A 254,522-nucleotide genomic window follows, 5' to 3' on the forward strand; every position below is an offset into this window, starting at 1 on the left:
ATCTTACTTATGAGGGTAATCAAAACATAGAAGAGGGTTCAGTGCAAAAAGCAGTAAGGCCTGGTGATTGCAACGATAGCAGGAGGCGATGCGAGGAGAAAGAGCTAGGCGAGCTGTGCCGCACTGTGCTGCAACGACTGGGGGCCATCCGGGGGGTGAAGCCGGTGAGCTTGATTAGGCTACGACCTCCTCTTCTTCTTGGTTGTCTTGAGCCCGGGGCGTCATACTCGCCGAATGCAGGTCTACTTCGAAGCCTCGGTCTAGCCAACTGATAACCATGCTCCAAACTCACCTCCCTGGGGTGCCCACCGAAACCACGCAGTCCCCTACTTCAGGCAGGACTTCCAGCGCGCAGGCCCAGAGCTTAACACTGCCACCGCCTTCCGGAGCGCTGCGTCCTGCGCATGCGCAGCCCCTCGACACACCCCCCCCCCCCCGCGCCCTTCCCTACGACCTACCCCGCCCCTCTCCCCGCCCTCTGCCCCTCCCCGCGGCCTCCCGGGCGCGCCACGCTTCCCTTGCGAGAACGGAGGGAAGCCGGCTTCCCGCGTTGCGTATTTTGGTCGGCGACCGCGTCGCGCCCTCTGACGCGCAAGTCGCGTCATTTCCGCCCCCTCCCGGGAGGCGGTGCTGGGCCGGTGGCAAGCTCCCGGAGGGAGCCGCAGGAGTACGACGGAAGATGGCGACGAGCGGCGGCGAAGAGGCGGCGGCTGTGGCGCCGGCGGCTGGGGCCCCAGCCCCGGCGGGAGACACGACCCCGGGCTGGGAGGTGGCGGTGCGGCCCTTGCTGTCCGCGTCCTATTCCGCCTTCGAGATGAAGGAGTTGCCGCAGCTGGTGGCCTCAGTCATCGAGAGGTACCGGGCGGCGGCGCCGGCGGGGCGGGTGCCGGGAGGGGGATGGGAGGTCGTGCCGGAGGGTGCGGGCCCACCGCTTCCCGACTGCCTCCTGCGGCTCGGGGACGCCCCGGCCGCGGCCCCGACATCGGGGCTCCCCGGCCCCGCGAGTCGAAGGCTTGTCCGGCATTCCTTCCGCCAGCCCGGGCGAGTACTCCGTGCCTCAGTTTCCCCCCCGAGCAAAACTTCTGAGGACGACTTCTCGGGAGGGCGCGGCCGGCCGGGCTGGGAGTAATCTTGCGGGACGTGTCGCCCTGTGAGGGGTCTGCCTTCGGGGCTGCCCGCTCTGTTAAGGTCAAAGCTCCGATGAGTTTGCATTTCTCGTCCGCGCTCATCCCCCTGGCCTGGCTGGAGCGGAGCCGCGGGGTTTCAATCCGGGACCTACCACACAATTTAGTAACGGTCTCCGTGCTGCGGTAATCCCTCGGGGCACGTGCTGTTTGTGCTCTAGGTATTCATGACTCTTTTTTTTTTCCAGGTTGCATTTATGGTATATTACTACTGTAACGGCCTTTGATTAAAGCCATGTTAGGGTTATTCTCAGAGGTCATTTCCTCCCTGACACCGCATACTCTCACTGCCTCTCAACTAAAGGATGTTCAGGCTCTTACCATGAGGACTGTTTATTGGTTAGCTGTTAACATGTTTTGCCCTTTTGAGATTCTTAGATTATGCGAGTTGTGTCATCCAAGGCCAGGAATAACCAGAGTGCCTGGCTTTTCCTTTCTTAACCTTGCTCAGAGCGGTCTCTCGTTAGTTTAGTGGTAGCCTTTAAAGCCAGTCTCACTTTCATTTTTCTAGCCAAATGTGACTTCAGCAACTTTCCGCAGTTGCTTGCTGGCTCATTTTAGCTTCCTGCCAACAAGAGTATTACCTACATGTTATCTAGAAGGTTAGAAATTGCTATTTATTTCTCAGGGGAGGCCCATGATTTGACAGATGGTCTATTGCAGTGTTTGTTGTTACCTTTGTGCTACATTGGATGTGGTTTAAAAAATAAATTAGATTAAAATAATGGTTTGGTTTAGTAACTTCACAGTTACCTTTCAGATGGATTTTCCTGTCTAATTATTAAGCCAAGAAGGTTCAGAAGATGTAAACAGATATCAAAGATACTGCTCTCAAATTATGTAGCCTCTTTATATAACTGTTTTCAACATTTGGATTAATGGTTTTTTCACAAATTATACTTGTCATGTTACTTAAAATGGACAGTGTTCCACTCTTTTTAGAGCACTTACTCTTATGTTTTTATGGACATGAGCTGTAAGTTATAAAGTCATTTGTTGACACACTCCCATACATCCAGTATTCGGGGCCTGTGTGTTTTAAACTGTAATAGTTAAGCAACTCCCTTCCACCTGTAGAAGAAGCCAAAACGAAACACATCAAGGTATGTTTGAATTTTGCCAAATAAGTGACAGGGGCCTCTCTTGCACCTGTGTAGCTGAGATAATCAAGAATTGCCTGTGTTTGCAGATGCTAGTGAGACCTCTTTTCATGGTTTAGTAGAGAAGTCCAAACTGATTGCTGTTGAGTAGCACATCTTTTTATTGGAAGGTGAGACCCTTGAAGTCTCTGTGCTGGTTTTTGTGGCTCAGTCAGCTTTGGAGCACAGCAGTGTGTCCTCTTCAGGCTCTCTGAGAGCGATATGATCTTAAGGTTGCACTTATTGTCTGAGAGGTCATTTTTCCACAGAAGGCAGTTTCTCTCTATCTTCCCCTCCCTCCCTCGATCTTTTCAGACTCTTGCACATGGGAGTGTTGATTGGTTTGCTGTCACATGGTTCTGTAATTTCCAGAAGAAATATCTGGCTTACAGGTTCTTTACGGTTAAACACAGCCTAAATGTATCAAGTGCTCAGTTTGGTGTAGAGCAGAGATCAGCACACTTTTTCTGTAAAGAGTCAGAGTAAATTTAATTTGTGGGCTATAAGAGGGATGTGTGCACTAGTCCAACTGAGTCCTTGTGTGGCGAAAGCTGCCATATGCATATGTAAATAAATGGGCGTGGCTGTGTCCAAAGTTTTATTTATGGGCTCACCTGTGAATTTCATATGATATTTACATATCACAAAATATTCTTTTCATTTTTTTTCCCCCCAGCCATAAAGACACATGTAAAACTATTCTTAAATATGGCCTGAACAGAGTGGGGTGACTGGCTAGATTTGACCTGCGGGTCATAGTTTGCCAACCCCTGGTTTAGAGCATAAAGATTAATACCCTGCTATCAGTATCCTGTTTCTCAAAGGTTTTATTTGCCTTTCCAAAATAAAAAGGTCAGAATTGTGGAATTATTTCTTGAATGCCAAGGTACGGCTACTGAGTGTAGGACCAGGTCAGAGCCAGCCCTGCGCAGACACCGTGGGGCCCTTCCCTGGCTGCCTGGAGGTTTCAGCGCTGGTTGCTGCTTTGCTTTCACATCTGTGGTCCCTGCTCCCCCACAGTCCTGTGTTCCTTTCTATTGTTATGCCTCCCGAGTTTTTCTTGGTTGCCTCCAGGGACCTTCTATTTTCTGTTACAGCGCCTACTACTCTCTGCTTCTCTCTCCACACCCCGCCCCCCCTCTTCCCTTTTGGTGTCCTACCTCCATCAAGTCAGCTCTTACTTCCTATCTGGTGGCTTGCTCATTCACTGAATTCCTCCCTTTTTAACTTTTGGGGATGATGAAACATGTTCTGAGATTCCTCAGTACTCCGCCATTCTACTTTCTGTCTTTATTTTTTCATACCTTTATAGTTGGAATTGGAGAAGTCAATGGCACCCCACTCCAGTACTCTTGCCTGGAAAATCCCATGGACGGAGGAGCCTGGTAGGCTGCAGACCATGGGGTCGCTAAGAGTCCGACACGACTAAGCAACTTCACTTTCACTTTTCACTTCCATGCATTGGAGAAAGAAATGGCAGCCCACTCCAGTGTTCTTGCCTGGAGAATCCCAGGGATGGGGGAGCCTGGTGGGCCGCCGTCTATGGGGTCGCACAGAGTCGGACAGGACTGAAGAGACTTAGCACAGTTGGAATTGACCTTTGGTTTGAAGAGAAGGCAGATCAACTATTTTGAGGTCCAGACCCTGTTTTGTTTTTGTTGTTTGGCTGCACCACACAAGTGAACCTGGGTCCTTGGCGGTGAAGTCACGGAGTCCTAACCACTGGACCTCCAGGGAATTCCCTGAACCCTGTTTGTTAAGTTTGACTTTGTAACCAAACTGAAACAAAGGAGGGATTCGCATGGATAAATTGGAAGGCATAAGTTCATTGCAAATAGATGGGGAAACAATGGAAACAGTGACAGACTTTATTTTCTTGGGCTCCAAAATCACTGCAGATGGTGACTGCAGCCATGAAATTAAAGGAGCTTGCTCCTTGGAAGAAAAGCTATGACAAACCTAGATAGCGTATTATAAAGCTGAGACATTACTTTGCCAACAAAGGTCTGTCTAGTCAAAGCTATGGTTTTTCCAGTAGTCATGTATGGATGTGAGAGTTGGACTGTGAAGAAAACTGAGCACCAAAGAATTGATTCTTTTGAACCGTGGTGTTGGAGTAGACTCTTGAGAGTCCCTTGGACTGCAAGGAGATCAAACCAGTTAATCCTAAAGGAAATCAATCCTGAATATTCATTGCAAGGTCTGATGCTGAAGCTGAAGTCTGATACTTTGGCCACCTGATGCAAAGATCTGATTCATTAGAAAAGACCCCGAAGCTGGAAAAGACTGAAGGCAGGAAGAGCAGGGGACAACAGAGGATGAGATGGTTGGATGACATCACCAATTCAATGGACATGAGTTTGAGCAAACTCATGGTGATGATGGTGGACAGGTGATGGTGATGGACAGGTGATGGTGATGGACAGGGAAGGCTGGCGTGCTACAGTCCATGGAGTCACAAAGAGTCGGACATGACTGAGCGACTGGACAACAACTCTCAAAAGTAATTTTTTTAAAAGAAAAAGATAATCTGAGTTTACTTAAAGCGGACTTCATTTCTGCTGCTTGTTGATAGCATGTCTTTTAGTAGTAAAGATTAAAAATCTTTTAAATACCTTTACTTTTCTAGACCAGAAATAAAACTAGTTTAATGGAGCACATGCTGTATGTAGGCTTAATTAGTGTAATTAAAAATGTAACTGTTCAGTTCAGTTCAGTCGCTCAGTCCTGTCCGACTCTTTGCGACCCCATGAATCGCAGCACACCAGGCCTCCCTGTCCATCACCAACTCCCGGAGTTCACTCAGACTCACGTCCATCGAGTCAGTGATGCCATCCAGCCATCTCATCCTCTGTCGTCCCCTTCTCCTGCCCCCAATCCCTCCCAGCATCAGAGTCTTTTCCAATGAGTCAACTCTTCGCATGAGGTGGCCAAAGTACTGGAGTTTCAGCTTTAGCATCATTCCTTCCAAAGAAATCCCAGGGCTAATCTCCTTCAGAATGGACTGGTTGGATCTCCTTGCAGTCCAAGGGACTCTCAAGAGTCTTCTCCAACACCACAGTTCAAAAGCATCAATTCTTCGGCGCTCAGCCTTCTTCACAGTCCAACTCTCACATCCATACATGACCACAGGAAAAACCATAGCCTTGACTAGACGGACCTTTGTTGGCAAAGTAATGTCTCTGCTTTTGAATATGCTATCTAGGTTGGTCATAACTTTTCTTCCAAGGAGTAAGTGTCTTTTAATTTCATGGCTGCAGTCACCATCTGCAGTGATTTTTTGGAGCCCCCAAAAATAAAGTCTGACACTGTTTCCACTGTTTCCCCATCTATTTCCCATGAAGTTATGGGACCGGATGACATGATCTTAGTTTTCTGAATGTTGAGTTTTAAGCCAACTTTTTCACTCTCTACTATCACTTTCATCAAGAGGCTTTTTAGTTCCTCTTCACTTTCTGCCATAAGGGTGGTGTCATCTGCATATCTGAGGTTATTGATATTTCTCTTGGCAATCTTGATTCCAGCTTGTGTTTCTTGCAGTCCAGCGTTTCTCATGATGTACTCTGCATATAAGTTAAATAAGCAGGGTGACAATATACAGCCTTGATGTACTCCTTTTCCTATTTGGAACCAGTCTGTTGTTCCATGTCCAGTTCTAACTGTTGCTTCCTGACCTTCATACAGATTTCTCAAGAGGCAGGTCAGGTGGTCTGGTATTGCCATCTCTTTCAGAATTTTCCACAGTTTATTGTGATCCACACAGTCAAAGGCTTTGACATAGTCAATAAAGCAGAAATAGATGTTTTTCTGGAACTCTCTTGCTTTTTCCATGATCCAGCGGATGTTGGCAATTTGATCTCTGGTTCCTCTGCCTCTTCCAAAACCATCTTGAACATCAGGAAGTTCACGGTTCACGTATTGCAGAAGCCTGGCTTGGAGAATTTTGAGCATTACTTTACTAGCATGTGAGATGAGTGCAATTGTGCGGTAGTTTCTGCATTCTTTGGCATTGCCTTTCTTTGGGATTGGAATGAAAACTGACCTTTTCCAGTCCTGTGGCCACTGCTGAGTCTTCCAAATTTGCTGGCATATTGAGTACAGCACTTTCACAGCATCATCTTTGATGATTTGAAATAGCTCAACTGGAATTCCATCACGTCCCCTAGCTTTGTTCGTAGTGATGCTTTCTGAGGCCCACTTGACTTCACATTCCAGGATGTCTTGCTCTAGGTGAGTGATCACACCATCATGATTATCTGGGTCATGAAGATCTGTTTGTACAGTTCTTCTGTGTATTCTTGCCATCTCTTCTTAATATCTTCTGCTTCTGTTAGGTCCATACCATTTCTGTCCTTTATTGAGCCCATCCTTGCATGAAATGTTCCCTTGGTATCTCTAATTTTCCTGAAGAGATCTCTAGTCTTTCCCATTCTGTTGTTTTCCTCTATTTCTTTGCATTGATCGCTGAGGAAGGCTTTCATATCTCTTTTTGCTATTCTCTGGAACTCTGCATTCAGATGCATATGTCTTTCCTTTTGTCCTTTGCTTTTCGCTTCTCTTTTAACAGCTATTTGTAAGGCCTCCCCAGAGGGTCATTTTGCTTTTTTGTAACTGTATGTGCTATCAAATACAGAATTCCTTTCTTAACTCTGTGCAGGATATGCTGGTGAGCATGGTTGTCAGTGAATAATTTTATGAGTCTTTGTAGATTTAAAAAGAAAAGTCCCTTTCTCTTGTGCTTCGCTTGTGGCTTAGCTGGTAAAGAATATGCCTTCAATGCAGGAGACCTGGGTTTGATCCCAGGGTTGGGAAATCCCCCGGAGAAGGGAAAGGCTACCCACTTCGATATTGTGGCCTGGAGCATTCCATGGACTCTATGGTCCATGGGGATGCAGAGAGTCAGACATGAATTAGCGACTTTCACTCACTTCCCTGAGCCAGTCCTTCCTAGGCTGTCCTGCCTTTCTTAATGATAAGCCTCCTTGAGTCTCTGCCTCCCAGCTATTTGATGAAACTTAGACCAAGGAGACCTACTTGGGAAGGCAGAAGCTGTTAGTAACATCCCCATTAGATAATGCACAGTCATTTTCTAAAAATCTTGAGAGGGAGAAAGGGGTACATTGGTGCCATCGTCAGCTGAGTTTGTGATTGACCTACAGAAGACAAGCCAGCTCCCGAGTGAGAAGCCTGTAGGTGGTTGTGAGACAGTATCACGTTCGCCACAGGTTTGCTGAGTGAGAGAGGCATGTGAAAGCTTCACTTGTGTGACACACAGTAGATGTTCATTAAACATATATCTAAAAAATGTTTTCTGTATCTCAGTAATATGTTGTGCTTGTTTTTATAAGTGTGTCTTGACACAAACCCAGTGGACTCTGTGCTTGGGAGTTGGTGCTTCTGGTGAGGGGAAAGGGCTCCGAGTATCCCCCGTTGACGGCAGAGATACACCCAGCGGTGGCTCAGTGGTGAGGAAGCCGCCCGCCAGTGCGGGAGACGTGGGGAAGACCCCCGGGAAGGAAACGGCAGCCCATTCTAATAGTCTTGCCTGGGAAAATCGCAGAGGAGCCTGACAGGCTACAGTCCATGGGGTCACAGAGTCAGGCACAGCTTAGTGACGAAACAGCAAGAGGGAGAGCGGCAGTGAGCCCGCAGTCTGTATTTTGCCCATCACACTTTTCACTCTTCCTGGAGAAACCCAGATATTTCCAGATCCTGGTTAGTTCTTTTTCACTTACACGTCAAGTTGGGTTTTTCCGACCCGGCTGCTCAAGTGCTGCTTTCCTTTGTACTCTTCATTGCATTTATTTTTAATTGGTATGTAATTTTACTTTAAAATGGAATATAATTGCTTCAGATTCCTTGTCCTTTCAGCAGTTTTCAGGCTCTGTGGTACTTTGTTGCAGAGTTTGTTAGGCGAGGCACATGTTTAAGGAAAGTAGCTTGACTGCCTGGAGGAGAAATATTTTCACCTTCATGTCCCTTGATTTTCTTTTGTGTCATAGTTGCCTTCAATTTCTGCATTCTTTGCCTTTCTTCTTTTTTTTTTTAATTTTATTTTATTTTTAAACTTTACAATATTGTATTAGTTTTGCCAAATGCCTTTCTTCTGAATGTCTCGCTCTCTGTTCCATTTTTGCATTTCTTTGCCTCCTCCGGTGACCTGGTGTCTGTCAGGCGCTCGGGGAATGAGGGTGGGGTCAAAAGGGCGGTGGCACTTCTGTGTAGGCTCCTCACCCGCGTCTCTTCAGGGTCAGAAGGTAGGACGACGGCCTTTGGGCCACATGGCCACCTGCCTACTCCCCCCTTTAAGTCTTTTAAAAACGAGTTTTCCCAGGTTTATCCTTCCTTGCCCTAAGCACATTGTGAGTGGAGCTCAAGACCCCTCTGCTCATTTTTTTTCCTGTTGTCCACCTCCATCTTTCCCTAGAGGGTATTATTGTTTCTTGATTGGAATAAGGCAGTTGTATATATCTAGGGCAGGAAGAAGTGAGGTGAAGTCGCTCAGTCATGTCCGACTCTTTGCGACCCCGTGGACTGTAGCCCGCCAGGCTCCTCTGTCCATGGGATTCTCCAGGCAAGAATACTGGAGTGGGTTACCATTTCCTTCTCCAGGGGATCTTCCCGACCCAGGGATCGAACCCGGGTCTCCCGCATTGCAGGCAGACGCTTTAACCTCTGAGCCACCAGGGAAACCCTTGGTGGCAAAAAGAAGGGTTTGTTTAATCATAATGTGGCAGCCTTGAGCCACACAATTCATGTGTTGGCGCCTGTGTTTTGGGTGTGTTTTATCATCAGAATGAGAAGGGAAGCGGCAGAGTGAGTTCCTGCTTTGGCTCAGCAGTGATTCTCTTGGTCGTGGTAAACCTGTCCAGTTGAAAAACATGGGGGGCAGGGGGTGGCAGTAAGCAGCTCTGAAGTTCTGAAGTAAAGCAGAGAAGGGAAGTACTTCATAAAATCCATCAAATTACAGGGTGGGGGAACCTTAGAACTATGAATGCAGGGTGTCAGGATGGGAGTGAAGGAACAGCTCTTCCTAGGAGGTAGAAGCAGGGGTGGGGAGCTCTCTTCTGGGTGTGGTGGGATGCCCCCTGCTCCCACCAGTGTGATGGCCCCGTGAACTTTGAGTATTGCTTGATGTTTTAAGGATTTTGTTTCCTTTTGTCCATCCAACAAGTAGGGAGAAATGATCCTTGCTGGGCAGGAAGATTTTTGCACATCATAGGTATACCATATATGTTTTTCTTAGTGAGGGAGTTATTCCAAGATAAGGAGCCTATCTTTGATAATACCTATTTTTCCTTGATGAATTCCCAAATAGGGAAGTGCTGTTTGAGGTGATTGATCACTCACATTAGCACCTTCAAGACGTGGAACTTGCTTTTTGGCTCCCATGTTGATTTGGCAAGTGAACTGAATCTAGACTCTGTTTCCGTTTCCCTTCCTAAGCTGATAGTTCTTGTTGGAGAATTAACTGTGGAAACTTATAAAGCACATTGCTCTCTTTTTTCCATTTAAGAACATACATTTTAGTGTTTTTCTTTGCCGCCTTGTTTCATGGGTTGTGATTAGCGTCTAATGCAGTAAAGAGAATGACATTAATGTATCCAGCTTTTAGACATAGGTGGGCTCCAGATTTTCACTGAAGAAGCCATTTCTTCTGGTAAAGATAAGGGATGTGGTTAAAAATCACTTTGTCGTGATCTAACTATATATCCTGTGGATGTGGCGAGTGGGGTGGAGGACTGTGGTACCTGAAGAATTTTGGATTTTAGCACCCATCAGATGATTTCTTCCCTTGAAACGTTTATTCTTTTTAAGTTGCTGTGTTGTGGACTGGCCTTGTTTGGTCTTCAAAAGGTGTTATTCCCACTAACAGTGTTTTGAGTACCCTGCTCTCCCCTCTGTTGACCGGCTTGTGGCATTGTTAGCTTTTCGTCTTTGTTAATTATCAATACAGGACACAATGGTATCCTATTGGATTTTTACTTGTATTTCTTTAATTCTAAGTGAGTTGTAAAGTGTTTCCTGTTTGTTAGCCTTTGCCACTTACTAAGCCTGGTACCTCTAAGCTCCACTTTCTCAGTTTGAATATAGGGATGGTAACAGGCCTACCAAGTACATTGCTACGAGGAGTAAGTCAGGTAAGGCCTGTAGAGGGGTAGAGCATCCGGCCTGTAGTAAGCACTAAGTAAACGTTGGTTTTCGTTGCAGTGAATCCGAAATCCTGCACCATGAGAAGCAGTACGAGCCCTTCTACTCCTCCTTTGTTGCACTTTCCACACACTATATCACGACAGTTTGTAGCCTCAGTAAGTATTGCACTCTTGCCACTCCCTTTTAAGGGCTCGTGAACGGGAAATTGTGTGTCCTCTCGTCTGAACAAGCTGTTAATGACGCCTGTATTTCAGTTCTAACCTGTTCACCCAAGAGTGGAGACAACTGTCAGTTTGATAAGGCTTTGGGAGTTCCTTTACCGAGGCCAGCCAAAAGGGATTTAAAAACTGTTTGGTTTGGACTTCTATTTCATAACCATTAAGTTAACTTCCCTTGCCTTCTTATCGATTTTACACATGTAATTACTAATGTGCTAATTTGAGGGGGATGGATGGGATTGGAAGGTTAGGTGGGTATGCTGAGCTGGGGTTAGCAGCCACTGACCAAGGCTCTCTTCCTTATTTGGTTTTGGTGAGAGATTAAATTCTCCTTTTGTGTTCTCTGGTATGTGAAGGGATTTCAACTTCAGTTCCCCATCTTTTAAGCTTTTCTCCCCCTAAAGTAACCAGTCCCTTACTTTGCACTATTTCTGATACTTAGCATTTTCATTTTTTCCCCCAAGCCTGATTCATGCAGTTCTGAAGAATTCGAATTATTTGTTTACTTAAGTAATTTGCTAAGCAAGCAAAGTGAAAGGAAGTTGGAGGGCTGCTGAGGAAGCTCCCGGTGTCCAGTGCTGCTCGTCGAGGCGCTGGCGCCAGTGTGAGAGGCACTTCCGGCCTGGAGAGCCTTGGAGCGGGAAGCCCGCTGCAGGGACAGAGGGAGAGGCAGCACATTCTAGTGGGTAGCAGCGTGAGCTTCAGAGCCAGGCATCTGGATGTGATTCTAGCTGCGTGACTTGGGCAAATCATTTAACCTTTCTATGGTTTACTTTTCTTATCTTTTTTTTCTTTTTTTTTTAAAGAGAAGAGGTTAACAATATCTATCTCATAGCATCAGTTTGAGGATTAAATGGATTAACATATTTGAAGTGCTTGTTACTTTCTGTGATGTATTTCCTATTATAATTCTTAATTTCTAGTAAATATAGAATAAATTGATCTAGAAACGATTCATGATTATCAGTCCAGGTTGCCTTTGTTTGCCTCATGGTTGTTGATTCTGACAGAAGGATACTGGGAATGTTGGACATACGGAGCTCAACACTTATTTGGTACATTGACTGTGAGGCTGAAGTGCGCTATAGCAGTCTGAGGTTGAGTAAAGCTTATTCCTTTCTCAGTTCCCCGGAACCAACTTCAGTCTGTGGCGGCAGCCTGTAAAGTCCTGATTGAATTTTCTCTCCTGCGTTTGGAGAATCCAGATGAGGCGTGCGCTGTGTCCCAGGTAAGAGTGGTGGGCCTGTTTCTGGCCCTTATTTTGAGGTAGGCTTGTGACTGACCCGTGGAATGATGGAGAAGGGATGGCATAGAGCAGGGATTGGTGACTTTCTCTGTAACAGGCTACACGGGAGATAATTTGCTGACCGTCCAGTCTCTGTTAAACTCTGACTTTGCAGTGTGAAAGCAGCCACAGACAGTATGTGAATGGATGTGCACAGCTGTGGTCCAGTCAGATTTATTCACAAAAACAATGGGCTGAACTGGGGCTATGGTTTATCAGCCTCTGGTATAGAGAGCTGCAGAGGTCTTTTCTAGGATTACAAAGATACATGACCATGGCGGCCAGGCAAGTAACATAAAATGAGTCAAGTATGCTGGTTGAGAAGGGTGTGTGACCCAGCTATAAAGGGATCAATCACTGGCTCCAGCTGATCTTGTGCATTATTGAAAGAGGTAGGAAATCTGCATTTGTATGATAAACCTTCCATGTTTTAAAAAGTTAGCCGTGACTTCCAATGTAAACAACAACAACATCGCTGTGAGACCTGTGAGATGCCTGCAAGCAGGTGTGGCCTGAGGGTCATCAGCTTGTGATCTCTGCTTCCTGAGTTTGCCGTTCTTGGTTTGAACCTAAATTTGGTTTTGTGCCAGCTGCTGCTGCTACTGCTGCTGCTAAGTCGCTTCAGTCGTGTCCGACTCTGTGCGACCCCATAGACGGCAGCCCACCAGGCTCCCCCGTCCCTGGGATTCTCCAAGCAAGAACACTGGAGTGGGTTGCCATTTCCTTCTCCAATAAAAGTGAAAAGTGAAAGTGAAGTTGCTCAGTCGTGCCCGACTCCTAGCGACCCCATGGACTGCAGCCTACCAGGCTCCTCCATCCATGGGATTTTCCAGGCAAGAGCACTGGAGTGGGGTGCCATTGCCTTCTCCGTTGTGCCAGCTAGAAGTCCCTAAAGAATAGAATCCCTAAAAGGCATATTTGATGTAATCCAGAGGAGGCCTCTCTAAAAGGCATATTGGAATTTGTTTTCTTTGCAGAAACACTTGATTCTCCTCATCAAGGGCCTGTGCACTGGCTGCAGCCGACTAGACAGGACTGAAATCATCACGTTCACAGCGATGATGAAGTCGGCCAAGCTGCCCCAGACAGTGAAGACGCTCTCAGATGGTGAGTGCGCCTTCACCAGACTTGGTTTCTTGGCCACTCCCCTCGCCAGCTATTTCCTCTTTTGTCTGCAGGTGACACTCCCCTCATCGCTCTCTTGTTTCATATTTTATAGTGGAAGATCAGAAAGAACTGGCCTCACCAGTAAGCCCAGAGCTGAAGCAGAAGGAGGTCCAGATGAATTTTTTGAACCAGCTAACGTCAGTTTTCAACCCTAGAACTGTAGCATCATCACCTGTAGGTCCACAGACTCAGGTGAGTTACTTCAGTCAGAGGACCTTGTCCTGTAGGATTTGTTAAGATGATAATACTAGAAAAAACAGCTAACAAATGCATTTTATATTTGTGATATAAAATGATGTACCTGCCAAGGGTAGAAAGAATGTTGAAGAATACTAACTGAAAATGAGTAGCGTTCACCCCGATTCCTTCTGTTCACAGTTATTACTATTTGTTTTAATAATACATTTATTTATATTTGTATTTTTGACCATGCCTAATAGCATGTGGAATCTTAGTTCCCTGACCAGGGATCGAACCCATGCCCCTTGCATTGGAAGCATGGAATCTTAATCACTGGACCACCAGGGAAGTCTCTAGTGGTTACTATTTTGATGACCATTCTTCTGACAATTTCTCAGTGCAAGTAGACACAGAGCCTGTACTCGTACTGTAAAAGGCATCGCTCTGTGCTGGTTACAGAACATGTTTAAAGCTGTATATCCCACCACCTCCCACCCCCGCTGGGAGTCTGACGAGTGTCCTCGGAGCAGCTCTAGCTTGTACAGTTGGTTCTACTCTGAACTTGAGGACGACAATCAACAGATGACAGTATCTTGTTGTTCTTTAATTTATTTTTTGGTCACATCACCCATGGCATGTAGGATCTTAGTTCCCTGAATAGGGATTGAACTTGGGGCCCTTGCCTTGGGAACATGGAGTCTTAACCACTGGACCGCCAGGTCAGTCCCGGGGTGCTAGTATCTTCAGAGGCCTTTCACAGCCTTTGTTTCTCTTCAGGCGGAAGGAGAAAGTGAAGAGCAGTCATCCACAGATCAAGCTTCTGCTATCAAAACCAAGAATGTGTTCATAGCTCAGAATGTGGCTAGTCTTCAGGAACTTGGTAAGACTCTGTTGTCAAAAAGCTAGTTTCTCTGCTTTCAAAAATTCCTTAAGTGGAAAAGAATCAAGCAGCAGAAGCCTGTTTGTAAGGCTGAGCCTTTTCGTTAATTCAGGTGGCTCAGAGAAGCTCCTGCGTGTGTGTCTGAACCTGCCCTACTTCCTGCGCTACATCAATCGGTTTCAAGATGCGGTGCTGGCCAATTCTTTCTTTATCATGCCTGCCACAGTAGCAGACGCCACCGCTGTTCGTAATGGGTAAGGTACTCCAGGGTGCGCATGCTCTATGTTTTAAAACTGTTCTCCAAAAGAGAGAACCCGGTTAGTTTTTATGGCATGCCCACTTTCTTTAACAGATTACAGAAGCAAGTGAGTCAGAGACACTTGTGTTAATCTTGTTATGTTCCAGTTTTCATTCTCTGGTGATTGACGTAACCATGGCATTGGACACCCTTTCGCTACCTGTGCTGGAGCCTCTCAACCCTTCGCGTCTGCAGGATGTGACAGTGCTCAGCCTGAGCTGTCTGTATGCAGGTGAGACGTTGCATCTGATCATTTCCTCAGCCGCACAGACTTCCTGGAAACCGTGAGACCCTTCTGCGTGCTCTCTCCCTCTTTGCTTAGTTCCTTCCCCAAGGGCCATCTAGTGTCTCATCTAGATGGAACGAGGTCTAAGTAGGAGTTCTATAAATTCCCTTATTGCTCAACTGCTGCTGTTGTGTTATGTGGATATTTGATTTCATAGTGTGTGCACATGTGAGTAAGTGTCTGCTGTGTGAGAAGCAAAATGCTAAGTGCTTTGGGGATATTACAATGAGCAACATGTAATCCTTGCTCTCAAGGAGCCTGTACCTGAGCAATGGAGGACAGATTGGACCACAGAGCGTATGTAATATGAAACAGGAGATGCTAAAGACAGTAGAGATTCTAGGATATTACGGGCATGCGGAGAAGGGAGCGATGGCGCTGTGCTGTGGGAGCAGATTTGAGGACACCTCCTGGAACAGGTGGTATCTGTTTATATTGATAAATACAATGAGTGTTTTTCTCCATGCTCCCACAAAATCCCCTCCCTTCCTGTTGATTATGCTGCCTTAGAAGTGGGGCCTGACAGCTGGTGTTTATGCTTTTTTAAGTTATTGTTTCGGTGACTTTTTAACCCAAATCACTGATCCTGGTTTTAAATACCATAGTCCTGGTATGTCTTGGGAGGCCTAACAATTTCCGATGTTTACTGGGTTCTGTGAGTGAGGGTTTGAACAGTCTTAGAAACCTGACCTTGGGAGCATTAAGAAATTGCTGAGGTTATCTCCCTACATTCTTTGAATGGCTTTATTATAAACATTTCTGTGTAAATAGGCATGTAAAGATAAAGGTACGTTCATTGGGGAAGGCAGTAGTCACAAAGGGGTTCTGTCGACGTATCTTGCAGGGCAGGTAGGATTTCAGCTTGGCTATCCCTCGGCCAGAGGCAAAAGCAGGACCAAAAGTATCCTGGTATTTGGGGAAACATTTTGAGAGAGAGAGAGAGAGAGAGAGAGAGAGAGAGTGTGTGTGTGTGTGTGTGTGTGTGTGTGTGTGTGTGACTAGTTGGTGTTGTACAGCCGGAAAGAAGGTACAGCCTCCTCAAAGAGGGCTTCAAAATGCAGTCTCAGTCATTTGGACCATACCCTACAGACAGCGGAGGCGTTGGAGATTTTGGAGAGTGGTGTGGTCTGAGCTGTGCTCTGGAGAGCACTGGAGCAGCAGAGCGCAGGTGTCTGCCGCGGGGAGACCGGGGAGGCTGGGAGACCTGCTGGAGGGAGTTCCGGTCGTTTGGGCCTGAGCGAGAGCAGAGCTGTGGGGGGAGCGCCAAGGCTGCCTGGGAGCAGGCGTGCTCTCCAAGCCCATTCCCAGTGTTCACTCTCACTTCTCGGGCTTTGATTTTTGCATTTTTAAGTTTGGGGTTCATGAAGTTCAATTTTCAAGGAGTTTCTGAATATCCTGTGCATCTCATTATGCTTCGTTGGTAAGAATTAAGAGTCCTTAAAAATTCTTAGTTGTTAAGGTGGTCTAGTGGTTAAGACTCTGTGCTTTCACTGTCCGGGCGCTGGTTCAGTCCCTGGTTGGGGAACTAAGATCCCACATGCCTTGTGGGCATGGCCAAAAAAAAGTTCTTCATTGTTTTAAAGAGCCCCCAGATTTGGTTTGTTACTGAAATTCAATCACTTAGGATTTGAAGTAAAGAAAGGGATTTGGCCTAGATGTTTTTGAGAAATACTAAGTGTGAGATTATTTTTTTAATCATTGTAAAGTTTTTAAAAAATATTTTAAAAGTAATTTCAGTTTTAAAAACTTACTTGTTTGTTTATTTACTTTTGACTGTGCTGGGTCTTGGTTGCCGTGCAGGCTTTTTCTCTAGTTATGGGGAGCGTGCTTCTCCTGGTGTCTCTTGTGGAGCGTGGCTTCAATAGTTGTGGCTCCTGGGCTCAGTAGCTGCAGCTCCCGGGCTCTTGGAGAACAGGCTCGGTGACTGTGGGGCACAGGCTTAGTTGCTCTGCAGCATGTGGGATCTTCCGGACCAGGGATTGAACCCGGGAACCTGCACTGGAAGGCATATTCTTAACCATTGAGCCACCAGGGACGTCCTAGATTTCATTTTTAAAGCAGCTTTAGGTTTGCAGAAAAATGCAGCGTTCCAGCCTCGGCATCTGGAACAGTACAGAGCTCTGTCCCCGTGCGCTGTCTCACCCCCATGTACAGTGCCCTTGTTCACATACTGCATTCCCAGGCTGCCTTCGTTGTGATTGATGATCCAGTACTGACGCATAATTAACTGAAGCCTGTGGTTCACTACATTAGGGCTCCTTTCTCACATACAGCTCTGTGGTTTTTGACGTTGATACAGAATCTTTTCACTGCCTTCCAGATCCCCGATGTTCCACCTGGCAGTCCCTCCCTCTGCCTCTCCCCTAACCCCGGCCCCTAGAAACCACTGATCTTTTACTGTCTCCATAGTTCCCTTTTCCAGAAAGTCTATTGTTAGAATCATCGCCTTTTCAGACTGGCTTCTTTTGCTTGCGGGTGGGGCAGGGGGTTTCAGGACCTCCCCGTGGGTACCAAAATCCATGAATGCTCAAGTCCCGTGTGTGAAATGGTGTATACAGTTGGCCTTAGCATTTGCAGACGGCCCATCCACAGATTCCGCCAGCTGCATCTCCGGATGCAGGACCTGCAGGTGTGGAGGGCCTGCTGTGTGCAGTTAAGCTTCCTCTTTGTCTTTTTGTGCCTTGGTAGCTATTGCTTGAACTGTTGTTCAGTCGCTAAGGCGTGTCTGACTCTGTGACCCCATGGACTGCAGCATGCCAGGCCTCCCTGTCCCTTACTGTCTCTTGGAGTTTGCTCAAACTCTTGTCCATTGAGTCAGTGATGCCATTCCTTGTATGGCTACACCACGGTTTATTGATTGATTTATTGATTTATTATTGATTATTAGAGGACATCTTGATTGTTTCCATTTGTTGACGGTTGTGACTAAAGGTACCATAAATATTTGCGTACAGGTGTTTGGGTGGATGGAAGTTTTCAGCTCATTTGGGTAAATATATCTAGGAGTGTGCTTGTTGGATCATATGGTCGCACATTTTTTTGTTATTTAGTTGCACAGTCGTGTCCGACTCTTTGCGACCCCAAGTCCTTCACTATCTCCCGGAATTTGCTCAAAACTCACGTCCATTGAGTCGATCCCTGATGGGATTTCAGTCGTCAGATCATGGAATTGCTTGTGGGTGGGTTATGTTTCTGTGTTTCAGTTTCTTGGAATGTGTGTCTCTTTTTTTTTCTCAGGTGTGAGTGTGGCAACTTGCATGGCCATCCTTCATGTGGGTAGTGCCCAGCAAGTGCGGACAGGCTCCACGAGCTCCAAAGAGGACGACTACGAGAGTGACGCTGCCACAATCGTTCAGAAATGTGTAAGCTCTGCCTCTGGGGATGGGGAGCCCTGAGGATTCAGTTGAGGGAATATGGCGGCTTCCACCTTGTTGCTCATTAGAGGGAAGGGCATGGAGTGCTCTCCATACCCTCCCCCTTGAGTAGTTGGCCTGGGACGTAGGCGTCTGGCTCGTTTGGCGGTTTGGCTAGCTGTGCCGGAAGCACTGCGACTTTGTAGTGCGGTGAACTTGGTGCAAGATGAGCCGTTGAGTCAGCGCACGCACAGGAGGCTTACCGTACGGCACCAGTGTGCTCTCAGTGGGGCGGGTGTTGGAGACAAGGGCTTCTAAAGTGGCAAGTGCATTGGATGAAAGGCTGCGATAGAAAGTGATTTGACATGTCCTGGGTGTGTTGCTTTAGATGGGATGGAGGGGACATGTTTGAGAAGGTGTCGTGAGCGGAATGAAAAGACAGAGTCAGCGTCACGTGAGGATCAAGGAAATTGTGATGAATCGTACCATTGGAAGTGGCTTGAGGACGTTGAAGTCTTCACGCTAAAGTGTTTTGGGTCGGATTTAGCATTTATAATGAACTGTGTCACCTTGCTCAGATTTTTGTGCATGTTTACTTTTGGACAGCTTGAAATCTATGACATGATTGGTCAAGCAATCAGCAGTTCCCGCCGCGCTGGTGGTGAGGTAAGACGTCACTGCCTCCGTTTTGCCTGTAGTCTCTAAGATGTGTAGCCTGCAGACTCTCTGTCTGTGTATTTACATTTCATGCCTTTTTCAACAGCACTATCAGAACTTCCAATTGCTGGGTGCCTGGTGTTTGTTGAACAGCCTTTTCCTCATACTGAACCTCAGTCCTACTGCCTTGGCTGATAAGGGGAAAGAGAAAGATCCACTGGCCGCTCTCCGAGTCAGAGACATCCTTTCTCGTACCAAAGAGGGAGTGGGCTCTCCGAAGCTGGGGCCTGGAAAAGGGTATGTGTCCATTCGATGCCGCTCGTGTTGGTTTTCCTGCCATTTGCTATTGGTGGGGAGCCGGTCTCACGCCTCTCGTCTCCATAGCAATAGCAAAGTTTGCCTCCATCCAGTACCTGTGAACAACGAAGATGATGATCGTAGCTCACTGTCTCTGTGGCGTAGCTATGTGATTTTGAGTAAATTGCTCATTCTTTCCAATCTTGTTTCCTTCTCTGTAAGAGGGAGAAAATACCTGTGTAATACACATTTTAGGACATCTGTGAGGTTCATGTTAGGGCAGAAAAGTGCTTCTATTTTGTAAAATGGACTTGTTTGACTTGGACTTGGTCATGCACTTGCACGTTCAACCTGTAACATGAGGATTCTGTCTGGGCTCATGGCTTGCTTCCTGAAACATTTGCTGCTGTTTTGATGAAGTCTGGACAGAAAGCCTTGCTTGTCAGGAAAAAGTTAGAGATGTGATTTCTGTGTTGTTGAGGTTTTATTTTTGAAGCCCAGGCTTATTTCTGGATTTCATGTATTTTTTTCAGTGCTCTATCCAGGCATTGAGGTACTAATCAAAGCAGTCTCCTTGACTTTATAGAATTTGTATTCTTTTTTTAAAAATAACATTATTTATCTGAGGCTGCGCTGGGTCTCCGCTGCTGTGGTGTGCAGGGTTCTCGTTGCTGTGGCTTCTCTTTTTGCAGAGCACAGGCTCAGGAGTTGTGGTGCATGGGCTTAGTTTCCCCCCGGCATGTGGGATCTTCCTGAATCAGGGATCAAACCCCTGTCTCCTGAACTGGCAGGCACATCCTTTACCACTAAGTCACCAGGGAAGCCCTGGAGTTTATTCTTTAACTGGAGCAACAGTGAGCAAACAGTAGTTTTATAACAAACAGCAGGTTTATAATCAATTATCGTGTATGAGTGCTGGGAAGAAAAATAAGCCAGAACAAGGGGTTAGAGACTGTCAGGGCCAGTTAGTTTAGTTAGCATAGTCGGGAAAGGGCTCTGAAAACAAGATGTAGATGTAAAGTGACAGATAAACCTCGAAAACACTTGAGGTAGAATTGTTCAGGTCTCGAGCTGCAAGTATGATTGGCATGTTTAAGGATCAGCAAGGTCATTGTGTCTAGAGCAGAGAAATTGAGGAGGAGAGTGGTAGAAAATCCAGTCAGAGAGGTTGCCAGGGCCAGATCACCTTGGGCCAAGTGTAAGCTGAAGATACCAGAGGGTTTGCAAGACCGGAGTGATAAGATCTGAATTGTTAGTGACGGAGAACCCAGCCCCCTGCGGAGAATAGTCTGTACGTAGGGTTGTAAGGCAAGAGGGAGCGAGAACAGGTGGAAGGCTCACGCCTTCCTCTGAGCGATCAAGGTGGGGTTTGGAGTCTGGTGGTGCTGGGAAAGGCAGGGAGAACGAGTCATGTTGGAAAATGATAGGAGTAATCCAAGTCTATGCCCCAGCCAGCAATGCTGAAGAAGTGGAAGCTGAATGGTTCTGTGAAGACCTACAAGACCGTCTAGAACTAACACCCCAAAAAAGATGTCCTTTTCATTATAGGGGACTGGAATGCAAAAGTAGGAAGTCAAGAAACACCTGGAGTAACAGGCAAAATTGGCCTTGGGGTACGGAATGAAGCAGGGCAAAGGCTAATAGAGTTTTGCCAAGAGAACGCACTGGTCATAGCAAACACCCTCTTTCAACAACACGAGAGAAGACTGTCCACATGGACATCACCAGATGGTCAGCACCGAAATCAGATTGATTATAGTCTTCGCAGCCAAAGATGGAGAAGTTCTACACAGTCAGCAAAAACAAGACCGGGAGCTAACTGTGGCTCAGACCATGAGCTCCTTATTGCCAAGTTCAGACTTAAATTGAAGAAAGTAGGGAAAACCACTAGACCATTCAGGTATGACCTAAATCAAATCCCTTATGATTATTATACAGTGGAAGTGAGAAATAGATTTAAGGGACTAGATCTGATACACAGAGTGCCTGATGAACTATGGAAAGAAGTTCATGACATTGTACAGGAGACAGGGATCAAGACCATCCCCATGGAAAAGAAATGTAAAAAAACAAAATGGCTGTCTGAGGAGGTCTTACAAATAGCTGTGAAAAGAAAAGAAGCGAAAAGCAAAGGAGAAAAGGAACGATATAAGCATCTGAATGCAGAGTTCCAAAGAATACCAAGGAGATAAGAAAGCCTTCCTCAGCAATCAATGCAAAGAAATAGAGGAAAACAACAGAATGGGAAAGACTAGAGATCTGTTCAAGAAAATTAGAGATACCAAGGGAACATTTCATGCAAAGATGGGCTCGATAAAGGACAGAAATGGTATGGACCTAACAGAAGCAGAAGATATTAAGAAGAGATGGCAAGAATACACAAAACTTAAAAAAAAAAAAAAAAATACACAGAACTGTACAAAAAAGATCTTCACGACCCAGATAATCACGATGGTGTGATCACTCACCTAGAGCAAGACATCCTGGAATGTGAAGTCAAGTGGGCCTCAGAAAGCATCACTACGAACAAAGCTAGGGGACGTGATGGAATTCCAGTTGAGCTATTTCAAATCCTACAAGATGATGCTGTGAAAGTGCCGCACTCAATATGCCAGCAAATTTGGAAAACTCAGCAGTGGCCACAGGACTGGAAAAGGTCAGTTTTCATTCCAATCCCAAAGAAAGGCAATGCCAAAGAATGCTCAAACTACCGCACAATTGCACTCATCTCACACGCTAGTAAAGTAATGCTCAAAATTCTCCAAGCCAGGCTTCAGTAATATATGAACCATGAACTTCCAGATGTTCAAGCTGGTTTTAGAAAAGGCAGAGGAACCAGAGATCAAATTGCCAACATCCACTGGATCATTGAAAAAGCAAGAGAGTTCCAGAAAAACATCTATTTCTGCTTTATTGACTATGCCAAAGCCTTTGACTGTGTGGATCACAATAAACTGTGGAAAATTCTAAAAGAGATGGGAATACCAGTCCACCTGACCTGCCTCTTGAGAAACCTATATGCAGGTCGGGAAGCAACAGTTAGAACTGGACACAGAACAACAGACTGATTTCAAATAGGAAAAGGAGTACGTCAAGGCTGTATATTGTCACCCTGCTTATTTAACTTATATGCAGAGTACATCATGAGAAATGCTGGGCTGGAAGAAGCACAAGCTGGAATCAAGATTGCCAGGAGAAATATCATTAACCTCAGATATGCAGATGACACCACCTTTATGGCAGAAAGTGAGGAGGAACTCAAAAGCCTCTTGATGAAAGTGAAAGAGGAGAGTGAAAAAGTTGGCTTAAAGCTCAACATTCAGAAAACTAAGACCATGTCATCCGGTCCCATCACTTCATGGGAAATAGATGGGTAAACAGTGGACACAGTGTCAGACTTTATTTTTCTGGGCTCCGAAATCAGTGCAGATGGTGACTGCAGCCATGAAATTAAAAGACGCTTACTCCTTGGAAGGAAAGTTATGACCAACCTAGATAGCATATTCAAAAGCAGAGACATTACTTTGCCAACAAAGGTCCGTCTAGTCAAGGCTATAGTTTTTCCTGTGGTCATGTATGGATGTGAGAGTTGGACTGTGAAGAAAGCTGAGCGCCGAAGAATTGATGCTTTTGAACTGTGGGGTTGGAGAAGACTCTTGAGAGTCCCTTGGACTGCAAGGAGATCCAACCAGTCCAGTCTAAAGGAGATTAGTCCTGGGTGTTCATTGGAAGACTGATGTTGAAGCTGAAACTCCAATCCTTTGGCCACCTTATGCGAAGAGCTGACTCATTTGAAAAGACCCTGCTGCTGGGAAAGATTGAGGGCAGGAGGAGAAGGGGACGACAGGATGAGATGGCTGTATGGCATCACTCGATGGACGTGAGTCTGGGTGAACTCCGGGAGTTGGCGATGGACAGGGAGGCCTGGCATGCTTCGATTCATGGGGTCACAAAGAGTCGGACACGACTGAGTAACTGAACTGAACTGAAGTGAATGTTGAGTGTGAAAAATATATCAGAAGTTTCTGGCATGAGCATCTGGATTTGCGTAATTTACTGAGAGAGGGCACACCAGTTTAGGAATAGATTGAGTGACAGGAAGGGGAAGAAATGAAGGATTTCACCTGGGCTACGCTGCTTTTGAGAGGACCGGTAGGCCCCCTGTGAGATGCTGGGTAGGCACTTGGGTGTGTGAGTCTCGAGTTCAAGGAGGAAGTCGAATTCTGGACCTTAGCAAATTATTCACTGCCTTCTGTCCCAGGCTGTGTATGAGCTGTGGAATGCTGTAGTGGACAAACAAAATAGACGTTCTGAAGAGAGAAGAAGTTGATATTCATGCAAATATATGTCAGATTGTGTCTAGAGAGTATTATAATAAGGGCATTTGACCTGGCTAGAGATATCAAGGCAGGCTTCCCTGAGGACGTGTACTGAGCTGAGATCTGAAATAGGCATTGAGGTAGTAGGCCGTAGACACCAGGCAACGTAGGGAGGTAAGCATGTTCAGAGAGAACAACGGTTTGTGGTTTTTGAGTGTCTGTTGTTATACTTGACATTGTAAAGGGAATAGATTGCCAATAGGTATATCTTTTGAAGTTGAAGAAACATATAAAAACTGGTTGTAGTTTCCTGAGATTTAAAAGGAATGTATATGCATTGTGTAGGTAGAAAGTCATAAGAAAGCAAAAAAAGAAATCATCAAAAAATCATCTACCACCCAAATTGGTAAACATTTTTCCAGACATTTTTCTGTGCACATATGTTAAATAGATATCTTTAAGAAAATAGGATCACTGTTATTACATATTGTAGACATTTTCAGTGACACAATTACAGTTCTATGTTTTTAATGACTGATAGTATACCATTATATAAATATGCCATAGTTAACCAATTAACTTTTCAAACACTTATTTAGGTTGTTCCGTATAGCTTGTTTTGGTAAAGTGCACTTTAATAATCCTTCTGAAACAAATCTCTGTGCACTTGTTTAGTTGTCCCCTTGGGGTCAGTTCTAGAAGTATGATTGTGCGGACAAAGGGCATGCTTATTTGGTAACTGCACTCTGGCGTGCGCCCCTGGCTGTGGCGTGCTGTGCCGTCGCCCCTCCCCGTCCTCGCTGGTGGTGGGTGGCTTTAGCCCTCCTGTGTGCTGGTCTCACAGGAGAGAGAGGTTCCTGCAGGGCTCTCACTTGTATTGCGTTGCGTCCTCCTGTGATTGTGGTCATTTTCATACTGCCTGGATCATTTGCTCCAGTTTTCCCTTTGGTGTTTATACTTTCTTCTTACTGATTTACGGGAGCTCTTTGCATATTAGATATACTGACCCTTTGTCGTGTGGTCATTTGGACATCAAGAGAAAGTTCTACTCAGACTTAATGTAAACCTTTGTTTTTATTCTCTCCTGTCCAGATATTTTGTTTGAGTTGCTACTTTTTAGCCTTTTCTTCTCAAAAGAATGACTTTGTAAAAGAGACTCAGTTATGTGTTTCTTTTCGGCTGTGCTGGATCTCCTTGCTGTGGGCTTCGTCCAGCTGTGGCAGCCAGGGCTTCTCATTGGGTGGCGCCTCTCGTCGCAGAGCTTGGGCTCTAGGCCACAGGCTCACTAGCCGTGGCACACAGACTCAGCTGCCCTTCGGCACATGGGTCTTCCTGGACCAGGGGTCTAACACGTGTCCCCTGCTTTGGCAGGTGGGTTCTTACCCACTGTACCACCAGAGAAGTTCCCAAAAGAATGAGTTTTAAATGACAGTGTTTTTTTCACGTGACCCAGTAGCTTGAATTGACAGTTTAAATTCCAGAGTTTCTTCTAGTCCAGGAGTTCTTAGCCTGAGGCTCTCTAGGCAGTCTGTAGGTGGGCTTCAGGGAGAGTGAACTTCTGAAATTATATGTAGATTTTATGTTCTTGCAATTTTTTCACCCCCTGGGGAAAGGTCAGTAGATTCTTAAAGGGCCTCAAAATGGCAAAATCCATGATTGTAATTTGTTGTGAGTTGTCTTAAAGTTTGTGTTTCCCTTTTGCTTTGTAGGCATCAGGGCTTTGGGGTACTCTCAGTGATACTGGCAAACCATGCCGTCAAGCTGTTGACATCTCTTTTTCAAGACCTGCAAGTGGAGGCTCTGCATAAGGTGAGGGCTGGTCCTCAGAATCAGCACGGTGGCTGCGGGCCCGTCTTCTGGCTTACGTGCGCTTGAGCCATCGGACTGGGTGCTTACTTCCTGTTGAGACCTAATGTTAACTCTCTCTTTACCATCAGGGTTGGGAAGCAGATGGTCCCCCTGCAGTCCTGAGCATCATGGCCCAGAGTACCTCCATACAGAGGATTCAGCGGCTGATCGACTCTGTCCCACTGACGAACCTGCTGTTGACACTGCTCTCAACTTCCTACAGAAAGGTGGGTGGGGTCATGCCGCTGAGAATCTGTAAGGTCTTCTTACGTAGCCTTCTTAAAACAAATGGGACGGACTGCATGCCTTACTCTTTGTAAACGTATCATTTGTGGTAATGGTTTTGAAGATGAGGAAAGCTCTTAATGATTCCAGAGATTTGAATTAGCTATTGATTATCAGGACTTTCCTGGTGGCTCAGACAGTAAAGCGTCTGTCTACAATGCGGGAGACCTGGGTTCAATCCCTGGGTTGGGAAGATCCCCTGGAGAAGGAAATGGCAATCCAGTACCATTGCCTGGAAAATCCCATGGTGGGCACTGGGCACTTTGTGACAGTTGGCATGCTGAAGCCTTTCCAGCTCTTGTCCACAGTTAAGGTTTTGGAGTGCTTTCATAGCAGTGGTGCCCAGACTTTTGATCACCAGGGACCTGTTTTGTGGAGGACAGTTTTTCCACAGATCACGCTGGTGTTGAGGGTGGGGTGGTGTTGAGGGTGTGGTGGGATCTTAGTTTGAGGATGATTCAAGCGCGTTACACTTATTGTGCATTTTATTTCTATTACTATTATGTCACCTCCATCTCAGATCATCAGGCTTTTAGATCCTGGGGGTTGGAGACTCCTGTTTTAGGATAAAGCTATGAGAGTCCTGAAGGGAGCTATTAGGAGAAATACTTCACTTGGATTTAGAAAAAAGAGATGCAGAGAAGACTCTTCACATGGTGAAAGGGCTGAAGTAGGATGGCTCATTTTTGGGGTCACTGACTACAGACGCCTCGCTTGTTCCCCAGGCGTGTGTCCTGCAGCGTCAGAGGAAGGGCTCCATGAGCAGTGACGCCAGCGCCTCTACTGACTCCAACACCTACTACGAGGACGACTTCAGCAGCACGGAGGAGGACAGCAGCCAAGGTGGGCACCCTGCCCTCTCCCGGGGGCCCAGAGCACGGCAGGGCGCGCCCCCAGGAGCTGCCTGGCCACCGTCTTCTCTCACTGGCCCAGCCTGGGTCTTGACCGCCTGTGCCCTTAAAGGTGACCTGGTGGAGTAAGTGGAGGTTGACGACTGAGTGAGTGAAGCCACCGTCAGCAAAGCTCAGATGCTTTGGTGTCTTTTCCTCCACAGTCAGGATACTTATCACTTGTTTTTGTTTCTTTCTACACTGACTCATGTGGTGAACTCCCTCCTGCTCGCTGGTTCCTAGGAACAGGCTGTTCAGTTCAGTTCAGTTCTGTTCAGTCGTGTCTGACTCTGTGACCCCATGGACTGCAGCACGCCAGGCCTCCCTGTCCATCACCAACTCCTGGAGTTCACTCAAGCTCATGGCCATCGAGTCGGTGATGCCATCCAGCCATCTCATCCTCTGTCGACCCCTTCTCTTCCTACCCTCAAACTTTCCCAGCATTGGGGTCTTTTCCAATGAGTCAGTTCTTTGCATCAGGTGGCCAGAGTATTGGAGCTTCAGCTTCAGCATCAGTCCTTCCAAAGGACACCCAGGGCTCATCTCCTTTAGAATGGACTGGTTGGATCTCCTGGCCATTAGTAACTAGTAATTAGACCAGATTACTAGTAACATTCCCTCCTGCCTTGGTTTGGAGAGAGAGTAAATAAAATAACCACATCAGATTGTTTCTATCCAGGTGTATGTAGTATTGCAAAAAAGTGCGATTCTTATCTGGGGGCTTACAATTGATGACAAGTAAAAGTTTGCACTTGAGAACATTTGGCTTGTTGCCAGTAAAATAAAGTGAGGTGATTTCTATTCCTTCCTGGGGTTCTTTTAAAAAAATGTTGGTCTTGTTGAGGTATAACTTAGCACAATAAAGCACTTCATGTGCTTGCTGTATACATTTGTATCAGTTTTGACAAGTTTATGCCACTATGTATCTTCCACCATAATTTAGATACCTTGTATTCTTTTTGACTCAGGCACTTTTCCAAGGCAGGTGTACAGAAACAATTTGAAAATTGGATAACTTTTGTTACTTTGTTAATTTTTCTCTTTCCCTGTTAGATGAGGACAGTGAACCTATCTTGGGGCAGTGGTTTGAAGAGACCATCTCTCCCAGCAAAGAGAAGGTGGCTCCTCCGCCTCCTCCCCCATCCCCTCCCCTGGAAAGCTCGCCTCGTGTCAAGAGCCCCAGCAAGCAGGCTCCTGGTGAGAAGGGCAACATCTTGGCCAGTCGCAAAGATCCTGAGTTGGTAAGAGTGGATTTCTGAGTGGGGAAGGAGAAATGGGGCGAAGGCGTGTGAAAAGCAGATCATTGGAATAAAACCATTTTGTATGTTGAATCATTAATTTTCTGAAATTAATTTATTTTAATTGCAGGATAATTGCTTTACAATGTTGTGATGGTTTTTGCCATTCATCAGTGTGGATCATTAATGTTTAAAGACATTTTTACTTAGGGCTTAAGTATATTGATTATGTTTCATTAATTAACTCTTGTACTCCTGATGATGTTTCTCTGAGGGTTAGTAACATAGCGTTTCAGGTTAGATAGAAGTGAATTGAATCCTACTTCTGCATTTACTGACTTTATGACTTCAGGCAAGAACCTGAATTTCTCTGAGCCTGTTTTGTCTCCTGTTGTATGGGAGTGATTGTGCCTCCTGAGAGTGTTGTGAAGAATTAATGGGCCCGTCGCCTATGTCCAGTGTGTCATGATTGGTTGCTAACTATCCGTGCAGCCAGTATTTGTGGGTGGCACATTGCGTGTTATTCCCTCTCCCGAAGCCCTATCGGTAATCAGGTCAGATACGATCTTGGCTTTTACACAGCTTCGTGTAGTCAAGGATATGGATTTAAAACATTTACATAATAATTCAGCTTGATTAAGTTCACTCTAGTTAAATTATTACTATTCTTTTGGTCACTGCTGTGCAGCTTATCGGAGAAGGCAATGGCACCCCACTCCAGTACTCTTGCCTGGAAAATCCTATGGACGGAGGAGCCTGGTGGGCTGCAGTCCATGGGGTCGCGAAGAGTCAGACATGACTGAGCGACTTCACTTTCACTTTTCACTTTCATGCATTGGAGGAGGAAACGGCAACCCACTCCAGTGTTCTTGCCTGGAGAATCCCAGGGACGGGGGAGGCTGGTGGGCTGCCGTCTATGGGGTCGCACAGAGTCAGACGCGACTGAAGAGACTCAGCAGTGCAGCTTATGGTATCTTAGTTCCCTGACCAGGGATAGAACCCAGGCCCTTGGCAGTGAAAGTGCGCAGTCCTCACCACTGGACCGTCAGGCAATTCCCCACCTGAATTTTAATAGAGAAGTGAAGAACTGGGCATTCTAAATGTGTATAGTGATAATATAGGCTTCAGAATTGAATATATCAGTAATATCTTAGAGCTGGACAAATACAGAACCTTAGAGGAATGAAGGAAATGAGTCTGTTTGCAAATCCTGTCTTCGTACAGTACTCCGTGAAGTCTGTTGTATTAAATTGATACACCGTTGTTTGTAATTGATACAATCACATGAGAAAGCCTGTCATAATTAAACTTAGTCATATTGTCAGTGATTGAAAATCTGAGTCTTTGAGTCATTGTGTTTTTCTCATGAGATCTATGGACGTATTTTACTTTGTGTTTGTATTTAGGGTTTGTGGGAGCTCTGGGCTTATGAACCTGGTATAACCTTTTTGTGTTCTTTTTAGTTCTTAGGCCTGGCTTCCAACATTTTGAACTTCATCACCTCTTCCATGCTGAACTCCCGGAACAATTTTATCCGAAACTATCTGAGTGTATCTCTTTCAGAGCACCATATGGCCACATTGGCCAGTATCATTAAGGAGGTGGACAAGGATGGGCTCAAGGGTCAGTAGACAGGATATGTGCCTGGCGGGTGTTTTTCTAGCAGCGTTTGGCTGCTGAAGGGTGGTGCACTGCATCAGGCAGGTGCTTGAGTAATTGGTTTTCCCGTGTGTCTTCAAGGTGCATCAGATGAAGAGTTTGCGGCCGCCCTCTACCACTTCAACCACTCGCTGGTGACCTCGGACCTCCAGCCGCCTAACCTGCAGGTGTGCGCTGCGACTGTTCGGGCCGGGAGCTCTCTGCGTCTGCACTCAGTAGGCTGTGCTTGTTTCTGTAGCTAGGGAACAGTTTGTCTTGGGATCCCCTCCCTGGAAAGAGTGTTGAGAGACTACTCTAGGATGTCCCTCTGCCTTAATTAAGATCATTTCAAGAATATGTGTCCTTGAGCCCCAACTCACTCAGTAAGTTTAAAGAAAAGGAAAAGCTACAAAACCCACTTCTGATAACTGTCCTAGTATAAAAGTAAATAGACAAGAGGACGTTTTATTAAAAAACAATAAATGGCCAACAATGTAGGAAATGTTAAGCGCCATTAGTAATCTGAGAAATATAAATTAAAACGCTTGTCTTAAAAGAATCAGGCAAATTATAGGAGGTGGATGTTCTTTTAGTTCTTAGGCCTAGCGTCCAACATGTTAAACTTTATCACCTCTTCCATGCTGAACTATCGGCACAGTTTTGTCTGAAACTATCCAAGTGTATCCCTTTCAGAGCACTGTATGGCCGTGTTGGCCAGTATCATCCAGGAGGTGAACAAGGATGGAATCAAGGTCCATGATATGCTCCCATAGACAACCCACCACTGAAATCAAGTCTAGGATCTTGATTGTGGACTTCTAAACTTTGTAGCTTTCTTTCCTCAGTGAAGTAGCTGATATCTGGAATCCTAAATCTTAAATTCCTCATTTCATTAGTTTCATGTATGTATTTGCTTTTGGATTTAAGGAATATTTTAAAATTTAAACTTATTTGATTGCTTTTAGCAATGACATCACATTCTGTGCAGTTTTGTAGGCATTTTCCACTTAACATTATTTAGTACTTTACTATCAGAATTCATCTATGCGTTTGCACATTTCTGTAGCTTTTGTTTTGACTGCTGTGTGTATTTCACTGTGTTTGTGACTGAACCAGTTTATTCGTGTCCCTTCTGCTCCAACTAATGAACATTTGGGTTGTGTCAGATACCATTGTTATTCCAGGTGTTGTATGATCTCTTTTTTAAAAAGGTTAATTGCTTTGGCTGCACTGACTCGTGCGAGTGGGGGCTGCTCTGGTTGCCGCGCGCAGGCTGCTCATTGCGACCGCTTCTCTTGTGGTGGAGCAAGCGCTCCTGGCGCGCGGGCTCAGTTGCTGTGCAGCACGTGGCATCTTCCTGGACCAGGGATCGAACCCATGTCCCCTGCAGTGGCAGGAGGATTCTTAACCACTGGACCCCCAGGTGTCCTCCTGTGCGTGTCCCCTGTATGTCCCCTGTTGCAAGTGAGTCTCTTGGGAATATAAGCTGAAGTAGGATCGACAGGTTATGGAGCCCGTGACCTTGAGCAGATAACGCAGTGCTCTGTGTTGTGGCACCGAGGACTGCTCTCACCAGCAGTGTGCCAGGGGCATGGGGATTCACATTCTCTCCCAAGATTTGGCAATGTCATGTCCTGATAATAACTTTATTAGCATAGTTAGAGTTAGTGTTTCTCAGTCTTTAGTGTGCATAAGGATTCCTGGGGAATTTGTTAAAAATTCAGATTCTCAGTTAATGTGACCCCCCCCAATATTCGCCACCAACTTTCCCCAACCAGCCCCAGTAGAATTTAATTTAGGAGATCTCCAGTAATTAGCTCTAAGCTTGGTTTTTTTTTTTTTTAATCACTCATAATTTTATTTTATTTTTTAACTTTACAATATTGTATTGGTTTTGCTGTATATCAACATGAATCCGCCACAAGTATACATGTGCTCCCCATCCTGAACCCTCCTCCCTCCTCCCTCCCCACACCATGCCTCTGGGTCGTCCCAATGCATGAGCCCCAAGCATCCAGCATCGTGCATCGAACCTGGACTGGCAACTCGTTTCATATATGATATTATACATGTTTCAATGCCAATCTTCCAAGTCATCCCACCCTCTCCCTCTCCCACAGAGTCCAAAAGACTGTTCTATACATCAGTGTCTCTTTTGCTGTCTTGTATACAGGGTTATTGTTACCATCTTTCTAAATTCCAGATATATGCGTTAGTATACTGTATTGGTGTTTTTCTTTCTGGCTTACTTCACTCTGTATAATAGGCTCCAGTTTCATCGACCTCATTAGAACTGATTCAAATGTATTCTTTTTAATGGCTGAGTAATATTCCATTGTGTATATGTACCACAGCTTTCTTATCCATTCATCTGCTGATGGACATCTAGGTTGCTTCCATGTCCTGGCTTCTAAGGTTGTTAATGAAAATATTTTTATTTCAGTGGTTTCTCAGAATCAAAACACAATTTAAGGACTTGTACTTGCCCCCAAAGGGGCAAAATCCAGGAACCTATTTCATGAAGTTAAAAAATTGATTCTCACAGGGAATTGGTCCACTGGCTGGGACTCCACGCTTGCCCTCAAGGGGCCTGGGTCCCCTGATCGGGGAGCTAAGATGCCGCATTGTGCAGCCAAAACAAAAAAATTCTCACAATCTCAAGCTATTTGAGAAATCCTGAGGCATTTCTTTTGTTGTTTAAAAAGGTAATTGTAAAACCTATTTATGCTTACTTAGTGGTACATGGGAAAAATTTTTTTAGCAGGAAAGAGACTATATCAATAAATAGAGTAGAAAAGCTATTGACCTGTTTAAGGTAAAGAGCAGAAAATGCTTCAGTTATGATATTGCCTGCAGTAACTTCTCAGAGTGAAGTTATTGCCAAAATTATCAGCTCCTTGCCCAGATCTGACTTTATCGAGAGGTTTCAAAGGTCATAGATTTGCACTTTTCTTGGCTAAACCTTTATGTCCAAATAATGGGGAAGAAATACTTTTCTTTAGAGAATATGGGTTCTTAAGACTCCTGTGATGATACTGCTCTCTTAGCATTTTAAAAATAATTACAGACCCCGTGTGGATGTGTAGCTGGGCTGCCCATAGCTGCTGACGCTGCAAAGGACGCCCTCAGATCGCCATTTTTCATTCCAGCTCCAGGCATGGAATTGTAAACTGTTTCCCATATTTCACTACTTTGAAGGATAGTCATTGTAGTCTGCTGTGGAGTGCCCTTCCCTTGGATATTATTTCTTTGGAGTAATGTGCAAAGCTGTCTTACTCAAGATGCCTGATTTAAGTTGCCATATACACAGTGTCTTGTAAGGGACGTTAATAAAATGTATTGTTACTGTTACTGTTTAATACTATATTTAATATTGCATGTAAAATTATCATAAGTGAATAACATTGTTACTATGGTGATCTGGGTTCATTTATAAGTATTCGTTGAAACTTATCCATGTTTCAGGTACTGTTACAGGAACTGAAGAAATAAAAATGAGTTAGTGTGGCTTCATGAGAAAGGGGAGACAGGGTAATTAAAGGACCTAGTGTAGAGATCTGGAGAAGGCAGTGGCACCCCACTCCAGTACTCTTGCCTGGAAAGTCCCATGGACGGAGGAGCCTGGTAAGCTGCAGTCCGTGGGGTCGCTAAGAGTCGGACACGACTGAGCGACTTCACTTTCACTTTTCACTTTCATGCATTGGAGAAGGAAATGGCAACCCACTCCAGTGTTCTTGCCTGGAGAGTCCCAGGGACGGGGCAGCCTGCTGGGCTGCCATCTATGGGGTCACACAGGGTCAGACACGACTGAAGCGACTTAGCAGTGTAGAGATCATGGGAAGTTGTTTGAATGAGGTGAGAGACAAGGAGAGTTTAAGAATCTAAGATGCTGCCAAATTTAAAACCCTTAAAACCCAAATGAGACAAGCAGGATGCTCTTGTCTTAATAGAAATAGGGAAATCAGGAAAGAGAGTTGGTTTGGGGGTAAAAGGAGTGATATTGAGAACTCCGTGGCACGTTCTTGGGGTTTAAGTCGACTCAGATTGTATTTCCTCATGCGTCACTTGTTTTTTCAGATTTCTGTTCAACATTCTTTTATTGAGGTGCAGTTGATTTACAGTGTTGTGTTAAGTACTGCTGTGCAGCCGAGTGGTTCCGTCTCGCGTATACATTCTTTTTTAGTGTGTTCTTTTGCATTACAGTTTATCACAGGATGTTGAGGATAGTTTCCCGTTCTGTACAGTAGGACCTTGTCTGTCCATCCTCTGTTAAAGCTTGCGTCCGGCAGCCCCAGCCTCGCACTCCACCCGTCCTCCAGCCCTCTCCACCTTGGCAACCGCCAGTCTGTCTGCTGTGTCGTGATTCTGTTTCTGCTTCATAGACAGGTTCATTTTTGTCATGTTTTAGATTCTCCATGAAAGCGGTACCGTGGGGCATTGGCCGCTCTCTTTCTGGCCTCGCTTGGCACGGTGATCCCTGGTCGCGTCCCCGTCGCTGCAGGTGGCGCTGCTCCGTTCCTGCTTGCGGCTGAGCAGCGCCCCTGCGCACGTGCGCTGCTCTTGTTTTAGCCGTCTGCCGACGGGCGTTGAGGTTGCTTCCATGTCTCGGCTGTTGTGATGCTGCTGCTGGGAGCCTAGGGCTGCGTGCGTCTTTTTGAGTTGTGTCTTGTCTGGATGTATGCGCAGGAGTGGGGTTGTTGGGTCCTAGTTCTGCTTGTAGTGTCCTGGGAAGCTCCATGCTGTTTCCCACAGGGACTGCACCGACTTGCGTGCTCACGGGTCACTTAGTCACAATCACTCAGATGATCCTTTGGGTTCTTTAGGTACAGGAGGCACGATTTGCCATTTTCTGTTTTTAAAAATGAGTCAATGTCAGCCCTCCAAAGTGACTTTTAGGTCCTTGCAGTCGGCGAGCCTTGGAGTTGTTTTCAGTCAAGAAAATTGAATAGCTAAGGTGAAGCTCTCCTTTACCAAAGGAGTAAGCTGAAGACAGCTAGCGGGGGCATCGCCTATGTGGTTGTATTATTTCCTTTGCTAGTATGTTACATTCTGTAGCCCTTCTCAATCAAATGAGAAAAACTGTATTATCAGTATTTTAAACTTGAATAAAATAGTCACCATTACTGCTTTTGAAAAAAAAAAAAACAACACCACTTTAAATAGTGAAATTTTGAAGTGCCAGAGGGATGACGATGTCTTAGAAAATAGTGGGAAATGTGAGTCTGAAATTCAGGAGTTAGAAAATGAAGACTGATGCTGCAGCTTTGGGGATGGCCCACTGGGTGGCCGTCGGTGAAGTGTGAGAAACAGGGAGACGGTGGGCCCAGCAGGAGCGATGAGGCCGAGGCTCCCCTCGGGTACAGCGGGAGCGGCGGGGAAGGGCGCTTGGAGGGTGTCCAGGGGTGCGTCGGGCTGGGCTCTGCTCTGTCGTGACTCAGACTTGCTCCTTAGGAAGTCAGGTCTTCCTTGCTTATCAGTGCGAGGGGTGGGGAAAGCCGGTTCCTGAGGAGCGTCAGCTTGTACCGGCTCTGAGCCCTAACCCATCTGACACGAGGCAGACAAGCTCACTTAGCGGTGGTGAGCGGCAGAGTAGACGCAGCCACAGTCCTCTCGCTGAGCTCCTGGTTTCGGTGTTGCCGTGCTTCCTCTTGTCGTCCACAGAGGCACAGCTTTACAGCCATCAGAACGTCGATGTGTCCCTTGTTTCTGCTTTTTCAACTTTGTGATTTTGTATCTGTGTGTGACATAACATATACAGAGCATGTTTTTATGTTCACTTGGTCTCTGCTTACTGCCACCATGGCTGCACGTGCCTTGATTTTACTTTTTATTACCAGCAGTGCTCCAGTGAAGACTTTGGCCATAGATCAGACATGTTTATTTATTTTTTGAATTGTTTTCTTGAGTCAGGAATGGAGAAGTTGGTCTTCATGTCTTTGTTGAGCATAATGATTAAGAATGTGGGTTTTAGAGAGAAACTTGGCTTGTCGCTTGGTGATCCTCTGGCTTTGGTCATGTCGCTAAGCCACCCTGAGCTGTGTGCCTCAGCAGTGCAGCGGGGCACCCCGGTTCTGGCGTCACAGCACAGCCTCCATACAGCACTTAGCCCACGTAACCCGCCAGTACATGGGAGCTACGCTCAATGTCCATGACTTTTTGAACATTATCGAGGAATAGGGTCCTCTCGGATGTTTTTTTACAAGAGTATAATTTAGTTTGGCAGACTTCAAAATGTATCCTATGTCCTGAGGTAACCGTGATTTGTGTTTTCTAAAGCCAGATGAGAAAGCAGGCATTTGTCTGGTTTTCCCACTGGCATCCTGCTCAGTTTGTGTGTGTGTTTGAGGAGATAAATTGCAGCTTAGATAACTGAGCTGAAAGTAAAGCTCATTTGAAAGACATGCTACAACTGGAGGCAGAGACAGCGACCTGATTAATTCTAGATGCCGTGACATCTTAGAGGCAGAATTTCTCTGCTAATACTATTAATACAAGTTGTTGGCCCTCTTAAGTTGTTGGAGCTCCCCCTTTGGAGTGTTATTTGTAGTACATAACTAACTTGAAAGGAAAACTGTTAGCTATTACAGTTGAAGTTTTTTTTCAAAGACACTGTCCGTTGAAACTGACCCTGATTCTGCTGTCTCCGCGCACGTCTCCTTTTTGGGGGCCTGATTGCCGACACTAGTTAACTGTTGTTAGTGGGGTTAGATTAGTACTTTTGCCTTTGTATTTTTCTCATGTGTGGAATGACCTTTTGGGGCTGCTTCTGAATCTGAATTTCTGTGTCCTCCTTTCTCTAAAGGACTCTTTGTCAGTGTTAAAAAGCAACCTCCTTCCCTGCCGTTTTCCCTAATGGCCTCTTGTATGTCTTTCTTGTTAGAACACACTGCTGCAGCAGCTGGGAGTTGCTCCTTTCTCGGAGGGCCCATGGCCCTTGTACATTCACCCTCAGAGCCTCTCTGTGCTTTCACGCCTCCTGCTCATCTGGCAACATAAAGCCAGCGCTCAAGGTGACCCTGACGTCCCTGAATGTCTCAAAGTTTGGGACAGGTAAGATAACTCCAACAGAAGCCCTATGGAGAAGGCTGGTATTTAAAATTTGTTTCACTGATTTGTAATTCATCTGTGGCCCTGAGATGGTACTCTGATGATAGGCTTAAAGTGGCAAGGGTGGAGGAGTATGTTTCTGATGGGGGGATTTGGAAGGAGCTGGGGGGCTGTTTAAAAAACAAATATACATAAACTAGGGTCTGGAAACAGAATCTTCCCTTTAGCACATGGAGGATTTGATTGCAGTTATGAGAAAGAACCTGAATCTGGAACATAAACCAGTTTCATCCTGATCTGGTTTTTTTGAAAGAGAGGGAGCGGGGACGCCAACTCTGTCTTGGTTATTTTGCTTTCGACGCAAAACCACTTAGAGTGACTTGCAGTCTTTTTTGGACAACTTTTAAAGAACATTTTTACTTGGGGGAAGCTCAGATTAATCATCTAAATCCTCTTTAGATGGACCTGTATTTGCCATTTTTGTTTACATGGTTGGGAGTCTTCAAAGCAGTTAGTTTTCCTAAAAGGCTTTGTTTTCCTCTTTCCCAGTCCATGATCAAATAGCTCTACTGATGGATTTGAGAAATCATAAACCCCCGTGAATGCCAGACATGCACTCTATTTTTCCTGGTGGAATCTTGCAAGAAGGCCAGAAGGTGGAGGGTAGGGAAGTGGTGAGGGAGACCCTTATTAGAATACAAGCCTCTCTCCTGATGGCCAAAGGCAGGGAAAATAGCTGGCACATTTATTCCTTTTTTGCATGAAAGGTTTTCTCACAAGTTCTCTAAATAGTGTAAATTATGTGTTGCTTTTTAATGCATTGAGTTATTTTCAACTATTACCATGTTGTGATTTTTAACCTGTAGTATGAATTCTCAAAATGAGAATTAATCTGTAGAATCAGATGACAGAGAAAAAGGTAGTTGAATTGTTTCTGTCTACCCGGATTTATTAATTAAAGAAAAAAAAAAGCCGCCTTTTGGAGAGCTTGTAGTTCTTTTTCATTGTCAGAAATGGCAGCGTGGGAGTTAACACTGCTGTGGCCACAGTTAATGTTGTTGAAGGGTTGTTGAAAATGCTTTTGTGGCCAAATCTAGCTTTTTTGTAGCCAAGATTTAATTTTTATCTTCTCATTACATGTAGCTTCTTGTCTCCCTTAATTTGTTCTCTTCATGCCTGGGTCTAAGAAATCTGCCTTTTCTGGCACTGGACACTGTAACTTTTGGGGGGTGTTCTGACTTTTCCCCACCAGACATATTCTCCTCTCCTCTGTGGTAGGTTTTTGTCGACCATGAAGCAGAATGCCCTGCAAGGGGTGGTGCCTGCTGAGACGGAGGATTTGAACGTGGAGCACTTGCAGCTGCTGCTCCTCATCTTCCACAACTTCTCTGAGAAAGGCCGGCGGGACATCCTGACGCTCTTAGTGCAGATCATCCAGGAGCTAAGTGCCAGCATGGACGCCCAGATGCGCTCTGTGCCTCTCATCCTGGCCCGCCTGCTTCTGATCTTTGATTATCTGCTTCATCAGTACTCCAAAGCCCCCATATATCTATTTGAGCAGGTACAGAGGAACACGTTCTTTTTGCTTTACAGCTGTTCCTGAGATCTTTGTTATTCTCAAATTATCATGTCCCAAACCAAAGTGACCTGTTCACTTGAGGTTTCGGGTGTCAATTGTGGTGTGTTTAAGTACCCTGAGGAGGACGCCTGGGACTTTGTCTCTCTAAACACTTTATGTTCAGCCAGAAGCGATACACATGCATTTATTTCATTGGTTGCGTTTGTTGAAATTGGATCATAGGCTCTGTTCACAGGTGTCCTTCTTCGAGCTGCCCCACTGTGTGTGTGTCGCGCGCAGCGCTGTGCGTGTCGGGCCCCACTGTGTGTGTGTCGCGCCCCACTGTGTGTGTGTCGCGCGCAGCGCTGTGCGTGTCGGGCCTCAGTTGGTTTACTAGTGGTTCAGTGATGGCCGAGCAGCACATTTGATGATTAGTACATTGCTTTGTTTCAGGGAACCAAAATGAGAACGGGAGGCCGTTTAAGGGTTGTTGCCGGCAGAGTTTCTGACCGTGCTTCATTACACACTGTTCCCTTTATACTCTGGCAAAAAGGTGCTTCCCAAAAGAAGTCACAGAAAAATCTAAAATTTTATTTTGGTTAAGTTTCCCAGACTTTGCTGTGTCAATCTGATATCATGCCTGGAGTGAGAAGCAGAATGTTGACTGTGTCTCTTTCTTAATTTGAATCTTTGTGTTTTAAAAGGTGCAGCATAACCTGCTTAGTCCTCCTTTTGGGTGGGCAAGTGGATCCCAGGACAGCAGCAGCCGCCGGACGACCACCCCTCTCTATCATGGGTTCAAAGAAGTAGAAGAAAACTGGTCTAAGCATTTTTCATCAGGTCAGAAAGAAGAGTGTCGATAAGAAACTCCCTGATTCTCATGGGAGGGGCTGAATTTGGAGCTTGGGGCATCCTTGAGAACTTTTGGCCATTGGTATAGTCTCAGATGCCTATGGATTCAAAACTCTTGGTGGAAACAGACCCTCACATATCCGACGTTTTTTAAAAAGCAAAAAACATCTGAGATGTGAGGAGTTGGAATCCTCTGCTCCTAGTGTGCAGTATGTATATTCTTGCCACTCTGGGTGATTGAGTTTAAATTTCTCTTAGGGACATGGTTCTCACCGAGAGGCTGGTTTCTTTGGGTCATGGTCTTCAGACAGCGGGAGCTGTGGTTTCTCCCCAGTGTTTCACACATGGCAGTGGTCCATGCTTTTGATAAGGCTCCTCTTATGTGCGTTGCACGTGTTTGCTTTCATCTGAGGGTGTTTAATTTAAAGTGTATTTGGTGGACATGTTCATCAAGCCCTAACTGAGTTTATCATCACTGGTATCTCTTAGTGGTTGGCCCCTTTGATATGGGGGAGTCAGCATTTAAGACTACCAGTCTCATGATAGTTCTGTCGATTCATGTGATGATCATAGAACAGAAGTTAACTCCTGGAACAGAAGTTGTCAACTGGGGGAGACATATTTGGTTGTCACAGCTGGGAGGCCGCTGCTGGCCATCGGGGGATGGCGCTCGGCGTTGTGCTGTGCAGAGGGTAGTTCCCCTCAGCAGAGAGTCCTCTGGCCCATAGTGGCAGTGGGTCATGCCAAGCGTGGGAAACCCTGGTCCAAAGTGTCTTTTTACTTTTCGTACTTGTTTGACTTAAGAGTGGAACCGTTCTTTCAGTAAGCACATTGCTTTTCAGATGCCGTCCCGCAACCCAGATTCTACTGTGTCCTGTCCCCAGAAGCCTCAGAGGATGATTTGAACCGACTTGATTCTGTGGTACCCAGAATTTAAAAATCCCATTTTGCATGTGGGTTAGGTGGTGTCCATCAAAATCAGGCTATCAGGAGGAAAGGGAATGATGTAACTTTCTGTAAGGAGTGAATTTAGTCTGTATTAGGATTTGAGCTTTTTCTAAAAGGAAAATGTTATCTTGAGATTTATTTGCTGGGCTCCAATTTGGCAGTAGGGGATGTCCTTCCTGGCAGTTGACATCTCTGACAGATTATTTCTAAAGCTGTCTGTGTTAGCGTTTTCACAGGCAGCTATTTTAATGGACAGAATAGTTGTTTCACTCTAATGCCTGCGCTTGTGTGCTCACAATATAATCCATAAGCTGCGTTGGTCCATGAGGGGGACTCGAGCTGCAGTGAGACATTAATAACTGTTTGGAATGAGCTGTTTGTCAATCCTGAGGTTAAGTGGTAGTGTATGGGTAGGGGAAAAAATATTTCACAAAATAAGAGAAAACGATTGTCTGTCTTGATATTAGGCCTGCGATGTCCTCTTCTCCAAGCTCGTCAAGTATGATGAGCTGTACACTGCATTGACGTCCCTGCTGGCAGCTGGGTCCCAGCTTGATACAGTCAGGAGGAAGGAAAACAAGAATGTAACAGCCCTGGTAAGACCATGGCAACCTGGGCTAATTATGAAGAGCTGGGCATGTGTCTGACTATTGGGGAGCAGTCTACCAGGAATTTCCCTCTGGGATCTAGTCAGCCTTTTTGGCTTTTCTTTTTGGTTAACATTGAGAGGAATGTGACTGAGAGGAAGGGTCACCTCAGTTCTTATCTCCTGATGTACCTCCTGAGTGCTGGTTGATATATGATATTGGAAGCCACACACCTGAGCTTTTTCTGTGGCCCCATGAATATGTCTCGTACCTGTAGGGTTCATAACAGCAGTTAAGACCACAGAAAGGGCCTGCTGAAGGCAGTGTCTTGCTCTCTTTCAGTCACTTGGTAAATTACTGGGGAGCCAGGGACTCAGAATTGCTTTCTTGGCCTGTGAAATGTACAGAATGTGGGACAGATTTTATATGTATGTAAAAGGTGTGTTTTACCATTTTCTGCTTGGGGTGTATTCCCTGGGAAGACCCAGTGAGCTGACTTAAGCGCCAAATCTCAGTTGACAATTGGGACTGCACCCTGTTCTGCTTTAAAAATTATATTGATATTTGGATCAGTTTTTATTGTTAGGGAGATGTTGAAAGAGTGCAGTCGCTTAGTCGTGTCCGCATCTTTGCAACCCCGTGGGCTGCAGCCTAGCAGGCTCCCCCGCCCACGGGAGATCTTGCGGCGGTGCGGAAGCTCCTGCCTCGAAGCTGCTGCGTTGCTCCCTACAGGAAGCCTGCGCCCGGCAGTATTGCTTCCTGACGCTGTGGAGGCTCCTGGGCGTTTTGCCACCATCGAAAACTTACATGAACCAGCTGGCCATGAACTCGCCAGAGATGAGTGAGCGTGACATCCTGCACACCCTGCGCTGGTCGTCCCGCCTCCGCGTCAACTCCTATGTCGACTGGATAAAGGTGCCGCTGAGCCTGCTGCTGCGGGGTGGTCAGTCGGCAGGCTCTAATTCGGGAAACTTAATTTAAGTTTAAGGCTGAGGGGGATGCCTCAGACCCTGCCTGTTTTGCTCTCCTGAACACTTTTTTCTTGCTGTAAATAGGACCACCTTATCAAACAGGGAATGAAGGCTGAACATGCTGGTTCTCTCCTAGAACTGGCATCCAGCAAGTGCAGCTCCGTGAAATATGACGTTGACATTGTAGAGGAGTACTTTGCCCGACAGGTATGTGAGTTTGGGGTCCGTAACGACAGAACTTGGCCTATGCTGTGGGGTTTTTTTTTTGCCACAACTAACTAAGATCTTGGGTGTCTTTTAAAGATCTCGTCCTTCTGTAGCATCGACTGTACCACCATCTTGCAGCTGCACGAAATTCCCAGCCTGCAGTCCATCTACACCCTGGACGCTGCTGTCTCCAAGGTCCAGGTCTCTCTGGACGAGCACTTCTCTAAGGTGGCCGCCGAGACCGACCCGCAGAAGTCCTCTGAGGTCACCAAGAACCTGCTGCCCGCCACGCTGCAGCTCATTGACACCTACGCCTCTTTCACCAGGTGGGCAGGCCGTCTGCCCAGAGATGTCGGAGATGGGGAAAGTAAATGCTTGGGTGGTTTACTTCCCTGTGTAAATATTTTCTAGCATTTTTCTTGTATGGTGCAGAGAGGTAATGCAGTTTTTCCAAACACTATATTTCCTGTTATTCACTGAGGTGAAGCTCTTTAAACCTCATGGGACATAGGCAGAGAAGACATTTTCTTACTTATTTATCTGTTTGGCTGGGTCGGGTCTTAGTTGCAGCCCTTGGGGTCGTCCTCTGTCATGGGGGGTCTTTTGTTGCGGCCTGCGGGCTCCTTACTTGCAGCGTATGGGCTCTCTGGTTGTGGTGCAGGGCTCAGTTGCCCTTTGCCATGTGGGGTCTTAGTTCCCCGACTAGGGATCAAACCCTCGTCTCTTGCATTGCCAGGCAGATTCTTAACCACTAGACCACCAGGGACTTTGAAATCCTGAGAAAAACCTTTTCTTAATGAGTTAGAGAGTATTTTGAAACCCAGTCCTTCTATAATAAACATTGCAAATTGCACACCCTGTAGACTTCCTTTGTTTATTTTGCATAGTGTTTAAATATTTTAGAATTCACTTTCAGTGCATAAAAATTGGTAGTTTATTCACCATTCACAAGATGTCTGGCTTTTCTTCCATTGGAAGGACTGGAAAAACTGTGCCTGTCTTCCCATGTGACGGAGCACAGCGCTGCTAAGGACTGGCTCCTTCTCCTTTGCTGTTCTGACCTGGCCCCTTTTCGCTCGTTTACTTGTCTGGTCCCTGTAGGATTTCACTCTTCAGTTCCTGTTTTATGGGACGTTGTTGCTGAAAGGGACTTGGATCATTGTAAAAGTTAACGTGTCTTTTAGTGTGAATGCCTTGCAGTAGACAGAAGACTGTTGCTTGAGGCAAAACTTTTGGACGATGTGAGCAGTAAACCTGAGTAGCAACCATGAGTGCGCGCTGTGGGCCAGTTAGGTTTTCGGGCACGGTGGGTCCAGCGATTAGCAACGCTGTGAGTCACTGCCCTCTGAGAGTGTCTAGGCTGTACTTGGCCCATTGCTGATATTACGCATTCCTGGGCAGATAACTTTGGGAAGTGTTGTTTGTTTGTTTGTTTTTTAAAGAAAAAATAATACTTCTCAGAGCCTGTGATATGTACAGTGCCTGAGGCCAGGACAAGTAGGGTAGATAATGTTTTGTGCGCATTTCCAAGGATGGCATGTTCTTTGGGAAGTAATTAGCATTGGCATTCTTAGGAGACCCAAAGGGGCAGGCACTGGCAGCTGCACTTAGAGGATCAGGAAACGGAGCTGCAGGTCTTCCATTTGTCTGGGGTTGCTTTTTTTTTCCTAACCAGAATGTCACTAGGTTCCTTCAGCTTTGACATAGTTCCTTCTTTTTTCCTCCAGAGCCTATTTGCTACAGAACTTTAATGAGGAGGGATCCACTGAAAAGCCTCCCCAGGAGAAACTGCACGGCTTTGCTGCTGTTTTGGCTATTGGCTCCAGTAGGTGCAAGGCGAACACTCTGGGTGAGTGGACGTGCTTCTGAACAAGACTGCAGACCGCTGTGGCTAGTAGTGCTGTTCTCTCCCGTGCCACCTGTTTCTACATTTACCATTTATTGGGATCTTCCTGTGTGTCGAGCACTGACATAGGTTTATCTGTTTTGATCTTTGCAATAATCCTATGAGGTAAGTTTTATTATCATCCTCCATTCTCATTAGGAAACTGAGACTTAGGTTATTTGCCCATATCCTACATTTTGCAAGGGGCAGAGCTGGAATCCAAGCCAAGATCAGTTGGTTCCAAGGCGTTAAGCTCTTTGACTGTTGCAAAGATCTTTGTTCTCCTTTCCATTTATAGAGATTAGGAAGACTATTGAGCTACTGCTTCGCGCTTGGGAAAACTTCTTCCTTGTGTTAGGAATGGTCTGGTAGAAATTTGGGATGGGAAAGCAGAAGGACTTGAGCAGGATTGGCGTTAAGTGCAATAGTTATCCTTTAAAATGTACAGGCATTTGTATATTCCTGTATTTCACGGTTTAAGTACCCTTTTAATGTTCAGATAGTCTCACTTTTAGAAATTTAATTTCATTACTTCATTGACTACTGTTCTTGATGTGCATTAATGTTCCCTGCCCTTAAGATCTGTTTCGGAGAAAAGAGATGGAAGTGCTACCTGTCCGTAGAGGGTCTAGATGTTGAATAGTGACTTGCAGTGACTTGCTGTCACTTTGCATCTTGTATTCAGTTGTCTTCTTTACTCGAAAAGTTAGAAAGTGAATATGATGGGGAGTGAAAGTCTTATAATTGAGATTGTTAGTTGTTAAGCAGTTAGTAGTTTCTTGGACATGGTGCTGCTATTTAAATATGCTTCTAAGCTCTCTTACTAATTACTTTGACAACCTGGGCTGTAGTGTGTTTCTCTCTGCATTGGGGTTGGCTTTTAAAATGCTGTGTGTTCTCTCTCTCTCTCTTTCTTGTGGTGATTCCTTGTCCTTTCTGTTGCCTCCAGGTCCAACGCTGGTTCAGAATCTGCCATCATCAGTTCAGACGGTGTGTGAATCCTGGAACAACATCAGCACCAACGAGTTTCCCAACATTGGGTCCTGGGTGAGTGTCCATCTGCCCGGGAGTAGAACTGTGGAGCCCTGTTTGGTTTCTGTGTTCTGTTCTTATTCTTTAGGCTTAAACTGGCTGCCAAGAGATCTTAACCTGCTGCAGTGGTATTTGCTGTGGCTGAACCCATAGTCAAGTCCTTGAATTACCCAAATGGCACTCGTGATCATTTTGCCAAGAATAAGAAGTATGTTACTATGTTACAGGATAACCAGTTTATTACAGTGGAGTCTTGAGCAGTACAGGGCTGGGAACGGCGTGTGCCCGTTTACACACTATTGTCTTCACTAAGTCTGGGCTGCAGTACTAAATAATCTGTGGTTGGTTGAATCCACGGATGTGGAACTGCACGTATGGAGGGCTGATTGTAATGTTATACATGGATTTTCGACTGCATGGACGGTCAACACCCCAACCCCTGTGGTATTCGAGGGTCAACTGCTAGGACCTTCAGGTTCTTCATCTGTTAAATACTGGGAGGTGAAGATCAAGGATATTAAATGTAAAGTGCCTAGCACATTCTCTGGCACATGAATTGTCAGTAAATGTTAACTGTTTCCTTTCCCTTTTAGGTTATATGTCAAGAACCTTCTCCTTCTGTCATCATTTTATGGGGTAGCATTTAAGTTCTCTAGGCTTTCAGAAGACTGTTGTGTCTTCTGTCAGTTCCCTTGATCTTCCCATGTGCTGTCCTCAGGTTAACCTCTGTTAACAGATTATTGTCTTATTACAGTTCTTTGGAAAAACAAGTGTTATAATCTTATTATCCTTGCTTTGTAATTGTGACCTCTATTTACATCACCCGGAGCTGTAGTGCAAGGATAATTAAGATATTTGTAATGGGGAACCAGATGCATTGTGAGATCCTGATCTTTCCAGTTATTAGAGGCAAACAAGCATAGTTTTAATATTTAATATATCCTAATTATTTGAAAAGTGGTATTGGGTGTCTTAACTTTGTAGTAACTAAATTTTAGCTCAACTTTAACTTTTCTGTTTAAAAGATCTTATCTCCTTGTGGCCGTGCCGGCTGCTCCTTGCTGTGTGGGCTTCCCTCTAGCTGCAGCGAGGGGGACAGCCCTTTGTTGCGGCGTGCAGGCTCCTCATTGCGGTCACTTCTCTGATGGAGCTCGGGCTCTAGGGCACGCGGGCCTCAGGAGTTGGGGCTCCCGGGCTCTCGAGCACAGGCTCCTCATTGCGGTCACTTCTCTGATGGAGCTCGGGCTCTAGGGCACGCAGGCCTCAGGAGTTGGGGCTCCCGGGCTCTCGAGCACAGGCTCAGTAGTGGCAGCACATGGGCGAGTTGCTCCCGGGCGTGTGGGCTCCTTCTGGACCAGGGGTCGAACCAGTGTGCGCCGCGCCGCGAGGCGGACCCTAAACCGCTGAGCCGCCGATGGTTTAAAATTTTAACTCAACTTGTACTAACTAAAATTTGCTAACTGCTTCCTTCACTCCACTCCACTCTCCTTCCCGGGGTGACTCAGTGTATACTGAATAGAGTCCTAGTCTATGAACCCCAGTGGGGTCTTGGATTTTCTCTTTGCTTGTGTAAGCATCTGGAGACGGGTGCTCTCTCCATTCATGTCTGCTTTGCCTCCTTGCAGCGCAACGCTTTCGCCAATGACACCGTCCCTTCCGAGAGCTACATCAGTGCTGTGCAGGCTGCCCACCTGGGGACGCTCTGTGGCCAGAGTCTGCCCCTGGCTGCGTCCCTGAAGCACACCCTCCTCTCCCTGGTCAGGCTGACTGGAGACCTCATCGTGTGAGTACCAGCTGCGTAGCCCTGCGTGCTCTCCAGGCCCGTGCTCTGTCATAGCCGCGGGAAGATGGTGCGGGTTACAGTAACTGCGGGATAGCGCTGCCGGTGCCTGCTTCTGCAGCAGAGCGCCTGGGCTGCAGAGTGTGGTGTCTCCCTGGAAGGGTTTTGAACGTAGATGTGGAGGGCTCCAGAGGACCTCCCCCTCTTTATTTGTAGTGTGTTTCAGAAAAAGCACGCTGGCTTTAAATCATATCGTGACGTGGAGGTGCTCTGGGTTTAAGCTTCCAGATGACGATGACGTATTTGAAGTCATGCTTCTCCGGGTTCATTGTGGAACTTAGATACTGCCAGCGTGGGGACTAGGGCAGGCTTCCTGTACATAGATCACGAGTAAAGTCCTGTATCTCATTGCCTTAAAAGTGATCCAGATTCTTGCCAGTTCTAGAAAGGTTGTCTTAGAGGGTTACTAGCTCAGGTTGCAGTAAATTTTCTTTTCTGAATATTACAGAATACATCTTATGTAATTAATTTAACATTTTAATAAGTTGATTTTTCAATTGGAAATGATTTTAACTTCTGATACAGTGATGAGAAAGGAGACCATGAAGTTGCATGACTGTGCCTGTTTAAAAAACAACTGTCCAAGGAAAAAAGCCCTTCTCAATAAATGATTGGCTTGCCCTCTCCTCCCCTTGAAGCTGTTCAGAGGAGTATATTCACTGATTTGATTCTGTTTTCTTTACTGAAGTTGGTCCGATGAGATGAACCCACCACAGGTAATCCGGACACTGCTCCCCCTTCTTCTGGAGTCGAGCACTGAGAGTGTGGCTGAGATCAGTAGCAACTCCCTGGAGCGCGTCCTGGGCCCCGCGGAGTCTGATGAGTTCTTGGCTCGTGTGTATGAGAAGCTCATCACCGGCTGCTACAACATTCTGGCCAACCACGCGGATCCCAATAGGTGAGCCTGCCTGGGGAGCAGCGTCCGCTTCCTGTGACCGCCTGCTGCTCTCAGTGAGATACACCAGCACTTGCTTCTCTCTCATTCATTAACAGCCTACGATTGTGCCTTTTTAAAAAATTTAATTCTGGTTCTGCTGGTTGCATTGGGTCTTCGCTGTTGCACACGGGCTTTGGTGTGAGGACTTCTGTCGCAGTGACTTCTCATTGTGGAGCACGGGCTCTAGGGCACGGGGATTTCAGTAGCTGCGTCTCTCAGGCTTAGTTGGCCCAAGGGATGTGGGATCTTAGTTCCCAGACCAGGGATTGAGCTCGTGTCCCCTGCATTGGCAGGTGCATCCTTAACCCCTGGGCCACCACTGAAGTCCCTGGTTGTGCTTTTTAACAGAAACTTCTGTGCTTGTGTGCATTTTGCATTCTTGAGGACACATAGGAAGACTTATTTGGAATCCTCTTCTGTGATTCATTCTTAGGAATGAGCGTGCTGTACTAGATGTGGTACTGTCTGCAAAGGAGCTTGATACAGTTTCTAACATCTTTGTGACTGTGCGTGTGAGATAGATGTTCTGTGGCGTAAAGGTGATCTCATTGTGTTGTTTGACCATGCTGGTGTAGGCCATGTTGATGTAGGCGAGTCTTAAAAGAGCAGTTGAGTAAGTTAGTTTTATCCTACTGAGAACTATAAAGATGAAGGGTTCCAGGTATTGTGATTTCCTGCCTTCTTCTTGTCCAGCAGTCCAGGTTTTCGTGAGGGACTGGTTTTTTTTCCTCTCTCCCCACTTCTCTTTTGTCACCCCTCCCCGCCTGCCAAGGTGGGAGACATGGGTTCGATCTCTGGGTCAGGAAGATCCCCTGGAGGAGGACATGGCAACCCACTCCAGTGCTCTTGCCTGGAGAATCCCCTGGACAGAGGAGCCCGGCGGACCGCAGCCCATGGACTCACGGAGAAGAGTGACGTGGCATGGCTGCACGTCACGCTTCCGTTATGCCCTCTCTCCCCCTCCAGTCCCGCCCTCCTTTCCCTCCTCTTCCTGATAGTTTGAGATAACAGCTCTGCTTCTTTGAACTCTTAGCTACTGACTGCGTCACTCATCTTAGATTTTAGGAATTTTTTGTTTTATTGCAGTTTTAATTCCTCATTTATTTAGCACCTGCTGTATGCTTACTCCTTGGAAGGAAAGTTATGACCAGCCTAGATAGCATATTCAAAAGCATATTCAAAAGACATTACTTTGTCAACAAAGGTCCGTCTAGTCAAGGCTATGGTTTTTCCTGTGGTCACATATGGATGTGAGAGTTGGACTGTGAAGAAGGCTGAGCGCCGAAGAATTGATGCTTTTGAACTGTGGTGTTGGAGAAGACTCTTGAGAGTCCCTTGGACTGCAAGGAGATCCAACCAGTCCATTCTGAAGGAGATCAGTCCTGGGATTTCTTTGGAAGGAATGATGCTAAAGCTGAAACTCCAGTACTTTGGCCACCTCATGTGAAGAGTTGACTCATTGGAAAAGACCCTGATGCTGGGAGGGATTGGGGGCAGGAGGAGAAGGGGACGACAGAGGATGAGATGGCTGGGTGGCATCACCGACTCGATGGACCTGAGTTTGAGTGAACTCCGGGAATTGGTGATGGACAGGGAGGCCTGGCATGCTGCGGTTCATGGGGTCACAAAGAGTCGGACACGACTGAGCAACTGAACTGAACTGTATGCCAGGGTTTATGCCAAGCTTTGACAAAACAAAACTAAATATTGCCCTCAAGGTGTAGCCGTAAATAGACTTAGGATTTTTTTTTAATAGTTTAAAATTGGGTTTTTAAAAATATATTTTAAAACTTTATTTTCGGCTTTGCTGGGTCTTTGTCACTTCGTGGACTTTCTCTGGTTGTGGGGAGTGGGGGCTGCTCTCTCCTTGTGGTGACTTCTCCTGTTGGGGGCACAGGATCCAGGGTCCTCGGGCTTCAGCACTTGCGGCCTGTGGGCTTAGGAGTCGCACATGCCAGGCTCCTGAGCACAAGCTCAGTGGTTGTTGCACATGGGCTGAGTTGTCCCATGGCAGGTGGGGTCTTCCCGGACCAGGGATTGAACCCGTGTCCCCTGCATTGGCAGGCGGGTTCTTTATCACTGAGCCACCAGGGAAAGCCGTAGACTTCTGAATTGTTAAAGGATTAGGACATCGAAACAGCCCTTGTTTCTATAGTTGATTTTTCTTTTGGATTTTCAGTGGACTCGATGAATCCATCTTAGAGGAATGTCTCCAGTATTTGGAAAAGCAACTGGAAAGCAGCCAGGCTCGGAAAGCTATGGAGGACTTTTTCTCTGACAGGTGAGCTGTGTTGTGTTCTCCTCAGTGCAGGTTTCTGAATGCCTTCTAGAAGCAAGGACTGTGTTGACCTGGTTGTTCTCCCAGGAAATACAAAAGCTTGCTTTGATGTTTGTACTTCCGGGAGGACTGGTTAACTGCTGGCACCTTGAAGTTATTGGTGAAGGGGGTTGTTTTTGATTCACTGGCATTGTTGACTCACAGGTGATCAGTTCTAGAGGGGATGAGATTGTGAGGAAATAGAAAAGTTCGCTTTTTATGTGACACTTAACATGATTCTTTCATTTTTTTCCCCTCCTGCCTTTCAGTGGAGAACTCGTGCAGATCATGATGGCAACAGCCAATGAGAACCTCTCTGCTAAATTCTGTAACCGAGTTTTGAAATTCTTCACCAAACTCTTCCAGCTGAGTGAGTGACAGCTTTTAATAATCTTCTTAGGGGAACTTTGTTGTCCAGCTAATGACTGTGCCTATCTTCTGCATGAGTGTAACTACAGCAGAAGAATGCTAACAAGTGGAGAGAATTCCTCAGAGAAAGTTTGGAAGGAAGTCGAAGGCTTGCTTGGAGCCTTTCCCCTTTCCCTGGCTCATGGTCTGGGCCTATTCCCTCCACCCCCCCCCCTTCACTGACCGTCGCCTCTCGCTCTGTCCCCAGCTGAGAAGAGCCCTAACCCGAGCCTCCTGCATCTCTGCGGCTCCCTGGCCCAGCTGGCTTGCGTGGAGCCTGCGCGTCTCCAGGCATGGCTCACCCGCATGACTGCATCGCCCCCCAAAGATTCCGATCAGCTGGACGTGATCCAAGAGAACAGGCAGCTGCTGCAGTTGCTGACCACCTACATTGTTCGGGAAAACAGGTAGAGCACCTGTGTTCATATCACGCGTTCCGACAGCCCCAGCAACAGGGCAAGAGCGTTTGCAGCTGTGTTTCCTTCAGCCTCAGTCCTGAAGCATTTGCAGCGATCCCGTAGCTCCCTCTCAACAGACTTAAGGAATCTAGCATATCTCCTTGATGTTTCCCCTGAAAAAACTTTTGCAGTGGCTCCGTCTGTCAGTTGTAACACGTGTGGTTGTTTTATGGTCTAGTGGTCCAAGTGCACAGCTTGGCTTAGTGTGTATGGTCCTGCATTTAATGTTTAATTTTAAAGGCCTCTTAGAAATTCTAAATTCTTACAAATTTAATACTGCTGATTCTTACTGAATATTTACCAGTGTGATGTTTCTTGTCTACCAGTCAAGTTGGGGAAGGTGTGTGTGCTGTGCTTTTGGGCACCTTGATCCCCATGGCAACAGAGATGCTGGCCAACGGCGATGGGACCGGTTTCCCTGAACTCATGGTTGTCATGGCTACCCTGGCTGGTGCAGGCCAAGGCGCTGGCCATCTTCAGCTTCATAATGCTGCTGTGGACTGGCTGAGTAGATGGTAAGAGGATGAAATGGGAGGATCGCATCTGTAGTTTACACCATTGCTCTTAAGGCGGATAATTAATTGCAGGCTATTTTTTTGTAGCTCAGAGTAAGTTTAAAAGAAACTTGAAGCTCTATCTTTTTATTGGGGATTATTCACTGTAGATTCAATCAGTTCAAGTTCAGTTTGGATTTAATCTCTACTCTTTTATTAGTAGGGTTTCTTGTTCATTATTCCTAGGACAAGTCTTGGGAAAGTGTACCAACTATCTCTGATAGGAACAGAACCCCCTGATCGCTGATGACTCACATGATTTCCAAAGAATGCCTTTAGTTCACTTTGTCTACAAATTGATGCAGGAGACATGGAAATGCTTCCCTTCTTTGGTTCCTTAGATGATTTTGTGTCCCATCCCCCCCCTTTTTTATTTGGCAGCAAGAAGTATCTGTCACAGAAGAATGTGGTTGAAAAACTGAATGCCAATGTAATGCATGGAAAGGTAAGGAGAGGGAGGGGTGACAGCGGCCAGGGAGCGCTGGCTCCTGTCTGTGTGGCCGGTTGGAGGGGCGCCCGTCCTGTTGGTCTCTGCCCCGGCGCCTGCAGACGGGAAGGCCTGGGCTCTCAAGACCTCGGAGTGTGCCATCGCAGGTGCGTGCCCGCAGGCCTCTTCCTGGGGCAAGGAGTGATCTGGAGGAAGTGTTCTGCTAAACAGACATCCAGCAGAATCCTTCTGAAAACAGTGAATTACTGCTGTGTTTAGATATTGGTATTCTCTGGGAAATTGTCCGCTGCTCCTGCATTGGGATTGTGTGCTCTGAGTGTCAGACACGGGTTACCGTTTACCTCCTCAGCGCCAGTCCAGATGCTAGAATCGTTTACGTTATCTGGAGGTTCAGGCCACTGTGCTGAGAAAAAGGGTGGCAACTGGCAGAAATCTTGCATTTGAACATTTTCTGCCTCTACCCAACCTGCGAGCCTGTCACTGTGGCTAATTTAAATGTTTTTCACTAATGGTTAAAAAAATGATTATGGCAGGGAAAAAAGCCAATGAGAGGTTACTCATACTTTAATATAATCTTTTTATCTTTTTTCTTGAGGTATAATTGACATAGATATTAGTTTCAGGTTTGTATATATTGCAAAATGATCACAGTCTAGTTAATATCCATCACCATACGTAGTTAAATTTTTTTTCTTGTAATGAGGACTTTTAAGACCTACTCTCTTGGCGACTTTCAGATGTGCATACATTAGTATTAACTCTGGTCACCATGCTTGACATTTCATCTCCATGGCTTACTTATTTTATAACTGGAAGTTTGTATCTTTTGACTCACATCACCCACTTCACTGAATCACCCTCCTACCCCCTGCCTCTGGTACCACCACTCTGTTCTCTGTATCAATCTAGTTTTTTCTTGAGTGATTTTTCTGTCTATCTCAACTTTATTTTCCTGGTTTACATTGTACTTCATTTTCTAAGATTTTTTAAAAAATACATATTTATTTATTTAGCTGTGCTGGGTCCTTGTTGCTGCTTGGGCTTTCTCTAGTTACTGCAAGCAGGGACTGCTCTCTAGTATCGTTGGCCTCTCTTGTTGTGGAACCTGGGCCCCAGGGCTCGAGGGCTTCAGTAACTGCAGCTCCCAGGCTCTAGAGCACAGGCTCAGTAGTTGTGGCCCATGGGCTTTATTGCCCCGTGGCTTGTGGGATCTTCCTGGATCAGGGATCAAACCCATGTCTGCTGTGTTGGCAGGTGGATTCTTTACCACTGAACCACCAGGGAAGCCCTATTTTATGATTTTTTACAGAGTTGTCTTTGTGCTTAAGGGATGAATCATACTGATTCAGTACAGTTTAATTTTTAAAGTTTTTAAATTTTTTGGTCACCCCATGCAGCACATGGACTCTTAGTTCCCTGACCAGAGGTCAGACCTGCGTCCCTTGCATTGGACGTGCTGAATCGTAGACCGCTGGCCCCCCAGGGAAGTCCCAGTGCAGTTTATTGACCAGCCACTTGCTGTCGTAGTGCGAAGAGCTAAGGAAATAGATAATTAAAACGTGTTATTTTTCTTCTCTGCTTTTTGTGCTGTTCCTTTGATCTTGAGCTTTATCGGGAAAAGCATGAGAAAACACAATTTGCATGATAATGGAATATGGAGAACTGACCTTTCATGGTGTGGTGGTCTTCTTTATAGCATGTGATGGTCCTAGAGTGCACCTGCCATATTATGTCTTACTTGGCTGATGTCACCAATGCCCTGAGCCAGAGTAACGGGCAAGGCCCGAGTCACCTGTCCGTGGATGGGGAAGAGCGGGCGATCGAGGTGGACTCTGACTGGGTGGAGGAGCTGGCAGTGGAAGAGGAAGACTCCCAGGCCGAGGACTCAGTAAGTGAGGTCACCACCGCAGTCATGGCTGACCACCACTGGCAGAGCTCACGTTAACAGGCCTTTGGCCTTCTTTTTTAGCCCCTGTGAGCTTCAGGACTTTCCCCAGTCCTTGTTGCTTATTCATAGCTTTCATGATTAATGCCAGGCTGATTCTCCAGGCCTGCAGAACAAGTGGTAGGACTCTACCTCCTAGAGGAAGGACCCTTAAATAAGCCTGGGCCTTCTCCCATCTAGAGGCACGTGTCCTGCAGTTCCAACTGGCCGTTGCATCCAAAATGGAGTTTCAGAGACGAGTTTTTCAGGGGGATGGTGTGAGCTGCGTTGTAGAGAAAGCCTAAGGTTTATTTTTTTTCTTAGCCACAAAATCTTAAGGTCTAATTGGAAATTACATCACATTTATAGCCTGCAAGCTCTCTCCAACTGGAATAGGTTTCTACTCGTCATTTATGAAGTCAGCGGTTTATTTTCCATAGAGTGTTTTTGTGGGTGCCTGTGTGGAAGGATGTATTTCTGATTAAAAAAAATTTATTATCTTTGAAGGATGAAGATTCCCTTTGCAATAAACTCTGCACTTTTACCATCACTCAGAAAGAATTCATGAACCAGCATTGGTAAGAGGAGTTTTTCCTTTCTGGCGGGGCTTCCAGGCCGTTGGTGTTGGGGACTTCCGGACTCACTGCCTGGCTCCTCTTTCCAGGTACCACTGCCACACTTGCAAAATGGTCGATGGCGTGGGCGTGTGCACAGTGTGTGCCAAGGTGTGCCACAAGGACCATGAGATTTCCTATGCCAAATACGGATCCTTCTTCTGTGACTGTGGAGCCAAAGAAGATGGCAGCTGTTTGGTGAGAGATTAGAACATTCTTTTGGCTCTAAAGGGTGACTTGTTAGGGATACAGATGTGTAAGCCAAACTGGGAACTTCCCACGTCACCCTCATGGTGTCCTGGGTCAAGGACCAAGTTCTGATTCTGTCAATGATCAGTTGCATAGTCATGGCCTAAACACTTCACTTAGAACAGTGGAACTTGCAGTATCCTTAGAGATCTTGCAGTTTTTTCGAAGACCTTACCCCTACCCCAATTTTAAGACCTGTCGTTATGAGTGGGTAAAGTGTTAGCTATTAGGTGAATACCACAAAAATTAGAATTCAGGCTTTTGGATATTCTTTAAACGGTTAGCCAGTCTCCGCTTTGAGTCACATTTTTCCTCTGAGATCTTAGGCAGTATTTCATCTGTGCTTGTGACAAGAAATTGGGGGCCTCTGACATTTCTGTCCCTAGGCTTTGGTGAAGCGAACTCCCAGCAGTGGCATGGGCTCCACCATGAAGGAGTCAGCATTTCAGACCGAACCCAGGGTTTCAGAGAGTCTCGTGCGCCACACCAGCACCTCCCCGGCGGACAAGGCCAAGGTCACCATCAGCGACGGAAAGGTTGCTGACGAAGAGAAGCCCAAGAAGAGCAGCCTGTGCCGCACTGTGGAGGGCTGCCGGGAGGAGCTGCAGAACCAGGTGGGCCCTGGTGGAGGAGCTGCAGAACCGGGTGGGCCCTGGTGGAGGAGCCGCAGAGCTGGGTGGGCTCCGGCGGCGCACAGCATGGGGGCAGAGCGTGGAGCCTGGCGCGGCGCCCTCCTTCCCGCCACACCAGTGGTGGTTTTGTCCTCCAAGGTTGCTGATGTCCAGCACGTGAATAGCAGGCGTGTGTGTGGTCCACCACTGCTTCATAGGGAGTGTGTGGCCGAGGAGTGTTTGGAGGGTTTGTGTGATGGTGGGTTTTAGTTGTGTGATGCCCCGGGGCAGCCTTTCTTGGTGCAGGCCCCTCATCTGCAGCACAGGGCACAGAAAGCGGCGGGTGGTCGTTGGGTGGTGGTCGTCTCAGCCTCCCGAGGGGTGCGTGCCTGGACGCGCTCTAGACGTCTCACTGTGCGCGGTGGGTGTGTGGAAGCAGTGCTTACCAGCAGGGGGCCCCTGGTTTAGTGACCCAGTCGCATGCTGACTGGAACCAAATCCAGCGCTCAGACAGAGTGAAGTGAGGGCTGGAACACACACTTGAAGTGAGGAAGCCGGGTCCTGGGTTCTGTAGGTTGTTACTGGCAAGATGATGACGAGTGTGATCCGTTCTTTTTCTTTTTTTTTCACTTGTGTATTTGGATTTTTCTCAGGCCAATTTCTCCTTCGCTCCTCTCGTGTTAGAAATGCTCAGTTTCCTCATGGATGCCATTCAGACCAACTTCCAGCAGGCGTCCGCAGTGGGGAGTAGCAGCCGGGCCCAGCAGGCCCTCCGGGAGCTGCACACGGTGGACAAGGTGGTCGAGATGACAGACCAGCTGATGGTGAGTGGTCAGCGTCGGGGCCAGGGGCACGCGGGAGCCAGCACATCCCCTGGGAAGCCAGAGGGCGCTCGATGCTCTGAGATGCAGCCTTAGAAAGTCACCTGTGGGCGCTCAGAGCCTAGACTGTAAGAACCCGTGACATCCAATGTGAAAAACACAGGTGAGGTATGTCTTCTAACGGAGGGAATCGGAGGTCACTTGGACTAACAGCGAATAAGTCTCCTTTTCAGTTCACGTAAATCTGTGAACCCCTGTGGGTGAGGAGTGACGTTTGGGGGCAACTTTAATAGCTAGGAAGGCCTTCTGTATGGAAAATAGAAGAGCTCCTTGTTGTGTCTTCTCCCTCGAGGTTGACATTGCATGCAGAAGTAATGCTGTCCTCTTGGGCTTGGAGCCTGTTAGGTGTCTTCCTTTAGTTCTTGCTGTGACGTGGGCGCTGAGTTCTAAGTCGTTGTCCACCGTACGCCTGCTGCCCAGCACTGACTGTAGGACTCCTGGGGTGGTCTGCTCGGCCTCTCGAGCAGCTGTGTAAAATCAAACAGTAGGACTTCTCTGGTGGGCCGGTGGGGGGGAACCCGCCTGCCAAGGCAGTGAACGTGGCTTTGATCCCTGGTCTGGGAACTGCCATGCCCCATGTGGGAGCAACTAAGCCCGTGTGCTGCGATTACCGAAGCCTGCAAGCCTAGAGCCCGTGGTCCAGAGCAGGAGAAGCCCTGGGGTGAGAAGCCCAAGCACTGCAGCGGGAAGTAGCCCCTGTTCACAACTGGGGAAAGCCTGTGTGTGGCAGAGAAGATCCAGGGCAGCCAGCGTTAAAGGAGAAAGGAAACTCGCGCACTTCTGGAAGGATAGTGTAACAATGAGCGAGGCGCACGGACGGGCCTCACAGGGTGGCTGCTGCTGGGGGAGACATGGGCGCGTGGTAGCACACACACAGACAGACACACAGACGTTCTGACGTTTTATTGAAAATCGGTCACCGTTGGGAATTCCCTAGGTTCCAGTCAATCGGACTCTGTGCTTCCACCGCAGGGGGCCTGCGTTTAATCCCTGGTCAGGGAGCTAAGATCCTGCAATGGCCAACCTCCCTCCCCTAAAAATCAGTCACAGTTTTAGAGCAGTGGTTTTAGACTTGCAGATATTAAAGATGAAGCTAGAAAGATATTGGGATGTGTTGGTGATCCATAAGGTTGCAGACTTTTAATTTTATTGGGGTAAATCAATGAAAAAAAAACACTATCATCATTATCATTTTATTTTTTAAAGGGCATTTTGGAATTCCGTGGTGGTCCAGTGGTTAGGATTCAGTGCTCTCACTGTTGAGGGCCTGGGTTCGATCCCCGGTTGGGGAACCGAGATCCCACAAACCGTGTGGCTTGGCCTAAAAAGAAAGAGGTGCTTTTTAACACATAAAAAAAACCCAGCACTTAGGTTAATTTAGTTCTGTGCAGCGCTTACTGCATTGTTCTTATTGCACTGACGGTAATTGTGATGGATTCACTCTCCATGGATCAGAAATCGGAAACCGTTGCTCTTGAGTGAGTAAATTGCACAGTATTTCAGTCATACGAATAGTGTGTGTATGAATCCACTTGGTCTATTTTGCCTTATTACTGCCTACTCTGCGTCCGTCTTTGCCAGGTTCCCACATTAGGCTCCCAGGAAGGTGCCTTTGAGAACGTTCGGATGAATTACAGCGGAGACCAGGGTCAGACCATTCGCCAGCTGATTAGCGCCCACGTGCTCAGGAGGGTGGCCATGTGTGTGCTCTCCTCCCCGCACGGGCGCCGCCAGCACTTGGCTGTCAGCCACGAGAAAGGCAAGGTGGGTCCCCCAGCCCCCTCCCTCTCGTTGAGATCGTGCTTGTCTTAGGTGCCGAGCAGAACACATAGGGGGCAACACTCGGATGGCCCGCCAGGAAGACGTCTGTTTCTCTGAATTCTAGCAAAGCTTCAGGGACAATCTCAACAAGCTTTTCTACTGGAACCCTGAGTTACTTTATTAGACTCAGAACCAGTATGACTGGAACAGAGACTAAGAAGTCAATTCCCACTCTGTGAGTCAAACCCCTAGGCCAAGGTAAGGACTGGAGGTTTCGTAGGACAGTGTGGCTTGCAGTCTTTCTCAGGTTAGCCACGCTGGAGGACGCAGTGGAGAGAGGAGAGTCTTCCTAGGAGGGCTCGCTGGTCCTTACTTAGTTCTTCCCTGTGCTCCCAGCCCTCCTGAAGACCCAAGGAAGTTTATGGAATTTTATAGAACAGGAGAAGTTAGAGGAGAGTGTCTTAAGCTGTTCTGTTTTCTGGCGTCTTCATTTGTTTTATCTTTACATTAAGTGAAAAAGAAACTAGAGATAAAAGTAGCTCTAACAGACTTTCAAAAACATTTTTATAGAAAAACGAGAAGGGACAGTAGTATACGGGACCATTGAGTGTTTTATGGACAGACTGTGTGGAGTTGGCTTCTTTGGTCACCTCTAGAAAGAAGAAATGAAAGGCTTGCCATTCTTTAAGCCAGAGAAAATAGAGGCTGATACTGGTCTTGGGTTTTTGAAGAGACTTGCTCACAAAAACAGCCTCCAGATCAGTAGCTCTAGTGAAGGAGCTTTTGTTACTGCTGGTATTCTCTGAGAGGAAGAGGGTTGAGAATAAATTGGTAATTATTCCCTGGCAGATCACTGTCCTCCAGCTCTCAGCTCTCCTGAAGCAAGCAGATTCCAGCAAAAGGAAGCTGACTCTGACCCGCCTGGCTTCTGCCCCAGTGCCCTTCACTGTGCTGAGCCTCACAGGGAATCCTTGCAAAGAGGACTACCTGGCCGTTTGTGGGCTGAAGGTAATCCTGATCCAGTTTGGTTCTGTTGAGCTATAGGTCACTGTGACCTTTTCTCCTGTTCTTAGCTCCACTTTCTCTTACTCATTGTTGAGATTGGAACTTAAAAGCCATTGGGAACACGAAAGAAGTCTCTGAATTTCTTCCACGTCATCCAGATTTCTCTTCTATTGGAAATAAGCTTTGTGTGTTGACAGCTGAACGTGTTACTCGACAGTCTGAGTACTGTCTGGAGGCGGGGAATGCCGGGGAAGAAAAGGCAGTGTTAAACTCTGAAATGAGTTAGCCTACTTTCCAGATCGCCTTTTAACCATTCTGTTCCTCCACCCATGTCCAGGACTGCCACGTGCTGACCTTCAGTAGCTCAGGCTCTGTTTCGGATCACTTGGTTTTGCACCCCCAGTTGGCCACAGGGAACTTCATCATCAAAGCCGTGTGGTTACCTGGTTCACAGACCGAGTTAGCGATCGTCACTGCAGACTTTGTCAAGGTATAGGTACAGCTCTTTGATCGTCTGGTCTTACAGTGGTTTTGCTTTTAAATTCAGAGGTCTCCATTACGTGTGCTAGCTTCTTTTAGACATTAAAAATAAAAAATCCTAACGTTTCGTTACTTTCTGTCCTGTTGCTGAGCAGGAGCTATGCGTGTATAGGTAATAGAGAATTGATTCTGGTTCAGTCTCTGCTGTACTCAGTGCACTGCTCTTAATTGCTGTTCTTGGTATAGAGTTTGTTTATGTGTCTCCTGTGCTCATTCCTTAAGAGAGAGTGGAGAGGGACCTTGTTTGTGCGCTCAGCACCTAGCACTGACGGGCGTGTGCTGAGTGGAGGAGCGCCCTCCCTCACCCCTGCCGCTCCCTGCACGCACCGGGAGCGTGTGGGCCTGGGGCTGAGGTCGACCTCCCTCATCTGACCTCTCTTCTCTCGCAGGTTTATGACCTGTCGGTGGATGCCTTGAGTCCAGCCTTCTACTTTCTCCTGCCTAGCTCAAAGATAAGAGACGTTACCTTCCTCTTCAACGAGGAGGGGAAGAACATCATTGTTATAATGTCCTCGGCGGGGTACATCTATACGCAGCTCATGGAGGAGGCCAGCAGTGCGCAGCAGGGGCCCTTCTATGTCACCAACGTGCTGGAAGTCAACCACGAGGACCTGAAGGTTAGAGCGTGCGGCGCCCCTTCCTCCCGGGCCAGGGCTCATCAGCCTAGCGGCTCTTTTAGTGTCTCTCCTTTAACTTTTACGTGACAGCAAAACTCTAGTTCTTAAGGGTTAAACTTGACGTTCCTTTATTCTCATAGTGTTTTTAAGATTTACCACGGGGGTCTCACGCTTAGAGAATGAGAGCCCTTAATCACGGTCTAGAGTGAATGACCAGGGGCATCCTGGTGGTCCAGTGGTTGAGAATCCACCTGCCTGTGCAGGGGGCATGGGTTTGATCCCCGTCTGGAAAGATTCACACGCCGTGGGGCAGCCAAGCCCACGAGCCGCAATACTGAGCCTGCCGCTGCAGCTACTGAAGCCCGAGTGTCCAGAGCCTGTGGTCTGCAGCGAGACCTCACACTGCAGCTAGAGAGCAGCCCATGTTCGCAGTTAGAGGAAGCCTGCATGTATCATTGAGGACCCAGCGCAGCTGGAAATCAAGAAAAGCACCTGAATACATTAAAAACAAACAAAATGAATGGCCCGCCATGGTGAGTGCCAGGGCCCAGGCGGCCCGAGGACTTAACGCGAGTGTTGTGTGTGTTGTGACAGGACAGTAACAGCCAGGTGGCAGGCGGCGGGGTGTCCGTCTACTACTCGCACGTGTTGCAGATGCTGTTCTTCAGCTACTGCCAAGGCAGGTCGTTTGCGGCCACCATCAGCAGGACGACTCTGGAGGTGTTGCAGCTCTTCTCCATCAACATCAAAAGGTGGGGCTCGGCACTTACCCTTGAACTTCCACAGCGCCCGTGTTCAACAGGGGAGCTCCGTGCCCTCCCGGGGCCTCTCCCCTCCCTGCCTGGGTCTCTACACTGGGCAGCATCCGGCGTCGCTGGGTTGGCCAGTCTGCATGGTTGGTCCCCCCAGGCTGTTGGAGGTAGTTTGTGGGGACCACTGTCACTCAGAAGGAAAAGCTGTAGTCAAGGTAGCAAATGTGATTTTAATTTGATGAGAGAGTTTTCAGAAGGGAATGTCAGTTTCTTTCTCCTAGACATTCCTGCTGCCCTTGACGTTTCCCTCCTGGTTGGGGTGGGGGTGGGGACTGATCAGTAAACAGAACACGCCGGCAGCACACGGGGCGTGCTGGGAGTCTGGGGAAGCGGGGGCTGCCATCAGCCTGCCAGAAGATAGGGGTATGTGAGGTAGAGGGTGTTTTATTTAAGGAGGAGGCAGAAAAGGTTTAAGGTTTCTTCCCCTTTTTTTCTTTTCTGCCACCGAAAAGCCATTACAGCACTCTCTCTCCACCCTCTATTTTGTGCATCAGCCGGTTTGGGGTGAAATAAAATGGATGCCATTCATTCATAGCTTGATATGCTTGGAAACTCTTAGAAGGACAATGGGTTGTCAGCCTTTGGCACCTCCGTGGGCCTGTGCAGTTGTTAGCCTTAGGCACACAGGGCCACCGATCCCCTCAGGCAGGGGAGAGCCTGAACCAGGACTCCCGCGGGGGCGCGCGTTGTGTGTGCGACTGCATGTGGCTCAGACTAAAACTGGGGCTCCTGGGTAATTTGAGCCCTCGGGTGGGTATGTTTCTCTGAGAGTCCAGTAGGTAGTGAGGATGTCCTTCGGGTCAACAAAAGAGCTGTTAGACGGTGAGTGACACCCTAACTGGCCACTTCTGTCGTCTGCAGTTCCAACGGTGGTAGTAAGACGTCTCCTGCTCTGTGTCAGTGGTCTGAGGTGATGAACCACCCTGGCCTGGTGTGTTGTGTCCAGCAGACTACAGGCGTGCCCCTGGTGGTGATGGTGAAACCAGACACTTTTCTCATCCAGGAGATTAAGACTCTTCCTGCCAAAGCAAAGGTGAGTGCCACGTTCCCCCATCGCTTGAGTAGACCGTGACCCTGCCCTATTTTTGTATTTGTATGTCCTGTCCCTTTCCCAGCTCTCCTGATGGAGGCCTACAGAAGAATCTGCTCCTGGACGCCTTTTCTTTGCCGGCCTTTTGCACTCCCCCCGTTGACCGTGAAACCAGTGGCTTCTCTGCCTTGTCTGTGTAGGTCTTGGGAACTTAGTTCCGTAGGTGTGGGAACTAACACGGCCTGTCCCCTCCTCCTAGATCCAAGACATGGTGGCCATCAGGCACACGGCCTGCAACGAGCAGCAGCGGACGACGATGATCCTGCTGTGTGAGGACGGCAGCCTGCGCATCTACATGGCCAACGTGGAGAACACCTCCTACTGGCTGCAGCCCTCCCTGCAGCCCAGCAGCGTCATCAGCATCATGAAGCCCGTGCGCAAGCGCAAGACAGCCACCATCAGTAAGGCCCCGCCGCCGAGGCGTGCCTGGGGAGGGGACTCGGGGTAGATGGTCATGGTACCCGTGAGCAGCGGGGCTGGGCCTTCTTCAGTGCTAAGGGTCTGCACTTCCAGGGCAGGGGGCGTGAGTTCAGGCTCTGGTCGGCTAAGATCGCAGATGCCTTGTGGCATGACAGAAGAAAGAAACGGGGACTGCCTTGCTTGTGTGGCTTATAAAGGTAGAGCTGGTGCTGGCTAGCTCCCCAGAAGCAGCGTCGAGGCTCCTGCAGCCACCCCCTTTCTGTGCAGGGCAAGCATTTGTTGGCGCTCCTCTGCAGACAGTAGTTCCTAGGTGCCCAGGAAAAAGGATGCTCTCTTGCATCTGGTTTCAGATAGTTTTCTCTGGGTTTAGGGAAAGTGGCTTACCTGATGCAGCGGGCAGGACGGAACTGGCGGAGGAGTAGATCATTCAGTTGGTTCATTCTCACCAAGTAGTGTAGAAGCCAGGTCTTCCCTGGTGGCTCAGCTTAAGAATCCACCTGCAATGCAGGAGACATCAGTTCGATCCCTGGATTGAGAAGATCCCCTGGAAGGGAGGGCATGGCAACCCACTCCAGTACTCTTGCCAGAAAAATCCCATGGACAGAGCCTGGCGGGCTAGAGTCCATGGGGTCGCAGAGTGAAGAGACTGAGCACGCATGCATGCCGTGCAGAAGCCATCATAGGTGTCCGAGCTGGGAGTCTTGCTCCTGAGTGGTGAAGCAGGACTCTTGCAGGAGTGAACGCTTGAATTTAGGTCTGAGCGAAAAGATCATTACAGCGTTCTTCCCACTCCCTGGAGTCTGTTCTAGAGCCTGTGTTTTAGAAAATTGTGCAGCTCATCCTTTATAAAGAAATAGTTTCTCTTGTTTATTTTAGATAAGCCAGCTCTGAGAGAGCCTGTTGTGAGTGAGTGTTCTGGATCCTGACCCCAGATCTCTTTGCCCTGCAGGGTCATGTTGTGGTTGGGGGTGGTGACTGTTGGGCAGCTGACCACATGTAGGCATCATAGTGATGCCAACTGTGTGATCCCGAGTTGGCCTGAGGTTGGGACGCACGTGTGTGAGCTCGGGCAGAGTTGGTGGGGCCGCATTAATGATGATGCTCTCTGGCCCCCCGGCACTGCCCTCCACAGCAACCCGCACCTCCAGCCAGGTGACCTTCCCCATTGACTTCTTTGAGCACAACCAGCAGCTGACCGACGTGGAGTTTGGTGGGAATGACCTCCTGCAGGTATACAACGCACAGCAGATAAAGCACCGGCTGAATTCCACTGGCATGTATGTGGCCAACACCAAGGTGAGGGCCGGCTGCACAGCCCTGGGTGCAGTCCCTGGGAGGCAGGGCTCGAGAGCAGTGTGGTTTAAGGAACACATCTCCTGTCAGGGTGCGAGACTCACAGTCACTAACCCTTGACTCTAGTCTAACGGTCCCAGAATAAACAGATACTCTCAGCTCCATGCAGAAGGGGTCCTGCTCCCATGTTACCAGCAGGGTTACCGTACACAGGGCTCAGGAGGCAGTTAATGCCGGGGAGAAAAGGAGCCTGAAATGGAAGGGTCTCCTCCCTGCCTGTGTTTCCCGTCCTTGGAAGCCAGGCGTCATTGCCAAGGAACTAGAGGATAAAGGTGTTGTGCAGGGTCGCACGTGTGTCACTGTCTTAGGGAGGCCGGGAAGTTGGCCCTTCAGAGCTTGTGTTCATTTTGCCATGTGCGCCTCTCCCCGCTCCAGCCCGGTGGCTTCACCATTGAGATCAGTAACAACAACAGCACCATGGTGATGACAGGCATGCGCATCCAGATTGGCACCCAGGCAATTGAGCGGGCCCCGTCGTACATTGAGATCTTCGGCAGAACCATGCAGCTTAACCTCAGTCGCTCACGCTGGTTCGACTTCCCCTTCACCAGAGAAGAAGCCCTGCAGGCGGATAAGAAGCTGAACCTCTTCAGTGAGTCCCCAGCTCCTGGCACAGATTGTATCCGTCTCGCGATTAATTCTGACCGAGGGGCCACTTCTCTGTGGCTCTCCAGGATTCTGGGGTCCCCCCGCTCTACCGATAGCTCTGTGATCTTTGCCATCAGGAAGCGTTGAGCTTCATTTGAGATATAAAGGAGGCAAGGGATATACTTGAGAACGGGAGGGGTAGAGACGGGGCAGCTGCTTCAGGGCTCCCTTCTGTAGGCTTGGGTGACCTTGCCGATGGGGCTGCCTGCCTGTCTAGGCAGAAAGGCGGCGAGACTAACGCCTGACATCACAAAGCGCTCTGAAGGTGCAGTTGAGGGCCTCAGGGCACACGTCACCGAGAGGTGTTTAGCAGTGCCCTTAAAAGCTCAGAGTAGACATCCCTGGGCCTTCCATGAGGTTGACAACTTTCCCTACCATTTACTGGCCGGCCACCTGTCTGATACTCTTTCTTCCAGAAACAGTTGCTGTTAGTAGGAATGAGGATGATCTGTGCTTTGAACAAAAGGAGTGTTCCCTGGGGGTGGAGTTGGGAGACACGGTATTCTGATAGCACCAGAGGATCCCTGCACTGGTATTTGGGGTCTCTTCTTCGGAGAGACTTCACAGACTTTTGGTTCATGGAACTGTGTCTACATGTATTCAGCATCTGTACCAGGTGAAAGTGCTGCTGAAGTCTCAGGAGATAAAGTTCCTCTCTGACTGTGACCTGGATGTGGCTCAGCACGTGGTCCACACCAGTCTGGTCTGCTCTGGAGGGGGTGGTGTCGCCCATCAGAGAGCGTGCTTCCTAACAGCTTCTCGTGCCTGTTGTAGTTGGGGCCTCGGTGGATCCAGCAGGCGTCACCATGATCGATGCCGTGAAAATTTATGGCAAGACTAAGGAGCAGTTTGGCTGGCCTGATGAGCCTCCGGAAGAATTCCCTGCTGCCTCCGTCAGCAACATCTGTCCTTCGAACCTGACCCAGAGCAACGGCACTGGAGACAGCGACTCGGCGGCCCCAGCCGTCACGGGTGGCACCGTTCTGGAGAGGTACCGCGCTGGCGGGGCAGCCCTTTGTTCTTGCTGGCTCCGCTCTCCCGGCGGAACCTGAGTCTTGAGAGACCCAGCCCCTCCTAAGTGTCCCAGGCCTGGCCTGTGATTTTCAGGATTTCACACCGCCCCTGCACGCAGGGTCTCCTGATGAGCAGACTGGGCTTGGTGGTGTGCTCAGAGCCGGCTGACTCCCAGGGCTCTGCCCAGGGGCTGCTGTCCCTTCCTTTCTCTTACTGCTCAGGTGCCCTTGGGAGCAGTCAGAGGCTGCTGACCAGACTACGCTTGAGCCAGAATTAGAGATTAGGATCCAGTCTTGCTGAAATTATAGGGAACATCTTCCCTTTCATTCCGATCCCATCCTCTTTCCATCTCTCTCTGCAGCAGGTACTCCTGTGGTAAGAGCACTGCTGCCCGGAGGCTGCCCCGGGCTTCTTGGAGCAGAGTCCACAGCCCCCTGCGGCGCCCCCCAGCGGCCTTCTTAAGCACTGCGCTTGGCTTCTTTGTGCTGGGGAGCTGCTGGTTTGCCGCGGTAGATGCGGTGATGCAGAATGTAAGATGTTCAGTGCTTACATTGAAGGTGTAAGAGTAGCCTGGCTTGGAATCACTGCCTCCCACCAGCAGCCTCCCCGCCCCTCCTTTTCTCTGTCTCCCCACGCCCTTCCCACTCTATTCTTATATTGTTTGCTTAGGATGTGTTTCCAGGTTTCTCTGAGCTTCACATTTTTTTCCTTTTTTTTTTCTTTTGCTTCTCCCCCAAGTTCTGAAACTGAGTCCCTAACCAAGCTGGACCGGTTAGTATGCCCTCTTTCATTTCTTTGCACGAGCGAGTGTGTGTTAGAGAGCCGTGTAACTGATGACGTGGCTTTGCGTTGATTCCGCTTCTGTGGACGAGTCCTGCTGCTGCTTTCTGTCCCCATCGTTGCATGGCTGCAGAGCTGTCCCGCGTCCCCGTGGAGAATGCGGGGGGTTGGACGTGCGCGCCTGGTGTCGGCCGCCCCGCCTTCCCCCACCGCCCTCTGCAGGGGTGAGGAGGGCGTGGGGCGCGAGTCAGTGGAGAAGGTCTGTCATCGGAACAGCCAGGGAGCTTGTTCTGTCCTCCTAGGTCTTATGCCCCAGGTCCCTCCCTACTGCTGCCCTCTGCCCCTTGACCTTTTTCTCACCAGCTGCCTCCTCCACACTTTGCCCTGTCTGTCCAGAGCCTCAGCCCTCACAACGTTGGTCTTGACTGTGCTGCCTTAAACGCACACGAGGGGGCCCTGGGGAGTGTTTCCCTTGGTACCCTTCAGTGGTTGGGTTTCTCATCCTTCCCTTAGAGAAAATTGCCCAGTTTCCTAAAGGGGCTTCATCGTACCCTTTGAATGTTCGTGATTGGCATGAACCTAAAAATCCAGTTGGTTCTCTTCCCCATACTGGGCGACTCCTGGGAAGTGCTTTTGTGCATTTTCTTGGAGGTGTAAGTCAAGTGTAACCATAGCTCTCCCAGTGTAGGAAGATGGCTTGAACCTTTCCCTTTGTGTATCCCCTTTGCCCACTGATCTCGGGGCACCTGAGCTTCGGGGCCTGTCACATCGAGACTGTTAAGCCTGTCTCCGTGATCCCTGCCACAGGCAGCAGAAGGAAGCGCCCTTATCCTCTTTGAGGAAGGAAAGCCCTGTCTTTGAGTCACGGATTATGAGCGTGGCCTCAGGTTGATCTGCAAGCAGGAGCCAGGTTCCTTCCGGCCTGTGACACAGGGAGCCACACGTGTGGTGCCTGTGGCAGGTCTTACCGTGCTTTGATTTCGTGTTTGGCATTCACTAGCTGTCCCTCAAGGCCTCGGGACTGTAGTCTGCGCAGGCTAAAGCACCAGGCGGAGGGAAGGGGGGCGCTTGTACTCAAGCCAGCTTTTCTGTCTCCCCAGGCTTGTTGTGAGTTCTTTAGAAGCCCTGGAAAGCTGCTTTGCTGTTGGCCCAATCATTGAGAAGGCAAGTCACTTTTTAAGCACATGGAAGCTTTCTGAAGAGGCAGGAGGTCAGTGGAGTGGTCAGAGGCCCCAAAGCCTTTCAGCTCAAGTACATTTATAGCATGATCTTGATTTGCAAAGGTGATCCAGAGGAGTCTTCAGCTTAAGGCTTTATGTCCTACTTCCAGGGGACCCATGGAGAGAGTGTTCTGTAAAACAGGACGAGTGCTAATTAAAGAGCACTGTTGCAGGAGTCCTGATCTTGGTCTCGACTGCTGGTGATGTCGTGGGAGGGTTGTAATCTCTGGAGTTCTTTGTTTTGTTCCCTGTGGCCCATGGAGCCCATGCTAGTCCTGGTAGCCGGGAAGGGGGAGGGCAGAGTGTGGGCAGCTCATCCTGCATGGACGGTGTGGGGTCAGTGGCAACCCTGCTGTCTTCTGCGTCAGGAGAGAAACAAGAACGCAGCTCAGGAGCTGGCCACGCTGCTGCTGTCCCTGCCCGCCCCTGCCAGCGTCCAGCAGCAGTCCAAGAGCCTTCTGGCGAGCCTGCACACCAGCCGCTCGGCCTACCACAGCCACAAGGTAATCAGGGCATCTTCTGTCGAGGTGGACGTGGTGGCACTGGCGGGAGAGCAAGTAAGTTGGCCTTTTGGACGCAGCAAGGGTGGCGCGGAGTCAGGCGGGGAGAGGAGAGCATTGAGGTCAGACCCACATAGCCTCTAGTTTCTCCTGAGAAATGAGTACCACTGAGAATGAGGACAGGCCTCTAACAGGCCCCTGGTTCGCGTTCTTTTTTTTTTTTTTCCTGTTAGATTAGTAGAATCGACAAGATCTAAGGAAGGGAGAGGGGGACATTTGAGTCAGGCTTCTCACTGGAGGACGGGGGAGGGGTGTCTCAGGTCAGGACTGCTGGCGTCGTCCCTCCTGCGGTCCCGTGCGGGCCTCAGGGAGGAGGGCTTACTTGTTTGGGAAGAATTTAGTGGTGAGTTGGTGAAAGAGACTCGGGGAAGTCTGGGGAGAGGGACTCTCACCTATTAAAGTAAGTAGCAATGGAAGACAGTAAGTTTGGCCAGTTTCTATGAATAGAAAAGAGTGTTAGCATTTCAGATCCATGAGGAGGGAGCCACCGGCCTGAATGCCTTGGTTAGCTTTTCTGCCTCCAATGCAGAGAATTGACAAATGTGAGTTTAACTTGCTGAACCTCTCAAGGAAAGGCAGTTTTGGAAATAGTTTTGGTATGAATCTGCAGAGAAATGACTTTGTAGGAAAGAAATCTGGGATGTTGCCATTCTGGAGAATTGGCTGGTTCTGGTTTTCCAGTCAGACTTTGATACTGATTTCATGGCTTTCAAATATTTTTAAGTGGTTTTAACATTTTATGTTTAAGAAATAGAACTGTGTTGGGCTGCCCTGAAGGTTTCTTTCAGGTAGTCGGTGGTAATTAACCTGTTTCCTTGAGAGGAAGTCGCCAGCCTGACAATCTGCAGTTCCTGTCTCCTCTGGGCTTTAGTACCCAGGCCTTCTTTGCCTTTGGCTCATCCTCTGTGATTCTTTGGTTGTAGGATCAGGCCTTGCTGAGCAAAGCTGTGCAGTGTCTCAACACATCGAGCAAAGAAGGCAAGGATCTGGACCCTGAGGTCTTCCAGAGGCTGGTGGTCACGGCGCGCTCCATTGCCATCATGCGCCCTAACAACCTGGTGCACTTTACGGAGTCAAAGCTGCCCCAGATGGAAACAGGTGAACTTGGCCTGTGTGGCCGCGGTCCTGAAGCCTGCCTACTCATCTTCTTTACTCTCTCACCTTCTCGTAGTTCTCTCTGGCCTCTGATGGACTTCGTGCTCTGAGATAGGGATCTCACTGGCTCGTCTTTATAGCTTGTAGGGCTTCTGACATTAGAGTTATACCATTTTAATAAATAGATACTCTTTCCAGTGCTTACCCCTTGGGTTACTCTTGAGTTTACTTAGTGTTCTGGACATCGGATGTAATCGGGCTCTGAAGTTACTGTCTCTTTAAAATCTTCAGGGGAAGGTTAAGCTTGTGCCCTGGTTGCTTTAAAGTAAGAGAATCAGTCATATCTTCTGCTTTGGCGCTGTTCTTTTGCCAGTATTTTGTTAACATGAGTAGCAGCCTGCCTCAGCGCTTGATGCTGTTTCCTCCTCTCCTCGTGCTGGCTGGGTACCGCACCTGCTTGGCTTTCATCAAATAGAGCTTATCGACGCCTTTAGGGTTCTGTCATTCACGTGCTCCCATAGGTTGTCATCGTCCTGTTCTTCCTCTAATACTATAATCTAGGAATCTTTTTAGAAAATCTTAGATGTTCCCCTAGGTTTTAGAAGTCGAACAGTTGGACCTCAGATCTCTGACTCTGCTGTAAGATCCTGAATGCTCCCCCTGCTACTTAATTCTAACATCACTGTTTTCTGTGATATTCCTTTCCCAGACTGTTTTTTTCCTAGATGTGCCTGCTGGAATCTAGGGATAGTTGGCATATTGATTGGGGCCCCACTTGAAACTCCCTCCCCAGGCAAGCTTCCTTGACCTGAGTTAACCTTAAAACAAATTAAATTCCATCTTCAATTTACCGTCGTTAATCATTTTTTTTTTCTCCTGCTTAGAAGGAGCAGATGAGGGGCGAGAACCTCAGAAGCAGTTGGAGGGAGACTCCTGTAGTTTCATCACGCAGCTGGTGAACCACTTCTGGAAACTCCACGCCTCCAAACCCAAGAATGCCTTCTTGGCGCCTGCCTGCCTGCCAGGTATCATGTTAAAAGGGACATTTGATAGTGAAACCTGATGTAAGTTCTTTCTTTGAACAGATTGTACTCTTCACCTTGAGCCTTCATCATCCATCTCTTCCAGACTGAATATTTAGGAAATACAAGTCTGTGAGATCAGTGTTCCTGATGGAGGAATTTAGCAGTGTAGCAGAGGAATGGAACTTTCTTGATCTCTCCATGTCGGGTTGCATACTTCACATAAAGACGTGTGTGTGTGTGTGTGTGCGTGCGTGCGTGCATGCCTCCTTAGTGGTGTTTATGATTGTTTTAAAAAATCTTGGAAAGCTTGATTCAAAGCCAGTTAAAAAGGTAAAAGTTAAACATCATCCTAGAGAATTACTGTATTTCTAAGCCATTGCTGCCTTTAGTGTCTAAGTCTTCACACTATCCCAGGGTTAGGTGGAAGGGCCAGCTCTGAATAGCTGGAAAAGTAGAAGGGCCCCTGCTGCTCACTTGTGTTTGGGTGTTGCTTGGGCAGTAAACCTCAAACGCGTGTTCAGGACGTCTTATCACCTGAGGTCTGGGGATCATTGGGAACATTTGGACTCGGCTCACCTCTTCACACTTGTCTGCTTTGTGTTTTGATATCTATAGAGAGTAGATCTATTTATTTCTGTGATGCAGGGTATCTGGAAAAGCTTTTGGGGCAATTGGAGAGACTTAGGAGACTGTTAATGGAACAGATCATAAATAATGCTGACGGCCTGCATTCTGTGTGTGTGTGTTTCGTTTGTTTCTCCCTGTATGTGCTCTCCTTTAGGCCTGACTCACATTGAAGCTACCGTCAATGCTCTGGTGGACATTATCCACGGCTACTGTACCTGTGAGCTGGACTGCATTAACACAGCATCCAGGATCTACATGCAGATGCTCTTGTGTCCCGTACGTATCCTTACCACCCCTGATAATCGTAACTAACCAGCCTAATGTCTGGAAAAAAATTTTTTTATAAGTTTGCTATCTAATGAAATGAAATAGACTTAAGGGAAGGCAGTGGGAATTAAGAATTTTGAAGATCAGTAATACCTGTAACATCTTACTCATTCCATGGAAAGAAAGGTTGGAAAAGGGAATGGACTAGGTCTTGCTCATCCAGTTGCTGAGGAATATACTGATGGTTGTTTCGCAGTTCGTGCTAAGTGAGTCCTGATTAAATGGCCGCCTGGATGAGCAGCATCAGGGTCTGCTTGCAGCGGCTCGAGCGCAGAAGCCAGTGTTGAAAGGACTGGTTTTAGCACAGAGTTACGGTGAGCCTGGTCCCCTGAGGAAAAGGCAAACCTCGTGCGTGCAGAGCCGAGGGACTTCAGGGACAAGTGACCTGCCAGTCTCTTACCAGGAGCTAAGAGCAGGACGCAGTGTACAGGTCTTCTCTATGCCATGTCGGGGAGTGGACTTGGCTGCTGACCTGATGCAGCAGGTTGCAGGTGAGAGTAGGCAGATTTTCCACATGCGTGTAAGCAATGGTCCAAGAATGCAAAGTGTTTTATAGACAGTGTCATAAATAACATTAAAACCTAAGAATGATGGTTTTTTTCAACCTCAGGACCCTGCTGTGAGCTTCTCTTGTAAACAAGCTCTAATTCGCGTCCTCAGACCAAGGAACAAAAGGAGACATGTGACATTGCCCTCCTCCCCTCGAAGCAACACTCCAATGGGTAATGTGAGGTCTGAGTTTGGGCTCGTGTGAGCGTGGTGGGTGGGGGAGAAGGCAGACACAGCTTTAGGACATGCTGCTTGTGTGACCGAGGTCCTGGAGACTTCTGTTTCCGTGTCCATGGGCTCACTCTGCCTTATGCCTTGAAGGATTAAAGGTGGCGTGTAAAAAGCTTACGGCAAGTAGAATGAGAGAAAGGAAAGTTGAAGCCGAGGGAAGATAAAGGTGCAATAGTAAAATCAAGCCGAGGACGTAAAATCTACACCACGGAGTCCTGTGTGGTAGTTGATGAAGTGCTTGTATTTGGCAGAAAGCTTCTAAAAAGCCATAGCAAAAACGAAATGAGAACAGTTCAAAAATCATAGTGACTAAAAAAACCCCGCATTTTTCAGGAACTGAAAAATTTCCTGGTATGAATGCTCTTATGTTAAGGGTCCATTTTGTCGCCTAATGGGTAGTATGCTCAATGAAAGTTTTGCCTCCAGTAAGATTGAAGGTAAATTTCACAAGAAAGTTCCCTCTTCATACACTTGCATACAAGTCAAGGACATACATTTAACATTTTAGTAAAAGCAGTTCTAAAAATTGTCCAAATCGTAGCCTTAGTATCTTGTGTAACTCTGGTTACTTGGTTTAGCTCAGGAGTAAAACTCCAGCGAGAGTCACATAGGCAGTTTAAGGTTTTATATTAGCCACTTGATAAAGAGTAAAAAGAAATACGTGACATGAACTTACTAATAATTCAGTATATAAAAAATATCATTTTAATGTGTTAATCTAAAAAATTAGTAGTAGTAAAACATTCTCCATTCCTAAAACAATTTTTGGAAGAGTTTTAAGCGGCTGGTGCGTGCCGTGTCCGTCAGCACCCCGTCCCACGGGGGCGCGCCGCGCTGTAGCTCGTGGCCACGGCTGCTTCGGTGCACTGCAGGCCTGGAGGCGCTCGCGCCGCTTCACGGCCTCCAGATGGCTCTCCTTGACCATCATTCACCTTACCTAAGTCTTTACTGCATCAGGCAATGATTTGTGCATCTTTTGTCTGAGGAGAATCTCGAGTGCGTCAACAGTTTGTTTCCGGTTAAGGCACATCCACGTGTGTTTTCAGCCCTTCAAGCAGAAGGCGAGGTCTCCGTCCTCTTCCGACAGTTAGGGGTCTAACCTAGGCGTCTCCGTTTCCAGGAGGCCTCTCCCCTCCACACCGGAGCTGGCTGGGGCAGCGCTGTCCTCAGTCTCATCCAGTGGTTTCACAGTTCAGTTGGCTCTTCTCATAAGAATTATGCAGTGTGAAAACCTCATGGACGCAATTGTTTTTGGGGAGGAAAAAAGTATAATACTCCAAGCTGCCATGAGCGATAGCAGATAGGCAATCTCAATTGTAGTATTTTCCGTCTTGCCCAAGGACTCCTGAGGGTTGATGGGAGCTCTTGGGGTCTGCTGGTCTTAGATTTTTCTGCTTTATGGAATCCAAAATTCCACAAAGGATTTTGTTTTCCTTCATCGGCCAGAAAAGACTTATCCTAAGTGGGGCCAGCTGTCACTGCCAGCCCCCGCTTCCCAGATCCTGCGGGGTCCAGGAAGCAAGAGGACAAGGCCAGACATGGCCCCCTGGAATTTACCCTTGAGGCACAGGGTGCTAGCTGGTAGCTTGTCTTGGCTTTTGTTTGCTCTGTAGCTTGTCTTCCCACGTCCCGGGGGAGGATCACGCGAGTGCCTTCAGGTGACGGGGGTTTCTCTGACTCAGGAGACAAGGATGATGACGACGATGATGACGCAGATGAGAAAATGCAGTCATCGGGGATCCCGAATGGTGGGCACATCCGTCAGGAAAGCCAGGAGCAGAGTGAGGTGGACCACGGAGATTTTGAGATGGTGGTGAGTCTGGCAGCAGGCGGGGAGGAGGAGCCTCGGCACACTCCTCCAGCTCTCGTTCGGGGCCTTGCACAAGCTCCCGTAGCCACGGGACACTGACGGAGCTCTCTCTCTGCAGTCTGAGTCGATGGTCCTGGAGACGGCGGAAAACGTCAACAATGGCAACCCCTCTCCCCTGGAGGCCCTGCTGGCAGGTGCAGAGGGCTTCCCCCCCATGCTGGACATCCCGCCGGACGCAGACGACGAGACCATGGTTGAGCTAGCCATCGCCCTGAGCCTGCAGCAGGACCAGCAAGGTAGAAGGCAGTGTCAGGAGCACAGCGGCCCCTTGGCCTGGCACAGGAAAGAGGGTCTGGCAGTTACTGATAACCAGCTGACCTAGCTTATCCCCAGACGTGGGGAGAGGGCGATCTGGGTGAGAGCTGTGCAGAGACACAGGTGGAGAGTGAGAGAGACTGAGCCGGGCTTCTCAGCGTGGGGGCCGATCTCATAGTGCTGGTGGTTTGGTCTTTAGGCTTGTTTCCTCCTGAATTGGAGAGATTCCTCCAGCCTGTGTCCTGCCTGAGCTGAAGGAAGCTTCCGCCATCTCTGTAACTGATTTGGTGGGTGGACAGCAGTGGCTGTTGAGTAGCTTCCTCTAGGCCAGAGTGGGTCACACGCTGGCGAGTGAAGGCTCTGAGGGCGGCAGGCGGCCGAGGCAGCGCTGTGGACGGGGTCTGGCGGGGACGCCGTGCTCACTCTCCACTTGTTTCCCAGGCAGCAGCAGCAGTGCCCTGGGCCTGCAGAGCCTGGGGCTGTCCGGCCAGGCACCCAGCTCTTCCTCTCTGGACGCAGGAACCCTCTCTGACACCACAGCATCAGGTAACTGTCCGCAGCAAGGAGTGCGGCTCAGGGCCCCAGGACCCTCGGGCCTCGTCTCCAGTGCTGTGAGAGTGTCATGGGCAGCTGCTTTGACAGGCCATTCTGGACTTCCTGCTTCTGCCTTGGCTTTAGAAATGCGGGCGCGGAAGGCCCAGCGCTGCAGCTCGGCAAAGTCGCTATGGCTCTGCTTCCCTCCACTTTGCATGCTGCCTGGCTTCAGCTGATTCCCCCAGAAGGGCCAGGAGAGCATCTTGCAGGTTAACCAGCTTTAGGGCTGAAAGCGCAGCTTTCAGGCTTCTTCACCAGAGTTCTAACATTTTAGACGAGATCAAAAGGGAGACAAGAAACAGAGCGCATACCTTTTAACTTCTTTCTCTTGATCTACAAGAAGCGGAGTGAACGCTTCAGGTCAGCGTGGGTCACCACCAGGGATCTGAGCTTGGGGGGGTAGGGTTTTTATGGACAATTCAAACGCATAGGAAATCTTCAGACTTCATTTTGTGTTTACTTTCAATGTCTTTCCTAATTTGATTAAAAAAACCCTCAACATCCTGAGTGGAGAGTTGGACCGAATAGAGGAGGATGGAGCATCTCAACAGTCTCCTGGAAAGTCAGCCCCTGAGTAATCGAAGGGTTGATGGAGAGTCTTCAGACTGACATGTCCTGTGTGTGTGTGTGTGTTTTCCTTTCTTTCCTGTTTGGCCTCTCATCCTCCGTAGTTGAGAAAGGGAGAAGCTGGCTGCCCCTCACCTGCTGCCGTGCCTTGCTGCTTCCCTGGGGCTCTTGAGTTGCAGTCACTTCAGGCTTGGCGGTCGCTGTTGTGCGGTGCGGTTATGTTCCTGCTGTGCTCTGTGGCTGTCTTGGCTTTCCTCCCCCGTGTATCTCATCCAGCATTATCCTCCTGTCTCAGCTCCGCCCTGATCCTGGATGCTGTGGCTGTCTCTGGGGAATTTCCTTGCTTCATTATTAGCATCTGATGAGGAAGTTTGAAATTTCCCAGTGAGCTCCCCTCTGAACCATCTGATTGAAAAAAAAAACCAAACAACCAGGGTTGATTCAAGAGCTCATGATAAGTGATTTCCTAGCATTAGCGTAAATTGATTACAAAACGAATCTCCTGAAAATTCAGAATCTATGCTTTTGAGTGGTACTGGCTAGTTTCTGATCTCAGCAGGTGTCAGTAACACCTAGACGAAGGTGACCATGAAGCATTTTAGCTAGAACACTGTCCGCGTCACAGATTCTTGACTCTCTGCGCTGTTTCACTCACACTGTGACGTGGCAGCGAAGGAAATGCCCAGTGAGCTGGGTTTTCGCGTCTGTCTAAGTACCGTGTGCGACGCACCACGTAGTGTCTGTTCCTGTTAGTGAGTAATCAGCAAAGCAGACCTTTCCCTTTTTCCTCGGACGACAGGGTGTCTAAACTGCATTGTGTCCACCACGCTGCGTGGTCTGCTGCCTTCGCCCTGAGAAGGGTTTCCCTGTAACGGCTCTCGTTACTCTCTCAGCTCCAGCCTCGGACGATGAGGGCAGCACGGCTGCGACGGACGGCTCCACCCTGCGGACCTCCCCTGCCGAGCACGGGGGCAGTGTGGGCTCGGAGAGCGGGGGCAGTGCCGTGGACTCGGTGGCTGGCGAGCACAGCGGTAATGTGGCTGGAGGCCCTGACCTCCTTGGGCAGAGGGTGGGGGCAAAGTAGGCACCCTGCCTGGGCCCTGGGGTTGGTCTCAGCAGAGGGAAGTTTAACAGTCTGTTAGTGGAAGAAAGCAATGATGTACGTAATTCCAAATCATGATTCCTTTAAGACAACTATGGTATGACTTTGAAATCAGTCATGCTGTGGTTTTTTGCTTCTCTCGTTGCGGGGAGAGATTTGGGGCAGTCCTGCTGTTCACAGCCTGGTGTGTTAATAGAACAGGCCATCTGTGCTCGCTGGTGGGGGCGGGGCTCGAAAATGAGGAAGCATGACAGAGCCATTTTGGTTTGATCTTAAAAAATCAGTCTTTGTTTAAAAATTGGATATGAACTTTTTTTTGTGAAAGAGATACAGAGTAGCTGATAATTTTCTAGAGTCCCAAATCAGTATACGCTTCCTCTGAAATACGAGATGGAAATATATCAGCAGCTGAGATTAAGATTAGTCTTGTGGGTGGATCTTACATTCTTTGGGTACCCAGAAAGTCATTTTAGTCATCAAGTGTCACAGGGCCGAAATCGTGATTTCAATCCTTATTGAGCTTTACATAAAAGAAACCATTTTTCTAAAGCTACCACTCAGATAGCTTCGGAATGCATTGGATTTCACCAGGCTCTGCGAGTTTATTAGCTGTTTTTAAACCATTCCCTCTAGTGTCTGGCCGGAGCAGTGCTTACGGCGATGCCACGGCGGAGGGGCATCCGGCGGGACCAGGAAGCGTCAGTTCAAGCACTGGCGCCATCAGCACCACCACCGGGCACCAGGAAGGAGACGGCTCCGAGGGCGAAGGAGAGGGGGACGGGGAAGCAGACGTCCACGCTAGCAACAGGTCAGGGCCGGGCCGCCGGCGCGCAGGGGTCTTTGCTGGGGGCGCGTGTTTGGGGTTCGGCTGATACGCCAGTTGCTGGAGGTGGAGAGGTGACAGTAGCGTGTTTCTTTTGAAGTAAAGGTTACAGACTAAGAAACGGTTTAGAAATGGTGAGAAGCGCTCTAGGCCTGTCTCCTGGTCGTGACTGCAGTTGTATCAAGTCAGCTGCAGAGAAAGTATAAAGTGGTTTTTCTCATGAGGCCTGCCTGTGTCCCTTAACGTGATTGTCATAAAACCATGTGTCCTTACGCAAATGTTTCTTCTTTCGTCATTAACCGTAGACTCATCTTGTACCGTTCTCCTTATAAATGGCACTGTTCTAGGCTCAACAGTGACAGGTATGAAGTGATACGAGCAGTAACTCCTTGTTCAGTGTGTTAGGTGATAGAGAATTAAGACAGCAACTGTCAGTTTACGTCTAGAAATACCCCTGATGCGGCATTTGGCAATTTGAAAGTAATCCATAGAATTCCTAATCCAGCCCCTTTAGAAAATTTTGGTGGTATTTGGTACTGGGTTGGTGGGGTGAATGTATTCTTAACCAAGAGGAGATTAGAGAAATAGAAGAGAAGGAAGGAAAAACCCCAAGAACATACCCAGGTGGCAGTAGTGGTAAAGAGCCCACCCGCCAGGGCAGGAGGCGCAGGACAAGCGGTTTGGTCTCTGGTGAGGAAGATCTCCGGGAGGAGGAAAAGGCAGCCCGCTCCAGTATTCTCGTCTGGAAAACTGCAGGGACGGGGGAGCCTGGCTGGCTACAGTCCATGGATTTGCAAAGAGTTGGATCCAACTGAGCACACACACTTGTGACACGGTGTTTGTTAGCTGCTGCTGCGGCCCAGAGTGACCACCTTAGTGCAGGAGTCAGCGTTTTGAACTGAATGATTTCTATCAGGAAAAGAGTAACTGGAGCAGTCAGGTGTTGGAGGCGTTTTGAGAGGGCATCAAAGAGTATCTCCTCCCTCCCTGTATCCTGCGCTTCCACTTAACTCCTGCAGCATCCCTTTGGGGACGATGACCTCTGGTGGTTAACTGGGGTTAACCCCGTCCCAGCCCTTGAGGCTGTTGCAGAGCCCCAGTGTGAGTTCCCTGAGTCATGCAGCAGACCCCCACCGGCCGGCTGTTCCACATAAGGGGGTGTGTGTGTCTCCATGTTACTCTGCATCCGCCCCACCCTCTCCCCCACTCCCACCCCTGCCTCCACAGTCTCTTCTGTGCGTCTCCACTGCTGCCCCGCACGTAGGTTCATCAGTACTGTCTTTCTAGCTGCCATATATAAGTGTTAATAGATGATATTTGTTTTTCTTTTTCTGACTGACTTCACTCTGTATAAGAGGCTCTAGGTTCAGCCACCTCATTAAAGCTGACTCAGTTGCGTTCATTTTTATGGCCGAGTAATACTCCATCGTATTTATGTACACAGCTTCTCCATCTGCTCGTCTGCCAGTGGACATCCAGGCTGCGTCCGAGTCCTAGCTGGTGTGAACCGTGCTGCAGTGGGCATTGGGATGCGTGGGTCTTTTCGGTTACAGTTCCCGCAGGCTGTATGCCCCATAGTGGCTTACTGTGTTGTATGGTGGTAGTATTCCTACTTTTTTAAGGAGTCTCCATACTGTCTTCCGCAGTGGCTGTATCAATTTACATTCTCACCAACAGTGCAGGAGAGTTCCCTTTTGCCCACATCCTCTCCGGCATTTATTGTTTGTAGATTTTTCTGATGAGGGCCATTCTGACTGGTGTGAGGTGATAGTGACTGGTTTTGACTTCGTTTCTCTAAGAATGAGTGATGTTGAGCGTCTTTTCCCTGTTTATTAGCCGCGTGTATTCTTCTTTGAAGAAGTGTCTGTTTAAGTTTTTTGCCCACTTTTTGACTGGATTGTTTGTTTTTCTGGGATTTGTTTTTTAACTGCTTCACCTAAAAGGCATTTTCTATTTAATCTTTTGTTTTCCTCTTAATGTGATTTCTAGGTTAATTACGTGTGTTCAGATAATGTAATCTTTGTGATTTTTGGTTCTTTGAAGTTTATTTCTTTGAAATATTTTAAATCTAGTCTATTGTTGCTTTTTATCGTTGCTTAACTTTTGAACAGTTAAGTTCGCTTTTAAGTAATGTTAATCACTGATCTACTTGTGTTTGTTTTGCGCTTGTTTCTGTGTTTCTGTTTGTGGTCTTTGTAGCCCTCTTCTGGTTAATTTGCTCTCCAGCCCCACCTCCCCACCTCTGCAAGTTTGGAAGTTGTTCGCTCAGTTTCCAGTCTTGTAATAGTTGTGCTAATCATTTCAATATGCATACTTAACCCAAAACTAAAGTTAACAAGAGCTGTATATTCTTGTAGAAAATATATAAGACTTCTGCATTGAAGACTTTGAAAACTAGTTGAGAGAAAATAAATGAGCGGATATACTGTATTTATGGATAGAAAGATTCATTGTATAAAGATAACAATGTCTCTAAATTGATACATGTTCAGCATAGTCCCAGTCAAAGATCTCAGCTGGCTTTATTGTACGTGTAAGAATCGACAAGCTGATGCTCAAGTTTATTTGGAAGAGTAAAAGACTAAGGTCAACCAAGGCGGTATCGAAGAAAACCCACTGGATTATGAGGACTGCACAGCCGTAGCCTGTTGTAAAGCTGCGTGTTCAGTAAGACAGTGGGATTTTGGTTCAAGGATAGACAAAACAGATTAGTGAAACAGACTGGAATTCAGAAACGGAGTCACACATACACGGCCACCTGATTTATGGCACAGGTGACTCTCCTGTGCGGTGGAGGAAAGGGCGGTCTTTCAGTCAGTGGCAGCGGGTTGGTTGGAAATTAATCTGGAATAAAATGAGTCTTTTTTTCGTTTTATGACCTGATCGTAAACAAAAATCAGTTTCACTGTGGATTTAACCGCATAAGATAGCGCTTCCTAGGTGTCATGTTTTCACTACTGTGCGTTTTTCTTGCGGCGCAGCGGCTTTGCAGTGCTGAGTTAGTTTCTTGCGGCGCAGCGGCTTTGCAGTGCTGTGTTAGTTTTGCTGCACAATGAAGTGAGTCAGTTACACGCATGTGTCTCCTCCCTCTTGACCCCTCGCCCCAAATCTCATCCATCTAGGTCACCACAGAAAACATACTGGTTTTAGAAGACAAAATGTCCTCATAACTTAGGGTTGGCAAAGATTTCTTAAATAAGACACAAAAAGTATTAACTAAAAGGAAAAATAAACAGGACTGTGTTTCAGCAGCTAATGATTTTTTCCTTCTTCTCTCAGCTACTTTTTCCCACAGGCTCCTGGGAGAGGTGGTGTATTTCTGTTACTTTTAGACTCAGGCTGCTGCTTCTGTGGATTTTCCCTGAGGTTCTCACAGAGGACCCTCCCCACTTGCGGCAGACTCTGGCTGGCCTTTCCCTATTCCAGATGCCTTGTAAAGTCCTAGCAGCCTAGTGCCCAAATTGCTTTCAGAACATCATAGCCTCAACTTTTCAGATGTCCTAAAATCAGTGTCAGGGCTCTCTGCTTACTGTTTTGGATTTTTCTCTTTACTCACCCCTGACCTAATAATTTCTTCATTGCTGGTAATGTCTTTATTGCTTTTATTTTAATTTTGTTTTCAGTGATCTTTCTAAATTCACTTAAATTCTAATTATAGATTTTGATAATTAGACTAATCCTAATTATGAGTTTGGTTATTAGATTAATTCTTATCACAAATTCTGCCTGAATAATCCTGTCTTCTCTAAATAATGACATTTAACTTTTTTCTCTCCAATCTTTATACCTTTTAATTGCCTTTTCTTGCTTTATTGTTTTGGGTCGGACAGAAGTACTGATGTGGAAAACCCTATCTCATTCCCAGAAAAAAGGTTTACCATTTTACTGTTAAGTATGATGTTAACTGGAGGGTTTTCTAGGATATTATCTATCAAATTTTGTTTCTAGTTTGCTGGGAGATATTTTACCTTGGAGATAGTGAAGGACAGGGAAGCCTAGCGTGTTGCATTCCTTGGGGTCACAAAGCGTCAGATACAACTTAGTTGACTGAACAAACACAGTTTTATCTCAAATTGGTTTTTGAAGCTTTCCAGTTGCTTTTGTTCAGAGAAGGCAATGGCACCCCACTCCAGGACTCTTGCCTGGAAAATCCCATGGACGGAGGAGCCTGGTGGGCTGCAGTCCATGGGGTCGCACAGAGTCAGACACGACTGAGCGACTTCCCTTTCACTTTTCACTTTCATGCATTGGAGAAAGAAATGGCAACCCACTCCAGTGTCCTTGCCTGGAGAATCCCAGGGACGGGGGAGCCTGGTGGGCTGCCGTCTCTGGGGTCGCACAGAGTCGGACACGACTGAAGCGACTTAGCAGCAGCAGCAGTTGCTTTTGTTGCACTTAGTTGATTATATGTCTTTTCTCCTTTATTCTTTTTAAGGTTGTAAATTACAGTAATTGATATTTTCCATTATTAAACCAACATTCTGGGGACACCTAATCATGGTATCTTATCCTTTGTATCACTGGATTTGATTTGCTAATATTTTATTTAGGCCTGTTCTTTTTCTTCTTTGAAACATTTTTGTCAGGTGTCGATATTCATGTTATTCTGGCCTCATAAAGTAAGTGAGGATATGTTTCCCCTTTTCTGTTCTCCACAAAATGTTGTATAAGATTGGTTTTATTTCCTCTATAAATTCTTAGAAAAATTGATCTGTGGAATCATCTGCATCTAGACTTCCTTTAAGAGAAGACTTAACTGTAGATTCATTCTTTAAATGATACAGAAGTATTTTTGTTCCTTCATGTGTCAATTTTTGTATGTTGTGCATTTCAAGGAGTTTGTTCATTTTATTGTCATGAAGTTGTTCATAATATATTTTATTATCCTTTTAATGCTTTTAGGAATTGTGATGATACCCCTTTTTTTCATTTTGGCACTGGTAACATTTTTTTCCCCCAAAAGTCAGTCTTGCTAGAAATTACCAACTTTATAAAGTACCAGTTTTTCTTAAGTTTTTGGCTTAGATTGTTCTCTGTTGTATACCTGCTTTCTGTTTCATTTCTACTCTTTATTGTTTCCTTTTTCTCTTACTAGCTTTTTCATTTTATTATCTTTTTTTTGGTGGTGGGTTAACTTTCCTTTTTTTTTTAAGCTTTTTAAGATGGTTAAATCATCCATTTTTAACCTTTCTTTTTCTATATTTATTTGAAGTTATATATTTCTTTCTAAAATTCCCTTTAAATGTTATTTTGATGTGTTGTATTTTCATTGCTATTCAGTTCAAAATGGTCTCGAAATTCTTTTGTGATTAAAGTTTTGATCCATGGGGTATTTAGAAATATGTTGCCGAATTTCCAAACATTTGAGGGTTTTCTAATTATTTTTTTGTTATTGATGTATAGTTTAATTTACTGTGGCTGGGGAATATACTGTGTAATTGTGATCATTTGAAATTTCTTGAGACTCATCACATATACAATGATGTTACGTATTTTTACTGTTTTCAGTTACGTTTAGCTAGAGGGTCAATTTAGGTAACTTCCCCATATTGCTAATGGAATTTGCTAAAGTTGTTTTAAATTAACGTTATTTTTCAGGAATAAGTTAATTAGGGAATTGTTAAGTGACGTTTAAAAATAATATAATAACTGAGTTGCTTTTACTTCAAGTTGTGAGGAGGAAATTGTAATTTTTGGTACAGTGTGTAATTTTTTTTTCGTGAAAAAGCTCCATCTTAAGAGTTTGAAAAGTCAGTAGTCTGGCATGATCTTGGTCCAGGTCAAGACTCTGCTCGTTATGTTGACTTTTTCCTCTGTGTGTATATTTACATGCACACTTTCCAAACCTGAGGATTTTAACCTTTCTCAAAACTTGTGGCTTCACCCTAAAATATCGAGCTCTTGCTGTCATCTCACCTTCTGTCACTGGCGCCTCACTGGTTCCTTAGCAGTTTTTATTCATTTGTCTTCCCCGCCGAGCTGGTCTAATTATTCAAAGATGCATGCACGGGCTTTTGTGTATTACTGTATTCTGAAGGTCGTTTGGCTCATTCTTTCACGTTCTTTTTAGGATGATTGCCATTTATTATTCAAGTCTCTATTTTTATTCAGGCTTTTATTATTTTGAAAATATTTTGGATACCGGTTAGGGTATGTCATACATGATAATCACACTTTAAAAAAAATGTAGGCACATGGCTTCTTACGCACAGTCCGTAAAGTAAAATGAAGCAAAATGGTTAAATGAGAGTAAATCCATTAATTGATTCAGCAAATGCACTGTTGGTCTGTGTAAGATTGTGTTAGGTGAGACGGCCACCCAGCTTGTTCACAACCCCCTGATTGATTTTCATGGTGGTCCTCTTCACTCTTTTTTAAGGATCTGTGTCTTTCCGGCTGAGCTGGGTCTTCGTTGCTGTGCATGAGCCCTCTCTAGCTGTGGCCAGTGGGGCTGTGCTCCAGTTGTGGCCTGCTGGCTTCTCGTTGGAGGGCGGCTTCTCTTGCTGCCAAGCGCCGGCCTTGGGGCCCATGGGCTCAGTGGTTGGAGTGCTCGGGCTTAGTTGCCACACAGCATATGGGGTCTTCCCAAACGAGGGACCACGCTGCTGTGGCCCGCGTTACAAGGTGAGTTCTTAGCAGATGGACCAGCAGGACCGGCCCGTATCGGCCCTCGTGAGCCGGCGTATTCACTGGAGCTGCCCACACACCCACCGCAGGAGCCCAGGTGTGTGTTGGTGCAGGAAGAGGCAGGGTTGTGGCCCGCTGTGTATGTGGGACGGCTCACGTTTCTTGTACTAATGTTGAGATTGAAGTTTACACTAGGAAAAGGATGGCTACGCTGTGAGAGGGCAGAGCAGTGACTAGCCTTCCTAATGACTTGGGAAGCAAGAGGAAAGGGTGGGTCACTGTGCAGCTGAGTGACATGAAATGTGTCGATGGGCCCCCGGCCATCTTGGCGGCGGCTCTTGGTTGGGGCATCCCGCATCTAAGGCAGGAAGATGGTGGCCGCAAAGAAGACGAAAAAGTCACTGGAGTCGATCAACTCTAGGCTCCAGCTGGTTATGAAAAGTGGAAAGTACGTGCTGGGGTACAGACAGACTCAAAATGATCAGACAAGGCAAAGCGAAACTGGTCATCCTCGCCAACAACTGCCCAGCCTTGAGGAAATCTGAAATAGAGTATTATGCCATGTTGGCCAAAACTGGTGTCCATCACTACAGTGGCAATAATATTGAATTGGGCACAGCATGTGGAAAATACTACAGAGTATGCACACTGGCTATCATTGATCCAGGTGATTCTGATATTATTAGAAGCATGCCAGAACAGACGGGTGAAAAGTAAATCATGTGCAATTTTTCTTTAATAAAACTGGCCAGAGCTTGTTTTAAAAAAAAAAAAGAAAAAAAAGAAATGTGTCGATGGGAGGATTCCAGAAAATGATGGCTGGAGGCAGAATAGGGCCACCCGTTGAAAAAAGCCATAAAGCCTACTGTGGAAGGTTTAAGTAGTGAGAACAACAAGGACCTGATTGCTTGAGCAATATTTTTTGGCTTTCCTGTACGTAAGTTTTCAGTACCATCAGTTGTATCTTGAAACAGTTTGGCTGCACTCTAGCAAAGTGAGGTTTTTCCTTCTGAGTTGCTGTTAATAGTATTCCAAAGGCTTGTCTTAAATGCTAGGATTGTACCTAAGAAGTAGGTTCTTTGTTTACCTTGCTGGCAGGAAGAAAGAACTATATATTCAGCTGGCTAGTGTTTGTGTATTAGCTCATGTTTTGTGTATCTTCCCTGGTCTTTTAGGCTGCACATGGTCCGTCTGATGCTGTTGGAGAGACTACTGCAAACTCTGCCCCAGTTACGAAGTGTTGGAGGTGTCCGGGCCATCCCGTACATGCAGGTATCCCGCAGTTCACCTGGGTCTGTCACATCGTAGGTGGATATCGTTAAGCATGCTCACACTTCTCCCGCCAAGCCTCTGAGAGACTTTGTTTGGTATTAGGTCATAGAATAATGGAATATAATTTTGAATTGCAGGTTACAGCCCTTCATTTTATAAATGAGAAGACCAAGGATCAGAGAATTAAAAATAATGTCTACAGCCACCCAGCTAGTTACTGACAGAGCCGGGAACAAAAGTCTGCTCCAGAGAGCCTTAGTGTCTGTCTAGTATGTCTTTCTTAATGTTAGTGTTAGAGCGAGGTCTGCTAGCTGCCTTGCTCTGAGGCAGAATTGTTCTTTAGCACAGCACAGTGCTGTATCTTAAGCCACTTGGATTGGATATAATGTCGGCTAGTCAGTCAGTTGTGCAGACTTCTTGCAGAACGTTTTCTGCGTTGCCAAGGGTAGCATATACCATCATTTGATTTCTCTGACTCTGGACCCTTCACCTTGGTTACCTTAGGATTTCAAACCTTTCCATGGACTGTAGTTCCAGTTGACAGGGCAGGCAGGAGGATTGGGATTCCATGTGAAACACTTGGTGTTTAGAGTTGTTGCTCTTTAGGGAATTGGCTTTCACGTTTTGCCTCTCTCTTGACCCGCAGGTCATTCTGATGCTCACTACAGATCTGGATGGGGAAGACGAGAAAGACAAGGGGGCCCTGGACAACCTGCTCTCCCAGCTGATTGCCGAACTGGGCATGGACAAGAAGGTGACATTTGAGAGTCATTGTTTGAGGAGCAGTAACTGAGATCAGTTTTTTTTCTTCCTCTCTTAGAGAAACTTCACCAAGTCACAGGGGGTGACTCTCCACTGAGGCCCCCAGTTTGCAGATCCATTAGAAATGTTTTCCGTGTGTACTTTGGCCCAGGCATACTTTTGTGGATCTGCCTATAAATGAGGAGCAAGGCCAGGTCATGGCCCTTGTGGCCCTTTTGTAGCTCCACGAGGTGAAAATGATAAATAGATTGTTTGTATCTTGGCCTCAGGCAGTGGCACCCCACTCCAGTACTCTTGCCTGGAAAATCCCATGGATGGAGGAGCCTGGTGGGCTGCAGTCCATGGGGTCGCGAAGAGTCAGACACGACTGAGCGACTTCACTTTCACTTTCCACTTTCATGCATTGGAGAAGGAAATGGCAACCCACTCCAGTGTTCTTGCCTGGAGAATCCCAGGGATGGGGGAGCCTGGTGGGCTGCCGTCTCTAGGGTCACACAGAGTTGGACACGACTGAAGCGACTTAGCAGCAGCAGCAGCTGCAAGGTGTGTCAGGCTCCAGGGTGGCCAGGTACATAGACCGCAGGTGCATTGGAGCATGTTTGGTCTGATTCCACGTGAGAACCATTTAGCGCTGATAGGAGGGCGGGCATCTCGTTGAGAGGGTGCCTCAGGTCAACGCCATCGTGGGCCCCTGGCCCCCCGCTTGCAGGACGTCTCCAGGAAGAGCGAGCGCAGTGCCCCGAACGAGGTGCACTTGGTGCTGATGCGGCTCCTGAGCGTCTTCATGTCCAGGACCAAGTCCGGATCCAAGGCTTCCGTATGCGAGGTGTGTTGCTCTGGGCTAATGGCTGCGGGGAAGCAAAGGGGATTGTGTGTTTGGTGCCAGGGCAGCGGGCAGAGGCGACCTCTCTCACCGAGTAAGGCTGTTGGCACTCGGGAGGAGTGAGAGTCTAAGCTGTCACCTCTTCAGGAGCAAAGCTTCCACCTTTTTCAGAATCCCTTCCAAGCTCTGATCTTTTCCAACAATCCCTCCAATGGAGGGGGTTAAAGGGTTTGGAAGTTCCATTATTGAAAAGCAGGAGACTGTTCTGCAAGCTGCAGAGTGGCTAAGAGGATTCCTCTGCTGTATGTTGCTATAAGGTATGGTAATAAAGCAGAGAGAAAGCAGTGCGTGCGTGGTGGAAAGGAGATTAACACAAAGCAGAGAAGGTAGAAATGGAGGCTGAACTGCATCCAATCTTAATGAGCTTATGAGCTGTGGGGGCTGCTGGGGTTTGCAAGGCTCTCCTAATGGTTTTATTTACAGTAGCTTTTCCCCTGCCTTTTTATTTGTGTGATCACTCACCCCATCTCCTTTGGAAGGTAGTTCTGTGGGAAGAGCCCCTACTGGGAGGGTGGGGTTGCTGAGAAATGCCTATAGTGGAAAGTTTTCTCTCTTCTTAAAATAAATAGGCTTCTTTTCTAGGTGCCCAAGGAGCAAGAGAAAACCTCTCCCCTCCAGGTGGAAGGGTTATCTAATTCTTGCCTCCTTGGCCTCTGGCACATATGTGTTCGGAGATTAGATTTGGAAACTGGTGTGTCTTTATTTTCTCTTACCATGCTGTTGTGCAGAAGACTTGGGGAAATGTTTGAGCTCGTTGGGAAATTTTTAAATTAAGAGATGGACTCACTTTCATGACAGCTAGTTCTCAGAGTGTCGTGAGCGCGTTCCTGCTCTCAGGCTCAGCTGGACTGCACTCTGGTCTGCTGGCCGTTCTTACCTTCTCCCTGCTTCTCTGCAGTCGTCTTCCCTCATCTCGAGCGCCACGGCCGCCGCCCTGCTGAGCTCCGGGGCTGTGGACTACTGCCTGCACGTGCTCAAGTCCCTGCTGGAGCACTGGAAGAGCCAGCAGAGCGACGAGGAGCCCGTGGCCACCAGCCAGTTGCTGAAACCACACACCACATCGTCCCCGCCTGACATGAGCCCGTTCTTCCTCCGCCAGTATGTGAAGGTGAGGGCCATGCCTGGGCAGGGAGCCCCTCCTCTCCCTCCCCTGGGCTCCGTGTCATCACTCCCCCGGAGTGGCGCCAAAGAAGCCCAGGATGTCCCTCACTCCCCTGCTGTCACCACAGACGCTTTAGCACTCTGGTTTAGAAGACGGGCTTTTTCTGGTCGGATGAGTCTGGGAACACATCCCTGGGAATATGCGTTCCCACCTACCACTGTGAAACTTCCAGAAGTCCTGTCTAACTTTTACTAAGCCTCAGTTTGTACTTCTGGAAGATGAGCACACACAGAGTATCTGCTTTATAGAGCTGTTGGGAGCCTCGGATGTTTGGAAAGCACAGGGCCCAGCACATCCCAGAGCTCGCTAGATGTTAATTATCATCCCCATTCTGTCCCATTGAAATCCACACAGCAGAGCAGGATGGCCTGGGCTGGGTGTGCTGCTCACTGCATGCTCAGAACTGCCTTAAAGAGTACGGAAGTAAAACAGGACAGAAAATGTGAACCTGAGCACGTCCTTCTCTTTTTGTGTAATCCTTTGATGGTTTTCCGTAGCTCTTTGGCCAAAAAGTTCTTGGTAGATCCAGCTGTCTGCTTAACTCTTTGTCGTCTGCAACACTCCTGCATGCGGCGCTGCTGGTCTCTGCGCCTCCCCCAGGGTATATGCCCTTCTGAAGTTCTTTCCTCTCCTTCTGCATCCCTTCTGTCCCCCGTCAGTTCCAAGGCATTCCCTGGTGGCTCAGGTGGTAAAGAATCTGCCTGCCATGCAAGAGACGTCGGTTTGATACCTGAGTCGGGAAGACCCCCTGGAGAAGGCATAGGCTACCCACTCCAGTATTCTTGGGCTTCCCTGGTAGCTCAGCTGGTAAAGAATCCGCCTCCAATGCGGGAGACCTGAGTTTGATCCCTGGGTTGGGAAGATCCTCTGGAGAAGGGAACAGCTACCCACTCCAGTATTCTGGCCTGGAGAATTCCATGGACTGTGTATGGTCCATGGGGCCGCAAAGAGTCGGACACGACTGAGTGACATTCACTTTTCACTTTTTAAGACGCAGCTCACACACTGGGTCCTTCCACAGCATACACTTTGCCACGCTCCAGTCTGAGCCTTTCCCTGGGTCCCAGAGCACCCTGACCACACATGTGGGGTCTTCCCCTCCAGGCTCACATCACGCCCCTGTTTTATTCCTCTTCACACTTCCAGTGTTTGGTACAGATCTGATAGCAACTGGGGATTGACTGCAGGGCACACTGACTCTGCAGACTCTCAGGGAGCACACGGTTTGTAGGGTAGCCATGGTTCCCCCGTCCACGAGTCTCCCAGTGATCCTTGACACCCTGTTTCTTACAGAAGTACGATCATCATCGTATTTGGTTCGTATTTGGAAAGCTTTGGTTCTAGGGAATGGAATACATCTCTCATAGAAAGTCAGACATCCTTTTCCTTTACTCTTTCTTCAGTTTTTTCCTGTTCTAGCTCTGATTTTTGTGTAAGCAGAGTAAAATCAATCCAGTGTCAAAAACCAGAGTGCAATGTTAGAACTTTTAAGCGTGGTGAGATCTGTTGCCACTCTAAGCTCTGCATGTGATGGAATTGCCCCAGAGCCCAGGGTCTTCCGGGTTTGGGAACTAAACTGTCAGTCAGCGACGGCTCCAGCTTTGGAGGCCGCCATTTACTGTCTCCATCATAACGTGTTCCTGTGGAGCAGACCAGCCTTTCTCCTGGCTGCAGTCACGGAAGAGCCTCAGTCATGGCTTTTCCACACGTGTTCTTCCCCAGGGCCATGCTGCTGATGTGTTCGAGGCCTATACTCAGCTTCTGACGGAGATGGTGCTGAGACTGCCGTACCAAATCAAAAAGATCGCCGACACCAACTCGCGAATCCCACCTCCTGTCTTTGATCACTCATGGTTTTACTTTCTCTCAGAGGTAAGTGAGGGTCCCAGTCGAGGAGAGGACATGGACTATGACTGCCTCTGTGGGCCCCTTGCACCCCAACTCGCACGTGGTATTTCCCCCAGCAGAGCCCCTCCCACCACTGAGGTCGTGCTCCTCCTGAGCGTACCATATGGTGACGCCGTGGGAGCTGTGTGTCAGAACAGGCCATCCACTTTAGCGTCTGATTCTGTACCTTTAACATCCCCCACACGTGGTGACGATGGCCATGTTTAATAGCTGGGACTCTGTCTGGAAAACAGAAGGTATACTAGTTAAGTGAACTGAGAGATTTTAATATACAGAGTTGGTTAAACAGCCACTGAAGAACCAAGAAGATAACAAGGGAACACTGAGGTAACACAAAGGTAGTAACTGTGGGAAGCAGCTGCCGCAATCCTGCCAGGGAAGAGGAGAGCCCTGGTGCATCTGGCGGGGGCTGCTGTGGGACTGCAGGAGCTCTGAAGGGGAGTGAGGTGGCTGACTCTGGGAGTTCTGGAAGAAGCCCAGGAGCAGGACCGCCTGGACTTGGCCAGTCCTTGGCTGTGGAGACGCTGGAGGCTGCAGGGTGCAGGGCTGCCGCGGGGACAGCGGGTGGACGGGCAGGCGCAGGCGCCTTCTCTCCTCCCGCTCCCTGGTGTCCTCATCCCGTGCTCCCCGCCGGCAGGGCGTCAGAGGGGGCTGCTGCAGAGCAGCGGCACGGGCAGCCTGGTTCTGGACCGCACACCGCAGAGCAGGCTGGAGCCTGGAGGAACGTGGCTAAGTAACCCACAGAGCCCGCCTGGGGTTAACTCCACAAGAATAATGTTAGCAAACCCCAAATGACCAGTTCAAATTGTAGAGGTACAACAACCCAACTTTTTTCCCCTCTATTTAACCTGAAAGATTCTGAAAGTTTTTTCCTTGTAGTTTCACTCTGGGCGGACTGGAGTGGAGACCAGCTTCCTTGTAGATTCCTAAGTACTACCACGAGGAATAGCAGGAATATTGCCGTTTTTCCCTTTTTAATGTTTTTCTTTCTCCTGGTCCTTGTAAGGAATACAAAAGCTAGCTCAACTGTGAGGAAGTAGCTTGGTTCATGGTTTTTTTCTTTTGAAGTCCAGGGTGCCATGGCCGGTATGGATACAGTCCCTGAGTCCCTGACTCTGTGTTGTCTCTCCTCTCAAGTACCTGATGATCCAGCAGACTCCATTTGTGCGCCGGCAAGTCCGCAAACTTCTGCTCTTCATCTGTGGGTCAAAGGAGAAGTACCGCCAGCTCCGCGATCTGCACACCCTGGACTCCCACGTGCGAGGGATCAAGAAGCTGCTGGAGGAGCAGGGCATCTTCCTCCGGGCGAGTGTGGTCACGGCCAGCTCCGGCTCCGCCCTGCAGTATGACACACTCATCAGCCTGGTACGGCCGTGCCGGGGGTGGGGGGACAGGGAGAGGCTTGGCCAGGTGGTCAAAGGATGGAGCCGTGCACACAGGGCTTCCCGGATCAGGGTCGATCCATCGTACCCGACTGCTGTACCACACGTAATTGGCTTCAGGGTCTGCAGTTTCCCCTCCCTGTGTCCGCCCTCGCTGGGCAGTGGTTCCTCTGTCATGAGAAGGGTTGACTAACTGTGTCATTTGCTCACATTGTGGGCAGGATCAACCCATGGTTTGTGCATCTCTCGTTTTTGTCCTGGAATACTACAGAAATGATGTATTACCACCTAATACCAGTTGTTTGACTTTGGGGTATAGATTGCATGATTGCATAGGAAAATCTAGAAAGAACGTCTTCAGTATTAAAGACTCCTAAGGCAATGGCAACCCACTCCAGTACTCTTTGCCTGGAAAATCCCATGGACGGAGGAGCCTGGTAGGCTGTAGTCCATGGGGTCATGAAGAGTCGGACACTTACTGAATGACTTCACTTTCACTTTTCACTTTCATGCATTGGAGAAGGAGATGGCAACCCACTCCAGTGTCCTTGCCTGGAGAATCCCAGGGACGGGGGAGCCTGGTGGGCTGCCGTCTCTGGGGTCGCACAGAGTCGGACACGACTGAAGCAACTTAGCAGCAGCAGCAGTTCAGGGCTCTTACTATAGTGCTCTTAGCAAAAAAAAAAATAAACTAGATTATAGTGTTTGTGGTCCAAGCCTACCTTTGCTGCTGCATTATTTCAGGGGTTGAAGGACCCCTGAAAACAAAGGGCCTTTGTGAGGTGGGGCGGTAAATGAAGGGGGCTCAGTAGGGGCCGGAACGTGCGGGCCTCGGTCCTAGGTTTACTAGGGTCAACCTCGCACAGAGGACAAGGGTCTATAACCCAAAGCCGGGGAGAGGACCCTGAAGGCAGCAGGTGTGGGTCATTGCTTCTGCTCGGTTTCTGTTGCAGATGGAACACCTGAAGGCCTGTGCGGAGATTGCTGCCCAGCGCACCGTCAACTGGCAGAAGTTCTGCATCAAGGACGACTGTAAGCAATGCCTCTCCACTTGGTTGCTCTTCATTCGTTCATTGCTTCAAGAACTATTCATCGAGGCCCCTGTAGGCCAAGCATTAAACTGGGTGTTAGAGATAGAGCCATGAGCAAGCTAGACAGACAGCACTCTGCCCAGCAAAGAAGACAAGACCTCCAAGACTGAGAAGGGCCCGTAGAGAGAATGGGGGTGCTGTGGGGGCACAGGGTAGGTATCTGGTGGAAGGTCAGCAGTATCTGCTGTAGGTATCCGGTGATCCGCTGATGAGGAGAGTCACTGTCTTCGTAGAAGTTGGGGCTGGGAGCCAGTCTCTGAGTCGTTGCTGCAGGACTCGTCAGGGTCTCCACAGTTGTGAACCCTTCTGGGTGACCCCCCGCGCAGCCCTTGGGCAGGCAGCCAGGAGGAGGGGGGCAGCCTGGTGTCTGGAGCAGCCGCCCCGTGCCTGCGTGAGCCGCGTGGAGCTGAGCCCCCCTCTCCTCTGCCCGCAGCCGTCCTGTACTTCCTCCTGCAAGTCAGCTTCCTGGTGGACGAGGGGGTGTCCCCCGTGCTGCTACAGCTGCTCTCCTGTGCCCTGTGTGGCAGCAAGGTGCTTGCTGCGCTGGCGGCCTCAGCAGGCTCCTCCAGCACCTCCTCGTCCTCTGCCCCCGCGGCCGCCAGCTCTGGACAAGCCGCGGCTCAGCCCAAGTCGTCCACGAAGAAGAGCAAGAAGGAGGAGAAGGAGAAGGAGAAAGAGGGTAAGGACCACCTCCTTGGTGATGAGGGTGATGTGTTCTCATCTCTCTGGGAGCACACCGTTTATCCCCTTCCTCTGAAAGGGTTTTCACCCTCATCTGTAGAGACCTAAGACCCAGGTGCCCCCCGGGGCCTGCTCTTGGTCTCATTTTGAGTTAGGTTCAAGGTGACCCCGTAAAGAGTGTGACTTCCCATGGCAAGTGTGTGTAACGGGAAAGGCCAGAGGTGCGCTGAATATTTTCACCAGCCCCGGGTGGAGCGATTGTCAGCATTAAATGGAGCTGTGTCAGTTAGTAACTGTGCCTCGTAAGCTGCCAGGTGCTTTATAGATGGATGCTGTAGTCATCTTTAGCTGACTCCTTGCCATCAGAAAGGTGAAAGCTTTGCTGTGTCCCTGCTTTTCATGATCCTTGGAGGCCTGAGACAGGTGTGGAGATGGTGCACATTCCCCCGTTAATTATTCAGATGCCTCTGCGCAGGTCTGTAGGAATGTTGACTGCATTAGGTGGCAGACTTTTGAAAGGAAAGTCCTTCAGCGTGACTGCCTTTGTTCAGGGCCAGGTTTATCCTCTGCTTTGATTGGTGGCATTATTTTATTTGGGGCTGACTGTTTGTCCCCTAGTAAACAACTGAAAAGTGAAAGTCTCTCAGTTGTGTCCGACTCTTTGTTGCCTCATGGAGTATACAGTCCATGGAATTCTCCAGGCCCGGATACTGGAGTGGGTAGCCTTTCCCTTCTCCAGGAGATCTTCCCAACCCAGGGATCGAACCCAGGTCTCCCGCATTGCAGGTGGATTCTTTATCAGCTGAGCTACCAGGGAAGCCCAAGAATACTGGAGTGGGTAGCCTGTCCCTTCTCCAGGGGATCCAAAGTTGTTTTCAAATTATAACCGTTTTGGCGAAAACTTTTAAGAGACCGCATCCGCTCTCACTCCACTTGAGGACCCTAGACCACTTCTTCCTCAGCCCTCAGTCCTGCTCTCATCTTGCAGGTGAGAGCTCAGGCAGCCAAGAGGACCAGCTGTGCACAGCTTTGGTGAACCAGCTGAACAAATTTGCGGACAAGGAGACCCTGGTCCAGTTCCTGCGTTGCTTCCTCCTGGAGTCTAACTCCTCCTCGGTGCGCTGGCAGGCCCACTGCCTGACTCTGCACATCTACAGGTGGGCCTGGGGCTTGGCTTCGGCAGGCCGCGTGGGGCTGGGCCAGAGCGCGTGGTGCGCTTCTGTCTTGTCTCCATGGCGCGCGCCTGCGGTGCCGTGTCAGCATTTACACCAGTCGGAATCCTCTTGACTATTGCAGATTTCTTCATCAAGTTGTCTGCTTCTTAGCTATTAAACTCATGTCAGAAGGAAGAGGTGAACTGTTGTCCACCAAGAAGACTATGTTTAAAAGTCTGTTAAAAGACCAGACTTGAGTCTTTAGGCTAACAGTACTCAGTTTCTGCCCTTGAGTAATGTCGGAAAATGGGAGTAAACCACCTTCTGAAGACAGGAAAGGATTGTGCTGGATCTGTTTGGGTGGATTGTCCAAAGAGCGGTAGCGCCATTCAGACTTAACCCATAGCTGTGGGGAAAGAGGTACATCACCAAAACAGTGCTTGGGCCTTGTTGATTAAAATGAAGGAACCCCTCGGGCTTTTTTGCTACTGATAAAATGAACTGTCATTTATCTCCAGAAACTCTAGCAAATCTCAACAGGAGCTGCTGCTAGACCTGATGTGGTCCATATGGCCAGAACTCCCAGCCTATGGTCGCAAGGCTGCCCAGTTTGTGGACCTACTGGGATATTTCTCCCTGAAAACCCCACAGACAGAGAAGAAGGTAACAGATAATTGATGGTCAAAAAGGCTTACTTGCCACATTTAACTTTCTTTTCTCTTGAATTAAGAATGTTAGGACTAACCTACATGGGGGTATATGGGTGAAATCTCTTTTTAAGTATGTATTGAGCACTCCCAATATGTATGTCACCTAGAAGATACACACTAGTAAAAAAGCACAATCTGAATTTGGCTTAGCCAGTAGACGTAGATAAAGTGGGGAAGAAAATGCATCTCATTAAAGTTGCTTGGGGAGAAAAGTGGTCCTCTGGTTGTCCTGGCTATCCTGATCACACACCCAAAAGCATTTCTGCAACGAGATAATCATTTCATAGCTTCTCCATAATAACAACATTTCTCTTTCTCCACAAGCTGTAAAAAGATGGCTGCTACTAAGACTGTGGAAACGTCTAAAGGAGATAGAATCCTTTAAACGATTAGGAATTAGGCTCAGCTTTGCGTGATTCTGAATGAGGGCTGGTACTTCCAGGGCAGTAGCAGCTGGAAAGCAGAGGAGAAAAGTCTTTTCTAGTAAGACTTCCCCTTGGGCTTTAACTCTGGTCCTCTGTTGACTTCTGTTTTCAGTTGAAAGAATATTCACAGAAAGCTGTGGAGATTCTTCGGACTCAAAACCATATTCTTACCAACCATCCCAACTCCAACATTTACAAGTGAGTTCTCTTCTGCTTTCTTTCTGTTTGAGGCTCAGTCAACAGTGCAATTGCTGTTTCCACGCTGATTGGCTTGTTACGAAGGTCTCTAGTTTCAAGGGTCTAAGTCTGAATCACATGGTTTACAGGAAATAGCTGCATTTAAAAGAAAAAAAAACCTTTGGAAGACAGTGTTGATTAAAATCTTTTATTGTTTCCCTGGTGTATTAGCAACTGTTCTTTTTTCTCCCCCTCTAAACTTTATTGAGATATAATTTACACACAACAATATGTACGCTTTTCAAGTATACAATTTAATGATTTTTAGTAAATTTAGTTGTGACTCTTGAGTCAAATTTTAATGTAACATTTAGGATTCCCCTGACCTCAGAACAGATCAGAAATAGGGATATCTCACATTTCCTTGTGTTTTCACTGGGGTGGGGCTTGCCTTGGGGAATAGTGAGCCATGATTTTCTTTTGACTTCTTTGTGAAGCTCCATGCTTTCTAAAATGAAAATTTAATGCTGAGACTGCTTTCTTCCTTAGCACCTTGTCTGGCCTGGTGGAGTTTGATGGCTATTACCTGGAGAGTGATCCCTGCCTGGTGTGTAATAATCCAGAAGTGCCGTTTTGTGTAAGTGATATCTCTCACGTGGATAGTCCTGGCTTCTGGGGCCGGGGGGTCTCTGGTTTCTAGAGACTGATGTTACTGCTTGGGTGTCCCTCTCCCAGTGGTGGGTCAGAGTGGTGTGAATTCTTACCTGACCAGCTACCTTAAATCAGAATTTCATCCATGGACAAAGAGTGGGTTACATGGATAGTTTTGAAGAGGACAGATGAGCTGTTACTTGCACTAACGCAGTGTTCTGTGCATGCCTTTACGTTTAGTACATCAAGCTGTCTTCCATTAAAGTGGACACGCGGTACACCACCACCCAGCAGGTCGTGAAGCTCATCGGCAGCCACACCATCAGCAAAGTGACGGTGAAAATTGGGGACCTGAAACGGACCAAGATGGTGCGCACTATCAACCTCTACTACAACAACCGGACCGTGCAGGCCATCGTGGAGCTGAAAAACAAGTACGGGCTTTTCAGTCTTGGAGAGGGGCAGCAGGCCCGCGAGGCTCGGCGCCTGGTCTCGGCGCTGACGGCCGGGGTCCCGTCAGGCGGCACATTCCCGGGAGCCTAGTGTGTGCTCTTGCGGCTCTGGTCGTGGCTGGGGACAAGTGCAGTGCCAGCTCTTAAGGGTGCTGGCGGGGGCTGTTTTGAAATCGTGTCCGTGGAGCCCTCGACGTCTGAGCTCTGCGGCAGCCTGAAGGGACGTTGAGCGCTGGGGCTCCAGGCTTCTCACACCCGTGCTAGCAGAGCGGCTCTGCTTTCACGTAGACTCTGCTGCAGGGAAGTAGTTGTTTGTTAGATTGAGACACTGTTCTCTTGCTCACCGAGCGGGCAGCAGTTCTCAAGGACCTTCTGTAGTATGAAGTCCTTCCGTTTCTGCGTGGTGCCTTTTGTCTACATACGCTGACACTGTAGACATATGTAGCTACGTATGCTACCTATCTTTCTAGCTTATCTGTCCTGACGTCTGAAACGAGGCCTGGTGTGTATGGGCCAAAGAAGGCACTAGCTTGGGTTCGTGTCGACTTTTACTGAGACAGACCACTTGAAGACTCAGGCGTTGCTCTTGGGCAGAGAATATGGGTAGAGACTGCTGGAATGCCAGGACTTGCAGTGAGTGCTGCTCCGTGCTCAGCATGGAAGTATTAGTATTACTCTGAAGGCGAAATAAAGCTAGCATGTACCGCGTGAGCAAACGGCCTCCGGGAGCTCTGCTTTTTAAAGCAGGTTTTGTCCTTTGAAAAGCATGGTTAACACTGGTGACCTGCAGGTAGAAGCTGCTCACCGGGATGACCCAGTCCCCTCTGGAGCAGGTGGATTTGGTTTGTGTTGTGCAGAGTTAGCTCAGCTGCTAGTAAAGCCCTCACACTCTGGAATGAGACTGTGGTTCACATCCCTTGGAGAATTTGTATAGCCTCTCTTTCCTTATTTGTAAAATGCAGAGAAGTCTACTTTCAGGGTGTTCTTTTAAGGATTAAATGTGTTAGCATATGTGAAATGCTGAGAACAGAGCCTGACACATAGTAAAATTTCAGTAAACATTAGCTCTTAACTCTATTAATATAATTACCTCTAAATTATCACACGCCTTTACTCTTTCTGACTCTTCTTGGCACGTGGTCTGGATCCTGGTGTGTCCCTCTGCCTCTCTGAAGCAACCTGAGCTTTATCCTTCCAAGGTAGTTGCCATGATAGGAACTTATAGCAGTCAACTTCTGGCATCATGGAGCCTCTTGGGAGTCCAGGCTCCAGCGTGGCATACTTTCAGAGTAAGGTCTTCCCTTGATGTACATTCCCTTGTTTTTCTGGAATCTCAGAAATTATCATATATAGTGTCTTAAAACGCCTGTATGTTCTACCCTTTTTTTCAAGAGAGAAAGAATAGTGGAGACGTATCTTTAAAATTAAGTTGCTTTTATTTGTCAGAGTCCCTTTCCTTGGAATAACCATTTCACTGTCTCGGGAGAGCACGAAGGCACAGTCTTCTTTCCGTCTCATCAGACTGTCGTTGCTGCGGGTCTTGTGAGAGTCTCTCGGGCCCTCTCCCCGTCTGTCTGACACCGTCTCTCCTAGGCCGGCGCGCTGGCACAAAGCCAAGAAGGCTCAGCTGACGCCTGGGCAGACAGAGGTGAAGATCGACCTGCCTTTGCCCATCGTGGCCTCCAACCTGATGATTGAGTTCGCAGACTTCTACGAGAACTACCAGGCCTCCACGGAGACCCTGCAGTGCCCGCGCTGCAGTGCCTCGGTGCCCGCCAACCCCGGGGTCTGCGGCAACTGCGGGGAGAACGTCTACCAGTGTCACAAATGCAGGTGAGTGAGCCCTTGTCTCCCAGGTCAGGTGCATCCCTTGTATGTTTCAGGAAGAGTCTCAGTGTGGGCAGTTCCGCCGTGTGGTGCCCTCACGGTGGAGGATCATGGGCATCTAGAGCGTGGAGTTCACAGATAGAGGAGGCCAGGGCCGGGGAGAGTGGTGGGTGGCGGGTGGGGGTAGGCTCCCGAGTTTGGCTCCGGGCCCTGTTTCGGCGCCTGGTCGCCTGGTCGCCCGAGTCGTGCCCGCCCGTTTGCTGCTGCCCCTGCGAGAGCCTGAGGGTTCCCAGCGTCTGCAGACCTGGCGCGTGTGTTGCCTCTCCCCTCCGCCCTCTGCTGCCCCCTGACCTGTACTCTGGGGTTTCAGATCCATCAACTATGACGAAAAGGACCCCTTCCTGTGCAACGCCTGTGGCTTCTGTAAATACGCTCGCTTCGACTTCATGCTCTACGCCAAGCCCTGCTGCGCAGTGGACCCCATTGAGAATGAGGAAGACCGGAAGAAGGTGAGGCCACGTCTGTGCGAGGCCCATGCCGGGCTCTGTTCGGAGCTTGGGGGCCGAGCTGGTGTGGGCAGCATGCTTTTCCTTCTCGCCCAAGTCTTCTTGGCTCAGCGTGTTTTCAGGGCTAAGCTTTTGAGTGGCAACAAATAAGATGGATTGGAACACGTGTTTCGGGTACCATTTTGGAGACATGTGGTAATGGAAGTAGAGTGCCTCAAGCGGCACGTGGCGTGTCGGGGCTGCGGGTGGCAGGGCAGGGCAGGGGGCAGTCAGCACAGTCAGCAGCGGCGGCAGCCGGGCAGAGCGGGGTGGCGTCTAGCTCCAGAGTCAGAAGGAGGAACGTGCCGTTCCCCCTGTGCTTTTAACACTGTGTGACCTGGCGGAAGTCCCTGCCCTCAGCGTGGTTTATTTGGATGTGTGTCATACACCTTGCGTGCCCACCTCACAGGATTATTGCCATGAGTAGAAATACCGCGTGAAACACGGTGCTCGACCGGGTCACTGAGGGGAACCTTCAGTGTTGACGAGCCCGCGTGCACTCCCCGCCTCTTCCTGTCTAGGCCGTGTCCAACATCAACACGCTTCTGGACAAAGCTGACCGAGTGTATCACCAGCTGATGGGACATCGGCCGCAGCTGGAGAACCTGCTGTGCAAAGTGAACGAAGCAGCTCCTGAGAAGCCGCAGGTAATCCGGGTGACAGGGGCGTTGGGAGAGCGTTCTGGGTCAGAGGCAGAGACTGGCCCCGGGCGAGGCCATCTCCCGGGGGAAGGCTGACCGCCTCCCTCTGGGTTGCAGGACGACTCGGGAACCTCCGGGGGTATCAGCTCCACTTCGGCCAGCGTGAACCGCTACATCCTGCAGCTGGCGCAGGAGTACTGCGGAGACTGCAAGAGCTCTTTTGACGAACTCTCCAAAATCATCCAGGTACAGGCGGGAGTGGCTGGAGTGCGTTTTGCTGTGTGTTATCGACATTGTTTTCAAAGCAGTTCTTTGCTCTCCCCCTGCGGTTAAGCGCCAGCCACACAGCTGCTCACCTACTGCAGTTTCGGGTGCTTGGTAGAAAGCTGAGTTCTTACCAGAACGCTGAGAATCAAATGGAGATTATTGTAGATCAGGTTTTCTTGATCAGTCACATCGGTGGGTGGTATGTTACAGACCTCACCCCCATGGGATGGAAGACTGGCTGCAGACAAGAGCAGCCAGGGTCCTTGTCCCCAAAGTGGCTGGTAGGCCATCTTCACTCCATGTGCCTGTATTCCTGACTTTATTCTTTAAAGAAAGCATTATGTGGGTGTTAAGGACGTATGCCTGTGATCAGACGCTGAGGTCTAGAGTGCCCCTTACCTTGGTCAAGCCAGCCTCTCTAAGCTGTTTCCTCCTCTGTAAAACGGGGACAAAGTATCTTAGCTGCTAAGGTCATTGAAAAAAAGTTAGTTGCAGAGTCGTGTCCAATGCTTTGTGATCCCATAGACTGTAGCCCACCAGGCTCCTCTGTCCATGGAACTCTCCAGGCGAGAGTAATGGAGTGGGCTGCCATTGCCTTCTGCAGGGCACTTCCCGACCCAGGGCTCGAACCCGGGTCTCCTGCACTGCAGGCACATACTTCACCAACTGAGCTGCCAGGCTAAGGTCACTGAGAGGGTTAAATTAGATAATACTGGTAAAGTGTTCTTCAAACCAAAGCTGATTTCTAATTAGCTTCCTTTTTCTTCCTCCTTGTTTTAATTGCTGATTTTTTTTTCTCCTTTGTCTTTTTTTTTTCCCCCTCAGAAAGTTTTCGCTTCACGAAAAGAGTTGTTGGAATACGACCTGCAGCAGAGGGAAGCGGCCACCAAGTCCTCCCGGAGCTCGGTGCAGCCCACCTTCACGGCCAGCCAGTACCGCGCCTTGTCCGTGCTGGGCTGCGGCCACACGTCCTCCACCAAGTGCTACGGCTGCGCCTCGGCCGTCACGGAGCACTGCATCACCCTGCTCCGGGCCCTGGCCACCAACCCCGCCCTGCGCCACATCCTCGTCTCCCAGGGCCTCATCCGGGAGCTCTTTGACTACAACCTCCGCCGAGGCTCTGCGGCCATGCGGGAGGAGGTCCGCCAGCTCATGTGCCTCCTGACTCGGTCAGAGCCTGCGCCAGGGGCATGGGCCGGGGGCCGGGGGGCGGGGCGGTGCTGGGAGCGCTGGAGGGTGCAGGGGACTGTCCAGGGTGCAGCTGAGCGGACGGAGGAGCACGTGAAGCCCAGGTTCCCTTGTATCAATAGGCCGTGTGTTTGGCTTGTACCTGGTTGGTTCCAGGGGGGTTTCCTGAGGAAGCAGTTTTTGAGTTCCAGTGCTGGGAGAAGGGAGTGACCGGGCACTTGGACTCAGGACTCCCCCAGAAGAAGACAGCTGGAGCAGTGGAGCCTAGGGCTTCGGAGCTTAGGTCTGGCTCAGAAGGACCCCGGTGTCTGATCCTCTGTGCCGTGTGCTGTGGACACATTTCTCAATGTGCTCTGAGCATAAGGTCTCCTCACCTGAGAAATAAGGGTGGTAGCCGACACTGTGACGGCTTGTGGCAAGAATCCAGCCACATAGTTCACGTGAGCAGCGGCTCGTACTTGCGGCGTCCTTAGTCCCTGCTCACACAGCACCCACAGCTGGGCTTCATTGTTTCCCGAGCGTGGGCCTAAGTCCTAGAACATGTTAGCTGGGTGCCAAATACGACTTGCTGTACAATGTATTCACTCATTTAACAAGTACTTACTGAGCATCGGCTAAATGCTAGGCTTTGTTCTGGACTCTGAGGATGCAGTGCGCGATGAAGCAGCATCCCTGCACTCGTGTGGCCTTCGCTCTAGAGCGGAGAAGGGCAGTGAGCAGATGAACGTGGCCTTCGCTCTGGCCTTCACTCTAGAGGGGAGAAGGGCAGTGAGCGGATGAATGTGGCCTACAGGCTAGAGGGGAGAAGGGCAGTGAGCGGATGAATGTGGCCTACAGGCTAGAGGGGAGAAGGGCAGTGAGCGGATTATGGCCCAGTACAGCATCAGGAGGTCAGGCGTGAAGAGCAGTGCAGCTGGGAATGCAGCTCTGATTGCAGGCAGGGTCGCTGCAGAGGACAGGGTGGGCAGGGGCGACTGCTGAGGAGGTCAGGGAGTGAGGCAGGCAGGGGTGGAGGGCGTGGGCCGCACGCCGATACTAATAGCAGGTGGTGGGCAGAGAGGTGGGATGTGCCAGCTGTGTGACGCCAGGGCCACGGGGAAGCCCGTGTGGCTGGAGTGGAGGACGCAGTGGGGACAAAGCGGAGGGGTTCAGTGAGACCAGGGGCCAGGTGCCGTAGGGCCTTTAGGGCACTGCGAGGTTGGGAAGCCTGAGACTGACGACGCGATTCGTGGTTTTTAAATTATTAATATGTACATTAATACAAAGGGACACGGATGGGAAATGTGGATGCCTTGTGGGAAATGAAGCGGGGGCAGTTGGAGAAGCTGAGGAAGGAGACCGAGAGTGGACCCCTGGGTTCTGGAGACTGACATACCGGGCGGGGTCCGGGGGCCTGGCAGCCCGGGCTGTGGAGGAACCCCGCATACCGTCTTCCCTCCGTCAGCCTCTCCTCCCCAGGAAGGCAGCTGGGCAGGCCCTTCTCATCACACAGCAGGGTTCTGTGGGGCTCGTGAGTCATCTTGCCCCTGGGAAGGCCGGTAGCCCTAGACGTGGATTTCCTTTTACCTGGGCTTTCTCGCGTGCAGAGGAGGGACACACCCAGCGGTGTAACAGGACTCTCTTGTCTGCCTCCTTAGGGACAATCCAGAGGCCACCCAGCAAATGAACGATCTGATTATTGGCAAAGTCTCCACAGCCCTGAAGGGCCACTGGGCCAACCCTGATCTGGTGAGCAGGCCGCCTGCCCTCTGACTGCCCCCTTCTCCCTTTTCCTTCGTTCCCTCGGCTCCCCCGCCGGCGTCGTGTTGTGATGACCAGGGCAGGCGGCGGTGGGGGTGGGGAGCGCGGCACGTCAGCAGGGCTCACATCCCAGGAGGACCTTGCTGAGTCAGCGTCAGGCTCAGAGAGCAGAAATGGGCAGTGGCCATGCTGAGGGGCTCTGTCTCCCTTCTCTCTGATGGTCCGCTTGACCACACGGGTTAGCTCTGAGTTTCTGGGCCAGAGCATGGATGTGCGCCCTTGTCCGGGACTGACCCTGCAGACCCTCCTCTTCTCACATCTCTTCCTGTTGGCCCTCCAGGCAAGTAGCCTTCAGTACGAAATGCTGTTGCTGACAGACTCCATCTCCAAGGAGGACAGCTGCTGGGAGCTCCGCTTGCGCTGTGGTGAGTTTGGGGGATGTCTGGTTGGCAGCCGGCCAGCGAGAGGAAGGCAGCTCGGCGCGGGGCCTGTGAGGCCAGGGAAGCTGCCCTCGGGTGGTCACACAGCGGCTGGCGAGGCACATTTGGGACTGTGCCTCCACCCTGCCTTCCTCTCCCAGCGCTCAGCCTTTTCCTCATGGCCGTGAACATCAAGACCCCCGTGGTGGTTGAGAACATCACCCTCATGTGCCTGCGGATCTTGCAGAAGCTGATTAAGCCACCTGCTCCCACCAGCAAGAAGAACAAGGTACAGGCCTGAGAATGAGGTCGGGGGCAGGCTCCAGCCAGCGCCCACCCTGCTCTAAGGCCTCTGCTCACCTGAGCTCGCTCTCCCTGGGGCACCAGTGCTTCCTTGGTGGCAGTCAGCGAGATGGGTTAGGGTTTCTGAGAAGGAAGGTTTCTCAGAGGCCCTCGAGCACCACAGGCAGGCAGGGCAAGCGCCTGCAGCAGTGGCCGTCCAGTCCCCTCGGACGGCTCGCGGCCCCCGGAGGCGCTGGCGCTCTTCCCTACCCGTGCCTTTGCACAGTGCTGGAAGCTCTTCCATTCCCTTGCACCGTGACTTGGGCAGGGATCGAACCCGTGTCCCCTGCGTTGGCAGGTGAATTTTCACCATTGAGCCCCCTGGGAGGCCCCTGGCCTTCAGCAGTCCTTTGTAAATGTGTGTGGCTGTGCGGTGTCTCCTCTGCCTGCAATGCCTGCCTCCCCTTTGTCAGCTGCTTCTTCAGTGATCCAGTTCTCTGCCAGGCTGGCCATGAGCTCCTCCAATCCAGGGACTGTTTTATGTTTTACTAAGGTTTTTTTTGGTCCAGTACATAGCGTGGTATCTCGTGTTATAATGAGTGAGTAGAGCCGAGTTTCTAGTTCTGAAGGTGGCCTAGCCGCAGATGGACTTGCTCATGCTGCTGTGAGAGCGTGTGGGCCATAGTGCTTTCCCTCGGCCCTGCCAGAGGCCGCCGTCTTTGTAGTCCTGGGGCCCTTCTGATGCCTGCTTCATCCTGGTGGAGTCTCTTGGTGGGAAACGCGGTCTTTGCAGGACGCTGAGTGGCAGGCACTACAGGGGAAGCTGGACAGGGAACAGTTTATGCTGTTTCCCTTTCTTGGTCTGCCCCGACCGTCCTCAGAAAAGACCCCCCTTCCTTCGCTTTGATGAAGGCTTTCTTCCCCTCAGAGCACATTCTCAGCAAATGAAAATTGGCTCTTGATTGAAAAGAGGAACTTCATCCCCACATAACTGTCATTTTTCCCACAGCGTGAGGTCACAGATTCCACCCGAGAGGGCTCTTAGCCTCTGAGCACTGAAGCCTCACATTTTGCTGAGTTTTAGCCTAGAGAGAGCAGCAGTTCTCAGAGTTTGGCTCATAGATCTGTGGGTGTTCCCAAGATGACTAGGATATCTGCGAGGTCGACATTCTTTTCGTAATTATCCTGAGACATGATTTGCCCTTTTCTTCTTTTGTGGCACTTGTGCAGATGGTACAAAGTCAATGATGGCGAGACTGACCAGGCCTCTGCACCACGAGGCATGCTCTTCCCTTGCAGCTTCACCCAGGAGCGTCCCGGGTGAAGCCCTGCAGAGGAGTTTAGTAAAGCACAACTCTGGACTAGCAGTCGTCTCATATTCAGTGAGGCAGCGCGGGAGGGAGGCGCACCGCAGGGTGGAGGTCTCCGGGGAGAAGCACTGGTGATGCTGAACCCGCTGCTTTTTTCACGGAACCTCATTTGTGCTTGAAAGGAGGGCAAATGAGCCAATTGTGGTTCTTCAGAATCGGGTGTTTAGCAGACGATTTTCTTGAAAAGTGAATAAAATGAGCCTGTCCCTTAAAGAGGAGGGGGGCCTGTCTGTGAACCAGCGTTGCCCAGCTGACCAGTGCGTGCTCACGTGCGAGTAGCAGATGGATTTTAGTGGAATGGGATGAGAAATGGTTTTGATTGGTTTCCACGTTACAACCAATCTTTAAGAACCTGTTATCCATTGAATTTTGGTTTAGTATTAATGTAAAATCCACGATTAATCGAAAAAGCTATTAAAATATTTTTTCTTTCCAACTATATACATCTGAGTGCTTCAACAAAACAACATACTGCAACAGTTTGAACTTAGAAGCAGTATAAGAATCTAGCTGTCTTATTAAGGTAGCCATTAAACAATTTAAAAAATGTATAGCAGTATAGCTCCTTTGTCTAGTTTATTTTTGTTTTGGGAAATAAAAAATGCTGTTTAGGTTGACAGATAATGTATTTATTTTTATTTGTAAGTGAGTTAATATTTTAAGAATTGCTAAACTTTAATTTTTAATAGATCCATATCGATGGATAGAGCTACATCATACACAAGAACTCTTTGAAGTCAGTAATTTTCAAGAGTGTAATGGGGTCCTGTGACTGAAAAGTTTGAGAATTGCTGGCTTAGAATCCTACTGGGGGCTCCCCTATGCAGGCCACTTGGGATTAGTAATGGTTCTGTAAATTTTAGAGTCTGTTTAGTGACCCCTTGAAGATTTATGTTTGGGGAAACTACAGATCAGCCTTGGGATAGGAATTGGTGTATGTAGCTGTAGGAGTGTCTGTAGGAAGCCAGTCACACACAGGCAACGTCAGCGACCCTAAGCTCAGCGTGGGGATGCTCCTGCTGAACTGAATCGAATGCTTGACAGGAACGCAGACGGGGCACAGAAGACGTGAGTGCTGGCCTTCTGATCTTGCCTGCGCTCGTCCCCGGGGCAGTCCCGCTGTGCTGCAGCGGCAGCTCAGGCGTGCCCTCGGCCCGCTCACCCATCTGCCTTCCTCCTGCAGGACGTCCCTGTCGAGGCCCTCACCACCGTGAGGCCGTACTGCAATGAGATCCACGCCCAGGCCCAGCTCTGGCTCAAGAGGGACCCCAAGGCATCCTATGACGCCTGGAAGAAGTGTCTTCCCATCCGAGGTGTGTGTGTGTCTTTCGGGACTTGAGAAGCGGGCCCTTCCTGCCCTGGCCGACTGCCCCACCGTCTCCCCCTTACCTCTCCCTGCACCCCTCTGCCTGCCAGGGGTCGATGGCAACGGGAAGTCTCCCAGCAAGGCGGAGCTCCGCCACCTCTATTTGACCGAGAAGTACGTGTGGCGGTGGAAGCAGTTCCTGAGTCGGCGGGGGAAGCGGACCTCCCCGCTGGACCTCAAGTTGGGCCACAACAACTGGCTGCGGCAAGTGAGTGGCCGGCCGTCTCCTGGGCTCCTCGCATTGCGCTGGCCCCAGGTCCCAGGCGGGGTGTTTCCGCTCCTCACTGCATGTCTCCTCTGCTTTCTCTTTGTTAGCCTTGCTTCCTTTCTAATAGGTGGAGGCTCTCGGTTGCAGCCACCCGCGTGGTGGGTGGGCCACATCAGAACTCCTTCTGCCCTTTGATCCCGCTCGTGCTCTCTGCCCTCCTCCCTGACCACTGAGCAGGGCGGAGCCTCAGTGCCTGCACTGCTTTTACCGTCCACTTTTCATGTCTTCTGTCCTTTTCCTTTTTCTGGCTAATGCTTTTAAAGATTAGAGCAATGATATTTTAGAGAATTCATTTGTCCGTTGGTTATAACGTGAGCACTTGGTCTACATTTAACATAAGTGCTCAGCCTGTCGTTATTGTTCGGTTGCTAAGTTGTGTCGGACTCTTTGGGACACCGTGGACTGCAGCACGCCAGGCCTCCCTGTCCTTCCCTATCTCCCAGAGTTTGCTCAAACCCATGTCCATTGAGTCGGTGATGCCATCCAACCATCTCATCCTCTATCGTCCCCTTCTCCTGCCCCCAATCCCCTCCCAGCATCAGGGTCTTTTCCAGTGAGTCAGCTCTTCACATCAGGTGGCCAAAGTATTGGAGCTTCAGTATCAGTCCTTCCACTGAATATTTAGGGTTAGTTTCCTTTAGGATTGACTGGTTTGATCTCCTTGCTGTCCAAGGTAGCTATCTCCAAAATAGAATCATAGACGTCTTTGCTAAGGAGAATACCTGCCTGTCTTTTTTCCTGGTTCTGTTGTCTTAGTGTGTCCTCCAAAGTACTTGTTGGAGAAAAGCTCCATGAAGATGGGACTCTTAGCCTTTTTGCCCGTCTGCAGCAGCCGGATCTTGAGTTAGCTGGTGATTTTTCCTTTACCCTTTTGCTTGTGAGGAGCTCAGAGCATTTCCCCTCGATGGGTGGCAGTGGACTGTGCCTGGCGGGGCCGGATGAGAGGCTGTCCGCTGAGCCAGGTGCTTCTCCCCACCCCCTGCAGGTGCTCTTTACTCCGGCCACGCAGGCTGCACGGCAGGCGGCCTGCACCATCGTGGAGGCGCTGGCCACCATCCCCAGCCGCAAGCAGCAGGTCCTGGACCTCCTCACCAGGTACCATCTGAGAGCGGGGTGGGCGGGGTGGCGGGACTTCATCCAGGGAGCCCTCCCGCTCTCCCGGGGGAGTCCTCAGGCCAGGGCGGCGGGAGGCACGCCTGTGCTGCAGCCACCTTGTTCCTTGTGGAAGGCCACAGAATCCAGGAAGCGCCGAGCAGCCGCGTGCAGTGGTCATACCAGCAGCGGTGGTCCCAGAGCCGGCAGCTAATGTCTTTTGAGGTCTTACAGAGCTTACAGAAACTTGCATGCATTATTGCATTTAATGTTCACCCGGGCTTTCAGTGCTTAGTTAACTTGTCCCCAGGAAGGCAAGGTTTCAGTCCAGGCAGTCTAATTCCAAAGTTATTGGCCACTGGACTCTGGTAAACTCGCCTTGTGAGCGATTCAGTCACAACACTCTCTCTCTGCCCCAGTAACCACCATTCATGTATTGGCGCTTTATTGTCCAAATGTGTACAGTGTGAGGCAGTGCATTACCTGCTGGGTGCTCTCGAGCTTTTCCCAGGTCTGAGGAGTTCCCAAGTGGGGGTCTGGGGTGTTCTCAGCCCTGGTCCTCTGCAGCGAGGCAGGGGGAGTGGGGGACCGCAGAGGGGCAGAGCCGGGGGGCCGTCGGGGCTGTGGGGTGGTGTGGGCTCGCTCATTGCCCGGCTCTGCGGCAGTTACCTGGACGAGCTGAGTGTTGCCGGCGAGTGTGCTGCCGAGTACCTGGCTCTCTACCAGAAGCTCATCACTTCAGCTCACTGGAAAGTCTACCTGGCAGCCCGAGGAGTCCTGCCCTACGTGGGCAACCTCATCACCAAGGTATGTCGTCCCGGCCCAGCCTAGGGAAGCCCCTTTGCCGAGCCCCGCTCTCCTTGTTCTCTTTCTCTAGATAAACTTTGTGGTGGTCTTTTGCGCCAGGAAGAAATATTTGTTCAAAATGCAGGCATACTTCGCTTTATTGTGCTTTTCTTTAAAAATAAAGGTTGTGGCAACCCTGTGTCAAGTAAGCCATTTTTCCAACAGCATTATTTTTTAAATGAAGTGTATATACATTGTTTTCTAGACATAATGCTACTGTACACTTACTGAATTACAAGAGAGTGTGGACATAAGTTTTACATTCATGGGAAAAAATGGATTTGTGTGGCTCGCTTTATTGTGATGACCACTTTATTACAGCGGTCTGAGACTGAGCCTGCAGTACTCCTGAAGTCTGCCGGGGGCACTTCTGTGACTTCACTGTGCTCCTCATGAGGGTATAGCAGTCTGTTGGGGACATTTAAACTGTCCTCCATTTCTAAGCAGTCCCTTAAGGTCTTTATAGCTCTCCTTGGCTTCTTAGAAAGGAGTTCTGCAAGGGTTCAGGGTGAGAGGGCATCCCTGGGCCAGTGGGGGAGCTGACCGGTGTCGCTGGCCGTGCCGTCACACTGACCTTGCTTGTCTTCCTGTTTAGGAAATAGCCCGCTTGCTGGCCCTGGAGGAGGCCACCCTGAGCACCGATCTGCAGCAGGGCTATGCCCTCAAGAGTCTCACAGGTAGAGGGAGCCTCCTGGCCCTTCCATTGGACACCCTGGGGATAGTTTGGGGGCTGCCCTTTGGTTCCCTGGGTGCTGAGGCTGACCTCCTCTCTCGTGCTGACCACACCGCGCTTTTTAAGCTCTGTGTGTTTTCCCTTGAGGAAGGGTTTCCATCTCTGAGCACCTGTTGTCTGTTGACCAGTTCACGTCGTGGAGCACGTGCTGCATGTCAGGCGCAAACGTGGCGTTTCCCTGCTTTTGAGTTGCTCATCGTCTTTTGAAAACATGGACCTTCTTTGCTTAATTCTCGTTCTGAACTCATGTGCAACTTTCTCCTGTCCCCACAGGCCTACTTTCCTCCTTTGTGGAGGTGGAGTCCATCAAAAGGCACTTTAAGAGCCGCCTGGTGGGTACCGTGCTGAACGGGTACCTGTGCTTGCGGAAGCTGGTGGTGCAGAGGACCAAGCTGATCGATGAGACGCAGGACATGCTGCTGGAGATGCTGGAGGACATGACCACAGGTAGCCCTGGCCAGCGGCCCGCAGCCCACAGGCCTGTGTCCCTTCTGGCTCCACTTAGGTGCATGGTCTGAGTTCCCCGGGTTCCTTAGACCTAGATCACAGGCAGCAAACATCTCCTCACGTTTGAGTAAAGGAGAAGACATTTCTCTCAAGACTGTTGGTGCTTAGAGTTGTAAAATTCCAGATCTGGCCTCAGTAAATTTGGACTTGTTTTTTTTTAATATTTTACTTATTTATTTTTGGCTGTGCTGGTTCTTTGTTAGTGCACACAGGCTTCAGTAGTTGGGGCACGTGGGCTAAGCCCTGTGGCATGTGGAGTCTTCCAGACCAGGGATTGAACCCTTGACCCCTGCCCTGTCCGTCAGATTCCTAACCACTGGACTACCAGGAAGGTCCTGGACTTTCTGTGTTGAGCTCACAGGGCAGGAAGAGGTCAAGAGTTCTCAGACTGGTGTCCTTCATTGGTTCTAAAAAATTCTCAGCCATTGTGGCTTCGGTTGCCTCTACTCTGTTCTCGCTCCTTGTCCCGGTGGGACTCCACCTCTCACTGTCCTCCGTGTCTCCACCTCCCTCTTTTGTAGTGTCCGTCTCATTGTATCTTTATGTTGATTTTGGATAATTTCTTCCATCCTTTATTTTTCTTCACTCTGTGTTATCTGTTTAATATACCCATCAAATTCTTGAAATTTTATGTAGACTTTATCGTCTCTAGTCTTTTGCAGACATTCTGTATCTGCTAACTCTAAAACTTGAAATATCTATTAATGTGATTCTGTTGTTATTCTGGCTCTTGCCTTTGGTGCTTTGCTTTAAATCTTGCATTTTATGTTTTTTCGTTTTTTGGTACTGCGAGCTTGTGTTTTGGGAGTTTTTTTGTGGAAACTCTTCGGGACCTGAGTCAAAGATGGGTTTTTCCGGAGATGATTTGTAGCTGCCTCTGTGAAGCAGCTCAGGGCATGGCCATCCCAGGGCCACCTTCAACAGAGTTCTGAACTTGAGCTTTCAGCTCTCCTAGGTAGTTTGAGCCACAGACCTCTGTGAGGGACAGCTTGTTATGAGTGCTCAGAGAAGACTTTTCTTCCCCTCTATTCAGTGCTGCATTTTAAGGGGAGACAGTGTGCTTTCATTGATTTGCTTCGGGGAAAGGAATAGTTGTTTCTAATTGATGCTTATACCAAAGAGGACTTCGTCAAAAGACGATGAGGCATAGTGGTAAAGAATCTGCCTGCCATTGCAGGAGATGCGGGTTCCATCCTTGGCTTGAAAAGATCCCCTGGATTGGGGTGTTCTTGCCTGGAAAATCCCATGGACAGGGGAGCCTGGTGGGGCTATACTCCGTGGGGTCACAGAGAGTCAGGCGCAACTGGACACACCATACCTATACCAAGGATGTAGCTCTTGGGGGTACCAGATTTGTGTGTGTGTGTAGGTGGTGGTTCCTGCCAGATTCTCCCTCTTGGGAGATTTGGGGCTTTGTATCCAGCTCTCAAATCCTGGCAGGTTTTGGAAACCAAAGCTCATGGCAAAAGATAGCCTGAGTGCTTTGCTGCCCCCGGGTCCCTGATTCCCCGAGTTTGGAGCTGTGGCTTTCTTTGCCAGTGCAGCAGTCCACTGAGGCCTTTCCCCACTATCTTAGGTTGTTTTAAGTGAAGGAGTGGAAAGTAGGTCAGGGGACACAGTCTGCTTCATTGCCAGACGTGGACGTCCTTCTGGTGCCATTTTTAGCTGCCGTGCTGAGCTGGTTTGTGACCTTGTCAGCTGGACCCTTTGCAGGAATGTATGGCTTGAAGTTATCTGTTTGGCTTCTGGAGGGCCGTCTACCTAATCTTTTTGAAACGGAAAACTATAGCTTCCTTTTGCTTTGACAGAGTGCAGTTAGGATCACTGTTTCACGTTCTTGAGTACCTATTTTGGGCAAGAGGATGCAAGATTATAATTCTCAGAGGGAGGGAGACATGTGCACAACGAAGTGTGGTGTTCTGTGTCGCCTTGGGTGTGAAGGCCTTCAGATGGAATGCAGTCTCCATGTAGGAATCCATCAGCTTCAGGTTTCCAGTTGAAATATTGATGTTGCCACGTAGGATATTATAGACTCACCAGGCAGAGAGGATCTGCCAGTGATGAGTCTCATCTCAGCTTCTGTGTGTGCAGCTCCTTCCTGACTGACTTGGCCACATTGACTTCCGGCAGGTACAGAATCGGAAACCAAGGCCTTTATGGCCGTGTGCATTGAGACAGCCAAGCGCTACAATCTGGACGACTCCCGGACCCCTGTCTTCATCTTCGAGAGGCTCTGCAGCATCATCTACCCCGTGAGCACAAGCCGTGGTGCCTCACCGTAGTCGTGGGTCATCGTCCCAGCGGTGGCCCGTTCAGTCGATGTTTTAGGAATCTCCACACGTAAAGCAGAAGCAACCTCATGAGTTTCCCATTCCTAATGACGGGAAGAAACCTAAAACCCTTCCTTGTCCCATTTCCTAGATTGAAAGTCAAAATCAATCTTTTTCTTTTGAGCCAGGTCTAACCTCCCGTTACCCAAATCCTGGTGTTTGTCAGTCCACGATCCTGTGAAAGAAGCAGCCCTGAGCGGGCAGATGGACCTTTTCACTCTCTTCCTTTTTTCCCTGCCTGCGTTTTGTGCATGCCTGCACGCATGAAGGTGTATCTGTAGCCTGAACTGCATAGATCCCCTTCTGTTACTGAGGAAGGGTAGAGAGCATCAGTCTCATCAGTTAACAGTGAGAGACCCCTGAGTATCATGTGATACACAGAAGACCGTTTTCTTGACCAGAGGGCCACCAGTCACAGAGTCATCTGGCCCCAGACTGGTTAGCGTCACGTGGGACAAGCAGGAGGGGAGCCCCTCTCCCCTCATGTCAGTGATCCAGCTTTCGTGGGGCACTCCTCATCTGCGTATTTGGTTAGGCTTTCTCTCTCCTAACCCACCCTTGAGTTTCAGAGAAGATGCCTGCTCTTTAAGGCTATTTGAATTATATTTGGGGTTTTTGAATCACCTCTGAGCTTCCTTTAATCTTTAATCTTTAAGTGTATAAGGGGCTGGATGAGTCTGGTGTGTCTCCCTGAGTGTCCGTGAACAAGGCAGTGCGGTCTGAATGTAAGCGGTCTCTGCACACATACTCATGCCATCCCTCTGCTTCCTTCTCTCTGTCCTTCAGGAAGAGAATGAAGTCACTGAGTTCTTTGTGACCCTGGAGAAGGATCCCCAGCAGGAAGACTTCTTACAGGGCAGAATGCCTGGGAACCCATATAGCAGCAACGAGCCAGGCATCGGGCCCCTCATGAGGGACATAAAGAACAAGATCTGCCAGGACTGTGACTTGGTGGCTCTGCTGGAGGATGACAGCGGGATGGAGGTAATGAGCGCAGCACAGCCCTGCCGGGGTTAGGCTTCCTGTCCCGTAGGGGCTGGTCCACCCTGGGCATCTTTCAAGGCAGCTCCGTGATTCCCGCCTGCCTGCCTCACCTGCCAAGGGGTCTGCCCCCGCCTGGCATGTGGTAATAAGCAGATGGCCGTAGCTTGTCAGGGCACAGGCTTTCCTTGTTCTTGTTGCTGTGGCAGAGGCCTCCAGTGATTCCGGACTAATCAAGCTCCCTGCTGCTGCTAAGTTGCTGCAGTCGTGTCCGACTCTGTGCGACCCCATAGACGGCAGCCCAGAAGGCTGCCCTGTCCCTGGGATTCTCCAGGCAAGAACACTGGAGTGGGTTGCAATTTCCTTCTCCAGTGCATGAAAGTGAAAAGTGAAAGTGAAGTCTCTCAGTCGTGTCTGACTCTTAGCGACCCCATGGACCGCAGCCTACCAGGCTCCTCTGTCCTTGGGATTTTCCAGGCAAGAGTACTGGAGTGGGGTGCCGTTAGCCCTGGTGCAGGTTTCTGGCCCTGTATCTGGTACCTTCTGGCAGACCACGCTAGGATCTGCTGTTACCATATACATGGTGAAAAACGCGTTGGGTGAAACAGAGAAAACTGCCCTTTTCGGTGCTGAGCTGAAATGGACTTGGGATAGAAGGTACCCAGCAGGGCTTTTAAACCTGGGAGTCCATGGTTTGGGTTAAAGCTATTTGGAACCCCTGAAATTGTGCACAAAATTCTGTGTTTTGTTCACACACGTGCATTTTTTAGAGAGGGAGAGTCAGTAGGTCCGTAACGCATAGACAATATGTGGTAAGGCACCCTTTGATCTTAAAATGTGCTTGCATGATGATTCTTTGGAGTAACAGCCTCATCTTTTTCTGTTCAGCTTCTAGTGAACAATAAAATCATTAGTTTGGACCTCCCTGTGGCTGAGGTTTACAAGAAGGTCTGGTGTGCCACAAACGAGGTATGTGCTTGCTTTCTCGCCTGAGGTGCGGGTGGACTTCCGGGCTTGTTGGCGGTCGCGCGCCCAGCTTGTAGCAGCACTGAAGGGCCTGAGCCTCCTGGTCGTGTGAGCGGGAAACGCCGTCGCCTGCCCTCCTCCTGCGGCCGCTGCCTGCGGAAGGCAAGGAGCTGCAGGAAGCGCTGGGCAGCCCTGGCTTCACAGCCGGGCGGCCAGCAGAGTGCGGAAGCCCTGTGATGCGGAGCGCCTGCTGTTGGGTTCCCTTTCCATGTGGGCACTGAGGTTGATTCTCAGCTTTTGATGGACTTGCTCACCTTTCAGAACATGTTTCAGTGTGGTGTCGAGGAGCATAGTTTCTGTTTTACCAGGAATTGAGACTCGAAAGGCGGTTGTTGTGAAGGAGTGAGAACGGGAAATGAAGGGAGCACAGCACGTTGGCCCTTCCGACCCCTCGGTTCTGTCTGTCCGATCGGAACAGTCAGATGGTCCTCTTCCCCACTCCCGCCTCTTTTCTTAGTCTCATCTCTACTTCCTGTCTCGCTCCTCCTCTTTTCTTTATTCTCTTTTCTTCTCTTAGGGAGATATTTAATAAATGAATCATGAAATTGAATTACAGCAAACTAGTGTGCCAGTGAAGTACAGTGAATTTTTCCTGCCCTTAGTCCTGAACATTTCTGTAGAATCTAAGAAGCTAAATCGGTAGCACTAACAGTATCCTTGGGCCTTCCACTTGTTACATGCTTGGCTTTCCTCTCTTCTGTTCTCCCACTGTGCTGGGGTCCTGGTCATTGTGTCCTGCTGGTCCACTGCCCATTGGGTTGATGCAGCACAGGAAAATACACAGAAGACTGCTCCATCCACCGCATCATGCCGTGACATGTCAGCCTCAAAACAGAATGGGACAGCTTTAGTCCCTGGCGCGCCTAAAAATTAAGACCAAGCTTCTACGGGCACCCTTGTAAATGGTGTATAGGACTCAAAGAATGCACATGGGCAGCCTCCCATTTTGAACCAGGAGGCAAGAAGTTGGGGATCATTTGTTTCTCATATTAATGCTTCATCCACCAAGGGTTTCTTGTGGCGAAGTCCAGAGTTGGGAGCATGCTTTTTATCCTGGCTTTGATCAGTTTCTCTTCTTACTTTATCCCTTATTTCCTGATAAATAGTCCACCTCTTCAGCTGCTGACCGGGGCCTGTTTCACGTATTTCTCTCTCTTTCTGTCCATGGTCTGTGGCTGTTCCCTCTCTTAGTTCTCACTGTGCTTCCACAGCTAGAAATGCTCTGAGACCTGGCCCGACAAGTTCTTTCCCTCCAAGATTTTCTCTCCTGAGGCTGAGCATGGCTTAGCGGCAGGCAGCGTGGATTAGTGTGGTACCTGCTCGCCCTTAATTTCCTGGAGTGTGACTTCAGTCCCCCATTTCTCACCTCCAAAATGAGGGTAATTCCTAAGAGCGTATAGGCTGGAGTGCCTACTCAGTACCTGGCGGATAGTGAAGTCTCACGATCCCTCAGTTCAGGAAGGTTGCTGTAATCTTGTAATTCACGACTTATTTCCAATCATTCTATTAAGCTGTAGGTTTTAGCTTGAGATTTGGATGAATCCAGCCCTTGTTGTGTGGTTATAGGTCTCAGGATCTCCATAGGCAAAGATGGATGTATTATGTTTTCTTGTTTTGATTTCTGAGACTTGAGTCAAAGCCTTTTGATCTTATTGACTTCCTTTGACCTGATTCTTTGAGTAGTGGTCCCTGTTGATCAGAGAGATTTTATAATTCTGAAGGAGGCACAGGCTTGGAATTAGTACCTGGCTTATAGCTGAATAACTTTGAACAAGCCGTGTAACCTTGTGTAAAAGAATAATATGAAGTGCCTAATTAGTATAGGGCTTGCGTGGGTGTCTACTGGCTAAGCTGCTTCAGTCATGTCCGGCTCTTTGTGATTGCAGCCTGCCAGACTCCCATGTCCATGGGATTCTCCAGGCAAGAATACTAGAGTGGGTTGCCATGCCCTTCTCCAGGGGATCTTCCTGACCCAGGGATTGAACCCTGTCTCTTATGTCTCCTGCTCTGGCAGGCAGGTTCTTTACCACTATCACCACCTGGGAAGCCTTAGCATAGGGCTTCAATTCAGTTCAGTTCCGTCGCTCAGTCATGTCCGACTCTTTGCAATCCCATGAACTGCAGCACGCCAGGCCTCCATGTCCATCACCAACTCCCAGAGTTCACGCAGACTTATGTCCATCGAGTCAGTGATACCATCCAGCTATCTCATCCTCTGTCGTCCCCTTCTCCTCCTGCCCCCAATCCCTCCCAGCATCAGAGTCTTTTCCAATGAGTCAACTCTTCTCATGAGGTGGCCAAAGTACTGGAGTTTCAGCTGTAGCACCATTCCTTCCAAAGAAATCCCAGGGCTGATTTTCAGAATGGACTGGTTGGATCTCCTTGCAGACCAAGGGACTCTCAAGAGTCTTCTCCAACACCACAGTTCAAAAGCATCAATTCTTTGGCGCTCAGCTTTCTTCACAGCCCAACTCTCACATCCATACATGACCACTGGAAAAACCATAGCCTTGACTAGACGGACCTTTGTTGGCAAAGTAATGTCTCTGCTTTTGAATATGCTATCTAGGGTGGTCATAACTTTCCTTGCAAGGAGTAAGCGTCTTTTAATTTCATGGCTGCAGTCACCATCAACAGTGATTTTGGAGCCAAAAAAAAATAAAGTCTGACACTGTTTCTACTGTTTTCCCATCTATTTCCCATGAAGTGATGGGACTGGATGCCATGATCTTAGTTTTCTGAATGTTGAGCTTTAAGCCAACTTTTTCACTCTCCTTTTTCACTTTCATCAAGAGACTTTTTAGTTCCTCTTCACTTTCTGCCATTAGGGTGGTGCCATGTGCATATCTGAGGTTATTGATATTTCTCCTGGCAATCTTGAGTCTAGCTTGTGTTTCTTCCAGCCCAGCATTTCTCATGATGTACTCTGCATATAAGTTAAATAAGCAGGGTGACAATATACAGCCTTGATGTACTCCTTTTCCTATATTGGAACCAGTCTGTTGTTCCATGTCCAGTTCTAACTGTTGCTTCCTGACCTGCATATAGGTTTCTCAAGAGGCAGGTCAGGTGGTCTGGTATTCCCATCTCTTTCAGAATTTTCCACAGTTGATTGTGATCCACACAGTCAAAGGCTTTGGCATAGTCAATAAAGCAGAAATAGATGTTTTTCTGGGGCTTAGCACAGAGTAAGACAATAAATCACAGTTGTTAACGGCTGTTACATATATTTAATGAAACTAGATGAAGTAGTGTCTATAAAGTGCTTCACACAATTCCGGGCTTCACACAATTCCGGGCCTATGGTAGACCCTACATAAAATGAGCTTCCTTTCCCCTAAGTGAGTTGTAGGGCATTTGGATTCTATATTCTGTGGTTAAGACCTCTCGAAGAATAGAAGTTGTCTACACTGCTGAAGTGTTCGTTAAATTAAGCAGACCAGGTGTCGGATCCTTTGCATTTTCTGGGCCCGTTTACAAGTCTTTCTCCAACCTCCTGCCCTAGGGAGAGCCCATGCGGATTGTTTATCGGATGCGGGGGCTGCTGGGGGACGCCACCGAGGAGTTCATTGAGTGCCTGGACTCCACCGCAGGTACAGCCTTGCCCAGACGCCTGAGGCGGGGGGCCAGTGGCAGCTCACGTTCTGAGGCTTCAGAGGTGCTCGGGGCAGGTACTCCAGGAATTCTCTTCAGAAGTGGGCATTGTTTCTTCTCTGAGGAGAAATACAGTCATTTATAGCCTCGTTTGGATACTTCTGGTATTGAGGGTGGGTGGGAACTTAGGGAGGAAATGAAATTAGCACCAAACAAGCTCAGGTTTATTTATTTAGGGCTTTTTTTTTTTTTTTAAGGTGGTTGTCGTGCTTATTTTCACATATTTGAATAAGCAATTTTAATTAACTTGGAATTTAAAAAAGAGCTATCAGGAGTAAGACAGTGTAGTTTAATACCCAGTATTGACCCCCTTTATTGAAAAGGAGAACAGCTGTCAGCCTGGCTGAGGGCTGTGCTTTTTCCGGGCTTCACCTCCATTTTCACTTGGCTTCCCTTCTCTCTCAGATGAAGAAGAGGATGAAGAAGAAGTGTACAAGATGGCTGGTGTGATGGCCCAGTGTGGGGGCCTGGAGTGCATGCTTAACAGGCTGGCAGGGATCAAAGATTTCAAGCAGGGACGCCATCTTCTAACGGTGAGTCGGAGGCAGCAAGACGGGACCAGCCCTCCTCTTCTGGAGGGGCCCGGCCGCTGCCGTGTAGCCCTAGGGGGCAGCATGGCACTGCGGACCCGTGCACGCCAGGGACCGACCTGGCCGTTGCCCTGGCCCTCCGTACCTCAGGCTCCTTCCCCCAGTGCTCTCTTCCCGACCACTCCCCCCGAACACCAGTGTGATAGCAGGCCTCTGCTGTGCCTCTCCAGTCACCTGTGGACACCAGTGTCTAATTGTCTGTCCACCCAAAATTGCACTGTGTCAGTTATTGTTATCATTATTTAAGTGGATTTTGTAAGTAACTGTAGTTTTTGGTAGGATTTTGTTCGGTCATTCATCCAGCTGTCTCGTGAGTGAGAAGTAGATGATTCTGAAGGCACCGTGCATATTGCACTGTTATTTTCCACCTCCAGGGGCCGTGAGAACATGTATTAACTGTTATACCCATGCCTTAGACGCCGTACATGGTTGTGAGCTCCCGTGGGTCATGAGCTTTGGGATCTGTTTGCTTACTGTTGGTTCAGGGTCTGAGTTAGTACTGGAGTTTCCCCCGAGGCAACAGGAATTGGTGTCACTGCCCTGTCTGAGAGGTGGTAGAGACAGACCCAGCCCACAGGAGCTACTGCTGGAGAACACTGCCGTTTAAATGCCAGCCCCATAGGCGACTGCAGCCACCGTATCGTATCTCCCTCCAGAAACGTCACCTTCCTGTGTACTTCAGGAGGAGTGTCTGCTGATGGGGACACGGCCCCTCCGCCCTTCTTAGGGTATTTCTCTCCCGCTTGTCCCCACCCCTTCATTGTCGGGAGGTCTCATGGACTTGGGCTTTTCTTGTCAGGTACTGCTGAAATTGTTCAGTTACTGCGTGAAGGTGAAGGTCAACCGGCAACAGCTGGTCAAGCTGGAGATGAACACTTTGAACGTCATGCTGGGGACTCTCAACCTGGTAAGGAGTGTGGGCTGCAAAACCTGGGGAATGCGCAGGGCTGGGGGAGACAGCTCACCTCCGCCCCAGATGAAGTGGGTTTGTGACCTTTGCAAACCTCTCATCTGTCTGACTGATGGGCACAGAGGCTTGAATCATGCAGGCTGCCCCGGATCCCCCTGCTGGCTCACCCCTGCTGCTGCCACAGCGCACGGGGGCACCTTGTTTCTTTCCTGAGCTCAGAGGCAGGAGGCAGTTCGTCCCTGCCGCAGTCCCGACTGCACCGCAGTGGGGAATTGGTGCCACTCACCTCGGGGCAGCCAGAGAGAGACCACACACACACACACACACACACACACACACACACACACACACTCTCTCGGGGTGACCAGAGAGGCCAAAATGTTTCCACTGTCCTCAAAAACCCACACGCTGTCTCTCTCTCCACGCGTGCCCATGCATGCACACCACACACACACACACACACACAGCAACACACACGCAGCGACACACAGCAACACACGCAGCGACACACATGCAGCGACCCATACACACATGCGCAGACACACACATGCAGCAACACACCCACACCCACGACACACACACCCACACACGCAGACACACGCAGCGACACAAATGCACGCAGTGACACACACAGCGACACACACACCCATGCATGCATACCACACACACACACGCAGCGACACGCACACACACACCCACACCCCCACAGCGACACACATGCGCACACACAGACACCCCCCCCCCCACACACACACACACACACAGTGACACATACACACGCAGCGACACACAGGCGCGCGCTGTGTGTGCACAGATTGCCGGGAACACGAGGTCACAAGGAGCGCCCTGGAGGAGGAGGCCGCGCTAGCAGCGCGTGGGCGCGGCCGCCGCCTCCGTGTGACTGGCCCCTCCCGCAGGCGCTGGTGGCCGAGCAGGAGAGCAAGGACAGCGGTGGTGCCGCAGTGGCCGAGCAGGTGCTGAGCATCATGGAGATCATCCTGGACGAGTCCAACGCTGAGCCCCTGAGCGAGGACAAGGTGGGTGGGGCCGGCCTGTGCATCCACAGGCACCGTCTTGTGGCCAGCCACTGGCTTACTTGGGTCCAGCTGTGTCAGCCAGGAATGATCGAGCCTTCTCAGCTGGTAGGAATGGCAACCATTCCTGATGGTGACGTCATTGCATCGAAGCCTGAAATCCACAGATTCAGAGGAAACAAAGCGGCAGGCCCAGCTCACAGACGGGGCCTTAGTGCAGCCCTCGCTTCGCAGCCGAGGATGCTCCAAGCCCAGAGGAACGGAGCGCGCCGCTGGGTATCATGTAGTTGGCATCTTACTGTATAGTTAGACGCCTAGAACTCAGGTCTCCAGCTCCCAGTTCAGTTTCTCTCCGCTTGGTGCCCCTGTGTATTCCTGTGGTCTTGTTGGTGCTGATGTTTTGGCTAGAGATACGACCAAATGAATGCCAGGGAGCCTACACTGTCTTGGGGAAGGGAAAGCCTGTGTTGTGTTGTGACCAACTGTATATTTGACCACTAATAATAGAACCACACCGAAACTTAGAAACTAATTATGAGGTGGAGCTCCCACTGCTGATTGTTCCCCAGGAAGTGCTGAGACACTGCGCTTCTGAGGCTACTTCTGGTGGCTCTGATGGAAGTGGATAACCTTTCAGGGCCAGTTGTTGGCTGCAGCCAAAGTCCCGGCCGTGTTAACAGGACTTCCATCCTTTCTTCTTGTAGGGCAACCTCCTCCTGACGGGTGACAAAGATCAGCTCGTGATGCTCTTGGACCAGATCAACAGCACCTTTGTCCGCTCCAACCCTAGTGTGCTCCAGGGCCTGCTTCGCATCATCCCATACCTTTCCTTCGGGGAGGTGGAGAAAATGCAAATCTTGGTGGAGCGGTTCAAACCCTACTGCAGCTTTGATAAGTATGTGGCTTAGATTCAGACAGCTAACTGAGAGTCGCCGTGAAAGCCCTGAACCGGTTCTGGGAGACTAAGGAAGAATCACCTGAGTTTCTATTAGATTTTTGTGTACCAGTCTGGCCTTCTAGGGGATTGGTCTAACTGGGGAGGCAGAAAGTGAAAATATATTTTGTTAAAGCTTTAGTTGGTAAGGCAGAGAAGGCGAGCTGGTTGGAGGGACTCAGGTGTGCAAAAGCAGAAAATGCGACGGAAGGTTGGGAATTTGGAGAATGTGGCAGAGAAGAGGGACTATGGCAGGAGGCAGGTGGGAAGGGTCTCCTGTTAGGCTCAGGAGTTGGTGCTCTAGGACGTTGAGGCTTGTGAGCCAGGAGAATGACATGATCAGCTCTTGTTGCTCCTTTCACACTCTCAGGGTCTTTGCTCTTTCGTCCAGGTATGATGAAGATCACAGTGGCGATGATAAGGTCTTCCTGGACTGCTTCTGTAAAATTGCAGCTGGCATCAAGAACAACAGCAATGGGCATCAGCTGAAGGATCTGATTCTGCAGAAGGGAATCACCCAGAGTGCCCTGGACTACATGAAGAAGCACATCCCCAGCGCCAAGAAGTAAGCAGCGCCGCCCTCCTTCCCTCTTCCTGCTTCCTTCTCTCCTTCATCGTCTGGGCATCCCTCAGCTTTCCTTAGGGTCGCCCTCCCCTCTGGAAACTGTCCAGGGGACCATGCAGCCCTTGGGCCTGTGGAAAAGGATGGCAGTTTGTTGGCTTCTATTTCAAGTACTCATTTCTTTTTTAAAGACTTACTTATTTGGCTGTGCTGGATGTTAGCTGCGGTCTGCAGGATCTTTAGTTGCTGCATGTGGAATGTAGTTCCCTGACCAAGGGTCGAACCTGGGCCCCCTGCCTGGGGAGCTCAGAGTCTTAGCCACGGCCCATCAGGGACGTCCCTCAGGTACTCCTCCTCCCTGGTTTCTCAGCTGAGCTGGGTGGCCGCCGTGACTCTGCAGTGCGCTGGAAGGTGCGGTCGCGTCCAAACCAGCCAGGACCACCGGCCGGTTTCTAGGTGCCCTTTGCCTCTCCGGCCTGCTCATAGGCCTCTCTTTGCTTTGCAGTCTGGATGCTGACATCTGGAAGAAGTTTTTGTCTCGCCCAGCCCTGCCGTTCATCTTGAGGCTTCTTCGGGGGCTAGCCATGCAGCACCCTGCCACCCAGGTGAGTGACCAGCACGCACGGGGGCCTTTCTCTGGAGCAGGACACGTCGTGTGAGGGGACCACACCCTCTCTGCTCATCTCTCACGACTGAGTGAAGGTGACCGCCTCGATTAGCCTTGAGCTGGGAACTGCCCTAGTGTATCAGAGTCCCAGAGTAGACGGACTCTCAGAAGTCACTCGGTTCATCTCTCCGTGTGCAGAGAGGATTAAGTTACACTTGTGTTTTCCTCATTCAGCTCATTCTTATGTGGGGCTTCGTTACCCCACGGCTCAGCTGAGCAGCATTTGTGAGGGTGTGGCTGGCCAGGGGGGAGAAAGCTGACTTCTGGCCACAGTCCCTGGGACATTTGTAACACCATCACCGCCAGCTTCTGCTCTGTGCTGGCAGCTGAAAACTCGGTTCGCAGGGAGGCCCACCCTGTGCGCCGTGTTGCTCATTCCTGATAGTCACTGGGTCGAGATATCTGTTACCCTCACGAATAATAATTGACCCAGACAGGTGGCCAGTCTGGATAACTTTGTTTTAATTAACCTATTATTTTGAGATAACTAGATTCAGATGCAGTTGTTGAGAAATATTACAGAGACGTCGTGTGTCGCCTTCACTTAGCTGCTCTCAATACTGCATCTTGCAAAACTGTAGTAAATCATCATAGCCCGGGCGTCGGCATCCACGCCGTCAAGCTTCAGGACCGCTCCGTCACCACAGGGCTCCCTCCTGTGGTCCCGCACAGCCGCATCCGCCTCTCCGGGCAGCCGCTGACCTGGCCTCCATCTCCCTAGATCTGGCCTGTCTAGGATGCTGAGTACAAAGTGGAATTAAGTGGCGTGTGACTTTTGGCCTTTTTCACTCAGCATACTGTCTGGCGTTCACCCTGTCTGCCATGTGTGCCAGTGGTTTGTTGCTTCTCGTTGCTGAGTAGTCCCCGGTGGGGATGCCCCGTGGCCTGTTTAACCGTCACCAGCTAAAGGGCATCTGGGTCGTTGATTGTGAATCAAGTGGACTAACTTCATGTACAGGATTCTGTGTGAACACGTGCTCATTTCTCTGGGTTGAGTGCCCGAGACGGCAGTTGCGTTGGCTTGTGTAGTGGTTGCGTTACTTTGTTTTACAAGAAGCTGCCAGGCTGCTGTCTGGAGGGGCTGCGCTGCTCCACCCTCCCCTTGGCAGAGTCTGAGCGACCCTGCCTTGTCCATCCTCGCCCGCATTTGGGGGTGCCAGTGTTCTTCGTTTCCGCCGTGCCGATAGACGGAGGGCGGTCTCGTGGTCTAACCTGTGTCTCTCTGCGGCTGGTGGCACGGGTCATGCATCGCTCGTGTCCTCCCCTCCCCCCCCCCCCCCCCCCCCCCCCCCCCCCCCCCCGGCTGCAGTGACGAGCGCGTCTGTATTTCTTGCCCCATTTCTAGTAGTAGCGTCTGTTTTTGACGTTGGGTTTTGAGAGTCCTCAGGGCTGCCTTTTTTGTTGTTGTTTCCACATTCTCATTTAGTGATGTTTTCTGAAAACTCATTCTCAAAATGTGTTTAGCTGGCCGCAATAAAGATCTTCCATAGGTCTCGCTCAAATAGCTGTTGTTTTCAACTTTTCTTCAGTTCAGTAGTAATAGTCATAATCGGTGCATCTTTATGGATAATTCTTCCTGCGTAATCGTTTTCACTATTTTCCTCCCATCTTTGTAGCATCGTTATTTTGAATATGGATAAATCAAGGGACAGAATTGTAATTTGACCAGTGGCAACACATTGACTTGAGAACTCTGGTCAGTGGGTTCCAGGCTTATTCTTAGTTACTAATTGGGTTCTTTTTTAAAATAAGGCTTCATCTAGGTAGATGCTTGGCATTCCTGCTCCCGACCACTCACTCTTCTTTCACCATGAGTGTGTGCAGTGCCCGTCATGCACCTGAGCTGTGCTAGGCTGAAGCAACGCTGGCGAATGAAACAGTCCCCGTGTGAGTCCTCCAGAGCTCGCTCTCTGGTGGAAGATAGAGCCCAGGACATAGGGTATCAGAGCACGGGGTACATATGCAATGTGGAAGGGGTCAAAGGACAGGGGGTTTCTAAGAGGAGAATATGGTGCCTGCAAAGGCTCAGAGGTGAGAGAGCTAGAAACGTTCCAGGAACTGAGAGCAGTTCCAATTGGGGGAGGCCTGGCAAGAGTTGGTGCTGGAGACATCAGTGCGGGTCCACATCGCGTTCCCCAAGGAGAGCAGCGTGTGGTGTCTCCCGAGGGCGGTGCCCCTGGCCATTCCCTGGAGGACGAATTGCGGGACGATGATGTGGGAGGCGGGAAGGACAGTTTATCAGAATCTGGGTGAGACCCCTGTTAGTGAGGTGGACAGTGAGTGGATTCCACAGAGATCTGGGGGTGGAGTAAACGGGGTTTGGAGATTGAGTGCACATGGGCAGTGAAGAAGCTGGGTGAATCGAGAACTCTGCTCAGTGTGTGGACTGAGGGGTGCCACTGAAAGAGATGAGAACTCGGGGGTTTGGAAGTGAGTGAAGGGAGGGCAGTCCGTGAGACTCGATTATTAGTGTGTGGTCTGTCCTCCTGACCAGAGTGTGAGCTTCGGGCGGGCAGGGGCATCACGTGCATGGGTGTGCACACGCACTTGCACAGTACACACCCCGCGTGCACCGTTCAGTCGGCCGTTGAGCTACGAGTTCAGAGTTGTTGAGACGTGAGCCAACGTGTTGTGCTGAAGAACAAAGTGGACACGTACGTACCTGCTGTGAAGCTCGATTGATGAGCTAGTGACTCAAGTTGATTGCTGAACTTTAAGGTCACAGGTTGACTTAGATTTCGACTGAGTATCGGCTCTGTAGTGATTGGTGACCTGGGGAGTGGCAAGGCCTCACAGCGGGCAGACCCGTCTGCCCTCAGCGGGGCGATGCGCTCTCACCCCTGCCGGTGGTGGGCTGCTGTCATGCAGCAGCCGCCAGCGTTTTTAAGCACGGGGTCTTCTGGTTTGTATTTGTTTCTTTCTAAGCTCTTTCTCTTTCCTACTCCCACGTGTGCTTGTGCGTCTGGAATACTCCAGTTGAGAAAACGCCCGTGCTCCTGGGCTTGGTGGGCCTGGGGGCCCCAGATGCAGCACGCAGCGCAGCCCCTGCCAGTGTCGGGGGTCAGCGCTCCGCGGTGCGGTTGCTGAGTTCACCCTGAGGCCTTGTCAGGTGCTGCTTCTCTGGAGCGTCTGACCTGAGCCCTGTTCACGTTCACTGTGCTGGGTGCTCTACCTGATTCAATCATCACAGCGACCCTGGCCTGCCCCCGTTTGATAGCTGGGGGTATTGAGGACTGCAGAGCATGGTGACTACTTGGGTCAGTGGCAGAGTCTAACCTCCACTTGTCCAAATCTCTCGAAGTGTAACATCACAGGGTGCGATCGAAACAAGCAGGTGACGTGAGACTGTGCACATTGGTTTCTTCCAACCTGAAGCTCCTGAGAAGAGCACGCGCCTGTGTACTTGGTGCCTGCAGCTCTCTGGTCCTTTCTTGGCAGGTTCTGATTGGAACCGACTCCATCACAAACCTGCATAAACTGGAGCAGGTGTCCAGCGACGAGGGCATTGGGACCCTGGCTGAGAACCTGCTGGAGGCGCTGCGGGAGCACCCCGACGTGAACAAGAAGATCGACGCAGCCCGCAGGGAGACCCGGGCCGAGAAGAAGCGCATGGCCATGGCCATGCGGCAGAAGGCGCTGGGCACGCTGGGCATGACGGTACCGCCTGCCCGGGGCCCCTACCTGTTGACAAGGGGGTTTAGGAGCTGGGGTCGGGCATGTGAAGATGCAGGCTGGGAGGTGGGTGGGGGTGGGGTGCGAGGCGCCATGCCCGACACTTTGCTTAGAGATGTGACTGTCACTGCTCTGCTCTGTGCTGCAGAGGCCAGACGGCTCAGATTTAGAGACTTTAGCAATGGAGACGGCTGTTGTAAGATTTTGTTTAAGCCCCTCATGTGGGTCTGTGAGGTTGACGTTACGCCCATTGTTCAGATGAGCTAGCTGGGGCTGAGAGGTGCAGTACGTGGGCCAGGGCACATGGCTAATACGTGGCTGGCAGGCGTTTGAACCCAGGTCTGCGTGACACAGGGGGCTCTGGGCTCTCTTCGCTGCCCCACCGTGGAGGAGGCCCAATCCTGCGAGACCGAACTCTGTCAGCAGATTTAAAACTCTCATGGGAACAGTAAAGGAATCGTGCGCCGCAGCCCTCAGCAGCCGAGGCCTGGCTTGCTGGCACAAGGAGGGGGGCCTTACTGGTGGCAGGTGGCCACTGGCCGGGGTTCCAGCCAGATGGTTTCCTCTGCTTCAGTGGTTCCTGTAGGGAGAGAAGAGCAGGCGGATCTGGGTCTGCACCCTCGGTAGAAGCCAACTGAAGAGGCTTCCTTTCAGCGCAGCCGTCCTTTCCCCATATGGAGAGGGTCAGCGTGTGCCCGCGTGTCCTGGGCCCATGGGGAGGGTGGGTAGCAGCCCCATCTGACCCGCCCCCTGGGCCCGCCTTGCAGACCAACGAGAAGGGCCAGGTGGTGACGAAGACGGCACTGCTGAAGCAGATGGAGGAGCTGATCGAGGAGCCGGGCCTCACGTGCTGCATCTGCAGGGAGGGCTACAAGTTCCAGGTGCGCTGCCGGGCCCGCCGGGGCTCACGTCCGCGGGCCCGCCGTCCTAGCCACAGGCGGAAGGCAGACTGATCTGAACAGTCCGCAGCAGCGGCAACTGCCGCTGGTTGAGTCAGGCCCTGTGCCCAGAGCCTTTGTGTCAGTTGAGTAACTTTATCTTTAAACGTGTGATGGAGAGCCCTCACCTGTGGATGAGAAGACAGTGCCTGTAGCAAAGACAGATCTAGGCCAGTTCCGAGCCGGGGCGTTAAAAGACACCGTGCTGCCCCCGTCCAGGTAACCTGGCGAGGAGGTCAGGGCCTCAGCTTTTTCGGCGCCACCGGACTCGCTTTACCGCCTGGGAGCAGAGCAGCAGGCGGCCAGTTTGCTGCCCTGGGGCCTCAGGGGCGCCCTTTTCCTCTCCAGCTCGAGTTGACTTCCTCACTCCTCAGCCTGCTGACTGGCAGGCGGCTGGGGCTCAAGGCCTGTAAGTCCCGAGGTGACACAGGCTCCTTGGGGCTTTCTGGTCAGTTTTGAAAAAAACAAGCGAAAAAACAAGAAGGTGCTTTTTTCTTCATTTTCAGATGAATGCAGCAGAAAGAAAAGCACAGTTCAATCTTGCATTTCTGCCCCTCTGTCTGCGCAGCACCCAGCTTATTTTGGTTGCTCCCCACAACCCTCATTTCACCGGGGCTGTGCCCCGCCAAGTGCTGAACCAAGTGGCTGCAGGGCTCACTGTCCCGTACTCGTGAACACAGCCCTTCGTAGGAATACAGCCCCCGGGGTTCCTTCTGCTCTGCCTCCCCTCCTCCCAGAGCCTGCCGTGGCGCTCCTCCTCACCTGTCTTCCTCCCAGAGCCTGCCGTGGCGCTCCTCCTCACCTGTCCTCCTCTTCCCTCGTCTTTGCAGCCCACCAAGGTCCTGGGCATTTACACCTTCACCAAGCGGGTGGCCCTGGAAGAGATGGAGAGCAAGCCCCGGAAGCAGCAGGGCTACAGCACCGTTTCCCACTTCAACATCGTGCATTACGACTGCCACCTGGCGGCCGTCAGGTGGGCCTGCTTCCTGCAGTGTGGCCCCCACAGGCCTCCCCCCGCGTGCACTTCTTTCCCAGACCTGGGGGGCGGCAGGGAGCAGGCAGCTTGCGGGAGGCCCCGGCCTGGGAGGGGTGGGGATGCCAGCCCTGAAGTTTTAATTCCGTTCCTTAGGTTTTGGGAAGTAGGGTGTCCTGCCTTCAGCCATGTAGGTCCCAGAACCATTCCTGGGAAAACGCACTTGACTTTTGGCCCAGGGTTGGTGAGAGCAGTCTTGCCTACTGGAGGCTGTGGGGCCGGCGTTTACCACCTCGCAGTTAGAAGCAGCTGCTCCTCTGTAGAGTCAGTAGTCACTTGTCCCTGGTCTCCTCCCAATCCAGGCTGGCTCGAGGCCGGGAAGAGTGGGAAAGCGCGGCCCTGCAGAACGCCAACACCAAGTGCAACGGGCTCCTTCCGGTCTGGGGACCCCACGTCCCTGAGTCAGCTTTTGCCACCTGCCTGGCGAGGTGAGTGTGGAGCGTGGGGCGTGGTGGAAAAGAGGAGGTCGGACCTCCCTGGTGGTCCAGTGGTTAGGGCCTGTGCTTTCACTGCCAAGGGCACAGGTTCAGTCCCTGGTTGGGGTACAGAGATCCCACACGCTGTGTGGTGTGGACAAAGAAAGGTGGAGGGGGGTTCCCAGGAGGCAGAGGAAGATCAGCCATCGGCTCAGCCCCGTCATCGGAGACCCACGTCCATCCTCGCTTGCTCACGGGAGCCGCCTGGAGCAGGAGTGAGTCTGCTGAGAGGAGCCTGCTCCGTCAGCACTTGGGCCCCGGGAGGAATCTCTGGTTTTCTGCTGCCTGCCCTTCTTTCCTGATCTTGGGACTCAAGACACAGGACCCCTGACTTGATCCTTGAGGCCAGAATTTCCCAGAGTTGACTTCCGTTCCTCTGAGGTTTAAATAATGAAAATAGCTTAACGGCTCAGGGAATATTGGTCTCCTTTCAAAGCTGCCCTTGTCCTAAAATCCAGAGTGGAGCAGCGGAGCCCTCTTTGAGGTCCTCATCCCCTAGGGTGCCTAGGACAGCGATGCGCGTCCTGAGTCCTGCTGTTGAGCTCAGGGATCTGGTCCTTGGCAGGGTGACGCCGCGGGTCACACTGGGCCACGTTGAGCTTTTCACCGTGTGTCAGAAACGAGGCCCAAAGCGGATCGGGCAGAGCCCGCGGAGATGGCGACGCATATTGATGTAGAAAAGCCTTTTTTCTTTTTTATGGAGGTTGAATAGATGATTCTCATGGATAGATCACCTTGGCAGAGTGGATAAGTCCTACATTTCTTCTTCCGAAATGTACTTCCAGTTGTGGTCACAATATGTTCTATGACGTTAGTCTATCAAGGAGTGGGTCCCCAGACCAGTGCGTTCTCATCAGAGCTCGCAGAACATCTCATTTAGCGAGAGCAGGAATGAGAGGGTGCCGTGCTCGTCCCCAGCCCTGCCCCGTCCGCTGCGCTCCCTGTCTGTGGGTGTAACCTTTGCACCCATCTGGCCGGCGGGGGCCCTGCCTTCCCAGCAGGTCTTCGCCGTGAAGCTGGCTTCCACTTCGCCATATGTCCCCTTCTCCCAGGCACAACACTTACCTCCAGGAGTGCACGGGCCAGCGGGAGCCCACGTACCAGCTCAACATCCACGACATCAAGCTGCTCTTCCTGCGCTTCGCCATGGAGCAGTCCTTCAGCGCGGACACGGGTGGGGGCGGCCGGGAGAGCAACATCCATCTGATCCCGTACATCGTGCACACCGTGCTCTACGTGCTGAACACGTGCGTACCCGCCTGGGCCCCGGCGCACCGCAGTCTGTTTCAGAACTAGCGCTGGACCCCGGGCGGCATTTACTGAAGTAGGAACGTGTGCCTTTTTGGAGGCACTCAGGATGAAGCGGTAGACGCTTCCTTTTCCAGAGCAGTCTTATCTCCCTCCGAGGGCTGCATCCTAGGACTGACCTTGGGCCAGAGCGGGAGCAGGGAGCAGGAGAGGCCAGACCATCGAAGCTTCTGCTTCAGCATAGCCCCAGCTTGCAAGACTGTTCCCTTGGGTGGGGGGGCCCTGGGTCAGGGCCAGAGCAGACCGGCTGTTCCCGGTGAGGTGTCACGGCTGGAGGGCACAGCAGGACCGCGGGCCTGGTATCCGTAAGTGCAGACTGGACTTGCTGTCCCCGCTTCCTCTCCAGTGAGTGAGGATCTGGCGGCTGTGAGGGGAGAGGGCGGCTGAGGAGGAAGGTGGCCCAGGAAACAGCCCAGGTACCCTCACCTGTGTGTACACTGGGGGCGGTTAGGTGTTCCTGAGAGGGCAGAGAGTAGTCAGTCGTTCTGCCTCACTTTAAAAAGCCAGCTGAGAGATGGAATGTGCTTAGCTCCGTGATTTGATTGAAATGGTTTCACGCCTTCTAGTGAGAGTCTCCCGTCCGTGGGGCAGGTGCTGACAGGTGGAGAGGCTGAGTCCAGCCCACCCGAGGCAGCTGCACTCAGTTCAGGCAACAGAGCGATCATTCTCTTACCCTTCCTGGTCTTCAACAGAGTGATTTTCTCCTTCCCTCCCGTTTCCCCGTGAGGTAGAAGGCCGTTCTGAAGATGGTAGTCTTCATTGTTAGAGAGGCGCTGGCGGGTCTCCACCCATCATGACCTCACCCGCTCAGCTGTTTAGACCGAGGAAGCAGCCTGCGTTGTTGACAGCCTGAGCGTTCCCATCGCCCTCGTGGTGCCTCAGGCCCGAGCAGCGCTCCCCGCCCCGGCTTCTAAGGGGCCCTTGTGTCTTCTTGGCAGCCGTGAGGTGGCAGGGGCTGCCCTGTTCTCTGGGGAGTGAAGCGGGCCTGGAGAGGCCGTGTGCTTTGCCTGGCGGAACAGAGCCTGTGGCCTCAGGCGTCTCTGCGTCTCCCACGCCAGATGCGCATAACTCACGCTCCGGCCCCTTAGCTGGGGCGGCGTGGCCTGTGTCCCATTGTCTCAGTCCCTGAGGGCTGAGCTGGCAGCCACACAGAGAGGCCCCCCTCCTTCCTTCAGCGGCTCACGGCGTGTGAGCTTGGTCACGGGGGCTGCTTGAGCAGGGCGCACCGCTTTTGTATGTGAGGGCGAGTGTGTCACACGCACTGTGGGCCAGCAGAGTTGAGCGCGTCCTGCGATGGCTCGAAGCTTCTGGTTCCCGATTCTGAGTCTGGCGGCCCCTCCTGCCCCTCCGCGTCCCACCCGTGGAGCAGGAGAGGGCGTGCTCTCCCTGTGCCGCCCCCCCGCCCCGAGCAGTGTCCGCAGCGCCATCCGCAGGCCCGGTGGCCTGGCGTGCGTGCCCACTCGTGTTGCGGTTTTACTTCCCTCCAGAGAGTTAGGCCAGGGCGGCAAGCACTCTGGGTCTGAGAGCACCATCCTGGTCTTAAGGGGAGAGTGGCCTCCCAGGGCCCATCCAGGGGCTTGCGGAAGCTTCCTGGCCGAGAGAATGGGGATCCACGCTGGGGAGGCCGGGCCAGGCGGCCTGGTCGGAGCCCGGTCCCTCCCTTAACACGTGGTAGCTGTCCCCCTGGGTTGTTGCGAGGATCGAACGCGACAACCTTAGCACACACCCGGCGGTGAAGTTGATGATCGCCGTTGTTACTGCAGACAGACGGGTGCGAGAACGAGAGGTAGGGCTCGCTGGAAGAATCTAGTCTAATGAAGGAGACAGGACAGGAGAGCCTTAAGAGAGCGAACCAGAACAGCCTAGGAGAGACGCCGGGGGCAAATGCCGTGTGGACAGTTAGCGTACTGAGACTCATGGGGTCGGGGGCTGTGGGCCGTGGGCTCGGTCAGAGACTCCAAACCAGTGACTTGAATCACATCACCTCACCCCCCAGGCCTTCAGATACCCTGATAAAGAGGTGCTGGCTGTCACGTTCCAGGGTCATTAGAACACTGAGATGGTGGAGGGTTTGTGAAAGTGCTGGTCACGTGCATATTGGAGTTGCGTGGAGCTGGACTGGGGGTGGGCGAGGAGGATGCTGCCGAGCAGGACTTGGGGGGCGGGCTGCTCCGCTTGGAGAGGGGCGGGAGGGGCCGCCCGTTCAGGAAGTTTCCCGTGGGAAGCCGAGCACACCCTCGCCCCTCTTGCGGCTCGGGCCTGTGTCTGCCCTGCTCTCAGGGTGACCCCTGTCTTCCAGAACCCGAGCAACGTCCCGAGAGGAGAAGAACCTCCAGGGCTTTCTGGAGCAGCCCAAGGAGAAGTGGGTGGAGAGTGCCTTCGAAGTGGACGGGCCCCACTATTTCACAATCCTGGCCCTGCACGTCCTGCCCCCGGAGAAGTGGCGAGCCGTCCGTGTGGAAATCCTGCGGAGGCTGCTGGTGACCTCCCAGGCCCGGGCAGTGTCTCCAGGAGGAGCCACCAGGTTGGTACTTGCTTCGGGAAGCATCTGCTTGGGAGGTTGTTGCCTGGGCTCTGAAACGCACTCTGCAGGACTGAATGTCAGGTGCTGAGAGGAGGCCACTCGTTAGCCTTTGGTTGACCCTCACCCGGCTCAGACTGTCTTACCGAGAGTCTCGGCCTGGTGGCGGACAGATGCCGACTGCCTCTGGGACAGGTGTTCAGCCTCTAGAAGTGGAGCTGGGCTCACCTCTGGGAAATACCTCAGGGAGGAAGCCACCCAGGCACCGCATGAAGCCTCTCAGGAGAAGAGTTCGGGCCGGCAGGTGGCTGGGACAGGCAGTCCGGTTTTCCGAATCTTGCTAGTCCCGGCTTAAACTAGCCAAGCCTCAGGGCTGTGCTCGGGGAACTTGTTTTCTGACATTGAACGTGTCATCTTTCTCCTTGCTCTCTTCTCTCCCATCTGCCCCGCGTTCCATGAGCCTGTCCTCTGTCTCTGCTACTGGACACCTCCCGAAGAAGGGGGGCGTTTCAGGAAGGAAACGGTTTTCAGTTTCATGACCGTGTGTTGTGATTTGGGTCATCAGGGAGGTGTCTTGAGGGAAACAACTGCAAATGATAACATGGATTGTTGGGCCTACATGGATTGCCGCACGCCAGGTGGGCCCCGTGACGTGGCTCTCGGCCTGGGGTGGCCCCAGCAATCTGCACACTCAGGCTGCAGAGTAGGGTGTGGGTTGGTGGCTTGCTTCTGCCCCTTGAGGGAGACCTGCTTCACTTTGGGGAGTACCTAGGATTCAAGGGGACATTTCCAACAAGGGCACCGAGGAGGAGCTTTGAGGCCCCAGTGGTGACAAACCACGTGGACACACGTGGGCCTGAATTTGCGCACCTGTGTCTCCACCTCCGTCAGCTCCAGTGTATCACGTCGGGAGTTGTGGGAGCTCTGCTGGTGGATCCAGCCTGCCCCAGCCTCTGTTAGAGTCCTGCCCAGCCCCTGCCCCCATTCCAGACCAAGCACTTCTCAGGGTTTCCCAAGAGCCTGAAGTATTAATAGTTAGCTCGTTTTGTTGTTGTTCAAGGATAGCTCAGGAATCCTAGCCCGTAGCTCGCTCCTAGGAATCAGAAAGTTAGACATGGGAGGTACTGAGCTGTGGATAAGAGGCTCGGCCTGCGCCCATAGCCAGAGCGGCTGTTCACTGGGCACAGGGCCTTGGTGACAGGTGTGAAATCCGAGCCCACAGGAGCTGTTCGGCTTTCACTTAGGAGACTGGAATTCATTACTGTCCCGGGCAGTTAAGGAAAAGCCGATTTGGTCACAGCTTAATTAGGAAATCCAGTGTGAGCTGGCTCACGAGTTGCCGTTTTCTCTGCAGCAGTTTAGTCACCTTCACTAATGAGCCTTAAATAATTAAGTCAGGCAGGGCCACCCCGGATTCCTGCCACCAAAGCAGAAGAGCAGCGCAGGCAGGGCGTGGGGGTGTGAGCGGGGTGGCCGGGCAGTGGGACTCCCCCGGGGAGGGCACGTAAGGGGCCCCTGGAGGGCGGGGCGGTGGGGGTGTGAGAGGGACGGCCGGGCAGCGGGACTCCAACGAGGAGGGCACGCGAGCGGCCCCTGGAGGGCGGGGCAGTGCTGCCCAGAGGCTTCCTGCTGAGTCCATTGTCGGGGGAGGCGGCAGATACACGGGATCTGGGAATTTGCATAAAGTTGCTTTCTCCTGCGGGTTTCACATTCAGGAAAAAGTCTTCTGCGAGGAACTTGCCAGCATTTAAGCCTGGGACGTTCCTAGAAGTCCGTCAGAGCCTCCCTGTTGCCGCCTGCCAGCACGCAGACCTGCAGGGAGAGAGCTCTCGCCCTGCCTCCAGGCCTACCCCGCAGCAGGCCTCCCTTTAGACCACCGCGTGTGCACGCGCTGTGGGAGGGGAGGAGGCGGGCGCTCTGGAGAGGCTGGGGGCGGCGGGGGTACAGGTGGCATGCTTCAGCAAGCAGCGCATCTCCAATGTCCTTTTACTTTGGTTTAGAGCTTACATGCTCACTGAGTGTAGGTGTGGCTGGCTTGTCCCGTGCTCGTCAGCCCCTTCACTCGAGGCCCACATGAACACTGTGCTTTTAGCCTCTTAAATGAATGACATCTGTGCTTGTCTTAGAGCCTCGCGTTTATAAACACCTGTGCTGTGTGTGCACACACATTTTTGTACCAAGTCTGGTCCCTTTGGTTGCAAGCTCTGTTTCAAGGGGTAGAATCTCCATGACAAGGGCTTCTCTAGCCTTTCCAGACACCTACCCTAGATCTTGGGTCGTAGAGACCGAACCCTGGCACCGGCACTTCACCCCCTGTGCGGGGAGGACTGGCCTTCCTGGCTTTCATGCTGGCTGTGCCTTCTGTAACCATTCCTGAGGCCCAGAGTGTCTGCCGAGAAGGCAGTGGACACTGCGGCCACCAGGACCCCCGGGTATTCCTGGCTGGCCTCTGACCCTGAACTGAACCACCGGATGAGGTGGCAGCGATGCAGCTCAGGAGCCGGGGGTGTGGCGAGCAGCTCCGGGGTTATGCGGGCATTCAGGAGGTGTCGGGTGTTTGCAGCTCCTGTCCCAGTCGTCACTGTTGCTCAAAACCAGCTTTCCACCAGCTTCTGTTTTTCAACACGGCACGTGGTTGATAAGTTACTGTGCGTGGCTGGTCGAGGTGGGATTCCCCGGGTGGAAGCGTGAGGCCTGAAGCAGAGCCTTCGTTTCCTCCCGCACTTTCTAGATCCCCTCAAGTTTGAGAGCGTGTGTGGGGCTGGACCCAGGGAAGCACGGGCTCCGCCTCGTCTCTTGGGGGCAGTAGCCTTTTGGCTGCCGCGCCTGTAGCTTCTCTCCCCCTCTCCCCAACTCGGCAGGGTCACAGCTGAGGTGCCATGCACGGGACATCTTGTCTTGTGGTGAATGAGCCACGGGCCCTAGCGCCTCAGGAGCTCTGGCCCCGGCTGCTTTCCTCTGAGAAGATGGCTGAGGGGGGCTGGATTGAGGGGGGCGTGACTCCCAGGGTCCTTCCCTGCTCCCAGAGCGTGGGGCTTGACTCTTTTCCAGGCTGACAGACAGGGCGTTGAAGGACTACTCAGCGTATCGCTCTTCCCTTCTCTTCTGGGCTCTCGTCGATCTCATTTACAACATGTTTAAGGTAAGCGGCCCCTGGGAGCGGGGCTGGGCTTGGCAGGCACGTGGACGTCTGTGTGGCGGCTCTGGCCCTGCCTCGGCCTCCGGCTCCACCAGCTCCCCCGCCCGCCCGCCATGGGAGGGTTTCCAGTGGCTTAGGCCCTGCCGTGAGTGCATCTGTGTCCATGGCCATTCCGTCCCTGTGCCCCCGTCTGCTGCGGACCCTCTTCTTCAGGCGGGTGCCCCCCACCCCACCCCCACAGTCACCCTTCAGTGGTCGCTCTCGTGCCTTTCTTGGACCAAGTCCGTGGCCTTGTGTGAGCGTAACTTATTCCAGCACAGCTTATATTAGCTTGGCCAAAAAGTTTGTTCCATGAGATAGTGCGGAAAAACCCGAATGCACTTTTGGTCACCCTTATAACAGGGTCCCTCCTCTCTGCCTTGAGAGAGAGGGTTTACGGCTGGCTCCTTCCATCATCTGGGTGAAACAGCTCTGTTAAAGCGTGTTGGCGAGCCCCTCTCCTGGGGACGTGCAGGTGTGGGAGGAGAGAGTGTGTGCCTGTCGAGGCTCGTAGGTTCCCAGGACTCAAGCCTGAGGGGGGCTGCGTGAGCGGTGGCCGGAAGCTGTGCTGCTCCGGGAAGCAGAGCGCATGCCCCTGGGAGAACGCAGGTGTGACGGGAGGGTGCGCTCCCTCCCTCCTCGGCTGGGGCCCCAGTGACTGCCCGGCCTGTCTCCTGCTGCTTGTAGAAGGTGCCGACCAGCAACACTGAAGGAGGCTGGTCCTGCTCTCTGGCCGAGTACATCCGCCACAACGACATGCCCATCCACGAGGCCGCCGACAAGGCCCTGAAGGCCTTCCAGGAGGAGTTCATGCCGGTGGAGACCTTCTCGGAGTTCCTCGACGCCGCCGGTCAGTGTCAAGGTTTTTCATCTTCGCAGACCGTGGGGGGCTGGCCGTTGCTTTCATCTTCATACGCAGGGAGAAACAGGCGAGAACCAGCCTGTGGGCGACCACCACAAGGTCCGGGAGAGGTGTGTGCCTGCCAGCTCACTGGCTAACAAGGTGCAGCCGCGACGTGGGGCTCCGTTCAGCCCAGGCACTGTGTCCCTCGTGCACATGCTTCCCTGGTATGCAGGGCAGCTGGTGTGAGGTGGAGCTGTGGTTATCCCCATTTTACAGGTGGGATAACCGAGGCTTTGATGATTGAACAGGTTCCCAGTGGGAATGCCTGGAAAAATCACTGGAGCCCCCTTGGCTTCCGGACGGTCGACAGCAGTTCACAGGGTTAACGCGGAGCTTGCCTGCCCCCTCCTCCTCTCGGGGACCCAGGCGCCGTGTGCCACAGCGGCCCCGGGCGCTGAGGGCGACACCAACCCTGAGTCCTGAGACAAATAGGGTCGAAGGAGAGCAGAGAGCATCTCTGCTCGTAGGCGCAGGGCAGCACCTCGACCTGCCGTCACACGAGATGTCCCCAGACAGGTCCTCACCCCCCACTGGGAAAACTGAAGTCCAGTGTTGTCTCTGGAGTACAGGTTCTGTGGGCAACAAACCTGCCATCCTAATTGCGAGCATGAAAATGTGTTTGCTTTCATGACGCGGCAGGTGACAGCAGGCGGGGGGCCTTGGGCCGGTGCTGAGGAGACCCACCCGGAGTGAAGGCCCCGTGCGGGCCGTGGGCATGGCCGGCCTTTGCACGGCGGGGCTCCCAGAGCCAGAGCGCAGGGCTGCGCCTGCCTCACTCCTGTGAGCCGCTTCCCTTTTTGCCTGGCATTTATAATGGGAATCTTGTCAAGTGTAAGAGAAGGAAAAACATCTCCCCACACTGCCCTGTCTAGCGCAGGCCTCCGCCGGCATTTGCCAGGCTGTCTTCCAGGAGGGGAAATGCTCGAGCGTTGGAGGGTGCTCCGTGTGAATCCCTCTCTCTGCCCGCATGAAGTTCCCCAGCCTGGGCCCGCCTTCCGGGTCGGCCGTCTGTTGCAGTGGCCCCGGGGGAGCCCTGCTGGATGCGCCTCTGCGGGTCTGCTGCCCCCCCAGTCGTCTGGTCATCAGGGCTTGGCACTGCTCACCTCCGTTTCTTTGTTAACTTCACTCGATGCCCTCAGGAGAATCTTTTCAGCCTGGACACTTCACCTTGGCTGCTCTCTTTGCTTTTCGTCAGGAATCAACCCTAACCGAGAGCAGGTAGCCTCGTGTCTGTGTCCTTAGGGCCCAGCGCCGTGCCTGTTGTCCAGGGGTCTGGGGAGCATCTACAGAATGGCAGTCTGAATGGCAGTCTGAGCCAGAGGAGGAGGGGGTGGGCACGGGAAGGAGGGGCTTCGCGTCAGCCCCGGGCAGGGAGAGCAAGGCCCGGTCAGGCGGGGCGGGAGCCTCTGCCCCTTCCACTCCCAGCGCAGGCGTTCATAGTCCAGCTTTATTGCTTTGTTCAAACTGGTAGAAAATTTCAGAACATCAGACACACCCTCTTCAAATGCAAGGACAGAAGCATCTTCCAAAACCAAGAAGAACTGGTGGGAGCCGCTCTCCCTCCATTAGTGGGGCTGCTGGGAGACGCCTCCGTCTGAGCGTGGCCGGGCCTGCGGGTTGACAGCCCACGTTGGTCAAATGTGAACCCTGTTTGTGAGGGACAGGCAGGGCTGTGGGGGGCCCGATGCTGTGCCTACCGCGCTTTCCTGAAGTGGCCTTGTCTGACCCCTGGCCCCTGATCTGGCGGTGGAGGGAACGGGGCTCCCCTGGCTCCCTCTGGCACCAGACCCTAGACCCGGGCTTGGGTCCCACCCCCGAGGGCAGTGGGGTTGGCCTTTCTTGGCCCCCGGTCCCCCTGAGAGATGCTGAAGGCCGCAGACATGCTCTCCAGAGTCTCCTCCGTCGTGCACTGTGGCACAGTGGACTTGCAGGCTCCCTGCAGGGTCCAGGGACCCAGCTTTAGCGTCTCCACTCTTGGGAGATCACGAGTGCGGCGCCCCTGACCGACGAGCGAGAGTTTGCTCGGTGGCCGTCTCCCGGCGTCTCTGGGCTCCAGGGAGCAGCCGGTCGGAGCTCGTCGGAGCCCTGTGTGTCTCCACAAGGATGCGGCCGCCGTGACTTGGGCTGGGCCGTGCGTGCCGCAGCTAAGCAGCCCCCGCCTGTTTTCCAGGTCTCTTGTCAGAAGTCACGGATGCAGAGAGCTTCCTGAAGGACCTATTGAACTCAGTGCCCTGAGCCCCACGCGGAGAGTGGTCGACAGAGACGGAAGCTGCCTGCCTGTGCCCTCGGTGTCCCTCCTCCCGCGCCATCCCCTGGGGCGCCGCGTCACCGCTCCCCTCTCCGTCCCTCCTCCCGGAGCGGCCTGGGGTCTTAGGCTTCCCGTTGTGTCTCGTGTGTGTGGTGCGCTAGCTCTGAAGTTGTCTGTAACCCAAGCTGTCGAAGGACTTGCACATACCTGGGCGCCACGCCTTGTCCTGGCCCACTGAGCCCTGCGTGTGCACATGTTGAGAAATAAACGAGTGACTTCATACCCGTCGGAAAGGAAGGTGTTGCCTGTGCTCGAGCCCTCCTCAGTGACACAGGCCAAGTGCGTCTCCTTGCCTGCATGGCCCTTGCCGGCGTCGGCAGGGAGCTCCGCGTGCGTCACTTTTGCGGCCTCTTCTTGGCTCCAAATGGAACCTGTCTGTTCTCAGCCAGCAAGTTGGGGCACCTCGTTTGACGGCTGTGATCGTCCCTGAAATAAATGCCTTGGCTTCTCTTTCCGTTGTTTGGGCCTGAAGAGCTGAAGCCCAGAAACACATGATTTTCTAGTCCCCGGCCGAAGGTGGGCTCAGCACAGTCGGGCGCTGGTCTTTCTGCAGCAGAGGGTGTTTGGCATTCGAATTGACAACGCTTCGGCCACGTCTCTGCAGGGTCGCCACGTTGGGAGAGGCCTGAGGCAGACTTAGGGTGATGAGGAGCCGCCCTTTACAAGCGCCGTCTCTGCCAGGCCCGTGTGTCTGTGTGTGTGTGTGTGTGTGTGTGTCTCTGTCTCTGCCAGGCCCGTGTGTGTGTGTGTGTGTGTGTGTGTGTGTGTCTGTCTCTGCCAGGCCCGTGTGTGTGTGTGTGTGTGTGTGTGTGTCTCTGCCAGGCCCGTGTGTCTGTGTGTGTGTGTGTGTGTGTGTGGTTATTTCTAGTCTTTTCCAGCAGCCCTGCAGGAGGGCGCTGGGAGCGCGCGTCACTCGCTGGAAGCCCCGGCCGGTCGCTGCTGGCGCGAGCGCCTGTGCCTCTGAGCCGAGTCCTGACCCGCTGCGGCAGGTGCCTCGGGGGCTGGGAGCCCTGCCTCCCCAGGTCGGTGGGCAGGAGCGCGCTCGAGGCAGCAGCGCCCCCGTGAGCTTCTCCCCAGATCGCAGAGCAAGGCCAGGGTGACCGCGGGCTCGCGGGGAGGGAGGGCTTGCAGGGGCTGCCTCCTTCAGCTCCCTGTGGGCCGCTCTGCCTCCTGCCTCCCCGGGCTCGATGTCCACTTTGTGCGGCTCCCCGCTCAGGCCAGACCGTTTGGGACAGAAGGCACACCTAGGCGTCTTCGGAGGACTCCCAGAGCCAGGACTTCAGCCCCCGCCCGAGCCCCTGACCACGCACCACAGGCAGGCGTGCGTGTCGCCAGGGAGACAAAGGCGGTTTGTTGCAAGAGCCGGGCTGGAGGCCCTGGCAGGCGGGCACGAGTGTGTGCTGAGTGCACGGGGGGCCCGGGGGTGGGAACAGCGTTGACTTGGCCCTGGGCACCCACCCCTTCATTCACATCTCAGGTCTGCCCCCTGGTGTCTCCACACTCTCCCCGCCTGAAATGCAGCGTCGGTCTCCACAGGGTAGGGTGGTTGCCCGGTTTACGTCAGCTTACTTGCTGCCGTGTAGTAAGGAAATGCCTGTCCTTGTCACCGATGAACTCATCTGCAGTCTATGGAACCTTGGCTTTAACAGACTCCGCGTCTCAGGTGGGGTCCACATACGTCGGGCTTTGAAGGTGGATGATGGGCCTTGGTCACTTGAGAACACTCGCTTCTCACCCCGAGCACAGCGATTTCATTCCCTCTGGCAGGTCCATCATCTCCTGCTCCCTGGTCTGTCCCGAGAGACCTCCCGGGTCCACGCTGCTATGTGGAGCTGCTCTTACGTAACCTCCTAGCAGGGAATGAGCTGGAGCAGCCACAGCTGGGCCAGCACGCCCCCGGGAGCGCGGGGGAGGGTGCGGGGTGAACAGGCAGACTGGACCTGCGCACCGGGCACCGTGGGAGGCTGAGCCGCACGCGTGGCCACACCTCAGGACCGCAGGCTGACAGGGCACCTTCTGGAGCTCAGCCATGGCCTGGTTCCTTGGGCCGGCAGAGCCGGGGTCCCCGGAGCTCCTGATGAGATGTTCGCTTCTTTTTCTCTGCCCTTTATTTTTTTACTTCTTGCAAAGGCCTCAGAACCTTGGCCCAGGCCATCAGTTGGCATCAAGCCCCTTGTTTGACAGCCACAGCTTTTCCTGGTTTCTTCCCAGGGTGCTTTCCAGGGGCCGCCTCAGTCACGGATGGCTGGCTGGCACGGAGGCCGTCCTGGTCTGTGACGGGTCCCAGGTGGGGCCCCTGGCAGAGCTTGGGCCAGGGTGGAGGCTGGCCGAGGGTGAGACCTCGGCTCCCCCAGCCTGCGTCTCCCAAGGGCAGCAAAGGACGTGACGTACCGGAAGAGCTGGTCCCCTCCCATCCTGAGCCATTTTCTGGGCTGACTGCTTCGTGGGTCCTTGTCTTTCTCAACAGGAGACCCCAGTGAGGGGGTCAGAGGACCCCAGGCTGGCCCTGCCTGATGGCTGCAGTGTTTAAGGCCCTGGACTCTGCCTTCAGCAATAAAGCCTGAGACGGGGCGTCAGCCCCTTCTTCTAGAGCGAACGGCTAAGGCCTCGGGGCTCCTCGGCCGGGTTGCGTCTTTCCTGGCCCCCGGCCTTCCGAGTTCAGTGCTCTTCTCTGTGGGGGGCCGTATCGGGGTCAGGTGCCCCCCGCCACGAGGCCCCTCTGTCTGCCCCCACCCTCGGTTCCATTGGCCGAGATGCCGGGACTCTTCCCATTGGCTTTCCCGCGTCAGCCCCATGGGTGGGGGCAGGCATTCCGCCTCTCCCCGCTCCCGGGTCAGGAGACGGCCAGGAAGTGGTCTGCCTGCTGGGAATCGGGGCGGGCGGGGGTGGGACTCCAAGTCCGCATCCACCTCGCTTGCCCATGTGCCCTCCGGTCTGGACTGTCCCCTTGGCGTGGGGCGCCGTGCAGGATGCCGAGGGCCCAGGGCCATGCCGACCGTCCGAGCGGTGGAGCTGAGACCCCCGTGAGCACGGGGGCGGTGGACCCGGGGCGGCGGGTCTGCGGCTCCACCGCTGACCCGCCGAGTTGTCACGGCCGTCCTGCTGGTCTTGCAGCGAACGCCAGTGGAGCCTGGCCCCAGGCGCGTCCTGCTGCTTTGGCCAGGCGGGCCCGGGGGCACTAGGGGCCAGCCAGAAAGGGAGATTCCTTCTGCCGTCTGGCTTTGAGTTGTAGCCTGGCTCTGGCCTCTGCTGTCCCTCTGCCTGCAGCCCTCAGCCTGCCTCCTCCCTGACCCCACGTGGCCTGGCTCCCGCCGCCCCTCCACCCAGCCCTCCACCACCCTGGCCGCCAGGACAGGTGCTCAGCAGCACACGTGGCCATGCACGTGCCATCTGCACTCATGCCAGCCCCGTGCTTCGGTGATCGCTGTTTGCTCCAGGTTACTTGTGTCTCTGCAGCTCTGCGGTCCTTGCCCGGGGCTGCTGCCTTTCCCGCCCGTCCTTGTCTGCCGCCCGATCGTAATCTCAGAGCCTGGCGCAGGCTTGTGTGCTGCTAGCTGGCCCCCTTTGCTCCCACGTGAGCCTGGAACCTCCAGGCAAGGCATGTGCCGGGCAGGGCTCTTCCCCCGGGGCTCAGCATGTGGGCGCTCCCCTACCCTCCAGAGCCCAGGGCTGTACCTGGTGGCGTGGGCCAGGCCGGAGCCCTCTGCCGCTTAGCTGTGCCCCTCTGCTGGCTTCAGAGCTGGGAAGGTGCCCTCTGGCCCCTCGACCAGGACAGTGGGGCACGGGATGGAGGCCTGCCCGAGGCCCCGCAGCCTCAGCCCTTGTCCTCTCCCGTATCCCGGGCCGACAAAGTCGGGCACTTAGGCGGTCACCCTGGGTGTGTGAAGGCTTTCCACGGTCTGGCCGACTCTGAAGAGAGGATAAAGGGAGCAGCTCTCCAGGGAGAGGGTGACGGTTGGAGGGTGGTGCCTGCTGGGCACTGCCCACGTGTGCCCACGAGCCTCCGCATCCAAAGCAGGCCCCGCACTTCTGGCCTCTCAGGGGAGAGGGTGGTTGCTGGGGTGCCCTGGGCGGGAGAGCTGCAGTCCCTGCTGCTGAGAGAGCCTGACGGGGGCTGCTGGATGGGGCCAGAGTCCACCCCGGGGTTTATGGGGGCATCAGTGAGGGGCCCAGGGGAAGTGCCGTCCCTGGGGTGGGCACCCTGGGTGTTGGCAGGGTGGGGGGAGACGGGGCCCTCTAGTTGCTCTGTTTTTATTTGGTTTTTGGCCACCCTGCGTGGTGCCAGGGATCTCAGTTCCCCAACCAGGGATCGAACCCACACCCCATGCGTTGGAAGTGCAGTCTTAACCACTGGACCACGAGGGAAGTCCTCTAGTGGCTGTTCTTGAGACTCTTTCTCCGGTCCCTCCGCCGTCTCTGCCCCAGGACCTTGTTAACCCAGCTCCAGCTGTCCCCTAGCCTGCCCCCGCCTCCAAGGGGGGCTGCGCGCCCCCCTGTCAAACTGTTAATGGGCTTAGATAACTGGGGACTGGAGAAGGCTCTTGAGAGTCCCTTGGACTGCACGGAGATCCAACTGGTCCATCCTGAATGAGATCAGTCCTGAATATTCATTGGAAGGACTGATGCTGAAGCTGAAACTGCAATACTTTGGCTACCTCATGCGAAGAACTGACTGATTTGAGAAGACCCTGATGCTGGGAAAGATTGAAGGCGAGAGAAGAAGGGGAGGACAGAGGATGCGCTGGTTGGATGGCATCGCTGACTCAATGGACGTGAGTTTGAGCAAACTCCGGGAGTTGGTGATGGACGGGGAGCCCTGGCGTGCTGCAGTCCATGGGGTCGCAAAGACTCGGACACGACTGAGCAACAACACTTGTTTACTGAGCCCCTGCCCGGGGCCCAGCACTGTGCTGGGCCTGACTCCTGGGCTCCTACGTACTTCCTGCCTCCCAGATGAGGCACCTGAGGCTCAGAGAGGCAAGCTCGCCTGCCCAAGGCCGCCTGGCCTGTAAGCGGGATCCGCTGCCATGTAGCCCGCCTGAGCCCCACTCTGTCACCTGGTCCCATTCCCCATCCAGTCTGGGCACGGATGTGATTGGGTGGGCCCAGCTCCCAGCTGGAGGCCCCGGCCTGGCCCCGCGCTCCCCGGGGGCAGCTGCCTGCTCGTTCAGGGGCCGGGGTCCCAGCCTCGGAGGCAGGGTGCCTGCACGCAGCCCGACGGCACCACTCCGTGCCTCTGCTGGCTCCGGAAGTGGCGGGTCCTTCACTCCGTGCGGACACCGGGCCTCCTCCCCTCCTGCTCCCGGCAGCTGAAAGGGCCCGGCTGCCTCAGGAGTGGACTCGGGGTCCCCGCCCGCAGGTAGCGGCCCCTCTACCCTTCACCCTTCCCTTCCTCTGCTCTCAGCCCTGCTGTTCCCGGGACTCTGCCCATACCTGACCGTCACTTCCCTTCTCCTGACTCGAGGAGGTGGGCATTGTTAGTTCTGTTACAAAGAGGACATTCAGGCTCAATGATGGGAGTCCTCACCCAAGGCAGGTGTTCTGATTAGGGTTGCCGAATGAAATTCTGGGTGCTGAGCCAAATTTAAATTTCAGATAAACCACAAATTTTTTTTTTTTTTTTTTTTATAAATAGCCCCCCAGTGACTGCACAGAACAGGTTTTGTTTGTTTTAGTTTAAGTACAGCCCATGCCATACTTGGGATATAGTTATACTGAAAAAAAAAAATCGCTCATCATTTATCTGAAATTCAAATTTAACTGCACCGCGTGCATTTTTCTTTGCTATGTCTCACAACCCTAGCTCACGTGGTTGTTGAACACACAGTTTAAGCCAACTCAGGCTCTGACCACAAGGAAGCCCCCCTCCACTTTCGTGGAAGAGACATGACCCGTGGCAGGGGCTTCAAGGGAGCAGGCTGAAAGCTGGGAAGAGCCTGGTGTGTCTGGGGGACTCCAGGGTCCACGGACCTGAACTGTAGAGGGCAGGACCCAGGGGCTGGTGCGGAGGCTCCTCCTGGGGCCAAGGGGAGCCTGCAGTGGTGTGCAGGTGAGGCAGGCCTGCTGTCCAGCAGCCTCAGCTCCGGGGCGTCTGCAGCGGCCTCCCCATCACAGGAGGCTGCGGAGACCCTGTGGGCTGGCCCAAGGCCCTCCCCAAGCTGCTCAGGGTGGCAGTGGGGTGAGGGCCTGCGGGGGGAGGGTTGGGGGGAAGGGCTTGGGGTCAGTCTTGGGTTCAGAACTGGCTGTGCAACCTCAGGCCACGCCCTTCACCTCCCTGGGCCTCAGTTTCTCCACGTCTGAGGTGAACACGCCTCTTTGGGTTAGCCACGCGGCTGCTTGTGCAGCCCCAGGCTCGGGAGGCTCTGGAAGTGTGAGTTGTGAGAGTCACCCCAGAAAGGCTTTCACAGACCTGGGTGGGTTCCCTCCACAGCAGGGCTCCTACAATGACAAGACCTGTTTGGAGGTAGCCTCCCATCACAGGAGACATCCAGAAAGAGGTTGGGTGTGCTGCGTGGAGGCAGGGAATGGGAGCATGAGGATGCCAAAGGTCATTTCTGGCTCTAAAGCCAGGACAGCAGGTGGGAGCTTTAGGGGCTTCAGAGTCAGACCACCATGGGTTTTCATTCTGGCTCCTCTGCCCCTTAAAACTCAGTATTAAAAAAACTAAGATCATGGCATCTGATCCCATCACTTCATGGTAAATAGGAGGGGAAAAAGTGGAATCATTGACAGATTTTATTTACTCAGGCTCCAAAATCACTGCAGATGGTGACTGCAGCCATGAAATGCAAAGACTCTTTCTCCTTGGAAGGAAAGTTATGACCAACCTAAATAGCATGTAAAAAAGCAGAGACATCTATTTGCTGACAAAAGTCCGTCTAGTCAAGGCCATGGTTTTTCCAGTAGTCATGTATGGATGTGAGAGTTGGACCATAAAGAAGGCTGAGTGCTGAAGAACTGATGCTTCTGAGCTGTGGTGTTGGAGAAGACTCTTGTGAGTCCCTTGGACTGCAAGGAGATCCAACCAGTCCATCCTAAAGGAGACCAGTCCTGGGTGTTCATTGGAAGGACTGATGCTGACGCTGAAACTCCAGTACTTCCACTTGATGCAAAGAGCCGACTCATCGGAAAAGACCCTGATGCTGGGAAAGATTGAGGGCAGGAGGAGAAGGGCCGACAGAGATAAGATGGTTGGATGGCATCACCGAGTAAATGGACTTGAGTTTGGGAACGTCCGGGAGATGGTGAAGGACAGGGAGGCCTGGCGTGCTGCGGTTCATGGGGTCACAAAGAGTCGGACACGACTGAGCGAGCAAACAGCGGCCTCTGTCCCTGGCAGGCAGCTTCTCCCCACGGTCGTCAGGCCCCTTTAAAGACTGTGAGCAGGTCATACTTGTGACCATGATTGTAAAGTGCCTAGTTCAGCATATCTGCCAAAGAACTGTGAGTTCTAGGAAGTGCCTGACTGAGGTGGGATCGAGGCTTCTGAGGCGCGATTCTCGGGGCCCTCCTGGCTGTGCCTGGCTGCCCGTCCTCGAGTGGGGCAGGGCTGCGGACAGAGGGGCTCTCAGGCTTCTCAGGGTCCGAGGGGTTCGTGGGGAGGCGGTAGAGCAGGCACCCCAGGGCCCCAGCCCTGGCTCACGGCGTCCGGTCACTGCAGACACAGGCCTGCCTGTGCCCCGCAGCCGGGGCCACCCCCGCCGACCCACAAATCCATCCCACACTCATCCTCTTTTCTTGGCATTCCTGGCTCTGCTTTCAGAGTCTGGGCAACCGGGCAGGGAGGCTGGGGAAGCAAAGGCCTTGGCAGCCTTCATGGAGAGTGAGGCAAGGCCCGCAGGACTTACAGGTGAAGACCCGAGGCCACAAACCAGGACAGCCCTCTCTGCCTGTCTTATCCGGCTTGGGAGCTGGGGACGGGAACTATGGGCAAGTTTGGCCTCTGTCCATGCAAGGTCTCGTCCCAGCCCAGCCTCTCAACACCCCTGGGGGAAGATGGCATCACAGCCCTGGGCCTCGGTCTCCTCATCCATAAAAAGGCACCACTCATCCCGAAAGCAGAATTAAACGATTATGACCATGAAGCCCATGGCACAGCGCTGCCCCTGAAGAGCACGTGGCCGCTCTGGGGAGCCGCCCCAAGCCCGTCTCAGAGCAGGGTCAGCAGACACATCCACCGGCCCCCCCCCCCCCCCCCCCCCCCCCCCCCAGTGTCCGAGCCGGGCCTCCAGGAGAGCAGAGAGGCCTGAGTCCTCGTGCACAGGTGGGGCCCTGAGAGAGGGAGAAGCCACCTCCGGTTAGGGGTGGTGTCCTGGCGTCAGGGGAGGGCTACTTGGAGGAGGTGGCCTTTGAGACAGGTTCCTGAGTGGACGGAGCAGAATCTCCAGGGAGTGGGGCAGCTGTAGGGGGTGGCGGAGGCCAGCCCCTGAGGGCCCGGGCATTCTCACAGCCAGCGGGGGCACTGCCCGGGGCCAGGCCTGGTGCCGGGCGTGCGGGCGGTGGGACCCGGACGTGCTGCCGGTGTGGGGCGCACTGGGGTGCCTGAAGGTGGGGGGCGTACAGGGCAGGGGGCGGGTGGCCTGGCCATGGCAGACAGGACCTCTGTGGGACCAGGGCACGCCCCAGGCCCTGCTGGGCTCTCTCTCTCTCATGTGGGGGGATTGGACGAGACCAGGCCTTCCCTCAGTGCTCCTGGAAGCCCCCAGACAGGCCTTAACCCTCCTTCCCCAAGGGCCACTAGGGAGCTGGGCGATGAAGCAGATCCCCGGGCAAGCCCCCCACATAACGGGTGGGTGTGAGGACGGTCCCGGAGTGGCAGGCGGCCCACTCCCCCAGCGGGCCTCCTTCCTCCCCTCTCCCCGCCCAACTCAAGCAGGCTCACCCCCACACTCCCTCCCGAGCCCTCCTCCTGCTCCCCACTTCTGAGCCTTACATGCCTCCACCCACTCAGCCACTCACGGCCCATTTCACAGATGGGAACGTGGAGGCCTGGGTCTCGGTGATACGAGGACCTTGCAGGGCAGGCCCTGGCGAATGGCTTCCAGAGGCTGACGGCTGCCTTTTTCTTCCGTCGTCTTTGTATTCTAGGAGGTCTCCACCCCCCCATCTTTTCCCCACAGCAATGGGGTTGTGCAGAGCCCAGGTTGGTGGTCTTCTAGAATGTTCCTCAGCAGGATCTGTCTGTTTCACTGAAGTGTTGTTGAACTGGTTCCTCTACCTGCTCCTGTCCTGTTACCAGAAGTCAGGTCGATGGACTGGATGAGGGTCCCGTGATAACCTCGCAGCACGCACAGCTGAGCCTGGGACCATGCCAGACCCTCATGTCCAAGTGCCGATGCTGTTCGTCCGACTGCCGGCCGCTCAGAGCTTCTGTCCCCTCCTTGGCCTCTCAGCACCTCCTATGTGCCAGGCCTGGGGGATGGGGACAGTCATGGATCATGTCCCTCCTGACGTTGGCCCCGAAGGAGCACGGTCAGCCCCGAGCCCCCGAGTAGACGGGAGGGTGGACCCGGTGATGGGGGGGACACGGTCTGGTGGGGAGAGGAGGCTGGGCCAACGGCAATGGGAGGAGATGCCTGGGCTGACATCCTAACAACCAGAGAGACAGACTGCAGGTTGGAGGGGCAGGGGGTGCATGGCAGGGGCAGCCGGGGAAGAAGGTTCCAGGCAGGAGAGCAGAGGCGTGAGGCCAGGGCAGGAGGAGTCCTTGTGGGGGAATCCTGGTGAGAGGGAGCCTCGGGCTCGCCCCTCGGGAGGGAAGTGCTGCCCGAAGCCTAGACGCCCTGAGACCGGGGTGGCTGTGAATGCACCCCCAGCCCTTCCCGAGGTGGATGCAAGGCCTCCTCCCGGGTGAGGACAGCTCAGCTGCCCCCCGGCACCCCCCGCCCCGTCCTGTCTCCGCTGTGACATCTCTGTGTAGTGCGCCTGCCAACCCAGCCGGCATAAAACTTGCTCAAAACGGCCCTCCTCCTCCCCCTTCCTCTCTCCTCCCAGCTCAGCCCCTCTCCAGGAAAGCCCCGCTGGTAAAACAGGAGTCTTTCCAGGCTCCCGATGTCTTGGCAGAAGGCACGTGGCCCCAGAAATGGCCTCTCAGGGTCCACAGCCCGGCGCGGGGAGGGCGGGCAGGCCCGGGAGCTCTGACACCTGGCACCCTGCCTTCAGTGGAAGTCAGGAAACCCGCCCGCCCCACCCCCAGGACCGCTGCCCCATCTCTCCCCCCAGAGCCAGCCCCCCGGCCAGAAGGCAGTAACCTCATCTCTTGTTGGGCAAGCTTGGTCCGCCAGGGTGGGGCCCCACCAGGTGGAGGCTGGCACGTGTCTGGGCACCTGAGCCCAGGCAGACAGGTGGGCTGGGACCCTCAGGTCCCTGTCTCTTGGGATTTTCCCAGCCTGCCCCAGGGCAGGCACTGGTCCTCTTCTGATGGCCTGGGGTCTGGTCTCCCCGAGGCAGAAATTCTCATCTGTGACTCTGCATTCAACGCAGAGGTAAGGACAGCTGAGTTTCAGGAGATGGAGGAAGCAGAGAATTTGCCGTGTTCATGCTCCTAGGGGCCAGGGTGGGGCTGTGGCAGGTGCCCCCAGGAGGCCATGGGGCTGTGTGGCCTGCGAGGGAACAGCTGAACCCACCCGGACCTGGCCTCCCCCAACAAGCTGGGCCCTTTCCAGCCCCAGGGCCTTTGCTCGTGGAGAACGCTCTTCCCTCAGATTCTCCTAGGATCCCGTGCCACCTCCCCCAAGGGGCCTTTCCTGGGATCTGTCCAACACTGTCCGCATCGCTGTCTACCGTCTTGCCCATTTCATTGTCTCCGCGGTACCTGTCATGCTCTGAAGTCGCAGGACTTATCCGCCGGATGGTGTGTTCACAGCTGGTCCTCCGAGTGCCCATCCCTGGGTCACAGCCCGTGCTGGCTTGGCGGGCATCGCTTCTGTAAGCATCAGCTCCCTGGCTCCCTGAAACCCCCAGGGGCAGGCATACAGTCCTGTTCTGCCTGTACCCTTGGCGCTGAACTGGGCAACCTGCAGGACTTTGCCACCGGCAGCCTTGCCCTTTCAAGGACGGGCACCTGAGGGAAACTGGGACAACTCTCAGCTCGTTTCTGTCCCCAGCCCCATCTGCTGGGCCTGGACTCGCTCCTGCCTGCTCACAGGCTGCAGGAACCAGGGGTTCGTTGTGCCTGCGGACGCCCAGTGCCCTGTGCTCGGTGGGGCTATGCCGTCCGGGTGCTGAATGAGCTTAACACGAGGGCGAGGGAAGGGGACTGGGGCACGGCCGTGCGGAGGGCTCCCAGGCTCCCCTGGGTCAGTCATGGTCACAACCTGATTGTTTTCCACCCAGACCCTAAAGGCCACCCCCTGCCCCCAACCATCCGCCCCCACCCCACAAATGAAGAGGAGCCCCAGGTCTGGGGACATGGTCCCATTGGAAGCTGAGGTCCCATCTGGTTGGTGTGTCCAGCCCTGTGCCAACGGGCCGCAGCTCCTTGGAGAACGGAGCAGAGACCATCAGAATCAATGGGCTCGGGGCTCCCCTGGCCGTCCAGTGGCTAATACGCCACGCTTCCAACTGCAGGGGGAGACCGGAGCTTGATTCCTGGTTGGAGAACTAAGACCCCACATGCTGTGCAGCACAACGGCCCCCCGCAAATAAAAAGGGCAAAACCCCAATGAAAACCAAGCAGAAATTCAGTTAGACAAAAATACCATTACATTTGAAAAAAAAAAGAAACGCCCCATTTTACAGACAGGAGAGCTGAGGCAGCGTTGTGAGCTGGGGGCCAGCCGGCCAGTGCCCTGCAGCGACCCTCCCACTTGTGGTGGGCTCACCATGCCTGGGTGACGTGCACCCTCTGCCCACGGCAGCAGGCATCTGGCCTGGCCCAGCCTTCCCCGGGGCCAGAGAAGGCTTGCAGTGTCCAAGTCCAGGCTGTGATGGCCCCTCTTCTGGCTATGACTTTCTCTTTGATTCTGCGGGAGAGGGTGGCCCCCTGGAATCCATACGAGAGGGTAAGGGGGCTCCTTCAGTGGGGTGGGTGGAGGCCCACTGGCCGGGCATTCGTCCACTCACCCCAGCAGGTGTCACGGAGCTGGGGCCACGGCCGTGCGGGGACTCGGGTCCCCTTCTGGGGAATCTGGGGAGCAGAGACTGTTCCCACCGTGGGGAGTGGCACCCTGGCGGGCCGGGGAAGCAGCTCCGTGCTGAGCTCAGCTCAGGGCTGAGTCACGCAGGTGCCCCTCCCGGGCCCTGGAGGAGTGGCCCAGACTCCCCGGGGCTCCCATGCTGCGGCTCCGGGCCCCGGACACGTGCCTGCTAATGACTGTGCCACCTGCCTGCCCGGCTGGCCTGCCTGCAGCAGGGCTGAGCACAGTCCCGAGCGCCTGCGGGGAGCCGCCCTCACGGTGGGGGCAGGGGGCCCTGGCCCCAGGCCTGCTGACCCCATGTTTGTCCCCCGACTGGGCTGGACTGGCACATCTAGGGGACTGGCTGTCCGGGGCGCCTGTGGGATTCACTGGGGACAGCGTGGCAGATGAGTACTAACCCTGCCCGGCGCAGACCACCCTGAGCACGCTGGTGCCCGTGAGAGCGAGTGGGCAACCGGGCTTGCAGGAAGGGACCCCGCGCGGCGCAGACCACCCCGAGCGCGCTGGTGCCCGTGAGAGCGAGTGGGCGGCCGGGCTCGCAGGAAGGGAGGGTGTGGGCACAGCCTGCCCCGTCGTTGGCACCGCAGCCGCCCATAGTGTCTGCCCCAGACCGTGGCTCCGAGAGGCAGATGTGGGAGTGCCCAGCCCTGCCACCTGTGACCCGAGCCAGGCCCTGCGGGGTCCTCAGGAGCGGCCCGGGCTGGGGGCGGCGGGGGACCTTCTGCGCTGAGCCATTCCCCGAAGAGGAAAGCAGGGCGGTGGGGCCTGAGGCAGGGCGGGGCAGGGAGGCAGAGGATCAGGCCTGAGTGCAGCTCTGATTCTGACACCCCTGGCGTCTGATACGGGCGTCAGTCGAATCTCTTCCCCAGCCTGAGCCTCAGTTTCACTGACTGTAAGATGGGTTTAAGGATCTCTACTTCGCAGGGAAGACTCAGCAGATTGTCAAGGCCTTCTGTAAGCTGTCAAGTGCTGAGAGAATGGTGAGCTGTTGTGAGATCTGCCTCGGGCAGGCCGCTCACTCCCAATTCCTGAATGTCCCCTGGGCAGACCGGAGCGCCCGGGGCTTCAGGAGCAGAGGGGCTGAGGTATAGCCCCGCGGGGTTGGGGGGCGGCAGGTGGGGTCCCCGTCCTCCCCGCCCAGCAGAACCAGTCCTGCCTGAGGCTGCACGCTCCCTCAGTTCTCTTGAGTTGGGTAAATTCAGGCGGGAGACAAAGTGTGCTCCTTCTTGGGCCTGTTTAGAGAACCAGCGACGAAGAGATGAGAGTCTGTGTCAGACAGCCCCGGGTTTGAACCTGGGCTTGGCTGCCTCCTCGGGTAAGGTGAGTGTCCACGGGGCAGCAGTGTCCTGGAGGACAGACAGAGCCGGGCAAGGGGATAAGGCTGCCCCACGGAAAGGTGGCCTCGTGTGGGTACCAGAGCCCAAAAGGGCGACACGGTCATCCGCGAGGGGGCAGCGGGCTGTCAGAACCCCCCAGAGTGTGGAAGGTGGCCAGGCAAGGGGCGCCGGAGTCGGGCAAGTGAGGGGCTGAGGAGGGCACCCTGTGGGGGGTGGTGGGAGTGGGAGACCACCCACATACAAGGCGGTTCAGCGACCTGGCAACCGTGCTCAGGATCAGGGAAGCCCAGGCTTGCACAGCAGAGAAGGGAGTACAGACATGGAAAGGGAGAACGCGACAACGAATCCTGGGGCATCGCGCTGGGAGTTGAGGTATCGGTGTGTACACACAGCTTTCAGTATGAGAGAGAGCTAGAGTACAGATGTGGAAGTGTGCGTTATGTGCCTACCCTGCAGCGTACCTGTGTGTGTAAATAAAGGTGTTTCCTGCCCCTGCCCCCGCTCTGTCCACAGAGGGCCTGGCAGCAGCAGCCACCCAGTTGCGATGAGCACGTTCGCACCCACAAGCTGGCGTCCGTATACCACTCTCCACTAAAGGAACCTGGATTCCTTAGCGACAGGCTGATTCCAGGTGGGGAAAGTACGAGATGAAGCTGCAACAGCTTGTGGTGCCAGCAGTGAAGGAACCACTCAAACAACGGTGGCCATGTGCCCAAGTGCCCTGGGCACCACTCGAGGGGTAACCGCTGGCCAACTCTGGGGCAATTTGAGCATTAGCATAAGCATGGATTAGGCCAAACGGCTTAATGCAATAGGAAACATGAGTCCACCCTGCTATAAATAAGTGAATAATTGGACACTTTGGTGATAGGGACCCAGTCTCATAGCGTCTCCTCACAAAATACTCCTTAATCACAAAACGGAGAAGACTCGCTCGACGGCGGAGAAACCAGGCAGATACCACCTCCGTCAAGGGACCCCAGCTGACACGGGGACGTGTCATGATGAAACAAATTCAAAACCAAGCAGGTGCCACCTGGGAGAGTCCTGGCACAGATGAACCCGGCCGTGAGCAAACAGCAGCCAAACCCAAACTCTACAAACCAGCTGACCTGAAATCTTGAACGATGTCAGGGCTGTGAAAGGGAGCATGAGTAACTCGTCCAGAATGAGAAAACTGACAACTCAGGTCTGTGAACTGGGTGCTTTGGCTATAAAGGGCATCGCCAGGACCGTTGACAACCCAGCCCGGGGCCTGGTGAGCAGAAGATAACAGCGTTTTGGAAGCTAACTTCCTGATCCGATGGTTTTGCGGTGGCTGTGTAGGGAGACGTCCTTGTAGAAAGTAGACACCAGTGAGCTTGGGCTGATGTGGCATCAGTTCAGCAGCTTACTTTCCAAAGGAGCCAGAAAACAAGATCTTAGTATTACATGGGCAAATCTTCTACAAGTTTGACATTGTTTCAAAGCTTTAAAACTATTAGTATGCTGCTGCTGCTAAGTCACTTCAGTCATGTCCGACTCTGTGCGACCCCAAAAACGGCAGCCTGCCAGGCTCCTCTGTCCATGGGATTCTCCAGGCAAGAACACTGGAGTGGGTTGCCATTTCCTCCTCCAATGCATGAAAGTGAAAAGTCAAAGTTAAGTCGCTCAGTCGTGTCCGACTCTTAGCGACCCCATGGACTGCAGCCTACCAGGCTCCTCCATCCATGGGTTTTAAAGCAAATAAATACAATAAACAAACAGAAGACAAGAACTCCCCACATGAGACCATCTGGGCACAGCGCTTGGGCAACTCCTGACACAGTATGTGCTCACCTAATGTCCACAACGACGCTGATGACACTCGGGCGTCCTGCGTCTCCTGGCTGGCTCTTCTTTCTGCCCTTCCCTGTCACTTCCCTCCCTCAAAAGTCGCCTCCTCCAGGAAGTCCTCCATGAAAATGTCATTCATAATTGCTGGTAGAACCGGGAGTACGGGAGCGGGTTTGCCCTGGATGAAACTCCGGCCCCCAGCCCTCCTCCTGTTCTAGCCTTCCAGCCTCCTCTGATCCAGGTGTCTTCCCAGAAACCACTGGCCCAAGGTCCAAGCTTTTCTGTCGCTCCTGTCCCAGACCTACAGGAAGTCTGGGTCGCTGAGTGCATCCCCCTGCCCCTTGGCAGGCCGGTTCTTAGACTGGCTTGGCGAAAGGGGGCCTCGGCGTCTTTGTGCGTTTCCGGGGAACAGGGTTCCACACGCATCACGCAAACTGGCCTGCTCGCTTGCTCACACACTCGCTGGGTCCCACGGTTGCTCGTCCGCGGGTCACGCCTGGCCAGGCGTGCAGAGCGCTTGCCCTGCACCAGGGGCTGAGCTGGGCGCTCCGTCTGTATTCGCCCATCGGACGCTTGCACGGCGTCAGGAGGGAGCCACGGCCCCACGGCCCTCTCACGGGTGAGGACGCGGAGGCGCTCTCTCCCTGAGCGCTTGGTGGCTGGGCTCTGGGCTGCAGCTTGATCTACATCTGCCCCTTCCATCCCCGCAGCACCCTGTGATGGCTCTTGCAATTCTAAGTGAGCCCGAAGCCTACTCAATTTGGAGAGACTCTAAGAAGACCAAAGCATCTTATTTTTGTAAATGGCCCAACACACGCCAGCTGGGTGGACCCCCTGGTGAACTCCCTCTCGGAGTCTCGGGGGGCTCTGTGAGCCTACGCTCCCTTGGCTTCCAGGAAAATCAGCCTGTGCTCAGAGGCGCGAGGTGACCCTCCCCCGGTCCCCCAGCTCATGTGGAAGAGATCTGACCCGAATTCCCGGGGAAACCGCCCTCTCCATGCCCTCTCCCCCAGCCACTCTCTCAGCCTTGCCTCATTCTCCAGGTGAACTGGGCCAGTGAGGCGGGCCTCCGTCTGGCTCTGGGGTGGGGCAGTCAGAAACCCAGACTTGGGCCTTCAGAATCACCCTGGGAGCTTGTCAAGAATCCATGGTCCTGGGCCTGCAGACCCCCAGATACAGCGTTAGTGGGTCTGAGCCAGGGCCTGGAAATCTGTATTTTCAGTGGGCCCCCCAGTGAGGCTGCTCAGCCACTCCCTTTGGGGATGTGCTGCTCCTGGGACACCCCCTTCTGCCCTATCGCTTGGCTGTGTCTGGCTCCCTGCCAGGCTGGGCCTGGCACCAAGGCTGAGCAGGCCTCATTTCTCAGGTATGCAATTAGCAGCCCCAAGAACAATACGCTGTTTTAATCATTACAGCTCCCAGCCCGTCTGGTAATTTGCTGCCTCTTTTACTGCAATAACAAGCTCTGGCTTGGGAACAGGGGCGGAGCGCCGGGCTTTCATCCCAGCCTTCCCAAACACCTGCAGTGGGGCCTGCGGGAGAGCCGGAGACACACCTCACACGTCGTGGACAACCCGGAAACGCTTCCCGGGGGAAGTGGCTGTGGGCTGTTCATCAGCAGGACCCAGAAAGGGGCTGGAATTTGGCCCAGCGCTGGGGAGATAGTGGTAGACACACGGTGAACACCATTCATGCCCTCGTGGGGCTCACCCTCTTATTAGAGACCGCAAAGTAGAGAAGCAGCTGCACCCAGAAGGTCACATGTGGCTGTGGTCGAAAGGGGGCCCCATCTCGGCTGCGGTGGGGGCAGGGTTCAGGGCAGGCTTCCTGGGAGGAGGTGGTGTCCCCGCTGAGCCGTGGAGGGAAGTAGGGCTGGGCCAGGCAAGGGGGGGTGGTTGGGATGGGCGGATGAGTTTTCTAGTCTGAAGGAAGCGCGTGTGCAGAGACCAGTGAGGAGTAAGTGGGACCCCATCATCCAGGCTGAGGGCTGGAACCCCATCCAAAGGGGCCTGTGCCGCAGATTTTTTTCTTTTTTCCGAAGATGGCTATAGCATGCTCTCCAATCTCGCTTGCTCTTCTTTTAACGTGATTGGACATTCCTCCCCTCCAGTGCTGGGGTCTGTGTCCGCTTCCTTGGGCCCGGGGTGGGCGTTTCCTAGGTACACGGTGGAGCTTTGTGGATGACACTCTGTGATCTCCAAAGTCAGTTCATAAAAATGCTTTGCCATCTTGCTCTCTCAGGATATTTGTTCTTTGAACCCGGCTGCCATGCTGGGAGGAAGCCCAAACTCATCTGCTTGGAGAGACCCTGGGTAAGTGGTCCAGCCAACAGCCCTGCTGAGGTCCTGCTGACGGCCCGAATCAGCAACCAGGCATGTGAGCGAAGACCTCTCCAGATGGTCCCAGCCCCACCCACAGAGGCATCCAGCATTGAGTTTTCCCAGCTGAGGCCCCAAACATCACAGAGCGGAGTCAGGGCATCCCCTTTGGGCTCTGTCTGCTCTTGACCTACAAGACTCTGAGTGAAATAAGGTGGCGGTTGTATGCGGCTAAGTTTCGGGTAGTTTGGTGAAGACGGTGGAGGGATGTTCTCTGGAGAGTGGGTGGGGAGGGCTGAGGCTGGAGACACGGGGTCTGCTAGTGAAATACATAAAACTTCTAACTCCAGCATTGGGACCGTGTTTGCCCAGCCCCCAGCAGTGTGGGAACCCCAGGTACACGGTGCCATCCAGCCTCCACCTGCACGGGGCCTCACCAGGCTGCCCTCCCCTTGGTCTCAGCTCTGAGTGTCACCGTGTTCTTTCTCAGGTCCAGTCGGCCTCTGTGTCCCTGCAGCATCCCTGTGTTGGCATCGCTCTGTCCTCAGAATTCCCATGCAATCCTCTCCTATTCTGTCCTTTGAGCACTTGCTGAAGGTGACGGTCTATTCTTCCACAGGAGCAGCAGCTGCGGCTGCGTCACCTGCTCCTCCTACGGCTTGAGCTGCAGGCACGGGCTCAGGTGGAAGCTTCGCCATGTCCAGCTGAGTGGCTTGGGCTCACCTACCCAAGTCTCTGCAGAGTTCTCTTCGGAGACAGGGATAACAACAGTGCCTGCCTGCCTCCTATCAGTACTGAGGGTGACATGAGTTGATAAGGTATTTAGCGCAGGGCAGGGGCTCCCTGGTGGCTCAGATGGTAAAGAATCTGCCTGTGATGTAGAAGACCTGGGTTTGATCCCTGGGTCGGGAAGATCTCTTGGAGAAGGGAATGGCGCCCCACTTGAGTATTCTTGCCTGGAGAATCCTGTAGACAGAGGAGCCCGGCGGGCTACAGTCCATGGGGTCACAAAGAGTCAGACACGACTGAGTGACTAACATTTTAACGGGGGCTCAGTCAATGTCAGCTCACACAATGGGACCTAACCCTTGCCTCGCTGCCTCTTGTGGCTGTTGTCAAAAACAGTTGAGCTGGAACTTCCTGGTGGTCCAGTGGCTAAGACTCCACACTCCCAGTGCAGGGGCCCGGGTTCAATCTCTGGTCGAGGAACTAGATCCCACAGGCTGCAACGAAGATCAAAGATCCTATTTGCTTCAAGATGTGGTGCAACCCCCCAGTGCATTTTTTAAACAAAAAAAAATTGAGCCAAAGAGCAGGAAAGAATTTTACGCACTGCAAATGGCCAGGGTAGGAGAGGGGCTTGGCTGTCACTCTTTATGATCATCTTGAAACAACTCAGTATTGACCTAACCTGCTCTGGGGACCAGGAAGGGGTTATGGGGACACTGGGAGGGCATTGTCCTTCAGAGTCAAAGGTGGCTCTGTTCACGGCTGTCACCCTGTCTCCCCCAGCCTGGCTCCCGGCCCAGCCGCCCACAGAGATAAAGTCTCTGCCTGTACCGTCCCACGCCCACCATTTCCTTGTCAGGGTGAGGTCATGGTCAGGGGCAGGGACTTTCTGAAATGGCTGAGGGTGCTGAGGGGCTGGGCCTTGGTGGGAGTGGGGTTCACAAATCCCTAGCCTCCCCTTTGGACACTGAGACCCTGTGGTTGCCACCTCGCCGTGTCCAGCGTTCCCTGGATGGTGTGCAGGAGAGGTGCAGGGCTCATGCTGACTCAGGTGGCCGTGGGCTGCCAGGGGTGGCGGGGACAGTGGGGCTCTTGGGGCCCCCATGGGGCAAGGAAGGGGGCCTGGAGGCCGAGGGGCCTCGCCCTTCCTCCACTTCCAGGACAGAATGTCCGGTTGGACCTGATTCACATAGTGCACTTCCATGTAAGAGTTTGAAAAAAAGTTAAAAAAAAAAAAATGAAGTCAAGATTTTAAAACATTTACTCTAGTCCACTGAGCCTAGAAAGGGGAATGGATGGCCCAGGTCACATGACCAGGCAGCGGCAGAAATGGAACCAGAGCCTGAGAGAATAGAGACTTGCTCTCTGCTTCCCCAAGCATCCATCTCCCCTGTCCCATTTCTCTTACCAGAGCAGGGACCAAGGACCGGAGCCCGTGATTCAAACTAAGCCAATCGGTGCATTCTGATTCTCTGGCCAGAGAGAATTGGCCAGGGATTGGCTCAGAGGTGAACATGTGACCAAAGCAGGGCCAATCAGAGTGAATCCCAGGACTTGGAGCTGGGAATGCTGGGAGTGACAGGCTTTCTCCTTCCTACTCCAAGTGATGGAGGTGAGCCCCCATGGGCCAGGGCTGGGCCAGCTGGTGAGAGGGACCAGCCCTGCAAGAGGTTGAGAGAAGGTGCAGAGAAGGTGGGCCCTGGCTGGTTTTTAGAGCACTTGTATCCAGCCTCACTTGCTGCCAGAGATTTTGACCTCTTCGTTGATGTGATGCTTTTGAACTGAGGTGTTGTAGAAGACTCTTGAGAGTCCCTTGGACTGCAAGGAGATCCAACCAGTCCGTCCTAAAGGAGATCAGTCTGGAGTTTTCACTGGAAGGACTGATGCTGAAGCTGAAACTCCAATACTTTGGCCATCTGATGTGAAGAGCTGACTCGTTTGAAAAGACCCTGATGCTGGGAAAGATTGAGGGCAAGAGGAGAAGGGGACGACAGAGGATGAGATGGCTGGATGGCATCAGCCACTCAATGGACATGAGTTTGAGCAAGCTCTGGGAGTTGGTGATGGACAGAGAAGCCTGGCGTGCTGCAGTCCATGGGGTCGCAAAGAGTCAGACATGACTGAGCGACTGAACTGAACTGAACTGAAGTTTAAATCAGAGCCCAAGTTCAGCTACACAGCACGCTAACTGAAAGGATCTTCCTGTGCAGCTATCTCTTGTTCCCAGGCCTGGGAGACTGCCATGGCCAACGGGGCGCTTGCGAGGTCATGGCCCTTTGACCTCTGCGCCTCTTCTCCAGGTTGCTTTCATCCCTCACCCTCTGAAGCTTGCCGTGGAACCCACACAGGCACCCAGGGGCTCCTAGCTTGTCCCTTGAAACCGGCGGGGCTGTCTTTCTCACTGGGGCCACCCCGCCACAGCCCACCCACCACCCACAAGCCCCAGGTGCTTCTGACCCTGAATCATCCACCCTCAGAGGCCTCCGCACCTGAGCTATCAGGAAGACGCCTTCCCAGCCGAATTCCCCTGTCAACCTCTGGCTGGGAGTGGCACAAGGAAAGCTGAGGGCTGCCTCCTAGCTGGTCATGAGCCAGCTGTGGCACAGGCGTCTGGAGGTCACCCAGGGGCTCTTCTCCAGGCGAGGGCAGCGGCAACAGTTTAGTGCACGCTTACTGTGTTCCAGGGGCCGTGCCCGTCTCTTTCAGCGCAGTCTTTTGCTTAATCTTCACCACTTCCTGGGGAGACCAGGAGTGTGGACGTGGGGTTCAGCATAGGGCCAGGTGGTCCAGGTTTGAATCCTAGCAGTTCTACACATCGCTGTGTGACCTTGGGCAAGTTACTTAACCTCCCTGTACCCCAGCTCTTCTCCTATAAAATGGGGATGCTCCTGCTAGACTCTTGAATGAGAAGTTAATACACATAATGGTCTTAGAACAACAATGCCTGGCCCATGGTGTGCTATATAATGTTGGCTATTACTATTATTCCGTTTTATAGATGGCAAAACTGAGGCTCAAAGAGGTGCCTCAGAGCACACAGCTGAGTAAGCCAGGTCTGTGTCATTCCAGAATCAACGACCCATTTTATTGCCCCTTGAAGTAACCCCACAAATGTGTAACTTGAATGGTTTTCTGCAACTGGGACCAGCCAGGGCCCTGGGGCTTGACAGCGGGCAAATGTATAAGGAACCTAGCCAGGTCCTTTACTCCAGTCACATAGGTTTAGAGGAGACCCTAGAGCTTATCTATATCTAAGCTGTCCACCATGGTAGCCACTAACCATGGGGCTGTTGAGCCCTGGATATAGCTGGTCTAAGTGGAGATCTGCTGTGAGGGTGAAGTACACAAAGGTGTGGCTTCCAAAGGCTCAGCACAGAGAACGTGAAATCTCCTTAGTGCCTTTTCTGGCCTCACCTTGCAGCATGCTGGCTCTTAGTTTCCCGACCAGGCATGGAACCCGAGCCCCCTGCGGTAGAAGCTCAGAGTCTTCATCACAGAACCACCGGCGAATTCCCTCCTGAATGCTTTTTATATTGAATACAGGATGAAGATGTTTTGGGTATGTTAGGTTAAATAACATTATTGAAACTAATTTCACTTTTTCATTTTTACTTTTCTATGTGGCTGCCACAACACTTACGACTCCCCTTGTATTTCTACTGGACTCTGCTGATCCAGGCCATTATTCCACTTTACAGATGAGGAAAGCGAGGCTCAGGGGTGTGATTTGCTTTCGGGTTTTTGTTGGCTGAGCTGGGCCTCCTAAATCCCACTCCAGGGTTCTTCCCGGGAACGCCTGTTGCTTCAGGAGGTAAGAGGTGAGCTGGGCCGCACAAGGACACTTGCCACCGTGGCTCCGCCCTGTCCCCCACGATCAGTGCCCTTTCCCGCCCGCACCTCCTCCCACACGCTCACAGCCTGCCACAGCCCTCTGCCCAAACTATGAGGTTGAAGAATCGCCCAGCGCAGGGATTTCCGAGACCCCATCATTCACCTCGTCTGCCTGCAGAAAACAGCGGTCGAGCTGCTCTAGATGGAAAACCAGCCTCTGCTTTGCAGGCCCACCAGGGGGCTTCCCTGGCGGCTCACGGGTAAGGAATCCGCCCGCCAGTGCAGGAGACACGGGTTCGGTCCGTGGTCCGGGAGGGTCCTGCAGGCCGTGGACCAACCGAGCCCTTGAGCCACAACTATGGAGCCTGTGATCTAGAGCCCGGGACCGTATCTACTGAGCCCATAAACCGCAGCTACTGAAGCCCACGAGCCCTGGAGCCCGTGCTCCCCAGCAAGAGACGCTATTGCCATGAGAAGCCCCCGCTCACCGCAACTGGAGAAAAGACCATGCAGCCAAAAACCCAGCAGAACCCCCAAATAAATAATTTAAAAAAGGACCTCCTACGTACTCACAGAATTCTCTCTTGAGTAGTTGTGAGTAGGACTGAGGAGACAGAGGGCTGAGATGTAGGATCACCCAGCGACAGAAAGAGCAGCACAGCAAAACTTGCTCTCAGCTTTCTGCCAGGTTAGTTTAATAGCCTTTATTGTTTCGACTGAGAGGTCCATTAATCTCCCCAAGTGTTACCTGACAGCAATTAACAATCAGCAGCAACAAAGTACCAGTAAGCGTGCAGAACAACAGCGGGTTTTGGTTCGATGGATCCCGTGGTCTGTTTGCGCTCTCTGTCCAAGTGCCGTTGAAAAAGGAGCCACAGACACGTCATCTTTCCTTTTACGGCTTCATTCATGATTTTCACCTTCAAGGAAGGGTTAAAAAAAATAAAAGAAAGAAATTTTAAAAACGACTTCCTGGATGCAGGCTGTATCGTCACGCCTCTCGCTCTGCTCCTTGTGGACTCCAGCACTCTCTCGTGGAAGTCTTCCCGGTGTGTGACCCTCATCCCTCAGCCTGCCGTGTAGCCTCCTTCCCCTGGGGCTGGCCTCCGGGATCAGCTGGGAGGTGGAGGTTCTGGAAAACCAGCCTGGAACATCTGGACGGGATGAGCTCCTGGTGGAGGGCTTCTTGCCCCCTCTCTTGCTCTGAGTGTCCTGGAGGAGTACCCTATGCACTCAGTCCTCCCAGGAGGGAAGGAAGCCACTTTCCAGCAGCAGCCAGGAGACAACAGTGTGAGGCAATGACTTTTGAACGTTTTGATTAAACTCACTGTGAGAAATGTATTTTCATCGCCATTTTCCAACACCACGCACACACACCCACCTGAAACCAAAGCTTTATGAAAGCAGCCTTCCACGACTGTGTGAACTGCTTTTTGGTTTTTTTTGTTTTTTTTTAAGCTCTCTTCCACCTTATTTTATTAAAAAGTTGTGCTCAGGATCCATGACACTGATTTCACACCCCACGAGTGGTTAACAGCCTGCAGACTGAACAATGTGGATGTAAGTGAACAGGGACGCAGGCTCTGGGGACAGGCTTGCCTGTGCCTTGTTGCTATTTGTAAAGCAAGCACAAAGCTCCTGAGTTCGCAGGGCTGCCGTGAGGGCTGGAAATACAGCGGGGAAGGCACGTGGCGTTCGGCAGCGGCACAGGGAGCAGGGCCCGGTGGCTCTTGCTGCACAGATGTGCCCGTTACAGGGTTAGGGAAGGCGGGCCGTCGCCTCTGGGCTGCAATTCGGGGGCACCATGCCTGAGTGTGTCTCTCCACCCAGCAGGATCTCACTGTCTCGCGTTAGAGAGTCGTTCCTTTAGACTGAGCATCGCCCCGCCCAGCTTGGGTGCCTTTCTGTGTAAATTTACCCTGCTGCAGGTTGTGACCTGGGTCCCCAATACTTTGGACAAATGAGTTTGTCATACTCTCCCAGCCCTGAGGGATAAGAGGGAAGGAAAACGGGGGCAGAGAACATGTCTGGAATGTGATGGGAGGGACTTCCCTGGTGGTCCAGTAGTTATGAGCCTGCCTTCCAATGCAGGGGATGGGGTTCAGTTCCTGGAAGGGGAAGTAAGATCCCAAGGGCTGCAATTAAGACCTAGCATGGCCAAATAAACAAATAAATATTTTAAAAGAAGAAGTTGATGGGAGACCTGGAAGGTCTTTCCAGACACCTGGACTTAGACCCTAGCCTATGCCCACCCCGCCGCACCCCACCCCACCCTGCCCACCAGCCCCCGTCTCCTTTAGACAAGAGACACTCTGTGGCGTGGGTCTGGCCTCCCCAGCCACGGGCTGAGTTGTGGGGTCAGTCCCTTCACTTTCCGGAGCCCCAGGTTCCCCTCTGCCATGCTGTGAGATTTCAGTGAAACGGTGCCGTGAAGTAGCTCACGCGACTGCTGGCTCTCAGCAGGACCCCAGGAGCCCTCGTTTCCTCTTTCCAGCTCATCTTCCCTCCCGACGTATTCCCTAAGGACCAGCTCTTGGGAACAGATCTGCCTTGCGAGGCGTGAGCTCCCCATCACTAGAAGAATCTCCCCAAAAAAGGCTGGAGAACTAACAGAGCCATGGTAGAAGAGATTGAGACTGTTCTGATTTGGGGCACTGAATAGGTGCTTTATGTGGAATAAATAACTGTGATTCCTGTATTGGGAAGGAGGTTTTTCTAGAACACTGCTGAAACCTGGCTACACATTAGAATCCCTGGGGAATTTCAAACACATGGATGCCTGGATCTCAGCGCCATGAATTCTGACTTAACTGTTCTGAAATGCAGTATGGGCATTAATATTTTTAAAAGTTTTCCAGGCGATCCCATGTGCAGCACCTGCATTAGAGAACTGCAACACCAAGTGTCCTTCTAAGTCCAAGAGGATAAGTGCGTGTTATAAAGGCATTTACATGCTAGCATAAATTTCAGTCAGAGGTATTTCGTGCACTGTGTGGTATATGATTTGTGGCTGAATAAGCGGTTTTAAAAATGTCATCTCAGAGTTCAGCCGCGTTTCCTTCATAAGAAGCAGAAAGTGTTCGGACGAGCCAGTGAAGCCTTTCTGCTGAGGGTGAATGGTCCAGCACCATCCACGGAAGCGGGGCAAGTGGGTTCACTAAGCCCAGCCCGGATGCAGAAACTTCTGGGACTTCAGAATTAAAACAGGAACCTCCATTGGATGGGAGAGGGCTAGCCCCGGACTCAGGGAGTTCCAGTCTGATGGGGGAGGCACAGCCCGTGCTCCCAGGAGGATCCTAGTCTAGAGAGAGCCCTCGCCGCTCTCAGACTCAGCCAGGGTTTCAGAGAGCGCCCTCTCTGCTCTAGGCTTCACCCAGGGTTTCAGAGAGAGCCCTCGCCACTCTCAGCCTCAGCCAGGGTTTTAGAGAGAGCCCTCGCCACTCTCAGCCTCAGCCAGGGTTTCAGAGAAAGCCCTCTCTGCTCTCAGCTTCACCCAGGGTTTTCCAGTTTACAGCATGCTTTTCTCATCCTCAGCAAGTGATTGGTCTAATGAGGCGCAGCCCTTCCACTCTTGGGGAACTCAGAATTCTCTCCAGGATTCCCAGGCCGATGGAAGATGTGATTCCAGAGTGTCCTTGGGGAGTCGTTGCTCTGACGCCTCCCACAGTCCCCACCCTCTGGTGTCTGAACAGGGGGCAGGGAGGCCTAGTCCCTGTTCCCTGGGAGCCCCTGGGGCTACTGTGGGAGTCTGCAACCACGGTCCTCTCTCGCACACCCAGCTGTAATCATCTTGGTTGTTTGTCTCCTTCCCTGGAACGCGCGTTCCTAATGGGCAGGGACTCTGTGTTCCCTTTCTCTGGATCCCCAGAAGGTTTGCTGACTGACCGATGGACCAACTCAGTCAACGAATGGATGACCTGGTCTGACGGTGGGAGTTGCATTCAGACCCTCAGGGTGGCAATGCCCCGCTCCTCTGGACAGTCTCAGAGCCCTCCCGCCCCTCCTGAGAGTCCCTGAGTTTCTGAAGAGGATTGCACACGCTCTTGCGGGTGTGGGTTGTTCCAGCAGCCTTGTAAAAATACGCCAGAGAGCAGGAGGAGCCTGAGGCCCACAGGGAAGGCCTGCAAACAGGGGTGCCAGGCACTTCTCGGGGACTCGTGCGGAACCCAAGAATGGGAGGGGTGACAGGGGCATCGCCTCTCCTCTCATCGGGGGGCGGTGCTGCCTGTCCTCTCCTCTCTGTGCAGAAAACCACACCTAGAAATAGCTGGAAGGAAAGGCGTCCAAATAGAACAGTTGTCCCGAGAAGGCACGGGGTGGGGGTTACATGACTGCTTTCTGCAGTTTCTGAAATCCCTAGGCCTGGTCTTGATAACGAAGCGAAGACTGCAGACTTGCCCTGATTGTCCCTCCATGGCCCTGCCTGTCCCCTGGGGCTTAATTTCTTGAGATTCATGGGAACTTATTCCAGCCGCTGCCAGGGAGCTGCCCATGGCTGCCTGGTTGGCATGAGCTTTTCCTCTCATGGTGGGTTGGGAGTGGGGAGTCCAGGCCTTTCCCTGTTTGCTGGCACAGGGTCCAGGCCGGGAGTCAGCCCAAGAGAGCCTCAGGGGTTACCTAATAAATGTCTCTCTCTGATTGCTCCTCCCAAGGAGGGCTACAGCGATTCCAGTTCGCTGAGATCCTGGTGAAAGGAAAAGAGGGCAGAAGTCTCCCGCCCGTTTGCATCGTGCAGATTTTCTCACCAGCAAAGTGGGTTTGGGCATGTGCCTCCACTGGGCCGAGGATCTGTCTCTACTTGGATTCATTCATCGTGTGCGTGTGTGTGTGTGGCTGTGCAGGTCTTGCTGTGGCAGGATCTTTCGGGATCTTTCACTGTGGCACGTGGGCTTCTCTGACGCTGTGCGAGGGCTCCAGAGCGCACAGGCTCAGAGGTTGCGGCACAGGCTTAGCTGCCCCAGGGCATGTGGGACCTTACTTTCCCAACCAAGGATGGAGCCCATGGCCCCTGCATTGGCAGGCGGATTCTTAACCCCTGGACCACGGGGGAGGTACCCGTTCATTCTCTCGTTTTCCCGTGTGTTCAGTGTCTGACCACGCTTGTCAGATCTGCAGTGATGGTCCAGGGTAACCATGGCCAGCTCTTGCCTGGCCTTCCACACTGGTTTCCTGTCTTGCCTCCTTGGACTGTTTTCTCCCAGAAGGATTCGGCGTATACCTCCACCTCTGTGCTAGGTCCCATACGAGGCCAAATATTAGATCAAAAATCTCCGGCTTGAAGGAATGCATTATATGGGTCAGGAAGAGAGATGGGCAGACAGGTAATCCAGGTGAAACGTGTTCGGTAAAGGGACAGAATAGGAGAGCAGGGAGGCAGAGCCTGCCAGCGTCTGCTGGGTGCTCAGGAGAACCGGCCTGGGGAGGGAAGGGGAGGGAAGTCTGGACTGGGGGCCTCGGGGCCGGTGGGCTGTTCTCAGGCCCCACCACCCCTGGGCCATTCTCCCGTCTTCCCCTCCTCCCGCCCCTCACCTTCTCCCAGGCCCACTGTTCCAGGTCACCAGGTGTGGGCAAAGCGAGAAGGGGGGTCTCAGCCGGCCACGTGGGTGAAGGCCCGCTGTGTCCTGAAGCTTGGAGCTGAAGTTGGATTTGGGGGATCACCGGGAGCTGCAGTGACCCCAGCATCATTGTCGTCTCAGTCTCATCCCGGCTGTGTCACCGGCGGTCGATGTGATGTCCACGATGACGCTGCGGGCAGGACCTCAGCATCCCAGTGGAACGGGCCCCTGTCCTTCTCCACCCCCATCCCCTGCTGCCCCCAGGCTAAGGGAGAGCATCCAGGACCCGGCGAGGGACGAAACGCATTAGCTCTCTGCAGAAGCGGCTGAGAGATCCTCCACCGTGAGGTGACCTGCTTCCCAGGAGGATCTGTTTGTCCTTCAGAGTAGAAATAAATAGAAACTGACTCTTATACCCGACGGCAGGCTCCGGCTCCCAGAAGGCACTGCCTGAGTATTCTGTGCTCAATGGTGGTCTTGCGCTCTGGGCGGGGGGTCTGGAAACCCTGGTTGATGTGACCTGAGTCGGGACAAAGTTGGACGAGGTCACAGCGCATCAGGGAGGGGCTGTGACGGTGGCCAAGCCTCTCGGCTCCTGGCAGCTGCCTGTTGGCAAATCTAACATTTAGCCGGATTTGGCTCACAGTTGGAAGGACGTAGGGTTGGCAAGAGAACCCAGGAGTCCTGATCCAAGTTATCCTTTCTTCTTTTTTTTTTTTAAGTTTTGGGCCTCACCTCATGGTGCATGAGGGGCTTCCCTGGTGGCTCAGACAGTAAAGAATCTGCCTGCCCACGCAGAAGACACAGGCTGCATCCCTGGGTCGGGAAGATCCCTTGGAGGAAGGCATGGCAACCCACTGCAGTATTCTTACCTGGAGAATCCCATGGACAAGAGGAGCCTGGCGGGCTGCAGTCCATGGGGTTGCAAGGGATCGGACAGGACTGAGCAACTGAGCACGTGTGCACGGCATATGAGATCTTAGTGCTCCGACCAGGAATCAGCCCCCACCCCCCGCGTTGGACCCCCAGGGGAGTCACGACCCGAGCTGTACTGGGGGTTCCCACCCTGAGCTGGTCTTTAGGGAAACGAGGTGATGGGAAGCCCCGCCCACTGCCCTGGGACCCCCCCACCATGGGGCCAGGCCTCGGGTCCACCAAGTGCTTGGCCTCGGACTGCGTGGGTCCCTGGCTGCCTGGGAGGTGTCTGGGCTTGCAGTGGGGTCTCGCCAGAGAGTTCTGAAAACAGGAAGGCCTGAGTGATGATTAGGGCCTAGTGCAAAGTGAGAACGTGGGCCCCTCTCCAGAAGTTACTAAGAATGTCAGGACGACGGGCACAGGACGTGATTCCAGGCAAGGGCTCTGTGCACACTTCCCACGCTCCCCAAACCCACTGTCTTCTTTTCTCGGGGCTCCTGGAACAAAGTCTCACAAGCCAGGTGGCTCTCAGTAACAGACTCGTATCGTCTCCCCGTCTGGACGCTGGATGTGTCGGGAGGGTCGGTCCCTTCCGGGGCTTTGGGGGAGTGTCTGTCCCAGGCCTTGTTCCCAGCTCCCGAGGTCTGGCTGGCAGTCCGTGGGTGCCCTGGGCTTGGAGCAGCAGCTCCCCGGTCTCTGCCTTCGCACGCTGTCCTCTCCCTGAGGGTTTATGTGTCGGTGTCCCCTCTTGAGAGGACCCCCGGTCGTGCTGGGTTAGGGCCCACCCTAACGACCCCATTCTAAATTGATTACCTCTGTCAACACCCTGCTTTCAAAGACGATCGATCGCGTTCTGAGATACCGAGGGTCAGGACTTCAAATGTTTGGGGGGAAGGTGCAATTCTGCCAGTGATCCTGGCCCAGCTGGAAGGCTGCCTCTAGTCTAGCTCAGCTGGCGGGGTTAACTGCCTTGTCCGTGCCTGGCTCCCCCGGGGCGGGTGAAGAGGCCCTGGGTGAACCCCCTGTCCCCACGGAACCTCCTGGTGGGAGACAGGGTGGCCCTCAGGTCCTGGTGGCTGGCGGCCTCTGCTCAGCCTTGGGAGGGCTGGGGGATCCGCCTTGGGGGGCAGAGACCCCGTGTGTCCCTCCGCTCTGTCTGTGGGGCCCAGTCGTCACTTGACGGCCACCAGGTCCCTGACTGCCATGGTGCCCTCCCTTCCCGTCCCGTGAGGGGGCTCTGGGGAGTGACCACTGACATGTCCGTGCAGGACCAGGCCCCGTGCAGCCACTCACTAGTGTCGAGCTCCCCCTCTTCCCCAGTCTCAGTTTCTTCACCTTACAGTCGGGCGGCCAGGACCTGCCTCGGGGCTCTGCTGGGAGCTCTGGCGACCCTGCGTCTTGGATGCCCCCAGCAGAGCCTGGAATGCTGTGGAACCCGAGAGGCAGCAGCTCGGAGCCCTGGTCTAGGGTATAATGCCTTGGTGGGAAAGCGGAAGTCTGCCTTGGAGGACCAGAGGGCTGCAAACGCCCCCCGCCTCTGGAAGGGGCTGACGCATGTGGGGTGTGAGCGGTTTGGGGGGGGCGAGAGGATAACCCAAGGGGAGCTGGTGTCGCGGGCGCGGGAGGAGGGCCGGGTCCAGGGCTGTGGGTGGCACACACCTGGGGCGCTTGTTTTTGGCGCAAACCAGGGATGGCGTCATCCATTCTTTCCAAATGATCATTAATTACGGCTGAGAAGAAGTGCCAGCTCTGGGGTTTGAGCCTTTTCCCCTCCTATTTCTTTTCTTTCTCTTAATGAGTGTGATGGGATCAGCAGAGACCTGCGAGAGGAAAGCTCTTCCCTTTTTAGGGCAAGGCGGCTCCCCTTGGCTGACTCACCCGCCCCGCTTTCTGGCCCTCAAGCCTGCACCTTGCCTGTTAAAACTGTCCCGGGAGCCGCCCCTCCTGAGAAGGGCGGCCCCAACCTTCGTGTTTGCGGGGCTGAGTCAGCAGTGAAGTCACCCCTTGGCTCTGTTCTCAGACAAGCGCCTTCTTGCCTGGGCTGCTCTGCACTGGCACGCGGGCTGCACCCCGGCTGCACCCCGGCCGGCGCGTGGGCTGGGGGCTTGGCCCCTGGGCCGGTGGTCAGTGATTGGAGCTGGGCCTTGGGTCCGTCTGCCTGCCCCCCGCCAGCTTTCATTTACCCCTAACCCAGCCGCTGTTGGCCAAAGGCTGCCCCTGAGCCGGGCGTGGCGTGGGCAGTGGGGTCTGAAGATGGGCAGCCCTCATGCCTGCGGGGCCGGGGGAAAGGTGTACACAGATTCCCACTCCCCAGACTGTTTGTGCCTGACTCTGTGGGTATATTGAGGCGGCAGCCCCTGACTGCCCTTGTCAGGGACGGTGATCCTGGAAATGAGTCTTGGAAGCCGCCAAGCTTTCTAACACACCAAGCTGCCAGAAAAGGGCGGGGGGGCACACGATCAGAGGGAACAGCATCAGTCGGAGGCAGCAGCGTGTGCAGAGGCTCAGTCCAGTCCAGTCCCTCAGTCGTGTCTGACTCTGTGCGACCCCATGGACTGTAGCCTGCCAGGCTCCTCTGTCCATAGGGATTCTCCAGGCAAGAATACTGGAGTAGGTTGCCATGCCCTCCTCCAGGGGATCTTCCCACCCTAGGGATCGAACCTGGGTCTCCTGCATTGCAGGTGGATTCTTTACCATCTGAGTCACCAGGGAAGCCCCCCGGACCCCTTTCCAGCCTACAGTTATTGGAGCGTCTTAGGTTGCATTGAGGAACCCCCCTCTCCTGCCCTCCAGGACCTTCATGTCTGCTGGGGCATCCAGCGCCCATCTGAAAAGTGAGGAGCCACGTCTGTGGGAGGTTCTCCTGTGGGGCAGACGGCTGGTGACTGGCCCAGCCAGTGTCTCCTGCCTGAAGACCGGCCCGGATGCTCCTCTAAGGGCTGCTGTATCGCCTGCATTCGGCCCCCAGCGCAGGCTCCCTGTTCACTGTGGCTGCGTCTGCTGTGAGATCAGCCCTGGGGTCAAAGCAGACTCCTGTCTGCGCTTCCATTTCTCTGCTCCACCAGCCCTCGCTGCAGAGAAATGGGGCAGATATGTGATAAAATCATCACATTCTCTGTGACTGCTATAGGAGCGGTGCTTTGGACCCAGGGCACTGAGATCCATCCCCTCACAGCCTTTTTCATCTCTTTAATAAACCAACCAAGGATTTGGAGGCAGCAACCCATCTGCCCTCAATAGATATACCAAAGCTCGTTAGGCTCACGGTGATCTGTGTGACATGGCCACAATAGTGAACCCACCACCTGCATTCAGCAGCGTGGACTTGGACCCACGTTATTTTGTCAACTGAAAAAGCCCGTTACTACACAGTATGCAGAACCTAGTCCTATTTTGGCAAAATATACACAATATGCATGGAGGAGGGCATGGCAGCCCAGTCCAGCATTCTTGCCTGGAGAATCCCATGGACAGAGGAGCCTGGCGGGCTGTATTCCATGGGGTCGCAGGGAGTCGTACACGACTGAGTGACTAACACACACACACACACACAATACACATGCCCAAAAGGAGCCTAGCGAGAAAAACACCAAAATGCTGGCAGTGGTTACTTCCGATGGGGGTTTAAGGTGATTCCCATATTCTCATCTGTAACTCTGTGGCTCATCTAGAATCAGCGTTTTCGTACAGCCTGTGAGCTGAGAATGACTCTCAAGAGAGAATTAAAAGCAAACCAAGGTCAGAAGACTACGCTGTGGAGAACATAGGTGGGCCCCCAAACCTAAATTATTTAGGGAGATCAGTCCTGGGTGTTCTTTGGAAGGAATGATGCTAAAGCTGAAACTCCAGTACTTTCGCCACCTCATGCGAAGAGTTGACTCATTGGAAAAGACTCTGATGCTGGGAGGGATTGGGGGCAGGAGGAGAAGGGGACGACAGAGGATGAGATGGCTGGATGGCATCACCGACTCGATGGACGTGAGTCTGAGTGAACTCCGGGAGTTGGTGATGGACAGGGAGGCCTGGCGTGCTGCAATTCATGGGGTCACAAAGAGTTGGACACAACTGAGTGACTGAACTGAACTGAACTGAACTGATAGAAAAAGTTCACCAGCTTCTGGTCTAGGAAAAAAAAAAAACTCAGCACGCGCATGAAAACAACTCAGTGCGTGCATGTTATCACCGCCAACATAAGAAAAGCAGTGGGGGCTTTCCTTTCTGGAAGGCAGTAAATTTCTCCTTAGCAAGCAGATACATCTCGAATCATTTCTTTCTGTTCAACAACACCTCTGAGGAGCGGGCACCAGGCTGGGCTCGTCCTTCCCTTTCTTACATGTTTATTTCTTTTGGCTGCGCTGGGTCTTCATCGCTGCACAGGCTTTTCTCCAGCTGGGGTGAGCAGGGCTTTGACCAGGGAGGGAACCTGTGTCTCCTACATCGGAAGATAGATTCTTTACTGCTGAGCCACTAGGGAAGCACCCGCTCCCTCCTTCCCTTTCTTCTCCTTTCCCTGCTCCCTCTCTTCCATCTCCCAACTTCTCCTGAGCACCTTCTATGTGCCAGAGGCTCCAGTGGGGAAACAGGCCTGGGGTCAAGGCACCACGACCCGCTGGCCTGAGCTGCACTGTGCCTATGCGCCTCTCGGGGCTGGGGTCGCAGGCTTTGCCAGGGAGGGTGAAGGGTGCTTCAAGGAGAACTTAGCTGGGGGTCTCCTAGGATCACCCAGGAGCCAGGACAGGTCCCCAGAGGCGCGATTCAAGACCCCAGGCTACCTTGGCCAGAGTCCCCTGGATTGAGGTGACCATGGGTGGCTTGGGGACGAAGAAGAAGCTGGTTTGGGCATTTCAAGAATCAAAAGTCAACATCCTTGGGCAACAGAGGTGGAATCTTGGGGAGGCAGGAGACCTGCCCGGCCAAAGGGCAGATGAGATGGGGCCTGGAAAGGCAGTTTGGAGGAGCAGAAGGTTGGAGGATGAACCTGGGGAGTCACCTGCAGACACCAGGCGAGAGGCTGGGCTTCGTCGTGGAGTGGGGGAGCCCCCAAGGGCCTGAGGAGCGAGGCCAGATGCGGGCAGCCCCATGTGGGCCGGGGGGCATGGGCAGGGCAGGACGCTGTCACATTCACGCCCGGCTCCCGGCCCAGCCGGCTTCCTGCCGCCACTCCTGTGCGCCCACACGCCCCTCCGCCCTCTGTCCCATCAACTTGGTCAAACCAGTAGAGGGATTGGGAAATGGCCGCGTGGGGCAGGGGTGGGACGGCGCGGGGACACCCCTTCCTTCCTCTTAGTCACTCATCTAACTTTCGGCACATCTTTGCAGCCTTAGTCACCCCCGAGACGGTCGTGCCTGTCCTTACAGCCAGGGGAATTGGGGCAGCGAGCCAGCTGCCCACCTGCTGCCCCCTGTCCTGGTTCCGAGGTTTAGGGAATGAGCCCAACAAGCTGGCCAGGCCCAGCCTCACTGCCCTGGGACATCTGACAGCTCTTGGCTCTTGGTACCGAACTAGATGTGGTGCGGGGCTCGGGCAAGGCAGGCTGTGTTTTAAATCCCAGCTCTGCCTTGCTGTGTGACTTTGAGTAAGTCACTCGCCCTCTCTGGACCTTAGTCGCCTTATCCTTAAACGGGGATGATGCAATCACTTACCATGTAAGAACTGAAGGCTGTAACGCCCACAAATTACAGAGGAGACTTGCGGTAAACATTCCTCCCCTCCTTTGTAGGCTTATAAGGCAACTATGTGAAGCATAGGCTCTACCCTTAGGGGGTTACCCATGGAGCCAGGACAAAGCGACTCTGAGACAATTAGACACGGTAATGGAGCTGAATAACTTCGCAAGACATTGCCCTGCCCTAGGACACAGCAGTCTGTACCCCAGACCTCTGTGCCTCCTTTCTGGCGCTGCTCACACAGGCTTCTGCTCAGTTCCCAGAACACAGCAGGTCCTGCCACAGGGCCTTTGCACAGGTGGTCTGTTTGCTGGCAGTGTTCTCCTTCTTGCTACCTGCTCCCTCCCTGACCCCACCGAGAGTGAATCAGTGTCTAGGAGGCCGGTCACCACAGCTGCCCTCAGAACAGAGATGCCCCAACCCGGCTTTTTAGAATTATTATTAAAAGGAAGAGTGCTCCCTTTTTATTCCTTCTTTGCTGACCATGCTGTGCCTCCGTTGCTGCGCAGCCTTCTCTAGCTGCGGCGTGTGGGCTGCTCTCCAGTCGTGGCACACGGCCTTAGTTGCCCCCCCAACCCCCTGACACGTGGAATCTTCCCGGACCAGGGATCGAACCCACGTCCCCTGCATTGGCAGGTGGATTCTCAGCCACCGGACCACCAGGGAAGTCCCCAATCCAGTTTTTGCAACACCCTGCAGAGACTAATGATTCTGAGAGGTATCAGGGAACTCTCTAGGCAAGGTTACGTTTTAATACTTTAAGGAAAAGAGAAATGAGAGCCGTCCGGCACTTGGGTGGGCAGGAAGAGGAGGGAGAGCACCAGCCTGATGTCCCCACTGTCCCAGCTCCGAGGACGCCCCCGTGCTCCCCCGGAGGGCTCCCCTCTCCCAGAAAGGCTGATGCTTCTCTGCTCCGCGCGTCTGTGGATCTTAGAGCTCCGGTGAAGCCTTGCTGCATTGCTTTGAAATGACGGAGTCACATGCCTTTCTGCCCCACTGGATGGGGCACCGTCTCCATGGCAGCTCATCTTCTCAGCCAACCTTGACCAGGAAGCTGGCGATTCGTAGCACACGAATGTCAACCCAGATGTGACGATGGGTCAGAGCGTTGCTCCTGGTTCCCACAGTTCTTCATTCCATCACAAATTTCTTGTCTCCTGTTTTCTCACGGGCTTACTGAGGTTCTAACTTGCATTCCATACATTTCACCCACTTTAAGCCGACAGTGCAATGAATTTCGGTTCGTGTTCGCATCCACACCCACAGGCAAGGTTCAGCACACTTCTGACACTGCCCGAATCCCCTTGCATCTCTTTATGGGGCATCTCCAGCCCCAGGTCACCACTCATGTGATTTCTGTCCCTGGAGTTTTGCTTTTCTTTACGATCCCATGGCTCCTCCCTCCATGCTATTTTCCAGGCAACAGTCCTGGAGTGGGCTGCCATTTCCTTCTCCAGGGGATCTTCCCAACCTGGGGATCGAACCCAGGTCTCCCACATTGCAGGCAGACACTTCACCCTCTGAGCCACCAGGGAAGCCCCTTTCATAGCAATTCACATCAGTGAAATCAGACAGTATGTGGTCTTTGTTGTCTGGCTTTCTTTGCCGACTATAACTTTTTTGAGGTTCAGAGATTTTTTTCCTTTTTAAAAGAATTTTATTTTATATTGAAGTACGACAGAGGATGAGATGGTTGAATGGTTGGATGGCATCACCAACTCAGTGGACATGAGCAAGCTCTGGGAGTTGGTGATGGACAGGGAAGCCTGGTGTGCTGCAGTGCATGGGGTCGCAGAGTCGGACACGGCTGAGGGACTGAACTGATTGAAGTACAGTTGATTAACAAGGCTGTGTGAGTTTCAGGTATATTGAAAAGTGATTCCATTATACATATTCCTGTATCTATTTTTTTTTTCGAATTCTTTTCTCGTTTAGGTTACTGCCGAGTATTGAGCTGAGTTACTTATGATAGGCAGTAGAGCCTGGGTTATCTATCTTTAAATGTAGCAGTGTGTATACGTCAATCCCAAAGTCCCAGTCTATTCTTACTTCCCCAACCACAAATTCATTCTCTAAGCCTGTGAGTCTGTTTCTGTTTTGTAAATAAGTTTCATTTTTGTAACTTTTAGATTCTGCATATAAGTGATATCATATGATATTTGTCTTTCTCTAACTCACTTCCCTTAGTGTGATCATCTCTAGGTCCATTCACGATGCAGTAAATGGCATCACTTCCCTCTTTCCCGGCTGAATCGTATTCCACCGGTGCCACACCTGGTTTATCCATTCGCTTGTTGATGGATACGTAGCTCGTTTTCCTGTCTTTGTTGTTGGGAATCGTGCTGCTATGAACACAGGGGTGTGTGTATCTTTTTGAATTCTAGTTTATGGTTGTATGCCCAGGAGTAGGGTTTATGGATCCCATGGTAATTCTATTTTTCGTGTTTTGAGGAGCCTCCACATTGTTTTCCATGGCAGCTGCACCAACCTACATTCCCGCCAGCAGTGCAGGCGGGCTCCCTGCTCTCCACACCCTCCCCAGCACTTCGTGTTTACAGACATTTAAATCGTGGCCACTCTGACCATGTCAGGCAGCACCCCATTCTATTAGATTTGCATTTTTCTAATAACTAGCAATGTGGAGCATGTTTTCACGTGCGCATTGGCTATCTGTATGTCTTCTTTGGAGAAATGTCTGTTTAGGGCTTCTTCCCATTTTTTGATTGGCTTGTTTCTTTTCTGTTTCTGAGTTGCACGTGCTGTTTACATATTTTTGAAATTACACCCATGTTGGGCCCATCATTGGCGAGTATTTTCTCTCATTCTGTGGGTTTTCTGTTTGTTTTGTTTATGGTTTCCTTTGCTGAGCAAAAGCTTGTATGCTTGATTAAGTACAATTTGTTTATTTTTATTTCTATTGCCCTGGGAGACTGACCTAAGGAAACATTGGTACAATTTATATATGGAATGTTTTGCATATGAGCTCCTGTGGGAGTTTCATGGTGTCACGTCACATGTTTAACTCTTTAAGCCATTTGAGCTTATTTTTACGTATGATACGAGGGTGTGTTCTAACTTCTTTGATTTACATGCGGTTGTCCGACTTTCCCAACACCATTTGTTGAAGAGACTGTCTTTTCCCCATTGTATACTCTTGCCTCTTTGTCAAAGATTAGTTGTCCGCAGGTGTGGGGTTATTTTGGGGCTCTTTGTTCTGTCCATTGATTCACATGCATGTTTTTGTGCCAACACCATGCTGTTTTGATTACCGCAGTTTTGTAGCATTTTCTGAAGTCTAGGAGGATTGTGCCTCTTGCTTTGTTTTTCCTCCTCAGGATTGCTTTGGCAATTCTGCATCTTTTATGATGCTATATAAATTTTAGGATAACTTGTTCTAGTTCTGTGGAAAATATTATGGGTAATTTGATCAGTTCAGTTCAGTTTAGTCACTCAGTTGTGTCTGACTCTTTGCGACCCCATGGACTGCAGCATGCCAGGCTTCCCTGTCCATCGCCAACGCCCAGAGTTTACTCAAACTCATGTCCATTGAGTTGGTGATGCCATCCACCATCTCATCCTCTGTTGTCCCCTGCTCCTCCTGCCTTCAATCTTTTCCAGCACCAGGGTCTTTTCCAGTGAGTCAGTTCTTCACATCAGGTGGCCAAAGTGTTGGAGTTTCACCTTCAGTATCAGTCCTTCCAATGAATATTCAGGACTGATTTCCTTTAGGATGGCCTGGTTGGATCTCCTTGCAGTCCAAGGGACTCTCAAGAGTCTTCTCCAACATCACAGTTCAAAAGCATCAATTCTTCGGTGCTCAGCTTTCTTTATAGTCCAACTCTCACATCCATACATGATTACTGGAAAAACCATAGCCTTGACTAGATGGACCTTTGTTGGCAAAGTGATGTCTCTGCTTTTTACTATGCTGTCTAGGTTGGTCATAGGTTTTCTTCCAAGGAGCAAGCTTTAATTTCATGGTTGCAGTCACCATCTGCACTAATTTTGGAGCCCCAAAAAACAAAGTCAGCCACTGTTTCCACTGTTTTCCCACCTATTTGCCATGAAGTGATGGGACTGGATGCCATGATCTTAATTTTCTGAATGTTGAGCTTTAAGCCAACTTTTTCACTTTCCTCTTTCATCAACAGGCTTTTTAGTTCCTCTTCACTTTCTGCCATAAGACTGGAGTCATCTGCATATCTGAGGTTATTGATATTTCTCCCAGCAATCTTGATTTCTGCTTGTGCTTCATCCAGCCCAGCATTTCCATGAGGTACTCTGCATATAAGTTAAATAAGCAGAGTGACAATATACAGCCTTGACGTACTCCTTTTCCTATTTGGAACCAGTCTGTTGTTCCATGTCCAGTTCTAACTATTGCTTCCTGACCTGTATACAGGTTTCTCAAGAGGCAGGTCAGGTGGTCTGGTATTCCCATCTCTTTTAGAATTTTCCACAGTTTATTGTGATCCACACAGTCAAAGGCTTTGGCATAGTCAATAAAGCAGAAATAGATGTTTTTCTGGAACTCTCTTGCTTTTTTGATGATCCAGCGGATGTTGGCAATTTGATCTCTGGTTCCTCTGCCTTTTCTAAAACCAGCTTGAACATCTGGAAGTTCACGGTTCATGTATTGCTGAAGCCTGGCTTGGAGAATTTTGAGTATTACTTTACTAGCGTGTGAGATGAGTGCAATTGTGCGGTAGTTTGAGCATTCTTTGGCATTGCCTTTCTTTGGGATCGGAAAGAACACTGACCTTTTCCAGTCCTGTGGCCACTGCTGAGTTTTCCAAATTTGCTGGCATATTGAGTGCAGCACTTTCACAGCATTATCTTTCAGGATTTGAAATAGCTCAACTGGAATTCCATCACCTCCACTAGCTTTGTTTGTAGTGATGCTTCCTAAGGCCCACTTGACTTCACATTCCAGGATGTCTGGCTCTAGGTGAGTGATCACACCATCGTGATTATCTTGGTCGTGAAGATCTTTTTTGTACAGTTCTTCTGTGTATTCTTGCCACCTCTTCTTAATATCTTCTGCTTCTGTTAGGTCCATACCATTTCTGTGCTTTATTGTGCCCATTTTTGCATGAAATGTTCCCTTGGTATCTCTAATTTTCTTGAAGAGATCTCTAGTCTTTCCCATTCTATTATTTTTCTCTATTTCTTTGCACTGATCACTGAGGAAGGCTTTCTTATCTCTCCTTGCTCTTCTTTGGAACTCTGCATTCAAATGGGTATATCTTTCCTTCTCTCCTTTGATTTTCGTGTCTCTTCTTTTCCTCAGCTATTTGTAAGGCCTCCCCAGACAGCCATTTTGCTTTTTTGCATTTCTTTTCCATGGGGATGGTCTTGATCCGTGTCTCCTGTACAATGTCACAAACCTCCATCCATAGTTCATCAGGCACTCTGTCTATCAGATCTAGTCCCTTAAATCTATTTCTCACTTCCACTGTATAATCATAAGGGATTTGATGTAGATCATACCTGAATGGTCTAGTGGTTTTCCTCTTTCTTCAATTTAAGTCTGAATTGGCAATAAGGGGCTCATGGTCTGAGCCACAGTGATTTCTCTGGGCATTGCAGTGTGCCTGTTTCGCCTTATCACAATCTAATTCAAATTAATAATGGCTAACTTTCACCAAATTTGTAGCACTGTAGTTCAGTTACCTCCTTTCTCTGTGCTATTTTATTATCATAGGTATTATATCTATATGGGTTTCCCAGGTGGCTGAGTGGTAAAGAATCCGCCTGCCAATGCAGGAGACGCAGGTTCGATCCTTGGGTCAGGAATTTCTCCTGGAGGAGGAAATGGCAGTCCACTCCAGTATTCTTGCCTGGGAAATCCCATGGACAGAGGAGCCTGGTGGGCTACAGTCCACAGGGTTGCAAAGAGTCGGACACGACTGAGCCCGTGTGTGTGCGTGCACATGCGTGCGCGCGCGCACACACACACACACACATCTATATGTGTTATAAACCTAGCTGCACAGTGTAATAACCTTTGCCTTGAACAGTCATATATTTTTGAAGGAAATTAATGAAACAAAAGAGAGATCGCATCACACCGCTACCAGCTTCAGTGGTCTTAGTTCCAACATGTGTGTTTGGATTATTTCACGTATCATTTCTCTTTGGTTAAACGTTTTTATTCAGTTTTCCTGTAGTTTTTAATATAATGCAGATCTTCTAGGAGCCAATTTGTTCAGTATTTATTTATCTGTACATGTCTTTATTTCACCCTAATTTGGAGGACAGTTTACTGCATAGAGAATTCTTTGTTGACAGGCGTTCTCTTTCAGCGCTGAGAATATGTCATTCCAGTGTTTTCTGGCCTCCATTATGTCCGGTGAGAGCTCAGCTGCCTGTCACATCACTGCGGTGCGTGTCATATCAATATGAGGCGTGTCTTCTTCTCTCGCTGCTCCCAGAGTCTTTATCTTGGTCTCTGAGCGTTTGACTCTGATACGTGTGATTCTCTATGCTTATCCTTCTTGTTGATATTCTTGGATCTTTTAGCCAATGTATTTCACCAAATTTAGGAAGATCTGGGCCATTATACGTCAAATATTTTTCTCCCCACTTCTCTCTTTTCTCTCTTGGGGCTCTAAGGAAACATATGTTGCAGTGTTCGATATTGTTCTAAAGATTTCTGAGACTCTGTTGATGTTTCCTCAGTCTTTCCTCTCAAGCTGTGCTTTTCAGTTTGGAGAATTTCTACTGATACATCTTCCAAGTTCATGGTTTCTTTCTTCCATTATCTCACATTTCATATGGTGCCCAGCTGGTGTATTTAAACATTTTTCTCCAGTTACTGCACTTTTTAGCTCTAGAATTTCTATTTGATTTTAAACTACTTTTTAGTTCTGTGTTCAGTTTCTATGTATTCACTCTCACTCAGCATATTTTTCTTTACTTTTTTGAATACATATTCTTGCAATTCTTTGAACATATGTATATTATTTTTCAGCTTTTGAAAATCTATTAATATATTCAACATCTAGGTCCACTTTGAATGAGTTTCTAGTGACTGCTTCCCTACCCCGCCCCCCTCCCCGCCCACCCCTGATATGGGTCACCTTTCCTGTTTCTTTGCCTGTATAGTAATTTTTGGTTGAAAACCTGATGTTGTGGATAATACATTGTGGCCACTCTAGATTACTTTGTTTTTCTGAAGTTGTTGATTTTTCTGTTTCGGTAGGCAATTAACTTGCCTGGACCCAAGCTGCAACGTCTGTCTCTCCCACAGCATGAACCTGCTAATCTTTTTTCTCACTTTTTTTTTTTTTTTTTTCTGTTTTAGCTTGGCTCCCTAGGGCCCTTCCCTATGTCTGAGTAGTTCAAGGTCAGCCAGTGAGTGGGCGTAGGTTATACGCAGACACCTCGAGCCAATAAAGGTTTAATCTTTTGAAACCTGAGCTCTGGGTGGGTTGAGGAGCTCATTCAAAGGTTCCAGGTTCAGGCTAAGAAGAAGAGGGAGGATGTTTTCAAGTGACCCTGGGCTTCCCTTTTCTCTGGGTTACCCCCCACTGATGCTTAGTTTACTATTCTGCTGAAGATGTGTGAAGAATTTGTTGTCTTAGCCCTCTGTGGTGTATTAGGGTTCGTCAGAGAAATAGAAAAGTGGGATATATAGATATAAATATAGATAAAGAGACGGAGAAGGCAATGGCACCCCACTCCAGTACTCTTGCCTGGAAAATCCCATGGATGGAGGAGCCTGGTAGGCTGCAGTCCATGGGGTCGCGAAGAGTTGGACACGACTGAGTGACTTCCCTTTCACTTTTCACTTTCCTGCATTGGAGAAGGAAATGGCAACCCACTCTAGTGTTCTTGCCTGGAGAACCCCAGGGACGGTGGAGACTGGTTGGCTGCCGTCTATGGGGTCGCACAGAGTCGGACACGACTGAAGCGACTTAGCAGCAGCATAGATAAAGAGAAGATTTAATCTAGGAGTTGGCTCACCCCAGAGTGGCAGCTGAGAAGTCCCACAGTCTGTCATCTGCAACCTGGAGAGCCAGGAAAGCCAGTGTGATTCAGCCCAAGTCCGAAGGCCTGAGAATCAGGGGGCGAATGGTTGAAGTCCCGGTCTAAGTCCAAAGGCCTAAGAGCGCAGGATGCTGGTGTCTGAGGGCCGAAGATGCATGTCCCAGCTCGAGCACAGAGAGCGAATTCCCTCTTCCTCTGCCTTTTTGTTCTATTCAGGCCCTCAAAGGACTGGATGGTGCCCACCTGCATTGGCAAGGGTTATCTTCTTTACTTAGTCTACTGACTCTCTTCTGGAAACACTCTCATAGACACATTCAGAAACAATGGTTTACTAGCTATCCAGTATGAAAAGGCAGAAAGATACGACACCAGAAGAATAGCCCCCGAGGTTGAAAGGTGTCCAGAATGCTACTGGGGGAAGAGCATAAAACAATTACTAATAGCTCCAGAAAGGATGAAGCGGAGGCGCCCAAGCAGCTGGGCCAAAGTGGAAACCATGCTCAGCTGTGGATGTGTCTGGTGGTGAAAGTAAAGTCCGATGCTGTAAAGAACAATATTGCATAGGAACCTGGAATGTTAGAGCCGTGAATCAAGGCAAATTGGATGTGATCAATCAGGAGATGGCAAGAGTGAACATCAACATCTTAGGAATCAGTGAACTGAAATGGATGAGAATGAGTGAAGTTTAACTACGGATTAAAGCTTCAGCTTCAGGACAGTGGCCACCTGATGTGAAGCGCCGACTCATTGGGAAAGACCCTGATGCTGGGAAAGATTGAGGGCAAAAGGAGAGCAGGTGGCAGAGGATGAGACTGTGAGACAGCATCACTGACTCGATGGACATGAATCTGCGCAAACTCCGGGAGATAGTGAGGGACAGGGGAACCTGGCGTGCTCCAGTCCACGAGGTTGCAGAGTCGGACATGACTTGGCAACGGAACAGCTACAAGCTACCTGGGTATCCCTGAGCCCAGTTAAGTTGAAATAAAGTGATCATCACATATGACTCTCTCATTTTCAGATCTCCCTGTTAAACACGCCACCCTTGAACCATGCCCACCGTCTTTGCCCAGTGAAGCTGTGGTTTTGTTGCCCTCTCTTGGAGAGACCTGGCCTCCCCAGGATAGAGGCCAAAAATTCAGTTCCTGGGCTCTGTGAGCAGCCTTTCCTGAATAATGGTTTTTCAAGTTGTTACCTGCCTTTGGTCATTTTCCAGTACTCTGTTAGAAGAATGACTTTGTCTAGTTTTATACTTGTTTTCTGTGAAGAAAAATTGCTCTATCTTCTCATGAAGACATTACTAGAAATCTTGCCCTTTGTAATTTTGCAGGACTGTATTTTATTATACAGCTCACCAAGTTTAAACATTTAGAAAATAAGATAACTTTCTCAAATCACTCATAATGATTTGCCAGAGGTAGTTATTGGTAACATTATAGATATAGCCTTTTATATCTTTTCAGCCATATACATTTTAAAATGGAATACTTTGATATATACTTTAATTATGGTACAATGCACATAGCACAAAGGTTTCCATTTTAACCATTTTTTGCATACAGTTCTGTGGCATTAAGTACTTTCCCATTTTTGTGCAACCATCACCATAACCCACCTCTAGAAATTTTTCATCTTCCCCAACTGTAACTGTGTGCGCAGGGAATTCTCTGGCAGTCCGGTGGTTAGCATTTTACTAAGTCCTGGGTTCAGTCTCTGGTTGGGGAACTAAGATCTCACACACCACCAGCTCGGCCATAAAACCCCACACAAAACAAAGCAAGACAAAACAACTGTGTACCCAGTCAACAGCAACTCTCCACCTCCTCCTACCTCAGGTAAATGTCCTTCTACTTTCTGACTCTGAATTTTACTACGCTAGCCTTCTAAGTAGGATCATACAGTATCTGTCTTTGTCACTAGCTTATTTCACTTAGCGTGATGTCCTCACGGTTCATTCGCATCGTAGATGTGTTAGAGTTTCCATCCTGTTCAGGCTGAATAATAATGTCCCGTTGTTTTGCTGTTTGTTGGTGTTCAGCCGCTCAATCGTGCCCGACTCTTTGCGACCCCACGGACTGCAGCACGCCAGGCTTCCCTGTCCCTCTCTATCTCCCGGAGCTTGCTCAAACTCGTGTCCATCGAGTCGGTGATGCCATCCCACCATCTCCACTGTATGTATGGACAGCATTTGGCTTATCCATTCATCTTGGATTGTTTCACACTGAGGCTGTTTCTTCTTTTGGCTATTGTGGATAATGCTGCTGTGAATACGGGTATGCATATATACGTTTCATTTCTTTTGGATATATACGAAAAGAGGAGTTGCTGGATCACATGGTCATCTGGTTGATTTTTTGAAGAATTGCTGTACTGTTTTCCACAGCAGCTGTTCCAGCAACGTACAAGGGTTCCAATTTCTCTGCATCCTCGCCAACATTTGTTATCTTTAGTTTTTCATAACATCCTAATGAGTGTGCAATGGTATCTTATTTCAGTTTTGACTGGAATTTCCCTAACGACAAGTGATGTCGAGCACTCTTCATGTGCTTATTGGCCACTTGTATGTCTTCTTTGGAAACATAGCTATTTGAGTTCTTCGTCCATTGAAAACTCAGGCTGACTTTTTGTTGTTGTTGCTGCTGAGATGTAGGGGTTATTTATTTATTTAAAATCGAGGTATCATTGATATGCAACATTGATTAGTTTTAGTTGTGCAGCACGATGATTTGATATTTATATACATTACGATAATCACCACAGTAAGTCCACTTAACATCCGTCACCTTATATAGTAACAGATATTTTTTTTGTGATGAGAGCTTTTTACTCTCTTAGCAATTTTCAAATCTGCAATACAGTGTTATTAATAATAGTCATCATGCTATACATAACATCCCCATAACTTTAGTTTGTGCTTTTTGACCCATCTCACTCATTTATTCCATCTTCTGCCCTCACCTCTGGCAACCACCAGTCTGTTCTATCTATGAGTTTCTTTTTTTGTTTCTGTTTTAGATTCCACATATACATGATATTATATGGCATTTCTTTCTCTGACTTATTTTGCTTAGCATAATGCCCTCGGGGTCCACTCATGTTGCAAACGGCAAGATTTCGTTCTTTTTAGGGCTGTATAGTATTCCACCCCACACCACATTTTCTCTATTCATCCACTGATGGACGCTGAAGTTGCTTCCGTGTCTTGGCTGTTGTGAATAATGCTACAATGAACGTGGAGGTGCATGTATCCTTTCAAGTTAGTGTTTTAGTTTTCTTCAGATAAATACCCAGAAGTGAGATTGCTGGATCATATGATAGTTCTATTGTTAGTTTTATGAGGAAACTTCATAATATTTTCCATAATGGCTGCACCAATTTACATTCCCACCAACATCCACACCCTCACAGACACTTGTTATTTCTTGCCTTTTTGATTGTGACCATTCTACCAGGTATGAGGTGAAATCTCGTTGTGATTTTGATTTGCATTTCCCTGATGATTATTGATGTTGAGCATCTTTTCATGTACCTATCGGTCATCTGTATGTCTTCTTTGGAAAAATATCTATTTGGTTCCTCTTCCCATTTTTAAATTGGATGGTTTGCTTTTTCTGCTATTGAGTTGCATGAGTTCCTTATATATTTTAGATACTAACTTCTTATCAGATATGCGATTTACAAATATTTTATCCCGTGCAGTAGGTTATCTTTTCATTTGTTGATGGTTTACTTTTTTTAAAAAAGTTTTAAAGTTTTAAGTTTATTGGCTGCGCTGGGTTTTCAGTCTGTGCACAGGCTTCCGCAGTTGCAGCCGGCAGGGGCTTCTCCTGGGTGCGGTCGAGGGCTGCTCGTGGCGGCGGCTTCTCCTGTCACGGAGCACGGGCTCCAGGCTCCGGGCTCCGTAGTTGTGGTGCGCGGGCTTGGTTGCCTCTCTTTGGCATGTGGAATCTTCCCAGAGCAGTGATCAAACCCACGTCCCCGACATTGGCAGGTGGATCCTTAAGCACTGGACTGCCAGGAAAATCCTGATGATTTCCTTTGAGAGGCTTTTATTTTTGGCTTCTGTTGCTTTTGGCATCAGTTTTTAAAAAAACCATCACCCAGACCTATGTCAAGGAGCTCCCTGAGGAGTTCTCTGTATATTCCAGGTATTAATCCCTTATTAAATATATAATTTGGAAAGATTTATTTTTCCATTCTATGTATTGTCTTTCTACTCTGATAATAGTGTTCATTGATGCAGGAAAGTTTTTACTTTTGATAAAGTTCAACTTATCCATTTTTTTCTTTTGTTATCTATGCTTTTGATGTCATATCCAAGAAATCATTGCAAATCCAACTCCATATAGGTTTCCCCCCGCATTTTCTTGTAAGACTCTAATAGTTTGAGCTCTGACGGTTAGAGCTTTGATCCATTTTCAGTTAATTTTAGTACATATAGTGTAGAGGGTGAGGTAAGGGTCCGACTTAATCAATTATTTTGCATGTGGATATCCATTTTTCCCAATACCACTTGCTGAAAAGACCATCCTTTCCTTATTGGATGGTTCTGACACCCTTGTTCAAAATTATTTACCCAAACATGCAAGGATCTTCTGGGGGCTCTCTAGCCTTCCCGTTGGTCTGTGTGTCTGGCTTCATGCCAGCATCATGCTATTTTCATTGCTGTAGCTGTGTAGCATGCTTCAAAACCAGGAAGCGTGAGACCTACAATTCTGTACTTCTTTTTCAAGACTGTTTTGGCTACTATGGATCTCCAGATTTCATGTGAACTTCAGGATAGATTTTTCTGTTTCTGCAAAAAAATGTTGTTTGGATTTTGATAGGAATTGTGTTGAACCTGTAGATGATATGCACCATTTTAAACTATCTTTTTTCAATGAAATGTTATGAGTATATGAATGGTACATCAGGAATATCTTTTCTGTTCATGCCTTACTTTGACAACATTGTTTTAAGGGCTGCATAGTATTCCACTATATGGATATATTCTACTTTACTTAGTCACACTGTGTGCTGTGCTTAGTCGCTCAGTTGTGTCCAGCTCTTTTTGACCCCACAGGCTGTAACCCTCTGTCCATGGGGATTCTCCAGGCAAGAATACTGGAGTGGGTTGTCATGCCCTCCTCCAGGGGATCTTCCCAACCCAGGGATCGAACCCAGGTCTCCCGCATTGTGGGCAGATTCTTTACCATCTGAGCCACCAGGGAAGCCCAAGAATACTGGAGTGGGTAGCCTGTCCCTTCTCTAGGGGATCCTCCTGACCCAGGAATTTAACCGGGGTCTCCTGTGTTGCAGGTGGATTCTTTACCAGCTGAGCTACCAGGGAAGCCCCAATCACACTCTATTGTTTGGTATTTAGGCTATTTCCCATTTTTTATTTTCCAAAGAATACATGATAACTACTTTTGTACCATTATCTTTCAAAACATGGACTTTTTCTGGAGAGGGTGGTCATCATTGAGTTTTAACTATAGAGAGAATGTTGACCTGGGAAAGAACTTTAAAAACTATTTTCTCGGAACCTCTTCATTTTTTATAAGTCCTTCTTAATTTTGTTACAATATTGCTTCTGTTTGTGTTTTGGGGTTTTGGCCATGAGGCACATGGGATCTTAGCTTCCCAACCAGGGGTTGAACCTGCAGCCCCTGTCTTGGGAAGCAAAGCTGTAACAACCGGACCACCAGGCAAGTCCTGGGACCCCTCCATTTTACAAGTGAAAAATGAAAGGTTCCCAAAGCATCGGTGGTTTGTGAATGCTCAGGCTCTTAGCTATGGCTGGGCTTGAACCCTGACTCCATCACTAACAGGCTAGATGAGTTTTAAAGTGTCAGCCTGCCAGGCTCTTCTGTCCATGGGATTCTCTAGGCAAGAATACTGCAGTGGGTAGCCATTCCCTTCTCCAGGGAATCTTCCCAACCCAGGGATCGAACCCTAGTCTCCTGAATTGTAGTCAGATTCTTTACCATCTGAGGCTCCAGGGAAACCCCTAGATGAGTTTAGGTAACTACCTTAATCTTCCTTCATGGGTAAAATGGGAACAACAAAAAAAAGAGAGAGAGAGAAAGAGTAACAATACTCAGCTTATAGGGCAAATGAATGAGCTCAGAGCCCAGTATAAATTACACATTCGATAAACACTTCTCCCACTCTTTATCCCCAGGATGCTTGAAATTGGAACTCAGGATCTTTCTTAATCTACTCTTTCTATTACTAGAACAGAGACTGCAGATACTTTTTAAGATTTTTTGGCCGTGTGGCATTCGAGATCTTAGTTTCTCTTGCCAGGAATCTCACTCAAACCCCCTGGAGTGACAGCGTGGAGTCTTAACCACTGGACCACCAGGGAAGTCCCCTGAGATACCTTTTCATTCCATAGTCTCATTGGAAAGAAACGAAAAGACACCCTTTCTCCTCCTTCTAACTAATCCCAATCCTTATTAATTAACTAATTCATATTTGTATTAATTATATAATCTTATATATGTTATATGTACTTACATTAACTTATATTGTATACAATATAAAATTAGAGTTTATATTCATTATTTGCCAGGCAGTGTTCTAAGCACTTTACGCGTGATAATGTGTTGAACACTTCCCAGCAGGGAAAGTGGAAACCGGCGTGGACTGAGAAGGCGCAAATCTGGCCGGCCGCCTGTGGGTCTGGAATGACAGGAGCAGAGCCAGCTGCGGAGGAACCAGGAAGCCGTTCTCCTGCAGCCAGAGACCCTGCAGTTGTAAGACGCCATAACTCACTTTTTTCCTACTGAGACACAACTCTGTGAAAACCAGTGGCTACCACACACCCTTTGCTGCGTTAGATGTTATCAGTAGGAATCTTGGAGAAGGCGGGAATGAATGAAGCACCCTCGTTCTTGCCCCGAGGGTCTGAGTCACTGACACAGGGGAGCAGCCCCGCTCTCCAGCCCTGGTGCAGGGCCACAGCACTCCACGTCTATCTGCACCTTGTGGTTTCCATGGGAACAGGACTCTGTGTCCACATTGCCGCCTAGACCTGAGGTCAGTCCCTTCAAACACAGCCCTGCTTGGTTGTGATGCTATCAAAACATTTCATTCAATTCCACCTGAACGCCGCCCTTCTCCAGAGTTCTCCGGAAGCCTTATCTTTTCGTGTCTGGCTCCTTTGCTGTGTCCTCTCCCTCCCTGCAGTGGGCTGAAAAGCCTGCCTGTGTCACGTGATAGACCTGCTATCGATCAGGCCTTAGCTGGATTGGTTTGGGGCATAACTTTTTTAAAACTTTATTTTGATTTGGAGGATAATTTTTTACAATATTCTGTTGGCTTATTCCATACAAAAACGCCAATCAGCCGCAAGTATACGTATATTCCCTCCCTCTTGAACGTCCCCTGCAACCCTCCAGCCCACCCCACCCTCGAGGCTGCCACAGGGTGCCGACTGAGCTCCCCGTGTGACTCAGCGACTTGGGACCTAACTTTTAAGCCTCAACTCTGAGGATGCCCTTGAGAAACCGGGGCACGTGTCACCTCAGTTCAGGGCTTGGATGTCAGGATCACCTTCGGAACTTGGTAAAGCACAGATGGCTGGCCCCCATGGGGGTGCTGACCTCCCAGGGTCTCTGATTTGGAACGTCCTGGTGGGAACCCTAGAAGCTGCATTTCTAGCAAATTTCGAGATGATGCTGATACCGCTGATTCCAAGGGACCACACTTTGGTCCCTCGGACCAAATTAACTCGCATCAACTTCACATAATAGCGCTGTAAGGATCAACTGATGAGTATATGAAGAACTTGATTCAAGATTTGGCATATAATAAGTGCTCAATAAGTATAAGCTAGCACTAGGATCCAACCAGTCCATCCTAAAGGAAACCAGTCCTGAATATTCACTGGAAGGACTGATGCTGAAACTGAAGCTCCAACACTTTGGCCACCTCATGCGAACTGACTCATTGGAAAAGACCCTGATGCTGGGAAAATTGTAAGTGGGAGGAGAAATAGACGACACAGGGTGAGATGGTTGGATGGCATCACAGACGTGATGGACGTGAATTTGAGTAAACTCTGGGAGTTGGTGATGGACAGGAAAGCCTGGCATGCTGCAGTCCATGGGGTTGCAAAGAGTCGGACACGACTGAGCAACTGAACTGAACTGAATAAGTTCACGCTATTTGTCTTTCTCTGTCTGAGCTACTTCATTTAATATGATAACCTCTAGGTCCATCCATATTGCTGCAAATTCTGCCCATTTCTTAATCAGATTGTTGGGGGGTTTTTTGGCGTATTTATTTTTTGCTATTGAGTTGCATGAGTTCTTAACATATTTTACACGTTGATCTCTTAACAGATACATGATTTGCAAATATTTCCTTCTGTTCCATACGTTGTCTTTTCATTCTGTGTGTAGTTTCCTTTGCTGTGCAGAAGCTTTTTATTTTGATGTAGAGCCACTTATTTATTTTCGGTTTTGTGGCCTTTGTTTTTCGCATCATATCCAAAAACATCATTCCCACGATCGACATCAAGGAGCCTACCGTGTTTCCTTGTAGACAACGTATACTTTGTAAGACAAATATTGCCGAGACCTGGACCTGAATCTCCTTCTGCGCTCAGAATGGAAGGACGGGAACCATGGCCCCAATGTGATTTCCTCTTTGGCAGCCACCCAGGGGTCCTCCCGGCCCCCTTCAGCAGCTCCTGCTGCCCCGAGTGCACTGTGCCCTGTGACTCAGGACCGACTAGCTGGGCTCACATGGGCCTCCTATGGAAAACTGCTCTCCTGTCCCCTGGGCTGACACAGTCTATCACTAAAATCAAATCGTGACAGTGCTTTTTCGAATCACAGAAAAATAAAAGGAAGGGGAGAGAACGTTTTCGGTTGTAAGTTCTTCCATACCTGTTGCCTTTGGGCCACAATATCATCGAAGAGATGGTGGTGTCTGATTTTGCCCCAAGTTAAATCTCACCCACTGATATTTCGGAACGTCTCTGCAAAGCCAGTGGAACGCTCTGGGGGAAGAGCTGGCCTGGACCCTCCAGGCTGGAATCTGCCTGCTGGGCGCTGGCTCCACCCTCCCCGCACCAGCAGCCTGTAAGGCCCCCGCCCGCACTTCAGGCCTGCGGGCCTTCTGCCTTGCTGGGGACGACCACTGCGTCGTTCTCTCTCTGCGGGCTCTGCTCCCACCTGCCCTCCAGCTGGGGGATGCCAGGGAATGTTTTCCATATCCATCATCGCTCCTCCGGAGGCCTCCCTTGTCCTGCCCTGCACACCCTAGCCTGGGTCACCACAGAGCTCAGCTCCCATCACGGCCGCATTGTAACATGCGTTGATAGGATCATGTGATTCCTGTCTGTCTTCACCAGAATGTGACACTTCCCAGGGCAGACAGTGGGAACCGTGTGTGTGTGTGTGTGTGTGAGACAGAACACACGTATGTGCGCACGTGTGTGTGTGTCGTTGCTGTCTAGTTGCTAGTTCAGTTCAGCTCAGTTCAGTCGCTCAGTCATGTCCAACTCTCTGCGACCCCATGAACCACAGCACGCCAGGCCTCCCTGTCCATCACCAACTCCCGGAGTCCACCCAAACTCATGTCCATCGAGTCAGTGATGCCATCCAGCCATCTCATCCTCTGTCGTCCCCTTCTCCTCCTGCCCCCAATCCCTCCCAGCATCAGAGTCTTTTCCAATGAGTCAACTCTTCACATGAGGTGGCCAAAGTACTGGAGTTTCAGCTTTAGCATCATTCCTTCCAAAGAAATCCCAGGGCTGATCTCCTTCAGAATGGACTGGTTGGATCTCTTTGCAGTCCAAGGGACTCCCAAGAGCCTTCTCCAACACCACAGTTCAAAAGCATCAATTCTTCGACGCTCAGCTTTCTTCACAGTCCAACTCTCACATCCATACATGACCACTGGAAAAACCATAGCCTTGACTAGACGGACCTTTGTAGGCAAAGTAATGTCTCTGCTTTTTAATATGCTGTCTAGGATGGTCATAACTTTTCTTCCAAGGAGTAAGCGTCTTTTAATTTCATGGCTGCAGTCACCATCTGCAGTGATTTTGGAGCCCCCCAAAATAAAGTCTGACACTGTTTCCACTGTTTCCCCATCTATTTCCCATGAAGTGAAGGGACCAGATGCCATGATCTTTGTTTTCTGAACGTTGAGCTTTAAGCCAACTTTTTCACTCTCCTCTTTCACTTTCATCAAGAGGCTCTTTAGTTTCTTTTCACTTTCTGCCATAAGGGTGGTGTCATCTGCATATCTGAGGTTATTGATATTTCTCCTGGCAATCTTGATTCCAGCTTGGGCTTCTTCGAGCCCAGAATTTCTCATGATGCACTCTGCATATAAGTTAAATAAGCAGGGTGACAATATACAGCCTTGACGTACTCCTTTTCCTATTTGGAACCAGTCTGTTGTTCCATGTCCAGTTCTAACTGTTGCTTCCTGATCTGCATATAGGTTTCTCAAGAGGCAGGTCAGGTTGTCTGGTATTCCCATCTCTTTCAGAATTTTCCACAGTTTATTGTGATCCACACAGTCAAAGGCTTTAGCATAGTCAATAAAGCAGAAATAGATGTTTTCCTGGAGCTCTCTTGCTTTTTCGATGATCCAGTGGATGTTGGCAATTTGATCTCTGGTTCCTCTGCCTTTTCTAAAACCAGCTTGAACATTTGGAAGTTCACGGTTCACATATTGCTGAAGCCTGGCTTGGAGAATTTTGAGCATTATTTTACTAGCATGTGAAATGAATGCAATTGTGCGGTAGTTTGAGCATCTTTGGCATTGCCTTTCTTTGGGATCGGAAAGAACACTGACCTTTTCCAGTCCTGTGGCCACTGCTGAGTTTTCCAAATTTGCTGGCATATTGAGTGCAGCACTTTCACAGCATCATCTTTCAGGATTTGAAATAGCTCAACTGGAATTCCATCACTTCCACTAGCTTTGTTTGTAGTGATGTTTCCCAAGGCCCACTTGACCTCACATTCCAGGATGTCTGGCTCTAGGTGAGTGATCACACCATCGTGATTACCTTGGTCATGAAGATCTTTTTTGTATAGTTCTTCTGTGTATTCTTGCCACCTCTTCTTAATATCTTCTGCTTCTGTTAGGTCCATACCATTTCTGTCCTTTATTGTGCCCATCTTTGCATGAAATGTTCCCTTGGTATCTCTAATTTTCTTGAAGAGATCTCTAGTCTTTCCCATTCTGTTGTTTTTGTCTATTTCTTTGCATTGATCACTGAGGAAGGCTTTCTTATCTCTCCTTGGCATTCTTTGGAACTCTGCATTCAGATGCTTATATCTTTCCTTTTCTCCTTTGCTTTTCGCTTCTCTTCTTTTCACAGCTATTTGTAAGTTGCTAAGTTGTGTCCAACTCTTTCACAACCCCATGGACTGTAGCCCGCCAGGCTCCTCTGTCCATAGGGCTTCCCAGGCAAGAACACTGCAGTGGGTTGCCGTTTCCTCCTTCAGGGGATCTTCCCGACCCAGGGGCTGAGCCCCCTTCTCCTGCCTTGGCAGGCGGGTTCTTTGCCACTAAGCCTCCAGGGAAGCCCCACGTGTGTTACCTTACCTTGATTTCCATGGTCCTTACCACAGAGTTTGTACACGTAAGCACTCAATAGACATGTGTTGACTGGATGAGCATGTGGCGCTGAGTACTTCTTTAGACTCCTTCCAGGAGCAGTGACTTCATTTTATCAGCAGAGGCATGGAGGCCCAGAGATGGGGCTTGCATTGGCCAAATTCCCACAACTAGAAAGGGGCTGAGCTGGGACTCAAAGCCAGGCCTCCGACTCAGCCCCGTGCCCTTTGTCCAACTCTGAGCTGCCAGCTTCCCTTGAAGTTTGGCGTGTTAAACAGAAGCAGAGCGTTCAGAGGAAATTCACCGCAAGGCAGAGTGTTTACTAGCGATGACCTCACCTCCCCAGCAGTGAAAGGGCAGAAAAGAGCTGAAAAGAGAAAGCCTTTCCAGTGAACGCGCTGGGCCGGCCAGGCCCCGGCTGACTCACGGACAAGGTTTCACTTTATAAGGGCTTCTTGGGGGCACCCCCTGGGTGTGCCTTTCACCCCGAGTCCAGGTCTGGGAGGGGGCAGCTGGCAGGGCTCTCGACTTGAAGCCCCAGCTCTGCCAGCTGGGCATCCAGGGGCCCTTCCCTCCCCTTCTTGAGTACAAGTCCTTCTTTATCTGGAACCTGTCTCTCCAGCCTCGTGGATGAGCAGGCTTGTGTTAAAAGCACACACCCAAGTTTCGGTGGGTCTGGCTGCCCACTGCCCCTCGGACACCTGGCCTTCACCAGACTTTATCTGGTTGGGTCTGGGAGTCCAAGGGTGCCTCCTGGGCCCCCAGGGCTCACAAATCCTGGTTGCATTCATCAGCAGCCCATGTCTCTCGTTTTTGAAGTCACCGAGGCCCCAGTGGCCAGGGCCATCTGAAGGAATGGGGGGAGTCACTCCAAGAGCTGGTTTCCAAGGCTCCCGGCCCCCGCGGGGTCCACTGGGTCCACAGGTCCTGTTTCTGCAGAAGGTGAGGAAAGGCTGCCCTTAGCATCTGCTCACACCTTGGTGCCTGCAGCCAGAGCTGCCTGCCCCCCGCCCGGGCACCCCCGGGCACCCTCCACAGGGCACGCACACAGTGCCACCGCGGGAGTCCACGTCCCGCCTCTTCTTCTAAATGGCACTTCTGCCCTCGAGCCCTCCCTGAGGCTCCAGGCCCTGAGCTGCTACCATCGCCGGCTAAGCCCGCAGACGGTCCTGAGCCCTGTTTTGATTCTTGGTGTGTGTGTGTGTGTGGGGGGGGGAGGTTCCCTGAGGGCTCAGCGGTAAAGAATCCACTTGAAATAAGCCCGTGCAACTGGTGAGTCCTGGAGCCGCAACGAAAGATCCTGCAGGATGTAAGTAAGACCTGACACAGCCAAATAAATGAATAAATATAAACAGAACCCAGTGTCAGGGCCGGAGTCACAGAAGACACGTGTTCGATTCCTGGATCGGGAAGATCCCCTGGAGAAGGGAACGGCTACCTCCTCTAGTATTCTTGCCTGAAAAATCCCATGGACAGAGGGCTACCGTCCATGGGGTCACAAAGTCGGACACGACTCAGCACAGTCAGTGAGGACTGCAACCCTCCAGCCACGTCCACACGCTCCGAATGCTTCTCACGGTCACTGGAAGCTGTCACTCACCTATTGTATTTCACAAAGGGCTCCCTGTGCTGTTCAGCAGCTTCTCACTAGTTATCCCTTTTAGGCACAGTGCTGTGTATCTGTCCGTCCCCGTCGCTCAGTTCATCTCCCCCCCTTTCCCATTTGGTGTCCGTATATTTTTGTCCCTGTGTCTGTGTCTCTATGTCTGCTTCGCAATAGCTTCATTTGTACCATTTCTCTAGATTCCACATGTGTGTCTTGAAAGTGAAAAGCGAAAGTGAAAGTTGCTCAGTCGTGTCCAACTCTTTGCGACCCTATGGACTATACAGTCCATGGAATTCTTCAGGCCAGAATACTGGAGTGCGGAGCCTTTCCCTTCTCCAGGGGATCTTCCCAACCCAGGGATCGAACCCAGGTCTCCTGCGTTGCAGGCGGATTCTTTACCAGCTGAGCCACCAGGGAAGCCCAAGAATACTGGAGTGGGTAGCCTATCCTTTCTCCAGCAGATCTTCCCGACCCCGGGATCGATCCGGGGTCTCCTGCATTGCAGGTGGATTCTTCACCAACTGAGCTACTAGGGGTGTTAATATGCGATATTTGTTTTTGTTTTTCTGACTTGCTTCACTCTGTATGACAGACTCTAGGTCCATCCACGTCTCTACAGATGACCAAAATTCTGTTCCTTTTTATGGTTAAGTAACATTTCACACATATATATATACACACACACCACATCTTCTTTATCCATTCATCTCAGTGGACATCCAGGTTGCTTCCGTGTCCCGGCTGTTGTAAACGGTGCCGCAGTGAACACTGCGGGGCATGTGTCTTGAATTACGGTTTTCTCAGGGTGTGTGCCCAGGAGCGGGACTGCTGGGCTGTACGGCAGTTCTACTTTCAGCTTTTTTAGGAACCTCCATACTTCTCCACAGTGGCTGAATCAATTCACATTCCCACCAACAGAGCAAGAGAGTTAGTTCCCCTTCTCTCGCACCCTTTCCAGCACTTACTGTTTGTAGACTGTTTTGGCGATGGCCATTCTGAGCTCGTGAGGCGACACCTCATTGTAGTTTTGGTTTGATTTCCTCTAACAGCCTGTGGTGTTGGACATCTTTTCATGTGCCCCTTGGGCATCCGTCTGTCTTCTTTGGGGAAATGACTATTTAGGTCTTGGGTCCATTTTTTGGATTGGGCTGTTTGTTTGATAATGAGCTGCATGAACTGTTTGTATATTTGGGAGATCACCTGCTCATTTTAGTGATGGAGAAGCTGAAGCTGAGAAATCTGCCCAAATCTCAGCAGCGAGAGGGATGGGGCTGCTGCGGGAAGGGGCCTCTCAGGTCGCACCCCTGTGTTCATCCCCCTGTGAGCTGTCTGCTGTGGAGACGCACGTCCAGGAGCACACAGAAGGGCCTGAAATGTGAGCCCCAGGCACGCACGAGGGCGATGCCAGGCGTTCCCGGCACTGCCGGCAGCTGATGGAAATGGCTGGGGGTGACATCATACACCGGGGCCGACCGATTGCCGCGATAGGCAGGTGTTTTCGCTCTGTCGGAAGTGGTTAATGATTTAGCCGAAGGCAGAGGGTCAGAAAGGGGAAGGAAGTGTGAATTTTGACCCAAGGCCACAAGCTCTCCACAGTGGAAGAGGACAGGAAGGAGCTGGAGCAGGGAACCAGCCGCCCCCCCCCTCCACAGCCCTGTCCGCGGCTCCGCTCCTCTGGGTTGGGAACAGGCCGCATGCTGGCTTCAGGTAAACAGAACTGGGTTCCACCCCAGTACTGCCCTTTCCTGGCTGTGGTCCTTGGCCAAGTTCTCCCCTGCCTGCCTGAGTCTTGTATTCTCGTCTGTAAAATGAGACTGCCTACCCCCCTACTTCATAAAGGGGTCGGGAGGATCACAAGAGATGAGCCAGGCGAAGGGCTTTGCATGGAGTGCATGCTTCATAGATGTAGATTTCCCATCTCTTTCCACCGTATGGAATATCAGTACTAACTTCCATCAGCTTGAGAGAGCCACGAACCCTAGGTTTGAAACCCACGTCTATCATTTCCTGGCTGTTAAACCTGGAGAAAGTCATTTCCCCTCCATGAAGCCCAGGTCCCCAACTAGGAATGGGGATGATGGGTGCCACATAGTAGGGTTTGGAGCAAGGTTCCGATCCTATAACAAGAGCTACTGTTAATGAGGCCCTGCTTTGTGCCAGGGGTCTGGGTTTTCTGAGGTTCTGCATTTCCAACAAGCCCTTGGTGGTACTGATGCTGCTGATCCAGGGAGCACACTTTGAGTCGTGAGGTGACAGATGAAGGTCAAGGGGTCATGGGGTTGTGGGGAGTGGGTGAAGCAGAGGCGCCTGCTAGAAGACTTTTTAGTGGGCTCTTGCCTGCAGGATGCCACTGTTTTGGGAGCAGTTACAGATGATCTTGCAATTTATTAAATCTGTTTATTTTTTCTGGGGGGTGGCCATCAGTTCTTGGCCCCTGGGTGCCCTAGTGCAGGAGGAGACTGACAAGGATCTGCTACAACCTGAAGTGTAAGAACCCTGGTTGCCCAAGCACAGGCCCCCGGGGGTTCTGAAACAGGCTGGAGATCAGGCAGACTGCCTGCAGACGAGGGCCCTCAAGCTGGGTGTCCAAGGACGGCGAGGAGTCAGCCAGGTAGAGGAGGGGGTGGAGGAGGTGTGGTGTGGGGACAGGATCACACAGACCTGCTCCCGGGACATAGTCCACCTTCGTGTCATCATTTTACAGCCTTGTGCCGAGAAAGGCACCAAGGCTGGGAAGCAGGGAGGCCCGGGGTTTGCTGGCACGCAGCGTCACTGCCATGCTGGGTGACTGGATGTTGCAGCTTCTGAGCCTCTGCATCCTGTTCCATCAGGCGGAGGTGATGCGGACCGAGAGGGTAGCAAGAGGCAGCACCTGGCTTGTCTGACTTCCAGCCGCTGGTCCGCAACCGCGACGCCCTTTTCCTGGCAACACAGAGATCCAGTATCTGAGCAGAGAGGTCCTGGTCTCCCGGGGGCCCCCTTGGGTGGGGACCCCCTGTCCTTTGGGGCCCTACTTGCCCCCTTCCCGCCCCAACAAGCAGGTTCTCAGGCGAGGATGGGGAGCGTGCCAGGGAGATGGGTTTTGTCACAGACTCAGATCTTAACCCCCTCGTCACTGTCTGGCAAGAACCCAGAGACCTGGCTGAGATAACAGGGCTGTTATCGTGGTCAACAGACTCCTCTGGAATACAGAGGGAGGAATAGAACAGCCTCTGTTTGTCCTGGCCTGGCAGGTCAGCCAGCAGCCTCGGACCTCCCAGACTTAACTCAGCTACGGCGACCCAGGGCTGACCTGCCTTTGGACCTGCCCCTCCTCCGTACCCACCCACCTCCAGCCCACTTCCCGCTCCATCCCGACTTGCTTGCCTATGTGCTTATTTCTTCCTCTTGGGTTTATCTATTTACCCAGAGGCTGAGCACAGCGTGATAGCCTGAGACCTGGCATCAGGTCTGGGCTGGAATCTCTGGGATCCAATTCTTTGGGTGGGCTACCGACCCCACAGGTGACCAAACGTTCTAGTTTGCCTGGGACAGAGGGGCTCCTGTGACATGGGATTTTCAGTTGTAAAACAGGGACGGTTCCAGAAAAATTGGAGTCGGTCGCTCTGTTTACCTCTCTGAGCCTCAATTTGCTTGTAAACTGGGGGTGATTATCTCTGTTGAGGGGATTAAGTGGGATAACGGAAGGAAGCGCATCGCGCCTAGCACGCCGTGGGCCGTCGGTGATGGTGTCAGTTACTTCTCTGCCTGGAGGAAATCGCAGGACTTCCGCCCTGAATTTCTCACCTCCCTTATTCCCATGACCTTTTCAAATGGACACAGAAGCAGATCTGGGGTCGTGTCTGCACTTAAGAAATTGTTAAACCTCTCTGCAGTGCTTTTGCTCAAAATGCCTTTTGACTGACAAGCCGAAAGCAGATGAACAGAGGCGGTTTAGTAAAGAGAGACAGACTGGAAACCACGGGGCCGCGTCCACTTCGACTCTGCGATTAACTTGCTGTGCGACCTTTCACGGGTTGCTTTGCCACTCGGAGCTTCAGTTTTCCCATCTACAGAATAGAGGGTTCTCAGTGCAGCCCCAGCTCTAACACTACCGTCCTACACGCTGTGAGGGAGGAAGTACTGGGGATGGGACGGCTTGGTTGGAGCCAGTAAAAGGCTGAGGAGGAAGTGAAACTGCCCTCCTAGGTGGGACCTGAACCCAGACACACCTCAGGGTGGGACTTGACCCCACAGTCCCTGACTTGGGGGGGATTCAAAACCACTGTCTTTTAATTAAAACCCCTCACCTGGTGCCAGGACTTACTGAAGCTCAGGTTCTTTTGTCTCATCATAGAAAGAGCTCAGTGTGAGGCCAAGAGGTGAAGAGTGAGTTTATTGGCATAGGATGCTTGTGAGAGATTCAAGCGGGCCGCCAAGGGAGTGCAGCCCCGAGAACAATCGAGGAAAAAGTGGGAAGGGGAGAAGGCCACCCTCTTCCTCACTCTTGGGCAGACAGCAAGGCTTTCATCATTCGTTCTCCTTTGAGCCTATATGGTCTAAGCAAGACTGTCATGGCGTGATTGAAATCATATGTATATTAGCAAAAGGGCGGTAACATATAATAAAATATGGTAATTCACCTAGGGTTTCAGGGTAATTTCCCCTTTCCCCTAGTTTTTTCACCTTTCTCTTGTATTCCTGTATTAACTATACGCAGAAATGCTGCTTTTCAAGGACCCTTAACTCCCTGAGTTCATGTAGCAAGATTCAGACCCCACAGCTTCTGGCTTCTGCCTTAACGATCAGGGCTCGAGGCATGAGTGTGCCTGGCGCGTACATGCACCTGGTCTTCCTGCGAAGTAGTGTAGACCGTTGCTAGGTTACTGGATTCTTTTCCTGAGTGGTCACTGGCTTACAACAGTCTCCCAAGCTCCCTTAAAACCCCCGCTCTGTCTTTGATCCGGTAGTGGGACTCCTAAATGATCTGTTTAATTATCCTACACTATCCTTTTCTTTAGGAACCAAGATTTTGGTTCCTTCTTAAGCACTGACTACAATTTTGAAAATAGTGCAAAGTGGAAAATGACTAAGCATTTTATTGATAGAGCAGGTGATTGATGTCTGCACCGCAGGCTGGACATGGTCTTGTGATGCCAGGTCACTGGACATTCATTTACTCCCTCCTGTATTTAGCCGTTCATTCATTTCTTCCTTCATTCCTGCCTTTGTTCAGTCATTCGCTGAGTGATTCACACAGTGATTGATAGCACGGGTTCTGAAACCGATCCACCTGGGTTCAAACTCAAGCTCTGCCAATTATTATGTGAACTCAGCAGGTTACTCAGCTTTCCGGTGCCTCTGTTTCCCCGTCTATAAAATGGACACAACAGAAATACCTGGCTCTTGGGGGTGGATTTCACGTTAAAGGTCTTAACCCAGTGCCTGGCGCTGACAAAGTGCGGGGTACATGTGCGCTGTTACCGTCCATTCTGCCGCCTGTTACCAGGAGATGGCTCTGTGGCGGGCACGGGCTGGGCAGCCACTGGGGATCCAGATCCGAGGGCAGTCCCCTACCTTGAGAAAGTCATAAAGGGATAAACTGACAATTGTGAATTCATACGGTTAGTGTTGTGGTGTTGTGCAGGTAAGCACAGGGTGCTATGGGAACAGAGAGGAGGGACACCCAGTCTGGGTGGGTTGGGCTCACGCGGGGGTGTGTACCCAGGAAGGCTTCCTGGCAGAGATGTCACTTGATCTGAGTCTTGAGATACAGGTTCACCTCAGCCAGGAAGTGAAGAGGGTGGGGTGGTGGGAAATTCTGGCAGAGGAAACAGCTTGTGCAAAGACTCGGAGGGGAGAATTTGGATATTTAGGGAACAGACGTGGTTTGCTATGACTCGCTCGGGTGTGGGTAGGTGGTCTATGAAGCCAGAGGAACAGTAAAGCTTTAACTACGCTGGATATTCCAGAACTGCTAAAAAGTTAATATTTTATCAGCTAGGCCAGTGTCCCCAACTTTTAAGATCATACTCTAAAATACACACACACACAAAGGGTCCATTATATGGAGATTTATTCATGAATAAATTATATACATATACACACAAATGTATCATGTATAAGACACAAAAATACATGCATTTAATTGGATTGTGGTTTTTTTTTTGGCTATTGAATTGTGTGAGTTCTTTATACATTTTGGATATCAGTCTCTTATCAGGTATATGACTTGCAAACATTTTCTCCGGTTTGGTAGGTTGCCTTCTAACTCGTGGATGGTTTCGTTTGCTAAGCAAAGGCTTGTTAGTTCGACGTAGTCCCACTTGTTTTTTTTGCTTTTGCGGCCTTTGCTTTCGGTGTCAAATCATCACCAAGACTGATGCCAAGAAGCTCACCCCCTATATTTTCTTCTAGGAGTTTTATGGCTTTAGGTCTTACATTCAAGTCTTTTTTTCCCTTGTGAATAATTATTTAATATAATTTAGGTGATTATGATATTTTGAAAAGAACTGCCAGCAAAGATCGTTTTTAAATTTCGTTTATTTTCTCTTCGGCTGTGCTGGGTCTCCGTTGCTGCATGTGCGCTTTCTCTTGTCGTGGTTTGCAGGGGCTGCTCTTCGTCGGGTCGCGTGGGCTTCTCATGGTGCTGGCTTCTCCTGTTGTGGAGCACGGGCTCTAGAGTGTGGGCTCGGTAGTTGTGCCTCACGGGCTCAGTTGCCTGTAGCATGTGCGATCTTCCCAGACCAGGGATCGAACCCACGTCTCCTGCATTGGCAGGTGGATTCTTAACCACTGGACCACCTAGGAAGTCCAAAGATCACTTTTTAAGGTAGCTAACTTAAAAAAAGTCTAAGGCAGCATGAGAATCATGTAACAAAACACGTGAAGTTAAAACCAGAACTTAAACCGTTCATTCTATGTTGGAATCTATAATCCACTTTGAGTTAATTTCTGTGTAAGACAGTGGTCCTGTTCCATTCATTTGTATGTGGTAATTCAGTTTCCCCAATAGAAATAAAAACAATACATATAAACAGAAATCCTGGTACTTTCTCTCTTTTGTACCCAGTGGCACTTCTTGTGTATCTCCTGAAATGCATCTCCCTTCTCCCACTTTCAAGCGCACTACTCTGTACTGTGGGGTGCCTCAAAAGCTGGCACATGGAAGAGATGGGGATTTTTACTTTAAAAGGTCCTTTTGACATTGACACATGCTGGAATCCCTACAGTCATTAGAATGAAGATTAAGTTGTATATTACTAACATTGCAAGCTGTTACTATATTAAAATAATATATTAAAGAAAAGAAAGTGAAGTCACTCAGTTGTGTCCGAGTCTGGGACCCCGTGGACTGTAGCCTGCCAGGTTCCTCTATCCATGGGGTTTTCCAGACAAGGATACTGGAGTGGGTAGCCATTTCCTTCTCCAGGGGATTTTCCCAACCCAAGGATCAAACCCAGGTCTCTCGCTCTGCAGGCAGACCCTTTACCGTCTGAGCCACCAGGGAAGCCCTAAAATAATATATTGCAGAGTTGCAATTGCACTTTGCCCAGGAGAGTGCTTTCCCTGGGTGCAGGATCTTCAGTGCTAAAACGGGGACTGTCCTGAGCAAACCGGGTTACCCTAATAGCACATCTACTGCAATCCTATTGTGTAAGGAATATAAATGAATGTTTAGACAAGAGTTGGAAGGTAGCTCGTCCAAAACATTTGCAATGGTTTGATAATGGTGGGAAATTACAATTTGCCTTTACTTCTTTTTATTAAGTAACGTATTTGGGGTTTTGCTTCCCTGTATTAGAGCTTTTCTGTTGAGAAATATGCATTATTGTGTGACTTGAAAAAGAAATTGGCTGCACTGGGTCTTCTCTGCGGTCCTCACGTTTAGTTGCCCCACAGTGAGTGGGCTCTTAGTTCTCTGACCACAATCTAACCCACATCCCCTGCATTGGAGACTGGATTCTCAACCACTGGATCGACAGGGAAGGCCCCTCTTGTGTGACTTTTAGAACACGAAGCACATGAAAGTTAGGATTCCACTGGCAAGCAGGGCAGAGCAGAACAAGGAGAAGGTCTGGGGCAAGTTGGAGGCAGTTAGAGAATAAGGTGAGACATGAGACGGCTTGGACTTGGCCTTGGGGATGAGGGGGGAGAGAAAATACGGTTCAAGTGATTAGTGGGAGAAAAAGATTCACGAGGACTGTGATTAATTAACTCTGGGGACTGAAAAAGAAAGCAGGAGTTTCGACTACCCGCAGATTTCTGAGTGGTTCCATTGACTAAGACGAATATTTCAAGAGAGATAGAAGCTTTGAGAAGGAGGGATAAAGATAGGAGCTCTAGGGGCTGGTGTTATTCTGTTGGCTTGATTATGGACATACTGATAAGCTGTGGACACCCAAGAGGAAGTGTAGGGGTGGGTTTCTCACAGGCGCTCAGGGCACCAGCTACCTGCAGGCCTGTTTCTTGACTCAAGTCATTGTCACCAGCTACCTCCCTTTGAAAAGTTGTCCAGACCTCCAACAACATGCTCTACTGGCCTGGAAGTCCCTTCTGACACATGGCCTGATGTGAAAGGACTTAAGTTTTAAAATACACTGCAGTAATCCACAGCTATCACTTGTAAGCGGCGAAAAGATGACTCATTTGTGTTATACGGAAAGTTTCTCTTCTCTTTGAGTAAAAAAACAAAACCAAGAAAAACCCTGTACATCCCTTTATCTTTATCTCCCCCTCCAGCATCAGTGCAGTGATTCCATCTCTTTTAAACGTACTGATATTTATCGTGTGGGCCAGTATTTGGTGTACCTTGGTTTTGCTCTTAAAAACAAAGTGTACTTCATTATCGGGTGGAGTGTTGTACAAATGTAATTAGGTCAAGTTGTTTGACAGTGCTGTTCAAGTCTTCTGTATCCTTGCTGACTTTCTGTCCACTCCTTCCACTTCTTAATTACAAGAGTATTGAAATGCCCAGCTCTCGCTGTGGATTTGTCTATTTCTCCTTTCGGTTTTTGCTTCATGTATTTTTGAAGCTCTGTTATTAGGCACATATATATTTAGGAGTAATATATTCTCTTGATTAGTTGGTCCATTTCTCATTCATTAATCTCTGGTAAAATTCCTTGTTCTGAAGGCCTACTTTGTCTGAGTTTAGATAATTTACATTTAATGTAGGTATCAATATAATTGAGTTTAAACCTACTGTTCTGCTATGAGCTTTCTATTTTTCCCATCTCTTTTTTCTTCCTTAATTTTCTTCCCCTTGCCTGGTTATATGTCTTTTATAATCCATTTTGTTTTCATTCTTTCTTTTCCTTTTTTGTTTTTTGGTTACACTGCACAGCTTGTGGGATCTCAGCTCCCCAACTAGGGATAGAACCAGGGCCATGGCAGTGAAAGCTGGAATCCTAACCACGAGGCCACCAGGGAAATCCCTATTTTCTTTGTCAGTGGCTGCTTTGGGGTTAATTATATGAATCTTTAACTAATCACATAACACTTGAATACTTTGCATATTTATTAGTCAGCATTCAAACAGAGAAACAAAACCACTGGGAGTGATACTTAGCAAGGGATTTATTATAGAAATTTGATCTTATGCAATGATAGGGAGCTGGCTAAACAGTTTCTAAAAGGCTGGTTTCTTTGTGCCTGGTGCTGGTATATTACTGGCTGTGAAGGGAAAGAAATTGGGAGCGGGAGACGGATTTGAAGTCAGGGAAGAGTAAGGGGAGCAGGAACAAGCAGTGCCCACACGTCCTCTCTCACTGCCTGCAAGAGGCCATCTTCGATGATGTGAATGACCTAGAGGGGAGACTGGGGCTTCTCATCTTGAAGCTGCAGCACACCTGGACCAGGGATAGGAGAATCTGCAGGAGGATCCAGCAGGAGCTGGAGGGGCTGTGGGCTCAGCCGCTGCCTCGTGATGACAGGCTGACCCAGCTGTTAAGTTACAGCATGTTGCTCTGCACCTGGTGCCCCTGCACCAATTTTTAGAGTGACAAAAAAAAAAAAAAGCAAGTGCTTGCTTCTTCACTGTGCCTACCAGATGTTGTATAAAATGTCTCTAGTGACCCGTGCCGACATGGAACTGTACAGGGAAAGAAACTCTGGGAATACAGCTCCAGCTTAGCTGAGTTGACACCACGCAAACCCACTAAAGCAGAGAGAGTAAGACGTTGTCTTTAACAGTGTGTTTCCACTCGCATTCTGTCCCTTGGGTGCTCCTATTGCCATACCTTTTGCTTTTACACATATTGCAAACACCACTGTCCACTGTTATCTTTGTTTATCTTTCAAAGAAGTCAACAGATGAGAAGTCACGTGTGTATTGTCTCTCTGTCCTTTACTCCTTAGTTTCGTTCAGGTTTCCATCGAGAGTAATCGCCTGTCACTTGAAGAGCTTCCTTTACTATTTTCTTGTAGGGCAGGTCTGCTGGTGACAGGTTCTCTCCGCTTCTGTTTTTCTTTTGTGAAGAAGTTATTTCCTTTTCATTGTTTAAAGGGTATTGTTGCTGGCCATAAAATCTTAAGTTGACAGTTTTTTTCTTTTTCTTTCAGTGCTTTGGAGAGGTTCCACTGTCTCCTAGTTTCTGATGAGAATGCTTTAAATTCTTATCATTGTTTCTCTGTGTATGACCCGTCCTTTTTTCTTTGTTTGCTTTTAAAACTGTCTTGTTATCACTTGTTTTCAGCAATTTGACTATGATGTATCTTGGTGTGGGGTTTTTATGTTAATCCTGACTGGAGTTTTTTTGACATTCTTGAATCTCTGTGTTTATAATTTTTCTCAAATTTAGAAAATTTCCAGCCATCATTTCTTCAAATGTATTCTTTTTGCCTGTCTTTTTCTCTCTTTCTCTGTCTTTCTCTCTCCTCTCCTTTCCTTCTTGGACTTCAATTACACTTATGTTAGACCATTTGATGTCATATCACAGATCACTAAGCTCTGTTGATTTTTTTCCCATCTACTTTTCTCCCTGGGCTTCAGTTTAGGTAGATTATATTGCTGTATTGAACATTTGGGTCAATTATCTTTTCTTCTGCAATGTTGATCTCATTTGATAAAATTCTCATTTTACATAGTCTATTTTTCATTTTAGAAGTTCTACTTGATTCTTTTTTATATCTTCCATTTCTCTACTTATTATGAATATATATATATTCAAAATATTTGTAATTATAATAACTCTTTAACATCTTTGTATCTAGCTCCATCATCTCTATCATTTCTGTGCCCGTTTTTATGGGTTGACTTTTCTTCTGTCTATGGGCCACAGCCTCCTGCTTTGGGGCGTATCCAGCAGTGTCCGACTGGACGCTGGACGTGATGGCTGTTTCATAGTTGAGTGTCTCAATCTTGTTGTCTTCTTTTAAATAATGTTGGGCTTTGTTGTAACACGCAGCTAGGTTACTTGCACACTATCTTTATCCCTTTGAAGCCTGTTTTCAAACTTTGCTATGGCTGGTCTGGACTAGCCTTCACTCTAGGGATGGCTTAGCCCATGGCTAACATGTGACTTCTGTGAAGTTTCCACTGAATATTTGAGGTTTTTACTGAGTTTTCACCACTCTGGCTGGTCGCAACTCAAATGTTTTCTGACCTGTGTGAGCTCTGGGAATGGTTCAGTTTGTCTTTGCTGTGTCTCGGGGACTTTTACTCTAGTACTCAACAACAACTCTAGAAGGTCCTATGCAGATTTCTGGAGCTCATTTGCTGCACAGCTCCCTCCTTTCTGGAACTTTGCCATACAACTTCTAGCTGTGTCTCTGGACACCAAACTCCAATGCTCAGCTCAGCAAGATTGGTATGTTCTTCTTGGGATTCCGTCTCCTTGGACCATGGTCTGAAGTATGACTCCAGGCAGAAAACCAGGACAATCAGCCCTCTCCCCCAACCCCCATTATATTTATCTCTCTTCTCTTACGGATCACATTCTGCCACACTTGCTTTTCATTGCTTGAAAAGCAATTGTTGAAAAGCAGTTGTTTCTTATATTTTGGTCGGTTCTCTAGCTGTTTAGGGTGGCAAGGCAAGCCTAATTCTTGTTCCTGCATCATAGTCCGATGCAGAAGTCAGGAACTGACATAAGGAAAAGCTCTCTAAAAGGCTCCTGTTAGATGTTACCCCTCTCTCAAAAAGCTTTTCTAAGTTTCTGCCTCTTCTGTGATTATTGCTATCACATTCTGCCTTGACTTATAATCAAAAATACATGTGACTATCTCCGTGGACTATGAGGGCCTCAAAGGTGGGCACAGAGTCTTTATTATCTTAGCAACTTCTCTGAGCCTAGCATGTGATGGGGAAGTGAGACAGGATTACCCTGTATGGCTTGACAGTGAACTGAAGTAACTCCGATGAGGCAGTGGCACCCCAGTCTGAAAACCTAGGAGGACCGGCTCTCTCCCCTGTGTGATCACCACTGGGCATCCTCCCAGGCAAAATCATGAAGGTGCACAATTGTCCCGTATTAGGCAGAGGACTGAGGGATTGGTTAAGAGAGTCCAAGCCTGCCCAGACTTGCCAAACACATCATCCTGACCCTAGAGCTCACACAGCCTCAGATCTTGACACAACAGAAGGGCTTGACCATAGGTGCCCTGACGGTGTCAGATGATCTCCCGAATGAGGCCAGACCAATTCCCAGGGGGCAAGTCCAGGCCAAGTGTCCAGGAGCTCAGGCTGCCGCTGCGCTTGCCCACCTTCCCTGGGCAAGGAGCTAGGATGGGAAGTGGCGAGGTCTGGGCCCCAGCCCTAGATCTGTGACATGATTATGGTCACATGATCACTGAACTTAGTTTCCCCACCTGCAAAATGAAGCTTCAGACAGCACGGCCTTTTCCTGCTCTGAAGAGCTGGGTTCTGGGTCTTCCCTGGTGGCTCAGTGGTAGAGTCCGCCTGACAATGCAAGAGACATGGGTTCAATCCCTGGGCTGGGAAGATCTCCTATGCCATGGATCCACTCAGCCCGTGTGCCACGAGTACTGAGCCTGTGCTGGAGAGTGCAGGGGCCGCAACTACGGAGCCCACACCCCACAGCCGCTGTGGCCCCAGTGCCCAGAGAACGTGCTCCACAGCAAGAGAAGCCACGGCAGCAGGAGAGCCCTGCACTGTGGCCGGAGAGGAGCCCTTTCCCCCAGCCCCACCACCTGCCGCAACTGGACAAAAAGCCTGTGCAACCATGAAGGCCCAGCACAGCCCTAAGTAAAGAAATAAAATTATTTTTTTATAAAAAGAGCTGGGTTCTGACAACTGATGGGTTGAAGGTCCTGGAAGTCTCTGGTTCACCCAGGTGGTCATTCTGGGCTTCCAATAATCGATGGTTCTGGGACATTGGCTTTTGATGGTTCTGTGATCAGAACAATTTGTAAACTCTCGAACTATCTGTGATGCTCCGGCCCTACCCTTCCATGGTGTCGATTCTGTGACTGTTTGTGGCTCTGTGACCCTGGGGGATCCACAGCATGGATCTTCATCAGCAGACCCAGCTTTCTGTCCGCTCAAGAACTTGAACCGGCTCCTCGCTCACTGTTCCCAGAGTCATTAACTCCTAGTGATTCACTCACAGGAGCTAAGGAGAAACAGAGGTGCGGGGAACGCTGGCCAGGCTGTCCTGGGACTGAAAGGGCTGATTGTCTGCCTGCCTGAGAGGGGCCTTGTGCTTGGCTGTCTGGTGAGGGCCTGGCAGGGCCGGGCCGGGCACCCCTGCGCCGGGCACCCCCACACCAGGCCCAGACCAGAGAGAGGTCTGCCCTCCCAGCCCATTACCTGGCATCCAGCTTCCCTGGTAACGAACCTATGTCCCAGCAGAAGGGGTGAGCAGGAGGGCAGGCGGGGGCCCACTGCTGGTTCCTGGGGCTGCCTGAGCCTGGGCTTGAGCCTGTCTGGCCATCCCTGGGCAGGGCCCCTGGTTCTCTGCCCGGTTTCCCGTCAGAGCCCGTCTGGGGCCGCCATGCGGCTCTCAGAAGTCCTCCGGGCCTGGTTATCTGGCCGAGACCTCTGAGCACATCCGGGGGAATGTCTGTTTCCGTTTCACTTCCCTCTAAACGAGGGTCCACATGCTGCTCCCTGACCATCAGCCTGTGGACTGGGTTCACACCCTCGATAAGCCTTCATCTCATCCCTGACCCATGGCCTCTCTAAGGCCAGATCCTGACACGCGGGCACAGGCTGGAGGAGAAGGGCGAGGGGTCTGAAGTGACCCCTGCTCTGCTCCTTGTTCCTGGGTGACGCCTCACGTGCCCTCTCTGGGCTTCGAGCTCTTTAACCTGTAAAACGGGAGTGTGATGCTGCCCTCACAGTGGCTGTGGAGAGAAATCCACGAGCACGGGTGGGCCAAGTGTTGATTATTGTGCTTCCCTGGTGGCTCAGCTGGTAAAGAATCCACCTGCCAGTGCAGCAAACTCAGGTTCGATCCCTGGGTGGGGAAGATCCCCTGGAGGAGGGCATGGCTACCCACTCCAGTGTTCTTGCCAGGAGAATCCCACGGACAGAGGAGCCTGGAGGGCTACAGTCCATGGCATTGCAAAGAGTCAGACACAACTGAGCAACTAAGCACGTTGCTGTGCAGACAACAGGGTTAGTTCTCCAGGTTCTCCAGCCTCTGGGGAGACAGTCCTGTGTGCCGGCCTCTCCCGGAGGGAGCACAGACACACACACGTGGATGGAGGCAGGACAAACCGGGGCCCAGGTGGGCACTGCTGCTGCGGGATTTACTTACAAAGATGCCCTTAAATTTTCTGGCTGGATAGCTCGCACGTTTCCATTTCCTGAGAGGCAAGTCAGTGACAAAGCCAGCAGGGATGAGCCTGAGAGCATGTTTTTCCACTCCACTGATGGCCTGGGGCCTGCTCATGCCTTGCTTGTTGGCCCGCAGGGTCCGGCAGGAAAGGGTGTACTTCTATGCGGCTGCCATTCCTGCTCGAGTCCTCTTTTGACCTCTAGGGTGAAATACTCACTGTTAGTTGCTAAAAATGGTTCTCTTTTTACATGTTATTATGAGGGGTTACACACACCCCCCCTCCATGTCTCCCTCTCTCTGACATTGATGAGCAGGGTGAAGGCCAGCTCTGTAGGCTCCTCCCAGAACCCCCTGTTTGGCTGATACTCATGGCGGTCTTGCTGGTTCCCTTGACAACATGTACGTTGCTTTTTTGACTTTCATCATAGTCAGGACTACACATTTTCTGTTTGAGAGTTTTGTAACTTGTGGCATTTTGGCTAATGTTGTGTTTGCACTGTTGTGGAGAGTGAAAGGACTGTGTTGGATCAACCTGGATGAGAGTGCGAAAATGGAATAATAACGCCATTTGCAGCAGCGTGAATGGGCCCAGAGGTCATCGCACCGAGTGAGGCGAGCCAGACAAAGACAAGCACCATATGATGCCACTTGTACACGCGGACTCCAAAGAAAATAATACGAATGGGCTTACTTACAAAGCAGAAACAGACTCACAGAGTTTGGAGCCAAACGTACGGTGACCAAAAGGGAAATGTTGGGGGAAGGGATAAGCTAGGAGTCTGGCATTAATAGATGCACTTCTGTATGTAAAATCCACCATCAACACGGACCTCCCGTACTCAACACTCTATAACAACCTACGTGGGAAAAGACTCTGAAAAGAAGGGATGTCTGTATACGTGAAACTGAATCGCTTGGCGGTACACCTGAGACGAGCACGTTGTAAATCAGCCAGGGCTGCTGTTGAGTCGCTCAGTCGTGTCCAGCTCTTTTGCGACCCCACGCACTGGCACCTGCCAGGCTCCTCTGTCCACAGGATTTCCCAGGCAAGGATACTGGAGGGGGTTGCCATTTCCTCTCCAGAGGATCTTCCTGACCCAGGGATTGAACCTGTGTCTCCTGCATTTGGCAGGTTCTCTACCACTGAGCCACCAGGGAAGCCAAAATCAATTATACTCCAAAATAAAATAAAAATTAATTTAAAAAATAGAATAAAATAAGGGAAGTGATGGTGATTCCCCTGGCCAGGGTTGCTGGGAGGCCTGAGTGTAATCGGCTGTAGCCCCAAGTGACCAGCTTTATAGACGGCAGCTCTAGGGTTTAGCTGAAGGTCATGGGACTCATGTGACCTGTTTGAATCTCGCCTTAGCCACTCGCTGGCCGAGAGGCCTTGGGCCAACCACTTGGCCTTTTCTGCCTCAGTTTCATCTTCTGTCAAATGGGGCTGATACAGACATAGTGAGGATTAAATTTTTCAAAACGTAGGTCATGTCGCCCAAGGCCTGGCACACGGTTGACCTCAGTCAATGGAGCCAACAGCATTAAATATTCCTCCTAATGACCTGAGGACCCAGCCCGCCTGGACTTCATTCACGAACGTCTCAGAGAAACATGTGTACCTGGGGGGTGTGCAGGTGGCCTTGGGGAAAGACCCTGGCCACCGAGTGGACAGCACGTGTATTGGAGTTTGGGATTTCTTTATATGGAAGGAGGCGAGCATCCCACACCCCTTGCCCAGTTGGCCCCACCGGAATGTCTGGATTCCTAAGTCATTGGTGGAGAGGCTCCCCTCCTCGCCCCTGGAGTTTTCTGGGATGGGTTTGGTCTCTGTTTTGGTGCCTTGTTGTGGGGTTTCCATGGGGCTGCCTGAGCTTGGCGATTGCCTTGGTCTTGGCTGCAACACCCTTGGTACCAAAGCTGGTTCATCTTGCGGGGTGAGGAGGAGAGAGAAGGAGGGTGCAGCCAGCTCTGGGTCAAGGATGGAAAAACCTGTAACGGATCAGCGTGGTTGGGCCCAGGTGAGCAAGAGCAGAGGCCGGGCCAGGATGCTGTCCTGAGAGCCTCACCTGCCCGGCTCTGGGGCCAGCGTTCTGTCTCTTCTCTGTCCCAGAACCAAGGTCCAGCCTCCCAAAGGGACTGGGAGTGGATACGGACCTGGTACCTATCAACAACCTTAGATTTGCAGCTGATACCGCTGTAATGGCAGGAAGTGAAGAGGAACTACAGAGCCTCGTGATGAAGATGAAAGAGAAGTGTGAAAAAGTTGGCTTAAAACTCATTCTTAAAAAATCAAGATCCTGGCACCAAGTCCCATCACTTCATGGCCAATAGAAGCAGAAAATGTGGAAGCAGTGAGAGATTTTCTTTTCTTGGGCTCCAAAATCACTGTGGATAGTAACCACAGTCATAAAATTAAAAGATGCTTGCTCCTTGGAAGGAAAGCTGTGACAAACCTAGACAGCATGTTAAAAGCAGAGACGTCATTTTGAAGACAAAGATCCATACAGCCAAAGCTAATGATTTTCCAGTAGTCATGTACAAACCTGAGAGCTGGACTGTAAAAAAGGCTGAGCACTGAAGAGCTGATGCTTTCAAATTGTGATGCTGGAGAAGGCTCTTGAGAGTCCCTTGGACAGCAAGAAGATCCAGTCAATCCTAAAGGAAATCAACCCTGACTATTCATTGGAAGGACTGATGCTGAAGCTGAAACTCCAATACTTTGACCACCTGATGCAAAGAGCCGACTTTTTGGAAAAGATCCTGATGCTGGGAAAGACTGAAGGCAAAAGAAGAAGGGAGTGTCAGAGGATGAGATGGTTAGATAACATCACCAACTCACATACCTGAATTTGAGTGAACTCTGGGAGATAGCTGGAGAAGGAAATGGCAACCCACTCCAGTGTTCTTGCCTGGAGAATCCCAGGGACGTGGGAGCCTGGTAGGTTGTCCTCTATGGGGTCACGCAGAGTCGGACATGAATGAAGCGACTTAGCAGCAGCAGCAGCAGCTGGGAGATAGTGGAGGACAAGGAGTTTGGCATGCTGCAGTCCCTGGGGTTGCAGAGACTAGGACACGACTTAGCAACTAACCACAACCACCCAGACTCCGAAAACATGCATTTATTCCTTTATTCATTCACTCAAGGTTTCACTGAAATTCATCTGTTACACATCAGGCCCTTCTCTGGCATTTGGGAAAACAGTGGTTGACTTGCCCTCAAGCAGCCAACAATCTGGAGGACCTGGTCAAACGACAATGTGAGTGAGACACCCGTGTTGTGAAGACTTTCCTGTGTGTTTGTGGCATAGACCCTTTAAAGAGTATGATGGAAACAAAGAACCTTCTCCCAGAAGATGTAATTAGCACACGCATATGAAATTTGATCCAGAGTTTAGGATGTTCACAGGTTCCCCTGACACCCAGTCTAGAACCCAGATCAAGAGATGCTGAGTCATAATGGGAAAAGCTGAGCGGGCCAAGCAGGAAGCTGTTGAAGGGCAAAGCGAAGGAATGTTTCTTGGTCTAGGAATGCAGGAAAGACTTCCCGAAGGAATTCACAACAACTCATTCAATAAGCATTTATTGAACACCTACAAAATGCCATGCATTCATGATATACCAGTGAACAACAGAAGCAAGGTTCTTACTCTTTTGGAGATCACGGTCTGGTGGGGACAGACAGGTAGGGGGACAGATAGGTAAACACAGTGTTGGAGGTGAGGAGCCTGCTTTAGGGGGAGTGCCGGCGAGAGGGGACATTTTATGGAAGGGCTCTAAAGTGGGCACGAAAATGCAGTGCTTGAAGAATGCTTGAAAACAGGATTCTTTTTGGATATATCCCTTGTCCATGCTGGAGCTAAGCAAGTGGGATGAGATGGAATTAGAGAGACGGGCAAGAGACAGATGACACAGGCCTTGTGGTCCTGGGTAGGAATTTACTGTTAGGGGAATGGGAAACCATTTTTCTCTTGAAGTTTAAAATTTTAAATCTTCGTAAATTGAAGCATGCAGTCTTTTTATGCCTTCCGCGACAGCTCATTGGTAAAGAATCCACCTGCCAATGCAGGAGATGTGGGTTCAGTCCCTGGGTCGGGAAGATCCCCTGGCTAAGGAAACGGCAACCCACTCCAGTATTCTTGTTTGGAGAATCCCATGGATGGAGGAGTCTGGTGGGTTACAGTCCATGGGGTTGAAAAGAGTTGGACATGACTGAGCGCCTGAGCAAATTTTATGGGTGCCTTTTTTCATCCAAAAATGCTTGAGAGATGTTGAGTGAACTTAGCTAATTTGTTTTCAGTGCTATACAGAATTATTTGGGCACATGAATATCATATTTTATTTATTCATTCTCATATTGATAGACATTTAGGTTTCATCCTGTTTTTTACTATTTCAACTGATTCTGAAATGGGAGAATTAATGGGTTTGTGCATTTCCAACATTATAAGAAGTTACCAGATGGCTGTTTAAAGTTGGCATCCTAATTTATATTCCCATAAACAGCATCTGAAAGTTCCCACTTCTTTATATCCTTGCCAACTGTTGATATTGTCAGCCTTTTAAAATTTTGACAGTGTTTTGGGTGTAAAATGGTAACTCGCTTTAATTTGTGTTTTCAGGATTACTAGTGAGGTTAAACATGTAATTTTGTGTTTATTAGCTCTTAGAGTTTCTTGTGAATTGGCTGTTCATATCCCTTGTCCATTTTTTTTGACAAGGCTCTCTCTTTTTTTAAAATTTGTTTATATATTCGAGTTACTAATCCATTGTCTTTCATAAATGTTGCAAATGTCTTCTCCCATGCTGTTTGATGGAAGGTTTTAAGAAGAGGAGTGATGTGATCTGATTTACATTTTTAAAAGATCGCTCCGGCTGCAGGGTGAAGAAGGGAAGATGAGGGTGATGGTAAGAGTGGATACAGGAAAACCAGTGAAGAGGTCATCACAATACTGGTCCAGGGATGGAGGAGGGTGACCTGGAGCTGGAGAGGAAATGGAGAAAAGTGGGCAGTTCCAGAGTCCATTCTGGAGGTAGAGCTAGATGGGGAGCAGGGTGAGAAGATGGGAATCAGAATCACTCCTAGGCTTCTTTAGCAACTGGGTAGGTGACGGTGCCATTGACTGTGGCGGAGAAACAGGTTCAGGCTGAGAGCTGGGGAATAAACATTTCTGTTTTCAACACATTAATCTTGAGGCAATCTGTAGATATCTAAGTGTAAATCAAGTAGGTAGTTGGATGTATTAGTCTGGAGTTCAGGGCAAATAGCCAGGGCTAGGGATAAATATTTGGGAGCCAGCAACACATTGATGGAATTTAAAGCCACAAGACTGGATAAGATGGAAATGACAAGAGATCCCTGGTGGCTCAGATGGTAAAGAATCTGCCTACAACACAGGAGACTGGGGTTCGATCCCTGGGTCAGGAAGATCCCCTGGAGAAGGGAATGGCAACCTACTCCAGTATTCTTGCCTGGGAAATCCCATGGACAAGGAGCCTGGTGGCAGACTATAGTCTAAGGGTCACAAAGAATCAGACACGACTGAGCAACTAATACACACACACACACACGGCCAATATTTGGAGACTGAGCAGAAGTGGAGAATTGATAAAGGAGAGTTGCCCTAGAATATAAACTCCACGGGGCAGGGCCTTGTTCTGTGACTGCCTAGTACCTAGCATAGGGCTCAGCAAGTAGTAGGCTCTGAGTCAATATTTGTTGAAGGAGAGCATGAAAGAATAAAGGAACGAATGAAGAGATTGAGAAGAAGTGGTCAGTGACATAGGAGGAGGAGAAAAAGGTATCACAGAAGCCAAGAGAAAAGTTTCAAGAAGATGGGAACAGTTGTGTAGAATGTGGTCAAAGTTGCATAAGAGGTAGACAGAGAAGTGACCATTGGATTTGGCAACACAGAGGTCATCAGTGACCTTGATAAGAGTAGCTGAGACCTGAAAGATGAGGAGTTTGCCAGAGCCTAGGAGGCAGGGGGTAGAGTGGGGGTGGAGACTGAGAGAGAGGAGATCTCCCAAGCAGTGGGAAATGCAGGGATGTGAAAATGCAGGAAGACAAGTGGGACTGGTTCATGTCACTACAAGTTATTCCAGCTGACGGGAGGGTGAGAGAGTGGCCAGGAGAGAAGAGGCTGCAAGTATGAGAAGGCAGGGTTTGGGAGAGGGTTGAGGACAGCCTCAACTAAGGAGCCTCTTGATGGAAGTGAAAGAGGAGAGTGAAAAAGTTGGCTTAAAACCTGACATTCAGTAAACTAAGATCTTGTTATCCGGTCCCATCACTTCATGGCAGATAGATGGGGAAACGGTGGAAACAGTGGCTGACTTTATTTGGGGGGCTCCAAAATCACTGCAGATGGTGACTGCAGCCACGGAATTAAAAGATGCTTGCTCCTTGGCAGGAAAGTTATAATCAACCTAGACAGCATATTAAAAAGCAGAGACATTACTTTGACAACAGAGGTCTGTCTAGTCAAGGCTATGGTTTTTCCTGTGGTCATGTATGGATGTGAGAGTTGGACTACAAAGAAAGCTGAGCACCAAAGAATTGATGCTTTTGAACTGTGGTGTTGGAGAAGACTCTTGAGAGTCCCTTGGACTGCAAGGAGATCCAACCAGTCCATCCTAAAGGAGATCAGTCCTGAGTGTTCAATGGAAGGAGTGATGTTGAAGCTGAAACTCCAATACTTTGGCCACCTGATGCGAAGAGCTGACTCATTTGAAAAGACCCTGATGCTGGGAAAGATTGAAGGCAGGAAGGGAAGGGGACGACAGAGGATGAGATGGTTGGATGGCATCACTGATTTGATGGACACGAGTTTGAGCAAGCTCCAGGAGTTGGTGATGAACAGGGAAGCCTGGTGTGCTGCAGTCCATGGGGTCACAAAGAGTTGGACATGACTGAGAGACTGAACTGAACTGAACTGAGGACAGCATCCCGTGGTTTTATTTATTTTTAAAAAACTTTATTATGTATTTATTTCATTTCATTTTAGGCTGTATAGGGCCTTCCTTCTGCATGGGCTAATCTAGCTGTGGTGGGTGGGCTTCTCATTGCGGTGGGGCCTCTTGTCGTGGAGCGCTGGCTCTGGGAGGCTGGGTCTCAGTACTTGGGGCTGGCAGGCTCTAGGGCCTGGGTTCAGTAGTTGCGGTGCAAGGGTTCAGCAGGCCCGAAGCAAGTGGAATCTTCCCCGACTGAACCCAGGTACCCTTCTCTGGTAGGCAGACTCCCAACCAGAGGGCCACCTGGGGAGTCCCTAGCCCAGCAGTTTTAGAAGACAGTCACTTGAGCCTGAGTTGAGGGGAATCATCAATTGTCTAGGTGGTGTTCATGATTCCAGGGTCAGAATTACGATTCAAACTGCTTTAAGCAAAAAGGAATTGTTTTTTCCCAGGGATAGATCCTGACTTGCGATGCAAGACTTGGCCTCTCTCTGGTCCTCCTTTCTTTGTGCTGCCTTCCTTGTAAGGCAGGCTGGTCTCTCCTGAGGGGCAGGAGGGCTGCCTTCAGACCTAGGCTTCCATTTTACGCCCTCCGTAATCCCAGGGAGGACGCCAGACTCGCTGTCAATCTTGCAATCAAACGGGCGTCTCATTGGCGCTGCCTGGTGGTCATGTGTCATATCTGAGCCAATCACTGTGGTCAAAGGGAGGGTACTCTTTTCTGATTGGCCAGGCCTGGTCATATGCCCATCCCTAGAGTTGGAGATGAGTGTAGAGGAGGCAGTTTTCTTTTGGAACGTCGAGGTACATACCTAAGAACGTGAAAAGAACTACGATGCTGAAGAAGCAAACCTAAAATTCAGTAAAATTACCCAGCACTGTTGCATTGTCGAATGTTAGAATATTTTTTAAAAGGAAGTACTTTTAGAGATTCCCTAATCCAGTGTTGTCTGGTAGAAGGAGGCTCTGAGCTGCAGATGTAACTTTTAAGTTTTCTAGTGCCCACATTAAAAATGGAACCGAGAAGCAGGTGAAATTAATTTTCATAATGTCTTTTATTTAACTCATTCAGTTCAATTCAGTCACTCAGTCATGTCCAGCTCTTTGCGACCCCATGAACCACAGCACGCCAGGCCTCCCTGTCCATTACTAACTTATAGAGTCCACCCAAACTCATGTCCATTGAGTCGGTGATGCTATCCAACCATCTCATCCTCTGTCGTCCCCTTCTCCTCCTGCCCTCAATCTTTCCCAGCATCAGGGTCTTTTCCAATGAGTCAGCTCTTCACATGAGGTGGCCAAAGTTCAGTTCAGTTCAGTTCAGTCGCTCAGTCGTCTCCGACTCTTTGCGACCCCATGAATCGCAGCACGCCAGGCCTCCCTGACCATCACCAACTCCCGGAATTCACTCAGACTCACCTCCATCGAGTCAGTGATGCCATCCAGCCATCTCATCCTCTGTCGTCCCCTTCTCCTCCTGCCCCCAATCCCTCCCAGCATCAGAGTCTTTTCCAATGAGTCAACTCTTCGCATGAGGTGGCCAAAGTACTGGAGTTTCAGCTTTAGCATCATTCCTTCCAAAGAACACCCAGGACTGATCTCCTTCAGAATGGACTGGTTGGATCTCCTTGCAGTCCAGGGGACTCTCAAGAGTCTTCTCCAACACCACAGTTCAAAAGCATCAATTCTTCGGCGCTCAGCCTTCTTCACAGTCCAACTCTCACATCCATACATGACCACAGGAAAAACCATAGCCTTGACTAGACGGACCTTTGTTGGCTCATCCTATTATATCATCAATGCAAAAAGTGTTAATGAGATACTTTGCATTCTTTCTTCATACTAAGTCTTCAAAATCTGTATTTTACACTATCGCACCTCTTCAAATGCTAAAATTTCTTCAGAAACATTTCATCTGTGTTTGGATTTTTATCAAATTTACAATGAAGGTGGGACATCAGCTCCAACTCTAGCTGTGACCCTGACCAGAGACATTATTTATAATTCAGCCATTTAAGATAACACCTGTACTCATAAAGTCCGATACTTTTTTTTGGAAGGTTTTTTTTTGGGGGGGGGTGAACAAAAATAAATTCTAAAACCTCTGTGTCAAAACCAAAACCTGAAATTTGTTTGTTCCAAATGATTCTAATTCTCCAATGACTGATTGTATATCAGTTTTAAAATTCATGTTAATTAAAAACAAATAAAATCTTAAATTCAGTGTCTCAGTCTCACCAGCGGCATTTCAGGCGAGCGGCTGCCGTATTGGACAGCCAATGCAGCACTAATGCAATAAGCTCGCCTGATGCAGGGGAACGTGAGGTCCAGGGAGGGAGCAGTCTGGCCAAGGGCACTGAGCTGAGTGGGGTCAGGGCCAAGGTCTGCTGACGCCGTCAGGGGCCTCTCACTCCTCTTCACCAAATGCCCTGTTTGGAGCAGGCGTTGAACACTGAAGCAGCAACATAGAAGTGGATTTAGAAGGAGAAGCCCTTCCTTGTTCCCACTTCTCAGCAGTGAGTCCCAGACTGCAGAAGGCACAGCCTCTGCTAGTAAGAGTCCAAATACTTGCTCAGACTGTAATTTTTTTCTTAATTAAAAAAAAATATTTATTCATTTAGGCTGTGCCAGGTCCTAGTTGCGACTCACAGGATCTTTAGCTGTGGCGTGCGAACTCTCAACTGTGGCATGTGGAATCTAGTTCCCTGACCAGGGATCACCCCAAGCCCGCTGCATTGGGAGTGTGAGTCTTAGCCTCCAGACCGCCAGGGATGTCCTCAGGCTGCAAACTTCTCTGTATTCCTTTATCTTACGTTCCTCTTGCCTGTGGCCGCCACTGTCAGATGATAAGTGTCTGTGGAACGACATGCGTGACGCCAGTGTGTGTTTCCTGAGCACCCACTGAGTTCCAAGCGCAGCAACCAGCCTCAGCAACACCGAGGTGATGCTGGCCCAGCTCCTGCCCTCAGGGAGCTCACCATCTCATCCAGTGGTGAGCTCAGCATTTGGGCTGCCCACAAGGTAGTTCAGGCAGCGCTTGTGGGAGCGAGCACATTGCGAGCCTCTTGTTCAGAAACCAGCAAACAGCCTCCGGCACTGGTTGAGTCCTCGGGAAGATTCGCAGGGAGCCCACACCTGGCACCGCTGGGCGTTGGGCCTCAGCCTGCGGGTGTGGGGGTGTTTGGGTACCAGCCCAAGGTCTAGGAGGGGTTGTTTTGGTTGTTAATGATTAGAACTGAGGGGGCTATTGTTAGGTGATGTCTCAGCTTGCTGGTGTGTGGTGTTGGCTCGGTCCCATAGGGTGGGTGTTACCAGCAATTAGCATCGCTTCATTGATGAGAACATCACTTCATCTCTGCTGATCACTCACAGCAGCATCCTTCTCTCTCCGTCTCTCTCTCGTACACGTGCGCGCGCGCACACACACACACACATGCTACATAATCTAATTTGCAGAGCCCAGTGCACAATGAAAGTGCAGGGTCCCTTGTTCAAAAATGACAGGTTTCAAGCTGTCAAGATTAAAGCAGAGCATTAAGCCAGAAGTGAGTTTGCATGGAGGGAGGTTGGCTGCCCGGCCTCGTGACCTGTGCAGTCACCCGGGTTTCACACTCACAGGGTCCCTGCTCTTGGCATTGGGCTTGTGCCTTCCCTTCCCCTCACCTGCTGTGAACGAAGTCAAAAGTGCATCAATCAGAGCCAAGACTTGAGGTCTGTTATCTCGTGTCATCTGTCGACACCTGGATGAAGGCAGTGACTGTCCTCCCACCTTATAGACACAGAGGAGGGTCTGGCACTGGAACCCAGAACTCAGCTGAGGCCAAGGCTCGGGCTCACTTCCCCTGAACACCTGCCTCTAAGAGGAATAAGCCACTTCATTCTTGGTGTCCTTCCTGTTTTTTTCCTTAATATTCTTTTCCTCTGAAGGAAATGGGGAACCTGGTAGAATAATGGAATCACCAAATTCCTATAGCTGTGTGGGGGTCACTGTTCCCTTCAGTGAGTCCCCACCATGGGGACCCATGGTGTCCCCACCTGGACTGAATCACTAAGGATTCCCAGGGGTGTGTGTCTCTGACTCGCCTCCTGCAGCTGTCCTTGTCTCTGTAGCCCCACCTGGACTCAGAAGCAACTCATCTTCCTTTAACTTCTTCCCAAGGTGCCACTCATCTGAGCAGCACAGGCTTTTACTGAGATTTGGGGTCACAGAGGGAACTGCATCCCAGAAAAGCAGACAGCCGGAAGGTGCTATTGGATGCTCATCCTCTTAGCCACCTCCAGGCCTCCTTCCTCCTGGGCTCCTTCCTGATCGAGGGTTCCCTTGAGCACCTCCTGACTTCCCCCCCTTTCCTCCCCAGCTCCTAGGATGCCTTCCCTCCCCCTTTCTTGTGCATCCTTCCATCCGTGCATTCGCTGCTCATCAAGCCATCTATTAATAGTATGTGCCAGGCACTGCGTTAGGTGCTTAGATACAGGAAAGAAACGGTGGACAAGACTCTACCCCCACGGACCTGAAATATCAGAAACGAGCACACAGATAAGCTTCTGCATTTTAGTTGTGATGGGTGCCATGAAAGCAAAAGGTGAAAAATTAGAACAAGCTGGGAAGACCCATTTTAGACTGCATGGCATTTAAGCTGAGATCTGAAAGGTGAGTGGGCATCAGCATGGGAAGCATGTCCCTGATAGAGGGAGCAAGGTGGACAGGGACCCTGGAGTCCCTGGGGAAGTTGGGGGGTTTTTGTGGAGTAGAAGGGCAACCCGGATGTCTGGTAGGTAGTGAGCAAGGGGGAGAGCAGAGAAGAAGCCAGTGGGGGCAGGGAGGGCAGAGGGTGCAGGGTTCTGCAGCCCTGGAAAAGGGCTGGGGTGTAATTCCCGGTTCAGCAGGAAGCGATCGGAAGCCTCTGAGCGTGGGAGTGACAGGATCTGAATTGCATTTCAGGAAAGCTTCATCTGGCTGTCAGGTGGTAAATGAACAGGATTGAAAGGGCAAGAGTGGAAGAGGGGGACAATGGCAGAGAGTTTCAGGGCTTATGTGATGGATGAGGATGCCTGGGTCTCGAATGGTGGTGACAAAGTCAGAAGAGGCAGATGGAGCTGACATTTATTCTGGAGGTAGACCAGTAGTCTGTGTGTGGTGCTTGGTGCTGGAAAATGATTCCTGCATTTCTGGGACCTCCCCTCTCACCTACCGCCCACTCGCACTCCTTGCCCAGCCTTTAGACACATGACCCCAGCCACCCAGGGCACTGAGCGCAGAACTGTGAGGGAGAAAGCCTGCTGGACCCTTGGAGGACAGTAAAGACCCAGTCAAGTGTCAGAGGTGGAGGCCAAACAGGACAACCTTTAATAATCCTATTTTCTTACAAAAAATTTAAAAGATTGATGATGAGGTCGTGTATTGGCAAGGAGCAGGTATCTTAAATACCATTAGTGGGAAAATCCACAGGCAAATCTTATTTTTGGAATGTACTTTCAGTTCAGTTCAGTTCAGTTGCTCAGTTGTGTCCGACTCTTTGCAACCCCATGAATCGCAGCACGCAAGGCCTCCCTGTCCATTACCAACTGCCGGAGTTCACTCAGACTCACGTCCATAAAGTCAGTGATGCCATCCAGCCATCTCACCCTCTGTCGTCCCCTTCTCCTCCTGCCCCCAATCCCTCCCAGCATCAGAGTCTTTTCCAATGAGTCAACTCTTCACATGAGGTGGCCAAAGTACTGGAGTTTCAGCTTTAGCATCAGTCCTTCCAAAGAAATCCCACAACTGATCTCCTTTAGAATAGACTGGTTGGATCTCCTTGCAGTCCAAGGGACTCTCAAGAGTCTTCTCCAACACCACAATTCAAAAGCATCAAATCTTTGGTGCTGAGCTTTCTTTACAGTCCAACTCTTACATCTATACATGACCACAGGAAAAACCATACTTTAGGGTTACCTATTTAAATTTAAAATGTGCATGACTATAGCTTTGGTTCCTTAGAAATCTCCTCTAGAGGGAAGTGGGAGGGGGGCTCAGGATGGGGGACACATGTACACCCATGGCTGATTCATGTCAATGTATGGCAAAAACCACTACAATATTGTAAAGTAATCAGCCTCCAATTAAAATAAATTAAAAAAAAGAAATCTCCTCTAGAGAAGTGAGTATGTACCTGCACGTATGTCAGCTTGAGTGAGGATTTCAGGGCCCCAGTGTTTGTATGTCGGAGACTGTAAACAACCTACATATCCATCAGTTATGGATGGGTAGACAAGTGCGATCCAGCCACGGAGATACTATGCAGCAGTTAAAATAACTGCACAGGTCTCCTTATACCAACACGGAAAGATCTCCTAGGTCTGTGGGTAAGTGAAAAAGCAAAACAAGTTACGTATCAGCACAGTGCATACATTATAGCATCTAATCTGTGAAAGCAAAACCCTGAAAGAATGCTGCCTATTTCTAAATGTGTTAAATGCACATACACTTGTGCAAAACGCATAGGGAAAAGATTCAAAGGAAGGACACTAAACTCCTCACGTGGTCGCTGATGGAGCAGGATGGGCCCTGGAGCGGGTGGTGGTTAGAGATCGGCTGACCTTACATGTTTCGTTTGAATTCCACATTTGTGCGTTACTGGTATAATTAAAAAGTTAAAACTAATCTGTATTCATTGCAAAGCCTCTGAAAGTACAGCTATGCAGATGAAGGGTAAAATACCTATATTACCTCCCAAAGATAGCCGTTATTAAGATCTTACTACACATGCTTCTCGTTTTTTCTATAAATAAAAAGTTAACTATGAAACATACTATTTTATGACCTGCTTTTTAATGCTATGCTTTGAGTGTCTCTCCATGTGATCAATATTCTCTCAAGCCAAGTTTTTTTCCACTTTTTACATATTTTTATTTTCATTAATTAATACCAAAGTATAACTGATTGACAATATTGTGTTAGTTTCTGGCGTTAGGTGATTTAGCATACATACATATATACTTTTTTTAATATTCTTTTCCCTTACAGGTTATTACGAAACACTGACTGTTGTTTCCTGTTCTGCACAGTAGGTCCTTGCTGGTTACCTACCTCATGTTCAGTAGTGTGTATATGTTAATCTCAAACTCCTGATTTATCCCTCCCCCTCTTTTCCCCCATGAGTTGCTTTGCAATGTCTGTGGGTCTGTTTCTGTTTTATAAAAAAATTTATTTGTATCGCTTTAAGATTCTATATGTAGATGATATCATATGATATTTGTCTTTCTCTGTCAAACCAAGTTTTTTTCTAATGGGTGTATTTAATGGTCTGTGCTGCTTGCATTTACCGCCATGCATTTAAATCCTCACATAGCTCATTTATATTCTTTCTTTGTTATCTACAACCTTGTAAGTGTGTCTTAATTCAGCTGTCCGGTTGTTTATTTAGGATCACTTTATTCGGAAACTATGCGGGCTGAAGCTGTTTTAAAGCCTTTGATTTGCAGTGCCCGTCGCCTTCCATAAATGGGAACCCACTGCAGGCTGCCCAAGGCAGGATGTTTCCGACAGGTCCCCTTTGCCTCAAGGTTTTGCAAGAGCAGCTTCTTATCCAGAGAGCATCAGCGGCGTTTCCCTCATAGGAACCTTCAGAGACAGAGGAGATGTGTCTGGTCCAGGTTGCTCTTCAGAGGCAGAGTTGCCCAGATGACCTTTTGAAGTCCCTTCCGGAACTGATCTACGGTTGCAGTAACAGGAAGACAAACCATAAGACTATGCTTTCAGGCATCACGTCTATAGTTGGTTACTGGAGAAGTTTCTCTGACCATGTAGACCACCTGAAGCCACAAGGAGGAGATGCAGCGTTCTCTCCCGAGCGTGCAGCGGCTCTTGGTGCTGCCTCTCCAGCGGCCACTGACCTTTGATGATCATTTCTTCTCTTCCTTTGGGAGGGTAAGAGGGAGGGAATGCTGTCTGAGTGGGGGTGGGTGGGAGAAGGGACGGACCGTGCAGCCTGCGTCAAGGTTAGCTTTGACGTGTGGCTGGAAGGGCCAAGGCCCCTGGGAGCATCTTCAAAGACCCCGTCCTTGGAGATCCCAGTTCAGGAGTCAGGTTCCCCTGAGGCCCACAGAGACAGGGTTCTGACACGAATGTGCTTAGACGCTTTAACCGCTGAGCTACCAGAGAATCTCACTTCCAAGGGTAGCCACCTCAAAAGGTATGTTGTTGTTTAGTCACTAAGCTGTGTCCAACTCTGCAACCACATGGGCTGTACCCACCAGGCTCCTCGGTCTGTGAAATTCTCCAGGCAAGCATACTGGACTGGGTTGTCATTTCCTTCTCCAGGGGATCTTCCCAGACCAGGGACTGAACCCTCATCTCCTGCATTGGCAGGTGGATTCTTTACCACTGAGTGACCTGGAAAGCCCCCAAAGGTGTGTATACCTCCCCAAATAAGGGAGGGCCATTTTGAAGGGGCAGGGAGGAAGGGTTCTGCAGTGAGCCCCAAAGAGGACCAGTTAGACTCTGAGTTTTCTCAAGGGCTGGAGCAGCCTTGACCATGAGCTCTGGCGTCTGCCCAGGGCTCCAAGGACAGGCTTGGGGAAGACACCTCCAGCAAATCCTTGATTTCCATCCTTTAGACAACCTTTCCAATCCACTTTTCTCAGGGCAGTGCACACACACCTAACCATTGGACTTCCCTGGTGGTCCAGTAGTTGGGGATCCACCTGCCAATGCAGGGGACACAGGTTCAATCACTGGATCAGGAAGATTTCACATGTTGTGGATCAACTAAGCCTGAGCATCACTACTGCGGTACACACACACCCTAGAGTGTGTGCTCTGCCGCGGGAAGGGCCCTGGAGTGAGACGCTCACGCCCTGCCGCCAGAGAGGAGCCCTGGCTCATTGTAATGAGAGAAAGTCCACCGGCAGCAATGAAGACCCAGGGCAGCCAAAACAGAAGGACTCACCCAAGTAACCCAGTCACGGCATGAGCAACCGCCACCAGGTCTGCAAGCCCCCTCTGCTTCTCCTCTATTGGTCCCTGTGTGGCTTTCTGCAAATACTAAGTGTATTAAGAAATACAACAAGGAATTCCCTGGCAGTTCAGCAGTTAGGACTCAGAGCTCTCACTGCTATGAAATGCACACAGTGAAATGATGGTGTCGTTACTGACTCGCACCCCCTCCCCCGATTCAATCATCCCAAGCTGCACAGATCTCTCAATACATTCCTTTCCTCCTGTCCCCACGACCATCATCCACACTTACACAGACCTTATTATCATGGGCCAGGCATCGTTCTTCAGCATTTTAACACTCGTGATTTTGTTTGATACTCACAAGCGCCCAGAGGGGCAAAGCCTCGTGGCCGGGCTCCCCTCTCCAGTCTCTCTCTGGACTCCGCACCATCCTCACGGTTGCCAGAGAGTATGGGTGCCTGTGTGTGGTAGTCGCATTTCCTGTTTTATTTTTTTACAGTTTTGTTTGTTTGTTTTGGCTATGTTGTTTGGCATGTAGCATCTTAGTTGCCTGACCAGGGATCGAACCCATGTCCCCTGCAGTAGAAGCGAGGAGCCCTAACCAATGGGCTGCCAGGGAATACCCTGCGTTTCCTTTTTTAAAGGACATTCAGCCAATAAATCAAATCCCTTACGATTATACAGTAGAAGTGACAAATACATTCAAGGGATTAGATCTGATAGACAGCGTGCCTGAGGAACTACGGACGGAAGTTCGTGACATTGTACAGGAGGCTGTGATCAAGACCATCCTCAAGAAAAAGAAATGCAAAAAAGCAAAATGGTTGTTTGAGGAGACCTTATAAATAGCTGAGAAAAGAAGAGACGCTAAAGGCAAAGGGGAAAAGGAAAGATATACCCATTTGAATGCAGCGTTCCAAAGAATAGCAAGGAGAGATAAGAAAGCCTTCCTCAATGATCAATGCAAAGAAATAGAGGAAAACAATAGAATGGGAAAGACTAGAGATCTCTTCAAGAAAATTAGGGGTACCAAGGGAACATTTCATGCAAAGATGGGCACAATAAAGGACAGAAATGGTATGGACCTAACAGAAGCAGAAGATATTAAGAAGAGCTGCCAAGAATACACAGAAGAACTGTACAAAAAAGATCTTCATGACTCAGATAACCACGATGGTGTGATCACTCACCTAGAGCCAGACATCCTGGAATGTGAAGTCAAGTGGGCCTTAGGAAGCATCACTACGAACAAAGCTAGTGGAGGTGATGGAGTTTCAGTTGAGCTATTTAAAATCGTGAAAGATGATGCTGTGAAAGTGCTGCACTCAATATGCCAGCAAATTTGGAAAACTCAGCAGTGGCCACAGGACTGGAAAAGGTCGGTTTTCATTCCAATCCCAAAGAAAGGCAACGTCAAAGAATGCTCAAACTACCGCATACTTGCACTCATCTCACATGCTAGTAAAATAATGCTCAAAATTCTCCAAGCCAGGCTTCAGAAATATGTGAACCGTGAACTTCCAGATGTTCAAGCTGGTTTTAGAAAAGGCAGAGGAACCAGAGATCAAATTGCCAACATCTGTTGTATCATTGAAAAAGCAAGAGAGCTCCAGAAAAGCATCTACTTCTGCTTTATTGACTATGCCAAAGCCTTTGACTGTGTGGATCACAATAAACTGTGGGAAATTCTTCAAGAGATGGGAATATCAGACCTCCTGACCTGCCTCCTGAGAAATCTGTATGCAGGTCAAGAAGCAACAGTTAGAACTGGACATGGAACAACAGACTGGTTCCAGATTGGGAAAGGAGTATGTCAAGGCTGTATATTGTCACCAAGCTTATTTAACTTATATGCAGAGTACATAACATGAAACGCTGGGCTGGATGAAGCACAAGCTGAAATCAAGATTGTTGGGAGAAATACCAATAACCTCAGATATGCAGATGACACCACCCTTATGGCAGAAAGTGAAAAGGAACTAAAGAGCCTCTTGATGACAGTGAAAGAGGAGAGTGAAAAAGTTAGCTTAAAGCTCAACATTCAGAAAACTAAGACCATGGAATCTGGTCCCATCACTTCATGGCAAATAGATGGGGAAACAATGGAAACTGTGAGAAACTTTGTTTTTGGGCTCCAAAATCATTGCAGATGGTGACTGCAGGCTTGAAATCAAAAGACGTTTGCTTCTTGGAAGAAAAGTTATGACCAACCTAGACAGCATATTAAAAAGCAGAGACATTACTTTGCCAACAAAGATCTGTCTAGTCAAAGTTATGGTTTTTCCAGTGGTCATGTATAGATGTTGGACACTCACGTATGAGAGTTGGACTGTAAAGAAAGCTCAGCACCGAAGAATTGATGCTTTTGAACTGTGGTGTTGGAGAAGACTCTTGAGAGCCCCTTGGACTGCAGGGAGATCCAACCAGTCCATCCTAAAGGAAATCAACCCTGAATATTCATTGGAAGGACTGATGCTGAAGCTGAAACTCCAATACTTTGGCCACTCAGTACGAAGAACTGGCTCATTGGAAAAGACTCAGATGCTGGGAAAGATTGAAGGCAGGAGGAGAAGGGGACGACAGAGGATGAGATGGTTGGATGGTATCACGGACTCGATGGACATGAGTCTGCGTGAACTCCGGGAGTTGGTGATGGACAGGGAGGCCTGGCGTGCTGTGGTCCATGGTGTTGCAGAGAGTCGGACGTAGTGACTAAACTGAACTGAGCCACGTAAACATATAAATTAGATAATAATTATAAATGCATATACCCACCTTGCAACTTAGGAGAGCTGACATTATTAACTCCTGAAGCTTCCCCACGCCTCTCCTTGATCTGCCTCTTCCTCTCATCCGGAGGCAATAACTACCTTGAGTTTTAGATTTATCACTTCTTTGCCCCTTTATTTATAGTTTTCTCACAGATTGATGCAGTCCTAAGAAGCATATTGTCTAGTTTTGCTTGCCTTTGAACTTTGGAGAAACGGAATTGGGCTGTCTGCATTTTCCTACAGCACGCATGTTTTTGATCTACGTTTTGTTTATGAAACTCATTCATACGGTTGAGTAGAGCTGCCGTGCGTGCATTTTCACCCCCGTAATGCACTCTAGTGTACAAACAAGCTGCAGGTCGTGCCTCCGTTCTTCTCTTGGTGGACATAGGGCTGCTGCCGTTAATATTTATTGCACCCCCGATGCACATGTGTAAGAGTTTCTAGGTGAGGCACACGGAATAGAAATGCTGGGTTGAAAGATACACGCATCTGAACTTGACCAGACCACGCCAAGTTTCTCTCTAAGGTGGTTGCATGAATGAACACTCCCAAAGCGGTGAACAGAGCTTGCATTGTCCCACAACCCTGGCGACACTTGGTGTTGTCAGACTTTGATGCAGGTGCCAACCTGGTGGGTGTAAATTGGCATATGGTGGAGGTTTTAGGTTTGCATTTCCCTGATTCGTGACGAGATCGAATGTTTATTGGCAGCACTTGTCTCCTTGTGTGTGCAATGCTAGGCTACATTTCTAGTCTTTTTCAGCTGTGTCATCTTTTTCTCATTGATTCTTTAGGAGCTTTTCATATATTCTGATCTTGATCTTTTGTAAAGTACATGCATTTCAACTAGTCGTTTCCCAGTCTATGGCTTACCTGTTCGCTTTCTAAATGGTGTGTCTTGGTGAATAGAAATTCTTGTTCTTAATGTAGTGGAACTTATTGATGAGGTCTGTGCTTTTGGTGTGCTTTTAAAAAAGTCCTTTCCTCCCCTGAGAACATAGTTTCCTCTACTTTCTTCTAAAATTTTGCCTTGCATGTTTAGGTCTTTAGCCAAAGGAATTGATTTTATATAAATAAGGATCTAATTTCAGTTTTTCCCTTTCGGATAAGCAGCCGTTCTAGCTCTCTGTATTGAACAGTTCATCTTCTGTATTATTTTTGAAAACCACATCTTCTCTAGATCACATTTTCATTACGCTTGAGTCTGTTTCTGGACGTGCTCGTCTGATCCCCGGCCTATGTGTCTGTCTCTGAGCCAAGGCCACGCTACTCCAATGACTAGAGCTTTAAACCAAGGCTTAGAGGTCCCTGGATGTCGTGTGTGCTGATACCTGGGAGGCCAAGCCCTACTCCTTGTAATTCTTCAGAAATGTCTCAGCTCCTTTTGGCCCTTTGTCCTTCTTTATAAATTATAGAAAGAGATTGTCCCATGTCATGAACACCTGGTTGGGAGTTTATTTGAAACTGCTTTGAGTGATAAATTAATTTGTGCAGGTATTATATTTTATTTAGTTAACATTGGTTTATATTTCCCTGCATGGTTGCCCTTTTTTCCATTGTTCTATTTTATATTTCGAACCTTACATCTAGGATCATTTTCCTTCAACCTGATATACATTTTTTAAAGTTCCCTGGGTGAAAGTTGCTTTAAAAATTTTAATTGGTGCATAATTGGTTTACTATGTTGTGTTAGTTTCAGATATACGGAAAAGTGAATCAGTTGTACGTATATATTTTTTCATTCTTTTCAGGTTCTTTTCCCATATAAATTATGACAGAGTATTGAGTAGAATTGGAGAAGGCAATGGCACCCCACTCCAGTACTCTTGCCTGGAAAATCCCATAGACGGAGGAGCCTGGTGGGCTGCAGTCCATGGGGTCACTAAGAGTCGGACACGACTGAAGCGACTTAGCAATTGAGTAGAATTCCCTGTGCTATATAGTACGTCCAAATTAGTTATTTATTGTATATATGGTAGGTATATATATAGTAGGTATATATTGTATGCGTGGTGGGGCTTCCCAGGCAGTGCTAGTGGTAAAGAACCTGCCTGCCAATGCAGGAGACGCAGGTTTGACCCCTGGGTCAGAAAGATCTCCTGAAGGTAGGATACCACAACCTGCCCCAGTATGCTTGCCTGGAGGATCCCATGAACAGAGGAGCTTGGCAGGCTACAGTCCAGAGGGTTGCAGAGTCAGATACGACTGAAATGACTTAGCACAGTGTAGCACAGGACAGCTCAGTATGTATGTTAATCTCAATCTTCTAATTTATCATGTCCCCCTACTTTTCCCTTTTGGTAACCATAAATTTGATTTTGAGATCTGTGAGTCTATTTCTGTTTTGTAAATAAGTTCATTTGTGTCATTTTTTATTCGATTCCACAAGTGATATCTTATATTTGTCTTTCTCTGTCTGACTTACTCTTGATGAAAGTTTATTGGTGGTCAAGACACCCAATTTATTTGTTTGAAGATTTTGTCTTTGTTCTTGAAAGACAGTTTTGCTGGGTATACAATCTTAGGGGCAATTATTTTCACTATAGGACAATTATTTGACCTTTTGAAAACCTTATTCCACTGTCCTCTGGCTACAGGTGTTAATACTGAAAAGTTAGCTGTCCAAGCAGCCGTGTTTCTTGGTTAATCATCTGTTGTTTCCCCCCTGACTGTATCTTCTCTTTGACAATGGTATTCTGCAGGTGCATTATGTTATGTGTACGTGTGAATTTAAACTTTGACCTTTATTTAGCTTTACTGTGCTTCATGTATTACAATACATATCATTCATGTATTTCCTCAATTGTAAAAAATTCTTAGCTGTTATCTTTTCAGCTAAGCTTCTCTCCCACTGTATGAGTGTTCTCCGGTTGCTGTTAACAAGTGACCACAAACTTGGTGACTTAAAACAACAGACATTTATTCTTTCACAGTTCTGGAGACCAAAAGTCCTAACTAATATGATTGGGCTGAAACCATGGTGTCGGCGGGGCCATGCTTTCTCTGGAGGCTGTAGGGGGAAGACCTTCCTTGTCTCTTACAGGTCCTGGTGGCTGCCAAGCCCCTTGGTTTGTAGCAGCATCACTCCAGTCTTCAAGGCTGGTGTCTTCAAACCGCTCTGTTTTGTCTTCCTGTAGACTTCTCTGTGTGTTGTCCAATTTCCCTCTGCCTCCGTCTCATAAGAATACAAGTGATAGCATTCAGGGGCTCAGGATAATCTATACTAACCTCCCTGTCCTCTGGCTCTTCATCGCATCTGCAAAGATTCCCTATATGGTAACATGTACAAGTCCCAGGCCTTAGGACATGGGTATCTTTTGCAGGACTGCTTTTCAGCCTCTTCATTGAACTCCAAAGAGATGTGTGTCATGCCCTCTCATTATATCCTCCATGTCTTTAGTTTTTTTTTTTTCCTGTACTTTATAATACATTCAGAAAACGAAGATCATGGCATCCGGTACCATCATTTCATGGGAAATAGATGGCGAAACAGTGGAAACAGTGTTAGACTTTATTTTTCTGGGCTCCAAAATCACTGCAGATGGTGACTGCAGTCATGAAATTAATTTCCTGCCTTGGAAGGAAAGTTATGACCAACCTAGATAGCATATTGAAAAGCAGAGACATTACTTTGCCAACAAAGGTCCGTCTAGTCAAGGCTATGGTTTTTCCAGTGGTCATGTATGGATGTGAGAGTTGGACTGTGAAGAAGGCTGAGCGCCGAAGAATTGATGCTTTTGAACTGTGGTGTTGGAGAAGACTCTTGAGAGTCCCTTGGACTGCAAGGAGATCCAGCCAGTCCATTCTGAAGGAGCTCAGCCCTGGGATTTCTTTGGAAGGAATGATGCTAAAGCTGAAACTCCAGTACTTTGGCCACCTCATGCGAAGAGTTGACTCATTGGAAAAGACTCTGATGCTGGGAGGGACTGGGGGCAGGAGGAGAAGGGGACGACAGAGGATGAGATGGCTGGATGGCATCACCAACTTGATGGACATGAGTTTGGGTAAACTCCGGGTGTTGGTGATGGACAGGGAGGCCTGGTGTGCTGTGATTCATGTGGTCGCAAAGAGTCAGACACGACTGAGTGACTGATCTGATCTGATCTGATCTGATAATTTTCTCTGTTCCACATTCTAGGTAAGCTTCTTCAAATGTATCTTTAGTTTTCCCAATTATCTGTTCAGTTCTACATGATCTGCTATTTCATCCAGCCATTGATTTTTAAATTTCACTTGATATATTTTTCACTCCTAGAAGTTCTGTTTGGTTCTTTTTCAAACGTCCATGGTCATTTTTATTATTATTATTATTTTTAGGTGGCGTGGTGGAGGCGGCTGGTGTCAGATGAACCCGGATTCAGGATGACTGAAGAAAGTTGCACCTTTGCCTCCTCCCAGCCGAGAGCTGAAAGCCACGGTATTTTTTATAATCTCCCGCTCCACGTTCAGTTTGATTCTTTGAATTGATTCCGTTCTTTAAACTGAATGTGTCTAAAGAAACATCCAAAACTCTTCTGAGAAATTGTACCGTGAAAATGATCAGAGAAATGGGTCCACTGCTGGAGGGGATGCAGGGTCAAAAAAATAAAAATAAACTGTTGAGATATGACTTTACGGTGAGATAGAGATTTGTATGGTGATGAGAATGACCCAGCAGACAGGGGCCAGCTGACAGGGCGATGTCCTTGTATAGGGGAGGATACAGCTCCGTTGCACAGATGGAGAAAAGGGACTCAGGTGCAAGCTGGAGAGTTCACTTAACACCACGGTGGGAGTGCAGAGCAGAGTCACCTAGATTGGAATGAAGTGACGGATGGATGTGAGCCGTCTCTTTTGGTTGCTTCTGCTTCCTTAGCGTATAGGAAGGAAGGCCATTAGCTAAGGAGGAGGATGGGGAAGAGGTGTCTGAGCTTTGAGAGAGAGGAGGTATGAAATGCTCTTCTAGGAGAGCAGGAGAGTGAACGGGCTGGGAAGTGGGATGTGATGGGCCGGCAGCCACAGAATACCTCGTGGAGAGTCGTGGGTTACACTTGATGACATCGATCACCAGCTGGTATTTTCCTAAAGCACAGATTTGACCAAGTCCATCCCCATCTTAAAACCCTTATTCACTCCCACTGCTCTAAATTCCTCTGTATGGCAAGGTCCTCCATGACTCCAGCTTTACCAGATCCCGGGTACGAACTTCACACCAACAGCCTGAGCTGCTTGCAGTTCCGCAGATTTCGCGCCTCTCCGCCACGGCTCTTGCTGTTCCTGCTGCCCGGCACGCCCTTCCTGCCTCTGCCCTCCGATGCGGAGTCTGTCCATGTTTCCCTCTGCCTCCCGGCCCTCACCCCGCGATTCCTCGTACGGACTTCTCTCCTCTGTTACGGCTCCTGTAAAACGTCACTGGCGGCACTTCCCTGGTGGTCCAGGGGTTAAGAATCTGCCTGCCAGTGCAGGGGACCTGGGTTCAGTCCCTGCTCTGGGGATCCTACGTGCTGTGGGGCAGCTGAGCCCGTGTGCCCAACTGCTAAGCCCATGCACCACAGAGCCTCTGCCCCACAACAGGAGAAGCCACTGTAACAAGGAGTTTTTGCACTGCGACCAGAGAGCAGTAGCCCCTGCTCACCACGACCAGACAAAAGCCCTCGAGCAGCAGTGAAGACCCAGCACAGCCAAAACAAGCTAAAAAGCAAAACCGTCACCGGCTCTCAACCCTTTATGATTCTGCCTCGTCCGCCTGTCAAGGGCACGGACCATATCCCGTCTGTTCCGGCCCCTGCTGTCCTTCTCTGAGCATGCGCCCAGACGCTGTCTGCTGAGAGGACTGATCGAGGGGGCTTCTGGAGGAGAGCTGGCTCAGGCTGGCGGGCTGGGCCCCAGCGCCATCAGGGGAGTCACTGGACCATGGAGAAAAAACCAGAACAGGGGCCAGGAAGCCGAGCCAAGGCCTGAGGTCAGGAGAAAGCAGGCCGGGCTCCCAAGTGCAGGGCAGAGAGGGAGGCGGATGGAGAGGCTTTGGGAGCCAGGGGAGAGGGCAGGGTGCATCCACGTGGTCCGGGACACGGTCCTCCAACACTGAGGGCCTGAGAGAGTGACGCTGCTCTCACCGGGTCCTGGTGCTGTGGAGGGGCGCAGGCTGCTGGGGAGGGGCCAAGCGCTTTTCTTTCTGGGCATCACAGACTTCTAAAGGTAGAGAGATGTCCCCCAGTCCCCCTCAAGTCCCCCAGTTCCAAAGAGCCATTCAACTCCTAACAAGCTCCAAACATGCCCACAGGGAATAAGGTCAAATGGGGATCTGCAGGTGGCCCGCAGTGGTGCCGAGGGCAGCACTTAGGGGTCAGGCTCCCGGTCCCCCCACAAGCTGTGGTGCTATGGGCTCGCTGCTCTGCCTCCTTGAGCCTCAGTCCTTTAATCTGTAAAAGGGGACTGATGAAGAAGACACATAACCCAATTAAAAAATGGGCAAAGGAATCTGAATAGATATACGTCCAAAGAAGATAGACAGACAGCCAATAAGCAAACAAAAAGCTGCTCTACACCGTTAGTTGTCAGGGAAATGCAGGTCACAACCACAGTGAGACACGACTCACACCCACCAGACAATAACAAGGGTGAACAAGGGTGTGCAGAGATGGCATCCGCGTGCATGGCTGGTGGGAATGTGAGATGGTGCTGTTGCTTTGGAAAAGCAATTTCCCGAAATAGTAAACATAGGGTGAGCCTATGACCCAGTGACTCCACCCTTGGTCACCCACTTCAGAAAAATGAGAGCCTGTTTCCACCCCAAACTCACACGCAAATGCTCATCGAAGGGTTATTCATGATGGTCCCAAACCATCAATGCAAACGTCCATCGGCTGGCGGATGGAGAAGCAAAACCTGGTATTTCCACTCCATAGAATACAGACAAGATGGAAATATTGAAACCTCTACAAAATGAATGAACTCAAAAGCATGCTAAATGCAAGAAGCTAGCCTCAGATGACCGCATGTTGTATGATTCCATTTACATGAAACGCCCAGAATAGACAAATGTATACCGACGTGAAACAGTTCCAAGAATGCCTGGGGCTGGTGGGGGTGCTGCTGTGGGGAAATGGAGAGTGACTGTAAACGGGCAACATTCTAATGTTGGATTGTGGTGATGGTGGCCCGACTCTGTAAAATATAATAAAGCACACTGAATTACTCCCTATGGATGGGTGAATCTTGTGGTATGTAAATTACATCTCAGTTCAGTTCAGTCGCTCGGTCGTGTCCGACTCTTTGCGACCCCATGGACTGCAGCACGCCAGGCCTCCCTGTCCATCATCAACTCCTGGAGTTTACTCAAACTCATGTCCATTGAGTCGGTGATGCCATCCAACCATCTCATCCTCTGTCCTCCCTTTCTCCTTCCACCTTCAATCTTTCCCAGCATCAGGGTCTTTCCCAATGAGTCAGTTCTTCACATTGGGTGCCCAAAGTATTGGAGTTTCAGCTTCAGTATCAGTCCTTCCAGTGAATATTCAGGACTGATTTCCTTTAGGATGGCCTGGTTGGATCTCCTTGCAGTCCAAGGGACTCTCAAGAGTCTTATCCAACACCACAGTTCAAAAGCATCAATTCTTCGGTGCTCAGTTTTCTTTATAGTCCAACTCTCACATCTATACATGACTACTGGAAAAACTATAGCTTTGATTAGATGGACCTTTGTTGGCAAAGAAATGTCTCTACTTTTTAGCATGCTGTCTGGGTTGGTCATAACTTTTCTTCCAAGGAGTAACCGTCTTTTAATTTCATGGCTGCAGTCACCATCTGCAGTGATTTTGGAGCCAAAAAAATAAAGTCTCTCACTGTTTCCATTGTTTCCCCATCTATTTACCATGAAGTGATCAGACCAGAAGCCACGATCTTAGTTTTTTTGAATGTTGAGTTTTAAGCCAACATTTTCACTCTCCTCTTTCACTTTCATCAAGAGGCTCTTTAGTTCCTCTTCACTTTCTGCCATAAGGGTGGTGTCATCTGCATATCTGAGGTTATGATATTTCTCCTGGCAATCTTGATTCCAGCTTGTGCTTCTTCCAGCCCAGCATTTCTCATGATGTACTCTGCATATAAGTTAAATAAGCAGGGTGACAATATACAGCCTTGACGTACTTCTTTCCAATTTGGAACCAGTCTGTTGTTCCATGTCCAGTTCTGTTACTTCCTGATCTGCATACAGATTTCTCAAGAGACAGGTCAGGTGGTCTGGTATTCCCATCTCTTGAAGAATTTTCCACAGTTTGTTGTGATCCACAAGGTCAAAGGCTTTGGAGTAATCAATTAAGCAGAAGTAGATGCTTTTCTGGAACTCTCTTGCTTTTTCAATGATCCAACAGATGTTGGCAATTTGATCTCTGGTTCCTCTGCCTTTTCTAAATCCAGCTTGAACATCTGGAAGTTCATGGTTTGCATATTGCTGAAGCCTGGCTTGGAGAACTTTGAGCATTACTTTGCTATCATGTGAGATGAGTGCAATTATGCGGTAGTTTGAACATTCTTTGGCATTGCCTTTCTTTGGGATTGGAATGAAAACTGACCTTTCCCAGTCCTGTGGCCACTGCCGAGTTTTCCAAATTTGCTGGCATATTGAGTGCAGCACTTTCACAGCATCATCTTGTAGGATTTGAAAATAGCTCAACTGGAATTCCATCACCTCCACTAGCTTTGTTCGTAGTGATGCTTCCAAGGCCCACTTGACTTCTCATTCCAGGATGTCTGGCTCTAGGTGAGTGATTACACCATCATGGTTATCTGGGTCATTAAGATCAGCCAGGCAGCTGACCCACCTCCTTTGCATTTAGGTTTATGGGGACTCTGGTTTGGGGAAGCTTTGGTTTGCTCTGCCTGCTGCCATACTGGCCCTGAGCCCAGCTGTTAAGGACAGCATTTAGGTGTGTCTTTGGCTAGGCAGTTTTTTTTTTTTTTTTTAACTGATTTATGGGGTTGAGGGGGATCCACTCTCAGGAGAGGGCCTGGTGGCTGGACAGGGAACAAGGACGCTGGTGTGGCCTTCTTTGAGGTCTTAGTGACTCAGGAACAAGGTAGGCGTCTTGATCTTTTTCCTGGCTCATAAACCAAGTTTATGGGGTACTCTCTTCGGATTTGCAATGGGCTGGAAGGGCTGCTGTGGAGGCAGCTCTCAGGGTAGCCCGGGGGAGCCTGGAACCTGCAGCCCTGGATTTGTGCTGGGGACCCCCGTGAGAAAGTGGGCTTGTACTTAGGCAGGCTGAGTGCCATCCTGGGGCCCGTTTGCTTTGTCCAGAGGGCAGTAGGGGTGGGGGTGGAGCTGAGGAGGAGCAAGGAGGAGGGAAATCGTTTCCTGAGTATCTCACCCCAATCTGCTGAACGGGACACAGGGGAGTCATGGAGACAAGAGCCATTTCCCGGCTCTCGCAGAACCCCCAGCACTTGGAGGGCTGACAATCAGAAACTGACAATCAGAATCACGGTGCAGTAGTAACAGGAGAGGTTGGACTTCCCTGGTGGTCCAGTGGTTAAGACTCCGTGCCCCCAATTTCGGGGCCCAGGTTCCATCCCTGGTCAGGGAACTAGATCCCACACGCCGCTGTGAAGACTGAAAATCCTGTGTGCCATGACTGAGGCCTGGCACAGCCAGATAAAAGAAAAGAAGTGAGGAAAAGAAAGAAAACAGCAGACAGTAATGGAGCCTCTCTCTAGGTAAGGGCTTCCCCGGCGTTCTTGCATCTAAGCCTCATAGTGATACCAGGTGCAGCCTTCTGTTACCGCCCCCGTTTTATAGGCAAAGCAGCTGAGGCAGAGCAAGGCTCAGTCACTGGGGCAATGACAGAGAACTAGAGCTGAGAAGAGCCAGACTGGACCCCAGACTGTCCGGAGCCTGCAGGCTAAGCCTCCCTTCCTGCTGCCTCACCAGGGCCGGGGGGCATGGGAGAGCCAAAGGGAGGGAAGGGTCTGCTCTGTTGGAGGGGGGGAGTGGGGTATGCAGCAGTCTCCATACTGATGCCTGGTTGGGGCTTTGAAGGATGCGTAGGAGTTAGGTGCAGAAGGGGCAGGGAGGTTGTTCCAGCAGAAGGAACAGCCATGCAAAGGCAGAGAGGCCTGAGCTAACTCGAAGGGTTTGGGGAATTACAGGTGGTTCAGTCCTGCAGGAGCAGAAAGCAGAAGCAGGGGAGAGGTGAGGTGACCAGAGACGAGACGCAGGGCAAGGAAGGCATGTCTTGTTCTGCTAAATTATTAGGACTCTGTACACGACACCATCCCCGCCCTCCAGGGCGTTTCCTGAGCTGTGCAGATGAGCCATGTCATCAAGAAATGATGATGGGAACTTCTCTGGCAGTCCAGCAATTAAGATTCTGCACTTCCAATGCAGGAGGCACAGATTCTATCCCTGGTCGGGGAACTAAGGTCCCATATGCTGTGCAATGAGGCAAAAAAAAGAAAAAAAAAATAATGATGAAAAATCTGCCGACACGCAGGTACCAGTGTTGGGAGGGGAGAGGAGGGAGGTCTGCCTTGGGTCCAGGAGGGATGGGCCATAGCAGAGACTTCCTGGAGGAGGGGCTATCCTGCTGGGGTTAACAGGAAGAAGAGGCATCTGAACAAAGGTATAGAGGTTTGAAAGAAAGTACTAGGTGTATTTGAGGCACATGAAGAAAATGAATGGGTCACAAGAAAGATAAGCAAAGCATACGTGATGTTCAACCCTGCCCACCAAATGCCCCTTTGGAGTCTGACCTTGGTTCAAATTCTGACTTTTTGCTGACTGGCTGTGTGACCTTGTGCAAGTCACTAAACCTCTCTGAGCCACAGTTTCCTTCTCACCTGTAAACTGGGTGGAAACAAATGATGAGAACCTCCTAGAGTTCTGAGGAGGGATTGACTCACTCTGTTACCATCATAAGATCTTGGCCATGTCAGCCAACTACCTTAACCAGGGGTCAGAAAACTTTTTCTGTAAAGGATCAAATAATAAATATTTTAAACATTGTGGGCTATTTGGTCTCTGTTGCAACTACTTAACTCTGCCACTGTGGCATGAGGGCCGCTGTAGGTAAAATGTAAATCAATAAACACGGATGTGTGCCAATTCAAGGGTTTGTTTCTGGACCCTGAAGTTTGAATTTCATATATTTGTCACATATCACAAAATATTCTTCATGTTTTATTCTCCACTCCTTTCCCCCAGACTGGGCTCCCTGTGTTATAGAGCAGCTTCTACATTTATTAAAAACATTTTTAGTTCATGAACTATACAAAGATGGGCAGTGCAACAGATTTGGCATGCAGGCCACAGTTTGCTGACCTCTGACTCAGATTATTATTTCTTTAATATTTTCTTTAGTATCATTGACATATATATAGTAATAGATAGCTAGTGGGTAGCTGCTATATAACACAGGGCACACAGTCTGGGGCTCTGTGATGACCTAGAGGGGTGGAATTGGGAGGGGGGCAGGGAGGCTCAAGAGGAAGGGGATATATATATTTATATATATATATATATAATTATGACTGATTTTGAGTTGTTGTGTGGCAGAAACCAACACAACATTATAAAGCAATTCTCCTCTAACTAAAAAAAATATTTTCTTTAGATTCACCTTGTATTACTTAAATAAATTCATTTGAAAAGGAAAATTTACATCCCTTAATAGAAGATGACCGTGAAAATAACCTAGAAAAGCAAACTGGCATCATTAAATTTTCACCAGGTCCAGCCCAAGGGTCCAAGCCTGGGGTCTGTTCTGTCTGTACTAAAGAGACATGGAAAAGTTCCAGGGACAAATACAGTGAGATAGACTTTCTCCTGGTCAAATGCAAAGAAAAGCATGTGGGAAAAGAATGAATAAGAGGTCATCTCACGGTTGAATGCCGCATCCTGCACGGCCTAACATCCTCTTGTGGGAGGAGCCATGGAGGTGCCATCACTGTGCCCGGCCCTGGTCATGGAGACCACTCATGGCGTGTGCTGAGTTGCCTCCGACCTGCTGTGAGCCGGCCTCGACAAGTGTTTTGAAATCGCCTAATGACAAGTTGATGGCCTGTGCAGGGAATTATTACCGTTAATAAAATACTAATCACGGTAATGGGGATGAATTTGGGCTGATGAGACCTTAGTGCCTGAAGGCCGCCAAGGATCTTTGAAAAGCATCGTTAAAATAATCATTAAAATTGCAGCAAGAGTGAGTCAGGGTCATGAAAGCAGCTGAGGCCCTGTGGAGGAGGCCGCAGAGAAAGTCTTGGGGTCCTACCTGCCCTGCTCCAGGCTGAGGCCTGCAGGAGGCTCTTGAAGATGAGATAAACAGAGTTGGAAATTTGTTGGAGGTGCTGAGGCCCCTAATGAGATGATGACTTTTAAAGATTAATTAACTGCGGTGCTCGATCTCTGTTGCTGTGCTTGGACTCTCTCTAGTTACGGGGAGCAGGGGCTGCTCTTTGATGCCACACATGGGTTTCGCATTTCAGGGGCTTCCCTTGTTGTGGAGAACAGGCTCTAGGGTGCCCTGTTCCCTTGTTCTGGAGAACAGGCTCTCTACAATTTCTATAGCTGTGGCACGTGGTCTACAGTGCGGGCTCAGTAGCCGTGGTGCACAGACTTCATTGCTCCGTGGCACGTAGGATCTTCCTGGACCAGGGACTGAACTCACTGTCCACGGCACTGGCAGGCAGATCCTTAACCGCCGGGCCACCAGGGAAGCCCCAGGATGATGACTTGATGCAGGGCCTCTCGTGGGGGGCTCCTGGGCCTTGCGGGGCTCATCTGAGTAATGCAGATAATGACACCTTATGTGCAGGAGGAGGGGCTGGACCACAAGAGCCCTGGCAGTCCTCGTCCCCTGCTGCCAGCTCTTCTCAGCTGGGAGACGGATCCTGGCACCCTGGTCATTTCACTGGCCGGGTGCTCTCCACCTGGGAGAAAACACTTAACTCAGGGGTTGCAAACTTGCTCCCTGGGGGCCAGATCTAGCCCTGAGATGTGTTTTTTTCTCACCGGTAAAGTTAAAATTTAGAAAACAGCCTTTGGGATTTATTACATATTATGAAGTAACAATAGCAGACAGAATCATACACGGCACATACCTTTATAGCTCATGAACTGTCACACACCAAACAGCTGCAAGCACTGGCCAGGCTGAGAGCTAGAGCCCCGCAGGCGCCCGGGACACCCCTGGGTCCCCTCCAATCGCTTGGCACCATTTAAAGAAATTCTTTAAATGACTGTGTGGTACTGTTTTTTTCTGACACCATACTGTGTGCTTTTCTCCCATACCAAGTTTACAATTCTTCAACCAGCTAAGCGTCCCACAATTCTGTTCAGTTCTGACATTGGGATTAGCACAGACTCCACAAGTTCAGGGCACGGACCGCCCAAGACTGCCCCCATTTCAGGGAACAATCACGAGTTCCAGGGGCCACCTGCACTTCTCCCCAACCAGGTATAAATCCGGGTTTAAATCCACAGCCTCCTCCTCAGGGTGGGGTGGGGTCGTGAGGGGAGTGGGACCCGCTCGAATCCTGGGGGAGAAGCTTTGTATTGTGGGGGCAGCACGGATCTGGGGGCCAGACAAGCCTGGCTTTCAACCTTTAGGCCACCCCGGACAAGTGCAGTCTTCTGGGCCTCAGGTTCCCTCTCTCTAACTTGGGCAGAATGACTGCCGCCTCACAGGGTCACTGTTAGGACTGAGTAAGTGCTGAGTAGAAGCTCCATAAATGGTTGTCACTGCATCCAGCCTAAGCAGAGGGGTGGCAAGAAAACAGGGGTGTCCCATCTCTGCCTCCTTCAAAACCAAGTTCAAGGCCACCTCCTTCAGGAAGCCTCCCCGGGTTCCCAGCGGCCCCACTGTCCTTGTCTTTGCTTTCGAATTCCCCAGGACTTTGGTTTATGGACAGCATCCCCTCCTGCCACTGCTGCTCCTGCCATCCTCCGGGAGCACTCTGCCCCTTGTCATGCATCACTTTTGATGCTCTATGAGTATCGCTGGGCCGCGGAGCCTCCTTGGGGGCGGGGTTCTGGGAGAGTAGACGGTAGGGTCTACAGGTCCTGCAGACCCTCTCCCACCCCACGCCTGCTCCAGGGCTCAGCAGAGGGCATGCCTTGCTGGTGGTGGACTTTGGTCTGTCTCTTGTCCCTTCTTGGCAAGTAAATATAAGGGGATGACTTTTCTTTTGCCAAAGAATATAACTGGGGGTTGCACACCTGTCTCGTTTAACAGCCCCCAAGGTTTTTTTTTTTTCCTAATGGTAAAAAAAAAAAAAAAAACACAAAAAACGATGTATAGTTTTATTTTGGTAAACTATACATAACATGTGATTTACCGTTTGAACCATTTTAAGTGTACAGCTCAGTGGTATTTAATTCATTCATAGTACTGAGCACCTGTTACCACTAACTGTTTCCAGAATTTGTCATCATCCCAAACCGATACCCTGGACCCATTAAATACTAATTCCCTGCTCCCCCTGCCTCCAGTCCCTGGTACTCGCTCTTCCACTTTCTGTCTCTGAAGCCTGTTCTAGATACCTTACATAAGTGGAATCGGGCAATGTTTATCCTTTCGTGTCTGGCTTATTTCACTTGGCATAATGTCTTCTAGATTCCTCCGTGTGACAGCGTGTGTCAGAGTTTCCCTTCTTTTTATGGCTGAGTAACAGCCCATTGGGCGTCTTTGCCGCATTTTGTTTACTCATTCATCCGTAGACAGACACTTTGCTTGTTTCCAGGTCTTGGCTACTGTGAATAACACTGCTCTGAGCGCTGGTGAGGATGTCTTTTAGTCCCTGCTTTCAATTCCTGGGTACATACTCCTAGGAACGGAACTGCTGGTAGTTCTATGTTTAACTTCTTGAGAAATTGCTGAACTGTTTCCCATCATGTCTGCACCTTTTATATTCTCAGAAGCGGTGCACGAGGGTTCCAAATTCTCTGCATTCTGGTCAACACTTGTTATTTCCAGTCCCCCCCCTTTTTTTTGGATGATAGCCATCCTCGTGGGTATGAAGTGGTGTCTCATGTGGTAACACTATAATTTTAAGGGTGGCTCTTAGAGGCCCACTTTACAGTGAGGGAAACTGAGGCTCAGAGAAAAATAACTTGACGTCACACACTTGTGTAATAGGGAAGGACCTTCAGATGCTATTACAAGTTAATCACGAAATGGATGTTACCCATAAACTTAAATTATACATAATGGTCCGTCTCTGGGAACCCTGCCTCCCAGGTAATGACATTAAGCCAAAATACCTTTGTTTAGCTCACAGATTGCATCCTGACCAGGCCCACCTGTGAAAGACTCTGGCGGCTGACCGGGACCAGGAAATGTTTGACTTGACTCCCATCCCTTTTATATAAAGGAGGCCTGATGGTTCTCTGGGGCACGAGTCTACCATCTTCTCGGTCTGCTAAAGTCGCTATTCTTTGCCCCAGTAACTTGTCTCTCAGTTTATCGGTCTGCCGTGTGGTGGGCAGTGCCAGCTTGGACTTGGTAACACTTGGCGCTGGGGTGTGGACAGGGTTGGGAGGTGACTGTCCCCGCCGCCCCACTCGAATTCCTTGAGGGTAAGGACCGTGTCTTCCTGTTCCTTTTTGAGTGCCAAGAAGGAAGAGAACTCTATCCTAGAACTACCTAATCTGGGGGGAGCTGAACGGCCCCGCGAGACTGTCTCTCCCGAGCCCCCCACCATGTTTTAGCTGGGAAGTCTGAGGCTCTGAGAGGGTGACTCACACCTGAGTGAGCAGCAGGACAGGGACAGGCGTCACTGGCCCTGGGCCGCGACCCTGGGCCCACAGCGTTGCCATTCGAGGGTTGCCTCTCCAGCTGCTCGCCACTCTCCTATCTGAGCCATGGCATGGCTGGGCACTGGGAGGCTGGCCTGGACTCCAGGTCAGGGGACCAAAGTCCATCCAGGTCACAGGGGGTGAACTGTGCCTCCCCAAAGCCTCCTCCAAAACAGACGTCAGCCCTGACTGTGGGCCGGGGGGCCTGACTTTCCCCTGACAGGTGAGGACGGTGGCTAACCTCGAATGGGACCCCCAGAGGAGGGCTGAGGTCTGAGGACTCCTGACCACCGGCCAGACAAGCTCTTTCCCCCAGACAACCTCGGTGGTCGTCTCCAGAGGAGGCCAGGAGGTCCCGAGGATGAATTCCAACCCAATGGCAGAGGCTTTTCTTGGCTGCCTGGGAGGTGGGGAACCAGGGAGTAAAGGGAGGCGTCTGTCCACCCGCAGAATCGGGGGGCATGCGAGTCGCAGGGCAGCCCTGGCTGGGCCACATGCTAGTTGTGAGATGTTCACAAGTCATTTGAGATTCCTGGGCCTCCGTTTCCTCATCTGTAAAATGGGGATGTGAGCATGTGCTCATATCATCGGCTGAGGGTCAGATGACTGCCTGTGTGAATAAAGCGGAGGCAGGTAAGCGCCTGATCCATAACAACTACTCAGCGACGTGAGCTACAATTAATCGCCATTTTCTGCCTCATCTTGAGCTACCAGCATTGGGCTGGGTGAGAAGCTAAATGTTAGGGTTGTGTCCGAAGTGACCTTTCGTCCCAGTTCAGGTTCTTCTGGAAGAGGTTCTTTCCCCTCCCTCTGAGGCCTGATCCCTGGATCTCCATCTCTCATCGTTACCTACGACACCATCGCCTTCATCTTTCCAAAGGTTGGCAGACGGAAACCAGCGGTGTTACTGTTCTTCCCAGGGATGTTTACATTTCAAGGCTGGGGGCGGTCCTTTAAAACCCTTACCAGCAAGGATCAGGCTGTTGGCTTCAGAAGTCTTTGCAGTGCAAAGTAATATGAATAACAATACCGACCATTCATTACCCACCATTGGTCTGAATCTCTTATATGCCTTCCCTTCCTTTGTCCTAACAAAAGCCCGAGGTTGGGACTTTTATTATCACCCCATTTTATAAATGGAGAAAGTGAGGCACAGAGACCATTCGTAACCTGTCCAACTATCACACGGTAAGATAGAGACAGGGCAGAGAAGGGACGCAAGTGCAGGCAACCTGACTCCAGAGTCCACTGCAGCCTCTATTTAACCGAGCACTCGGTATGCATCAGGCCTGTGTTCCAGACGCCTTATAGGCATGACTGTCTCTGGTGTCTGTACCTGGCAATATGTTGGGTTTCTCTTTTAACCCTCACACGAGCCCTGTGGAGTATATTGCCCCCCAATTTAAAGGTGAGACAGCGGAGACCTGGAGAGAGAATGGCTGCTGTTGCCTCTTCTGCTGTTGCAGGATGCCCTCAGAAGCTGCCTTGTCCTGACCGCAGTCCCCTGGGGATGGGGGGAGTGTGGGGAGTGGGAGAGAAGGCATTGGCTTTGGAGACAGAATTTCAGATTCCCACCTGTGCCGCTGCCAGCTTCGCAGCTCTGGGAAAATCCGAGCCTTGTAGAGCCTGGCTGTTCTCGTGAGCACAGCGGTGGGAGTTGTGCCCATCGCAAGGGCTGTTGTGAGCCTGAAATAGAAGATGCTCTGGGCAGAAGGCACATAGTAGGTGCTCAGTAAATTGTTTCATTGCCCCTGAAGTGACATGTTTTGCTCCGTGTCCTTATAACACTATGCCAGCTGCCTGTCTTGGTCCTGCTTACTAGAGGTGAACTCGTGTCTAGTTCTTCCAGGACCTGGGGCTGCAAAGTTCTTGAAGTCAAAGTCCACACCCCACACATCTTTAGATCTCCCACTTGGCCCAGTGCTTTTTATTTTACACAATAATCTTGGTTTTTTTTTCCTCGAAGTGAAAATAGCTTTTCTATTTCTCTCCTTTTAAAAGTCTGTGCTGTGCTAAGTCATGTCCGACTCTCTGTGACCCTATTGCCTGTAGCCTGCCAGGCGCCTCCGTCCATGGGATTTTTCAGGCAAGGATACTGGAGTGGGTTGCCATTTCCTCCTCCAGGGGATCTTCCCGACCCAGGGACCGAACCCCTGTCTCTTATGTCTCCTGCATTGGCAGGCAGTTTCTTTACCACTTTGTACCACCTGAGAAGCTCCCTTTTAAATGTAATAAGGGCTCATTTTAAAATTCAGGTAGAATTTGACCAGCTTTGTCAAATGACGTGAGGTTTAAGTGAGATAATGGTGTTGATATCCTTACCACTGTGGTGACTTGCAACTGCTTTTATATGTGTTACACACACACACACACGCGCACACACACGCCACGCACACGCACACACACACGCACACACACGCACGCACACACACATGCACACACACACGCACGCACACACACACACGCGCACACACACGCCACGCACACGCACACACACACACACGCACACACACATGCACACACACACGCACACACACACGCACGCACACACACACGCGCGCACACACACACGCACGCACACACACACACACACACGCACGCACATATATATTAGTTCAGTTCAGTCGCTCAGTCATGTCCGACTCTTTGCGACCTCATGGACAGCAGCACACCAGGCCTCCCTGTCCATCACCAGCTCCCGGATCTTGCTCAGACTCATATCCAGCAAATCGGTGATGCCATCCAACCATCTCATCCTCTGTCGTCCCCTTTTCCTCCTGCTGTCAATCTCTCCCATCATCAGGGTCTTTTCAAACAAGTTAGTTCTTCGTATCAGGTGGCCAAAGTATAGGAGTTTCACCTTCAGCATCAGTCGTTCCAATGAATATTCAGGACTGATCTCCTTTAGGATGGACTGGTTTGATTTCCTTGCTGTCCAAGGGACTCTCAAGAGTCTTCTCCAACACCATAGTTCAAAAGCATCAGTTCTTTGGTGCTCAGCTTTCTTTATAGTCCAACTCTCACATCCATACATGACCACTGGAAAAATTATAGCTTTGACTAGATGGACATTTGTTGACAAAGTAATGTCTCTACTTTTTAATATGCTGTCTAGGTTGGTCATAACTTTTCTTCCAAGGAGCAAACGTCTTTTAATATCATGGCTGCAGTCAACATCTGCAGTGATTTTGGAGCCCCCAAAGATAAAGTCTGTCACTGTTTCCACTGTTTCCCCATCTATTTGCCATGAAGTGATGGGACCAGATGCCATGACCTTAGTTTTCTGAATGTTGAGTTTTAAGCCAACTTTTTCACTCTCCTCTTTCAGTTTCATCAAGAGATTCTTTTAGTTCTTTATCTGTATATGTTCTTATTCAGAAAACACTGAAAGGCGTGTAAAAGAACAAAAACCGTCAGCTGACCTTTGGGATGTCCTTACAGAATTTTTCCCCATGTATATACACGTGGACAGAGCCACAGACCAAAGATGAATACTTTAAAAGTGGGATTTTATAGTTGTATTCATGTTTAATTGAAGTATAGTTGATGTGCAGTATTACATAAATTACAGATGTACGGCACAGTGATTCACAATTTTTAAAGTTTATGGTTCCTACACAATATTGGCTGTATTCCCTGGCTGTACAATGTATCCTTATATACACAATAGGGTACCTGTGGCCCCCCAACCCGCGTCTCGTCCCTCCCCTCTGCTCTCTCCCCCACTGGTAACCACTAGTTTGTTCTCTGTATCTGTGAATCTGTTTATTTTTTGTTATATTCACTAGTTTTAGTTTTTAGATCCCACGTACAAATGATATGGTTTTATAGTGTTTTACAGTGGTGCCTTTTCCCTTCAGTGATAACTGGAGGACCTCCTTCGTGCCAATACAGATGTGTGTGTTATCCTCAGGATTTCTTGAGTATGACTTCTTATGGACATGTCACGACTTAAGCAGTCAATCCCCGTTGCTGGACACGGATGTGACGCCTCTCATCTGAGCTATGCGGGAAGGTGTAGGGCAGGTTGTGGACCAAGGAAGCCTCTGGCTGGCTGAAAACTCTGCAGTTACGAAATAGCCATCGGGAAAGTCACCAAAGCTGACATGGTGACTTCTGCGGCGAGTCATTTCAAACTTGCGTTCAGGACAATTAGGGAGCCGGTCCTGTCATCAGGGTCTGGGATGAGTTCAGACGCATTCCTCCTTTTCATGGCCCTGGAAGAGGCAGGCCTCCGGGAAGAAGGGCTTTGACTCATTCCTTGCTGGCTAACCTCCCGCGAGGTGGCCCCATGACTGGGGTGTCTGTTTCAGCAGAAACAGGACCACGAGGCCACAGAGGACCTGCCTCCTCTGAGTGCTTTCCCTGGCAAGTGAAAAGCTGTTTGCAAACCAGAAATCGGAGGTGGGTTATGTGGGAATTTACCCAGCTCATCTCTTAATGGGAGCAAAGCAAGCCAGTGGAGGAGACAGGAGGGTCCCCACGGGGTGAAGACGCCCCTGTCCTGCCCCATCTTGCTCCTGGAACTCCCAGGGCGTCCCTGGCAACAACCCACACCCTGCAGCTGCAGGGTCCTTGCTCATCCTGAGGTCGATGTGGACATTGCAGTGTCCAGGCAGGACCTGGCTTAAGGTTTTGGACCTAAGATTGCCAGGCCCTGGGACAGGGGAAAGAATCTAGCTTTTCCTCTCCAAGCCTCAGTTTCTCCATCTGTAAAAGCGGAATGAGAGCCTTTCCTCAGATTGATGAGGTTTGGAGAGAATGAGGTGATCCATGTGAAATGATGCCTGGCCCATAGACTAGTTCTACCGGGACGGATCTGAGAAGGACAGCATGAGGAATGAGCGAAATGCTGGGCACGGAGCAGAGAGAAGTACCTGTTGGTTCTTGGGGTCAGAGGCCTGTCTCTTCGGGCAGAGATGGACGTGTTGCATCATGCAGCCGGGCACTTTGTAGAGCTTTCTGACAACGAGAACAAGGAAGCCTGGGAGGTCATCTCTGACAGAGGGTGACAGGCTTTCGAGTGACTGCAAAGAGCCACCCACCTCTGTCAGGCTCCCTTCCAGGAACGTAATAGTGTTTCATTTAGCCCCTACCACAGCCTCATAGGGGCTCCTCCAAATGGCTCGGTGGGTAAAGAATCTACCTTCAGTGCCGGAGCTGCAGGAGACGTGGGTTCAATCCCTGGATTTGAAAGATCCCCTGGAGGAGGAAATGGCAACCCAGTTCAATATTCTTGTTTGGAAAAATCCCATGGATGGAGGAGCCTGGTGGGTTACAGTCCATGGGGTTGCAAAGAGTCGGACAGACTGAGCACGCACAACGCACAACGCGACCCCATGGGGCAGAGGCATCGTAGCTGCTTTATAGACAGAGAAACTGAGGCTCAGAGGGCCCACATCACACATCCAGTAGGAGCCATCTCATTAAGCTCAGGGCTTGAAATTGCGTAGGGCGCATCAGAGAGAGGGCCCTGCATCCTTGGGCCTGGACTTCCGGCTGCACTGGCAGAGGGCGAGTGGCCTGGGGCTGGGGTGACAGGGCCTGGCTTCTCCCTTCCAAGGAGATAGATGGTTTCCTTCCCTCCCTTAAGGAGCCCTCGCTTCCTGCCATGAGGGAGACAAGGAATTAGTGGGAATGCTACGGACAAATGAATCTACAATAGGGAAGAGCGACAAGAGGTCCCTACCTACCCTGGTTCTGAGGGTGCAGAGAGGTTCTAGGGGAAGTGCTACCCTTAAAATAAAAAAGCACTGATTACGCTAAATATGTTTATGGAAGTAGAGTTGATTTACAAGATCGTGTTGGTATCAGGTATCCAGAAAAGTGATTTTTTGATATATTTTTTCAGATGATTTTCTGTTGTAGCTTATTACAAGATATTGAATATAGTTCCCTATGTTATACAGTAAATCCTAGTGTTTATCTCTGACTGTACTAAATATTGGACTTCCCTGGTCAACCCTGAATATTCATTGGAAGGACTGGTGCTGAAGCTGAAGCTCCAATGACTAATTGGAAAAGACCCTGACACTGGGAAATATTGAGGGCAGGAGGAGGAGCGGGCAACAGAAGATGAGATAGTTGAATGGCATGATCGACTCAATGGACATGAGTTTGAGCAAACCCTGGGAGATAGTGAAGGACAGGGAAGCCTGGCGCGCTTCAGTCCATGGGGTCACAGTCAGACACAACTGAGCGATTGAACAAGGAAACAGCTGGTGGCCCAGCAGGAGACTCAGGAGATGGGGTTCAAGCTCTGGGTCAGGAAGATCCACTGGAGAAGAAAATGGCAACCCACTACAGTATCCTTGTCTGGGAAATCCCATGGATGGAGGAGCCTGGCGGGTCACAGTCCATGGGGTTGCAAAGAGTCGGACACAACTTAGTGACCAAACAACAAGACAATTAGCTGGGATTTGGAGCAATCTGAATTCTCATATGTTGCTGCTGGGGGTATACATTTAGATGGCCAACTTGGAAAACTGTCTGGCTATATCTCCTAACTCTAAACATACACAACCCCTGCCACACAGCAATCCCATCCCCCAGTTTCTACTCAAGAAGAGCAAATGCTTATGTTCACCTAAAGACAGAGATGAGAAGGCTCTTAGCAGCTTTACTTCAAATAGCCCCAAACTGGAAACCACCCACATGTCCATCCGTGGTAGAATGGAGAAATACACTGTGATGTGTTCATAGCACGTGATATGACCCAGCAAAGCAGCACAAACTATGTGGGTGGATCTCCCACAGATAAGACTGAGCGAAAGAAGTGAAAAAACGTACTGTCCGATTCTGTTGTCCATGAGGCTAGAAAGGAATCCATGGTGAGAAACGTCAGAGCCCAATCACCTTTGGGAGGTGTCACTGGAAGGGGTCACCAGGGAGATTTCTGTTTGAGGGAAATAAACTGGGTGTGGAGTACCCTAGGGTGTGCATGTGTAGGAATTCATCAAGCTGTACACATATTTGTTGAATGTACATCATTCCTTAATGCAAGGTCAAAACAAGACAGCAAATGAAGAACTGCTGCTACAGCCGGATCTGGAGGGTAAGTGAGAGCTAGCCAGCGAGAAGGGGACTGGTGTCCCTGGAGGTGGGACCAGCATGTGTAAAGACCCGGAGGTGGGAGGGTGCGGTGTTGCTTCTCATCGTGGCTCTGGGCTCGTCTGACGATGCCCCTGCCCGTCACTTCTCCATGCCCGGTTCTACTCACTTGAAGGCCAACACCATGGGACAGGATGGTAGAAATCACTTCAGGGGCTCACTTCTCAGATCAATGCTTGAATGTTCCATTTTTGGGTGGTCGAGGAAGAGGCTAGAGCAGGAGCAGAATGGATGGGACTTGGAGTTCAAAGTTGGGTTCAGAGTTCAACTGTGCTGTGAATTGTGTGTTTTGGGATAGGCTCTTTACCCCCTGAGCCTCAGGCTCCCCATCTGTAAGAAGGGTCTTTAACATGCAGAGGTTTAGTGATCGAGTGGGGGTAAAGAAGATACTGGGCTTCCCAGGTAGTAAAGAACCCACCTGCCAACACAGGAGACATAAGAGATATGAGTTTGATCCCTGGGTGAGGAATATCCCCTGGAGGAGGGCACGGCAACCCACTCTAGTAATCTTGCCTGGAGAATCCCCATGGATGGAGGAGCCGGGCAGGCTACGGTCCATGTGGTTGCAAAGAATCAGACACAAATGAAGCGACTTGGCACCCATGCAAAGAAGATGTTTAACAGGCGCAGTCATTTGGAAATGACGGAAGAAGGCCTAAAAGCAAGGGCCTCTCCAAAATTGTGGCTCCCCCTAGAATGATCCAGCATGGCCCTGGTTAGGCTTCTGCAACCCTCAGCCTTTACTTCCTGTCACATGGAGCTCAAAGACCCCCCGCCCCCAGAACGGTTCCTGGCAGGGGGTTGAGGAATGTTGATTCATGATAACTGGCACTTAAAGCATGCCAGGCACTGCTCTCAGCCATGTGGACTTGTTTCGTCCTCACGGTAACCCCATAAACTGCTACCATCCCATTTTACAGAGGGAGAAACTGAGACCCAGAACAGGTGAGTAACTTGCCCACAGCCACACAGTGAATCGATCGAGCCTGGCCCTGCACGCCCTGCTCGTAACCACACTGCCATACCCGGCTGGCCTGCGTGAGAGAGGCCCGGAGAAGGCGCTGGGAGCAACCAGACTTCTGCTGACCAAGAAGAGGGCTGTCTGGGCAGCCAGTGGGACACTCTGGCGCCCTGACGTCGGTGAAACCCACGCCCTTTTCGAGGAAGGCCAAACCCACCCAGAATAATTGTTGAGCCAACAGGTAGCTTAAGCCGCCTGTAAGCCTGGAGGTGCCCAGGAGGGACGAGGCTGGGCAGCGTGCCGTGGCTGCTGGGATGGGCGAGGATCACCCTTTCTGCCAGCTCTTTTTTTTTTTTCTGGCTGTTGTTATTGTCTGGGGGGAGGAGAGATGGGCCCTCTCAAGAATTTGCCTGTGCCTTTTAAAGGATTAATTTTCACCTGGAGCTCCATGTGGGACTAATAACCACTCCCTTTTCTCCGTGCCGCCATGTTTTACTGCTGTCTTTCATTTCCCCGTGAAGACACCTGATGGGAATGTTCTAGAAACTGCAGCCTGGGGGTGGGAATGGGGGACGCAAGGGAGAGGGCAGTTCATTCTTCCTGGCAACAGAACTGGGCTCAGATGACAGGGAGGGCCACTGGGTGTGGGATCGTGGGAGAGGCTTATTTTTTGCCCTGCTTCTTGAGACATTTATGGGCTTTTCACACTGGCATAAGCAAAAAGAATGAAAAAGAAATAATGGTGATAATAGCTAACATTTTACTGAGCATTTACTGCATGCCGGCTTTATATGCATTAAGTCATTTAACCCTTAACCACCCTCCCAGGTAGATATTCTTTTTTTTTTTAAGTCTTTATTGAATTTTTGTTATAATATTGCTCACTTTATGTTTTGCTTTTGTGGCCCAAGGCATGTGGGATCTTAACTCCCTTACTAGGGACTGAGCCTGCACCCCCTGCCCTGGAAGGCGAAGTCTTCACCTCTGGGCCACCAGGAAAGTCCCCGGGTAGATATTTTTATTAGGCCCATTTCCAGATGAGGAATTGATGTGCAGAAAAGTAAATAAGGTAATGCAAAATTCAAACTACCAAATTTTAGAAGCGGTTGGCAATAGAAAGGAAGGTCCTACGGATGCTATAATGTGAATTTGAAAAACACGAAACTTGATGGAAGAAGCCAGGTGTGAGGGATCACATATTGTATGATTCCATTTATAGGAAATGTCCATAAAAGGCGAATCTACAGAGACGGAGAGACAATCAGCAGTTGCCTGGGGTGGGAGGCGGAAACAGTAACAGTAAAAGAGATCTTACTGGGAGGGATGACATCTTCTGAAACTGATTTATAGTGGCAGTTGTACAATTTGGTTAATGTACTAAAAACCATTGAAATGGGTGGATTACATGATGTGCAAAAAATGCCTCAATAAAGTTATCAGACAAAGAAATGTAATTAAACTGTGAAACCCTAATACGTATTGAATACCTCTTAGGTACTTCACAGGGATTTTTTCCAGTGCCAACAGCTCATCCAGTTGTTTACCTAAACTCATCTTTGTTGACCACCTATTACGTGCCAGGCATCATGTTGGGATATGGAGGTACAGTGCTGAACTTGACCTAGTATTGGCGCAAGATCCTTGAGCTAATGGAAGGTATAGACTAGCAACTGTTGGGGGTGAGGTGTTGTCTGTCTCCACGAGCTCCCCCAGGGTTTCTGGAGCTCTTGCATTGTTTATGGCTGTTTCCCCAGAATTAGCGCAAGGTCTGTGCTGAATCAGGAGGTCAGTAAATGATCTTGGACTGTTTGGGTCTCTCCAGGTCCAGAACAGAGTTAGGTGCCCCCACCCCACCCGGCCCCTCCAGGAGGGCTTCACACCCTGATTCCAGGGCATTGCGGTTAGCAGGACAGATCTGTCTGAGAAAAGGTGGCAGGGAACCGCTCCCCAGGTGTGGCTTCTTAACCCTTTCTGTGGGTTAAGGCCCTTTGGGCATCTGGGGAAGCCTGTGAATCCATCTCATAATAATTTTTAAAATATTGCATTCAGACACCAGTGACAATTTTACTAAAATACAACTATCAAAATACTAAAGAAATGTGTGATATAGTAACATGTTTATTAATACATTAAGTAAGATTTACTGGTGAATTGAATATGATATTAAGAGTGTGGTAGCTTAAATGATACTTTGAGATATATAAAAACTGAAGGTGATGTGAAAATATCTGTGATTTCTATTAGTAATAACATCACAGGGACTTCTTGTTGCCTGCATTCATGATCAAAGGAAATACTACGTACCATTCAGGCAAAGAGTTGGACATGACTGAGCGACTGAACTGAACTGTGAAGTGAAGCTCGCTCAGTCGTGTCCGACTTTTTGCGACCCCATGGACTGTAGCCTATCATGCTCCTCCATCTGTGGGATTCTCCTGGCAAGAATACTGAGTGGGTTGCCATTTCCTTCTCCAGGAGATCTTCCCAACCCAGGGATCGAATCCGGGTCTCCTGCATTGCAGGCAGATGCTTTACCAGATTCAGGTACTAGTGAAAATAAAAATGTAACTTTTGTCTATATCATGGACTTTGTGGAATTCTATCCTTAGCAATCCCCACCCCACCCTGGGGAATCCGTGAACTCCTGCTGTAAGGCAAACGGCTTTGATTCTTTAGGTTAAATAAACAAGAAAATTACCAAGAGAGGAGAGAACAAAGACCGAAGAGCAGTGATCACATCTGGTTGGGTGAGGCAAAGAAAGATTTTAAGACAGGTGAGTGTCTGCTGGGGGTGTTGGAAAGGTGAGCCTATTTTTGGAATGGAGCAAGGAGCCGGGGTTGAGGGAAGGAGACCTGGGGTTTGCTCTTGTGACTGAATCAAAAATAGCCAACTAACATCACAGCTACGACCTCACCCCAGAGCATGCCCGTGTTTCCTTTATGTCTCTTCTGTCATTGAGAACATAAAGCCTTTGTCCCTCTGAGAAAGGGGGCCTGCCCTCAAGCTTACACACAAAGAGAGAGAACAAACACATTAAGTTAATAGGACAAAAATTTAATTGCAATTCAAAACATGCAGCCGAAAGAATGTGGAACATGCCACGTATCTGGTTAAATGCATACAGCGCCAGCCACAGGCGTTCAAATGTGGGGGTCACCTCCCCCTGAGGTTTCGACTGGGGAGATGGACAAGAGGCCAGCAGCATTGCATAGGCAGGTTACAGTGTGTGTTTAGGGGTGGATCACTGCTCCACTGCTCTCAGCGACCTCTGTAATATTGGGATACCAAGTATGGCACCTGATATATACTTAGCATTCAATAATGGGAACTACTGTCAGTATTCAAAAAATAATCAGAGATGTTTGCAAACTGGTTTAAGAGACACCAGGTTTCCCTGGTGGCTCAGTGGTAAAGCATCTGCCTGCAATGCAGGAGAGGGGTTCGATCCCTGGGAGGGGACTATCCCTTGGAGAAGGGAGGGGCCACCCATTCCAGTATCCTTGTCTGCAGAATCCCATGGACAGAGGAGCCTGGCAGGCTACAGTCCGTGGGGTCGCAAAAAGTCAGAGACGACTGAACGACCAACACCTTAAGAGACACCAGGAGACTGGAGAACTTGTCTTTTTAGGGTGGTAAATCTGAAAACAGATTTGAATGAATGAATGAATGCGGCTTTGGGTCGGCGCCGCCCTCTAGATCTGTTCTGCCCTCAAGTGCCCCCCACGCGGTTGATGAAATGGACCCCCACTCTGGGGCCAGCTGCATCTCAGCCTGTGCGGTGGTGGGGAGGTGATCATTCGGGGCTGGGGAGTGGTAGCAGCCCAGGCTGAGCTTGCAGG

General features: G+C 50.3%; 2 protein-coding genes and 1 non-coding gene across 7 annotated transcripts; all 3 read left to right on the forward strand.

Moving 5' to 3' along the window:
* Window positions 1-610: 610 nt before the first annotated feature.
* On the forward strand, window positions 611-138,433 carry UBR4 (ubiquitin protein ligase E3 component n-recognin 4). 5 transcript variants are annotated; one of them, XM_025278842.3, is made up of 108 exons: window positions 611-855; window positions 10,535-10,632; window positions 11,820-11,923; window positions 12,958-13,087; window positions 13,200-13,339; window positions 14,105-14,207; window positions 14,320-14,461; window positions 14,613-14,737; window positions 18,029-18,153; window positions 18,751-18,810; window positions 18,908-19,098; window positions 25,127-25,226; window positions 25,355-25,492; window positions 26,276-26,393; window positions 27,494-27,681; window positions 29,142-29,301; window positions 29,419-29,504; window positions 36,197-36,366; window positions 37,642-37,924; window positions 38,626-38,761; window positions 39,616-39,695; window positions 40,189-40,317; window positions 41,041-41,223; window positions 41,364-41,486; window positions 41,583-41,812; window positions 43,214-43,335; window positions 44,321-44,418; window positions 46,029-46,186; window positions 46,932-47,141; window positions 49,360-49,461; window positions 49,767-49,867; window positions 50,114-50,312; window positions 50,690-50,878; window positions 51,299-51,362; window positions 53,062-53,253; window positions 53,797-53,867; window positions 53,954-54,101; window positions 54,539-54,766; window positions 55,417-55,587; window positions 57,226-57,408; window positions 58,255-58,413; window positions 58,748-58,900; window positions 59,340-59,567; window positions 60,162-60,319; window positions 61,241-61,412; window positions 61,669-61,870; window positions 63,022-63,185; window positions 63,618-63,834; window positions 64,665-64,881; window positions 65,643-65,675; window positions 66,785-66,848; window positions 67,273-67,407; window positions 68,388-68,562; window positions 69,269-69,352; window positions 69,444-69,584; window positions 70,366-70,487; window positions 71,149-71,260; window positions 73,001-73,131; window positions 73,247-73,424; window positions 73,885-73,989; window positions 75,498-75,635; window positions 76,340-76,514; window positions 84,332-84,428; window positions 85,075-85,182; window positions 85,900-86,016; window positions 86,972-87,181; window positions 88,958-89,107; window positions 90,281-90,508; window positions 91,479-91,557; window positions 92,050-92,295; window positions 93,286-93,454; window positions 93,970-94,114; window positions 94,699-94,784; window positions 95,313-95,400; window positions 95,655-95,848; window positions 97,460-97,699; window positions 98,064-98,202; window positions 98,760-98,885; window positions 98,997-99,125; window positions 99,972-100,315; window positions 101,972-102,062; window positions 102,415-102,499; window positions 102,655-102,782; window positions 105,329-105,458; window positions 105,562-105,719; window positions 106,765-106,874; window positions 107,537-107,678; window positions 108,313-108,394; window positions 108,724-108,897; window positions 111,088-111,209; window positions 112,074-112,271; window positions 113,157-113,237; window positions 116,800-116,887; window positions 117,354-117,481; window positions 118,338-118,445; window positions 119,366-119,485; window positions 120,187-120,377; window positions 120,808-120,981; window positions 121,484-121,583; window positions 125,084-125,302; window positions 126,085-126,198; window positions 127,086-127,228; window positions 127,591-127,716; window positions 128,817-129,011; window positions 131,372-131,596; window positions 134,645-134,735; window positions 135,459-135,621; window positions 137,846-138,433. In XM_025278842.3, the coding sequence occupies exons 1-108, from the start codon at window positions 680-682 to the stop codon at window positions 137,908-137,910; spliced, it is 15,663 nt and encodes a 5,220-aa protein (XP_025134627.3). In that variant the 5' UTR covers window positions 611-679; the 3' UTR covers window positions 137,911-138,433. The 5 variants fall into 5 exon arrangements, with proteins under 5 accessions (XP_025134627.3, XP_025134630.3, XP_025134629.3 ...); XM_025278845.3 differs by lacking the exon at window positions 73,885-73,989; XM_025278844.3 differs by lacking the exon at window positions 69,269-69,352.
* LOC102409887 (60S ribosomal protein L30) lies at window positions 83,312-83,943 on the forward strand. Its single transcript, XM_006068116.4, is given in 2 exon segments — window positions 83,312-83,628; window positions 83,630-83,943. Coding segments are annotated over 2 exon segments (345 nt in total). The 5' UTR covers window positions 83,312-83,527; the 3' UTR covers window positions 83,874-83,943.
* Window positions 138,434-222,852: 84,419 nt separating the features above from the next.
* On the forward strand, window positions 222,853-223,066 carry LOC112583142. The gene has a single exon (XR_003107486.1). It is a non-coding gene; the product is annotated as a small nucleolar RNA U3 (small nucleolar RNA).
* The last annotated feature ends 31,456 nt before the right edge of the window (window positions 223,067-254,522 follow it).

The sequence above is a fragment of the Bubalus bubalis genome, chromosome 2, assembly GCF_019923935.1.
Source record: "Bubalus bubalis isolate 160015118507 breed Murrah chromosome 2, NDDB_SH_1, whole genome shotgun sequence".
Classification (NCBI taxonomy): domain Eukaryota; kingdom Metazoa; phylum Chordata; class Mammalia; order Artiodactyla; family Bovidae; genus Bubalus; species Bubalus bubalis.

What these genes read in the sequence shown, in the direction of transcription:
- UBR4 (XM_025278842.3), top strand. Translation starts at nt 680, where the DNA reads ATGGCGACGAGCGGCGGCGAAGAGGCGGCGGCTGTGGCGCCGGCGGCT. An exon ending in TCTCAACTTCCTACAGAAAG is followed by an intron (nt 25,493 to 26,275) that starts GTGGGTGGGGTC and finishes CTTGTTCCCCAG; the next exon opens with GCGTGTGTCCTGCAGCGTCA. An exon ending in GAAGGAGAAGGAGAAAGAGG is followed by an intron (nt 92,296 to 93,285) that starts GTAAGGACCACC and finishes CTCATCTTGCAG; the next exon opens with GTGAGAGCTCAGGCAGCCAA.